The 288,358-nt window shown below is 43.9% G+C and overlaps 3 protein-coding genes across 7 annotated transcripts; 2 read left to right on the forward strand and 1 right to left on the reverse strand.

Annotated features, from left to right (window-relative positions):
* The first annotated feature begins 10,499 nt into the window (after positions 1 to 10,499).
* GRB7 (growth factor receptor bound protein 7) lies at positions 10,500 to 130,253 on the forward strand. 2 transcript variants are annotated; one of them, XM_088474722.1, is made up of 16 exons: positions 10,500 to 10,768; positions 17,370 to 17,448; positions 94,001 to 94,184; positions 103,527 to 103,659; positions 104,941 to 105,097; positions 106,636 to 106,757; positions 107,806 to 107,883; positions 108,164 to 108,301; positions 111,322 to 111,432; positions 111,542 to 111,640; positions 112,286 to 112,360; positions 124,475 to 124,591; positions 124,884 to 124,944; positions 125,703 to 125,790; positions 127,144 to 127,237; positions 129,505 to 130,253. In XM_088474722.1, the coding sequence occupies exons 1-16, from the start codon at positions 10,598 to 10,600 to the stop codon at positions 129,649 to 129,651; spliced, it is 1,854 nt and encodes a 617-aa protein (XP_088330848.1). In that variant the 5' UTR covers positions 10,500 to 10,597; the 3' UTR covers positions 129,652 to 130,253. The 2 variants fall into 2 exon arrangements, with proteins under 2 accessions (XP_088330848.1, XP_088330849.1); XM_088474723.1 differs by lacking the exons at positions 10,500 to 10,768; positions 17,370 to 17,448 and adding an exon at positions 24,275 to 24,354.
* A 5,337-nt stretch (positions 130,254 to 135,590) lies between these two features.
* Positions 135,591 to 174,454, forward strand: LOC148521763 (retinol dehydrogenase 8-like). Of its 2 annotated transcripts, none has more exons than XM_088474724.1 (6): positions 135,591 to 135,727; positions 163,497 to 163,658; positions 163,818 to 163,997; positions 167,413 to 167,506; positions 172,065 to 172,248; positions 173,437 to 174,454. In XM_088474724.1, the coding sequence occupies exons 1-6, from the start codon at positions 135,631 to 135,633 to the stop codon at positions 173,674 to 173,676; spliced, it is 957 nt and encodes a 318-aa protein (XP_088330850.1). In that variant the 5' UTR covers positions 135,591 to 135,630; the 3' UTR covers positions 173,677 to 174,454. The 2 variants fall into 2 exon arrangements, with proteins under 2 accessions (XP_088330850.1, XP_088330851.1); XM_088474725.1 differs by having other exon boundaries at positions 163,830 to 163,997.
* Positions 174,455 to 177,191: 2,737 nt separating this feature from the next.
* On the reverse strand, positions 177,192 to 221,931 carry IKZF3 (IKAROS family zinc finger 3). 3 transcript variants are annotated; one of them, XM_088474727.1, is made up of 7 exons: positions 221,881 to 221,931; positions 216,961 to 217,095; positions 205,905 to 206,141; positions 204,059 to 204,226; positions 202,613 to 202,714; positions 201,196 to 201,312; positions 177,192 to 177,874 (listed from the first exon to the last, which is right to left on the reverse strand). In XM_088474727.1, exons 1-7 carry the CDS (start codon positions 221,918 to 221,920, stop codon positions 177,192 to 177,194), a joined length of 1,482 nt encoding a protein of 493 aa, XP_088330853.1. In that variant the 5' UTR covers positions 221,921 to 221,931. The 3 variants fall into 3 exon arrangements, with proteins under 3 accessions (XP_088330853.1, XP_088330852.1, XP_088330854.1); XM_088474726.1 differs by having other exon boundaries at positions 202,604 to 202,714; XM_088474728.1 differs by lacking the exons at positions 204,059 to 204,226; positions 205,905 to 206,141; positions 216,961 to 217,095; positions 221,881 to 221,931 and having other exon boundaries at positions 202,604 to 202,700.
* Between the last annotated feature and the right edge of the window lie 66,427 nt (positions 221,932 to 288,358).

Raw genomic sequence — 288,358 nt, forward strand, 5'->3', positions numbered from 1 at the left:
GGCACACAGCATCATAGGGGTCAGGTACTATATGGGTGCGCACCTTGTCAGGAGATGGGAGTCAGAGCCAGGCATTACACGGGCCCACAGATTGACAGGCAGTACAGTGGGGTCACATTGGGTAATCAGCACATTCCCCATCTCTGTCCCCAGCTTCCCCCTCACTCACTCCCTGGAAAATTGTTTAAACTATAAAAAAAAATATTAATTCTATAAATATAAAATATTTAAATATAAACAGGCTATCCCTGGGATTGAACCCTGGACCCTTGCATCAAGTTGCCTGCACTGTAACCACTAGCCTACCAGACCATCTGGTGTCTGAAAAATTATTAAGGCTCAGCCATTACCTGTAACTGGTGCCATCAGGAGAGGAGGTAAATGAGGGGGATGGGGCACATAGATAGGCCGGTAGTTGTTTGCCACTTGTGTGAGGGGGGAGGACAAGTGAGATCGCCGGGGGGGGAGGGTGTAGCACCCGTGGGGGGGACATCTCTGATCGCGGGGGGGGGGAACGACATTGAGCACAGCCTGCCGGGGACAACACTACACAATATCGCTCAGGGAGCATATCGTGTAGTGTGTACCCACCATTAGGGTTAGGCTAGGGGAAGGGGGGGGTTAGGCACCACCAGGGGGAGGTTAGGGCTAGGCACCCCCCTGGAGGGTTAGGTTTAGGGTGCGAGGAGGGGGGATAGGTTTAGGCACCCCTGGGGGGAGGTTAGGGTTAGGCACTAGGGGGGGAGGTTATTATTATTATTATTATTATCAGTTATTTATATAGCACACACATATTCTGCAGCGCTTTACAGAGAATATCTTACCATTCACATCAGTCCCTGTCCCAGTGGAGCTTACAATCTATATTTCCTACCACATGCTCACAAACATACACACTATCGTCAATTTTTGTGAGGAGCCAATTACCTACCAATATATTTTTGGAGTGTGGGAGGAAACCGGAGTACCCGGAGGAAACCCACACAAGCACAGGGAGAATAGGGTTAGCCACCCCTAAAGGAGGGATAGGGGGGGTGAGGGGAGGGTTGGGATACTTACCACCGGGCGTCGGGATCTCCTACTGTCGGCCGTCCACTGTCGGGATTTGAACCGACGGCTGTTGAGCCGTCGGTATTTCAATCCCATTCCCCTAGGGGTATATTTACTGAAGTGCAGATTTTTAGAAGTGGAGATGTGCCCATAGCTACCAATCAGATTCTACTTAACATTTATCTAGCACCTTCTAGAGAAGATAATAGCTAGAATCAGTTTGGTTGCTATGGGCAACATCTTCACTTCTAAAAACCTGCACTTTAGTAAATATACCTCTTAGTGTTGGTCACACTATAACAAGGTAACTTACAGTTTATGGTCTATTTGTCATAGTAGGAAGTCCTTAATATATTTTTCAAATTAATTTATATTTTCAGATTTTTCATGTTCTCGCTCACATTATTGATTCATCTATTATAATACCAATAATTACCATATGTTGGGTGCCGCTGTTGATCTCTTATGGATTTCACATCGACATACCTCCGAGTTTCACTGATGCTCTGCATAACAGCAGGTAATTAGATGCAGTACGCATTTGCAGTGAGGGCCTGGATCCCAGGGAGTGCTAGACACACCCCCAGAGTGACAAATTGTGTTGTGGGGCCACACCCTGTCTCACAAGGGCACACCCCTTTTAGAGGACATGCGCAGGAGGTGACAATGTTGGGAGGCATGAATCACACAAAGAACAAATTGTATTTGCATACACTTGCAGTGCACTGGGGATTGGATAACATTTAATAAAATACTCTTTATTACAATGAAAATACAATTTGATTAAATCAGACATACTCTATGAGATCCTCTAAGTTAAGCAAAATAATTAAAGATTTATATTAGGGATGTGCAGGCTCGGATAGGTTCGAGTTTGCACGCCGAGTTCGGATTTTTCCCTCCAAAAAAACGGAACTCAGAAAGAGGCTAAACGTCATCTTGCATGGACAAACATCATCATTCCTGGACTAAAGGGCTGGCTCTAGGGGTGTTCGACCTGTGCTGTCGCACAGGGGCGCCACCCATAGAGGGCGCATCCCTCCCCAACATCCCGATTTCAGTGGGACAGTATTGTTCCACCTGTAGGCCGAAGTGGTCCGCGGGTTGTCATACCAGGAGGTTGGGGACCCCTACCCCCGCAGCTGTGCCCCCGGAGTGTGAATGGATGCTGCGCGCATGCGTGCAGCATCCATTCACTGACGGGAGAGGGCTGGAGAAGCCCAGCCATTGACGTTATTTGGAGGCGTGCCATGTGGGCACGCCTTTAAATTACGTCACTTAGGGGGCGTGGCCTATTGTAATTAGGTCACACACCCAATTGTGCAGCTTACCGGGCCGGCACAGGGTGCATCGCACACCCTGCATCAATTATAGATAAGCGATTGGCTGATGCAAAAGTCATATACATAATAATTTGAACAGCATTTGTATGCAAGGTGTCTTTGTTACCTTATTGGTAAATTGTGACAAAAGCACCCCTGGGCTTGCGGCAGCGAAACCCTACCGCAGGGTCTCGTCGCAAGCCCGATGGTCGCGATGGTCTTGATCATTGCGACCATCATTTTGGCCGCTCGCTATAGCTGTGGGTGGTCACCCACAGCTATGCGAGCGACCAGGAGGAGGAGGGACGGCCCTGATTCAGGGCGAGCGCTCTGTCAGAGTGTCCGGCTCTGAATCAGGGCCTCTGTTATTATAGAGATCTTTGATCATTATGTTAAATACTTCCATACTCACAGCTGTGCAAAGTATACACAGTGGATCCAACTAATTTCACCATAGGTAAAACACTGTTGTATAGTGTGTAAAGCCCTTATTCTCTATAAACTGCACAGTCTTGCTTCTTTTGTTTGATAGTTATTATAACTTCCATATAAATGCCCAGCATTCACAGTATGGAGGCCCCTAACTTCATCCTTGTCCTGGGCCCCATGTAGTCAAAATCTATTACTTTTAGGGTTAAATTTACTAAGCAGTGGGCTGGCTGTGATTTTATACTTTTCATTGAGCCAGTTAATAATAGCCATATAATTTAGGAATATTACTGGTTGTTTGTAGACCCTGGTTATTATTATTTTTCTTTTTGTGGAGCCATTCACATTATGCATTGCTATAGATTATACATATAATCAGTCCCTGCCTCATTACAACCTACATTCTAAATAGCCTACAACGAGCACATACACATCAGTTGGTTTTTAGGCCGTGGAAGAAAAGCAGAGCACTCAGGGGAAGCCCACACATGGGGTTAACAATAGCATACAAAATCCATACATATTGGCTCTGGAAAGAATTGAATCCCAGACCCCACCGCTATGAGGCAGCAATGTTGTTAACCACTGTGTCACCATGTACAAGAGAAGGAAGTCCAAAGATTATGTGCCAGCACCACCTGGCAGAGAGAGTGTACCTGGAGTTAACCAGCTTTGAGCCTTGCACCAAGTCAGTTCTCACTGGCAGAGGCACAGCTAGGGGAGTTTTGGGGGCATGGGTCCTGACGCCCAGGTGACTGAGAAGAGGAGGCGCCAGCAGGGAAGCTGGAGCTGCAATCCAACTGCTGGAGCCATGTAGGATGGATGAGAATTCTGTGCATTTAGGTATCCCCTGTCTGGAGCCATGTGCTGCAGCAATAGGCTGCATGGCCCCTTTCTCCCTTCTGTTAGGTGCTCTACCTCACTCACAGTCTCAGCGGGACCAGCATAGCTGCTACTTCATGAATGTTGATGCAAGAAGAGAAATACATGTTATCACTAGCAGTTAATTATACGGAGGAATGGGTATAGCATAAATCCAGGAGACTGCTGAATCTCAGGTGGCTCTCCCGGACACCTGGAAATGTGGGAATGTCTTCCAGAGGTCCTTTACTGCGGCACCCACTTTCTAAATGAAGTGGGTGGCTTTAACAGCTTGTTGATGTGCTGGATTGTATTTTAAAGGGGGCGACATTTACATGGAGCCCCACTAAGCTTTGCCACATCCCCTACAACGCTGACCTGGCTGCCCTCTCTCAGAGGGGGCAGTCTAAAGTCAGCAGGTATAGTTTACAGTAGGTATAAGTAAGAATATGAGGCAAAGAATTTATGCTTTATTAAGGTTCATTTTTTTTAAATTAGATTGAGGGTGGTCATTAGGGGATTAAAGTACATGAATAGAATTGTTTGATGTTAGGGCTAATTTACAATGGGGATTATGAAAGTAATGGTCATAAAGTTTATTGTATGTCATCACTGTGATGTTCTCTGCATTATATAGTGGCCACCGTGATGTTCTCTCAATTATACAGATGTGTCCATATACATCTTTGCTGCGGTCGTGGTAAAAAGCCCCTATCTGCGCGTCATGTCCCGTGAGTCACTACTAGTGCCGGGCATCTTTTTTTCGACAAAACTGTGTCTAATTCGCAATGCGATTCGACTAGGAGACTGTGCTGATTAATTTGGTATGCGAAACTTGTACAGTATATCTGTGTGCGCCTGAACCTCTGTATACGAAGTTCTACAATGTAGCAGCTGGAGCTTTTTTATTTCCAGGTTCCATTGTGGTTTATATACAGACCCAGGTGCACACAGATATACAAGTGTCACATATCAGCACAGTCTGTTGGTGAGTCCTAGTCGCATCACGTTGCGACTTAGGTACATTTTTGCCAAAAAAACGATGCCCAACGCTAGAAGAGTAGCCCAGAACCTGGTGGCTCACTCACGCCAGGCAAGTCGTGCTGCGTCGCGTATTGAGGCTAGATGTATGAGGACACCTCTGTATGGCGGTCGCTGCGATGTCCTGTGGTAGGGGAGGAAATGTAGTACAAGCGGTGATGCTGCACCAGCAGGAAAATGTGTGCAGCTGCCCAGACACTCCTTTGGCCACTCCATGCAGCATTGCAACAGCGCTACTGACCGTTCCAGACACCCTGCTAGGCAGATGCTGAGACCATGTGGAAGTGACAGTGCTGCCTCCCGAGCCCTGTGCCCTGGGTGAAGGCACCGCTTACACACCCTTCCCTACAGTCCTGTTGATACTTACCTTTGAGTCTTGAGATAGTGGAGCCTGCATGCTCATTTCAAAGTGAAGGCACCCCCAGAACCACAGAATAAATGCAGAAATGCAATTGGTTTTATCTTCACCCTATAAACGGGATGTAGTTACCAGTATTCAGACCAGATGGCATGCCGCTGGTCTGAATACTGACATTGAAAGTCCGACACGGGACTTAAGATAGGCGTCGAAATACCGACGCATATCTTAATCCCAACGCCGGAATCCATAAGGACGCCATCCTTATGCATTTATTCACATCGGTGGCATTTGCAATTGTTTGCACTAGGAGATATACATACACACACACACAGTATATACACACACATACATTACACACACACACACACACAGGCGGATTTCCCGCTAGGCAACCTGAGCAGCCGCCTAGGGCCTGGCAGTATAGTATCAGCAGCACAGGGCAGTGGAATCTAGACACTACCATGAGTAGATTGGGCTCTCACTATTGCGGGCCGGGTGCTGCGATCAGGCAGTGTTCAGTGTTCTGCGGATCTCTGTGACATTAGCCGCTGCAATAAAGTTGTTTTTTTGTATATTGGCACAGCGTGCGTGACGTCATGACGTGCACCATGCAGAGAGTCAGACTGCCGTAGAGCCACTGAAGAAGATGTAGTGTCTGGATTCCCTTCGGAGAGGACAAGAAGAGTATCAGGGAGGGAGAGAGGAGACCCTGAGAATGGTAAGTGTGGCTGCTGCATGGTGTGCTGCTGGGCTCATACGGAGGTGTGTGTGCCTCCTGAAGGAGTCTCTGCCCTCTGACACACACAGGAAGCTCCCCAGATGCCAGGCAATGTCAAAGATATAAAGGGGGCAAGCTGGTCTGAAGGACTTCTTATGTCACAACCATGTGACCCACGACGGCAGGGGAGGGGTAAGGTCAGTGGGCTACTAGTTTTACTATCCACCTGTTAACTCTGTCCTGTCCACTGTGTTCTGTCCTGGCCCTGTCTACCCCGTCCTTTCCATGTCCCCTCTCTTCTGGTTCTGTCAATGCTCTCCTGGACCTGTCACCTGTATACTGCCCACTGTCTTGTCCCTGTCACCTCTGTCCTGGTCCTAATCACCTCTGTCTTGGCCCTGTTACCTCTGTCCTGTACCTGCACCCCTCTCTCCTGTCTCTCTGTTCTGTCCTAGCCCTGTCACCTCTTTCATGTCCCTGTTACCTCTGTCCTGTACCTGTCCCTCTGTTCTATCCTGAGCCTGTGTCCACTGCCCCCACTGTCCTGGTCCTATCACCTCTGTCCCTGTCACCTCTGTTCTGGTCCTATCGCCTCTGTTCTGGCCCTGTCACCTCTTTCATGTCCCTGTTACCTCTGTCCTGTACTTGCACCCCTCTCTCCTGTCCCTCTGTTCTATCCTGAGCCTGTGTCCCCTGCCCCCACTGTCCTGGTCGTGTCACCTCTGTCCCTGTCACCACTGTCCTGTTACCTCTTTACTGCCCTGTCCTCTCTGTTGCATTCTATTGCATCATATTGGCTCCTCCTCCCCATTGACCCGCGAATCGCGGCATTTTGCCGCTAGAAGGCGGGTCTTAATAACATGGTGGTGCTTGCTCGCCCCTCTGTCAGGGGAGGTTTCTGGGTGCTCAGAACCCCCCCCCCTGAGTGCGCTACTGATAGTGGCCCATGCCTGAATACACAAGGGGCAAGGGCAGCGTTTTTCAGCCAATGTGCTGCGGCACACTAGTGTGCTGTGAGTGGTTGTCAAGTGTGCCGCCGCGGCGGTCAGCTCAGCGCACTTGTACTGTAGTGTGTTTTAGTCCTGAGGAGGCCAATGCAGTGAGTTTTATTCCTGTGGAGTCCAATGTAGGGCGTTTTATTCCTGTGGGAGCCAATGTGTATGTTTTTTCATTGATCACACACGCCACATCGCCAGATAGTGTGCCTTGACAATTTGAAAATCTTGTGTAGTGTGCCTCGAGTTGAAAAAGGTTGAAAATCACTGGGCTAGGGAGATTCAGGCCCCTAAGACTAACGGCATATGCAACAATCATCTGCTTTGTGAAAGCTACTGACAGCTAGCTTAGAACAAAATATTCATTTGTCAAGATGTTACTTGATAGGTGCAGAAATAAGAGACTATAAATGCAGAGTTGCCCTGGGATATATGGAAAACGACACATAAATGTACAGTGTACAGTGAACCAGCCACATGTGATCACAGTATAAAACAATGCCTTTCTGTTTGACATCAACACTTATGTTTCTCCATACAGGTATAAATATAATCTACAGACGTGTTGTGTTTATCACCACCAGAAGGATAATTTACATCCTTTGACAGGTTTACAATTGTTCTTATCATTTCCTCAAAGTCCTTTCACTGAAAGAAAGTATCAGATGCCTGTATTCTCCTGTGACACCTGCAGAGTAATGGCTCACACGTACACATGTAAGTGTGCAATATAACAAAACCTCCATTAATTCTAATCCCAATTCACAGGCAGCTGTGCAAACAAAGTGGATCGTTTTACCTGGCGGTTGGACACAATTACATTTCATTTTGCTCTTTTGTTGCTTGCATGCTGTATTGTTACACTGGTAGGAAATGAAAGAGGCTGTAGACCGGTGGTTTACAGAAATTATAGGGCTGAATGTAAAGCTTTGTGGAGAACAAATATTATTTTGATTCTAATTGCCCCTTTCTTTCCAAAACAGTTTAAATGAATTTATTACAATAACGTATATCCACTGTAGACTGATTACAATTTTCCCTTTTATTGAGATGTGCTTTCCTTTATTCAACAAACTTGCAGGACACTATGGGGTAAATTTACTAAGGTGAGAGTTTTTAGAAGTGGAGATGTTGCCCATAGCAACCAATCAGATTCTAGCTATTATCTAGGTACTAGTTAAGTAGAATATGATTGGTTGCTATGGGCAACATTTCCACTTTTAAAAACTCTCACTTTAGTAAATTTACCCGTATGAGACTGATTCTATTACACATATGGTACTGTCGTATAAGCACATAAAATATGTCTCATAACCCATAGAGGTGTGAGAAGAAATGATTGTAGATTTTCTTACACTAAAGGGGCATATGTATCAAAGCTTGACGTGAGATAAAATTGTGAGATATATATCACCAACCAATCAGCTCCAAACTATCATTTCTTAAACACAGCCTGCAAAATGTAAATTAGAAGCTGATTGGTTGGTGATATATATATCTCACAATTTTATCTCACATCAAGCTTTGATATGTATGCCCCTAATGCTGTTATTTGCACAGGGCATATTTCGTGATGCTCCACTAATTCCTTACACTTAATTAAATCAGCCTAGAAAACCACCGGTAACAGGTGGGCCCATGCTTATACAATTGTCTGGCTGTCACTCTGCTGCTATTGTATGAACAAGAGAAGTGGCCTGTTTTATTTACTAGAAAACAGGTTGGAGGTCAGTTTTATATCTTAGCAACTAGATTGTAATTATGCTGTGTATTCACCACCACCGCCACCAGAATGTCTATGCTTCATACAGTTACTAACTAAGTTGAGGTAATGAGCGGTTAAAAGACCATGGGCCAAATGTAATAGGGTGAGAGTTTAGAAAACGTGAGAGTTTAGCAGTAAATTCACACTTTATAAACTCAGACAATGTAATAGTTCCAAGAACATGCAAACTTGCATGTTTTTAGACAAAGAAACTCTCACGATTTGAATGCTCATCCAGATATTTTCCCATTTTGAAGATAAAACTCAACCAATGTGACAGTTTACTGTTAAACTCTCACATTTTCTAAACTCCCACCCGGTATGTAGTCGGGAAGCCAACGGTCGAAATGCCAGCCGGCGGCTTCCCGACTGTGAAATCCCGGCATGGGACTAATGATAGGCATCTAAATACCAGCGCCTATCATTGGCCCCACGCCGAAATCCCGACGCCCGGCATACCGAACTTGGCTAAGCTGGGGGTCAGGACCTGTTAGCCGCGGAGGGAGGGGTTAGGTTTAGGGACTCCCGGGGGGACTTAGGGTCAGGCAATCCCCCAGGAGGGTTAGGATTAAGCTAGGGGAAGGGGGGGGTTAGGGTCAGGCACCCCCGGGTGAAGGTTAGCGTTATGCACACCCCCGGGAGGGTTAGCTTTAGGGAGGAGGGAGGGGGGTTAGATTTAGGCACCCCTGGAGGGAGGTTAGGCACTAGGGAGGGAGGGGAGGGTTAGGATACTTACCAGGTGCCGTCAGGATCTTCATCTGCTGGACTTCTGGCGTCTGTATTTCATCCACCGAGCTTAGGTCCGGCGGTATGTCATACCAATTGCCTGTCACCCTATCACATTTGGCCCCATGTCTGAGGAAGGAACAGGATATTTTAGGTAATAATATCAAGAAGTTTAAGTTCCCATCTGACTGATCTGTGTAAAAATAATTATTGACAGCTGCAAGTCAAGCAACAATTTTTTTGCTGTTGCACAATCTATATAAGATCCAGGTAGCTCCATCGGCCATACACAAATGGTGAGACTCTGCGTCCTTGTGCTGCTTGCAAACCTATATGAGCTTTAGGCTGCTAGACAATCTTTCTGCACCTGGAGTGGGACTTGCACTAATGTTAGTTGCTTGATGTTTCTGTGTCACTTAATTATTTCTATATTATTAAAATTCTCCACAGCAATTTATATATGCTTTACTACTAAGAGGTTAAAATAAACCCCACTTGCTTTCTGTCTCTGTGAGCTAAGGTGCCTACCACAAGTTGGTATCTAGTTAGTTTTTTTCCCCTAGTTCCCAATAAGGGGTCTGGTTAGGCCAGGTTACTATTGAGACACAACAGATGGAAAGACAGGTGACATTGGGCCTTGGGACATTCTTTTTCCTTAGTTATTATCATCATAATAGTTTATTCATGTAAAATAGCCTTTCCGAGTAAGCTTTCTCTTTAATAATATTATTAGATAAGACATATCTGAATTGTCTGAAGATAATGACATAAATTGCTGGCAAAATTATCTCTTGCACAGCACTTTGTACTATAACTGCAGGTTCACAGCTAAATTAGCATAATGCACTGCAAGCCTATCTAGCAGAGAAGGGGTTAATAGTAGGAAAACCTAGGGAGGAGAAAGTCCTGTTTCCAAAAGCTTGCAGTCTAATCTGAATTCTGCACTTGAATTTAGGGCCAAAATTCTGTGAAGGACGACTAAGTCTCCATGTGGAGAGCAGAATATTTTGGACTGCCCTGGACTCTGTCTGCTATCACTATGTGTGTGATTTGTGTCAACAACTGAGACTCCTTGTCACTGCAAAGTCCTACGTGTATGCAGGCAGGACAGTGGGAGTTAGGAAGCTGTCTGAATTCTGGGTACAGCACCTGGGCACCTATGTTTTGGTGATGCTTGGATACAGTGTCTGGAACGTCTAGGACTACTGACACAGCAACTTATTGCTCCTGTAGTCACGAGTTGACAAAGGCATGAAAAGCGAACATACACAAGCTTAATCTTTTTTTAATTTATTTGGCTGGGAGAGTCAGAGTGCTGCAGAGTACCCCATGTTTTTGGGCAAGGAGAGGAGGACTTCTCACCCAGCTGGGTGGCAGAGGAACAGTAGGTTTTGTTGGAGGAATGTCCTGGAACAATTATTGTGTTGTTTTCAGGGAAGAAAAGGCAAACAAAGAACCCCAAACCAGAGGAGAGTGTGTGAGCTGCTCATTGAGAATAAGGTAAGAAATAAAATACATAAACAGCTGGGCTGTGACCATGGGGAAGGTTTGCTTGTTTGTTAAAGTTCATAAAACACCCCACTTCTTCTGCAATGTATTGCGTGCAGCAGCCATATTGTCACAGTGTAAACAAGTTATGTGGCAATGTGCAACTTGGCACTAAGCTAGCAATCTAATCTGAAAATGACAGTTCATCTTAACGCTCTTTAATGTAAAGTCATTTGTTGCACCTCTGATAGTGAAGGCACATCAACTTTTGCAAAAATGGTATAATGGATAGCCAGCCTGTTAATAGCTTCCCTGCACTCTTCATTACCTCTGGCATTCAAGTCAGCTCTTCCGTTCTATATTGCATTTCAACTAATTATCGTCCTGCGTCTAGCCTGTATTTAGGCATAGATTTGTCTGTATGAAAACCATGCCTGGCCACCTATAATGTACAGCTATGAGGTCATATATAAATGAGATTTATTAAAACAAATGAAATTAAATGAATAAATAAATGGAAAAACGGTTATATACCCTATGACTTGCTGAACAAATGCAGTAATATAATTACTAAGATGCAACAATCCATAACTTCTGCAAATCCAAACTTCATTTTGTGTGGCACAGTCCTTTACAGCTGTCACTGACCTAAACCAATTTAGCATATACAGGTTGAGTCTCCCATATCCAAAATGCTTGGGACCAGGGGTATTTTGGATATCGGAATATTCCTTATTTTGGAATATTTGCATAAAATTATGAAATATCTTGGGAATGGGACCCAAATCTAAACACAGAATGCATTTATGTTTTATATACACCTTATACACACAGCCTGCAGGTCATTTTATACAATATGTTTAATAATTTTGTGCATCAAAAAAAGTTTATGTACATACATGAAATTCATTTATGTTTCATATACACCTTATACACACAGCCTGAAGGTTATTTTATACTATATTTTTAATAATTTGTGTTTTAAACAAAGTTTGTGTACATTGAACCATCAGAAAGCAAAGGTTTCACTATGTCAGTCATGCTAAAAATATTCCGTATTTCGGAATTTTGGATATGGGAGACTCAACCTGTACTGCATCCAATCACGTAATAAAAGGCACAAAGCAGTTAGAAATATTATCAGTTTCAGTTCTGATCAATTCAGTACGTTTATTCAAATATGTGAATCTAAACAATAATTGTCTGTAATGGAGAAATACATAGTAGACAGAGCTTCTAAATTTTAAGTCAAAGAACTTGAATGTTTCAGAGGGGAACCACTATTCCCAAAATAATCACATCAAAAGTAGGGGTGAGCGGGTTCGGTTCTACTCGGTTCCGTTCGGTTTTAAAAACCGAATCTTATTGGCTACCCAAAACTTGTGACAGCTGATAGCCAATAAGATTCGGTTTTTAAATCCGAACAGAACAGAGTAGAACCGAACCCGCTCACCCCTAATCAAAAGTAACTAAAGGTCCACGCTTTAAAGAACAAAGATCATATAGAGCACACAATGAAAAGAACAATAAGTAATTTTATGAGCCATTCACAGCTCTGCTGTACCTGCTGGGTGACTTACACATGCCTAGCTTACTCTTCAGAACAAATGATATTTTCAACATTCCAGATGGTTTCAACATTCCAGATGGTTAAAAAGGGACTTAAAAGATTTGTTATTAAAAAAGGGAAAACTTTTTTTTGTGTTTACAGGAACATCAACCACTAAAGCACATACTAAAATACATAGATAATGATATTTACATCTTAAAACCAAAGAAAGAATTCTGGCAGCCAGTACTTAGTACTTAGTTAAGCTATTCTGATCGAGGAATCTGTAAAGGAACGGGGATGTGGATTTAAAAAAAGCAAAGTTGGCAGTATGTTCTCCCCGTGTTTGCGTGTTTTTTTCTGCGGGTGCTCCAGTTTCCTATTACACTCCTAAAACAGGTTAATTGGCTTCTCACAATTTTCCTTTTCCTAGTGTGAATGTGCGTCCATGTGATAGGGAACATAGAATGTAAGCTCCACTGGGGCTGCTGCTGATGTGAATGGCTGAAATATTCTCTGTAAAGTGCTTCGGAATTTCTGTCCGCTATATAAATAACTTAATAAATAAATACTAAATCTATTGCTTTGTCTTTTATTTTGTCTCAAAATGTATGGCAGTGTGGATAAATCCTGTAGTAATATCCTTTAAAGTCGCACTACCACCTATGGAGGAGGCAGAGCTGTAATGCAGCAGCTGGTTTTCCTGGGCTTCATGGTTGGTCTCACAGTCCCGGCTGTGTGATGTTTTGGAAGGCATGTGAGGGAAAGGACCAATGAAAGCTGTAACGATAGACATTGCAGCTTCTCATTTGCCCTCCTGTTTACGAATGTAGTGAGCAAAAAATATTCACCACTCTAGGTGGTACTGCAGCTTTAAAGAATGCAGTTTTTAGTGAGCTTTTAAGAGAGCTGTATCTACAAAGCTCAAGCACCATCAGGACTAGAGTGCCATTGTGCCAACCTGTCACCTATATGTTATAGAGCACTGTGTATTGGTATAACCCTATTTGAGAGCTTTGGCCAAAGTACACTATTTGTTTGAACTAATCTTTTCCTGATTAAACTGAAGTTATATTGGACATTTTACAGTCTAAATCACCTGTTTGTGTTTGTATAACCAAAATATAGCACAAATAGTCCTCTGTTATTCCCTCTTTTGTTTATTACCAACTGCTCTCCAAGAACACACAATGCATTAGGCAGAGCTTCCCAAACTGTCATTACAATCCAGGTTTTAAGGATATCCAGGCTTGAGCACAGGTGAGTTAAATAGTTCCTCACTCAATTTGATTTACACATTTAGGGCAAAATTTACTAAGCGGCGGGTACTAAACCCGGTTTAGTGGCCGTTTGACAGCGATTTTTAATCCCCGGGGTTTGGTGGCGGTTTTGCAGCGGTTTCTAAATGACAGCCCTGTTCTATTCTATACTAAAATGTGTTTTGACGGCGGTTTTGCAAGGTTTTGGCTTTAGTAAACCTGTGGATAGCAAAACTGTCGCCAAACCCCCGGGGTTTAGAACCCACCGCTTAGTAAATTTTGCCCTTAGACTAAAGCATGGATAACCGTAACACCTGGACTGCAATGAGGGAGTTTTAAAAGCTCTGCATCAGGGTATAGAGCGGGAGTGGGCAATTACTGTGGGGGGGGGGAATACCGCTTTTAATAATACCTACCATTACAATTGTATTGATATGTTTTTGAAAAGGGGGGGGGGGGTGCCTACCAAGGAGAACAGTTTGAGAGGTATGGGAGACAAAAGAACAAAAACAAATAGAATTATTACAATATTCTGAGGGTATAGGCGCATTTTGACAAAGCAGAAAATAAAAATACCAGGCTGATAAAATAAAAAGCTGGGAGATGAGGGCTAACAGAGAAAGCCTGGGACGGGGCCACGCATGTACACAGCAAAAGTCTGTAACCATGAACTAAATGGCTTTGCAGCTGCACTATGCAACTAGGGATGGCCATCGGATGGTCAACCATCGATTGTCACCATCATTGGTACCATTGCTAGTTAATCTCCAATAGTATGAAACCACCAACAGGAACATCATCAATGGTTTCACCCAACAATGGTCATCCCTGCTCCATTATTCAGCAAGCCAATTTGAGGTGGGGGCAGGGAGTATCAGGGGTAGAGCTAGGCTCTGTGTCCCAGCGCCAAGTACCAAGAAAAAACATTGGGGAGCTCTGTACCATTGATGGCTGATAACCATTGGATCTCTGCTATTGATGTCAAAACCATCTACCATCAGTGGTTAGCCATTGAAGATCGATGGCCATCCCTGATGGCAGCATGCAGCGCCCGGCCTATTGAAGACATCTGCCCAGGGCTGGAGAGAGCCGACCCAGGGAGTGGGGCGTGACCTAATCGTGGAAGGCATGGCCACTCCTCCTTAGAAAAAAAACATGCTGGGGAGGGGGGAGCTGTGAGCCCCTCAGCCCAGCGCAAATCCAGGGGGAGGTGCACGATCAGTGCGATTGCTCCCCCACTCCACAGTCAGAGGAGACTGCTGCTGCAGGTAAGAGGGATGGGGGTGCGGCGTTGGACACGGGTCCCCACCGTGCCCCTCCAGCAAACCCGGGCCTGGGTAATTAACACCTGGCGCTCCTGCATCTGCCACTCTGCGCTCATCACGGTCTGCCCCTGTAGGAATCATACAGACTGCAGTGGGACAATAGGAAAAAGGCTGGACGCAATTGCCTGGCATACGACCTGTGGGTAATTTGCCTACAGCTGGTATAGAGAGAGAGACACTACTTCTGTGAGGCAGGAGCATATTTATCATTAGATATTTGCAGCTATAATTGGTGTTTTCGGGGGGATACCAGCAAATATTAAGTATCCACCTGATGTATTATGAAGGTATCGCATCAGATATCTCCAATATGTGATGAGATCCCTCCATTTCCGACAGCAGCCACAACTTCTTAGGTTTCTATGGGGTTTGCGAAGCTGTCAGATTTACCAAGCTCCGGAGTTTGGCCACCGCAGCTAAAGCCATCTGAAGATAGCATTAGCCGTTTTAGCCTATAGGCTACACTTTACAAAATGTAACCAGAAGGAGAGCACCTCCTGAACCCTCCATGAAAATGTCCACTGCACATATGTGGTCAGTAGACCCGATAGAGGAGTGGAGAGACTGCTGATGCAGTCAGTTCACTCCAAGCACATTGCAGGAACAGGCTCCTTTCAAAACCCCTATCCCTGCATGTACTATTTGATAAATGTGGGCGGTATTATCACATACTGCAATGCGATTTGGTGTGCTAATATTGCACCCAGATTGCTTTGACGCTCTGACAGAGCGCTCGCTCTGAATCAGGGCCGTCCCTCTTAGTTTTTAGGGTGACCACCCACAGCTATAGTGAACGGCCAAAAAGATGGTCGTGATGGTCAAGACCATCGTGACCATCGGGCTTGCGACGAGACCCTTGTAGGGTCTCGTTGCTGCAAGCCCTGGAGTGCTTTCGGCTCTATCAGAGCCGAGAGCACTCCCACTGACATCACTTGTGATGTCAGTGGGGCCGACCCCAGACGGTAGGCATTCCCATGGGAACGCCTCCATCTGGGCAGCCACGCCCCCGGCACGCCCACCAAAGGGGGCGTGCTGTCACTCACCATTGACAGCACGCCCCCTTTGTAGCGAGACCCATAACGACGGCTTGGCCGTCGCTATCCGGGTCTCGCGCATGCGCACGACGGAGCCGGCTCCCTCGTGCGCATGCGCACTGGGCCAACATCGACCCGCTTGTGAGCGCTCAGCACTCGCGAGCGGGTCTGAATTAGGCCCTGAGTGTCATTATTGATAAATGGTCACCGCAATGTTTTAGAATGCAGTATACAGACGTCTGCCCATATTGAGGCAAACCAAGGCAGCTGACTCGGGCAATAAGCTTATAGGGGGGCTGGGGAGTTATCAGAAATATGTAAGACATTAATTTCCTTACAGCAAAATTATATATAATCTATCAAAGGTAGATCTGATATCAGGTAAAATGCTTTTGTTTTACAGTTTACACAAGACTAATAGATGTGTTTGTTAGTATCTTTAAGAGGTGATAAATGACAGTTTCAGCTGCTGCCTCGGGTTACACCACAATGTTTGGTGCTTTACTATAAAGATTATAATTATTATTATTCTCTTTTATTTTTAGCGTTTACATATTCTGCAGCACTGTACATCATTTAGGACACAATCTAATTCTATAAAATCACATTAAAATGACCCTAACCAAATGAGCTTACAATCTGAGTAAAATGGGGAATAGTTGTAAGTCATTGGTTAGCAGAATAACAATTGTAGCTGCATGGACTGGTAGGACTGAGAAGAAACAGTGGAACATGGAGACATGAAACATTAACAATTCTTTTTAGAAATTGTATGAAAGCAGGGGCATATTAACTCCCGAGGGGCCCCATGTGCAGCGGGCCCCTACTGGGAGCAGTACCCTCACTCTTCTCAGCCGCACATCTTGCCTTGTGTGCCAGATAGCAAACAAGTCCCTCCTCCTAGGCGGCACCATCTTCCCAGTGATGTTCTGGGAGATGCCACATGCGCACAAGAGAGCAAACGCTCTGGCACAGAGTCTTTGCTTTCACTATGCAGCGCCATCTTCCCAAAGATTTCACTGGGAATATGGTGCCGCAGCGGAGGAGGGACCACCTTGTCGTCACAATGTAAGTATAATCTAGGTGCAGGAAGTGCAGTGCGGAGCCCTCCCAGGGGCCTGTGTGCATTGCACACCCTGCACCCATGATAAATATGCCTCTGTATGAAAGTCACCTGCTTGCAACCATAACTGTCCTTCACCATTCATCTTAACTGAGCCTTCGTCCTCTTCTGGTTCTATAAGATGATCAAAATTGTATAGGAAAGTCCTATAAATATCATACATAGCAGCATTTAATACATTATTGAACATCCAAGAGTAACAAACAGTCCTGAGAATATGTGAAAACAATGTGTGACTGGAGGACCCAATATTCATTTATCAATAATATGGGAATTAATTAGCACCTGAAGCATTAATCAGCATGTACTGCTGTCATTTGCAGGAAAATGGCGGAGGACAGGTGAGCTGTGAGCCAATGGACTGTGATGTGAATGACGTGAATGAAGACAGCTTGGGAGATGGTGAGTACCACATGTCACCTTTACAGGATGTATAGGGGTATTCAATATGGGTGCGATAACATTGTTTTTTGCGTTAATATCGCACTTTTTAACTTTTTTGCGTTAATATCACTGGTTTTAGTTTTACACCGTATTCAATTTCAAAGACTTATCGCAGTTTTGAATAGTCTTTGATAAAAAACGGTGATAACTTTTCACCATTGAATAGGTGTCGAAAAAAAGTGCAGAATTGGGGTTTTGGGGTGCAGGCTTAAAAAAAATACCCTGCACCCCTGAGATTGACATTTAAATAAGAACTGTGTCAAAAAAAGTTTTTTAAAAAAATAGGGACACCCCAAAAAATTAATTTAAAAATTGGGGTGCAAAAAAAAAAATTGGAAAAAATTGTTAAACAATAGGGAAATAGGTTCAGGGCTATTCTGCATGTATGCGGCAGATGTTTTCTAGAATAGTTGCACAAATGCAGAATTTTTAAAAACTGACTTTAGGGACTTAAAAATATGCTAGTACCCATTTTCATGTACCCCAAATTTGATGGGACCACTTAAAAAAACGAAAAAAATAACCTAAGTGCTCTTCTGCATCACTTCTTCAATGTCGGGAAAAAAACACCTGCTGCGGCTATTTAAATCCCCGACTTTCAATTAAAGGCTAAAACGGGGGTACCCATAGTGATCCCCCATGTTTTTACAACTTTAGGGGGGGGTCTTATAATTATTTTAAGGAAAAATTCGTAACGTTACGCAAATCCAACTTCGGAGTTTCCCGTTTTCGGTAATTTTATTTTGAATACGGGGATAAGCGGGAACGCGCACCATACCTTTACGCAGAAAAAAACTCCGATATGAAACGTTAACTTCGCCAGGGAAGTTAACCTTTCATATTGAATACCCCTCGTAGACTTCTCAACTGCACTCTTTGTAATGGACAGTAAAGGTCAGTTATGAATGTAAATAACTACGTTCATGGGGTTGAAAAGGGACATTTAAGGGGCATATCCTGCCTTTATTCAGAAATTTTCCTACACTATTTTTTTTTTTTTTGCCATCCAGGCCTATTTTATATTGGCATGCACATTTATTATACTTGCATACTGTACCTTTATTTTTTTATTATTGCCCAGAGGAGAGATATGGCCGATGTTAGGGCGGTGCCGACTTTTCTCATCATATTGGCCACATCTACTCTTCATGTTCCCAAAAATGGCTGCATCCCAGTCCTGTCCATTTCACTAGGAAGTGGGGGGGATTTGGGGGTCACGTACTCTTCTGGGAGTTCAAGGAACTTCCCGAAGATTCAAGAATCTCCTGGACATTTGGGGAGACATTTATATCTGCACAAATACCAATGTAATTAAAATATTGAAATACACAGTGACTAGTAAAACCGACAGTCCTGCTGTATTCTCACTTTTATGATTAATTTAAAACACAAGTGAGACTTTAAGGAGCAATATTTTAGAACAAAAATGAAAAGCCAAGTTTAATGAAGGGGTTTTACTATTTATTCCACACATACATCAAATTATTATGACCACCAGGCTATTTTATACAGAGTAGCTACTCGGCAGGTAATGCTGACGTAGGATGTCTGAATCTGCATGAGAACAGAAAAGTGAAGGTATGCCCAGGCTAATGAAGTGTATCAGTCATGAAAGAATGGGTAAACTACGCATCTGACTGTCTTTGAGCATGATTGATGGCACACGCAGCAGCGGTGTATTAGCAAAACGGCTGCTCTGGTGAATTGTACGGGGGCGGCCGTTGGTAAAGTGTACACAGAGTGGACCAGACTTGTTCTGTCCCACAGATGAGCAACAGTGCAACAAATGATGGATAACTAATTTAGATGGCATCTCAAAGAACAGTACACCGCACATTACGTGACCACCCACAGCTATAGCGAGCGGCCAAAATGATGGTCGCGTTGGTCAAGACCATCGCGACCATCGGGCTTGCGACGAGACCCTTGCGGTAAGGTCTCGCTGCCGCAAGCCCTGGAGTGCTTTTGGCTCTATCAGAGCCAAAAGCACTCCCACTGACATCACTAGTGATGTCAGTGGGGCCGGCCCCAGACGGTAGGCGTTCCCATGGGAACGCCTCCGTCTGGGCAGCCACACCCCCGGCACGCCCACCAAAGGGGGCATGCTGTGAATCACCATCGACAGTACGCCCCCTTTGGTGCGAGACCCATAACGACGGCTTGGCCGTCGTTATTCGGGTCTCGCGCATGCGTACGACGGAGCCGCCTCCGTCATGCGCATGCGCACTTGGGCAACATCGACCTGCTTGGGAGCGCTCAGCGCTCGCGAGCGGGTCTGAATCAGGCCCACAGTTCAAAAATAGCAAAACTGATTCCAGAGGGGTTCCCTTAAATGCGGCAGGTGTTTTCTTCATTGCAGGAGTAGCGGCAGGTGCATTTTTGCAGAATTTTTAAATATAATTTTAGGGACTTAAAAATATGCTTACCCCCTCTAAATGGTTTACCCTGGGAGGAAGTTGTGCACTCTCAGAGCAATGTTTGTAGGTGTAGCCAGGGATGTCCATCTCCAGGTATTTGACAGTAGAATATTACTAAAGAAAAAGACAGTTAGAACATCTCTTAACAGCAAAACGTCCAACAAATTAAAAACCAAGAATTTGTGAGAACCTGTGTAATTCATGAGTGTCCCAGTTTAAAGGGATAGTATGGTAAGCCTATCTATGATCCATGTCTCAGAACTTTGTTACCCCATGGGAACCAAAAAATAGAGTTTCATATTATATAATAATATGTGAATGGGTTGGGTACGGGATGCTGGTGCTTGGGGTCCCGGTGGTCAGAATCTTGATGCTGGCATCCCGACAGGGTTAGGTTACAGACACCTGCCAGTAAGTATCATAATCCTTCCCAGGGGCAGCGAGAGAAAGGGGGGGGGGATGGGTACTAAATACCTGGGCTCGGGCTTGTTTAAGGGGCCTGGTGGGGGCTTGGGTCGGACGCCATACCCTCTTACCTGTTAACACTTGTCAAACGCTGCTGTGAGCTGGGCTGTAGTGGGAGACTGCTCGCTGCTGCTGCAGTCTCCTCTCCTCTGCCTGTGTGTGTGTGTGTGTGGGGGGGGGGGAGCGATCACACTGACTTAAGTTAGATTCTAGCTTTACATTTTCTAGAGCAGTTTAGAAAATGAAAGCAACTATTTGATTGGTTTGCCATTACTATTATTATTATCATCCTTTTATTTATATGGCGCCTCAAGTGTTCCATACACCTTACATAGTACATAAGCAAATAAGTGAACAAGAAACCAGTGACTTACAGTACAATCCAGGACAAGGTTTATATATATATATTGAAGCATTAGTGATCATAACACTCAAATAAGCAACAGGGTGTAAGTGTTGGGTCCCCTAGTGGGGAGTGAGGAGTAGATGAAGGTATAGGTAAGGAGAAGAACAAGAGCGTAGAGGGCCCTGCTCATGAGCGCTTATATTCTAATGGGGAGGAGCAGCCAAACAGGTGTGACAAAGATGATGCCATAAGTTATACAGTTCAAAGAAGCCCCAATTTCACACAAAGCAACTCTGACATCCATTAATACCAGTGCAGTTTTTTGTGTCATTGTGCAAATACAAAGTGGCATTTTTATGAACACTGCTGCACAGAGGAAGGAAATGTCAACATAAATTCTTGATTTCCTACTTTTTGGTTACATTATGTATATTATAGCATACATATATCATAATATAATATAGGGATCAATTATCCTCATGTTACCTCCAGCAAAATTGTATCCACGTTTAGTTTAGAAAATGTCCAACAGGTGGGAAATACACCTGTGCAACTAATTACAAATGTCTCTAATGCTGGGCATACACTATACAATTATCTGTCAGATATCCGTCCAATCTGACTGGTTGGAATGAAAACCTGGTAATGTTTGGGAGCAAACTACAATTGATTATTTGGTTTTAAACACTGGAAAATAGACAAAAATTTTTGTTCAAATTGGTTAAATATGTTTTATTTAGCCAATTTGGCTGAACGTCCATTATTTTTGTCAGTTTTCCAGTGTTTGTGAACAAATGTTCGATTGTCATATGCTCCCATACATTACCAGATTTTCATTCCAACCAGCCAGATTGGACAGATATCTGACAGATAATTGTGTAATGTATGCCCAGCATTAGTTATAAGAGCTTTGTGTTTCCCATTACTATTCTGCAGGATACCTTGGAACATGCAACACCTAGATGTATTTAATATATCCAGTAGTACAGTCTGTCTAAATACATCCAAGTCCAGCGAAAGATGGAATGGGTTAAAGTTCCTTTGTTCTCTGTCATCCATGACCCACACATCTGTCTTGTTTTTACTGTCACCTGTTCTGGGAGGGGAGGATGAACTTGTCATCTTGTATGGTTATTAATCTGTCCATGAATCACTGGTTAAGCCTTCCCTTCCTTTGCTCAGCTCCTCCTCTCCTGTGCACAACAAAATAACATAACTGTACACAAGTCTCTCTATATACTATATAAATTGTGTGGCGTATTGGGGACATCTGGCAGGAGATGTAGATATGTTAATGGGCTATAAAGGCTATAAAGGGTCAAAAGTATAATGATGTATTTTTTTATATTGATGATTGCACCATTTATAACATTTATGTGTTTACATGCTTTGCAATTTTCAACTTGATTTGCCTATTAAAGTGTGAAATGTTGAAAAGCTCTAATATAAAAATGGATTGAGTTTACTTCATGTAAATGGCCATGATTGAATTGCACAGGTGGTGCTCTGAGTCCACTCAGTTGTGCCATACTCCCAGGGCTAAATTTTATTTACTAAGATGAGAGGTTTTAGAAATGGAGATGTTACCCATAGCAACCAATCATATTCTAGCTATTATCTTCTAGAAGGTGCTAGTTAAATGTTAAGTAGAATCTGATTGGTTGCTATGGGCAACAGCTCCATTTCTAAAAACTCTCATCTTAGTAAATATACCCCCTATACTTACTGTATGTAAGCCAATTTGCTGCAAGACTGAGTATTTCTCCATGTTGTATGACAGCACTGTTGGTGTAATGGTTAGCATTACTGCCTCTCAGCACTGAAGTCCTGGGTTTGATTCCCACCAAGGCCCTATTGGTGTGAAGTTTGTATGTTCTTTCCATGTTTGCATGGCTTTCCCCCCGGGTACTTCGGTTTCCTTCCACACTCCAAAAACATACTGGTAGCTTAATTGGATTCTGACAAAAAATGAACCCTAGTGTGCATGTGTGTGTAGGGAATATAATTGCAAGTTCCTTTGGGGCAGGCACTGATGAGGATGACCATCTTTGTGCTGCAGAAGATGTGTGCACTGTATAAATGATTGATAATAATGTTGTAATATGCTATGTTCCATTGTATGGTTTGATTAAAGTCACTCCATCTGTACTAGTTTGATGCTGAATGTCGGCATTATCCTCTAGCTTAGATTGGTATGTTTTAGAGCACTTGACATGTGTAGATTGAATAAAAGAGACCTGACTGGTAACTGTACATGTAGGTGGATGTGCTGGACAACACTGTGTGGTACGTGCAAGTGTCTGTGTTGTTCCTGCCTGTACCCTCCCATCTCCTCACTAAACTTACAGCTCAGCTGCTAATTCCCTCCCAAGCAACAGACAGAGGAGGAGAGGCTTCTGCATTGGCATTGGAGTCAGTCCAAGAGTTCACACAGCTTCTAAGGAGGGAGTGCAAAGTATGTACCCACATCTACATCTGTAATGCCTGCATGTGTGTGCTGCGGATTGTTCAGACAAGAGACTCTACAAGCTTATTGCACGTACAGCAGTAAAGATAGTATAAACGTACATAGCAACATGTGTGCACTTAGACACAAGCCTGAGACAACACATATACTGCCTATACTAAAACAGACAGGCACACAGTTAATATATGTGCACCGGCCCTGGCTGCTTAATAGGATACCTCTGATTCATATTTCAAGAGGGCGGGAGAAATGGTTCCAGGTGATGTCACCTGAGAGGAGTGCCCATGTAAATCAAGACAGGTAGATAAAGAAAGGAGGATAAACAGGAATTGCCAGTTCTCCGCTCAGTGACGAGCCCCCCTGGATCTCTGTACTGGTCACCGGTACAGGTAGGAACTTATCACTGTCATTAATGAATGATACCACTATGGACAGGGGGCACAAGCAGCTGTGTTATTTAATCTGTCATTTGTGTATGTATGTGTATAACTGTGTGCTATCAGCAGGACTGTTTCAGAAGCTGGGATGTATACATACAACGAATTGGAATCAGATAAATACAAATGCATTCTTAAGGGTTCTATAACAAGTATAAAGAGATTATACCACAGATAGCCATTGGGGAACTACAAATTCAAGCATCCCCTGTAAGTCAAAACTCAGCAATAACTGGAGAGCCTCAGGTGGCCCAAGCTTGATTTACCAAGCACAGGTTTATAGTTCTGAGAGGTCTATGACATGCAGTCAGGTATAGTTCATCTTATGAGGTACAGGCATTATATCACTTGTTTTATGTAGGTTAAATATAAGGTAAAAAAAAATAATATATATATATATATATATATATATAGTGTAAAAGAAAGCTTATTTTATTCTGTAAAGTACAGTGAACAGTGTATTGGTGAAGTCTATAGCAGGTGGGTCTAGTTTATAGGACAGAGGTTCCCAAACTCGGTCCTCAAGGCACCCTAACAGTCTGGGTTTTAAATATATCCGTGCTTGACCACAGGTGACTTAATTAGTGCCTCAGTAAATTTGATTTAACCACCTGTGCTCAACCATGGATATCTCTAAAACCTGAACTGTTGGGGTGCCTTGAGGACCACGTTTGGGAACCTCTGTTATAGGGTGAACACTGTTGTTTATAGAAAGCCAGCTGAATTAATGAGGTATGATCACAACAATATGTTTAGTAAATTTCATAGTTGCAGTGTATATAATACTGCACAAACCAAGTTGAGTGGTCATTGCCACGGATGTGCTTTGTGCTGAAGTTTTAATACTGTTTACAGGTGATTTCTTATTTTGCCTCTCTGCTCTCATTCTTTTAATCTTCTGAGGTTAATGCCCATTAGTTTTTCTCCTGTGCTCCCTTCCTCTTAGGCTTTATGGCAGTTGTTTTAGAAGATAAAGCTGATCCCTTGAGTCTTTGTTTCCTGGGATCAATTACAATTTCCCCACTAGAACCTGGGAGTCTATGGAATGTGCTGGCACTTAATGGAAATTTTGCAACACTCACAAACATACTGTATATTAAATCTATACATACCTTTACAAAACTTGACATTCTTGAGATTGCAGGTTCTGTTTGAAGGAAGGCAATTTTACGTTGTACTTCTCAACGAAACAGAACAAACTTCTCTTATTTTCACTTGTTAACACTTAAACAAAACATATAGCACTAGGGGCTCATTGTGTGTTCCCCCCCAAAAAACATTAATTACAGAACTGGAAGCTGCACGCAGCTACATTAGGATACTGTTAGTAGCAATTTTATGCAATGTTGTGCTAAATTTGTTAGTCAATTGAATATACCAATTGAACCCGGCACTCACATGTTGGGTAAGCAGGATAGTTGTTACGGTGCCCTTCCATATGGATAGAGAACAGGACGGCACTCAGTAGTCTTGTTTAATCATTTATTTTGCCAACGTTTCGGGATTCCCCCCATCGTCAGGGGCATCTCTCTCTCTCTCTCTCTGTGTGTGTGTGTGTGTGTATATATAAAATCAAAAATTAAACAAATTGGCACCCACCAGGTGATGACAAGGTTAAAGTGCAGAGTCAGTATGGTGGTCAGTACATTTTTCTACTTTGTCAGCACCTGGTGAGTGCCAATTTTTTTAATTTTTGATATATTACTTGGACTTTGATATGGTTAATTGAGTGGAGTGCAAACTTTTTGTGTGTGTGTATGTATATATATATTTACAAGTAGGAAGCCACATAAACTGAATTAAAACAATAAATATAAACAGTACCATAAAAGATGCATATATAGGTACTTGTCAAAGTGATAAATAGCTATTTATAGCGGCTAACTTCTACAATCTCCGCATTTGCTGTTGGAAGCATCCTTGATGATCTTCATCTCAGTGTGTTAGTTGTTTACTGATAGCAGTTCATTTACATGATAAATAATTGCTTTGTTCTGACAATCTATTTTTAAATGGGGTACATAGACAAATTACAATATCTTTGTAAAATACCATGAATAGAGCAGATTAACTGATTCAAATGTATGTCTGAGGATTTGGGATGAACTTTCACACTTTTCCCTCAGTACCACAGCATGAAGGGAGCTAAATAATTTATTTTGACTAAATAGGATTGCCATAATATTATGGCAAGTGTATACAGTTCAACTCCTCTACAAAAACTGAAAACATTCACCCCATTATGTCTGTACATTATTTCACGGTACAGGTAAAGGGTGTCTACCCTGAGAGGATGAAATCGCCAACACATATTGCGATATTACAAGACAATAAAGGGCAATGGGCCCATTATGTCAGCATGTGGGAACTGAAAAACCCATCATCCCCCTATATTATTAGACATGGTTGTGTATGCTGGATCTCATCAATATGGCTACCGAAGTGTGGCTAAATCAATGATTGGGTCGAACAACAGATTTAGCCAGTGTGTGGCCATCTTTGATACCCAAAGGTAGCCACTACAGTCCACTGTTTTATTCTTTTTATAACACTAATAATGTATGGCATTGTTCAGTGGCTGCAGCCTACTTTATTACACCAGTTTCTGATAAGATTGTGAACACAGGACATTTTTGTGTTACAGTTAGGGTTAGCCTAAAATATGCAAGAAAAAACTTTGTTGACATTCAGATGTTGACATGTATTATGAACATGTCGACAACATTTGTGAATGTCCACATATTGATTGTCAACTTAATATCCATGTCGACATTCTGACGACATCCTGGACATGTCGATCTTCTGAATGTTGACTTTTCATACCGCATCCTTCTTTCCTGTGCTTCCAACCTAGAAACTTGATTCCAGTGAAACCTTCCAGAAAACTAAATACTAGCTCCAGACATATCGTTCATATTAGTGTAATGCTAAAACAATTCATTTGATCTATTTCATGTTTAGTTTCACTTTTATCTCATAGCAACCATTTGTTTCAGAATTTATTTATATATTTTATTTTTAAATTATTTTAATGTTTTGTCTCTTTTGCTGGCAAAAATTGCAGAGACACTCTATGCAAAGGGTTGGGAGACAGATAGATAGGATTAAATGTATTTTAAGGGATGTAGTCAAAAGCTCGACACCACAATGTTGTACTTTTATGATGTTGACATTGTTAAAATGTCAGGCAATGTGTTGGCATTCTCAGAATGTCAACAGGTGAAATGTAAACATTAGGGTTAGGTTGCGGGCAGGAGGTTTCAGGTTAGACTGCAAGGGAGGTTGGGGGTTAGACTACGGGGCTGAGGTTAGGGTTAGGCACTAGAGGGAGGGTTAGTGGTAGGTATTAGGGTTCGGGATAAGGAAGAAATACTCACTGTAACATCGGAGGATCACAGCTCTGACTTGGACGTCACAGTGACCAAGACTCGCTGCAGCGTCGGAAGCAGGTGAGTCACCGCTGGGCTACCAGGGACAATATGTCGACATTCTAAAATGTTGAGATTTTATTGTACTTGACTACCTCCTCACCCCCCCTTCCTCGGAACGGCCTGGAGGTTCCCGAAAATTGGGTGGCGCTCCTGGACCCCTGGAGGTGTCAGCAAGTCTTCCGGAGCAGCCACCCATTGACAAAGAGAAGAGGACGATCCAGACGCTGATGAAAAAGTTGGCAGTGAATTGCATCATCTTGGCCCTGCTTCACAACATGACGCAATTATGCTCCCCTTCCCCCGCAGAGCCGACCAGAGGGGGCAGCTAGTAAGCCAGCAAGTATGCATTTCATCACTCTACATGATGAATGCCGACATGGTCAGCAACATTCTCATGTCAACATGACGACTGTTGACTTTATGACTGTTGACATATCATACAACACCCGTATTTTAAAACCATTTGTGATCATGAACAGTTATAGTGCTAGGGGTAATGTGGGGCAACACAGAAATAAGTGTCCAACATGGGTACAGACGGAAAATCAGGCTGACTTAGACAACTAGATAAAAATGTAAGGGGATGTTGACATGGACACAATGCTGACGTTGACATCATGTAGACAGTGATGAAATGTTAACATGTTAGAATGTCGACATATCGTCCCTGGTGACTCAACACTGACAGTGCATCCTATTCCCAGTGCAGTGTGTTCTGGACCAGTGTAGCGTCTCCTAATTCCCAGTGCAGTGTGCTCTGGCCCGGTTTAGCATCTCCTATTTCCAGTGCAGTTCCCTCCTATTCCCAGTGCAGTGTGTTCTGTCCTCAGTGTAGTGCCTCCTATTCCCAGTGCAGTGTGTTCTGTCCCCAGTGTAGTGCCTCCTATCCCCTGTGCAGTGTGTTCTGTCCCCAGTATAGTGCCTCCTATTTCCAGTGCAATGCCTCCTATTCCCAGTGCAGTGTGTTCTGTCCCCACTGTAGTGCCTCCTATTCCCATAGTACTCTGGGCCTGATTCAGACCTGGACGCAAGTGGCCGTTCGCTCGTCCGCCGTACGAGCGGAAAAATTTTAATTCAAGCGCTCGCTCGCATGTTCGCTCGTAGCTAACCTTCCGCCCCATATTCTCCCAACCCCTCCTCTAGCTAGCGAAACGTTCAAAATAGTGAGCGTCCGTCTCCTCTTTGGTTGCAGGGAACGCTCGCACAAGTCAATTCCGGAAGTGGCCCTGTCAGTTTTCGATTGCCTGCTCTTTCATTCTGCAAACATACTTGAATCGATTACTGGCAATCACTATATTAATTACCTTAATTGTTATTCACATGTTTGCAATCCTGTTTTTTTTTTTTTTCAATGTCAATAAACTTTATTCTTGTTAGTGTGTGTCATTTGTTCCGCAGAATACGAACGGTTTGACCAAGGGGATGGTTTTTCTAAATTAAAAGTTTGTTTGAATGCTAATATTGTTTTGCGTTTTTTTTTTATAGGCAGATTTTAATACTTTAATTTTTATATTTAAATTAGCTTACGCATGTCACTGCATCCAGCCTATCATAACTCACATTATATTTGTGAGGGTGTAGGTCACATGACTCATACAATAACCAATAGAATTGTTCCTGTTAATTTACAAAGTACATTAGCCAATCAAATTTTTTCTAGGACCTTTATTAAAACTGTTTTGTGTAAAAAAAAATCATTGCCATCATGAGAGCCACCATTTTTTTGTAGGCGTGAGCTACTGGTCCTCACTGAAGTGATGGACCAGAGAATAACGGACTATCCGCCCCCCATCACCAACCTCATGAAGCGTAGGGCCTACGCGGAGGTGCGCCGCCGCCTGCGTTCCCTCGGCTATCGCCGTAATATCGGCCAATTGGAATGCAGGTGGTCGGATCTGCGGCGCAGATCACCATGCCTGCTGGCCCTTTTGCGTCTCCGGATTGCCCAAAGTAAGTCTTTTTGCTGACCGTCAGTCCCCTCCCTCTCCTCACATTACCATCCCTCCAACTTCCCCCTCCCCTCAAACCACCCTCTCTTTTCCTCACCCTCCACTTCATCCCACATGACCCCTCCTCCTTCCATGAACCACTGGCCCATGTCCGATGAGGAGGAATTCGTGGCTCCAGGCCCAGTCAGCAGTGTGCCCGGTATATTTACATTTTAAACTATGCTTTATTTTGAAATTTTTATATTTTGGTTGATGTTGTCCTTTTGCCTGTGCAGTTCCAAATAGTAAAGTAGTTAAAATGTTTTTTATATATATCTTTGGGAAACAATGTCAAGGATGTATTCCCCTTACACATATGACACATGTCCAAACACTCACACTTGTGTCTTTCTTGTTTATGGTACCAACAAATGTCGTAGTTTTCTTTTTCTTTTTTTTCGTTTGTATTTCTTCATTTTGGGCCCTTATTTGTTTTAAATCTTTTCGTTTTGCATTCCTTTTGTTTTGGACATGTTTTGGTAACTGATGTTTTTTTTTGGGATAGTCTGAATGTTTTGTTGGTTTTTAAAATCTAAATGAAGGTGTCATTTTAGTAATCCGCACATTTTTTTAACCCATTGAGGACCAGAGGCGTAACGAGGCAATTGCTGGCGTATTGCAGGATCTCAGGGGACATGTTATTGCCATGCTATTGGACCACCTTTTGGCGATCCTGCGCCACTAAGTTTTTTTCTTGCAAAAAACCCCCCCAAAAATAAAGTTTATTTATATTTATTTAAGTCTCATTCCTTGTCTGTAAATCTTAGATTGTTGAACCTTACATAAGTCTACTATTTGTCCCTGAGTTTTTAAGTAATGTAAATTTGTTTGGAGAAAGCTCAAGTAAGTATGTAAGCTTGCACATTAAACACATAACAATACCAATAGGTTTGTAGAATTAACCTCAAAATTCTTTTTTTTTTGGGGGGTGGGTAATGTAAAAATTAAAGCTACCTGCTTAGGCCTAGAATTGAAAACATACTGATTCACCATAATATCTTTGGTGTTTGGTTTTAGCAACAAAGCAGGGTACACAAGGTTCCAAATTTAGAAATTACAGTATTAGGCATTAAGCAAGTTTTCATTTTTTGGAACAGGTTACACTTGGTTGTAATTTACGAAGTAAATGGTTGGTTAACGTAAAAAATAAATTTAATGCACACAAATAATAAACACCAAGTGAATTGACACAATAAATTCACGCACTGAAAACACACACAAAAGTCCAAACAACAAAATCCACCTAAAAAATCTGGCAACAACTTCATTGCGTATGGCCCCCCCACATACTGACCTTCGACCAACCTCGGGGGGACCGTCCTCAGGCAAGGCATCCTCTGGCTGCATTGGGACACCACTCCTTATGGCGATGTTGTGAAATATCCCACACAGGACCACAATTTTCGAAACCATAGCCGGCAAATACATGAGGTCGCCACCAGAGCGGTGGAGGCATCTGGATCGGCCTTTTAAAAGGCCGATACAGTGCTCCACCACCTGCCTGGTGGCTGTAAGTGCGGAATTATACTGACTTTGTGGCCCTGGTGTGGGAACCAAATAAGGAGTGAGCAGCCAGGGCGTGCAAGGGTAACCACTGTCTCCTGTGAAAATATAAAAAACAACATCAGGACCATTGTGTACCAAGCTTTGCATTGGTTTCAACAGAAGGTGTCAACTTACCCAGAAGCCACGCATCACCAGCTTGTAGGTTGTTTAATTTGTGCCAAATCCCTGATTGCCAGATGACAAAGGAATCATGTGCACTGCCTGGGAATTTGGCATTCAGGGACAGGATCTGGAGGGAGGCATCACATACCACCATTACATTCATCGAGTGAAAGTGCTTTCAGTTCCTAAATATAGCCTCCAGCGTTGCTGGAGGCTGAAGTGGTATGTGAGTGCCATCCATAACCCCTATGATGTGTGGGAAGCCAGCAATTTGGTAAAAATTAGCCTTCACCACATTAAGGGAACCCATATCCAATGGCATTTTAATAAAATGATGGAGGTGTTTAAAAAGTGCATCCATCACTGCCCTCAGGATCCTTGAAAAGGAGGATTGGGAGATTCCTGCCACTATTCCAACGGTGGTTTGAAAGGATCCTGAGGCACAAAAATGTAACACCAACATTAATTGCGTAAGTGGTGGTATTGCTGTAGGACTGTCAATTTGCTGTTCAAGATCACTCTCTATTAATGAGAGAGTGTCTGTGATGATTTGTGGTGGAAGACGGTAGCGCCTTAACACCTTATCATCTGGCATTCCAAAAAGGGTGACACGTGTTCTATATATCTGGGGCCTTGCACGCCTACGAGGCCTATGCCTGGGACGAAGTTGAGGTTGGTCGGGTTCTGGAACCATGGCCAATATAATACGACCAACATCAACCTGAAATGTTAAGCCAGGTAGTTATTGTTTTAGACAAATGTGTGAAGAAAAATATACTTATCTTTTCAAAGAAAGCCAAAGATTCTTACAGGCCTGGGTCGCGTCATGTGCAAATCCACCTACATTTCAAAATTAGAAAATATTTATATGATTAATTTAATAAACTAGGAATTGAGCCAAATATAGTTGTCGAAAATTTAGAGAAGGGAGCACACATTAGTTTGCAAAATAGTACGCTACATTTAGAGTTAAGACATGATTTTACACAGAACAAGCACACATTAGTTCGCAAAATAGTACGCTACATTTAGAGTTAAGACATGATTTTACACAGAACAAGCACACATTAGTTCGCAAAATAGTACGCTACATTTAGAGTTAAGACATGATTTTACACAGAACAAGCACACATTACTTAGCAAAACATATTCTAAGACCAACACCTCTAATTCGTAATTAATAAAAACAAAAACACTTACCAAAAACAGACAATTATCCCAAAGTTCGAAAAGGTCACTTGGTCACAGCCAAAATAACTGTTAAAAAAAAAATGTAAAAAAAAAATTGAAAACAATTTAATAATAAATATTTATGGGAATTATTGAAATACTCAAAAATAAAAAAAACAAAATGAAATGCAAAAATGCTAATGTAAACAAAGAAAGTAATAAAAAAACACTCCGTCAAAAAAATACCAACTACTCCTTCACGAACCAACAAACAAGAACCAACCACTACACCGAGAAACCTCCAACAATCCAAAAATGCCACCTCGAATGGAGTCACACCAAGCCATAAATAGTCATTATTTTCCCGCTCAAATTAAGGACGGACAATAGGAGCGTACAAGGAATGATGCGGCCGAATAATGCTGACGCATGTATAAAAACGTCACTGAAGGCCAAAATCGGTCTGCTACATTGAGAAAAGACAATGAGTACAGAGCAGCAAAGTACTAGCCAAGAGGCGCCATGTAATTATTTTTAAAATTGTGAAAATGCTTATGTTTAACATTACATTTTGAAACATTTAACTTTAAAAAATTTTCAACCATTTAAAAAAAAGTTGTGGAGGATGCCATGGAAGAGGCTGCTGGGCCTAGTAGGCAAACTAGGGCCAAAAAAAAAAGGCAGCCACAATTCACAAGGAAGGAGATGGAGGTTTTGGTGCAAATGTGCAACGACAACCTGGCACAGGCACCAAGGAATATGGGTGCAACCCAGAGATGGAAACTGTGGGACAACATAGCCAGCCAGTGCTGTCAATGGGGTGGGTGAGTTTGAACGTTCAACCTGGGAGGTCAAACGCCGGTACGTAAAAACTACATTTGACTAAAAAATGGTTACAGGTCCAAATACTGCAGTAATAATACCAACATTTTAACCAACAGATGGAGTGACTTCAAATATCGGCTTAAACAAAAACTGGCTGATAGGGTTAGGCATGCAGGGGGAACAGGTGGGGGTCCCACCCCTGTGTCACTTGAGCTCACGGATTTGGAGGAGCTGGCCCAGGGGTGTGTGCAGGATGAGGAGGTGTTTGGCGTGTCGAACATGGATACCAACATGCCAGACTTTACGGCTCCTCATGTTGCCCCAGGTAAATGTAATGTTAACAACTCAGAAATGTGTTTTGTAAAATATCTCGATTTGAATTTTAATCTTTTCTCTTTTTTCTCACAGAGACACAGGCGGATGAGTCTGCTCCAGAGGTGAGCTTTGGCCGCAGAATTTCTTCTGGCTCTGCAGGGGAGGAAGCAGTAGATCCGGCTGGGGACCCTGTGGCAGACAGTCCAGGGCATTCCCCCTCGCAGGCAGTGGCCCTCCTCACTGATCTCAATGTTAAAACGGATCAGCACACCGAGATTCTGCTGAGGACGGATGCCAATCTGCTACGGGTGGCGGATGCCCTGGAGGAAAATACTGCGGCCAACGTGAGAATTGCAAATGCCCTGGTGGAAAATACTGGGGCAAACGTGAGAATTGCAAATGCCCTGGAGCAGCTCATTCGCCAGCACATGTTGGAGCCGGCCTCCCTTCCTGCCGGAACATCAGGACCCTCCACCTCTGGCACAACAACACCCATCCCTCCAAATGTGCCTAGCCCTATGCCTAGTCCAGAGGCAACAACATCTGCCTCTGGCCAGGCCAGCCGAAGGAGCTCCCGGGCCCGTTCCGGCTCCCTCCAACCCCCGGCCAAAAGGCCTAAAAGGCAATGACAGCACTGGCTAATTACCCCACAATCCATCTCTGTGTTTGCCCTATATTTCTCCTTTCTTGTGAATTGTTTTTTTATTTTTTTTTAAAGTTCAAATGCCACTTATTTTGTGTGTGTGTGGCCCAAATCATTTTTACAATTTTTGACCTTATTAAAAATATGTTTATGGCAAAAATAAAATAGAACAAAAAAAAAATGGACACAATCATGTAATAAAATTATGATAAAAATCTGCAAAATTCTATTGTTGCTTTATTCCAAAACGGGATAAAAGGTAATCCCTCAAACAAACTTAGAAACAATACAACGGAAATAGAAACATTTAATTTTTAGAAAAAAAAGGGTTAAAAACAATTTATGAGTTTTAATTAACACTTAGCCAAAAACAAAAGGACGATTGGTTTCTTGTCCACCAAAAAAATAAGAAAAAAAAAAATGCGTACAATATTGTTTCCTAAAAAAGAAACACTTACAAATATTTTAAAAGCCACAAAAAAAAAAATTGTTAGCTAATTGATTGTATGACCCAGAAATTAGCAGCTGAGTAGTTCACCTGCGTTCGGTTTTTAGCTACTAAAAAAGGTCTATTTGCTAAACACCTTACAAGCAGTTTTGCAATTAAAAGATGATTGTTTTTGATAAATTGCTACACCATCGATGAGCCCAGGGAAGTACGAAGAGACATCGTCATTGTGGTAGACTATACCAGACCACAAGCTGAGCGAGCAGTCTTAATGGAAATTGGATGAGACAGTGACGTATCACTTGCTCCGTTCACATTTGGCGCTCGCATAAGATAATTTATGTACGCCCAAAAAACGCCTCGACACGCCTGCGTTTTTCCATCTCCACCCCCGTTACCACTCCAAAACGGACAATTGTCAATCACATTTGACATGCCACTTCCTGTTCGCTGTGTCTACGATCAACTGAAAAATGACCACAATCAGACGTACGCACATGCGCACTGTTACACCGACGCATGCGTGGTTGTACAACATAGACTGACTACGAACGAGCGGCCGCTTACGAGCGGCTCTGAATCAGGCCCTCTGTTCTATTTCTGTAGTAGTGTGTCCTACCCTTAGTATAGTGCCTCCTATCCCCTGTGCAGCTCATCATATTCATAGTGCGATATATTCTATCTCCTGCTCAGTGAATCCTATTCTCATAGTAATCTGTCCTATCTCTATTGCCGAACGCACCCCCCCCCAGGGTGTAGTTCATCTATTCCCAATGCAATGAATCTTATTCCTTTGTACTCTGGAGCTCATTCAGACCCGCTCGCTATGCTGCGCTCGCAGCCGTAAGGGCGGCCAGTATGCACATGCCGCGATCGCACACTAAGACATCAGGACGCCCCTTATGTCTTAACGTGCGATCGCCGGGTGAAGTTAGTCACCCACTAGCCTAGACAAAAGACGCCCACTTTCAGACGTCATACCCAGGAAGTGTATGAGAACATTGGTACCATCGGGTGACATCGAACCAGCACTCAGGGCCTCATTCAGAGGCGGTCGGAGGATGCAAGCGGTCGCTCAGAAACTGGGCGGCCGCTTGCATCCTGACCGCCCGCCTCTGTTTCGGTCGTTAGGCTGTGGGTTAACACCCACAGCTCTAACGACCGCTCCGGTGATGGTCGCGATGGTCAGAGACCATCGCGACCATCGGGGCTTACGACGAGACCCTAGGGTAGGGTCTCCCTTGTCGTAAGCCTCAGAGAGCTTCTGGCTCTGTCTGAGCCGGAAGCTCTCCACTGACATCACTAGTGATGTCAGTGGGACCTCCCCCAAACGGTAGGCGTTCCCATGGGAACGCCTCCGTTTGGGCTGCCACGCCCCCGGCCCGCCTTCTAAACGGGGCGAGCTGTCAATCAACATCGACAGCTCGCCCCCTTTGGATCGAGACCCGCTACGACCGGCGCTGTCGGTCGTAGCGGGTCTCACGCATGCGCACGACGGCGCCGTTGTGCGCATGCTCTGTGGGGGGCCATCGACCCGGTCCAAGTGCTTCGGCGCTAACGACCGGGTCTGAATGACCCCCTCAGTGCTTGAGGTAGACCCTAGCCTACCGCAAGCACTGCGAGTGCTGATGCTGCATCTTAATTATGCACGCCCTTATAATGGTGTGAAAACGCACTGACACGCCTGCGTTCGCACATCCACACCCCCGTTTCCTTTGTCCTTCCCCCATCACCACACACAAACGGCCCATTCTGTCACTCAAACTAGCGGGCTGGCTGTAGGCTGAGAGAGCGATCGTCTCCCGATCGCTGTGACTGGTTCGGGCACGTGCACTGCGTCTTTTACGCATGCGCAGTTTGCAACAATCGGCCGGCTACGAGCAAACGCAGCCCAGCGAGCGGGTCTGAATCGCGCCCCTGTTCTATCTGCATTTCAGTTTCTCCTATGCCCAGCACAGAATGTCATGTTCCCAATGTAGTTCTTCTGTTCCCAGAACAGCGCTTCATATTCCCTTACTCCATTCTATCCCTATTACAGTGTATCCTATCCCCAGCACAGAATGTCCTATTCTCAGCGCTGTTCATCTATTCCCAGAGCAGTGCATAATATTCTTATACCACTCTATTCTATCCCTATTGCAGTGACTCCTATCCCTTACACAGTGTTCTACCTGTGAAGTGTGTCATATCCCAGTGCAGTATATCCTACCCCCAGAGTGGTGTGTCCTATTCTCATAGCACTCTGTTCTATCCCCAGTGCAGTGTATGCTATTCCCAGTACAGTGCATCCTATTCTCAGTGCTTATTGTCCCGTGCATAATGCATCTTATTCCCAGCTCAGTATGGACCTATTGCCACCTCATTGTGTCCTATCCCCAGTTCAGTGTTTGCTATCCCCTGCACAGAGTGTTCATATACACAGTGTATTGTGTCCTGTTTCCATTGCAGAATGTTCACATATCCAGTTGCAGTGTGTCCTTTTACTATACTAACACAAAAATAATTTGAAACAGGGCTTAAGTGAGGGAATGTCTCCCCTCTGCCTAAACAGGCCACCTTTGTCCAATGTTTAAAAGTTTCCATCTTCCAAGTATTTATATTGGGATAATAATTGAAAAAATATATGATAATTAAAAAAAAGTAGAGTGATAAAGCAGAGAAAAACTGTTTGTGCGCCTGAAAGCAGAAAGCCACACTGCCTATTGGTTTTTACGCCAGCCACCACAACCTTCATAATCATTAGTATAGGCACTTTCACCAGGCCCATGCTAGGTGCAAGAGATCTGTCAGCAACAGGCTTCCCTTTCCCGTACTCAAAACTCAGAATAGCGCAAAGCTTTAGGTACACGCCCACAGTACTTCCATGACACTCCTACAAGGCAGGGTGGTTCCTGCGATTGCACTGTTGAAATGTAAGACCAATCCGGCCAAGTTCCGTCCATCACAGAAAAGTGTGTGGCATACGCAACAATGCGTCAATTCACATTCGCACTTGCGCTGTATGCAAAACTCGTACTTTGCGTCCATGCTGAGAGATTTGACAGACTCTGAATCAGCCCCAAGAGAGTGCTGTGTGCAATTAATACTGTACATGCTTTCATACTTCTGCTACTATGAAGCAATAATGTGCTGTGCGGATAATATACAAGAGATGTTTGGAGCAATTAAATAATTGGAATTTGTCATGGAGATATCACTAATAAACCCTTGGCCCATAAACCTCCCTGTATGCATGATGACTGATTGGGCCCTTGGGGGAAATTAAAGTTGTGTAACGGATGATCAGGTTCTGGCTGGAACCTGTAGTTCCGCAGACACTGAAGAACCATGGGTTGCGTAATATTTCTTAATCTGTTATTAAAATAACTTCAGGCAGTTTTATTGTCATCCCCATATTATCATATGATAAGGACATGCTGATGCTAATGGTTTCTCAACAGCTGGCTAGACATAGCTGTTGTAAGCCTGACCTAAAGGCTAGCTTCTGGCTGGTATGATGTACGATGACCAGCCACCGGTTTCTGACTGGCTGGGACTTGTAGTTTCACAACATCTTAAAATCCAAGCCTGTCCTATTAAGTAGCCTCTGGCAGGCAGAGCATGGTGGGACCTGCAATTCCACAATAGCCAGACAGCCACCTGCCCTAATGATTACCTGGATGCCAGGTAATGCAGGAACTTGTAGTTCCACAGTAACTGTACAGGCACAGCTTGCGTAAGCACCCTGCGACTAATGTCTAATTTCTGTGTCTAACAAGTCAGGACCTGTAGTTTTATCAGAGCTAGAGAGCCTCATTTTGTCTAAGTGTGACCTGATGACTAACCTATTGTGTCTTAGAGCTATTGCAGCATAGCTAGTAATTGGCTCTAGGTGTTAAAGAGGAAGTAAAAAATCTTTTATGCTATTGAAAAACCCAGACATGATATCAGACTGAATAAAACAATAGTAGTCTCCTGTCTGGGACACTATTGATTTAAAAGCTATGGTAATTGGAATACAGTTTTGGGTGGCAATAAATCATCCCCTATGATCATCCCCCCATAGACAGATGCGTCACACAGCACATCCAGATTGCTAGTATAATAACAAGATTACAGGTGCATCTGCAACAATTGGTTAAATTATATTTACTGTGTTTTATTGGATTTCCAGTTTATAGATAAATTCCCTTTATTGAGTTCTGCAAAATAGCTAGAACATTGTCAAAATTGTCTGCAACGACTCAGTAGTGTACAATTGGGAGTAGAGTTACTTGGTAAAAAGGCTCTTAATAAAAGGAATTGTGAAGAAGACCAATGCATACATCACACATAAGCATCATAAAATAGTATAATGATTTATTAAATATACAGTATAGCATTGTCTACACATAACAATTTGTGTACCATGACTATGCCACAAAAACGGGCTTATAAGACATTGGGGCAGATGTATCAAAGTAATTTGTGTGAAAATATTTAGCAAAAATAGCACTTAACATTTTTTCATGTCAATTTATATGTCACGCTATGCATCAAAACATTTACGCCTTAATTATCGTAAATGTTTTGGATAGAAATTTTTGAACTGGAAAATATCGAAAATAAATCTTTTTTTAATGTATCAATCACAGAAAAGGCTTTTCATATTCAATGATTGATTTAGTTTTTGCCATCTTTTGATGGCTGGTTAGGTAATGTTTCATGAAAAAGCATGGTGGAAAAAGTATCTTCTCTCATCCCTCCCCAGAATGTGTGTGTTGTTCTTACTCTCACAGAGAACATATCTTTGTTACACCAGAAGATTGAATAGCTTTCACTACCCATTTTATCATGATTTCTTGATATGTTTAATTTCTTATTTGCCACTAGCTGGGATACCCGGCGTTGCCCCGGGTTGAAGAATGGACTTTTGAAGCACATCTGCAGCTTCATTTTTTACATTGCAGACCAGCATTGGAGAGCATGGCATATGAAAATGTACTTGGAGGAAATTAGTAACTGTTAATGCAGGTGCAGTGTGACAGTTGATCCTCCAACTCAATGCTCTTCCATTGGAGCTCTGCCTGCCGGACGCCGCAGAATGTCACGTGTGAACCAGAACACAGCGTGATTGGATTCTGCCCTTATTTGTTCATGCTGGCCTTTTGCCGCCATGCCAACTATAGCATTTCCTAAAGGATCGCTCAGCTGCATGGTCACTGCTTCTTGTGGTTCCTGTTTGCAAGCGGACTCTGATTTACCAGCTTCCACGCTGCTTCCTTGGTTTCCACGTCGCAACTCAGGTTTCCTTGTGATCTCTTCAGCTCTCAATCCGCACCACCGGCTCTCAAGCCGCACCACCAGCTCTCAAGCCGCACCACCAGCTCTCAAGTTAGCTCTTCGGCTCTCAAGCTGCACCATTGTCTCTCAAGCCGCATCACCGTCTCTCAAGCCGCATCAACGGCTCTCATCAACGGCTCTTAAGCCACTCCTGGAGTCTTTCGGTCAGTTGCTAGGTGATCCAGATGCCACAGAATGTCACGCGGTTTCCACGTTATCTCTTTGGCCCTTAAGCCCCACCACCGGCTCTCAACCCCACCACCGGCTCTCAAGCCGCACTACTGGCTCTCAAGCAGCACCTTCGGCTTATTGGCTGAATTACCGACAACTATGCCACATCATCGGCATACCAGTTGCATCTATTTCACCTGCTATATTCGCCACACGATATCCCATCAATCTCCTATTCTGTCACGTGAACCTCTGGTCTTAGGTTATCTGTGTAAACCACTACTACTCCGAGTTTGAGTCAAGATGGCCACCTAAGTACCGGTGAACATTATTAGTTCTAAGGGAACAGCGGGTGGCTGTTAGTGGCAGAAGGCCTCGCTAGCTTGAGTTCTAGGGGGCTTACACAGTGAGGCCTAGGAACCATAACATTATAGTCGGCCCCAAAAATTTTATAAAGACATTTGTGATTTCTATGGAACAGTCACAGAACCCAGCTCAGGTGCTTGCTGCACAGATTCAAGTGCTTACTCAAAAGGGCTTACTCTTCGAGTTAAGGATGTCCGAACTACAGCAGCTCCTGGTAGTCTTAAGGAACCAAAGATGTACTTGCCAGATCGATTCTCTGGAGATAACAATATCTCAATTTCCATGATAGTTGTAAACTTTTTTCAGATTACGTCCCGCTTCCTCTGGATCAGAGTCTCAGCAGGTAGGCCTGGTCATATCCTTACTCCAAGAAGACCCTCAGACTTGGGCGTTTGGGTTACACTCAACACATACGACTCTTCAAATCAGTTAACACCTTCTTTACTGCACTGGGGCTTTTGTATGATGACCCTGAGAACTGCTTTGGCTGAGTCGAAGCTGCATTCCCTCATGCAAGGACAAATGGCAGCGGAGGATTATTCTTCTGAATTTCGTAGATGGGCAGTTGACTCCGGTTGGAATGATCCAGCATTGCGAAGCCAATTCCATCTTGGGCTTTCTGAGGCCATTAAAGATATTCTTGTCCAGCATTCTCCTTCTGAATCTTTGGATAATCTCATGCATATGGCTATCCGCATTGATCGTTGTCTCCGTGAACAAAGACAGGAGCAGAATCTTCCAACTAGATAACCTCAGTCTCCCTTCTGGGTTCCCTCTTCAGATCAGGAGGAACCCATGCAAATTGGTGCCTTTCGCTTACCACCAGAAGAGAGACGCAGGAGGCGTTCCCAAGGTCTCTGTATGTATTGCGGAAACAAGGGCCATTCCTTGAGTAACTGTCCACTCAAACCAGTAAAAGGCAAGGCCTAAGTGTTCAGGAGGAGTTACACTTAGGCCTGGATCCAATTTCCTCCAAGAATTCTGTTCTTGTTCCTGCGGCTATCCAACTTTCCACTTCTACTTTTGCCACGTCCGCATTTTTGGATAGCAGTGCAGCTGGTAATTTTATGTATATCTTTTTTTTTTTTTTTAAGTCTCTGGGTGTTCCCGCTGTTCCTTTTGGACCAAGATATTCCCATTTGCGGACTGGATGGAGGTCTGGTCTCCAATGGTTTCATTAAATTCAAGTCACCTCCCATTCGTTGGTTCATCGGCCTATTACATTCGGAGATGTTCTCTTTCTTCCTTCTCCAGTGTCCTCTGGCACCCATCATTCTCGGTCTCCCTTGGGCCAGGGATCATAATCCCGTTATTGACTGGTCCTCTGGGGAAATCATAAAATGGAGCTCTGCGTGCCATTCTCAGTGTCTCACCTTACCTATTCGGACGATTCAAGCTACTGTCCCTGAAACTCCTCCAGCTATACCCGTTCAATATCACTATTTTTCCGATGTCTTCTCTGAACACATGGCTGATGCCCTTCCACCTCATTGCCATCAATTTGGTCCCTGGCGCTAAGGTACCAAAAGGTTGGTTATATTCCTTATCTATTCCTGAAAACAAAGCTATGGAGGAATACATCGAGGATGCATTAGCTAAAGGATTTATCCACCCTTCCAAGACTCCTGTTGGAGCTGGGCGTTTTTTTGTTTGTTTTTTTTGTAGAGAAGGACGGTTCCCTCCATCCTTGCATCAATTTCAGAGTCCTCAATAAGATAACCGTCAAGAATTATCCACTACTGTTCATTTCTGTCCTCTTTGATCAACTACGTCAAGCCACTATCTTCTCTAAGATCGATCTCCGAGGAGTCTACAACCTGATCCGGATTAAGAGTGGCAACGAATGGAAAACGGCCTTCAATACTCAATCAGGACACTATGAGTATTTGGTCATGCCATTTGGGCTAGCCAATGCCCCAGCTATTTTTCGAGACCTTATTAACGATGTTCTTTGTGAATTTCTGGGGATCTTCATGGTAGTATACCTTGACGATATTCTCATTTTACTCACAGTTGTTGAATCAACACCATCAACATGTTTGTCAGGTACTGCAAAACTTGCGAGAAAACTATATTTTCGCTAAATTGGAGAAGTGCGATTTCGACGTTACTCAAATATCTTTTTTAGGATATATCAAATCTTCCCAGGGACTTTCTATGGATCCGGATAAGATCAAAGCGATTCTGGAGTGGGTCCAACCAACTACCCTTAAAGCTATTCAGCGCTTCCTCGGTTTCGCTAATTACTACCGAAGGTTCATCAATTCATTCTCTACTATCGTGGTGCCTATAGTGGAATTGTCCAAAAAGAGAGCTGAAACCTCCAACTGGTCATGTAAGGCTGTTCAAGCCTTTGAAGATCTTAAGGCCGCTTTTATACATGCTCCTGTTCTCCGTCATCCTAATCCGATTCTGACATTTATTCTGGAAGTAGATGCCTCTGAGGCAGGAGCCGTTTTGTCCCAAAGGGATCCTCTAGACAACAAATTGCACCCCTGTGCTTTTTTCTCCCATAAATTCACCGCTGCGGAACATAATTACGATGTGGGTAGTCGGGAGTTACTCGCTATTAAATGGGCTTTTGAGGACTGGAGGCATTGGTCGGAGGGAGCCAAGCACCAAATTACTGTTCTCACGGACCATAAGAATTTGTCATACATTGAGTCTGCTAAAAGATTGAATTCCAGCAGGCACGGGCGTTGTTTTTTTTACCCATCTTAATTACATAATTTCTTTCTGTCCTGGGTCAAAAAACATTAAGGCTGATGCACTTTCCAGAAGCTTTGTATCAGTTCAACAGACTACTATTTCCGGTGAACCTATTGTTCCCAATTCTCGCAGAATCTGGCTGAGCTCATTCAGGCCTGTCAGTCGGACACACCATCGGCCAAACCTCTTGATCTTTTGTTTGTTCCGGAGACATTCAGAAAATCAGTTTTGTTGGATTTCCCCTCTCGACAAGTTTTTGGTCATTCCGGCATTAGCAAGACTCCGGAGTTACACTCCTGCTCAGTTTGGTGGCCTTCCCTGACTAAAGATGTCCGTGAGTTTGTCCTAGCATGTGAGATTTGTGCCCGAAATAAGATGCCTCGAACAGCTCCTTCAGGTCTGTTGCTTCCTCTCTCTATACCTAAGAGACCTTGAACTCACATTGCCATGGACTTTATTGTCTATCTCCCAGTTTCTGCTCGATGTTCCATTATCTGGACAGTAGTGGACCTCTTCAGCACATTTCATTCCTTTGTCTAAATTACCCACTGCCAAGGAACTCTGGGGGTCATTCAGACCCGCTCGCGAGCGCAGGACGCTCGCAAGCGGGTCGATGTTTCCCCAGTGCGCATGCGCATGACGGAGGGAGCTCCGTCGTGCGCATGCGCGAGACCCGGACAGCGACGGGCTCTCCGTCGCTCCGGGTCTCGTACCAAAGGGGGCGTGCTGTCGATGTTTATTGACAGCATGCCCCCTTTGGTGGGCGTGCCGGGGGCGTGGCTGCCAGACGGAGGCGTTCCCATGGGAACGCCTACCGTCTGAAGCGGCCACACTGACATCACTAGTGATGTCAATGGGAGTGATTTTGGCTCTGATAGAGCCAAAATCACTCCAGGGCTTGCGGCAGCGAGACCCTACCGCAGGGTCTCCGTCGCAAGCCCGATCGTCGCGATGGTCTTGACCATCGCGACCATCATCATGGACGCTCGCTATAGCTGTGAGTGGTCACCCACAGCTGTGCGAGCGTCCAGGAGGACGCTCCATTTTCATGGAGGGCCCTGATTCAGAGTGAGCGCTGTGGTCAAAGCGTTCGGCTCTGAATCAGGCCCTCTCTTTGTTGTTTCTCCAGCATATCTTTCGCCTGCATGGATTGCCTGTGGACATAGGCTCTGTTCCAGACCCGCTCGCTGCCGCAGGCAGCTCACAGGGTCTGTGGGCATTTTTTTTTTTTTGTCTCCAGGCCGCTCGCAAAGCTGTGGGTGTCCACCCAGAGCTTGTGTGAGCAGGCTGGAGACTATCGCGACCATCGGGCTTGCGACAAGACCCTGGAGTAGGGAATCGGCTGCCGCAAGCCCGAGTGGACTTCCTGCTCTAATAGAGCAGGAAGTCCACTACTGACATCAGTAGTGATGTCAATAGGTCCTCCCACAAACGCCAGACGTTCCTAAAGGAATGCATACGTTTGTGCAGCCACCCTCCTACAAAACGGGGTGAGCTGTCGCTCACCATCGACAGCCGCCCCGTCTTGTAGCGAGCCCCGCAGTGACTGAAGTTCAGTTGCTTGGCGGGGCCTGCGCATGCCGGATGCGGCGCATGCGCTGTGGCCAAACATCGAGCCGCTTGCGAGCGCCTCTGAATCAGGCCCATAGTCTCAGATCGGGGAACACAATTTATTGCACAGTTCTGGAGAGCCTTCTGTTCCTCTTTAGGCATTTGCCTTTCTTCAGGATATCATCCTCAATCCAATGGGCAAACAGGATGCGCCAACCAGTCTCTGGAACAATATTTACGCTGCTATATCTCCAAATGCCATAATGACTGGGTATCTCATCTGCCTCTTGCGAAATCTGCATTTAACAACTTGTGCATCTTCAGTCTCTCCTTTCTTTTGTGTGACTGGTCAACATCCCAGAGCGAATTTGTTTGATTCCAGTTTCTCCAATTTGCCTGATTTGCCTTATGTCTCTCCTCTCCGTCGCATTTGGAACAAGGTACATCAAAGTCTTCGTAAAGTTTCTCTCCGCTCCAAGAAAGCAGCTGACAAGCATCGGGGGCCATGTGTGTTCAGAAAGGGTCATTTAGTTTTTCTCTCTACTAAAAACATCAAGCTTCGCCAACCTACTCAGAAATTGGGTCCGAGATTTATTGCTCCTTTTCACATCATTGCTCTGGTTAATCCAGTGGCCTTCAAGCTTCAGTTACCAAAGTCTCTCCGTACTAATAAAACCTTTCACTGTTCCCTATTAAAACCACTCTTCAGCTCTGTCAAATTCAAACTCAAATTTCCATCCAGACCTGCTTCGGTTGTCTTCCACGGTCAATGTGAATTTGTTATCGAAAAGATCTTGAATTTTAAGATTTCCAGAGGCTGCTTGCAATTTTTCGTTCATTGGAAGGGGTATGGACCAAAGGAACATTCCTGGGTCCCGAAGAGTGCTTTACATGCTCCAACACTGAAGAGGGCTTTTTTCCGGAATTTTCCTGACAAACCGGGTTCTGGGGGTTCTTCAAACTCACATCAAGGGGGGGTACTGTTACAAGCCACGGTCACAACTTGTTTCCGTCTAGCAATTTACCTTCATCTGCCAGTGTTTCTCCTGAAGATCCAGCCACAGGATGTCAGGTCTGAACCAGAACACAGCATGATTGGAATCTGCCCTTATTTGTTCACGCTGTCATTTTACCTCCTCGCCGGCTATAGCGTTTCCTAAAAGATCTCTCTGCTCAGCTGCATGTTCAGTGCTTCTTGTGGTTCCTGTTTGCAAGCGGACCCTGATTTACCAGCTTCCACGCTGCTTCCTTGGTTTCCACAACGCAGCTCAGGTTTCCACATTATCTCTTCGGCTCTCAAGCCGCCGCACCACCGGGATGTCGAGCCGCACCTTCAGCTTATTGGCCGAATCACCGGCAACTATGCCACATCATCGGCATACCAGTTGCATCTATTTCACCAGCTGTATTAGTCACGCGATATCCCGTCAATCTCCTATGCTGTCACGTGAAACTCTGGTCTTCCTAGCTTATCTGTGTAAACCACTACTACTCCAAGTTTAAGTCCAGACGGCCACCTATGTACCAGTGAATGTAATTAGTTCTAAGGGAACAGCGGGTGGCTGTTAGTGGCAGAAGGCCTCGCTAGCTTGAGTTCTAGGGGGCTTACACAGTGAGGCCTAGGAAACCATAACAAGCAGCCTGTGCCTTCAGATCTGTGCAGCTTTATGCACTGGAAGACATCCTCAGTGAACTTGCTTAAACCAATATATCAAATTAGCGACTCCTTGTGGACCTCCATGGCCCGACGAACTTCAAACATAGCCGAAAATCTAATCCTGGTCAAACTACACCACCATGCCAAATTTGGTGGAGCTAGGTACAAAACTCTGGTCACGCATAAAGGACAATAGACAGACACACACACTTTTTCGCTTATTATTGTATAGATATCCAGGTCTGCAACCAATATTAAAAATTTGTTTTGCATTATTATTATTATTAATAATAATATTTAGTTATTTTATGCATATTATTGTAAGCTGTGTAAGTCAGTGTTTTCACTGCAGTGTTTGTAACAATGTATGCATAGCGCACCATCCTTGTACAGCTTAGTGGGCCTGACCAAAATATATATTCAAATTCCCAGCTGGATTGTGAAGTCCCCACCCCTTCATCCTAATGGGAAGCTCAAAGGGAAGGGGCCTGACAACATTACTAGGCAGTTTATAGGGAAAACAAACCTCTGAGGAGGAGTAAGGATCTCTTGCTTGAACTGTTACAGCTTTTAGGGGCCCATTTATCAAAGTGAATTTGAGGTAAATTTCCCGAAAACACATGTTTTCGGGGGTTTACCTCAAATACTTAGTATCCTCCGGATGTATGAAGGTGGGACCGCAGCAGGTATCTCCGATACCTGCTGCGATTCCTCCATTGCCGCCGGCAGCCGCTTCCCCCATAGGTTTCTATGGGGGATGCGATGCTGCAAAATGTATCAATATCAGGAATGCGAAGCATTCCTGATATTGGCCCCAGCAGCTATCGCTATCTAAAGATAGCGTTAGCCGCTGTAGTCTATGTGGACTCACCGCATATCAACCGAGGGAGGGATCTGCCAGATCCCTCTGCCGGCAATGGGCGACGCTCATGTGCAGTCCGCGGGACTGCGCATGCGCAGAAGCCCCGACTGCCCTCCGGAGACATCGCAGGGACGGGCTCTTTTCGGAGCCCCTCTCCTTGCATGTCCCGGATAATACATCCGGCAGATAGGATCGCATTTTGCAATGCGATCATGGGCGGTACTGCATGCCCTGATCGCATTGCAAAATGCGATCATTAATAAATGGGCCCCTTAGTTGTTTATAAGACTGACAAATTGAAATGACTTTGACTCAGATCACACCTGGTCATCTTGATATGCTCCCTTCATAGTCACATAACCTGTCTCACACGGGGCACTCCCTTCATTTATAGAATCTTAGCGAACATTCCTTTACTTATTATCTAGCACATTCAATATTTACAGAGCACTGTATTCAGAGTTTCTGGCACAGTTTCCATGTCCAATCAAGCAATCTACTGTTATAGTAGTTATTGGTGTCTGGGACACAAGTGACTTGTCTTATGGTAATAAAGGAGATCATTGTCTTTGTTACAGAGTCATCACCTTTTTTCATCGAGCTACATCTGCTGCCACATTTTGCGGAAGACTTTTCTGTAAATGTGCTGCCAGTAGCATTTTCAGCCGAGAACTGATGAATTAGTCAATAAACAATTCGCTAAGGGGCATATTTATAACAATCCACATTTTTAATGCGGATGTGATAAATATATTTTCAACGTGACAATAAACATTTTCACACAAATTTACTACTTGTCTCCTGCCAGGAGATGGGCTCCGATAATAGCCCGTCCTGACGAAGAGTTGGAAGCAGTGTGATAGCGTAACGCTATCACACTGCTTCCTGGCTCTGTTCTTCCGCTTGTCAACGCCCAGCACATGCATCACAGGGTACCGATGGAAACAGTGGCGTAACTTCATCCCAGGTGCCCGGAGGCAAGATAAATGTTGGTGCCCCCCCCAAACTAAAATGTACCACCCCCCAGCACCTATGCCAGCCCCAGCTGCCACCGCCCCCCTTATGCAGTTCCTCTTATATATTATGCCCCCAGTAGTGGTCCCCCTATGCAGTGCCCGCCTATGTAGTGAGCCCCAGTAATGGTCCCCTTATGCAGTACCTCCAGTAGTGAGCCCCCGGTAGTTGCCCCCAGTAGTGAGCCCCCTGTAGTTGCCCCCAGTAGTGAGCCCCCTGTAGTTACCCCCACTAGTGAGCCCCCTGTAGTTGCCCCCAGTAGTGAGCCCCTGTAGTTGCCCCCTGTAGTTGCCCCCAGTAGTGAGGCCCCTGTAGTTGCCCCCAGTAGTGAGGCCCCAGTAGTTGCCCCCAGTAGTAAGGCCCCTGTAGTTGCCCCCAGTAGTGAGGCCCCTGTAGTTGCCCCCAGTAGTGAGCCCCCTGTAGTTGCCCTCAGTAGTGAGCCCCCTGTAGTTGCCCCCAGTAGTGAGCCCCCTGTAGTTGCCCCCAGTAGTGAGCCCCCTGTAGTTACCCCCAGTAGTGAACCCCCTGTAGTTGCCCACAGTAGTGAAGCCCCTGTAGTTGCCCCAGTTGTGAGCACCCTGTAGTTGCCCCCAGTAGTGAGGCCCCTGTAGTTACCCCCAGTAGTGAGGCCCCTGTAGTGAGCACCCTGTAGTTGCCCCCAGTAGTGAGCACCCTGTAGTTGCCCCCAGTAGTGAGCCCCTGTAGTTACCTCCAGTAGTGAGGCCCCTGTAGTTGCCCCCAGTAGTGAGGCCCCTGTAGTTGCCCCCAGTAGTGAGGCCCCTGTAGTTGCCCCCAGTAGTGAGGCCCCTGTAGTTGCCCCCAGTAGTGAGGCCCCTGTAGTTGCCCCCAGTAGTGAGGCCCCTGTAGTTGCCCCCAGTAGTGAGGCCCCTGTAGTTGCCCCAGTAGTGAGGCCCCTGTAGTTGCCCCCAGTAGTGAGCACCCTGTAGTTGGCCCCCAGTAGTGAGCCCCTGTAGTTGGCCCCTGTAGTTACCCCCAATAGTGAGGCCCCTGTAGTTGCCCCCAGTAGTGAGCACCCTGTAGTTGCCCCCAGTAGTGATGGCCCCCACCGCGCGCACACACAAAAAAAAAAAACCACTTACCTTTATCTCCGCTCCAGTGCTGCTGCCGTCCATTTTCGGCGTCCACTCCTCGGCACTATGGGAGTGACGTCATTAAGTCATTCCCATAGTGCACTGCGGAACCCGGAAGACGGAGCTCACTCCTGAGCTCCGTCCCCGGTGTCCGCTCCTCGGCACTATGGGAGTGACGTTATGACGTCACTCCCATAGTACATTGCGGGACCCGGAAGACGGAGGGAGCTCCGTCCTCCGGCTGCCGCCGGGGGTTTGAATAGGAGCCGGGCACCCACTGGTATCACACTCAGTGGGCGCCCGGCAAATGGAGGGTGCAGGGGGTGCGGCAATGGAGGCAGAGCACCGATCAGCGGCGCTCCTTCTCCATGCAGCTCCCGGGGACAATGGAGCCAGGTGCCCCCTTCAGGGCTGACGCCCTTCGGCAAATGACTCCATTGTCTCTGGGAGTTCCGCAACTGGATGGAAAGGGTTCCCTCTCCGTAAGAATTTGGAAAACAGTAGCCCAAAGGCTACTATAGGATAACGCCATATTCACATTCTGGAGCTTGGCAAATCCAGCAGCCCCCATAGAAAAGTATGGGCTTGCATTAGCAGAAAAAATGGAGGGACCACAGCAGATATCAGAGGGGTTCCTTAACATTTGCTGGTTCCCCCAAAAACAGCTGTTTTCAGGGATATCCTTCAAATATTTAATAAGAAGGCCCCTAAATCCTAATTGAGAAATCCTTCAGGTTGAATTTGCATCTACTGTAGGTTCCAATTTATAGCTAGGGACACATTTTACATTCTCTGCTCCTCCATAAGTTCAAAGTCCATCAAATTGAGAGGGGATTTCCTCTGCACAGCCCTCTTTGCGTCCCTCCATAGGTTTTCAGTGGAATTGAAATCTGGGCTCTGAGAGGGCCATTATTCACAGTAGGTATTGTATCCTTGGGCAGTTGATCTGTTTTGCCCTTGTGCCAAGCATATCTTTTAGAATTAAGGCTAAAAAATTCAAACTTGGTCTCCTCCAAACAAAATATATTTTCCCACATAATTTAGGGTGATTGAATGTATTTTTTTGTGCAAAATTTATATAGGCTTGGATGTTCTTCTTTTGTGAAAAATGGCTTCCATATTGCCATACTACTCTATAGCTTGACATGTGCAGAACAAGGAGATTGTTGTCCCATGCACAGTGATCAGTTCCTGTAAGAAGTTCCTGCAGCTCCTTTATCATTGCCATAAGCCATAGTTTTCTCCTTGTCCTGTTTTCAACTTTGGAGGGTTGTCCTGATATTGGCAAGGTTGCTGTTGTGAATGTTTTCTGCACTTTTTGATGATAGTCCTCACATGTTCCATAATAAAAATGATACCTTTAAAATGATTCTCCTCTTCTGATGGAAGGGGAGTGAGCAAAGAGTGCTGAGACTGACAGAAAGTGCCTGTGTTTGCATGACCCCTCTTTCAGTACCTAATGCTAATGTGATTTTCTGTAGTGCTGACGCGAAGTACCATACGGCTTCAAGCGGGCAACTGTCATCATTTGTATTGGCATTTGCTCCAGACCCCGAGAATCATCTGAAACAGGTTTCCCTTCTCTGTAATCACAACTCAGAATAGCTACACCCCCATGACACCCCACCAAAACAGAACAGTTCTGTGCAATTGCATTGTCGCTGCCCTGTTCCCACCCCGAATTGCCCATTTCACACAATGAAAGATCTGTTCAATGGATGGAGATGCACAAAAATGCATAAATTCACTACTAAGCATGCGCTACTGTATATGCTAAAACTTGCTATTTGCATCTGCGCAAAGAGATAGGCCCCATTAAAAATCAGTCCCCCCCAATGTTTATGACTAAACAATGTTTTGTGAGCGAAGTTTCCTTTCAATGTCCCATCCCTAACCCTAATTACCTTTGAACATAATTTTGCATCTGCTTGGTTGACTCTGAATCTAACTACAGCCCATTATGAGGATGTGCACACTTATGCAAACGGGCTACTGTCGATTTCTTATTTTCACTTTGTTTTCCTAAATATTGGCTATATGTTGTAACTTATTTCCATGAGCGTATTTAATAAAAATATTAATTGGCTCATGTTATTAATGAGCTAATCCAGAGGTTCCCAATCACTTTCCTCAAGGCTCCCCAACAGTTCAGGTTTTAGAGATATCCATGGTTGAGCACAGGTCACTTAATTAATACCTCAGTCAATTTGATTTATCCACCTGTGTTCAACCATGGATATCTCTAAAACATGAACTGTTGGGGAGCCTTGAGGACTGCGTTTGGGAACCTCTGAGCTAATCATATACTTTATTTTTGTGTGTGTAAGGATGGGAATAGTAGTAGTGAAGCAGAAGTACATAGGTTATTACATTTCTCCTGTTAAGTGATAAAACCCACTTCCCAAGTCATATATACTGTGTATATATATATATATATATATATATATATATATATATGTCCCGCATATTTTGGAAAGACCCCCATAATTTAGTCAGCAGCCTTTTCTAGTAGCACCCATGTGCCCATGTCATTGTATGATCTCAGCATACTGTTCCAGAGTTGTAAATTAAATTTAGAAAATGAAATGAGTGGATGTGAATGGTTTTCAAATGCTTTTACATGAAATAAATAATGGACAAGTTTGACGTTATATGAGTCCAGATTACATCTAAGCAGAAGGTTTCTTGGCTGGTGCAGGATTAGTGGTCAGTCTTGACAAATGCAAGCTTTGAAGTGATAGGAATTAATGAGAGCTATCTTTCATGCACTTCTCTAAAAAGATATGACAATGTAGTCTAGGTGCTTGTAGTTTTCTGGATTTTACAACAGACTATGGGGTAGATAAAAGCTGGGTACACACTATGCAATGTGTGTACCTAGCAACGGAACAACGCTGCGTAACAATACATCGCGCACGCCCTGCACACTGCACCATCCGGTGCACGACCATGTGTTGTGTTGTTACATGGTGCTTGTAACAGCACTGCGTCATTCATTGCATTGTCCCATCTGCTGAGCAGACCAACAGATGGGACGATGCACTGAATGACCATCATGAATGCACAATTGGGAGTACACACTGCACGATCCGTACATTATATTGTTCCAATCTGCATCTGAACGATATATCGTTCAATATATTGTGTAGTGTGCACTAGGGGTGTACACCGGCCACTTTTCGTGTTTTGGATCTGGATCTGTCTTCGTGTTTTGGATCTGGATTGGTTTTGCCAAAACGACCCTTCCGTGTTTTGGGTTCTGGGTTTTGTGTTTTGGATGTGTATTTTTGGGGAAAAAATCATAAAAACAGCTAAAATCACAGATTTTTTTATTTTTTTTGTTCCTACGCTATTATTAACCTTAATAACATTAATTTACACTCATTTCCAGTCTATTCTGAACACCTCACACCATTGTTTTTAGGCAAAAAGGTTGCACCGAGGTAGCTGGATGACTATGCTAAGCGACACAAGTGGGCGGCACAAACACGTGGCCCATCTAGGAGTGGCATTGCAGTGGCAGACAGGATGGCAGTTTGAAAAACTAGGACTCAAAGAATACATACTTGGCGCTGCTACTTTGTTTATGCAGGTGCGGCTAACGCGCACACAAACGCAGAAAGAGAAACACTTTTAAAATGTTTTCATTTTTTGGGGCACTTTGGGGGTTACACCGCCCTTCAACAGACCAGCCAGCCCTTGACCTATGACACAGGCGCACGCTTGGCGCTGCTACTTTGTTGATGCATGTGCGGCTAACGCGCACACAAACACAGACCAAAAAAATTTTTTTTTTTTGCAGTTGGGGGGAGCACCCCTGATGGACAGAGCACCCCCTGGACAACACTACAGCGCCCCTTTAGGACTACAGTGACACAGGAGCCACTGAAGCCCCCCTCTTCTGTCTGCACACGGCTCCTACGGACAACACATTGTTCCAAATATCCATTTCTTAGCCTTCCTCTTATCATTTTACCTATCCCTTCAACATCTTGCTTTCCATGCTGTGCATCTTTTTTTACTCATTCAACTACCTTTTTACACTTCATTCTCCCATTGTTCTAACAGCACTGCAAATCACACCCAGCCAGCTCCTATGGACAACACAGCCTTTATGGGACAACAGCACTGCACAACACAGCCGATACAGCCCCTATTGACTTTGGACACAGCCCCTATGGACAACAGCAGCACCAGCACAGCAACCCCCACCCTCGCTCTTCACTGTCCACAGCCAGAGTGAAAAATGGCGCAGACGCAGGGACCTTTTATGGAATCCAAAACCCGCGAGAATCCGACAGCGGGATGATGACGTTTTGCCTCGATTTCAGTTCTGAGCCAGGCGGGAAAACCCGAGCCTGACTCTGTTCCCGGCTTGGATCGGGTGGCTCGGGAAGGGGGGTTCGGATTTCTAAAATCCGAACCTGCTCATGCCCAGTGTGCACACAGGTTCACTATTCAACAGTTTGACCAAAGGATTTCAAATGGCAATAGTAATTAAGGCTGAACAAGCCTGGTTTAGCATTAATTAATGTTGCTGTTTGAAATCCATCATTCATAGACGACTTTGAACAACCGACGCATAGTAAATCTTCCCCCATGACTTAAGGACTTATTTGCATGGAAGCAGTGGTACTGTACAGTTGGTCGACAAAAATTATAAAGGAAATTCCATAAATACCGGTAGAAATATCTGAAATGTGGGCATGTCCCAGTAAAGGCTCATTGCTTGGTTGTCAGTACAGCTAGGTTCACTCATGGCATAATACGTAGTGCAGTATCTTTAAGAAAGTATGCTTCCCATAAATTATCATCATAAACACCCCTCCCTGCTGTGCTGTATAGTGTCTCTTCAAATTCCCACGTATTCCTATGCCAGTAAATGGACCTATATATCTTCGCTACTCAGCAATGTTTAGACTTGAAAACAGATAATAGCCAGAATGGTTCTCTAAAGCCTTTTTGCCTTTAGCCAGCTGATAGCAAAGTGGTGAGATGCAGAGAGCTAGCTCTGCAGGATACTAATGGGTTAGGGCAGTGTACGTGCCCTCTAGAATTGGCTCTGTTACAATCTGTAACCCAACTCCGGCGTGATCGTCTACCACTGTTTGGAATGTATGTTGTGAAATCAAAGATGTTGCAGAGTCATGCCAACAGCTAAATATATATCCCAAGGAAGCGGGCATGGGGGCATTGAGTTGTCTGTCTCCTGAAAAGCAGATGTCTCATGCTCTAGTCAGAAATACCAAGACTAGTAGTCCTGTAGATTACATTGCTGTAGAAACAACTCACATATGTTTTATCAGGAATTATACAAAGCGTTATATCATGTATCATATATATATATATATATATATATATATATAAAAAAAAAAAAAAGATATACTGTTTTTTATAAATGAAGAAACCACCGAAAAGACGATTTTCTATTGATGTTCACCGCAGAGATAGAAAATCTTCTTTTTGGCTATTTATAAAAAACAAGTCACCAGGGCAGCCGAGTTATGCTAAGCTCCCCAACAACACTGTCACGCAGCACGCAGGTAAATATTTACAAAGATAGTTAAACAAGAACAATGGGAGAATGAAGTGTAAAAAGGTAGTTGAATGAGTAAAAAAAGATGCACAGCATGGAAAGCAAGATGTTGAAGGGGTAGGTAAAATGATAAGAGGAAGGCTAAGAAATTGATATTTGGAACAATGTGTGTATGTGCCACAGTAGTAGGAGTGCAAAAACGGAGTATGTGTTAAACAAAAATGATATACTGTAATTGGTGCATTCATAATGATAGCAAGATCTGTAGGTATGTGAAGTAGTAGCAGGATTCATGAAAAGGACCCTTCATCATTATGGCCTCAATGGCTACTTTCTTGTGGGTGTCGAATCCCTACAGTATATCACAAACCCACTGCCTCAGTTTTTGCCAACAGCCTCTATTCTCCCTTTTCTATTTGTAATGTATGAAGCAGGGCTGCCCCTTGTCTCTCTTGATACTCTCCTTAATTATAAATGTACGTCTGATTTACCAGGGTTATGAGTTGGCTCCTCTGAATATAAAATGTAAATGTATGTACTGTAGGCGATACTTTAACAATTACTAATCCCTTAATTACTCTCCCAAATCGATTTGAAGGACATTGCTCTCTTTAGTGAGCTCTCCAATTGCATAATCCGCTCGAGTAAAACAGCTTTTATCTTCCAATTATAATTTAAATGGCAAAAGCAGCATACTGTATTAAGTTTTTTTGCATTAAGTGATCTAGAAGTTATGATCAACTTTTACTCTGCACATTCCCCAAAACTGTTTCGGGCCATATTGGCATGGCCAGATGGAACTCACATTGTGGGCCCCATTTACAAACAAAGGGAAATATCAGCGGGAATTTTTGTTTAGGTATCACTGTGATACAAACGAAAATTCCACTGCTATTTTGTAATACTTACCTCTCCGGCGAGGTCCCTCAAAGTCCAGCGGAATCCTCGTCCTCAACGAGGTCCTCTGCTGGGCTGCTGGCAGCGGCGGGGCTCCAGGGTCATGCACATGCGCGACGGTCCGTCTGCGCATGTGCATGACAGGGAGACCCGGCAGTGCCTGGAAGGCTTCGTTGAAGCCGGAAAGGCACCGCCGGGTCTCCATTGCCGGCAATGGGGCCCTCATCGCTCTCACCATCTTTTAGATGGCGAGAGCGATGCTGTACAAACAGCAGTAATCTTAGATTATCGCTGTTTACTAAATACAGCAAGATGGTATAACCCCTTTAGTGAGCGCTAAAGGGGTTATATTTCGTTTGTAAATGGGGCCCTTTATCTCTTGGACAGGGTGAACAAATACGAATAAAATGAACCTTTTTCCTAGATTACTTTACGTCTTCATGTTCCATCCAAAGCATTGAAAGCCCTTCAGTGCAAGATTTACAATTTGTTTTGGGCAGGAAAACACAGGAAAGCATGCGGATTCTCCATAAATTAGCAAAAGAAGTTGGTTTTGATGTTCCTAGTCACCCTCTTCCTTTCTGCTTACCTCACTGAAGTTATGGCATTCTAGCCACCTTTCCCAGGTATGGGTTAAAATTGAGTCAGACTTGGTTCAGTCTGCCTTTTGTTTCTTCCCTGGCTTGTATCTCATCCTCTATTTAAACCATTCCTGACCATTAACTTTTCTCTACAAATGTGGGATAGTGCAACTCATGCCTTCCACTTACTGTCTTCTCCCCAAGCTTGCACTCCTCTATAAGATAATCTGAGTTTCCCCTGGGTTTGAATCATAGGACTTTCCTTCCCTGGATTGCAGGTGGTTCCCTTTTTCCTTTCCTACTTAGCTCCCCTCTGAAGCTTTTCTTCATCTGCAGATCTCAGAGACAGATTTTTCCTTCCCTTAAATAGACAATTTCAATATTATCAAATATGAAATTTCTATAATTCTACTAATAAACCCCAGTCCCTAAGTCAACAAACGACCTTAGAATCCATATGTTGGCTCCATTCCCCTGGTAGTGGTTTGTTGTCTAATCGTGTATCATCTTCTGCAGCACGCATCAGAGAAAATTCCTTAAAAGTGTTGGTACCTTGTACCAGATAATTTGCATAAAATGTTCCCTTTGGCTACGAATTTATGTTGGAGAGGTGGTCAGTTAGGTACTCGCATGTTCTGTACCTGTCCTAAAATAATCCCAATTTGGAAAGAGGTACACTGCTTTATCTCCCAGATCACTGGAGTCTGGCTTCCAGATTCCTTAACGTACTTTCTCCTCCCCTGACCTTTGACGGATGTATCAAAAACTAATTTGACACATTATTAATTGTACTAAATACCAGATCTCCCTCCTCCGGGAAAATGTAAACCTCCATGTCCTCATTTTAAATGATCTTTTTGGTTTGTGTATCAAATTTCAATCATTATTTTACAATAAAGCCGACCAGTTCTCGTCTATTTGGTTAGCTCATTATGGGGCATCTCCCACATGGCCTTTGGTTTGTAGGCGCCTGGATTGCTCTCAGCCTAAAGCTTGTTGGTATCTATCATGATCTTTAAAATGGTTGATCCTTTCCCATTGTTATAATCATTTATTATCAGAAATAACAGAAGTAAATAGAAATAAATATATAGAGAGACTTGTTTGTTGGGAGAAAAGGTCACAGTCTTTATTAAATTTGAATGAGAATTCTGAAAATGGTGAGCTAGAACAAGACGCCAGCCATAGCTGTAAACATTGGGAGCGCCTTTCCACCTCCTGCACATTGTTCATTGGTCCTATGTTGCCTTCAGGCATCTATTTCAACTATGGCCGCACCTGTCGTTCATATTATAAGTTCTACACCAGACTATTGGTGGAACAGCCTGATCCTTTGTGTGAGTGCAGTAAGCCTTCCTATCATATTTTACTGTCACTTTAGTACACTAACAATCTATTTTTATCTTGCATACAAAATATGATATATTCCTTCAGGCACAATAAGCCCTATTAGAGCATATAGGACTGCTTTATATGACTGCAGCATGCACATCTTTGGAATATGTAAAGTTTGGTGAAAAGTAAACTAGAAGCTGACTACTTTTCTTGCTGTTTAAATTATAAATATATGTAGATTTGTTTTCCTATAGTCTTTAAATATACTTTTATTAACCTAGCTATAGGAAAAAAGGTATTTGATACATGAGATTATGTTTTTTATGGATGTGTATTGATCCAGTCATATTACAGTAGGAAAAAACTGCTTATGCCAGGTACAGAGTAGATGATATGTCGTCTGATCTGGCTGGAACAGACGACATTTCGGGCACATCATCTAGTCTAGTGTGTACCCTCAATGTCACTGACTATCAGCGTCATCGCTCGTCGAACCTGCATGCCGAATGCAGCATGACCCCTGCCATTGCGGCATCGCTGCTGGCATCGGCAAATATGTATACACTTGCCAACGCGGCCAACCCGCTGGGTGCCGTCGCTTACGAGGTCGGTACACACTAGACATCGTCTAGTGTGTACCAGCCTTCAGTCGAGCTGTATGATGCACTACTCGTGCTGCAATGTTGGTTTAGGGTTCAGAGGGTTGTCTGAGCATAGAAGGAGTATCAATGCTAGTTTAGTGTAGACGGGTTCTTATCAGGTAGAATAGCCTAGGGTGGTTAAGATGGTGGTTTGGGAATTTGATAAGCTTGTCTGAAGAGAAGGCTAGAGGAAAGTCATGTTAGACAATTGTGGTAATTCCACAGAGTGAGTGGAGCCTGCAACTGGAAATGGGAGCAGGTAATGAGCATCATGGAGAGGTTCATATCTTGAGCAGAATAAGGGCCTTGAGTTATGGCATATTTTGATAATTACGAAGGAGGGCTATATGTTGGCAGTCTGAAATAAGGAAAACCACATGCCTTTGAACTCATTGTAATTTAGGTTAAGAATCTGTTTTAAATTATTTATCTGGCTACAGTAGTTGATATCAGCCTTATTGGTCTTCTTAGTATTTATCTGCTCCAGCAGATACATTTGAGGGAACTAGATAGCTACACCCAAACTCAAATGATCTTCATTTCCCCTGCCTGGAAGGCCTGGAAGTTAGTGAGCAACACGTTTATGGCTTGCCATGCTGAGACTTTCGAGTTTGTTAATGTCACCAGTGCTTTTGTGCCAGCCCAGCCGTGAGATGCTGACTACGGTGCTCTTTGACCTTCCAGACAAAGGGACAAATTTACTAAGCAGCGGCTGTGGTTTTCATGTCCCATCACATCATCGACCGATTGAAACACCAAACCACTGCATTTACTATTCAGCAGTTTTGATGGGTATTTGTCCATTTGTTTTGTGTGGCTTTTTTTCCTGGGTTTTTGACCATACCACGTAAAACAGACATAAAACTACCATAAAACCATTGCATCTATCTGATCAATCAGTAGTAGAGGAATCGCATTACACTTATAATGAGGGCAATTAATATGGCAATCAATATACACTGAATAAGGAGTCAGATAACATTGAACATTTTTTTTTATGGGGAACACTATTTTAGTAATATATTAGGGGGGGATATTTTGTTTCATTTTGTAAAGGTAGCATTATTAGTAATTATATTAAAGGGACAATATTAACTAAATCTTAGTTGATGTTTAAAAATGTTTTTATGACTAGGGCTACATTTATTATTTTATGGCTATATAAATAGTGCACACACCATTAAATAATACATATTGGCCCCTCATGAAAACATTTTTAAACACAAATTAACAATTAATTAGGAATTATATTCAGAACTCTCTAGAATACTATACTCAAGAGAAATGCCTTGCTGAAAATCCATGCAAGTATGTTCACATAGAATTGCATTAAATGCCACTGGAGATTGTTATACCAGCAATTGTTCTCCAGCATTTTGCTTTTGTCAGTAGTTTAGCCCAACAGCAAATATTGAAAATGTAGCTCTACTAAAATCAATAGTATCAGACAATTTAGTGACATACCCATTGGCAAACGCAGGAGGTGGTCCCGGTTGCCTGGAAACTCCCCTCCATAGCCCACACCACGATGACCACAATAGAAATAGCATATAATACTAAAGTTGCATGTTAAGATTCCCTTAGTGTCACAATTAAATAATTAGCACCACCTGTTGATCTCTTAAAATGTGTCAGCCAGCATTTGCGTCACTATGGGGGTGCGGGCTGTGACAGGGTGTCACTCTCGGAGGCGGTGATACGAAAATGCTGGCTCCTCCTCAGTTACAGGAGCTGGGTGCTGCAGTGTCACATTATCCTGCAGCACTCGGCTCCTGTCACAGAGGAGGAGCCGGCAGTGCAAGCACAGCAGAGCCGGATTTAGACCTCACAGGGCCCTAGGCAAGCCATTGTTTAGGGCCCCCCTCCATCAAACAATCCTGTGCATATATTACAGTAGGTGTCACTGGAGCAAGACGCACACATCATATTATAAACACGCATCATTATATATATATATATATATATATATATATATATATATATATATATACATACACACACATGCAGTTTTATTTCTCCACAGGAAACCTGTCCAATCTGTGGAAAGGAATAGACGGCACTCTTGAATCCTGATGAAAAGGTCTTAGGACCTTGAAACGTTGACTATGTATTTAATATATAGGTGATCAAGACACTTTTTATTGGAGACAAAAGAATGCCGCCTATTGTTTTCCACACGGGGAGGGCCAGGTTTTCCTTATCTTGCTCCTGTGACACGGGAGGAAAGGGGGAAGAACAGAGGGAGACGGGAGGAAAGGGAGAGGAACAGAGGGAGACAGGAGAAGGTGAGGGAACAGAAAATAAGCTAAAAACCACCTACACAATAGGTAGTAACTCAGCAAATTTATATATATATACACACACACACACACACACACACTCACTAGAGGCTGGTCCGGCACTCACATAACATAAGGCATATCCTTGCTTGGTGCCATTGCTGAGCCAGAAGCTGCAAACATGTCCAAATAGCACGGCACTCAAGACTGATAGAAATCAAAGTCAGCACAAATAGTCGTTTTCAACGTTTCATTCAGATGAGAATTTCCTGACGAAATTCTAATCTTATTTGTGCTGACTTTGATTTCTATCAGTCTTGAGTGCCGTGCTATTTGGATATATATATATATACATACATATATACAATCCAATGCTCCGGCATATAGTGACATTGTAAAAACTGTGCAGGTGTCGCCAGGTCAAGTCTTGACCTAGTGACACCTACTGGATACATGCAGTTTTTATAATGTCACTATATGAGAAAAAAAATACTAACAATAAAAATATATATATATATAGTAGAGAGTACTGGTTGTTATAGTCACACTGACAGCCTGGCCCCTTCACTGCCCACTTGACAGCACCACATTCCCTCTTACACAGCACCCATCATTCCCACCTCACTCCCCTCACAGACCCCTCTCAGCAGCCATAGACCCTCTCCCCTCACACCACAGGTCCCCCCTCACAGCACAGACCCACCCTCCCGTCACAGACTCCTCTCCCCTCAAAGTCCAGAAACCCCCTTCCCTCACAGACCCCTCAGGCTCACCAGCCATAGACAGGGCCGAAACTAGTGTTTTTGTCACCCGGGGCAAGACAGTAATTTGGCACCCCCCTCCCGCTGGTAATTCCCCAGCAGCAGTGCCCCCATAGTAATGCCCCTTCAGTAGTGCACCTATAGTAATGCCCACTAAGGTAATGCCCCTGTACTAGTGGCCATATGGTAATGTTCCCATAGTAATGCCCCTGTAGTGCCCATATGGTAATGCCCCCATAGTAATGCCCCTGTAGTGCCCAAATAGTTATGCCCCTGTAGTCCTCATATAGTAATGCCCTCTAGTAATGCCCCTGTAGTGCCCATGTAGTAATACCCCTAGTAATGCCCCTGTAGTGCCCATTTAGTAATGCCCCTGTAGTGCCCCCTAGTAATGCCCCTGTAGAGCCTCCTGGTATTGCCCCTGTAGTGCCCATGTAGTAATACCCCTAGTTATGCCCCTGTAGTGCCCATTTAGTAACGCCCCTGTAGTGCCCATGTACAGCACCTGCTAATGCCTCTGTAAAGCCCCCTAGTAATTCCCCTGTAGTGCCCCCTGGTAATGCCCTGTAGAGCCCCCTGATAATGACCATGTAGAGCCCCCTAATAATGCCCCTGTAGTTTCCCCTGTTAATGCCCCCATAGTGCCCCCTGGTAATGCCCCCATAGTGCACCCTGGTAATGCCCCCGTAGTGCACCCTGATAATGCCCCTGTAGTGCTCCCTGGTAATGCTTCTGTAGTCCCCCTGGTAATGCCCCCGCAGTGCCGCTTACACACACACACAAAAAAAGCAATACTTACCTTAAACCCCGCTCCTGTGACTGCCGCCGTTTGGTCCGCCCGGCTGCTCCTCGGAACTATGGGAGAGACGTCATTACATCTCTCCCATTGTGCCTGTGGGGAGAGCCGGAAGCTGGAGTTCAGGAGAGAACTCCAGCCTCTGGCTAGCGGGCGCTGCAGAGAAGAGCCAGGTGCCCGCTGGTAATAAAATCTCAGCGGGCGCCCACCTTAGAGTCTCCCTGTGGCGCCGGTCTGGAGGTCACTGACGCCGGGTGCAGCGGCGCACCCGGTGCACATGCACCTCCAGCCCCCCCCTAGTTGCGGCCCTGCCATAGACCCTCCCCTGACAGCACAGACCCCCCTCCCCTCACAGAGTCCTCTCCCCTCACAGTACAGACACCCCCTCCTCTCCCCTCACAGACCCCTCTCAGCAGCCATAGACCCTCCCCTGACAGCACAGATCCCCCCTCCCCTCAGAGACACTTCTCCCCTTACAGTACATACACCCACTCCCACCATCAACGAGCCCTGTCAGCAGCCATAGACCCTCTCCCCTCACGGCACAGACCTCCCTCCCCTCACAGACACCCTCCCAGCCCAGCAGAGGCACCTGTCCCATCACAGTTCAGCGCCTTTCTCCCCTCCCCACCAGCTCCAGCAAATTTACCTGCCTATGACCGCCATATGCACGGCGTCTGCATGGCTCGCCTCTTCACGTAGCTCCAGCCTTAACAGCGGCACAGCGGGGGAGTGAGACAGTGAATCACTGTCACTGTCTGTCTGCTGCGGGCGCAGCGGCATCCTCCTCACGGTGGGATTCCATTCAGCAGCATCCCCGAGCCCGCCCCTTCCTGCTTAATGATAGGGCCGGCCAGCCCCGTCCGACCACAACTCCGCCTCCTCCGCCCCCAGCTTAGTAGCAGCCGGGCCTCCGACATGCTGCTACTACACTGCGCCGGTATGTGTGTTCCGTCTCCTGGCTGGTGCTAGTAGCAGCATGATATAAACAGTGCTGCAGGTTCTCCCCGGGCCCTAGGCGGCCGCTTAGGTTGCCTAGCGGCAAATCCGGCCATGAAGCACAGTCTCCGGGGGCAGTCCAGCATGTCCGGGGATGCTGGGCACGCCCCCGGTGTAATGCAATCAGGATTTCCTGTTAGGCCACACCCTTATGTCCCTTTTCAGACGTGCTTGTCTCCGACACCGGGGGGGGGGCTATTGAGTGGGCACCGGGTGTCACCAGACCCGGTGACGCCTCTGTCAACCAGTAATGCATATACTTGTGCACCAACTAGGAGATCTGGAAAACATGCACTGTTGGGGGTGCTCTGATATAGACCACCTATAGGGTTAATTAGTAATACTGTATAATAATAAACTAGCCAGTACATAAGGAAACCAATCTGTACATATATGTTCAGGGCAGTGCAAGGTTCTTTTTCCCCATGCCACAGTTTCGGGCGGCAGGGGAAATTTGCTGGATGGGCCGTGCGAGAAATATATTGTGGGGAGAACATGTATTTATCATAATGCCTGCGACTACCTGAATTCCTCTCTGTTCTGATTTTATTGTATTTGTCAGGCACATGATGCAGGTGGAGCTGAGCAGGTGTCTCCAGCATCATCCTGAAAAAGCAGATACTGGGCCTGATTCAGACCCGGTCGCAAGCGCTGAGCGCTCGCAACCGGGTCGATGGTAGCCCAGAGCGCATGCGTACGACGGAGTCAGCTCCGTCGTGCACATGCGCGAGACCCGGGTAACGACTGCCAATCCGTCGCTCCGGATCTCGTACCAAAGGGGGCATGCTGTTGATGTTGAGTGCACGCCCCTTTGGTGGGCGGGCCGGGGGAGTGGCTGCCCAAACTGAGGCGTTCCCATGTGAACGCCTCCATTTGGGGCCGGCCCCACTGACATCACGAGTGATGTCAGTGGGAAAGATTTCGGCTCTGTTAGAGCCGAAATCTCTCTGGGGCTTGCGGCAACGAGACCCTACCACAAGGGTCTCGTCGCAAGCCCGATGGTCGCGATGGTCTTGACCATCGCGACCATCTTCCTGGCCACTCGCTATAGCTGTGGGTGGTCACCCACAGCTATGCGAGTGGCCAGGAGGCCGTTCTAAAAAAAAAAATTGCTCTACAGAGCGTCTGGCTCTGAATCAGGGCCACTGTACCCTAGAGATCATCTGTCTACCTTAATTGTCTACCTTAATTAGGTGCCTGTAAAATACATTATAATAGCTCAAGGAGACATTTACTCTCAGAAATGGATCAGATAAAACAGCTTTGTGAATTGGTTTATTGATTCTTTAATGCCACTGCAGTAGTTGTTTTCTGTGTTTTTGCTGGTACTCGGCTACTATCCCATATCGCTATATCTAAAGGGTATGTAGTTCCCATTTTAACAGTTAAAAGGTTGACTATGAAAATGCAGACATTGGGCCTGATTCATCACTGATCGCAAATGCAACAGCGTACGCAGATCGGCTGATGGTGTGTACTGCGCATGCATATGCACCACAGTGTACGTGCGCAGGTTAGCATTGTGATCGCCCTGCGATCACGCACGCAAATAGAAAGCCATCGTAGAGTGATTGACGGGACTTCAGCGTTTGAGTGTGGTGACGGGGAAGTGGTTGGAGAAACGCAGGCGAGGCTGTCCGTTTGAACGCCGTTGCATGGGCGTGCATAAATTAGCCACTGCGACGGCATACGCAGCTTGTGTACTCACTATGTGCGACGAGAGTTGCAATTTCTGATACTGGCCAGATCTGCTGTAATTCTGCATGAGGGTCTGATGTTACTCGATGTTACCAATGTATACGCAGGATTGCTTGGTATTACAGATGTGAGAAAGCGGTAGTCAGGGCCGGCAACAGAAATCATGGGGCCCGTTACACTGATATCTCTGGGGGCCCCCCTCGAACCCTCCTCCACAACACCCACACATCCCTCCTGCATCTATATCTATCAATGAATGCAGTCTACATGTGTGTGTATATGTATATATAATATATAATATTATATATTATACACATTTATAGTTGGCAAAAGGAATGGCGGCACTCCAAGCGATTTGATGCAAAAGTGCAATTGTTTAATCCATCCAACGTTTCGGGCACATGCCCGTCATCAGGGATACAAATACAGTGAATACAAAATCACACTTATATACACATAATAACAAGGCAATTAGTCCCATTAGGACACTCGCCTGAGACGCCGCTGACTGTCCTCGGAAACACGCGCCTGTAAGCCTAAGCGGCGCACCCCGGTGACGTCATGCTGCCGCGACATCTCAGGGAGTAGACCTACCACGGCCCCAGTAGTTGCCATGGATACCTAACAACAAAAATAAAATGGTTTAAAACATGAAAGAGCATTTTCATTACACCTTATAACATAGTGTTAATAACCAATATAGAACTAAACATACTGCACTTGCGTGTGAGTAATAACTCACTACTATAACTTATATAAACCAGTCTGTCAACTACTACGTAAATATAATGTGCATACATATGTTATGAAATTATCAGATGGTGAAATAAGAAAACAGTTATACTAAGTTGCACACACTATTGTGCAGAAAAGTACACTCTATTTTACTAAACAGCACTCACTATTTTACTAAAAACACTATTTTACAGAGAACTGTTTTACAGAAAACACATATAGATATCTATAGCAATACACATTAAAAGAAAATCCTCCACTTATGCACATATTGGGCTGGAGCTATACTTAAAATTAAGACAAGGTGCACTCACTCTCATATTTCAATATCAATCTTATATAAAGTAAAAACACCCTGTCACCGATGTCACACTTACCCCCCCAGCCGCTGGGACAATGGAGGTACAGAGCTGCAGGCACAGCACAGCTTGAACTAGTGTGCTTGTGTGCCCGGCGGTGGTCGGTTACTCCTCCCTTCCTCCCTGCTGTTCCTCGGTGGCTAGACACAGGGACAGCGGCAGTCCAGGGACAGGGGGACGGCGTAGCCGTTCAGCGACATGCGCAGTGACGCATGCCGCAATATGCGCCGGCGCTAAAGTACACTGAGCACTGACCGGGGACTGGGCTACCGGGTTTACTTTTGTGGGGGCGTCAGCCATACAATACACACGCCAGGCATGGACGCAGGGCGGGGATGGGGACGATCAATTTACTATTGCCACGGACCCGCGGTAGATGCCATTTGTTCCCCTGAGTCCTCTGAACCTCGGGGCCCGGCACAGGTGTACCCCTTGTACCCCCCTGTCGCCGGGCCTGGCGGTAGTAGGCGTCTCTGTGCTGGCTGAGCAGTTGCAAACATTAGCATATTTTCGCAGCAGCACTGCGTGCTAATATGCAGCTGTGATCGCAATAGAGATTCGTAATGAATCAGGCACACGGTAACGTTGTACACGGGATACTGACCTGCTAATAATGTGATTTACGGTATTTTAACAGTGTCAGATTTACAACTTAAAACATGATAGTAAATCACATTATTAGCAGTTTGGCATTCCTTGTATAACCTAAAAATATCTGTATTCTCAGTGTAGTCTTTTACATTTCTAAGTAACATACTGATCCCATCAGTGACGTCTATATGTCGGGCATCACTCTCCAGTGGGAAATCCTGGCACTGGTCCTAAACATAAAGCTGCCTCGTGTCCATCATGTTCTTTCATACATTTTTACATCTGTTTCATCTCCTCCAGATGCTAATTTTGTATACTAGAGTCACATGTTTACAGTTATACAACATTTATCATTATCAAACATTATTGATTTTACCCATAAGGCAAGATCATTTTTGGGCTAATGCAAAGTTGCACAAAAGTAATTTTGTGGGGAGATCTTCGCATTCGCAAGTAGGATAAGCATGCCTCCCAACATTTAGAAATCTCTTTGCGGGAAGGCGCGCTCATGTGAGAGGGGGAGTGGACCCCAGAGGCTGAAGGGGAGAGTCTGAGGGTGACGTGGAAAAGCAGAGGGTGACGGGGAGTCGCATGGGCTTGCAGCTTGCCAGAAGTGACAGAGGCTGATGGGGTGAAGCAGAGAGTGATGGGGAGAGGCAGAGAGTGATGGACAGAGGATGACGGGGAGAGGCAGAGGGTGTAAGGAGGGCAGTAAGTACAGGGCACGGACATACATAGGTGCAGTATAAGAAGGGCAGTAAGTAATATCACAGGGCAGTGACACTCCCCGCACGTACATAGGTGCAGTGTAAGGAGGGCAACAGTGCTGTGGGGGAGAGTCTGGATGGCTGAGTTTGTGCAGATGATGAATGTGCAGGTTCCTGCAGTTGTCAGTGGGTGGGGAGGTGACAGACAAACATGCAGGAGGTGATTCCTGTACAGAGATCTCCCAGGAACTGGCTGTTGCAGCTGTAACGGTGCAGGTACACCTGCAGTCCAAGCGGCGGCGGATAGACTGGTCAGAGAGCACTTGAAAAGGCTCCCACCTGCGGCACTCGCGAGATCATGTCCTTAGCAGGCAGTGCATGAGCAGCAGGCCAGGTCATCCGAGATTGCTGACAATCCAGTCAAAGACAATCCCGGACAGGTGGCAGTCACTGACAACCGTCAGTCTGATGGCTGCCGGTACTGCGGATCATTAATAATGAAGATCCGATCAGTGGCAGGGGTCACAGCAGGCCCCTTACTTCCCTGGGGCCCCAGTGCAATGACTACACCGGCGGAAGTTCTCTGAAGAATTCAGAGCATTACTTCTGAGGGCCTTGGACATCCTTTTGATGCTTCAAAGGATTATTTTTTATAAATGCATATATATTAGTTACATTCCACATAACTGCTTCAATTGTATAAAATTCACAACAAAGGCTAAATTGGTCAAAATCTCAATCAACATGTTGTTACTGACATATGTAACCAGTGCTTAAAGTGGTCCTAGAGAGATGTGGAACTCACCCCCCTATATGCCATAACCCCCCCCCCCTCTGTGGGTGCCACACCCCTAGCCACCCTCCTTCCTGCCGATCTTACAGATGCCACACCCCTAGCCCCTCCCACAGTTGAGGGGGAGGGTCTTTTGAGGGGACGTGGTCTGTGGAGGAGGGTAGGATACTCTTTCGTCTTAGCGCCTGGAGGGGCTATTGCAAACCACTGAGGGGAGCAGGGCTGGCAGCAGAAATCTTGGTGGCCAACACACTCTTTTGGGGGCCCCCACCCCTCTGCATTAGGTACAGGCCAGTCAGTTTGAAAGTCTCTTCTTACCTACTGTATATGGTGGTTTCTTTGCAGCAGGGAACCTCTGAAGAATTTGAGCCTCACTGGGCAGCGTCTTCAGCCGCTATTCACTCTTCATGTAGGAGATCAAATTGTCTGGAAGATGCCTGTTTATGTAGAAATATAACCAATGTCATCATCAAAACTGAGGATTAACCAGAAAATATATAGTAATAGAAATTTTCGTGCAGGGCAAAATGTGAGTTTCCCTGATCAAACATATTCTGTGTCTCTCCAGGCTCACCCACGTCTCTCCATCCCCAGCTCCAGTGTGTCTCTCAGCCCCATTCCCCAGCCCCAGGGTGTTTCTCAGCCCCATTCTCCAGCCCCAATGTGTCTCTCAGCCCCCTTCCCCAGCCCCAAAGTGTCTCTCAGCCCCATTGCCCAGCCTGTATCTCAGCACCATTCCCCCAGCCCCTGTGTGTCCCTCAGCCCCCTACCCAACCCCAGTGTGTTTCTCAGCCCCAATGTGGCTTTCAGCCCTCTTTGCCCAGCCTGTCTCTCAGCACCATTCCCCCAGCCCCAATGTGTCTCTCAGCCCCTGTGTGTCTCAGCCAAAATCCCTCCCTTCTCCAAGACTCACCTGCTGCTCCTTTTCCCTTCCCTTGCAGCTTGCTCGGGGACCTGTCTTTGGCTGCCCGCTGCTTTGGACAGTGTCACCGTGCCGGCTGCTTGTTGTTGCAGCTAGCTTTAGTAAGCTTCTGCACATGCGCAGAAGCTTTACTACTGTAGAGCTGCGATTGTGGCAGCTGACATGGGTGAGGGAAGGGCGGCCGTCGGTCACTGTAGAGACCAGCCCAGCAGTGCATTGTCTTGTCCTTCAGATAGTCACAGCTGCCAGTACTTTTTTTCTGAGGCCAGGCAAGATGGCAGATGGAGGCTGAACCTGTTCCACCTCCTTCCGCCCACTTTGCCTAGCCTCAACTGACGGAACGCAGTTCTGCCCCGTTTCGGCCCACCTTAACCCCTGTATTTAACTATGTTCAGAGATTTTCTTAAATGAGGTAGAAATTTCTTCATAACTGCTTTTCGGTGGCATACGCACCTAACGGTACCAGCTTCAAGCACAGGTGGCAGCCAGATTAACTACCTTATGCCATAGTTGCCAACTCTCCCTGATTGTCAGGGAGACTCCCTGAAATAGCAGCAATCTCCCTGATTCCCTGAAGAGTCTAGCAATCTCCATGATTGCACCTTACCCCATTATGTAGCTGTTATATAAACAAAAAAACCCATATATATATATATACACACACATTAAAATTGGATCATTAGTATAATTTCCCTGCATTGGTTATAAGGCACAATGATCCCTATGGCTAGATGCATTTTCTGAAAAGTATCAGTGTTTTTTCATCAACAAATAGATCTTACTAACTGCTTTGGGGCTCATTTACATTTGGATGTAAATCAATTTTATGACACGCCTCTCAGATGTAGCAGTACACGCCCACTTTACCACCGCACTCATAGGTGCTGCTATCACAATCTCCCTGAAATGCTTTTGCAAAAGTAGGTAAGTATGTCTTATACTAATACAGTACGAGTATCCTCATGCGTAAAGTTGCATTGCCCACTGTTTTTCCATCCACAGCCACAACCTTCATCATTGCTATCATCATTTATACCTGCACCCAATGTTTTTCTGCATCTACCTCTGAATCAGGCCTTCTGTCACATGAAGTTCCAGCCCCTCAGAAATTTTTCTTGCAAGCCCGGGTCGCCACTCCATGGCTTTCTCACCTGCTTAGGCCCCTAGCCAGAGGACCAAGGTAGCCTGTCCATAATAATAGGGGCCCTACTGTCTCCTAGGACACAACTAACCTAGCAGGGCACCACTAACTATACTCATCTTTCTAGTTAGCAAGGTAAGTCAGGTATCTAACCTAACTGCCACAGGAATGTAGCCCACTCCCATACGCATGCCATTTGTATTATATTTTTTGTATGCTAGAACAATAAAAATACATACATACATTCATACATTTATCTGTGGTAGAATGTATATGTCTGACGGAATGCACTTCTTTCTCTCTGATTTTCTGGTACAGTGAATCTGTGGTTGTTTTTTTCTTTACACAGGATGAGTGTAAATTGGGCCATGTATCTCTATGGCGATGTATAGAGGAGATATATTAAATACAACTAGTAGGCAGCAAAACAGTTAAATCAGGGCCTGAGTGCAAGTCGATTGCAATATAACACTTCTGGCTATGCTGCTGTAAATACAGTATAATTCTTCCCTCCGAAGCCTACACTATTACTATTGGATATAAATAGGTGTTATTGACAGTGGCTACATTATAACAAGGAAGCCCCAGAAGACATCAATAGATGCTAATGTGCTACTTAATCATCCACACAGTAATAGAGTAAATGATGCTATGCGTAAAAAAAAACAAAAAACATTTTCTGTACTCCCATTTGTGCTTCATCAATAAACACCTTAGTCACAAAAGTCATCACAAATTGTAAACGGCTGCATTATCTCTATGCATAAATAAATAGATCTAGACAGTTGGAAACAAAAATAACATAGAATTTGCTGTAAGAATGAAAACCTGAGCCAACAGTATTGCAGTGTTAAGATTATGATTAAATCCAGCTTTACTTCTTTGTGTTAAGCCTTAGCCCTCCCTAATGCCCCGAAACTAGACCCTAATGGAGACTGTTATACCAGTTTACCAGGGAAAAGTGTACACAGGATAATAACATGGGGAAAGGAAGCGAATCAGACTTTGCAGGGAGTTGCACCTGCCTTGATGTATCTGAAGCACACGTTAACCTACAGATTTTAAGAATGAGAGACTGAAGCAAAAGGAATTTGCATAACTGCTAGGTGAAGGGTGGGTGGCAGTAACATGCAACTGACTGCGACACAGCACCCTCCCTTCCATATAGATAGACTTTGGATCAGCCGCTTCACTGAGTACAACCCTCCCTGCCTCCCTCTGTTGTCACTTACAATGTAACAAGAGGTCATTTCATGCATGAGAAATATCCAGTCAATTATTAACACCAGCAACATAATATGATAGACAAGAAAAACCAAACCTAAAAGTTAACCCATGCTCTCCCAGAGTGCAACTAGGCCAGCACACAAGAGTTGAATGCCTGGTGGCCTTTATATCTACTTTCTATTCATATCTGGTTAATCGTTGATATGTTTCCTAGTCCAATCCTTTCAGAGGTGTGTATGTGACTATGTGTAATGGGGAGCATTTACAAAGCAGCAGTTATATATGTGGCTTTAAAACGGTCACATATCTGATGCGGTTTGTACACCCAAACTGCAATATTTAACAACCTGCTAAGTTTGCATGATATCACCTTCAATATCTGGTAGGGAATCGGTATGTTACACCGCCGGCCGCATGGCCGGCTGTTCAAATCCCGGCAGCGCCAGCCCGACGTGGAAGGAAATCCCGATCGTGCGAAAGGTAAGCATTTCCTAAACTAATCTACCCCTAACCCTTCTTTAGGGTGCCTAACCCTAACTCCCCCCTCTGTCTAACCCTAATCCCCCCTCTAAGTGCCTAAACCTAACCCCCCCTTTCCTTGCCATCTAAACCTAAGTTCCCCCCGGGGGTGCCTAACCCTCCCTTCCCCTAGCCTAAACTTAACCTCCGGGGGGGTGCCTAACACGAAGTCCCCCCCTGGAACCCTAAACCTAATCCTCACCCCCCCGCGGCTGTCCGCGCTCGGCACCGAGCATCCCTTCGATCGGGATGCCGGGCGCCGGTCTCCCGACGTAGGTTACTTAACCCTCGCCGGGATTCTGTAGTGGAGATGCCGGCGGTCGGCATAGTGACCGCCGGCATCATAAACGCATACCATCTGGTAGTTTGGAAATGCCCAAATCACATGATTTTTTTTTTTTTAGAAAATTATGTATTTCAGTCATTGTAAAAGCAAATATGTGGCTTTATTGTGCAGTTTTCCATTGGGTAAATGTGGATAATAGTTTTATTAGCATGCTTGTCAAACACTATTTGCAAAATGTCCTGTGGCCATTATGTACAAAGCACAGAATCATTTGTACAGGTTGAAATGTGTGAGTGTGTAGTCAAAGGATCCAATTAAACCACGATCTGCTCATAATACTGGAGAGGGTCCCACATTTCACCATAAAACCTCTAGTATTGTGTTGCTGTTTATAAATTGCTTGTAGGCTTAGATTTACTGTACTAAAAAACGGAAACCTGGAGCTGTTATCTATAGCAACCAGACTCTTAACCATTATTTTGTAGAATGCACTAGATAAATGATAGCTACAATCTGATTGGTTGCTATAGGCAACATCTCCACTTCAAAAAACTCTCACTTTAGTAAATTTACCCCCTAGAATGTGTTTGGCTGCCATTTTTTCCATTTTAGTTGTTATAGTAAATCTAACCCTTAATGTATGTTTGATATCATGTATCTATAATTGGGAGAGCATGCATACTTTAAACAGGGCTCTATACATTTTTGAAGAGAGACATAGAAGGATCCTACCAAAATAGTATCCCCCTCCAAAAATTCTGTATGGAAATGTAAAAGCTACATACACATGACTGTAATAAACCAGTTATAATAACCAGTGTTGAGAATAGTAGTTGACAAGAAATAAGATTATTTCCTAATACAAGTTGTCTGATGGAGCTGGTGATAACTACCAACAATGAATCATTCTTGTAGACGTCAGAATGTTTTTGGCACCTTTCAGAGGAAGACACACCCATCGCTGTGGCTTTGAGGGGTGTACAGAATACCTGGGGCACTGGCACGCCCTCCAAAGGCTCCAGCTACAAGTCAGTATTGTTCCTCTCAGACAGCACTATAAGACACATTCTCTTCCTTGTCAAAGTATTGTTCTTAACCCCTTGTCTGCTAGGTCATACTTCAGGTATAATGTTTGGGGTATGTCAGAATACCTGTAGCGCAGAAGTCACCAGCTAATTTATGTTGATGTGATGATACTGTAAGTTACTTGCGTATGGGTGCAATAAACTGAATAAGGGTCAAGTGCATACATTTATCCCATTTTGTAAGACTAGCAACTGGCAGAGAGACTATAGACAATATGTAGATATACTTCTAACGTCATCAACTTTTTTTTTCTTTCTAAAATATTAATTCATGATCCATTTGGTAAATAGTAAATACAGTCCCTCTGTATATATTTAAACATTGGTTACATGCACTCTCTTACAGTGTGTATCTAGCATTTACCTGTTCTGACTGTGGGCCTGATTCAGCTTGGATCGCAGTTGCTAATAGCTACGCAATCGGGCAATTGTCGCGTACCGCGCATGCATATGCATCAAAGTGTGCGGGCAGGTCTTTGCAATCGGGACTGCGATCGCAGTGAGTATGCAGACCCATCGCAGAGTGATTACCAGGAAGTACCGTTTGTGGGTGGTGACGGGGGGGGTTGGTGAAACGCAGACGTGCCAGTGCGATTGAACGCCGTTGCAGAGGTGCTCATAAATCATCCACTGCGATGCCCTACGCAGCCTGAGTACTCATAGCGTGCAAAGAAGTTAGCAATTTCTGAGTGCAAGTGTGTGTGAGGCTGTGATGGTACTCGATTATACCGATGTTTTCACAGGCTTGCTAAACATTATGGGTGTGTGTAAGGTAAAGTGCGTGTACTTATGTAGTGCTGCGGTGGCATAGCGATCACAACGAATTAGCATATTATCGCAGTTGAACTGCGTGCGTAATCGCAGCTGCGATCGCAATAGCGATCCAAGCTGAATCAGGCCCTGTGTTCTCATCTGCAGCCATGTAGTTCTGTACATTTGCCAGGTCCCACACTGCCTCAGATACAGCAAATGTGCGACATCAGAGGTTTCAAATGACTGCGCATTTTTATATAGAAGCCTGCAATAGTGTACTTATGCTTATATAGGGTTATATCAATTATGAGCCACCATTTAAGAATTGTGTTTAACTATTAAAATTTCCAACAGTTTTATTATTAAAAATTATATATTTAACTGTAACCAGCAGTAAAGTGTTTCAAATTAAATACTTTATTCATTCAAAAAATGTATCTCCAATACATAACATATAGGACCCTGGAAGTAAAATGACCCCTGACATCCACTAATGTTAAAATCTCCCATTTGTATGATATTATATTATCAGGATAGGCTTGTTACTGTTTAAATGTAGCTATTTAGTTTATGTGGGGCACATACTGAACGACGCAGTAACTGGCCAACCAACCCGCTGCCCGATGGACTGATTTGGTAAGCATACACACTTGCCAAGCGGCCCCTAGATATGTCTGGCCAGACATCAGAACTGGAAGGACATTTAAATTTGCCCACCCAGTTGTGATTCCAATGTCGCTGTTTCCTGCTACCAGCATAATATTTTGGTCTGTCGTCTGTATACCAGGGATGTGCGGTCAGGGGAGGCAGAGCCTATCCCCTATCATACTCCCGGTCATGCTCCAGAGTTTAGATATAAAACCTGCGTTTTTATACATGAGTGCCTCCACAGCCATTGATCCCACCACACGTCACTGCTGTATACACAGATATGCACAATATATCTTTCAGGAGTGTGGTATAAGTGATAGATAGACAATGTTTAGATCGATCCCAGATGTTAGACAGTTAATAGATGGACAGGTACAAAAGGTGGACACACAAAAATATACTGGTAGGTTAATTGGCTCCCAACAAAAATTAACCCTAGTGTGTGTGTGTGTGCATGTGATAGGGAACATAGAGTGTAAGCTCCACTGGGGCAGGGACTGATGTGAATGGCCAACTATTCTCTGTAAAGCGCTGCGGAATATGTGTGCGCTATATAAATAACTGGTAATAAATAAAATAAAGGTCGACATGGAAGATGGTCGACAGGTACAAAAGGTTGACAGGTACAAAAGGTCGACACAGTAAAGGTCGCCATGGAAGAAGGTCGACAGGTACAAATGGTCGACAGGGTCAAAAGGTCAACACGAAAATGGTTGACACCTTTGTTTTTTTGTGGAAATACCATTCGGCCCCTTGCGGGCTCGCTTCGCTCGCCATGCTGCGGGCACGGTGGCTTGCTTCGCTCGCCACATGGATTTATTCCCCCTCCATGCCTACTTTGATGGTAGGGAATGACGATGGATAGTAGGGAATGATTTGGGCACTGGCTCATCTTAAGTGCCTAACCCTAAACCTAACCCTAAAAAAAAAAAAATCATGTGTCAATCATTTGTGTGTCGACCATTTTATTGTCGACCTTTTGACCCTGTTGACCTTCTTACATGGCGACCTTTTGTACCTGTCGACCTTTTGTACCTGTCGATCTATTGACTGTCTAACATCTGGGGACGATCTAGACATTGTCTAACTAATTACTGTCTATCTACAGTGCGGCACCCATCTTTCAGATATATTGCATCTGCTGTGCTGCACCGGCGACATGATATATCCCAGATGCACTGAATAATATATCATTCGTTAGCTGTATGAACAGTATATTGTGCAGTGTGTACCCAGCATTATAGTAATTTAGGTTGAAAAAAAAACCTTAATCTTGATTCCAGCATGTCTGGTCAACTTGATCGTCTGCCTACTTAGTGAGTAAGACTCTGGAGCCCAGAAACCTGCTTACAATGATAAGGACAAAATAGCTGCAACCTGTTCAATACCCACATATCTAGTTAGATAAAAAGAAAAAAAAATAAGGAGCCATGCAATGTGGAGACTGACCTAACATATTTATATTAGGGGAGCTGCTAAGGAAGATAGGTATAGGTCAAGAGTGAGATTGACTGCCCTCAAGGCATTGAGTGACATCTCTTGTGTGAAACATAAGCTACTGTCAATTATTTATTTGCAACTACTAAGTGTATGCTAGACAAGTTCAATAAGGAGTGAACATTATCAAGGTGTTCTTGCACCCATTATTACAACACTTGCGATGTGAACTGCACCTATGTCATTGACAACTACTGCAAACTGATTTTCAAACTGGTATGTGTAAGATCCCTTTCCACTTTTTAACCGAAGCCTGGGCATGCAAGATAGACTGCGGCAGTCTAGAGGGACCCAGTTTGAGGTAAGCGCTGGTGTGGGTAGCTCCTACACCACACACAGTGGTAGACAAAACGATACTTTGACTTGGTCTTAAACTTTTGGAAGACGGTGTGTATATATCATACAGAATTATGCTATCTATAATATGTACTTTGCAGCTGGCCACATATTTACCCAGCAAAATCAGTGTCCAGATCCAATTTGGAACAGACGCACCGTAGTATCTGGTCAACAGACGGTGTAATGGTTAGCATTACTACCTCACAGCACTGAGGTCCTGGGTTCAATTCCCACCACGGCCCTAACTGTGCGGAGTTTGTATATTCTCCCTGTGCTTACGTGGGTTTCCTCCGGGTGCTCCGGTTTCCTCCCACACTCCAAAAATATACTGGTAGGTTAATTGGCTCCCAACAAAAATTAACCCTAGTGTGTATGTGCATGTGTTAGGGAATATAGAGTGTAAGCTCCACTGGGGCAGGGACTGATGTGAATGGCCAAATATTCTCTGTAAAGCGTTGCGGAATATGTGTGCGCTATATAAATAACTGGTAATTAATAAATAACTGTATGTGCGGCACAAAGCCCTACAAACCTTGGTTGCTGTTAAAATAAGCAATGTTTCAGTGTACTGTTCTTTTACCCACACTTTATCATATAGAATTATTATTATAGCTATACTAATCAGTGATCTTTCCTTTGCATAGCAAAGGATGAGTACAGTATTGGTTTATTTTTATCAACACATTTCCCTATAGAATACAATGACGTGATATCTCTTCCTTATGCAATAGAAACCAGATGTTAACTTAAAGAAACTGTACCGTCAGCAATAAATTGGCAACGTTCCCTAATTTGCAGGAACAGTCCCAGGTGTTAAAGATTTATCCCAGGAAATTATTCTGTTTTCAAAATTGAAAAATGGTACAATTGTTCTTACTCTCTATATAGAGTAGGTGGCAACTTTCACTTTTTTATTCTCTATTTTTTGCAAGTTATTTATTTTTTAAAACTATTTATATCAGGAAACAAGAAAAAGTAAGACAATAACATTAAATGAGAATAGCCCCCAACACCCACCTGACCACGCATATTACTGCCTATGACCTAATTGAGGTCTGTACTGGGCACCACCTCAAATAAGCACAACATCGGAGTGACACAAGCTCTAGACATATATTTCTCCAATAATGCATGCCAATTTTTTCTAATTTTTGTAAAAAATTTCTAATATAACCTTTTCATTCCTTGCATTTTGTAATTTATATAATTGGTTGCATATTTAATGTTTATCTATGTACATGTATGAGTGTGTGGGGATACAGACGATCCACCACTGTAAATACTGTAAAACAGCACTCATTAACCTTGATAACAACACACAATAATCGGGAGCTATATTACTCCTGATCATGACCCATTGTTTCTAAATAAACACAATACAATAAGAACTGGTCTCACACAGTCTCGGTTTACGATTACTGTGTTACCAATGATAGTGCTGATTTATATGTTGAGCGCGGATCTTATATATATATATATATATATATATATATATATATATATATATATATAATGTTGATTATTTAGGGATGGGTACCCTAATTAGACCCTGCAGCTCACCCAAACAATTAAACAACAACACCCATAACTAGCATAGCGCGCATTTCCAAAAAGATTTTCTATCCTAGATTTTGGAACATGGCTGCAGGAAATCTCTTCCATCAGCCTCAAGATCATTACTAAGGTCTGATGTTGAGCAGTTTGGATTCTAATTCATCCCAAAGGTGAGCAAAGGGGTTATGGTGAGGGCACTGTGCAGGTCACTCAAGTTCCATATCAAACTTAACAACCCATTTTTTGCTAGACCTTGTATAGTGCACGGGGTATTGTCATGATGAAATAGGACAGAGCCTTTCCCACACTATTATCACAAAGAAGAAATAAATCCATAAAATGTTTATTTAGAAGTGCCACCAATTAGGCAGCGTTGTCAATCCATAGCCCATTGGACCTTACAGTCTAATCTCGGATAAGGCCATGTTTGGGAATTAAACTCACATCCCTGTTGCTGTGAGGTAACAGTACAAACCACTTTGATATCATGTTGCCTCATAAATGGCTGCATGTTTGTTTGATTTTATGCACCTGGTAGCAAAGGGTGTGACTGATATTGCCACTATAATTAGGAAAGTGACACAGCCCACAGAAGAGATCCCAGAATCAGACCCTGGCACTTACCTTTGCAGGTCCTGTCCCACTGCGCTCTCCGGCTCCCACGCTGTGCTGCAGAGTCTTCTCCCTCTGGTGCGGGTCCCACTGCTGTCTTCTCACCTCCACGCCGACTCCTGCTGACTGCTCCGGCTCCAGTTCTCACATTCTGGAAACACTGTCCTCCGGTCCATGGGCGTGGCCATCTTGGTTTTGCCCATGTGACTCCACTACCACCAATGAGGATGCTTCTTCTCTTTCAGCCAATCATCGTCCTGTGGATCCTATAAAATGATTTTCTGTTGCACTCACTAATGGCCAGTGCAACAAGTCCCTTAGCTTGACTAAGTGAGCCTCACTGTGCTCTGTAGGTATTTGCTACCACCATACGGCTTCCCAGCCGCACCATGTAGCTTCCGTGCTACCACCAATCACCTTACGGGTACCCAGCCACACCAAGTAGCTCCCATGCTACCACTGTCCTCCATATGGCTTCCCAGCCGCACCAAGTAGCTCCCGTGCTACCACCGTTCTCCATACGGCTACCCAGCCACACCAAGTAGCTTCCATGCTACCACCAATCGCCTTACGGCTTCCCAGCTGCACCAAGTAGCTCCCGTGCTACCACCATTCTCCATATGGCTTCCTAGCCACACCAAGCAGCTCCCATGCTATTACCAGCTTTCTACCATCCTTCTGCACATACTCATAAGTTCCTTCAAGTTATATACTCTCTCAGACGAGAAATCTCTCCTCCAGAGAGCATCTGAGTGTAAGAATACAGGTCCAAGACCCAGCCCGGGAACACAGCTTCAAAACCCCATGTCTGTGACAGTTTGCACTGGCCCGATGGACTTGGCAAGTGGTCAGAGATCTGGTGCGGATTCCCCTTAAGATGTTATTTCTCGTCTGGAAAGACAACAGACTTCTCAAGCCCAACTCATCCAGTTTATTCAGGATATGTCCTCTCACTTGGATAGCATTCAGACTCTATTATCAAATCCTGCTCCGACTAATGCTCAAGCTGCAATTCCCTCTGTGGTGTCTCCACCTTCAGTACCGCCTACTCCTTGGCTCCAACTCGCACTTCCCAGCAAGTTTGATTGCGTCCCCAAACTATGCAGGGGTTTCCTAAACCAGTGCGAGATTCATTTTAAACTTCAACTGGCCAACTTCCCGACTGCCAGAACCCGAGTAGCTTATATGATCTCGCTGCTCTCCGGACAAGCGCTCGATTGGGTCTCACCACTCTGGGAAAAATCTGATCCGCTACTCTCTAACTACCCCAAATTAATTTCCATGTTTCATACGATCTTTGATGAGCCCAGTAGAATCACGTCCGCCTCGACAGATATTCTTCTTTGCGGGTCCTGTCCCGCTGCGCTCTCCGGCTCCCGCACTGTGCTGCAGAGTCTTCTCCCTCTGGTACGGGTCCCACTGCTGTCCTCTCACTGCTGTCCTCTCGCCTCCACGCCAACTCCAGCTGACTTCTCCGGCTCCAGTGCTCACATTCTGGAAACACTGTCCTCCGGTCCATGGGCAACCAATCAGTGTCCTGTGGATCCTATAACAGGATTTCCTGTTGCACTCTCTAATGGCCAGTGCAACAAGTCCCTTAGCTTAGCTGCGTTCTGTAGGTATTTGCTACCACCATTCTCCGTACAGCTTCCCAGCCACACCAAGTAGCTTCTATGCTACCACCAGTCACCTTATGGCTACCCAGCCGCACCAAGTAGCTCCGGTGCTACCGCAGTTCTCCATACGGCTTCCCAGCCGCACCAAGTAGCTCCCATGCTACCACCATTCTCCATACGGCTTCCCAGCCGCACCAAGTAGCTCCTGTGCTACCACCAATCACCTTATGGCTACCCAGCCGCACCAAGTAGCTCATGTGCTACCACTGTTCTCCATACGGCTTCCCAGCCGCACCAAGTAGCTCCCATGCTACCACCATTCTCCAATACGGCTTCCTAGCCACACCAAGCAGCTCCCGTGCTGTTACCAGCTTTCTACCATCGTTCTACACGCACTCATAAGTTCCTTCAAGTTATATACTCTCTCATGCGTAGAAACTTCATTAAACCAAGTCTCCTCCAGAGAGCATCTGAGTCTAATAATACAGGTCAAAGACCCAGCCCGGGAACACAGCCTCAAAACCCCATGTCTGTGACAGAAAGGTGTCCACATACTTTTGTCCATGTAGTGTAAATATACATTTCATAAACCTCCAAGTGATGTATTGGCTTGTAAGCTATAAACTGTGTCCTGTCTATGATACAATTTTAGTGATGCATCATGTATTTGTATGCATTCTCGGATATCTGTGCTGAAATGTCCATGAAAGATGATGTTTTTCCTCATTCAGAGATCTGAACTTGGCAGGAAGATCCGCGCCAAAAAACTGAACAGCACATCTCTAGTAAATAAACGCCTCCTGACAGCTTTGCAGATCTGAGCACTGTGTCATATGACATAGCATCAGATCTTCTGCGAGACCATCAGTAATCTGAGTCACGCTGAGTTGACTCGGATTGCCCCTTGCAGCTCCGTAGCTGAGGCCAGGAAGTCTGCCCCCCATTTTCTGGAATGGAGGATGGCCAAACCCCCCCCAGATTGTGGCTTTGGGGGACTGCAAGAGATCTCTACATTAGAAGACCAGCTCATGCGCAGTACAGATCTATTATCGGAGTAGTGTACAAACCATCGGATTTGCGTACTACTCTGAATCGAGTCCTATGAGAATGCCACATGATGCATTGATCCAGACATATATCTAAAAAGTTAAATGAGAGTACACAGAGCCCTCCATTCTTCGAAAGTTGAAAGCATTCTCATTTTATCTTTAGAACCAGCTGAAACATTTATGAAATCTTGTAGAAGCACAAGGAAATTAAATACCATTAAAGAAACATTGTGGTGGGGGGCTGTCTGATGTGCAGGCTGATCTAAGATGTTGGCTTTTCCTGATATTCGTGTTATAAAGATAACACTATGGCATGTCCTGATGAAGTTATGAAACAGACTGTTGGACATTCTCTTAGTTAACCAGTTAGTAAGTGAGAATGTGAGTCTTATAGAGGAACAAGTATAATACTTGGTGACCAAGGTCAGTTACTGGAAGTTCTGAATTTACCTAGACAGTGGAAGATGTTAATATGGCTTTTGGGATGTAGTCCAAAGCCCAGTAATATAAGGGGTCTATTTAGTAAGCCTTGGATGAAGATAAAGTGTCAGCCAATCAGCTCCTAACTGCCATGTCGCAGGCTGTGTTTGAAAAATGACAGGAACTGGTTGGTTGGTACTTTATTTCCGTTCACTTTATCTCCATCCAAGGCTTAGTACACAGACCCCTAAGACCTTGATCATTTAATTGCAATTATAATCATAACCAGAAAGGCTTTAACAAGAAGTAAGGTGCTCTGTGTTTTCCAATTAACTCTGTAGACATGCTCTGATCATTTATTGTGTGAGACTACTGTGTATTCAGTTACTATATCTGCAGTGAGGGACTTTCTACAAAAAATGTTCAGGTGTTTCAGTGGGTGATCAAGCATGTGAGCCTCATTTATCAACAAGTTTTATCATTCACAAAGAGTGATAAAACTCGTTGCGTATGATAAATGGTGCTCCAGACAATCAGCTATCTGTCATCTATTTGAAAAATTACAGTTATTTATGTATTTATTAACAGTTTATTATATAGCGCAGCATATTCCGTTGCACTTTACAATTGGAAGCTGGGAGCTGATTGGCTGGAGCACAATTTATCGTACACAATGAGTTTTATCACTCGTGAATAATAAAACTCGTTGATAAATGAGGCCCTTAGTGGGGTCTCGTGACCTGACCGAGGGTCCTTTTCCCCACTGCTGCAGGTACAGTATAGTAATGTTTATTATCATATTGAGAAATGGAGTATAATTATTTCAGCAGACAGTGTGCCACATATAACACATATACAGGGTGGCCAAAATTAAACTTCCCCTATTCAGAGCTGTCTGTAGCTTGAGCCAACTTTCAGAATTCATGCGGTTTTCACATTGTAAAGGGCCATATTCCCATATTGGCGACCTTTTGCTCTATTTTTTTTTCTCCCCGCAGAATCCTGCTTCCCATGTCCTAATTATTCTCCCTACCAAATTTGGTGACATTCTGGTTGTTAGATCAAGCTACAGATGGCTCTGAATATTGGAAATTTAATTAAGGCCACACTGTAGTTGCATTGTGTCTCTGGACATCTGTTAAAATGTTGGCAACAAGTATATATAGGGGGGGGGTTAATAAGTATACCTTCTCTCTGCTTCCTATGGATCCAAATTATCCTGGCCCTGTTTCCATCCAAACCCCACTTTTGTTTCTGATGCATAGACCTGTATATCTAAACTGACCAGTTAGCTAAAAGAAAAACAAAAACACCTGTTTGTGAACTATGGGCCTGATTCAGAGCCGTTCGCTATTTGTGGTCGTTCGTTCAAAAACAAGGGGTGGCTATTCAAATGATCCGTTCGCAAATTGCAGTCTGTTCCCACCTCTAAGTCTGAACGAGCGAGCAAAACATACGCTCGTTTATTTGATAAAAACGCCCCCCTGGCCGCACGCACCATACGTCATGTCCGCTATTTATTAGATTAATCGAGTACATCGTACAGCGTATGAACTGCTCGCTATTCTTGTGGTTGGTGTTTTCAACCGCTATTTTGCGAGCAGTTCTGAGTTAAAAAAAAACAAGTGACGTGGTCAATGACGCTGCTGTATTAATTATGCACTCCCTTAAAACGCCCGTTTTGACCTTTAAGCACGCCTGCGTTCGGATCTCCACTCCCCGTTTTCAAGCACCTTCCCCTGTTACCACCCACATACGCCTCATTCTGTCACTCAAAATAGCAGGCCCTCGCTATATTGCGTACCAACGATTTTCGGCCGCACTGACTGGTTCGCGCATGCGTACTAAAAACCGTACGCATGCGCAGATGTGCGAACATCGCTCGGAACGAGCGTACTGCCGCTAGCGAGTGGCTCTGAATGAGGGCCTATATTATGTTCAATTTAGGAGCCATAGTGATTTGTTTGGTGGTTGTTGTGGACTTTGTATGTCATGCTACCTTTTCATATGTACACAAAAGTCTGCAAACTATAGTTGCCGACTTTCTGGCTGCCTCTTCCTGGAGGGAGCAGCCAGATTGGCAGGGCAGGGGGGCGTGGCCGTCAAAAGAGGGCGTGGCTAGGCGCATGATGTTTGTGGGTATGATGGGGGCGGGGTCACTCAATTGCGTCATTTTGGCCCCGCCCCCGCTACACAATGCCGATAATACAGGCATTGTGAAGCAGAGGGCGGGGCCAAAATTACGTGACCCCCTGCTGCGGCGGTATAACAGTTAATTGCTGGGGGGGAGTCGGGGGGGGGGCCTTTCCGGGGGCTGGGAGCTGCACCCGATTATTGGGAGGCTCCCGGCCAAATCGGGAAGGTAGGCAACCCTGCTGCAAACCCACTTGAAAGTGTTCAAAGCATGCTGGCTTTGGACAATCTTCCTCTTTGGCAATTGGGAATTGTGACATATTCTGCTCTGTAACCGATACTAAGATTTAGATTATATTCTAAATCATATATCCAACTACCCCATTTATAGTGGGGTTGCCACAAAATTGTATAATCGAAACACAGTAAGGGATGTGGTCATGGTGAAATGGATCATTTGATTGACATATTGTTAACTCTGTTATATGTATGTCATGTATTGCTGTCTGTCTCTCTATCCCCTCCATCTATTGTATTATTTGTTATAAAATGTCGCTCTACCGGTTGGATGGAAAACATTCCGGATTGAAGTTTATGCTGATATGACCCATGCTGCATTCCCAATTGGCTAAATCAAAATTTAACAATAGGGGTTGGGTATGATATCCTGCCTGTCAGGATGCAGCTACTCAGAATACCGACTGCGGCATCCCGACAGCCAGAATTCCGACACCCATAGCAGTGAATGGTAAGTAATTTTCTAACCACTACCCGAACCCCCCATCCCGGTGCCTAAACCTAACCCTCCCCCCTAGTGCCTAAACATAACCACCCCCTCCCCGGTGTCTAAACCTAACCTCCCTGCACCCTAATACTAACCCTCCCTCCCCAGTGCCTAACTCCCGCCTAGTGCCTAACCCTAACCCCGCAAGCTAACGCTACCCTCCCCCTGCACCCCAATATTTACCTTCGGGATACTGGGGCCGGGATCCTGACCTGTCAGGATTTTGGTGCCGATATTAAGACCAACGGCATCCCACACGCCGGGATGCCGACTACATCCCTAACAATAGACTCCACTTTTCACTTTTTTGGAAAACTACAACTGGATTGGAAAATCAATAATTTGCCTTTAATAATGGGGTCTGCTTTTTTGATGTTTTGTTTTGAAATGTTATGTATACATTTGTACCAATTCTGTAACATAGAGGATCTAGTGAATGAAATGTGCTATAATCGCTAATAACCAATTAGATTTGCTTTGTTTTTAGTTAGAATAATTGAAAAATAAATGTTTTAATGATAATTTCAAGTTACCCAACATTTCTGTTTGTACTACAGTATGTTATTAACCACAGTTAATGATGCTCTGCTCAGCAGCAGAGTAAGGTAAATTACATTTGCATACAGGCTAAAGAATTTTATTAGGAAAAATAAAACATCATAGTGGGGAGTGTGTAGTCAAATCATTTTCTGTGCAATCCGATTAAAGGACATAATCAGAGATACAGTACTAGGAAGCTTAATAAGCCTATCACACAAGCAGTTACATGCGCACCATTGCTCTACATATCTGACATCCTTACAGAGCATAGCAGGCAGATGAAATTCTTGTCTGTAGTAAATTAAATATTTGTTTAAATTTATTTCAACAGCTTTAGAAAAGGTCATGTTTAACCCAAGTCATGCATGTCGTGCTTTGCTTGTTTAAATGACCGAATGAGAGGCTGGAGCAGACCTTGCCCAGAATAGTGCAAGGTGTTAAATTAATCAAACTACTAGCACAAAGGGCAGGTAACAGAAACTGACACTTTGAGGTCTATCTGTAGGTGCAGGAAATTGGGACATTCAGAGAATTACAGTAGTTTTCCATTATCTCAAATTGTACAAGTGTATCATGACAGATTTAAGGGGTTAAATAGCTAAGACAATTGTAGACACAATTCCACAACAGGACTGAAAAATGCAAACTGTCTCGTTTCCTTTGTGTGGGAACTGTCAGAGCATTTGGGTCACATACCTGAATTAACCTTTCTTGTGCTTAATCCTCACCCAATGAATTCCACACTCTTTATATATCACCGCTCTGATATAACCAAAAACTGTTCAGTTGTATGTTATATTTGTTTCACTATATGCAAAGCAGTTTTGTTTGTTATTGCTGATGCCATAGCAGATTAAGGTACATGTTATTAACCAGTTGTTACAGAACTACATGTCTCGACATGCAATGCCACAAACATCAGAGAACCACTTCTTGCCCAAGTCTATACCCTTATATCTGAGGTATACCATTATAGCCTCTTATTAGGAAAAGGGTATACAGAGGATCATAACACTATGAGTTCTTGTATACACAGGTGCTTTCCTTACACCTGTGGTTCATTTGGCGTCAACTGCTTTATCTTAGCTTAGCCGACACTGCAAGAAGGACTTACTGAAGCCTATGAAATACGTACTGACACTACGAACAAGAATGGTTCAACCATTTATATTGTTTTGCACCCAAGGCATGTTCAGGGATCATCCTTACCTTCCTACTCTACTACCTCTCCTTTTGATCCTATTCACTCAGAAATCAGTGGAACCTTGTCTCTTGTGCTCAACGTAACTAAAATTGTTACTTCTCTATCTCCATATCTTCCTACTGGTATCTTTTTTCGTTATTTTTCAAGGCGTGCAGTGATTACTGCTATTCTGATAAAAAAAAAACATTCTCTATCAATTACAGTCCCATCTCTTAGCTCCCTTGGCCCTGCGAGGTTGGCCTACACCTGTCTCTTACTTTCATGCCTCGCACAAACACCACTTCTGTCAGGCTTACATCCCCAACACTCCATACAGACTGTCCTGACTAAGGTGGTCAATGATTTGATCATTGGTAAATCTAAAGGTCATTACTTCTTACTCTCCTAGATCTCTCTACTGCGTTTGACACTATTGACCACTCTCTTATCATACAAACAATATAATCCCTAGGTTTTCAGGACACTGTTCTATCAAGATTCTCATCCTACTTTTCAAGTTACTATTTCAGTGGTTGCTTTTCTGGAGCCACCTCCTCTTCACTTATTTTATCCATTGGAGTTCCATTAGACTCAGTCCTAGGTACAATGATTTTCTCTGTAGCACATTTCTTGGAAAACTAATAAGATCTTTTGGATTTCAGTATCTTCTATATGCGGATGATACCCAAAATTACCTTTCCCCTACATATCTCTCACCATCTGTGTTGGCCTGGTTCATGAATGTCTTTCAAAGGTAATAGTATTCCCATTGGCCAAAAGTAATTACTGTCCTGATATCTCTATTTCTATTGAAATCCTGAACTCAAAACTTTCCTTTGCTTCCCACATTCAATCTGTTTTCATCATGATATGTGCATAGCCAGAATATGCACATATCTCACAAAAGACACTAGAAAAACTTTAATTAATGCCCCATTATCTCCTGCATTAATTATTGCAATAGTCTCCTTGCTGGACTTCCCTAAAACAGACTTTCACCCCTACAATCTATTTGAAATGCAGCGGCTAGACTGGGTTTGCTCACAAAATGTTCTTCTGTTTTTCTGCTTTATCAGTACCTACTTTAGTTGCCTGTAATTACTGAAGTCAGTGTAAAATACTTCTGCTTACAAATAAGGTTGTCAACAAGACTACACCAACATACATCTCTTTGCTCATCTCAAAATATCTACTTGACACTTCTGATATCCCATCCTCACTCATTACCTACTCCCATTCATGGTCACGGGACTTTTTTAGGCTGAACCATTGATGGTCGATAGCCACCCGTAGCATGTGTTTTTCCTGTTTATACATAAATAAAGAGTTCCTGTTTGATTACAGTCTCTGCTACTCTGCTATCTGCTAGCAGGTTATGGCCATATGTGTGCAGAAAGAGAATAAAGAAAAGATACAAAGTACCTCAGTGAAAGAAATACAGTGCCCAGTGGAAATGGCTGCTGCTACTAGAGCTTTAACCAAATTCACAATGATGAGTCTAACTAACCAAAACTATCAGACATGGAAATTCCAAGTAAAGAAGCTGTTCATAAGAGAAGGTATGTGGAAATCTATACAAGAAGCTAAGCCTGACCAGACACAGAAGTAGAAGAGAAAATATAGAAAGTGCAAATAAGCATATTACATCATTGAGAGTTCTGGACTGTATTATTAAAAGCCCTAGTCAGAGACCAGAAACGTGAATGTTTTATGTGCAGTAAACCTGGTCACTTAAAAGCAGAATGCAGAGTCTGGAAAGCCAGAATGAATCAGTTAAATAAACAAGATGCAAAGCAAAAAGCAAAGAATACTATAAAGAGCTGGAAAATACTTCTAATGCTGGATGTGCTTAAAATACAAACAGACACAATAAATATCGGGATTGCATAAATCTCTGAATAAGGCCATATGTGCAGATAATGGGACAGAATATACAAGTGGCAAGACAAAGCCATGCTGAAAATATATGGAATTATGGGCCTGATTCAGACCCGCTCACTAGATGTGTTCGCTCGCGCGATGCGTATGCAAATTCGGCTAACAGCAAGGCAGGCGATCGCACGGCAAGGCGCCTGTGTATGCAGATGCCCACTAGCCTGTCTTAAGATGCCCACTTGCACACATCATCTCCAGGAAGTGTATGCAACCATCGGTACCATCGGAAGCGAATGCAGTCCTTGTGGTTGACCATACCCGACCGCAAGTACTGCGAGCACTTCAGTGTAAAATTCAGGCGGGTGATGTGTACTATGACACTGCATCTTAATCATGCATGCCTTTGAGATGCTCAGACACGCCTGTGTTTGCACCTCCACTCCCCCATTTTCAAAGACCAACCCCTGTCACCACCCACAAATGGCTTCTCCTGTCACTCATTCTGCTGGGCTGTCTATGTGCAGCTAGCAAATGCTTGTCGATCGCTTGGATTAGTTTGCGCATGCACATGTGTACATTGAGAACCATAGGCAGCTACGAGCGAACGCATCCTAGCGAGCGTATCTGAATCGGGCTCTATGTTCAAGACAACAGTACCGTATAATCTAGGGCAAAATGTTGTTGAGAGGATGAATCGGACATTCTGCAAAAGGGGGCAGAGCGGGTTCTTTGATGCAGATATGCCAGCAATTTACTGGGGAGAAGGAATCACAACAGACTGATATTTTAAAAATAGTTTATTGGGAAATTCTTTTTGCAAAGACTTCATATGAACTGTGGAATGGAAAAAACCTGACCTGCTACATATAAAAATATTTGTAAGAAAAGCATTTGTACATGCTGGGATGCTTGTGCAAAGGAAGGAGTGCTTGTCTGTTATAGTGAATCGCAGAAAGGTTACAGAATTCTGCTTAAAGAAACCAACCTTGTGAAAATAAACAGAAGTGTTATTGATGAAAACTCAGTGTATTACTCATTTAATTAAACTACACAAGCAGAACAGCTTTAAAGAAACACGTTCAAAAACAACCACCAGAGGAAGAGGAAAGTGCAATTGAAGTTACTATGGATAATCCAGTTATTGTTGAAGAGGGAAGATCATGCTTGCCTTCAGTCAGGTAGAACAAGAGTATAACACCAAAGTGATATCTTACATTGCTTGTACAGCACCACAAACTGAGCCCTGGAAAGAGATGCAGAAACTGCCTGCCCATGAAAAGGAAAATGGATTAAAGCTGCTGATGAAGAGATGGGATCTCTCAAACAGCTCCAGATGTGGGATCTTACAGTGTTACTGTACCTCCACAAAAACATGCAGTTTGGAATGTCAGAAGCAAAAAGTGTGACACCAATGGCAGCATCATATCTGAAATTAGAAGGAGAAGATGATCTCTTACAAGAACAGTACAGACAAGCAGTGGGGGCACTGAAAATATGTTGTCAGATGTTTTGACAAAGCCATTTCAAGACCAAAGTTTGCGGACATAAGATACAAAATGAAACTGGTTTGAGAACAGTTGTTGAGTGGGGATGACGGACGTGTCATTTTGATATTGCAACAACTGCTCTCAATTGTTATTATTCTTTATTTATATTGCACCACAAGTGTTCCGCAGCGCCTTACAAATTACATAAATAGTGAACAAGAAACCGGTGACTTATAGTACAATACATAGCAGGACAAGGTTTATATACATTGCTACATTAGAGATGATAACACTCAAATAAGCAACAGGGCGTAAGCAACCAAGTGGGGAGTGAGGAGTAGATGAAGGTAAAGGTAAGGAGAAGCACAAGAGGGTAGAGGGCCCTGGTCATGAGAGCTTACATTCTAATGGGGAGGGGCAGACAAACAGGCGTTCAATTGTGTTTAGTCTACAGATGTCATCAGTGTTCAGCTGCTGATAAAGTTAGATTAAAAAAAAGTAACTAGGAGGGGAGATGTTTTAGGGGTGTCCATCGATAGACATCATTGGTGGCTAACCTCAATGGTATTAAACCATTGATAGGAATCATGGATGGTTTCACTCATCAATGGTCATCCATGCTCTCTTACTGAACGGGCAGTGGAACAATCAGAGTTGGGTGTGGACTTAGCAGGTTGCATCAGGGCGGAGCTACAGTATGCTCTGTCTCAGTGCCAAGGAGAACAAAAACCATCACGGGGCTCTGTGCCATCAATGACAAGGAACCATTTGATCTCCATCGTCGATGGGAAAACCATCAGCGGTTAGCAGTCAATGGTGTTGGCCATCCCTAGGTGTGTGTTTCATCCAGACTGTAGGCCTGATTCTGAGATTTACTCAGTGCTGATATTTACGGAGATTGGCAGCAGTGGGAGTCCCGATGCTCAGGTAGGCTATGGAAGGCATTTTTGAGTAATAATAATTAAGGAAAGCATATTTTAGTAATTGTGATCCGTGAGAGATCTCAGTTGCGATTGCATTAGCGTAAATCTCGGAAGAAGGTGTTCCCTCTTTCCTCTCCAGCATGTTAAGTAATCAGCATGTGTTTGATCCTGATTGTACAGAAATAAAAAGTTCCTGTTTGATATTACTTTCTGCTGCTTCTATATAGTGTATCTGTAAACACAAAGCGCTCACATGTAACCACCATGACACGTGGGAGTGTCATGGGAGGGTATCAAAGACTCAATGCAATTCCAAATTGGCAAAGGGCAGCCTGTTTCTGGCATGTCTTGCACCTAGCATGGGGATGGTGGAAGTGCCGATATTAATGATGATGTTGTCTCAGTCTGCGGAAAATCAATTGGAGTCACAGGTGTCCCCTTACATACACAAACAGCCGCAATAGTTGAACAGATACTGACATTAGCATAAGGTAGTAAGGGCCTGATCCAAATATGTACACTAATGCCACCGCAGCTATGATCCTGTTGCAGCTGCCGGGATATCTATTGAGATGCCAACCGGCATCTTTGCAATATAAAATCTGCGTACAAAGATGCAGCATGAATTGCAGATCATTCGATATTAGCAGCCCAGGTCAACTCTATGGTCACACAAAAAATCCATGGGAACTGACATGCGGGAGCTATGTGTTACTGCGTAAGGGATAGCATAAGCGGGATGTGACACGCCCCCGAAACGGTTGCGACTGTATTTTTAGCTGACCTTCCCCATTACTACCCTCAAACGTTCCCTGATTGTCATTTACGATTGTCATTTACTTAGTGAATAAATACTCGCTACTTGCGACTACTCTAATGTACCTTCACGCACGCAATGTTCAATTGGAGCAGAGACTGATGGTTAAAATAACATTACCTATAAAGCACTGCGTAATATGTTGGTGGTAAGGTAAGTAAGTTATGCAAAGAATAAAACATCATTTCAAGGTGAAGCCTACTACTGTATAACATTTGGAACAGTCGTTTTATTAATGTAACCTTTTGTTTCTCTTTTAAAATACTGCTTCATTCATTAAATAAATCTATTAGAGTGAATGGAAATCAACTTTTTATAATGTGTTTCTACCATCTATTTATTTAATTAGAAGAAATGGTCCTAGAAATGCACTTTCCTGTTTAAGGTGCATCTGGAAGGTATAACCGGCACAATATAATATCAGCCAGCTTACCTTCGACTTCGAGGACGTTACTTTGCCGGTGTGAGAAGAAGTATCCCCTTTTACCTCACCCACACTTTTGCAAAAGCTTTGAGTGTTGGATTTCAAAGGTAATAGTAATTAACGCTAAATCAGGCTTGTTTAATTACTATTGCCCTTTGAAATCCATTTGTCTGACAATCATTGGCAGCTTTGAAAAACTGAGGCATAGTAAATCTGCCCCTTAGGTCCCCATACATCAGGCGGCCATTTTACCAATTCCCAGATCTAACTGGAACCGCTGATTCGCCGGTCGTGGCGACCATCGACCATCACCAATTGGTCATGGCTGCTATCGATGATCGCCGACCAATCCGTTGGGGAATCAGTGACTTTGTTCATGTTAAAAATTCCCGATTTGCTGATCATGATTATATTTTGATCGTGATCGACAGATCAGGGAAATCCAACATGATGGATTTCAACAATGCCATGACCCCAGCATCTGGGGATTGGCGGATTTGGCCCAATCCATTGCTCATGTATGGGGGCATTGTCAATATTCCACCAATCCTAGACAGCCCAGTTTTTCCTTCAGAACGTGCAAAGTTTTGCACCCCTAAAGCTAAGTTTCTTATATAAAGCTGCATTACATGTACATATAAATAAGTGCATTTGTGCAGAACTGTATTTGTGTTGTGGCAACTGCAACTTTGCAAATTACCTTTACTGACATTGATCAATGGATAGACTGGCCTAATAGCAATCATGTATGCTGCAGGGATCGTGCTTATTGATTTATTTTTTTAACTTCCTTTGACTAATGACAGAGTCAGAGCAAAGCATTCATTATACATCTTTCTTTGCCAACATGTGGCCCTCAGCTGTGGTGTAACTACACATCCTAGCATTCCCTGCCACTGTTTTGTTATTAGGGCATTCTAAAACGGTGGCAGGGCATGCTTGGCTGAGTAGTTCCACAGCAGCTGGATGGATGCATGTTGAATACCCTTGGTGTAAATTATACAGGGAACTGCTCTACCCACTTTCAGAGAGCTCATCATATTTTGGTGAGGTATAGATTGTAAAACTGAATTAAGTTTAGGTCCACTTTAAAAACAAGACTTCATGGTATATCTAATTTACCCCTTGGCTAATTGTCAGCGTTGACCGATTAAAACAGCTTCCAATGCCCTGTGCGTTAAGCCCCAGGAGGGTGCATTTTCCCTCGCAGCCTTAGGAGCTGAGAGGAAAAGTCAGTTTTAAAATGCACTGTCTTGGATAAAATGCACAGGGAAACCCATAGATTCCAGCATTTATTTCAGTGTTTACCATGTAGGGAAAATGCAGAATAATTGTATATCTCCAGACATTAAACCCAGAGCTTTTTCCCACGCGGTAAACCCCTAATTGGATATGCCCCTTTGTGTTTCAGGAAAAAAGTAAAAATGGTATATTTATTTCAGAACAAGTAACAGGTGGAAAATTAGACTTTTATTTTTGTTCTATATAACTATAGAAGGCTGGAAGCAAAATTATAATGAATAAAACAGTATACAGATCTTATTAACATTCTGAATATTTTACTTTATAAACCTGACTGAGCAGCTCATTTCCCAGGATCATTGTGATGCAGAGTGGATGTATAGCAAACCTTTAATGTATAATGCTCCCCAACATGTCTTCATCCATTATACTGATATTCTCACTTTTAATAACTTAACTTACAGTATATGACTTGCAGAACGGCTCTAACAAATAGTTAATTGCAGAATAAAACAGGGAGACAGGGTCATGTATAGACCACAAAAATTAACTCAACGCAATACAAATTTTGGACAGGCTGAAAGCGTCCCTTGGTAGTTTTGCCAGCCTGTGGCACTCCTGCTGATACTGAGCCACAAGTCTCAGTATGGCAGGAAATGCTATGACTTGTAGTTCCACAACAGGTACAGCTGGCCTATCTATGGTATATAGTAAGGAGAACAACACATAACCCTAACAATTCTGAGCAAAGCACTTTATAAAAGTACTTAGAAGATAATTATAGTATGAAAGTTACTCCCAACCACACCTCTGTGCTGAATGTGTTAATAATGCAGGTATCAGAAAAGAACCAACCTCCCTCTGAGTTACAATTTAAACCCAGAAGGAGGAGCACACCAGGTCGGGTGCAGGTCAGAGCGTGGAAAGAAAATTAGCTGAAGAAGCAGAATCCATGCCAACAAGTAAAAGACAAACAGCAACCTAGTGGCTTAAAGGCACAGCCCCATGGAAAATGTCCATCTGTCACAATGGATCAGGCACTACATTACTAGCTTAGGTTTCCTCGTATGAGCCATATGTCTCTGTTAAGACCAACTAGTACCAGTATAAATGAGTGAATTAACTTTGTGAGTCATATCTGAAGGGTTGTAGACCATGACAACTGTTTTATCTATGGTCTTCTGTGAGCTGTAGGAAGGACGCTATACTGTAGGTAATATTTTTTTAGGTAGTTTTCAAAGAGGCAGAATCACACCTGGAAAGTATTGCAATATGCTGAGATTGCCATCTATTATAAAAGCCAATATGAATCTTTCTTGTCCCAGTGACTTCAAAATTGCACATAAATGTTGGGAGATGAATAACCTTCTCTGTTCTCTAGGGGGCAGCATGGACTTGGAGGCTTTGGAGAGCAGTCACAGTCCAGCGCCGGACAATCCATACGAGCGGGAGGGCTGCACCAGCCATGGACTCGCATCCCACAAGGTCCACACAGAAAAAGCTGACCTGCTGTCTGTAGATGTGAAAAGATCACAGCCACTACTAATACAGGGCGGCAGATGGGGGTAAGTTACGGTCCTGCATTTTAAAACTTACTACCTCCAACTTTATTTGTAAAATGTCTTGTCATTACAAGAGGAAGATACAATTAACCACAGCCTTGCTCGCTAACACTATGTGGGAAATTAGGACAGGAATGCCTTGCTCACTTTTGTTGCATCCCAAAGAGGTGTAAACATAAATAAGAACGGTTTTCCAAGGGTAATAAATGGATATACATGCCGATGCACATCGTGGAACGGCTCGACTAATTGACTTGAATAGCATTCTAGAAGTTTCTTTTATCCCTTAAGTCTGTACACATACATGCATCTCTCCTCAAATAGAGCCAAAGAGCCCCGTTTAGCTCGCCATGGATTTTGCGACTTAGCCATGCAAAAATATTGCTCTATGTACCTAGGGCCTTTCAGTAGCATATGGAACGGAGCTGCAAAAATATGCTAATGCTTGCCAAAACACAAGCCGGCATAGGGACGCCCACTGCTGCCTTCTCATATCAGTCCAACCTCGATTTTCTGCGTATACATGTACCATCGACGCACATCGGCCCATCACCTAGCATTTACAGCAGGTCTGGCCAGCTGCAGAAACTGCAAGACTCGTCGCATGCAGTGAGTACTCAAAAAAATAATCCTAGGGTCTGATTCAGTACCAATCGCAAGTGCAACTACGGACGCATATCATGCGATTGTTTGCCATCACGCATGTTTATAAGCCGCACTGCTCATGTGCAGCGGTCGCACAGCGATTACGCACAGAGGAATCCATCACAGAGTGAGTAACGGGCAGAATTTTTAGGTGGTGACGGGGGGTGGATTGCAGAAACGCAGGCGTGTCTGTCTGTTTTTTGGGCGTGCATAAATTAGCTACTGCAATTGCATACGCAGCTTGGGAACCCTCTGCGTGCGAGGAGACTTAGTGTCTGCAGTTTGTCAGACCTGCTGTAAATGCTGCGTGAGTGGCCGATGTGCGTCATTGGTACCGATGTTTACCCAGAAGAGCGAGATTGCAGCAGTGGGCGTCTTTATGCCAGCTGAGCTTTGGCAAGCGATAGCAGCTGTGTTTCATATGGATTTGCAGCTGCAATCACAATTGCGATCGGTACTGAATAAGGCCCCTAGTACACTATATGCAAACTAATGCTGGGTATATACTTATCAATATATAGTTTGTTTGATCGACAAATTATATATCTCATCAGTGGATGTGCACACCCGATATGTCTGTGAATGACGTAGTTCGCAGACAAATCAGCTTGGCCCTGTAGCACAGCCGATGCCAATATATCTGCATGTGTGTACAGGCAACCCGCCGACCGCCTGTACACTGGCTACAGGGCCCACCAGACATAAACACGCACTGCAGAGATCATTGACACTGACACCACAACTGGACGGGCACATTTAAATGCTCACCCAGTGTGATTTCGGCCCAGATATATCAAGCGGGTAAGTGTGTTTAGCTTACCAATCGGCCGCTCTGATGGCAGATCAGTCTGCTGAGATTCAGGATAAAGTCCACAGCATGGGAATCTCGCCGTGTTTCACGCCATATGATGCAAAAGGATAAGTGTATGAGGACAGATCTGCATGATTAGGTCAGATCACTGTTATGTAATCAGTCTTCATTCTTGGCCATATTTCCCTAGCTGTGGAGTGAGTGGAGATAGAACAACCTGTAGATAGTCAGATCATTGGGGGGGGGAGATGTGCTGAGCCTTTGAGAGAGATAAAGTGGAAAGAGATAAAGTACCTGGCAATCAGCTCCTAACTGTCATGTTACAGGCTGTGGGCGGGATGTACTAAGTATTGTATCCGTGATGCGGTACATCCCACCTCTCACCGGGGTGATTACCACGGTATGTACCTAGAAATGTGATGAAAATTTCTCCTAATAAGAGCTGTCCTTTTCCATGCCTTGGCATAGAGGGACTTCCAAGTTTAACACCCAGAAGTCCCTCTGGTGCCCTTCTGCGCCTGCCGTGGGGAGGGGATTGGGAGGGATCCCTCTCAGGGGAGGCGTCCCGAAAAGAAGCCCATAGGCTCCTATTGGGTAACGCCACCTGAAGATGGCGTTACCTAATGGGTAAAAGATGCATTCCGGTGCCTTGTACATATGGAAAGTGCGGTTTTACAGCATTTTTTCCCTTTAGTACATCCCGCCCTGTGTTTTAAAAATAACAGTTAGGAACTGATTGGTTGGTACTAGATCTCTCTCCACTTTATCTCTCCCCAAGGCTTATTACATCTACCCCAGAATGAGCTACATAGTGGAAGGAGTAGGTACCCGAATAGGATAGAGTAGAAATGTAAAGCTGGGTACACACTTTACAATGTGTCATACGCTACATCATTTCAATGCATATTAGAACTATATAAATATCGTACACAACTACACATCGCATAGTGTGTACACCCAGTCCGTGGGTTCCCAGCTGTCGTTCATCACATTGTCCCGTCTGCTGTGCTGCATGTCAGATGGGATGATGCAATGAACGATGCAGTGTAGGTACATGCAACATGTAATGATATATTGCGCCACAATACAGAATATTGTGCAGTACATACGTTGCGCGTGATGTATTGTTACATTGGTCGCAGCTTCACTGGGTCTCACCGTTGGTGCTGTGTACCCAGCTTAAGACTCTTGTGTAACTAATATAGAACAATTATGGTGTAAATAGCACATGTTCAATGGGGATACTGCAAAACAACAAAAAATGACACAGTAAATATATAGTATTGAGTTACATAGTAGGGCAGGCAAACAATGCTAGAGACTTGATTATATGGTGTAGGCAATAAAACACAAGGAAGGAGGGCCTTGCTTGGAAGAACTAAAGTAATCTAGAGGGGGAGAAGGACACAGAGAGGCTGACACTGAGTGGGGGAATGGGACGGGGGTGAGATGAGCTAGGAGAAAAGCTAGTAAGAATGAAAAGTTGAGTCTTCAGAAAACATTTGAAGATGTGAAGAGTAGTGTATAGCTCGATTGGACATGTACAGTTAGGTGCATAAATATAGGGACTGACAGAATTTTCATATTTTGGCCTCTATTCACCACCACAATGCCTTTGAAATGAAACAAACAAGATGTGCTTTAACTGCAGACTTTCAGATTTTATTTGAGGGTAATTACATCCAAATCAGGTGACCGGTGTAGGAATTACAACGGTTTCTATATGTGCATCCCACTTTTTAAGGGGCCAAAAGTAATGGGACTATCAACTCAAAAGCTATTTCATGGACAGGTGTGGGCTATTCCCTCATTATTCATTGTCAATTAAGCAGGTAAAAGGTCTGGAGTTGATTCTAGGTGTGACATTTGCATTTGGAATCAGTTGCTGTCGACTCTCAATATGAGATCCAAAGAGCTGTCAATATCAGTGAAGCAAGCCATCATTAGGCTGAAAAATCAAAACAAACCCATCAGAGAGATAGCAAAAACATTAGGTGTGGCCAAATCAACTGTTTGGAACATTCTTAAAAAGAAAGAACGCACCTGAGAGCTCAGCAACACCAAAAGACCCGGAAGACCACGGAAAACAACTGTGGTGGATGACAGAAGAATTAATTCCCTGGTGAAGAAAAACCCCTTCACAACAGTTGGCCAAATCAAGAACACTCTCCAGGAGGTAGGTGTATATGTGTCAAAGTCAACAATCAAGAGAAGACTTCACAAGAGTGAATATAGAGGGTTCACCACAAGATGTAAACCATTGGTGAGCCTCAAAAACAGGAAGGCCAGATTAGAGTTTGCCAAACAACATCTAAAAAAGCCATTACAGTTCTGGAACAACATCCTATGGACAGATGAGACAAAGATTAACTTGTACAAGAGTGATGGGAAGAGAAGAGTATGGAGAAGGAAAGGAACTGCTCATGATCCAAAACAATGGTGGTGGTAGTGTCATGGCGTGGGCTTGTATGGCTGCCAATGGAACTGGTTCCCTTTTTATATATTGATGATGTGACTGCTGACAAAATCAGCAGAATGAATTCTGAAGTGTTTCGGGCAATATTATATGCTCATATTCAGCCAAATGCTTCAGAACTCATTGGACGGTGCATCACAGTGCAGATGGACAATGACCCGAAGCATACTGCAAAAGCAACCAAAGAGTTTTTTAAGGCTAAAAAGTGGAATGTTATGCAATGGCCAAGTCAGTCCCCTGACCTGAATCCGATTGAGCATGCATTTCACTTGATGAAGACAAAACTGAAGGGAAAATGCCCCAAGAACAAGCAGAAACTGAAGACATTTGCAATAGAAGCCTGGCAGAGCATCACCAGGGATGAAACCCAGCGTCTGGTGATGTCTATGCGTTCCAGACTTCAGGCTGTAATTGCCTGCAAAGGATTTGCAACAAAGTATTAAAAAGTGAAATTTAGATTTAGGATTGTTTAGTTTGTCCCATTACTTTTGGCCCCTTAAAAAGTGGGAGGCACATATAGAAACTGTTGTAATTCCTACACTGTTCACCTGATTTGGATGTAATTACCCTCAAATTAAATCGGAAAGTCTGCAGTTAAAGCACATCTTGTTTGTTTCATTTCAAAGCCATTGTGGTGGTGAATAGAGGCCAAAATATGAAAATTCTGTCAATGTCCCAATATTTATGCACCTGACTGTATATCATTGGCATAGAAGTGGTATTGTATGTAAAACATGCTGGTGAGATCACCAAGGAGGAACTGTACAGGCAGCAGATCGAGGGGGGGAGGGGGGAAGGTGACAATGGACCCTTAGGGAGGCCAACCGAGACAGAGGAGGGGAAACGGCCAGGGGAAGAGACAGAATAGGTACCAATGGAAATATAGTAGGCAAAGCAGGAGAGTCCTTTGAAGTGGATAGTTTGCAGAAGGTCCACACTGCTGAAGGCCACTGAGAAATGCAGAAGCATAAATAAGGTTAAATTATTTTTGGATTTGCCTTTGAGAAAATCATTAGGGACGTTGATAAAGGTGGAGTAAGATAAGAGGAAGGTGAATTATGAACAGAGGTTGGGATAGAAACAGTGGCAGATTAAGGCACACGGGGGTGTAGACCCCACGCATACCGCGTGTACGACCACAGCATAAAGACACCCCGAGACCCCATGGTCTCGTGGGGCACATCTACATACCGGGGAAGTCCACCCCCTTCCAACGAGAAGCGTCCTGCATCACTTGCGTTCCAACCAGCAGAGTACGCCAGGAAGAAAAGTACACAACTTACCCATAAACATCTCGGCCGCACCATCCGCCTCAAAAACCTACCTGTAGGTAAGTACTTTATTAACTTTGAATACCACCATGCGGGACGCCGCCTACAACAGGATTCTCAACGAACAATACACATATTATATATTATATAATATATAACTGCTACGGTACCTATACATTCTCAGAAGGCTCACAAGACTGTTGACCAAAGGTCTAGCAGGGAAGAAGTGCTGGTCAAGAATCCTTGAAAGGGTCCACCTACCTTCCCACCCCAAGCCAGTCCACCTACCCCCCCCACCCACTTCCCCTCCCTTCAGGACCATATTGGAGCAGCATTCTGCTTGCTAAATAAACTATTTGGCCCCGCATTGCTGTCTGTCATCTGTTCATTGTTCACAAGGTACACCAACACAACCACCACACTCACCCCCTACAACAACCATCCCTTTTTAGCAAGAGCGCACCTGACCCCCTAATACCATATCTACTTCAAACAGGACAATTCCACTGACATCACTTTATTTCCTTTATACAACAGTGCTTAGTATCACTGATCAGCACCAGAGAGTTGGGTTGATTGACATTTTTTTAAAGGTTCCAGGTAACTTTATAAGGCAGTTAGCAGACGTAATAGTATTAGCTTTCTTAGACACTGTACTCTGTTTCTGTTTGTTTGTCTGTTGGATTTTCAGTCCTGTTTATTTTTAACCATCCTTGGGCTGCCAGCTGCCCTCAACACTGTTTGTGACTCCATTCTATTCTTGTGTGTTTCCTTAACTGATCTCAACCTTTTGTATTGATAATCCTTGGCTGTCGCCTGCCCTGACCACAGTTTAGACTCCTTTGTAATATACTATTTGCTGCATGTTACTGAGGATTACACCTGATTATTCTGTTTTTTTATGCCCAGTTACTAATCCTTATTTTATAATCACAGTGTGAAATTCAGGGTTCTAGTCTATAGTATATTCTTTGTATACATCAGTTTAATAATCTAAAACTATAAAATTGAGCAAGACTTGGGAGCAACTGAGTACCAAAGAGTATATTTAGCTCACTGAGATCAAGGGACTACTATAGATGGAGAATTAATAAACTATAAAATAAACAGCTTCCATTGGAGGGAGCGAAACCGGCCAGAGGACTGTTCTTATTAGATATGCTACTTGGTGGGACTTTGTGTGGCCGGTCCCTGTATCTTCAGCACTCACCTTAAAGAGGAGAGAAGATGGAGACATAGACTGGCCTAACCTGCAAACCAGGAGAGTGTTTTTTCTGCAGTGTGGTGAAGGGCTGTCACAGGCTGACAAAATTACTGCCCAGGAGAACCGCTTGCACACCTTGGCCCGACGGGGCTCCAAATACACCTGAACCAGAGCTTATTAAATGGAGTAGCGGACACTCAAACAACTTACCTTTACAGTCTAATGTGGTGAGATCTTAAAGTGACATTCTTTGCTCCATTCACATTTTATTGAGGAAAAGAACCGGCTATTGGACACACCCACCTCTACATATAATTGTGCAGATTTTTTTTAGAATGTTATAGTGTATAGTACACCTGAATATGTATGCTGTTTATTTTTTATGAATTAGATTATTTAATATAAATATATTTAAAACTATTCTGGTGTCTTGATCTTATTTGGTTCTGCCATATTTGGTAATAGTATTGAATAGCATTATTATGTAATTTTTATATACATCAAAACCCGTTAATTTTCTAGTGTTTGGCTTTATAGTTTTTTTTGTGACCTTACACAGGTTCAGAGGTGTTTTTGCAGCTTTATAAAATTAATTTGTGCAATAAATATATTGATATACATTATTTTAAATATTAGCGCCCTGCAAATTAATGTGTTAGTATAAAATAAACAGCACTTAGAGGTAAGATAAAGCTAATGGCTCCAAGGGGATATAGTTACCATCCCGGCAGTCGAGATGCCGACGCTCAGAATACGGGCGCCGGAATCTCGACAGCAGTCACAATCCCAGCATCAGAATCATAACCGCCAGCATCCCGACGGTAAGTATTAGGGTATGGGGGAAGGTTAGGGTGTAGGCCAGAGGTGGTAAACCATGGATATCTCTAAAACCTGAACTGTTGGGGAGCCTTGAGGACCGTGTTTGGGAACCTCTGGTTTAGGCACTAGGGAGAGTGGTTAGGGTTAGGCTGCAGGGGGGGGGGGGGTTAAGATGCAGGGGGGAGGGTTAGGCTGCGGGAAAGGTGGGTTAGTACTTACCTGATTGGGCTGGGATTCTGACTGTCAGGATGCCGCTGTCTGTATTCTGAACACCGGGATCCCGTACCCAACCCGCTTCAAGGTTTAGTAGAATTATTTATTACGAATAACCATCAAATAAAAACATAATCAATGTTGCAAAAATGGGCCTCATTCAGCAGCGATCGCAACTGCGATTACGCATACAATCGGCCAGTTGTTGCATTCTGTGCATGCGTATACATCGCAGTGCGCGTGTGCGAACACTCCACTGCGATCGGGACTGTGACTACACAGACCCATTGCAGAGTGATTGACAGGAAGTACCGTTTGGGGGTGGGATGGGGGGTGGTCGGCGAAACGCAGGCGTGCCAGTGCGTTTGAACGCCGTTGCAGGGACCAAGCGCAGATGTCCAGAAAAAAAGTAATAATTGAGTGACCAGGGGCTATAATTAGTAAAAAGTCAGGGGACTAGAGAGGAGAGTCCACCTAATTTGGAATCCTTCCCTCTCTCGATATGTCCTAGTGGTGAATATGCTATAAGCTCCACAGTAAGGGGTAAATTTACTAAAGTGAGAGTTTTTAGAAGTGAGTTTTAAAAGTGATGTTGTCCATAGCAACCAATCAGATTCTAGCTATTATCTTCCAGAAGGTGCTAGTTACATGTTAAGTAGAATCTGATTGGTTGCTATGGGCAACATCACTTTTAAAACTCAGTAAATTTATTCCTAAGTCTGTATTAAATATATATAGTGTCAGACTGTAGCTCCGGTTGATAATAAGTAGCGGTGCTGACACTTATCTCTGTAGCGAGCAGCAGATAAAACTACCTGGATCCTGGTGGCTACTATCTGGATACCTGTTTCCATCAGCTGTTACTTGCTTGCCGTATTTGGAATTCACTACATCCGCTGGTGAGTGGGTGGAAATTGGAATACAGGGGAATAACACATTTTGTAATTTCATCTGCTGTAATCTCACTACAGAGAATGGAGCTACAACCGGAGCTACAGTCTGACACTATACTGTATATATTTAATAGAGACTTAAGCTGGCCACACACTAGACCAACTTGCATCCAACCAGCCAACTAGTTGATTGGTTGGAATGAAAATCTGGTAAGGTATGGGAGTAACTGATGATCAGCAATTTGCTCCTAAATGCCAGAAAACAGATGAAAATGGACGTCAGACAAGTTTGTTAAATGGTTGATCTAAACAATTTGTTCAAACAACAGTTTTTGTCCATTTTCCGGCGTTTGGGAGCAAATTGCTGATTGTCATTTGCTTTCATTCCTTACCAGATTTTCATTCCAACCGATCAACAAGTTGGCTGGTTGGACAGATAATCTGTAGATGTGTGGCCAGCTTTACTGTGGAGCTAAAACAGCAGTTAAAACAATGAAAATAAATCAGCAGTAAAGCAGGAAAAAGACCAGTGTGATGCCATTTTGCTTGTTCCTATATACAGTACCAGACAACTATAATTTGCCATTTATATGATAGAAGTGTGAATCTGCTGATATTACCTAGTGTCTTTCATCGGTATTAGTCAAATCAAACCAATCAAATGATTTTTAAGCATTTAGTATAAAACTACAGCTCCCAACAGTCTCTGGGTCTATTTACTAAGCCTTGGTTGGAGGGGGGGGGGGGGGGGGGGAAATCAGCCAATAAGCTCCTAACTGCCATGTCACAGGCTATGTTTGAAAAATGGCAGTTAGAAGCTGATTGGCTGGCACTTTATCTCTGTTCACTTTATCTCTATCCAAGGCTTAGTAAATAGACCCCTTTGTCAGCTATAATGTTAAATTAACATATAATAACAATTGCTATATTTTTTTGTTTAACAGGTTCAAATTTTGCCAGAAACTGTACAAGTCAGCTAGTAACTCTCTTCCTCCATATTTTCTGCATTGCAGGCGATTACGAGATGAGGAGTTACGATCGTCGTCACTACCTGACATCCCAAATCCATTCCCAGAGCTCTGCAACTCCTCTCCTATTCTTATCAGCACACCTAATAGCAGTTCTCCTCTGGAAGGGGGTCCTCATGTAAGTACATTACCTGTCTACATTATCTTCATTTCTATACATTATATCTGTGCTAGTATATACAGTACACTATGAGCAAGGCACACAGACGGAGATGTGTCAAGCCTTCTTTCCTTTTTTTTTTAATCATTAAATTTTTATTGTATTTTTTGCATAAGATAAATGGGATACAGAAAAGAATAGGGCAACATTGGTTATGGCTTAGGGTCGGGCCGAAGCCCAAGAGCAGAGTACACATCAAAGACACATTAGATGGGAGATAACAAAAAACACATGATAGTAAATAGGTGCTACATGAAGTCTGGAAAAGGACATTAATAGCATGTTAACTCAATGGCTAGAATGAGGGGTCGAGAAGACTAAGTTCAATTATCCTACTATGAGAGGAGGAGTTTCTCTGATTTTCCCGATCACTGCATCCGATCGATCTCATAAGGGAAGATGAGGCAGAGGAGGAATAAGTACAATCTGCAAAATGTTTCTGTATCTTACTCTCTATGATATGCACATTTGGCACCGCAGTGGTCCTCCATAACTGAGTGATGGCAGCTTTCGTAGGTACCACAATATATATCCATCACCCGAAGACATCTCCCCCGGGTATCAATGAAACAGAGCTATCATCGGTTACTGTCCCTATCAGGTTAAAAACTGCCGCCCAGATAGGCAGAAGTAGCAGACATTCCCATTAAATATGGAAAATGCTCCCCACCTGACCCCAATTTCTGCAGCAATATTTTAATACAGAAAGCCAGATTTTATGCTGTCTATCCGGGGTAAAGTATACTCTATGAATTCACTGAGTGATTGATGCAGCGAGAAATCTTGAAACAGGTGCAGAAAATTGTCGTCCAAAACCTCCTGACAATGGCTGAGAAAGGCCACTCTCCCATTTAGTTTGGCAAGCAAGTTTTGTATCCAGCCTTCTAAAGAGTGGAGAAGTTGCCCATGCTACCAATCAGCTTCTACCTAACATTTTATACAATGTACTTAATAAATGCTAACTAAGAGCTGATTAATTGCTATGGGCAGCTTCTCCACCTGTCCTCTTGTCTACTCTTTACAAGGCTTGATACATCTCTCCCTAAAAACCAGCCATCCCTGTGGTACTTTGAGTTCATGAGCATTTGTCATGTAACATAGGTGTCTTGGACCACTATATATAGCCCAAAGGTCAGACATGCATCATAATTTGAAAAACAGAGAGAGAGAGGATATATTCTGAGCTACCACGTAAATGAGTGTCCTAGCTGAAACATGTTCCTTTTCCTATGAGAGCAGATGGTGAAGGTGTTTAGTGAAGATGGTACATGTCGATCACTGGAAGTGACAGCAGGGGCCACAGCTCGACACCTGTGTGACATGCTGGTGGAGAGAGCGCACTGTCTGGGCGATGAGAGCTGGTCTCTAGTCGAGCTACACCCACATCTGGGGCTTGGTGAGAAAGAAAAAGTAGTTTGTTTTCCTAATGCCGTATTTACATTTTTGCTATAATACTTTACTCACGGTTTAATGAAACAGTTATCATCATATGGCTGGAAAAGAGCACAGAATAAGAAAATATGTTATTTTCTTTTTGGCCTACAACAGTTTTTATTTTTATTTTTTTTATTATTTTGGTATATTTGGCAGCTGTCTTAGGAAGCCATGCGCATTACACTGGGGCCGGTAGCAAAAGTATCTCATGGTACTGTTAAATATCCTGACCCTCACAGCCCTGGGGTGTCAGGAGGAGCACTAGCAACTGTTGTATGTTCATTTTGGCACAAAAAAATTAATAGTAATACTTAGCTATATGTATAATCCGAGACATATAAAAACACTATGAACACTAAGAGCCTGATTCAGAGATACCCGCTATTGTAGCTGCATTACTGTGTCTTTATGCTAATGCCGCAGCATGACTGTGTCTTTATGCTAATGCCGCAGCATTACTGTGTCTTTATGCTAATGCCGCAGCATTACTGTATCTTTATGCTAATGCCGCAGCATGACTGTGTCTTTATGCTAATGCTGCAGCATTACTGTGTCTTTATGCTAATGCCGCAGCATTACTATGTCTTTATGCTAATGCCGCAGCATTACTGTGTCTTTATGCTAATGCCGCAGCATTACTGTGTCTTTATGCTAATGCCGCAGCATGACTGTGTCTTTATGCTAATGCTGCAGCATTACTGTGTCTTTATGCTAATGCCGCAGCATTACTATGTCTTTATGCTAATACCGCAGCATTACTATGTCTTTATGCTAATGCCGCAGCATGACTGTGTCTTTATGCTAATGCTGCAGCATTACTGTGTCTTTATGCTAATGCCGCAGCCGATGGGAATTGAACAGAGACGCCCACTGGATGCAGAGCTAATCCACTGCTTTGCACCCGCCCTATGGAGGCACAGAATTTCAGTCTGAATGTGACTGCCGGAATCAGGGCAACTGCGGCAAAAGATTCAGTCGCTGACCGCTACACGTTAACGACACCCTCCTATTACCACCCTGAAACGCCCGCTGAAATTTTCTCTGTATCCAAATCCGTTCTGCGGCTCCTGGCAGTAACCATGAGGACACATGCGCAGTGTGGCTGGGACGCATGCATAGACTAAAGACATTTTCCGCTAGCTCGTGGCAGCGACACTGCGTACACCTATGAACCAGGCCCTAAATGCTAAACTAGCTAATCAATGAGACCTAAATAATGAAAAAAAAAGTTGAGAGCCAATGATAAAACCAGCTTTATCGTAATTCAGTTACAGGTTTTACTCACAGGAAAGGCTAAATACAGAGCGCAAAGCAGAAACTATTTCATAGTACTGATAGAAGATAATAATATAACAATATAATATAGACCTTACTTTTAGCCTTTTCATTTTAAACCCTTAAACCAATTAGTTGGTCTTCTTTGGCAGACTCACTGGAAATTGTAAGGGCGATGTCTTGTCACCACTACTGTTGTAGTATTTATGTTCTCCTGTCTTGCAGAACGGTGCCTTGAAGATCACGAGTCAGTGGTGGAGGTGCAGGCTATGTGGCCTGCAGGAGGAGACAGCAAGTTCATTTTCCGTAAAAATTTTGCCAAGTATGAACTGTTCCGGGGATCTCCGGTGAGCACAAAGAGCCTTATGTTTACACAAAGACAGATACATGATTGCACACGTCCTGTTTAAATAATTACATGTTCCACTATCTTCAGCCACTGAAGTGTGCTATTGTAATACTCCTCTGGATTAATTAGCTCCGTAAAAATATTTTGGCCATTGTACTTTTGTATCATGTGATTATTAGGAGCGGTGGATTGAGCATAAGGAACCTGATTTTAAATTAAAGAGATCTAACGGTGAAAAACCATTGCTAACTTATCTTACTCTAACTGCATTACTTGTAATCTTGTCAGTACTGACTGTAAACTTAAAAACTTAAAAAAATGAATAGTTTCTCTTTGATGGTATAATTACTTACATTCATTATTTTATGTTAACATTGTTACACTCTCATTGAAGTTTGGGTGAATAATGAAGTTAGGTAGAAGTAGCTGTCCCGTCACAACAACTGATTCTCAGTCAGGCACTATATATCTACTTAGAAATGTCTGCCCATCAGTGCCATCCAGATCAGTTTCCTATATGTTGGTACAAGTACATTAATAAGCAGCAGCTTTACTATATTGCTTCATGATGGTGTCATCACAGAAGGGACAGAGAGACAAATTAGCTTTGCATGCTATAACCCCTAGCTTGCCAGTAAAAGCTGTTGGCAGCAGCAATAACACTTAATAGGAATGTTAGCTCAAGTTTGATATGCAGCAGTAGTTGTCGAATCCCAAGAGATACACTGTTTGTTGCATCCTGTGAGCACTGCACTATTGGTTGCAATTGATGGGTGATACATTATTGGATGCATTTGATGGATGCTACAATACTGGTTGGATTTGATGGGTGCTGCATGATTGGTTGGATTTGATGGGTGCTGCATGATTGGTTGAATTTGATGGGTGCTGCATGATTGGTTGCATTTGATGGGTACTGCACTATTTATTGCAACTGCTAAACTACCCAGGAAAGTTAGTGCATCTGTTACATTACTACCTCATGTGTGCTGGGGTCATGTGTAAACTAAAAATTATCTGATCAACATTATAATTTTCTCTCTCAGTATGCATTATTCCCCGAGGATATGATAGCAGGGAATTTAGAAGCACACAAAGGACTCTCTCATTCTGAGCTCATTCAGGTAAGCAAATGACAAGTATAACCAAGGATCTTGACGTGCTATGCAATAGACAGCTCATACTTATAAGTCTGGTCTACTACATTCTTGCTGATAGTCTGACAGTGTCCAGGACATTTTGTACAGTGACTGGACAGTTTGGAGAAGGCTGAAGCAAGCACCGTTCAGTTTAGAATTACAGAGGCCTGACGACTGAAATGAGTTTAGATTGCTCCTACAGAAAGATCACTTTAGTTTAAACACATGTAATCTGTTTTATTCTGACGGTTAATCTCTCTGACAGAACTTCCTCAATTCGGGCAGCTGGCCGGAGATCCAGGGCTACTTACATATGAAGGAGAGCGGACGTAAAGTGTGGAAGCGGTTCTTTTTTTTCCTGCGCCGCTCAGGCCTCTATTACTCTGCCAAAGGAACCTCCAAGGTAAATCCACAGGGCCAGACAAGAACTGTTCCTTAAAATGCATCATGAATATACAGTATAGTATATCAAACAGATTAAAATGCATCATGAATATACAGTATATCAAACAGATAATTTTTCTTATGTTGATGTTACACATGCTGTTTAGTGTGTGTTTGTGTATATGTGTGTGTATATATATATATATATATATATATATATAGATGTTTTCATCTCTTTAGAAATAGGATTTTGAGTCATATAGAAAAGCAAAATGACAGTTCTATGATGTGCGGTGCTTATGGATAAACCAAACAAGCCTTGTATTTCTCATGATACTCTGGGACCTGCAACACTGTAGTGTCGGTGTCTAACAATATTTTACTTTGCAACAGAAAGTGAAGCATTATCCCATCCATATTATTCAGCGCAACGATACATTATATGCAAATGATATGTGATAAATATCAATATAGTGCTACCTAGAAATAATCTATACATTTTCCATTGGGTTGAATCACTAGTAGATTGCAAGCTTAAAGGGTTTGCTCTGTCCACTGCACAACTCCAAACACCTTCATTGTATTGGTGCCAAACACCAGGGGGTAGATTTAGTGATTTATTAAAATTTTTGTTTGGTCGAGAATAAACACAACCTGAACACGCTTGAGTTTGTCCAGACCAAACTTGCAAGTTTACGAAGAAACGTGTTTCACTGAATCATGTTTTCCAATGGTGTATATGATCGTGTGTTCTACCTGTGTTCCCTGTGTCTGACCGCAGCCAAACACACCTGAACATGCAGCCTGCACACATCAGTGAGATATGTACAGGCTGCACATGTGTATTGTGTATTATTGAAAGGTGTAAAAACTATGAAAAAAAAAAAATGTTGTGGGTTCCCCCTCAAGAGCATAACCAGCCCTGGGCTCTATGAGTTGGTCCTGGTTAAAAAAATACGGAGAACAAATTGTGTAGGGGTCCTCTGTATTTAATGAACCGTTGTCAATAAAGGGGTCCCCCCTCTCCAGGGTACCCCAGGCCAGGAATGAAGCCCAAGGCTATCTCCCGCATCTTTGGCCGGTGGATGCGGGGTTGATAGTGTTAATTAATTGTATGAAGCTAATATTGTAGAACTACAAGTACCAGCATGTGGGGCATTAAGGGCCCTCTGGTACCACTAGTCCTCCTGTAAAAAAATATTTTAAAAAATTACATGAAAACCAGGGGTTTTAATATTTTATTACACATACACTCACTGAATCACTCATCCCACTCACACTACATACTGACTTTGTCCCTTGCGCCGGTCTGCCCCATTGTCTCGTAGAATCCACGTTCGTCCCTGTAAAATAAAAAATAAAAAAAATACAAAATACTAACCCACCCTTTGGTTCAGGTCCTCTTCATTCCATATAGGCATCCACGGACTTGAAAAAATAAAGAAACTCCAACGCGGAGCCCGTCTGACAGAGCATGTTTATTAATGTGCATTCCCACCACTAAAGTCTATAAAGGAACCGCTCATTGACTGAGAGACAGAGGCTCAGCCAATGCATTTCTATGAGGATGGTACTCCGCATTAGCGTTTTTAAAACATTTTCCAAGTCCGTGGATGCCTACTTGGAACGAAGAAGACCTGCACCAAGGGGTGAGTGAGTATGGATTTTTTTTACAGGTACCATTCGTGGATTCTACTGGACAAGGGGACAAAACTGCGCTAGGGACAAGGTGGGTATTCCGTGTGAGTGATTCAGTGATTGTATGTGTAATAAAATATTAAAACCTACTGTGTTATGTCTTTTTTTTATATTTCTTTTACAGGAGGAATAGCGGCATCAGTGGGCCCTTAATGCCCTGCAAGCTGGTACTTGTAGCTCCACAAGTACCGGCATACGGGGGATGCTTGCTGGCACCACTACCTCCCCTGTTAAAGACCATTTTACTTTTACAATACTTAGTGACCCCATCAACTCCGCACCCACCGGTCAGGGATGTAGAGGATAACCCTGGGTTTCAGTCTGGGTCTGGGGTACCCTGGGGAGGGCAGCTCCCTTTATTGGGGGGCATGCCCACCTACCTAGGGATCCCCAGCCTGGGCTGACTAGTGTGGGGTGCGAGTGCTTTGGCCGGGGGACCCCGTCAAGTGTGTCCGCCAGCTGCAACATTACATTGCCGCTAGTGGAGCCTGGTGCTGTTTTTTTTTTATTCAATTAACTCTTTTTATTACTTAAAATCTGACAGAAACATGCACAGATCACACTGATCTGTGAATGTTTCTGCAGATCATGCTGCTCAGGATGTAGTCTATTTGAAAAGTGTCTTTTGGTGCGAGTTTGCAAATTTTACGGGCTACTTTGAAAACATAATTGTTTGGTAAATCACAAGTTCTATTGTTTCCTATGGAAAGTACTTAAGAGTTGGTTTGAAGGTGTATTTAGTTGTGTTTCTGTATTCACACGTGTGTGGCTGATCGATTCCTGCTTGTTTGCCAGTGTTTGCTGTTTAGTAAATTTGCGCGTTAGAAAAACAGGCTAAACACACACGAGAATGCAATCTCGCTCAAACATGAATATTAGTAAATTTACCCCCAGGAGAGGCTATTCTTAGCTGCCTGTTATTACAGCATATTGGTGAAAGGATGGATCTGACAGCTGTGCCATGGAGATGATTGTCTGAAAAATTACAGTCCCGCGTAAATCTTAGTAATGTAAAGGTCTGACAACCACCTCCTCTTTTAATTAATGCTATGGTTTGGGTCTTTCGCTGGGAGCATTTAATGTATCATATTTTTGCAAAAAGGATACATATAGAAGGGGCTTTTTGTCAAGGCATTGCGAGGCACTTATAAGTCCCACACTTTAAGTTCAAGGTTTTTTGCAAAATTATTATTATACATGTAATATCCACAATTGTCTTGTTTTATTAGTGTCCATGATTGTTTTACATATTTTTAAATAAAATAAAAAGGATAACATTCACTGATGCTCACATACATTTACTTGATAAAATGTTTGATTATACAATCTAACACTTTTTAGGATCCTCGGCACTTACAGTATTTTGCTGATGTGAATGAATCCAATGCTTATTGCTTGACTCAAGGCAAGAAGCTCTATAGCGCCCCCACAGAATTTGGGTTCTGTTTGAAGGTATGTGCTGTGCAAACATCTATAGAGCCCTTCTTTATGTTTGTGCTGCCTTAGCGCAATATTTATCAGTCTAATTGTTTTAGACATTCATTGTACCACCTCTTTCCAGCCTTACAAGATGCGAAGCGGCACAAAAGGGCTGAAGGTTTTGTGCAGTGAGGATGAACAGTCTCGCACCTGCTGGCTTACTGCAATCCGTCTATTTAAGGTGAGTCTGGAAACCAAGTTTTCTGTTGCTCTGAACAATAACTGACTTTTATTGGACTATGGGCCTGTTTCTGAGTCAGGAATAAAGCAAGATAGAGCAAGTATCTGTGTACCTGGACAAGCCATGTTGCAATGCAAGGGGTGCAAATACATACATTATTTTGCATGTAGCGTAAATACTGGCTGCTATTGTATGTAGCCCACAAATTCTGGGCACCTTTATTATTACACTGCAATTTAGGTTTCAGTTTGGACACCCCCCCGCCCAAATCACAGGGGTCTATTTCCTAAGCATTATTAGGAGACAGAGTGAAAAGTGATAAGAAAGTGACAATCAGCTCCCAACTGTCATTATTCAAACACAGCCTGTGAGATGACAGTTGGGAGCTGATTGGCACTTTCTTATCACTTTTCACTCTGTCTGCTAACACTGCTTAGTAAATAGACCCCTAAGTCTCTCTGTACATTTTCCACCTGCCCCACTTGTAGTGCAGCATGGCATTACCAAGATGCACTGTTACTTGCTATATCTTGCTCTATTCCCAACTGAGAATCAGGCCCTATGTTTTGCTTTTTACCCTACTGTACAGCACAGTATTAGGTATAGATTGTAACTATTAGTTTCACCTTTTGCTCTCTTTTACAGTATGGCGCCCAGCTCTATAAAAATTATCAGCTCTCCAGACGCAGTCCCCAATCCTGGACAGAACTAAAAAAACAGGTAATACAGGCTGATCTGCTTGAGCTAGTAGGTCTGTCGTGGGTGGGGAAACGGCTAATCGTGAACATTATTGTAATAGTGTATTGTAAAAGCTTTGTCTAATAATAATTAATAATTAGCTCTTCACAAAGTTTACTAAAGCTTGGCCCACACAGTTTTATTTCTATGGTTACCTGCAGACCTGTGGTCATACTACCCAGCTTTAAATGTGGAGTAAACCCATTGAATAAGAACTGTGCTGATGAGAGACAGTACCCTGCAGTGTACTTCTAGGCTTTCAGTCTCATCTCTCCAATTATACTGTGCCGCAGTGTGTTCCAAAACAGAACTTACAGCACCAAACATATTGGAGAATGAGTGTAAGCCTCTGGGTCAGAGTCCATAGTATCGATGCACAACACAGAAATTCATGCTTGCAGGCAGTTAGATAATGGTCACACACACTGAGCAATACACTCTCAGCTACAGGCCCAGCTACATTATTTTCCAGGTCACTATTAACCTCTATGCTGCCAGTTGCATTATATTACTGATAATTCATCATTTAGTTATCTTTCTCTTAAAACCAGATATATTATGTTGTGATACAAATATGAGGTCAAATACCTAAAACCATCAAATTGTCAAATACGTTAAACCATCAAATTATACCCATTGTCCATAAATAGTGGAGATGCCCTCTTGAGGACTTGTGTAATATTTATGAGATTGTAACACGTTAGTTTAGCCCACAAATTGTCTGCCTCCACTTTGTGTAAATGACAAGTACAATGTAATAATTTATGTTGTAGCAAATGCTGCCTTCTAAAATGACATTCAGTATTGTGCTATGGTAATACAGAGTGTCCTCATACATCTAGCCTCAATACGCCATGGAGGTCCTGTGCGACTCTACTTGTTCCGCAAGTCTTTTGACTTTTTCTCATGAAAATGCGTCAGAGCTGCAATTTAATGCACCAGGAGACTGCACTGATTCATTTGATAAGCGACCATTGTATATCTGTGTGTGACCGAGTCTGTAAATGAAGCACAACAGAACTTGGAAAAAAACGGCAGTCACGGCATCGTAGTGCTTCAAAATTCATATACAGATAAACAGCTGCACACAGATATACAAGTATCACATATCATTATCGATGCAGTGTCCTAGTGCATCTTAGTGGCATGACATTGCGACTAAGGTGAATTTTCAGGCAAAACAATGCAAAAACTACACTCTGTGCAAGCAGAGTCGTATGGGACCTTGCACGCTGAGAGGGGCTGTTTGACACAATAGCGGCAATAATGTATGAGTACACTTCTGTATATGCAGTGGCTTCCAGTAGTATGTGGTGGTGATAGAGACAATGGCTTTTAGTATTCTACATTACTCTGATGATACATATAGTGACTTTCAATATTGTGCGGTGATTATAAATACAGTGACTCTCAGTACTGTGCAGTGGTGATAGATATAATACTGTAGCTTTCAATATTGTCCAGTGGTGATAGATGCGATGGGTTCTAATATTGTGCAGTGGTGATAGATGCAATTTTAATATTGTGCAGTGGTGATAGATGCGATGGGTTCTAATATTGTGCAGTGGTGATAGATGCAATTTTAATATTGTGCAGTGGTGATAGATGCAATGGATTCTAATATTGTGCAGTGGTGATAGATGCAATGGATTCTAATATTGTGCAGTGGTGATAGATACAGTGGTTTGCAGTATTGTGCAGTTGTGATAGATACAGTGGTTTCCAGTACTGTAAATGGTGATACTGTAGATACAGTGGTTTGCAGTATTGTGCAGTGTTGATAGATACAGTGGTTTGCAGTATTGTGCAATCTGCAGTGGTGATAGATACAGTGGTTTCCAGTAATGTGCAGTTGTGATAGATACAGTGGTTTCCAGTACTGTGAATGGTGATACTGTAGATATGGTGGTTTGCAGTATTGTGCAGTGGTGATAGATACAGTGGTTTCCAGTATTGTGCAGGTCTGCAGTGGTGATTGATACAGTGGTTTCCAGTATTGTGCAGTCTGCAGTGGTGATAGATACAGTGGTTTCCAGTATTGTGCAGTCTGCAGTGGTGATGGATACAGTGGTTTCCAGCATTATGTGGGGGTGATAGATACAGTGGTTTCCAGTATTGTGCAGTCTGCAGTGGTGATTGATACAGTGGTTTCCAGTATTGTGCAGTCTGCAGTGGTGATAGATACAGTGGTTTCGAGTATTATGAATGATGAAAGATACACTGGTTTCCACTATTGTGTTGTAGTGATAGACAAAGTGGCTTCCAGTATTCTGCAGTGGTGACAGACACCGTGGCTTTCAATGTTGTCCAGTGGTGATAGATGCAATGGGTTCCATTATTCTACAGTGGTGATAGATACAGTGGCTTCCAGTATTGTGCAGTGGTGATACATACAGTGGCTTCCAGTATTGTGCAGTGGTGATACATACAGTGGCTTCCAGTATTGTGCAGTGGTGATACATACAGTGACATCCATTATTGTGCGGGGGTGATACATACAGTGGCTTCCATTATTGCGCGGGGGTGATAGATACAGTGGCTTCCAGTATTGTGCAGTGGTGATAGATACAGTGGTTTCCAGTATTGTGCAGTCTGCAGTGGTGATACATACAGTGGCTTCCAGCATTATGTGGGGGTGATAGATACAGTGGCTTCCAGTATTGTGCAGTGGTGATACATACAGTGGTTTCCAGTATTGTGCAGTCTGCAGTGGTGATAGATACAGTTGCTTCCAGTATTGTGCGGGGATGATAGATACAGTGGCTTCCAGTATTGTGCAGTGGTGATAGATACAGTAGTTTCCAGCATTATGAGGGGGTGATAGATACAGTGACTTCCAGTATTGTGTGGGGGTTATAGATACAGTGGCTTTCAGTATTGTGTGGGGGTTACAGATACAGTGGCTTCCATTATTGTGGGGTGGTGATATAGTGGCTTCCAGTATTATGCGGGTGTGATAGATACAGTGGCTTCCAGTATTGTGCAGTGGTGATAGATACAGTGGCTTCCAGCATTATGTGGGGTTGATTGATAAAGTGGCTTCCAGTATTGTGCGGTGGTGATAGATACAGTGGCTTCCAGCATTATATGGGGGTGATAGATACAGTGGCTTCCAGTATTGTGCAGTGGTAATAGATACAGTGGCTTCCAGCATTATGTGGGGGTGATAGATACAGTGATTTCCAGTATTGTGCAGTCTGCAGTGGTGATAGATACAGTGGCTTCCAGTACTGTGCGGGGATGATGGATACAGTGGCTTCCAGTATTGTGCAGTGGTGATACATACAGTGGCTTCCAGCATTATGTGGGGGTGATAGATACAGTGACTTCCAGTATTGTGCAGTGGTGATGCATATAGTGACTTCCAGCATTATGTGGGGGTGATAGATACAGTGGCTTCCAGTATTGTGTGGGGGTTATAGATACAGTGACTCCAGCATTATCTGGGGGTGATAGATACAGTGGCTTCCAGTATTGTGTGGGTGTGATAGATACAGTGGCTTCCAGTATTATGCAGTGGTGATAGATACAGTGGCTTCCAGTATTATGCGGGGATGATGGCTACAGTGGCTTTCAGTATTGTGCAGTGGTGATACATACAGTGGCTTCCATAATTATGTGGGGGTGATAGATACAGTTGCTTCCAGCATTATGTGGGTTTGATAGATACAGTGGCTTCCAGTATTGTGCGGGGGTGATAGATACAGTGGCTTCCAGTATTGTGTCGGGGTGATAGATACAGTGGCTTCCAGTATTGTATGGGGGTTATAGATAAAGTGGCTTCCAGTATTGTGTGGGGGTTATAGATACAGTGGCTTCCAGTATTGTGCAGTGGTCATAGATACAGTGGCTTCCAGCATTATGAGGGGGGGATAGATACAGTGGCTTCCAGTATTGTGCGGTGGTGATAGATACAGTGGCTTCCAGTATTATGCGGGGGTGATAGATACAGTGGCTTCCAGCATTATGTGGGGGTGATAGATACAGTGACTTCCAGTATTGTGCACTGGTAATAGATACAGTGGCTTCCAGCATTATGTGGGGGTGATAGATACAGTGGCTTCCAGTATTGTGCAGTGGTGATACATACAGTGGTTTCCAGTATTGTGCAGTCTGCAGTGGTGATAGATACAGTGGCTTCCATTATTGTGCAGGTATGATAGATACAGTGGCTTCTAGTATTGTGCAGTGGTGATACATACAGTAGCTTCCAGCATTATGTGGGGTTGATAGATACAGTGACTTCCAGTATTGTGCAGTGGTGATACATACAGTAGCTTCCAGCATTATGTGGGGTTGATAGATACAGTGGCTTCTAGTATTGTGCAGTGGTGATACATACAGTAGCTTCCAGCATTATGTGGGGTTGATAGATACAGTGGCTTCTAGTATTGTGCAGTGGTGATACATACAGTAGCTTCCAGCATTATGTGGGGTTGATAGATACAGTAACTTCCAGTATTGTGCAGTGGTGATAGATACAGTGACTTCCAGTATTGTGCAGTGGTGATACATACAGTGACTTCCAGTATTGTGCAGTGGTGATACATACAGTGACTTCCAGCATTATGTGGGGGTGATAGATACAGTGGCTTCCAGTATTGTGTGGGGGTTATAGATACAGTGACTTCCAGCATTATGTGGGGGTGATAGATACAGTGGTTTCCAGCATTATGAGGGGGTGATAGATACAGTGGCTTCCAGTATTGTGTGGGGGTTATAGATACAGTGGCTTCCAGTATTATGCAGTGGTGATAGATACAGTGGCTTCCAGCATTATATGGGGGTGATAGATACAGTGGCTTCCATTTTTGTGCAGTGGTGATACATACAGTGGCTTCCAGCATTATGTGGGGTTGATAGATACAGTGGCTTCCAGTATTGTGCAGTGGTGATAGATACAGTGGCTTCCAGCATTATGTGGGGGTGATAGATACAGTGGCTTCCAGTATTGTGGGGGGGTTATAGATACAGTGGCTTCCAGTATTATGCAGTGGTGATAGATACAGTGGTTTCCAGCATTATGAGGGGGTGATAGATACAGTGGCTTCCAGTGTTGTGTGGGGGTTATAGATACAGTGGCTTCCAGTATTATGCAGTGGTGATAGATACAGTGGTTTCCAGCATTATGAGGGGGTGATAGATACAGTGGCTTCCAGTATTGTGTGGGGGTTATAGATACAGTGGCTTCCAGTATTGTGCAGTGGTAATAGATACAGTGGCTTCCAGCATTATGTGGGGTTGATAGATACAGTGGCTTCCAGTATTGTGCGGGGGTGATAGATACAGTGGCTTCCAGTATTGTGCAGTGGTGATACATACAGTGGCTTCCAGCATTATGTGGGGTTGATAGATACAGTGGCTTCCAGTATTGTGCAGTGGTGATACATACAGTAGCTTCCAGCATTATGTGGGGGTGATAGATACAGTTGCTTCCAGCATTATGTGGGTTTGATAGATACAGTGGCTTCCAGTATTGTGCGGGGGTGATAGATACAGTGGCTTCCAGTATTGTGCAGTGGTGATACATACAGTGGCTTACAGCATTATGTGGGGTTATAGATACAGTGGCTTCCAGTATTGTGCAGTGGTTATAGATACAGTGGTTTCCAGCATTATGAGGGGGTGATAGATACAGTGGCTTCCAGTATTGTGCAGTGGTGATACATACAGTGGCTTCCAGCATTATGTGGGGTTGATAGATACAGTGGCTTCCAGTATTGTGCAGTGGTGATAGATACAGTGGCTTCCAGTATTGTGCAGTGGTGATACATACAGTGGCTTCCAGCATTATGTGGGGTTATTGGCATACTTGCCTACCCTCCCGATTTGGTCGGGAGCCTCCCGAAAATCGGGTGCCGCTCCCGACCTCCCGGGATGGCAGGCAAGTCTTCCGGTTGCCGCCGACCCCTCCTGTCCCACTGCAAGTCTCCCGGCAGCTAAGGGGACGGTGACGCGATTCGCGTCATTTTGGCACCGCCCCTCGTTTCACACTGCCTGTAGTATCGGCAGTGTGTAGCGGGGGCGTGGCAAAATGACACGCTCGAATGGCTCCGCCCCCACCCCGCCCGCAAAAATGTCTCATCTTGCCGGCCCCGCCCCTTCTTTTGACCACGCCCCCCAGTAATGCCGATCTGGCTGCTCCATCCCGGAAGGGGCAGCCAGATAGTCGGCATGTATGGTTATAGGTACAGTGGCTTCCAGTATTGTGCGGTGGTTATAGATACAATGGTTTCCAGCATTATGAGGGGGTGATAGATACAGTGGCTTCCAGTATTGTGCAGTGGTAATAGATATAGTGGCTTCCAGCATTATGTGGGGTTGATAGATACAGTGGCTTCCAGTATTGTGCAGTGGTGATACATACATTAGCTTCCAGCATTATGTGGGGATGATAGATACAGTGGCTTCCAGTATTGTGCAGTGGTGATAGATACAGTGGCTTCCAATATTGTGCAGTGGTGATACATACAGTGGCTTCCAGCATTATGTGGGGTTGATAGATACAGTGGCTTCCAGTATTGTGCAGTGGTGATAGATACAGTGGCTTCCAGTATTGTGCAGTGGTGATACATACAGTAGCTTCCAGCATTATGTGGGGGTGATAGATACAGTGGCTTCCAGTATTGTGCAGTGGTAATACATACAGTGGCTTCCAAATACAGGCACTTTGCGTGCAACTGAGAATTAGCCTATTGGAATTATTCACAGTGCATGGAAACATACTTTGTGCATTTTTGTAGAAATGATCTACATTTGCTAATTTCCGGAACTTGTCCTAACATCCATAATTGTGGCAGATGACAGCAGCTGCAATCATATTGTAATAAAGAATAATTATTGGGTGTTTTTAGGTGTGACAATTCTAATGCTCACTGCCGTTAGCTAATGTCAGTGTGAGTTTACTAAAGCTGGGCATACACGTCCAGATGAACACAGGAAATGCCTGTTTGTCGGCCGCAGCTGGGCACACACTGCCGGATGCGACATTTTAACTCATAAATATCGCATCGGACGGGCATGCTGAACAATCCGGCATGCCCGACCGAGCGATTTTTTTTAACCCTCGGTGACCCGCATACACGCTACAATTATCGGGCCGTTCCGATAACTGTAGCATGTATGGCCAGCATTAGCAAGACAGGGCAAAATCATATTAAAATTCTTATTGTAACTTGAAAGTGAAAAGGGCAAAAGGTAAATTTTCTAGCCTGGATTGTGGGGCAGATAACAGCTTCCTGCAGGAAAAAAACAATGCACCAAACTGCCAGCAGAACAGTCATTTGGGACACATTTGTTATATTTAAATTAGAGATGAGCGGTTCGGATTCTGTGGAATCCGAACCGCTCCGAACATTGGGGATCCGAGTCCACCCGAACCCTGTTTGGGTGTTCACCGCCTGACTCGGATCCCCGTTCGGGGCCGAACGGCGGCCGCCTGATGTCGGATTCTCACTAGAGAATCCGACATCAGGTCTCCTCGCGTGTAGGGCAGAGCGCAGTGATAGCGCTCTGCCCTACAGAGACACAGACACACAGCCGCCAGCGGCAGCTGTGTGTTTGTTACAGCAGCCAATGAGAGTCACACAGACTCTCATTGGCTGCTGCACGGAGGGAGCCGGCTGGAGCTCACACATGAGCTCCGTCTTCCGGCTCCCTCCTCAGCGTGTGACAGAGCGGACGGCGCGGGAGCGGGGATACAAGTAAGTTTTATTTTTTTACTTGTCAAAGGTCCGGGGGCGCTACTGGGGGGGGTCTGCACTACTGGGGGGGGTCTGCTACTGGGGGGGCAATACTACTGGGGGGGGCCTGCTACTGGGGGGGGCAATACTACTGGGGGGGGCCATACTACAGAGGGGCCTGCTACTGGGGGGGGCTATACTACTGGGGGGGGTCTGCTACTGGGGGGGGGCCATACTACTGGGGGGGATCTGCACTATTGGGGGGCCATACTACAGAGGGGCCTGCTACTGGGGGGGGGCTATACTACTGGGGGGGTCTGCACTACTGGGGGGGTCTGCTACTGGGCGGGGCTATACTACTGGGGGGGCCATACTACAGAGGGGCCTGCTACTGGGGGGGGCTATACTACTGGGGGGGTCTGCTACTGGGGGGGCCATACTACTGAGGGGCCTGCTACTGGGGGGGCCATACTACTGGGGGGGCCTACTACAGGGGGGGCCATACTACAGGGGGGGCCCATACTACAGGGGGGGCTACTACTGGAGCAGCCTACTACTGGGGGGGCCTGCTACTGGGGCAGCCTACTACTGGGGGAGCCATACTACTGGGGGGGCATACTACTGGGTGGCATGCTAATGGGGGGCATACTACTGGGGGGGCCTGCTAATGGGGGACATACTACTGGGGGGGGCCTGCTAATGGGGGGCATACTACTGGGGGGCATTCTACTGGGGGCACTGCATAGTGGACCCTACTACTAAGGGGACTGCATAGGGGGCACCACTGCTGGGGGACATTGTGTAAGGGACACCGCTACTGTGGGCATTGTGTAAAAGGGTCACTACTGTGGGCATTGTGTAAAAGGGGCACTACTGTGTGTCGTAACATAAATAAGAGACACTACTTTGTGTCTAATGTGAATCAGGCCCTATGTGCGGTGTAATGCTAATAAGATTGTGCACTGTGACTCCTAGGGCCGTAGCCCACTTTGTAAACAAGTACTGTGACTCTGCTGGCCGTACCCCACTGGGTGGGTGCACTACTTTTCATTTCTGCCACTGCTGTGTGGCAATGTGTCATAGATGTGCTTTATACTGTGGTGTCTGTGTCGTTGTGCCGCTGCTTTGTCGCTTAGTAACCAGTCAGCTCACTGCAACCTTTGGCCAATAATGTTGAAAACAATATTATAAGCTGTGATATGGTCTAAATTGACTGGAAATTAATGTTATTGAGGTTAATAATACTCTAGGAAGAAAAAAAAGACCAATTTATGTGATTTTAGCTTTTTTTGTCAATTTTTGTAAAAAAATCCAAATCCAAATCCAAATCCAAAGCCAGTCACCGCAGTTTGGCAAATCCAAATCCAAATCCAAAGCCGGACGACGAATTAGAACCAAATCCAAATCCAAATCCGGCAAAAATGGTCCGGCGCACATCCCTAATTTAAATACAGTATAACTATTTCTTTAAACAAGTTGTTTTTAATGAAAGAACTCAACACGGCTTCTAGTGGATATGATAGATGGACTTCTCCATCTCCCCTACCCTCCACATCTCCCCTACCCTCCACATCTCCCCCTACCCTCCACGTCCCCCCCCCCGCTCCATTGTTCTTTACTCCTGGCCAGCTCTGCAATAGCATATTTTCCCAAGTATGCTGCGTACGGGATCGCAGCAGCGATGGGCAATTTGTGCATATCTGAATCAGGCCCATATTGAGAATACCCAGCAGTATAAAGGTAAGATATGCTCAAAATATTCATAATTGCAAGAGGACTCTATGGGTTATATTTACTAGTGCGGGTTTTTAGAAGTGGAGATGTTGCCCATAGCAACCAATCAGATTCTAGCTATTATCTTCTAGAAGGTGGTAGATAAATAAGTAGAATCTGATTGGTTGCTATGGGCAACATCTCCACTTCTAAAAACCAGCACTTTAGTAAATATAACCCATAGAGTCCTCTTGCAATTATGAATATTTTGAGCATATCTTACCTTTATACTGCTGGGTATTCTTAATATGGGCCTGATTCAGATATGCACAAATTGCCCATCGCTGCTGCGATCCCGTATGCAACAGATTTGGGAAAATATGCTAATGTAGACCTGGCCAACCTGTGTCTCTCCAGTTGTTGTGAAACTACAAGTCCCAGCATACTTTACCAGATGATCGGTTGGGAGGGTATGCTGGGACTTGTAGTTTCACAACAGCTGGAGAGTCACAGGTTGGCTAGAGCTGTGCCAATGAAGCAGCCGTCGTCTTTTGCACAGACACACCCACCTCTGGCATATCACATCCGCTGCTTACGTACAAGAGACTAAACATCAAATGTCTGAGCAACCCTATGCCATCTCAGAATGTCCGTCTCACCCAAGACGCCGGGGCCACTAGCTGCCTACCACCCGTTACCTCCCCCAATTGCTGACTATTCTCAAAGTCACTCACTTTGTGAATAAATCCTCCACTGTGTTCGCCATCTCAACCCCATCACCGCATGTGCGCAGTGTGGTTTCGGTGCATGCGCAGAAGCCAAAAATCGCTTAACTGCATCCAACATCGACACTGCATTAACCTCTGTGCTCAAGCCCAAAGGTGCACATAGCTCCCTTCTCTTATGTACAATGATCGGTCTACAGATGATGTCATTTATATTTTTCTCATGAGATTTGGAAATAGTCAGTGCTAGTCATGATTTTGTTCTAATGCAATAGAGCTGTGGTGGCCACACAAAAATAAAGGCCAATGTTCTAGTTGCCAATTAGAACCAGGTACAGTTAGTTTACTTTACATCTACCATATATTGAAATAAGCCTATTACATTACTAAGGTGTTATTAAGTGCAATGCCTCAGTAATGCTATTCCCTAGGGAAGGGTTTCCAAAAGTTGGTCCTCAAGACACCCTAAGAGTCCAGGTTTTAAGAATATCCATACTTAAACACAAGTGACTTAATTAGTATCTCAGTCAGTTTAATTATACAGCAAGCATGGATATGCTTAAGACATGGACTTTCAGGGTGCCTTGGGGATGGAGTTTGGGATACCCTTCCCTAGTCTCATGAGTAATGGATCAGTCCACAAAATAGCTGCCCCCTCTGTGTATAGAGGGCATATACACTTTTTAGAGAGTTATCAGGCCTGATTCAGAGTTGTACGCTAGGCCAATGTTTACGCAAATGGAGCATTTTTTTCTGTAACTGCGTCAAGATATATTATCGTAGTCATAGGCTGCAAGTGTTTATTTGCAGTGTGAGTGACCGGCAGGGAACTTTTGGTGGAGGCTACGTGGAGTGGTGCCCTAAAAACGCAGGCGTGTCTCGACTGTTTCAGGGGCGTGTCACAACCTACATCTGCTATCCCATACACAGGAAACAGGGCTTCGGCATCGCAGTTATGGCTGCCATTCTCAGTGACCATAGACTTACTCGAGGAGTCCATGTTTGTCTGATCTGCGACTAATGTTGTGTATGTGTACACAGTTGCGGACAGCTGCGATGGCTCCAGTGGGTGTCTCAGTACAAATCCTGGCCTCTGTTCCATTAGCATATTTTCACACATTCACAGCTACGGAATCGCATGGTCAATTGTTAACTTGTGCAGTATCAGAGGTCCCCAGTGACATGTGTTTTACATCCCTCTTCACAGTGTACAATAGGTCACACTGAGCCTGATTCATAGCTGTAAGTGGAGTGGTCGCAGTATTGCGGGCTTGAAAATTGCCACCGTTACCAGCCCTTATACAGAGTTGGCCACAGCTGTGCGACTGCACCTACCTTATACACCAGCTTGTGAAAGCAGCGGCCATTATTATCAGCACAGAATTGTACCAGCCCTATCCTGGCTGCAAAAGATCTGTCTGAAATTGTCGGATATTTGAATAGGCCACAATTCTGTTAACACGCCCACAACATGCCCATGTCAAGCTTATGGGCTTAGGCCGTGTTGCCTGCCAGTTAACCCATTTTGCTGCAAATGCTGATCTGGCTGACTTCCGATCTACTCGGAGTCGCCCCGGGCAGATCTGCAAAGATGAAAAAGTTCACCTCAGACGGCCTTGGATGCATGGGCGCTGCAGAAAAATTGCCGATGCGGAAGCTATGCTTGTGGCTCTGAATCAGACCCCCAGTAAGGGACAGATATGGAAATTGTAAAAGTAGATGGTGTTGTCCACAGCAACCAACCAGATAATACTTGTCATGTTTCTATAACAGCTAGTTAAATGAAAGGAAACATCTGATTAGCTGTTCAAACTTAAGTTACCTGTTTGATTTTCATGGAAGGTCCCAATGTCCCTTAAAATATCTTTTAAGAAATTGCACATGAGAGAAATCATGAAGGTCTCCTCCCCTCGCAGCACTTACAGAAAGGGAAGCATACAGGTAATAGACTGTAACTGAATGTTTTGCACCCGCAGCACAGCGTATCTGACAGCACTTTGGTTCCAATGGATTTTTCGGGGTGTACAGGTCGAGTAATAGAGAACCCACTTGAAGCTCTCTCTGTCGCAATTGAAGAGGCGCAGTCTTGGAGAGTGAGTATATCGTTACATCATGAATTTCTGTACAATTAATGAACTCCTGATAATTTATTGGAGAAATTACACAAACTTCATTTAAGTGGTTGTAGCATCAGCAGCAGTCAGGTGCAGTCCTTCCCATGGTGAAGATTTCAGTGGAAATGGCACTGCCCAGTTGGTTAGTTCTTGCTCCAATAGTAATTGTATATCAAACCTAGTGGGCGTGTCGCACATTATTACCACCTGCAAAATAACATTACAGCTGTATGTGCGTATACTGTATAAAGTGGCGTTTTCCTTCCAACAGAAAAAAACAACCCATCGTTATAGTCTGCCAACCCCGTGCCAGACTACACACAGCAGTGCAGGTATGTGCAGAAGGCTTAGTGATTGCTTTTCTCACCTCTATTGTAACAGTGCATTTCTGCCAAAAATCTATTTCCTTTGCTCTTCTGATTAAAGGTAGCCTTTGCTGAAGGGCCATATGACTTGTAATAAATTTCTTAATAGGGAAACAGTCAAAGAAGTTATTAATAATTGACATTAACAAGCTAACCCGATTATTCATCTCCAGGTTACAGATATCTAAAGGCACACACAGAGTAAATTACAGACTGTTTAAAATTCATTAAACCTATTTTTAAGGTCAGCAAATACCAATCACAAACTTGTATGCCTAATTATCCATCTTGCACGTTGCAAGGCGTACACCCTCAGCACACCTTTTGTAAATTGACTGAAGACATGCAGTTGGAAACAGTATACACATCACATCAAGGTGCAATCTACTACCACTATATAACCACCCCCTCACTAAGCTCTAATAAAATACAGTATGGTGCATTAACATGAGAGCAGGTGAAAATGGCATTTGTACTGCAGCAGTTTCACTGCCCTTCATAGCCCCTACATATTATTGCAGTGCCTATGTGTTGTAGTATGTCCTTTATGTTATGTGTATTTTATTTGTGTGCATGCTGTCCGTTTCTCTAAGCTGCATGTTCTGTAAGAACACAAAATACAGTATGAACCTTTGCCTGCTTCCTCTTCATGCAATAACTAATGATACACAGATGAGCATGACTGCAAAAGTAATAGTAATGTTTGTTATTGTCCACGCTGTCAGTGATACACAAGACTCAGGCGTGGTACCATGGGCGTCTGTCACGAGATGAAACTCAACGCCTCATAACCCAACAAGGAATGGTAGATGGGTAAGAAGTGACATCCTTGTCATCATGTTGTCAGTTACTCTGAATCAGCACACTTTAATTCTGTATTTCTTTACAAACAACAGCCATGATATAAAGTATTAATCATCAGATCACCTCAGTATCATGTTTACTGTAAACACTGTATTACCAGACTTCTTCATTTGTTTTAGATAAGTTTCCTATAGAATGCTGGGGATTTGTTTTAGGATTCTGTCAACTGTCTCAATGAATCCTGCCCAATCCATAGTTTAGCACAACCTGTCTGTAGCTGCCATCTAGCTACAATTTATGTCATAAATTGCTGTGGTTGTGGGCGTAATTTATGTCATTGGTCCGTGCACTCTTCCCTAATAGCCCTATGGCAGTGATTACGACCTGTCACTACATCAAGCTGGATTGATCACAAGAATTTCTGAGTGATGGTAGAAAAAACTATAAGTTACATGTATGTAATTAAAATTAGGTCTGCTTTACATTTATGTTACCTAAACAAATGCTATCTGTAATCCCAACTTTGTATATTACAATGATTTAAGATTGGCGTGTCATGAAATAAATAAAGGGATTGTCTACTTTCATATAACTTTAACTGAGCCTTTTGCAACTTATACTAAATGTATATCTTTTTCTTTTTAGATTCTTTATGTACTTTGTAGCTATATGAGCAGGCAGTTGTTTATTTCCATTTCCTTTATGGCTTAATGCTATTGTATCAAATGTAGAAAGCTTAGCACAGTTGTATTGTGATAAAATGCAACAGTAAGAAATGACTTTGCCTAATGAGATACATGTATAGTTACACAGCCTCGCAGATACATGTATAGTTAAACAGCCTCGCAGAAGTCAGAAAGTAAGGTTTTTAGTGAAAGTTACAAAAGTACATGTACAAAACAATAAATTAGGGATGGCCAACGACCATCGATGGTTCAACCATTTTTTTTATTGTAATCGGCAGTGGTGTACGATGTTGAGAACACATCGACAACGGCAGTACGATGGCTGAGGTCTGACCGTGTGTAGCACTCAGACATCGATGGCTAAACCATCAGTGATTTGCTAAGGATGGTTTGAACCCATGGACAATCAATAGTACAGCCTTAAATTGTCATCACTACAATAAAAGTCATTTATTTAATGGTGGACGACTATTGGCAGTATCCATGTGATAGCCATGTCACATTTCAAACATTCCTCTACTATGAAATGACTGTTTGAAACTGAAAATTTGCTGTTATTGGTCGAAAAATAACCACAATATTTGTATTGTTATACTCATGGAGAATAGGATGAAATGGTAGCAGGAGCCTCCTCCCCTTCTCTTTAATACAGACACTCCTTTCTTTCCACCCACAGAGTGTTCCTGGTGCGAGAAAGCACAAGAAACCCCAAAGGATTTGTCTTGTCATTGTGTCACTTACAGAAAATCAAGCACTACCTCATCTTACCGGTACGCGCCTATCCTCAATGCAACAAGATTTAGTCTCTGACACTGCAAATAGTTTAATTAGTTTTTTTATTTTTATTTATGTAATATCAGTACTATTAGTTCTCTAACAGTTAGATAAGCAATCTCTAATAACTACGGCATATTCTATTTTTATATAAGTGACTTTTTTTGACCTCTTATTCTTCAAGTCTCATAATTTTTGTCAGGCTCTCCATGTTCTAGACTGCTCTGGCATCTTTTCAATTTACATACATTAATATTTCTGGGACAGTTTATTTAAAGTACCTTCCCATCACCTTCCCAGAGTGGAGGCAAATATTTTGTGGGGGGAACTACTTTCACATCACTAGGAGGCAGTGATGTCGCTGAGGAAAGAGGCATGTTACTGCCTTGTGCATCAGTAATGTTGAATACCCAGAGCCGTAACAAGGACCCTGAGTGCCCTCTGCCGGCCCTGATCCCTTTTGTGCATGGGGATCATGATGTTGTGCATAATGGGATAGGCTGACGAAACTTGGATGTGCAGCAGTGCCCAAAGCATCTTCAAGATGCTCTGGGCAGCTGTAATTATGGCAGGGAGTCTGCCTGTAGCGTCCAAAGGAGTGCGGAGGGGGGTCTGCAGACCGAGGGGGGGGGGACGAGGTTCTACGGGGGCCAATGAAAATATTTCTATGAGGCCCCTCTAGGTCTAGTTACGCGCCTGCTATGGGCTGCAGCCTTCCCGGTAAAATCCACCACTGCTAGAAAGCCCCCAGTCTGCACGAGTGTAGTAGGTATTACCGCCGGCGGTTCAAATCCCGACAGCAGCAGCCCAACATGGGTGAAGATCCCGATCGTCCCTAAGGTAAGTATCGCTAACCTAATTCCCCCCCCTAACCCTCCCTTAGGGGTGCCTAACCCTAACCTCCCCCTCTAAGTGCCTAAGCCTAAGTGCCTAAACCTAACCCCCCCCTTCCCCGCTGCCTAAACCTGAGTTCCCCAGGGGATTGCCTAACCCTAACCTCCCCACGGGAGTACCTAACACTAACCCCCCCTTCCCCGCCGCCTAAACCTAACCCTCCCGGGGGTTGCCTGACCCTAAGTCCCCCTGGGAGCCATAAACCTAACCCCTCCCCCCCCCGCGGCTGTCAGCGCACGGCTTACCTTCGTTCGGTATGCCGGGCGTCGGTCTTCTGGCGTCTGGTTAATGACAGGCATCGGTTTTTGACGCCTGTCATTAGTACCATGCCGGGATTAGAGAGTCTGGAAGTCAGTGGTCGGCATTTAGACCATTGGCTTCCAGACTACATCCCGTCTGCACTGGCTTCACATTGGAAGCCCTTTCTTCTGCTAATCTCAAACTGGACTGTCAGTCCCAGGAGCAGAACCGTAACTAGACTTTTTGGTGCCCTGTGCCAAAGAGATAATTGTCGCCCCCCCTCCAATTTTTAAATATGGATATAAGATAGTGCACCTAAAGGGAAGGGCCAGGGAAGAGATAGGGAAGACCAGGAGAAGCTCCACCTTCTTCCTTTATTCTAGTCAAGGACGTTACCTGGCAAGGTTCTCTCACAGGATGGGCTTTAGCCGCTAAGAATAAACAAGTGTGGCCGCTAACAAGCGCCACCCAACATGGTGTACACAGCAATGCAGCAGTCTGAGGTCCGGGCTAAGTATCCGAAGATTTCATTAAACCTCTGGAGGTCCCGTTTGCGGTAGCGGTAAGCTGCACCTGTATAGCGGTATTTGGCCTCAATTGTATATGACGGTCTCTCCCACTCACATAGAGGGATCGTGCCATACACGGAGGGTTTCAGATATCATTACACCGTGAATTGCATGTTGTCAGTTATGTCTGGCTGCTCCGATTGATTAACGGAGCAATAAATCCTTTGTCAGATACACTCGCCATCAAAAGTGTTTATCTACAGACTGCTACATGTTAATCAGCTTCAGGACTGTTCCATAAACTTGTTGCATATGATAAAACTCATTGATAAATGGACCCCATAATCTGGTCTAGTGCGAAAATGGAGTGCCTAGTTCAACACAGTTCTTTATACTGAATGTTGTGGCCGCAGCTCTAGTAAAATAGTATTATACAATATAGCTATTGTTGTGTTGATTTGATCTACTGCCCTGGAAGGGGGTTTCCAGGCAACTGGAACTCCCCCTGCATTTGCCTATGCTGGACTATTATTCTGTATGTGTGAAGCTGCTTTTGTGATTTTTTTTTTTTATGCATTATTCATAAAAAAATAATTGTTATTTTTTTTTGTTTGTTTCAGTGCGAGGAAGATGGCAAGCCTTACTTCTCTATGGATGATGGCCAAACCAAGTTTGTTGACCTCATTCAGCTGGTTGAGTTCCACCAGATCAACAGGGGTATCCTACCATGCACCCTCAAGCACTATTGCACTTCTGTAGCACTATAATTGGGGCTCAATTGCCCCAAAATGAGGATGGAACAGGCCTCTTGAAGGAAAAAACTAAATTTTATGATGGGTGTTTCAACAACACGATTGATACTCCATTTCATTTTGTCTAGTATAAAAGACAGCACATGTACAGTGCCGGGATATGTAAAATATTACTAGATTTGTTACGGATCTAAAGCCTGGACTGAGTGAACGGAGTTCTATCTGGAAGAACATATTCAATAAGCTAATCGTTTTCTTTTTTATGATGGTACAATCATCTCACAAGACATGTCATGTGACATTTGGTGGCTAAATTCCAGTGGAAGACAATCTCTTATTGCCCGTGGAAAGACGGCAGGAGAAGGACACCATAACAGTATCTGAGGAAGGAATGTTAAATGGTGCATCTGTCGCTGAGGGCACTGTACTGTAAATATCTACAAGGCCAGTTCATTGTCACATATTTTATATAAGAAATCCTAACTATATATTTTTGCCTTCTATTTTCTCTTATTTTTGTACAGAATGCCCTAACCTCAATCTACTTATGAAAACAAAACGTTTATTTATATGTACCCAAATGTGTCACATTACAGTAATAAAAAAAAAAAAGTTCACTACCCAATTATACAGTCATATCTTGCTGTTAGAACAACTGGGATTTATTTTATCAATAGCAAATATAAATAGACTATTGGTTAAAAACAGACTGTGAATTTGGGGCATTAGAACTTTAGCAGACCATAACAATTAAAATGCAGTAAAAACTGGTTTAATTTGCGGGTACAGCGCATTGTGTTACCGGTAACAAAGACATCACAGCTTGAGAGTCTGGACAAGTATTTTTGTTTGTGCTTTCTTGTTTATCTTCAATATTCAATTGAATGAATATACACACTCAGGCACCATTTCTTCTTGTAATGAGTACAGCCACACCATTTGCCCCAGAACTGCCTCAGTTATTCATGCTATGGATTCAGCAAAGGGGCAGGAAACATTCCTGAGAGATTCTGGTCCATGTTGACATGATAGAATCAGACAGATTCTGCAGATTTATTGGCTGCACATTTATGATGCAAATTGACTGTTTCACCCCATTTTAAAGGTTCTCTAAATAGATTGAGAACTGGTGACAGTGGGGCAATTGGAGTACACTGAAATAATTGTTATGTTCATGGAACAGCTCAAGATTATTAACAGAGTAGCAGTAGTGGAACTGGATTCAGCAGCTACCATTGCACTTTACAGTGTCATGGATATATATTTGCTACTGCAATTACAAACTCTTTGGTTGTACACAATGCAACAATCCTTTGCAAATCGGACTCTGTATCCTCTCCTCTCAAGAACACTTATGACAATTAGATTAGTTTCTAGGTTAGGCACAAATAATACATCTTCTACATCTGTGATAATTTCCTTTCACCTTCAAGCATAGAGTAATTGTCCCGGCTTTTGTGGCATTTAGGATCTTGTCTTCAATTTCTCTGACTTTCACTGACCCACATGACCAATTTTCAATGCAGCACACATGCTTTGTGGGTCCTGAGTCCATGTAACCAACAGTCCTCACGGTGGTTGTCTGCTACATTTAAGGCTGGCTTATTCATGCTGTCATGTCTAGGTGATGAGATGCCACTTAATACACTTGATCTGCAATCTGAGGCCTTATATCCCAATTTGTGACATTTACAACATCTATACTTAGGCATTCTGTGCTTTGAACTTTAGAATTGTAGGACATAATTTTCAGCATTTATTTCTGTAGGTACTGTATGTGCTCTTGAAACTGCAATAATTTAACACATACAGTCTTTGTGGTTACCTACGTAGCACTAGACTCTAATGCTACTACCAGGAAGTTGTATTCCTGTGTAAGATGTTGCAGCATTGCCATTGAAACCTCCTTGTCATCTATTGTGATGCCCACGAATTGCTGAGAGATGGATAACATTCTATGTGTTCGTTCATGATTCTACATGCTTTGTTGCATATACTGTGCCCCTCAAATTCATTCTTCACATTAGCCCTTTATCTTCATAATCCATCTGCAGAGTCACATACATATCATGTGTAGTCACTTTGCCGTGGATGATGGAATAAACGTGTGATTCTGGTTAGACCAATAGTACCAATATTTCTGTCTACTTCTTCTGAGCTTGGATTATCACTAGAATTACTAGTTACTTCCCACAACTTTTCACATTTTAACTGCATCTCCATGGCAAACTTCCATGTAGCATAGTTTTCTGCATTAGCCAGCTTCTCAAAATATATGCTGATTCCTGTACTGTACATTTCTTTCATACAGGTAAATAAGAGTCTGTCTGTACTCAAACAGATCCTCTTACTCCATGTCGTTTGCAGCTTGCTGATTTTGGTATCGGCTTACACCAACCAAGGGTATCTGGACTTTTGGCAGCCAGATGTGTGCAGAGAGTGTAAGTGTATCCCACTTACACTCTCTGCTAGGAGTGCGGTGACTGGGCCTATAACTTATTAGCAGAGTAACAATAGCAGAATTGTGCAGTGGGATAACACTGGGTAGAATTGGTGTTGTGCGATCTTTCCCCCTAAATGGTAGACAATACACTTGGCCAGAGTGCATAGGGTTTTAAATGTGTTGAGCAGTTGATTAATGTGGTGCTTAGTCAACATGTGATATAACTTAACCAGGTCTTATTGAACCAGGCAGAACAATGGCATATGACAGGGATATAACATGTGTACAAACAAAATAACTTATGCAGTCTGGAGCTTTAGGGTATTGCTGGGTGTTGTAGTGTGCTGTGACAACAAGTGCTACACTGCTAGAAGTAGCCGTTAAAAGATGGGTAGTCTGTGGTCATAAAGGGATGCAAATGGTCAGCAACAATACTCAGGTAGGCTGGGCAATTTAAATGATGCTCACTTGGCATTTAGAATTCTAATGTGTGATCATTCCCCACACCATTACACTACTTGTAGCCTAAACAGTTGACACTAGGCATGGATTAATGTTGTTTATGCCAAATCAAATCAAGATTCATCAGACCAGGAGAAGTCTTTCCAAATTTCACCTGTCCAGTTTTGGTGATCATGTGCCTAGTGTAGCCTTAGGTTTCTAGTTCTCAGCTAATATCAACGACTAGTCTTCTGCTGCTGTAGAATGTCTACTTGACATAGTGTGCGTTCAGGGATGCTCTACTGCATACCACTATTGTAACGCATGGATAGATGAGTTACGGTCGTTTTCCTTTCAGCTTGAACCAGTCTGGCCATTTTCTACTGACCTAGCTCAAGGTGTTTTCACCCACCGAACTACTGCTCACTGGATGTTTTTTGTTTTTCATACCATTCTCTGTAAACTCTTAACTTAAGGCTGGGTACACACTGGCCGACATATCAGCCGTTCAATTGAACAGTGAATATATAGTGTGTGCGTCATGCAGTGTGTACCAGCGATATGTCTGTGAATGACGTCGTTCACAGACATATCGTGTCGGTGTGCTGCAAAGCCGATGCCCAATATATATGCAGATATATTGGGCATCGTTCTGTGTCTACGGGAGGTCAGCCAACTGCCTATTCACCAATCTGATTAAGTCTGTGCTTAAATGTACATATGTGACTATTAGTGCAACTGCAACTACTGTATATGACATAGACTAATGTTTTGTCGGCACATTTAAATGAGTTAATGGTTTATTTACTGCATTTATACTTACTACACCTAACGGAGAGGCTCCTCACACTCGAGTCCCTGATTTCAGTTATGTATATTGTATACTACCTATTTAGCAGCTTCACTGTATTTTTGTTTTATGAAATATTTCCTGTTTAATCTAACCTATAGAAGTAATGAGATTATATAAATTACAGTTCAACAGTAAGTTTCCAACAGAATACATTATTTAATGGTGATTAGAAGATTATACTTGTTAAATCTTGTTTTAAGGCATTCAAAATATGCTAGTATATGCTAATGAACCAAACTAAAATTTCGGAAACTTTTTCAATATCATTAGAGTTCCCTGCGTTGCCAGATTTTAGGGAGTACGCAATATATGGAAGGTGTTGGTTAAATTATAATGTCAGAATATTGTACAGAGCCAAACCCATGTAGTTTAAGCCAGTTGGGCAGACTCCGTCTTTGCACTGGAGCAACCCCAAATTTAAATATAAATTGGTCTATTGGTATTAGCAATACAGGTTGAGTCTCCCATATCCAAATATTCAGAAATACGGAATATTACGAAATACGGAATTATTTTGGCATGACTGTGATAATGAAACCTTTGATTTTTGATGGTTCAATGCACACAAACTTTGTCTAAGGCACAAATTATTACAAATATTGTATAAAATAACCTTCAGGCTGTGTGTATAAGGTGTATATGAAAAATAAATTAATTTCATTTCTGTACACAAGCTTTGCTTGAGCCACAAAATTATTGAAAATATTGTATAAAATTACCTGCAGACTGTATGTATAAGGTGTATATAAAACATAAATGCATTATGTGTGTATATTTGGGTCCCATTCCCAAGATATTTCATTATGATATGCAAATATTCCAAAATACGGAATATTCCGTTATCCAAAATACCCCTGGTCCCAAGCATTTTGGATATGGGGGACTCAACCTGTATTATAGAAAACCCCAAAACATTAGCTGCTTTTTTCTGTTTTCACTAAAATATAATCAAAGACACTCCTATTTCATTCTCGATACACGTTTTATACATTTTATAGTCTGCAAATAACACCATATAGACAGCAATTCAAAATAATGGCAAGGTAAGTTCTTTTATGTACAGTGGAGTACAGTATTGTGTTAAACACAAATGACATTGTGTGACGTTATATGTCTGTATTTTCTTGCAGTTATCTGGTTTTATGCAAAAGCACATTGTTTTTCGAGGCAAGATGGTGGTAACTGTTTAGCTGCAAAATTTCCATCATATGATGGGAGGGACAGGGTGGTTTGGAATCTATGCCCACTCATGCTAGATATTGCCAGTACATGCAAATACAAACATTTTTCTACATAATCACATTTTTAAATAAAATTTAGGGGTAGAAAGATGCACATTTACCAGCTCTACAAAGCCATTATCTCATACTTGCCAACTCTCCGTACTGGTCAGGGAGACTCCCTGAAATAGTAGCAGATTCCCGTAACAGTCTACCGCTGCGCTCATAGGTGTTTTCACATTCTCCCGGAAATGCTTTTTCAAAAGTAGGCAAGTATGCTCTATCTCCCTGCAAGAGGAATTGATTAAACATCTTTGGAAGTGATGATTATTAGGCCTTGGTTAATTTTAAGGGATGCCCTTTGTTAGAGCTATTTATACAGAATAGTGTACAAAGTACAGTGCGATTTGAATAAAATAATAAAAATTTAAAAATACAGTATATGGTAGTGGCACACATAATAAAGGCATACCCCATGGTTTCACCCTGCTAAGACTGATACTTGCTAGAATGAAGCAGTTTTTTATGGAAAAAAAAAACTACTAAAAAAAGCTGTATAGATGCTACGGTGTATTAATGGTAGATAAGGCTTTGGATTTCCCTGCATGTGCATTCCCATCACAATATAGAGGCTATAAATACTGCATCAGACGTTCTAGAATATTGGTTGGACTAAAAACTCAGATTTACCTCATATATAATGTCCCAAGAGTGTATTGGTGATACAATAACAATTTGTCTTACTGTAGAAAAGAAATGAACTGTGTGCTGTTGCTCTGAGTGACAATTTAAGAAGCATATTCAGTGTGATTCTCTCCCTCATTTGTCATTGTCCTACTTGGCTCTGTGCTCCACAGAGAAGATTATCTTCTAATCTCTTTCATCGGATGCGCAAGATAAGACTATTTATTGGTTTAATTAGGACCCAGCATTATCCTTAAATGTAAACAACTTTTAAGAGTTGCTGTGTGCAATAACGACCAGCACCTCACTTTACTCATCGGACTAGTATTCTGTCTGTGTGCACAAAACATAAGATGCATCCCCGTACTGTCCTTATAACTGGATGTTCCTCAGGGATTGGTCTGGCCTTGGCTGTGAAATTGGCCCAAGATGAGCAGCAGAGATTTAAGGGTGAGTGTGATACCTGTATATATAACATATCCAGTTATTAAATGTGCTGTTCTTATTATTAATTTTACCCATTTAATAAAGGGTTCATACATCTTTTTTTTTTATGCCTAATAGGGTTTGAAAGAAGAAAACAAATCATATATTTGAACTACCCTAACTGCCTTGCTGTGTGACTGTAGCATTTATCAAACACATTATTGGCTAAAATAGTGTAAATGGTACTGATGTGCTGTAACTATTTGTGGTCAATTGGATTTTAACTTGGATGAATAATATGTAAGTGACACTTGCCAGACACTGCAATATGATGCGCAATTTAGCATTTATTGATGCCCGACAATGATCAGATTACAATCTTTTGGACAGTTATTAGGCATGCCAGTAAATGTAGTTGGTAGATGACTGCTAGTGGCTAGGAATGGCAGAAGTGATCTGGCTGCTCATCCTGAGCTATAATCTACCATATTGCACCAGTTTGGTTGCTAAACTGTGACTGAAGCTATGATGGTGATCTGACAGCTCTGATCAGCCCATATTTAGGGGTAAATTTACTAAAGTGATGTTGCCCATAGCAACCAATCAGATTCTACTTAACATTTAACTAGCACCTTCTAGAAGATAATAGCTAGAATCTGATTGGTTGCTATGGGCAACATCATGTTTAAAACTCACTTCTAAAAACTCTCACTTTAGTAATTTTACCCCTTAGACTGATGAAAAATGACTGTCTGGTCAGTAAATGGATGCATAAGTATATATACTGTATATGTATATAGATAGATATGCACTGACACCGAGTTAGTAAACACCATCTCAAACTTAATTTTCCGTGTGATAACATATTACTGAATCTACTGAAACTGGACCAGTTATCAGAAGCAGTTACCACTCAGTAAACCCAAGAAACTCACTTTTACAGTTCAGTCCCTATTGCTGACTATGGCACGTTAATATTTACAAGGCTGTTGATGGGATTTTGCTGACACCTTGTGGAGCATTTGACAACAGTATCTCAACCACTGCAAACAGCACATTTCATGTTTGTGTGCGACTCTGCGAGGCACATTAAAGAGAAACCCATTTCCTGCAGCAAGTATGATTTCAGTGGATAACTCCCAGCCAGTGTATTGCCATCTGGAAGTCAGCAGGAATGAGCAGAGTGATATGGATAACATCTTAACTTTCCTGTGGACCTAGGGCTCTATTTAGAAAACATTAAAACCTAATTTCTCCAGCATTTCAGCTGAAAATACATTTTTCTCTTTACCCAATTTATAGAAGAGAAAACTGCAGTGAAGTTGATGATTTCCCTGAGATTTGTTTTCTCTTCTCTTACTGATACAGCCGCCATAGTTTTCAGTGGGGAGTGATCAGTTGGCTATTTATAAGAGAAACTGACCGTCCGTACGCACAGCATGATGCACCAATATATCTGCAGATATATTGGACATTAGCTGTGCGGCACAGCCGATGCAATATGTCTGAATAATATAATTCACAGACAAATCACTGGTACACACCTGCCAACGTGCACATGATATATCAGCCATTCTGATATGCCTGCCAGTGTGTACTTAGCATTAGTCACCTTTATAGCATGTAATACACAGCTTAACTGTTGGGTGGCCAGTGTTCCACTGATAAAAAATACAGAACTGAATACAGTACAATAGTAGTGGATGGAAATGGCACTACAGTATTGCAGTATAGCAAGCCCTGACAGGCGTACTGCTCTTGGACGTAGCCACTACAGAACAGTATGTAGCCGCTAAAAAGCCACAGATGTAGAGTACGGCAAACCACTATTGCAGCAGTGCACGGGGGTTTCTGCGCAAAGTAGCAAACCTGGCTGCTAACATGACACACAGGCAGTCTTTAATAAAATGTGATATTTTTATGATAAGAACTCTAGTTAAATGCTGACATATCCTCTAACAGCTTACATTACAGTATCTTATTACTTGCAATAATGTTGCAGACAGTGGCCTTATTCAAAGCGCGAGCTTCATGCACTACTTGGCCCTGCTTCCTCCTGTGGTGGCACCATGTACGGACGCAGACGTTCTTTGAAAAAAAAATTCTAACTACGCAGCGTAGGGTCCTCTTGCCCTAATGTAAACCATCCCCAAACTGACCAGCCCAGGGCTGGCAATTCTTGGAAAGACCCACCCAAAAGCATCCCTGGAGGCGGTGGATGCAGGGGTATGGTTTAAATAAATGGTAAATATAGTTTTTCACACTGGGACTACAGGTACCAATGTGCCTGCCCTGCGGAACTTGTAGAACTTCAAGGGCCAGCAGGCCGCTTGCACCACTACTCCCACAAGATACTGACACCGAATGTTTTATTATTTTATGCACACACTCATCCGCACCCACAGTCACACTACATACTTACCTACTTACCAGGTCGTTCCTCTTGTCCAGTGGGTATCCCAGTCTTCAGCAAAAACAAAAACAACTTTTGCATACCTCCCTTTCTGTAGCATTACATGCAGCACTCTGCTCCTGACACAGTGAGGGAGCTGGCACTGCACACAGACTGAGCAGTCCACATCTCCGAGACACCCGAAGTGATTAAAACAGGTGTTCGGACCACAAGGCCATGCCCCCTGCCCAGGACCGGATTATTAATGGGACGGATGGAGCTGTAGCTCCAGGACCACCATCAAAATAGGCACACCGCCCATACAAGCATCTGCTACAATGTATGCAGGCGGTAACACATTATTTTTCTTATAATGCTTTTCTAACCAGTTTCATACAATATATTTCTGGACACTGATGTGTGTATATACTGTATATCAATATATTATATATTTTTATATATATATATATATATGAAAAAGAAGTGTAAGAAGACATGCGCCTAATAGTGTAGTATTTAAAAATGGTGATAATTCGTGCTCATAGAAGTGATTGTGCGTACCAAAAAGAAAAACTTTTGAGCTTATCTGTAGATCCAGAAGTTGGGTGGTCTATATAAGGCAGGTTGAGTGGGATGTCATCTTCTTGATCACCTTCTAAGAAGCTAAAATGGGCTCATAGGAGAAAGAATGTATATAGTGTAGTATTTCCTTTCAATTAGTAGTAGTACAATTACATATAGAGGCTGCGTACCAGAAAATACTAATTAGATAGCCTGTAGTTTGTCATCCACCACGTAGCTTTTAGTGCCCTCTTTCCATCCCTCTATGGAGCGTATATGTTCAACATATGAGAGCTAAATATAAATAATCCCTCGTCAGTATATTTGAACATAGGGTTATTTTATTCAGTTACAAGGTATGGGGAGACATCACATGAAACAAACAAAAAATAAAAAATTTGTTTGTTTCATGTGATGTCTCCCCATACCTTGTAACTGAATAAAATAACCCTATCTTCAAATATACTGACGAGGGATTATTTATATTTAGCTCTCATATATTGAACATATACGTTCCATAGAGGGACGGAAAGAGGGCACTAAAAGTTACGTGGTAGATGACAAACTACAGGCTATCTAATTAGCATTTTCTGGTACGCAGTCTCTATATGTAATTGTACTACTACTAATTGAAAGGAAATACTACACTATATACATTCTTTCTCCTATGAGCCCATTTTAGCTTCTTAGAAGGTGATCAAGCAGATGACATCCCACTCAACCTGCCTTATATAGACCACCCAACTTCTGGATCTACAGATAAGCTCAAAAGTTTTTCTTTTTGGTACGCACAATCACTTCTATGAGCACGAATTATCACCATTTTTAAATACTACACTATTCGGCGCATGTCTTCTTACACTTCTTTTTCAGAACTACTCCATCTGTAAGCCAAACAGACCCCAAGAAGACTGCTGCCGCCTTTTAATTAAGGATCAGTGACTTAAACAGCATATTCACCAATACACCATCACAATATCTAACTTGAAGTTTGAGGAGACAAAACGATTACTGTGCGCTGTCCCTACACATTTTCCATATATATATAATATATATGTGTGTATACTGTATATAATGTATAATATATATATATATATTGTGACACAGTTAGGTTAGGGGGTCCCTCTCCTGGGTAGAGGACTCCTTCCTTACACACACACACAGCAGCAGGGAAGCAGCACACCAGTCTGGATGCAAGTACAAGTTGGTCGGCGCCAGTCTTTATTGTACAATGTCAGAAACATAAAGAAAACATAAATATAAATCCTAGCCCTGTCGGGGCACTAACTTCACAGGTAGTTCCCTCACTACCAGAACCTGGCAGGGCCTAATGCCCTCGTCAGCAACAAAAGCACAGCACAACACTCACGGTTAGGTTTCCAAGTGTCTCTGAGCAAACTCCCTGCCTGGGGGTTTAAAACACAAAAGACAGGAATCTGGGACAAATGTACCTGCCACAAACCACTTTACCAGTGATCCTATCACATATCCCCCCCCCTTTGTTTCGACCTGTGGGGCGGAACAACTGAAGCCCCCAAACAATGAACGCGTGACAACGCGTCAGCATTGGCCAGCTGGCTTCCTGGCCTGTGTTCCACTGAAAATTTAAAAGTTTGTAACGCCAAGAACCATCTTGTAATTCTCGCATACTGTCCTTATTTTCAGACATCCACTTCAGAGGGGCATGGTCAGTGATCAATTTGAACTTTCTTCCGACCAAGTAGTACCTGAGAGCCTCTAACGCCCACTTTATGGCCAATGCCTCCTTCTCCACTGTGGCATAGTTTCTCTCATGTACATTCAACTTTCTGCTAAGATAGAAAATAGGGTGTTCCTCACCCTCCTTGTTCTGGGACAGGACCGCTCATATACCTACTTCTGATGCATTGGTTTGTACCATGAATTCCCTTTCAAAATTAGGAGTCATCAGGACTGGTTGTGAACACAACGCTACTTTCAACTCCTGAAAAGCTTTCTCTGCCTCAGGATTCCATTCTACCATGACTTTTTGTTTGCCTTTGGTCAGGTCAGTCAGTGGGACTGCCATGGTGGCAAAGTTGGGTATAAACCTCCTGTAGTACCCCGTAATTCCCAAGAAGGCTCTCACCTGCTTCTTATTCAGAGGCCGTGGCCCGTTTTGTATGGCATCAACTTTATTGAGCTGAGGCTTTATCAGGCCTCTGCCAATGGTGTATCCCAGATATTTTACTTCCTCCATGCCTAGACAACACTTTTTTGGGTTGGCTGTCAAACCTGCCTTATAGATGGAGTCCAACACTGCTTGTACCCTGGGTAAGTGAGACTGCCAATCAGGACTATGAACGACCACGTCATCCAGATAAGCAGCCGCATACCGTCTATGGGGCCTTAGAATCCTGTCCATCATTCTTTGGAAGGTAGCAGGTGCCCCATGTAGCCCGAAGGGCAACATCTTGTACTGAAACAAGCCCTCTGGCACTGAAAAAGCTGTCTTTTGTTTGGCGCTCTCAGTTAATGGTACTTGCCAATACCCTTTGGTTAGGTCAAGAGTGGTTAAAATTGCCGTCCCTAGTCTCTCAATCAGTTCATCCACTCTTGGCATCGGGTAGGCATCGAATTTTGAAACACTGTTCAACTTTCGGAAGTCATTGCAGAAACGCACACTCCCGTCGGGCTTTGGAATCAACACAATGGGACTTGACCATTCACTATGTGATTCTTCAATAACCCCTAACTCTAGCATATTTTTAATTTCTTTTGACACCGATTCTCTTTGTGCTTCTGGTAACCTATAGGGCTTTAGATTAACTTTAACCCCTGGGTCAGTGATGATGTCATGTTTAATGACCGAGGTTTTCCCAGGTACGTCAGAGAACAGCACCCTATTTCTAATCAGAAACTCCTTGACCTCTTGTTGTTGAATTGCCGACAGGGTTTTTGCCACTGTCACTTCGGGAACTAAGGGCCCTGGACTTACTGGAGGGTCTCGGACGGCCGACGGTACCGTTCTATCTTTCCAGGGCTTTAATAGATTTATACGGTATATCTGTTCTGGCTTTCTTTTCCCCGGCTGGTAAACTTTGTAATTGACCTGCCCCACTCTTTCTAAGATTTCAAAGGGCCCTTGCCATTTAGCCAAAAGTTTATTTTCCACAGTGGGAACCAATACTAACACTCTGTCCCCAGGAGCAAAGCTGCGTAACCGAGCATTGCGGTTGTATACCCTCTGCTGTGCCTGTTGAGCCTGTTCCAGGTGCTCTCTCACTATCGGCACTACGGCAGCAATTCTCTCCTGCATTTGAGAAACATACTCAATCACCGTTTTGTAAGGACTAGACTGCCCCTCCCATGTCTCTTTGGCAATGTCTAGTAACCCCCTTGGGTGTCCCATACAACAAGTCGAAGGGTGAAAACCCGGTGGAGGACTGGGGAACTTCTCTTATGGCCAACAATAAATATGGCAATAAGTAATCCCAATCCCTACCATCCTTGTCGACCACTTTCCTAAGCATGTGTTTTAACGTCTTGTTAAACCTCTCGACCAGCCCATCGGTTTGGGGGTGATAAACCGAAGTTCTTAACTGTTCGATTTTGAACAGGCGGCATAACTCTTTCATGACTTTGGACATAAACGGTGTACCCTGGTCAGTTAGTATCTCCTTAGGTATACCCAGCCTGCTAAAGACATGAACTAGCTCTCTGGCAATGGTCTTGGTTGACGTATTGCGCAACGGGATCGCTTCCGGGTACCTGGTAGCGTAATCCATTATGACCAGAATATACTGGTGTCCCCTGGCAGACTTCATTAAGGGTCCAACCAAATCCATCGCTATTCTTTCAAACGGCACCTCTATGATAGGCAATGGAACTAGTGGACCCTTAAAATGTGGCCTGGGAGCATGATACTGACACTCAGGGCAGGATGCGCAAAAGTCAGATACCTCTTTATGAAGCCCGGGCAAGAAAAACCTCTGCATTATTCGCTCAGTAGTTTTCTCTACCCCTAGATGGCCTGCCGTTATATGACCATGGGCCAGATCCAACACTGTTCTTCTGTAGGCTTTGGGAACTATTAGTTGTTCCACAACATCTTCCCCCTTCTTAGTCACCTGATATAACAAATCCTGACACATTGCCATGTGGGGATAGGACAAAGGACTATCAGGGTCTACGGGTTTACCATCAACTACTTTTACATTCTCCCTGGCTTTTACCAAAGTAGGGTCATTCAACTGCTCAACGGCAAAGACCTCTCTTCTGACCTCTAAATCAGGCAGACGATCACCTGGCCCAACAACACTTCCCACCTCAATGGGAGGCACATCAGTTGGCGGGCCACCGTCACGTTCCGCATTCTCTAGTTCGCCAACCATAGTAGAAAAAGGGAATAACTCTGACTCAGAAGAAACTCCCTCCTCCACTACATCGACAACTGTCTCAAATGGATCGGGGTTGTTCACCTCTGGAACAAAACGGCTTTCCCACAACTTCCAGAAGTGAGCAAAGTCTCTCCCCAATATTGCATCGTACACCAGACCATGCACCAAACCCACAGAAACTATAGCAGAGCCACATGGTGTCTCGATGTTCACCTCGGCCGTAACATAATATCGAGTATCCCCATGTATGCAGGTCACACCAACAGTTTTCCCTGTATGCCTCAAGGGGTTCACCAGCTCAGCTTTTATAAGTGTCACCAAGCTACCAGAGTCTAACAGTGCCTCTACTCGGTTGCCATCTACAGTGAGTACACACATGTGCTTATCAGTCTCGGCCTGCCGGTCAGCCGTACAGGCTATCTGTGCAAAGAAATACCCCCTGCGGTAGACATGAGCAGTATCACATTGCATAGGTTTAGTTGTAAGTGCACAATTAGCGGCAATATGGCCGAAGCCACCACATCGGAAACACTGAGTCATATTAATGTCTAGTCGTTTACGGGGCATGAACCTTCCTGGCCTGGCAGGCCTGTCTCCAGGTTCTACACCCTCAGTCTTAGGTACATTCCACCGCCCAGCACCCTTCTCCCCTGGAACAGTCTTACCAGTGTCTCTGGGAGTTCGCCGGTGCGCCATCGGGGCTCGGTGGGGCATACTCATCAGCTCCTCAGCCGCCACGTACCTCTCCACCAGCTCAACCAACTGGTCCGCGGACTTAGGGTCTGCATGGCTCACCCACTTGCGCTGAGTCACAGGTAATGATCGCAGGTACCGGTCCATCACGACCCTTTCCACGATCTGTGGTCCCGTCAGCGTCTTGGGCTGTAGCCATTTTGAGGACAGATGGACGAGGTCATGCATCTGTGAACGTGGAGGCTTGTCCTTATGGAACTCCCAGCGGTGGACCCGTTGGGCACGAACAAAGGTGGTGACTCCCAAGCGAGTTAGGATCTCCTGTTTTAGTTTTTTATAGTCCTTGGCATCAGCCAGGCATAAGTCGAAATATGCTTTTTGTGGCTCCCCAGACAAAAAAGGTGCCACCAGACTTGCCCACTGCTCCTGCGGCCAACTCTCCCTTTCGGACGTTCTTTCAAATGCGGCGAGATAGGCCTCCACATCATCGCCCGAAGTCATCTTTTGGAGGAAGTGACTGGCTCGTACGGAGTGAGTGGTGGTGGGAGGACCAGTATTAACATCTCTGGGCCGGGCGACCAGGTGCTGTACCACCTCTCTTATGGCCTGGCTGTTTTCCGCTAAGGCCTGGCGGGTTTCCTCAATGGCGACCTGTTGAAGTCTATTAGTCTCCTGCTGAGCTCTGGTAGATTCCTGCTGAAGTTTGTTTGTCTCCTGCTGAGCTGCTGTAGCTTGAAGCAAGGCCTTAATAATGTCCTCCATTTTGTCCTGGGGTGTAGGTTGGAAGCTGAACCTTGCTTCTCTGAGCATTGGCTGACGCCTCCTCTATGGGACTCCAAGGACACAGGGTTATTTCCACACTCACAAATTGGGTGTCTTTCCCTTTAATTTTTAAACGGAAAGTTTTCCTCTCGCTGCAACTTCAGTGTGTGTGGGTGCCCGCATTCTCCACCATATTGTGACACAGTTAGGTTAGGGGGTCCCTCTCCTGGGTAGAGGACTCCTTCCTTACACACACACACAGCAGCAGGGAAGCAGCACACCAGTCTGGATGCAAGTACAAGCTGGTCGGCGCCAGTCTTTATTGTACAATGTCAGAAACATAAAGAAAACATAAATATAAATCCTAGCCCTGTCGGGGCACTAACTTCACAGGTAGTTCCCTCACTACCAGAACCTGGCAGGGCCTAATGCCCTCGCCAGCAACAAAAGCACAGCACAACACTCACGGTTAGGTTTCCAAGTGTCTCTGAGCAAACTCCCTGCCTGCTCTCCCAGGTGAGACAATCAGCCCTAAACAAACTAGGCTTATATTGGCCACTCTCAGGTGGAAAACTAACAATCCTGTTACCAGGCTGCGGGAACCAAAACCTGGAGTGGCCGTGGGTGGAGCCCTCCCTCTCCTCTCACCCACAACCCCCAGGTCCCAAACCGGCTTTTCAAAAAGCCGAAACTCAAGCCTGCTACAATGCAGACTTTCTCCTGGGGGTTTAAAACACAAAAGACAGGAATCTGGGACAAATGTACCTGCCACAAACCACTTTACCAGTGATCCTATCACAATATATATTATGTGTGTGTATATATATGAATATAACTATATATGTATGCAAATATATGTATATATATATATATATATATATATATATATATATACTGAATGTAGTGTGTGTGTATTTATCCCAGCCATTAAAGGACACAAAGTTATGATGCCGTCCAGCCACGTTTTGTTTCTGTCCAGTACGGCGTCTGAGCACATGGGTGAAGAATAGAAAAGTGAGAGTGTTTTACAGTACTGCGCACCTGAATCAGAGTTGTACACTATGCCAATATTTATGCAGTTGAGTGATTATCGTCCATCTGCTCATGCGACTAAGTTGCACAGCGCACGCGTCACAGTACAATACTATAGTCGCTCACAGTAACTTTATACCAGCAGTGTGATTGACAGGCAAGGACCATTTAGGGGAGGTAACAGGGAGTGGCGGCAAAAACGCAGGCGTCCTATGTGTTTTCCATGCAGGTCGCATCCTACGACTGCGATCCTGTACGCAATAACAATGGCATCTTTTTTTCAGGCGGCCAATCTGTGCGGCCATAGGGTTACTTAAAAGCTGATAATCGAAGTATCTGTGAACGCAGACGGTTTGATTTGCAAAGCTGGAGATGGGCTTTTAAATACATATCCTGGCGACTAAAATGTTCTGAAAGTTTGGAGAAACCCTTCTGCATAGATAGGGATTTGGTATCCGTATCTATGATAAGATTGGCTTTGGTGCCGCATACACTAGTTAGTCCATCATTTGCTTATTGGACACTACAGGCTACTTTTGGAGAGTTGATAATGGTCTCTGCTGGCTAGTACACTCTCATAGTCGTACGCTAATTACACCGTAATTGCCGGCCACCGTGCCGTGTTGGTGTTATATGGCATTAACATGCTCCTTGCTGCACTTACAGGTATGATACAGGCCACTGCGCTCAGTCAATCAACATATAGTACGCTGCATTGACATGTACTGCACTGACTGTCATGCGAAGCCATTTCATCCGCTGTATTTACAGATTGATTACCAGACGCTGCGCCAAGCACTTAGATGCTGTCTTTGCTTTATAAACACGAGGGCTATTTGTCTTGCCTCTGATGTCAGTGAAGGACTACATGAACCTGTGGTTTGCCAGCTACTGCTCTAAGCACTGATTGTCTTGTTTATCACTAACTTACACTTATCATGTTATGAGATGCCGACCTCCATGCTGTATTTGCAGTACTTCCCTACAAGGGAGACCGGCGGTCAGCTGCAGCTGGCTCCCCTAGTCCTGTACCCACGGCCTGGCATTGGGATTATCATGCTAAATATTCAGTCCAGAGTCTGACAAAGAGGACTGTATTGTAGTAAGTACCAAGGGATTTCTCCTATGTACTGTTTATCACTTTCTACCTGTCACGATCCAGTGCAAGAATTCCTCTCTGGAGGACGGTGAGCCGAGGGGTTCGGGTGACTAGGGGAGTGACTAGACTAGGTCTCCTAGTTGCAGCCAAACCCAGGTTTGGCTAGACCTGCCCAGAGGCGCGGAGTCTAACTCACTTGGTAGTTTTCTCCAGTGACCCCTCCAATTGGGATTTGGTTTTCAGCTGCACCAAGTGAGCAGGTCGTGGCCCTCTGGACAGGTACCTGGGAATGGCAGAAGACCGGAAACTATAATGAATGCAAAAGCACTGGAGGTGAATGGAATGAATGAACTCTGGAAATGGAACTGAATGCTATAACACAGGCATGGACTGGAAACAGTTAAGTATGCAGAAAAACTCAGACATATATTGGGGATTGCAATGGCAAGAGCAGAGTGGACTCAGGGAATATATGGGAATGCTAGAAATGATTGGAGCTGATTACCAGAGACAAGACACAGAGCAAAGAACACAGACATATACTGGAGATTGCACAGACAAGAGCAGAGTGGACTCAGGGAATATATGGGAATGCTGGAAATGATTGGAGCTGATTACCAGAGACAAGACACTGAGCAAAGAACACAGACATATACTGGAGATTGCACAGACAAGAGCAGAGTGGACTCAGGGAATATATGGGAATGCTGGAAATGATTGGCAGAGACAAGACACAAAGAGAAGTCAGGCATACACTAGGAGAGTGCTAAATGCAAGTGCAGATTTGCACTGACAAGACACAGGGCAGATTGACACAGATATGTGCTGGGAGGTCAAGCTGTGAGCTAATTAATACCAGCAGGTAATCTGACACCTCAGTGACACAAGGAAGCTGCAATACTAGCAGCACATATACAAAGACACACAGACATAGAAAACAAAACAGTCTGGATACTGGGAAAGAACTACTCTCAGACTAAGAATAGCTTGGAAGCTAATACTGGAAACTGGAGAACTGTGAACAGGCTGAAGTAACTCTCTGAAAGATTAGCACAGAGCAATGCTGGTATCACTGGAACAGAGAAGAGGTTGAACAGCAACTTCCTGGACTTCTGGAGGCGGATTTATACCCAGGGGTAGCAGATTACTGGAGCCCAGCATCAGCTGACTGAAATCATGCTACCATAGGTTAGGAGTACTGTCACATGAGAGGAACTGTCATGGCGGCGCCCATGATGGGAACTCCGATCCCCAGCACACACAGCCGACCATGGAAGCTCGCAAAAAGCACCTAAGGCAGAATACTCAGCCCCACATCCATCACTGCACCAGACGTCTGACCGCAAGGAAGTCAGGGGAAGCCGGCAAGGAGGTGAGAGAGGCCGATCCTAGGCTTAACCCTGACACTAACCTACTAAGGATTATTATTCCAGCCCACCTGCGATTTACTTACCAGCTGTGGAAGACCAATTTCTATCATATCTTTTGCTACAAAAAATTACTGGACGCTTCATTTCTATTGGAGACTGATACTTAATATCGGGTTTTGCAATTAGCATTACTGAGGTTCTAACTTAGGCTTTCTGCTACCAGTCATTATCAGTTATTAAGCTCTCACAGTATTGATTTTATTGATTGTTATGTGTTAACATATATTCACTCCCGGGAGCATTTAACTCTGTTCATGTGTATTATATTAAATTTATATATTTTTATTAATCCTTTGGTGTTAATGATGTTTTCAGCACCTTTGCAGTATATCCCTGTTTTAGTTCTTTTTTGTATTGGAGACAGGCAATCTCCAATTCTGGAAGTTGGCAGCTATACCCTCTGAGACATATTCACCACAGGTCCCCACCAGGCTCCAGGGTATTTTGTGATTACTCTCCGATGGTGCCTGGTGTTTCTTTGAATGTTCATTTTATGGGGGTGTTCTTCATGGTTACCATGATGGTTTATTGGGCCTGATTCAGACCCGGTCGGTAGATGCGTACACTCGCTCTCAGCGTATGCAAATTCGGAACACACCCAGCAAGGCAGGCGATCTCATGGCAAGGCATAAGCATGCCCACTATGTCTTGGTGTGCGTTCACTTTGTGTATGCAGACGCCCACCAGCCTGTCTTAAGACGCCCACTTGCGCATGTCAGCTCCAGGAAATGTATGCAACCATTGGTACATCAGGAGCATTCGCAGCGTTTGAGATTGACTATACCCTACTGCGAGCACTTCAGTGTAAAAACTAGTCAGGTGACATGTACTATGACGCTGCTTGTTAATTATGCACGCCTCTGAAACAGCGTTAAGACGCTCAGACACGCCTGCATTCACACCTCCATTCCCCCGTTTCTAGTGGCCTGCCCGTTTCCACCCATAAATGGCCTCTCCTGTCAGTCATTCAGCTGGGCTGTCTATGCTGGGCGAGTGAACACTTCCCGATCTTTCGCATTGGTTCGCCCATGCGCACTGCATACGCATGCGCACAATGCGAACCATCGGCAGCTACGAGCGAACGCTTACTAGCATCCGGGGGGTCTGAATCAGGACCATTGCCTGCAATGTTAACTACTAGCATCCAGTGGGGGCATCCAGCTGTGCTCAGGAGGTGATGCTCCTTACTTAATTAATTGCTGACCATCACCGCCATGCTGGTCTAACTCACTGTGGCAGCACACAATAGGCCCTTTATAAATTTCAGCTCCAGGCCCATGTAAACCTTAATCTGGCACTGCCCCTACCCATGATGCTACACCCTACCCACATTGCCACACCCCTTTTGCCGGCATGCTGCTTTGCTGCACGCACTACAATCCTATCCGATCCGGGTGTCACCACTGAACCCTGGTACTCAGCTTGTATAACTACAGTAAAATCAGACTTACAACCACTGTGGAGAGGAGTTAGGTAGGACATTTCCTATGGTCAGGTCACTTAAAGGTGATTCTTGAGGGTGGCTGGTTGTACACCTCAAGCGTATAAGAAATGCCTTTCACATTCAATCAACATGCTGTAGTCACAGTTGCACGTCCAAGTTCTCCATTCTACATGCTGAGTGGTGAGCCACAATATCTGCTTGGCAATGCATGCGGCTTTTTACACTAAAGATTGAGCAACCACAGTAAAGCAACACATTCCTTGCATATGCCTAAAATAGCAATGTTGTAAAATATTGTGGTAATATCTCTCCAAGGCCCTGACAAATGCTGTCAGAAGTCGCTTTATGCAATTCTCACATAAATGATGTCCATTATTTCAATTTGCTGCACCATTTCACTCCCAGGGGTGCCAAGAGGCAGGGGGCGGAGTGTTTACTAATTACCCAGGCTCTGGCTTGTTGGAGGGGCTGGGGTCAGCTGCTAAGTGCAGTGCTGCAGTGCTGATGAGGGGGACAAGTGTCCCCCTGTGTGCCAAGGGATGGGAATCGATGGTCGATGTTTGCGAGCCATCAATATTTTACTGGTGATGGTTTTACCATTTGATGGTAGTGTTACCATGTTTGCCACCATCAAAATATAATTAATGGTATTTCGATGGTTATAATTTTTTTTATTATATTTTTTATCCTGGGAGCTGTGATGCCCCTGGCTCCTTCCTAGCTGCTGCTCTCTGCAGATCAGGGCATCTTGGGTTCATTGGAGGCTGTCTCTGTTTGCCTCAGATGTGTCCTACTCAGCCACCCTGTCTCTAGGCCGTACTTCGTACTTTGCTCCGCCTCCTCCAATGACGTGATATGGTGGACAGTCTGACTCTGAACACTTACACTATCTATCACCACATAACAACATTCAACAGCGGAAGCACGTCCCACAACTCAATGACTAGCTTCAGATGTCCATCCCTACCAGCAGCTCCCAAGCCCCCCCCCCTTTGTGGCCATGTGTGGTCACTCGGGAAACTGTTTTCTCTTCTCTTTGGGTGGGGCGTATTTATGCCTCCCCCAGGATTTGGCCTGTTCCCCTCAATACCTGGGCCTGTGGCAGCATTCAGCGCCCCTGTTCACTTCCCACAGAGTAACTTACATAACACACAATTATTTCTTTTTATTACTATTATTATTAGCTTTTATTATAGTTATATTATATATAGTCAACATATTATTCAAAGCTATAGAGACAATTTGTAATAATTCACATTATTTCTGGCTCCACTGCAACTTAATTCTCTATTACACATTTATTGTGATTTGTGGAGATGCCAAGAGAGATTGGGCTTCTGCAAAGTTTACAAAACCTATGTAGTAGCTGGACTGTATAATAATGGCCTAGGCCAGTGGTCCCCAAACCATGTTGGGGGTCCAGTACCAAATAAAAATATTTAAAATTTGTGTGATCAGGGCCGTAACTAGGGTAGTGCGACCTGTGCCATGGCACAGGGCACCGCAGGGCAGGGGGCGCTGTTTTGGCCTGTTAATTTTCATGTTTATCATCATTCTCACTTGTAGCTTCCTCTTCTTTTATCCCCAGCATCTTCTGATCTCCCCTATCTCTTCCCTGGCCCTTCCCCATGAGGCCATGGCCTTTTTTCAGGTGGACTATCTTTTGTCCCTATTTAACAAATGGGGAGGGGGTCACCAATGTTTTCTCCGGCACAGGGCACCAAAAAGTCTAGTTACGGCTCTGAGTGTGATAGGCAAAACCAGTGCTAATGACTGCCAATCACAAAATATGTGGACATAAAGAAGCGCAGCCCTGTCAGCCACCTCATAACTGACCCTAAGGGTGACATATAAGCACAATTTACTTAATTAAATTTTTGCTGAATTTCTCAATAAGAAACTTTTTGCCCAGGGGTGCCGTGGAAAAAATGCTGATACTCTAGGACGCCGTGATTCAAAAAAGTTTGGGAACCACTGGACTAGGCAGTCTGCGGAGGTTAATTACTATCAAAGTGTATATGTGCAAAAATCCAGAGCAACCAATAACACATTTGTTTTCATCATACTTGCCGACAATCAGCTCCAGCCTTCCGGGAGGGAGCTGATTGTCGGCTAATAACGGGGGCGGGGCCGGCCATTGGGGGCGGAGCCGGGGCAGGCATTTTGGGTCACACTGGGGGCGGAGCCGCACGATAGCGTAATCGTGACTCCGCCCCCTCTTCACAATGCCGTGATTTTCGGCATTGTGAAGCAGGGGGCGGGGCCACGATGACGCGATTCTGCGCGAATCGCGTCACCGGGTCCCCCGCTGCGGGGATTTCTTTTTTTTTCAGGGGGGAGGTGGGGAGGTTGTGAGACTTCCGGGAGGCTTGCCTGCCTTTCTGGGGGGCCAGGAGCGGCACCCGAAAATCGGGAGGCTCCCGGCCAAATCGGAAGGGTAGGCAAGCCTGGCTTTCATTAGATGAGTGGTTTGCTGTAGGTAATTGTTACAGTACTTGTGACAGTAAAGGAATACGGGAGCTACTTTTACATTTCAAACATTTTCTTCCCCTTTTCTTTAAATAAATTGTGTTCTGGAACAAACTATGGGCTTGATTCAGACCCGCTCACTAGATGCGCTCTCACGTAGCCGTCAGCTGCCAATATATGCAAATCCAGTGATCATACACCAAGGTAATAGCACGCCCACTATGTCTTGGCCTGCGATCGCGGTGTGTTAAAAGGACGCCCACCAGCCTTTTTGCAGATGCCCACTTATACACGTCATCTCCAGGAAGTGTATGCAACCATCAGTAACATTGAGTACCTTCGGATGTGAACGGAGCACTTGTGGTTGACCATACCCTACCGCAAGCACTGCGAGTGCTTCAGAGTAAAATTCAGCCAGGTGACGTGTACTATGATGCTCCTTCTTAATTATGCACTCCTCTGAAACGGCGTTAAGATGCTCAGGCAAGCCTGCGTTTGCACCACCACTCCCCCGTTTTTATCGACCAACCCCTGTCACCACCCACAAACGGCCCGTCCTGTCACTCAGGCTAAGGAGGCATCTATGCTTAAGAGGCGATCGCGATGCGATCGCATGAACTGGTTCACGCACGCGCACTGCGATGCGTATGCATGCACACATTTTAAACATCGGCAGGTTGCGTGCAAACGCTTCCTAGCGAATAGGTCTGAATCGGGCCCTATGAACAAAGGCTTATATCAAGCAGCTGATAGACTAGAATATATTTTATGTGCACACTGGATTTTGATGGTGAGCTATGCATGTCACCAAGTAAGAGAACCCAGGCATGAAATTCTGAAAACAGCAAACATAGCAAAGCAAGCTGTAGCTAATGGGTCATATAGGTGTAATTTCTAGATTCAGCCAATAAATTAATTTAAAGAGCTAACATTACATGTTTTCAGACAGATTTATTTACCACATAATGCGTCTGATTCAGAATCAGATGCACTATGCCGTTATTTAAATGGCTGATGCTTCTCATCTGCGCATGCGTCTAAGCCGCTAAAAAGTCACACAGTGCATGCATTCCACAGAGTCAGTGATGTCGTTATGGGCGTACTAGGCCACATCCCTATGTTAGACCTCAACTTTGGAGCACAGTTCCGCCGTGCGAGGGTGATACAGAGTCCGCACCGTGTGTCACCAGACCAGGTGACGCCTGTGCAAAGAGTTAGCGTACAAAGTCGAAGTACCTATTGAGCTGCTCAGTCTCAGAAATGTTTTGGGCATTTTTTATGCAGTGGGTATTCAGATGCACAGAGATGTGCCGTCTAATTGGCATGTTATAGGAGTGTCGTGGGTTTGTCTCTGAAGTGGTTGGAAATTCAAACACTCACATTGGAGTCCATATTCTGTCAGAGAATCTGTACTTAGCATTGGACTGGTGCGAGTTTCGATGATGCGATCGATGGTTGTGTCTAAAGATGCACCAAGTGGTGTTGAGTTTCTAAGGATGCTCAAAGTGGGCATCTCAGTCCTTGCACATTCAGATGCACGGCTGTACACCAGAGAAGGGCTTGTAGAGGTATTAGCATAAAGTCGCAAACGCGACTGTGGCAAAGGCCACTACGTCTGACTCAGAAGCGGCCCCAGTCTGGGGCTGGCCCATGTGCGCAATGATGATTATGATAAGGATGCCACCTATCTGGGATTACTCCATACAGGCAAGAAGTCAGGACATCTGTCCAGAAATCGTAAATATATTTTGTTCACACTCACCACGAACACTGATACCGAGGTCACAATCAATCTGGTGAACATGGCCCTCTCTGCCCCCGCCCACACCCTGCCTATAGTGGAGTACTGACTAGCAGTGGCTGCATTCAAATTCAGGTGCTCATCTTTGAACTACAGTATGTCAGGATCCTGACTAGTTCTTTTAATTTGTTTTGTCTTGTGACTTACCCCTGCCGTTTGATCTATGGATCTTAATGTTCTTATTTGCCTGTGGGATCTGCTCAGACATGCAGGTGGCAACACTTCCATTGTGTGCATTTAGACTGCACTATTACTTCCAAGTTGTTAACCACCTGAACCTCCTTCTGTCTGTGAACTCTGCAAAGTCCTTATTGGAATAGCAAGTGTAGCCCAGTGGTGCTGGCTTTGAACTACAGAGATTGTAGATACAATTGCTCTCTGTGCATGCTGTTCCCTCTACAAGTCCACAGCAAGCTGCACACTGGAATTTCCTCCTAAACTGTGTATGGATGCAGCCATGTTGGATCCAGCCACCTGACTTTCCTCCACCACTTAGAGCACTGCTACCAGACCACCTGACTGCATCAGCCAGTCCCTGCCTGACCCAGGGTATAAGTATACTGCACTGAAAGCATTCAGTGCCTGAACAATTTGTTGCTACCTGCGTTGTAACAGGTTATGCTGTTGCATTCTCCCAGGTGCTAGTCTTGACTCCTGCCGATGCCAGTCCGGCTCTGCCAGTATTCCTGCCGGTCCCAGTCCAGTGCTGCAAGTTCTCCTACTGGTCCCAGCCCGTTTCTGCAAGTTCTCCTGCCAGTCCCAGTCCGGTTCTGCAAGTTTTCCTACCTGTCCAGTTCAGTCTGACCACTGATGTTACCATCACTTACAGAAGTTACATTACCCAGCTGCTCCTACCGGTTCCAGTTTGGTACTGCAAGTTTCTACAGTTGGATCAGCCGAGTTTCTCCTGGCTGCATCACAGCTATCCATTGCTGTGATTTATTACCAAAGGCAGTTCTCACTGCTGCCCAAATCTTTGAGAGAGCACTATATATCGTCTCCACGATTCCTGCTTTGATCACCTGCTGCTGATCCCGCCCCACGCCTGAAACAGGTAATTCTGTGACACCAGCCGTGGCATAGTAGTTCTGAACTGACCTTCTGTAGTGACAACTAGGTGAGACAAGGACATGAGGAAGCTGGAGCTATCATGGCATAAAAAGACATGAGGGAGCTCTCTTGCATATCAGGGTGCTCTAATGGCAGTGGAATGTAATGGGTCATGGGGGGATTCTCTTATGGCATATAAAGTAGCAAATGGAGTTGTCTGATGTCATATAATGGGGCATATGGAGGGTCTGATGGCACATAAATGGATATGAGTGGGCTTTTTCTAGCACATGAAGGGGCTCTGATCGCAATGGCATGTACAGGGCCTCAGGTTGCTTTGGCATATCTAGGGGCATGAGCGGCAGGGCCGCACAGAGCGGAACAGCCCTGAGGATGGAACTGGCCCCCCACCACAATGTTCCAAGTGCCTCTGTAACATGAAAGCCAGCGCAGACTCAGTATCTAACACTGGCTACGCTGGCTGAGGGAAAGAGGAGAGGGCTGTAGGGAGGATGGTGCCTCACTGACCACGCTCAGCAGCTGCTGCCCCCGCCACAAGTGGAGTTGTCAGTCATCGTGCTGGGTTGGCTGTGAGGAAGAGTTATAGGGGGAGCAGGGCGTGGGTAAGAGGGGTGGGGAGATTTGGGCAGTGTCCTGTAGGGGAACAGGTGAGAGGGGAACACTTTGAGGGGTGCAGTGTGGGGATGTGATTGGGCTGTGTGAAGAGGGCAGTGAGCTATGAGTGGGGGCTGTGTGAGGAAGGCAGTGAGCTATGAGTGGAGGCTGTGTGAGGAGGGCAGTAAGCTGGGAGGGGGGAGCAGTGATAGCTATAAGTAAGACCAGAGTGGGCTGTGATTTGAGGAACTGATAGCTATAAGGGGGCGGCAGTGAGAGTGGGGGCATTGGGACATGTGACGTTGAACAGTGTGGGCTGTGATTGGGACCAGTGATAGCTATAGGTGGGGCCTGAGAGCAGTGACAGTGGGGCAGTGTGGGCTGTGATTGGGGGCAGTGTTGGCTATAAGTGGTGGTGGTGAGAGTGGGGGCAGTGTGAAAGGGGTCAGTGATAGCTATAAATGGCAGTATAAGTGTGGGCTGTGTTTAGCTAGTATAACATGTATAAGGGGCAATACTGTGCAGCCTAATGTGTATAAGGGACTCTATGAGGCATAATGTGCATAAAGGGGTACTACTGTGTGGCATAATGTGTATAAGGGTTACTACTGTGTAGCGTAATGTGTACATGGGGCTCTATGTGGCATAATGTGTATAAAGGGGTACTACTGTGTGGCATAATGTGTATAAGGAGTACTACTGTGTGGCTGTTAGGATGGGATGATTACCCAAGAGCCTAGTCTTGCACAGTCTTGAGGGCAGAGATGTAAGTCTAAGAGTAGTGTGGCAGCCTTTGGGCTGAGTAGCAGCCTTGAGGTCTGGAAACCTTGGCTAGATGCGGCCTTTTGGCCAGAGAGGTAGCCTTTGAGCTGAGAAGCAGCCTTGAGTGCTGGAAACCTTGGCTTGGTGTGGCCAGAGCCAGCCCTAACCAATTAGGTGCCCTAGGCAAGATTTTGGCTGGTGACCCCTAGCATATATTCCACAACTCTACACACTACAGACACTCTCCTCCACCTCTTCAAACATGATAATCAATTTACACTTATCTCCCTTTTCTTCTTTCTTCTCTTTAGGAGTCTGGCAGAGGACATAAAACTGTGATTTATTTGCACACATTTTATCATATCTACTACATCTCTCTCTCTCTCTCTCGATATATATATATATATATATATATATATATAAATAAACTCGGTCCTTAGCAGTGGCACTCACAGGATTATTTCCACAAGAAAAAGAGTGGTGCAAATGCACCTAACTCACGACAGCAACCTTACACAGGTCTGGACCTGTGTAAGGTTGCTGTCGTGAGTTAGATGCATTTGCACCACTCTTTTTCTTGTGGAAATAATCCCGTGAGTGCCACTATTATGGACTGAGGGCCTGATTCAGAGCCGGACGCTCTGACCAGAGTGCTCGCTCTGAATCAGTGCCCTCCTACCTTAAAATGGAGCGGCCCCCTGGCCGCTCGCATAGCTGTGGGTGGCCACCCACAGCATATGCGAGCGGCCAAAAAGATGGTCGCGATGGTCAAGACCATCGCGACCATCGGGCTTGCGACGAGACCTTGCGGTAGGGTCTCGCTGCCGCAAGCCCTGGAGTGATTTTGGCTCTATCAGAGCCAAAATCACTCCCACTGACATCACTAGTGATGTCAGTGGGGCCGGACTCAGACGGTAGGCGTTCCCATGGGAACGCCTCCGTCTGGCAACCACGCCCCCGGCACACCCACTAAAGGGGGCGTGCTGTCACTCACCATCGACAGCACGCCCCCTTTAGTGTGAGACCCATAACGACGGCTTGGCCGTCGTTATTCGGGTCTCGCGCATGCGCACGACGGAGCTCCCTCCGTTGTGCGCATGCGCATTGGGGGAACATCGACCCGCTTGTGAGCGTCCTGCGCTCGCGAGCGGGTCTGAATGACCCCCTGAGTTTATATTATGCAAATATGGGAGGCACCCAGGTGAGATGGACTACATATTTGGGAGCCATGCTGTGATGTTGGTGACATGTTGTTGCAAGTCTCGAACGGCCCTGTGTGGACCGAAGTCGACAGACAAACATTAAGATGCTTATTTGAACAGTCTTTACTGTATCTTGATGGTCGGAATATACACAGTGATGGTGTTTTTTACTGGGTGGTCAACATTAAAAATTGACATTGCAAGTGACAATGGAGTCAAGGAGTAGTGCTTTCATTCTTTGTGTGTGTGTGTGTATATATATATATATATATATATATATATATAATATTCTATGCAGCCACATACAGTACACACACACACACACACACACTCTCACACACTGACTCAGTTCTTTCCCACCCCACAGCACCCACTGACCATCCCCACAGCATGACATATCACCCTTCACTGCTCGCTTCACACCACTGCACCCCTCCCAGCACAGCACCCCTTTTCCAACACATCACCCCTCATCCAGCACCCCTCTCCCAGCACAGCACCCCAGGACTCGTCCAGAACCCCTCTCCCAGCACAGCACCTCTGGCCTTTGGGGATCATTCTAAACACTGACCCTTTAGGGCTGAGCTGGGCCGGGTACGTAGCAAGTAATCACCTTGGCCTGTGGCATCATAGCTGCTTGTGCTGGCTCTGCAGGTAGGTAGGCGCCGTAGCCAGTGCCATCACAGCTGCAGAGCCATGGAATGCCTTTAAGGCATTCCATATGCCCTAGGCATTTGCCTAAAATGTCTATGCCTAGGGTCACCTCTGGGTGTGGCCTTTGGGCCAAGGAGCAGCCTTTGGGCTGTGTAGCAGCCTTGAGGTCTGGTAACCTTGGCTTGATGTGACGTTTGGGCCGATAGACCTGGAAAGGTGACGCTGAGGTGCGCTAAGTGCCGCTGGGTTGGCACTAGAGGCAGTACACAAGATTGTGTACACAGGACGCTGAGGTGCACTAAGTGCTGCTGCTGCCGGGATGACACTAGCGGCAGTACACAAGATTGCGTACACAGGACGCTGAGGTGCGCTAAGTGCTGTCGGGATGACGCTAGCAGTAGTACACACAATCGCATACAATGGTGTGCAACCTGTGCCGCCAGGTTGACACAAGCCGCTGGACCCTGGGTTGCGCACTCTGGACACTGAGTGTGGCCTCTGTGCTGCCTGGATGACACAAATGGCAGAAGGTGGTAATGCAGACCGTGCCACCTAGATGCCAAAAATTGCTGAAACAATAAAGCTGACTGGATACTGTGAACTCGACTGAATACAGGAGACTATGTCAGAACCTGAAACACGTGGAATGCTATCACCGGCATGGAGTGAAGGGCTGGCTGGAATTTAACAGATACAGGGCCCGATCAGAGCAAGCCTAGCAAGCCTCCCTAATGACAGACTAGCATGCACCTGGGCTGTGCACAGACAGGAGACTCAATTAGTGTGCAGCTGATACTGCACACAGACAGGCAGTAATGAGTGCAGTGTCTCAGTAGCAACTAAGACTAGGAACTGCAAACAATATGATCTGCTAACCGCAGATCCTAACAGTGGCATAATGTGTATAAGGGTTACTACTGGGTGGCATAATGTGTATAAGTGGCTCTACTGTGAGGCGTAACATGTATAAAGGGGTTTGGGGTACTACTTTGTGATATAATGTGAATAACAGACACTACTGTGTGGTGTAATGTGAATAATGGACACTAATATGCAGTGTAATGTGAAATGGTACTTTAGTGTGGACACATCCCATCCCGGGTGAGGCCACACACCTTTATTTTTGGTGCATGCCTTCGCTGCGCACTATCCCTGTTTAAAATATAGGGAGATGGGCACCAATGCTCTTTCTGGCACAGGGCACCAAAATGCCTAGCTACAGCTCTGATGGCATATAAAGGCACACAAGGGGGCTCTTACATATATAGTGACATGACTGAGGGGGATTTGAAGGCATATATGGGCTCTCTAAGAGCATTTAAGGTGCATGTGGGGGCTCTTATGGCATGTGGAGTGGCCTCATAAAGGGGCAAGTGGAGCTGATAGCATAAAAAGGAGCATATGGAGAGGTCTTATGGCATATAAAAGGTTGTAGTTCTTCCGTGGTTTTGGCCATAATCTGTCTCGGATTCTGAAAATAATATTGTGGTAACACTAGATTATGATAAGTATCACATTATTGTAAAGATGGTTCATACAAGATGGCGCAAGGTGCATACAACTCTGCATACAGCGAATATACACAATTTTTCTTCTTGAGTGAGCTCCAGCAGTTAGCGCAGCGCAGCAGTCAATGAGAGTCTGTCTGACTCTCATTGGCTGCCAAAACAAACACCTCCGCCAGGTAATACGAGTGTACATACACTGCCGCCGGGTAATACAAGTGTACAGTGGTGTTCCGTGGCAGAACTAGAGAGTGGTGGTTCCAGGTGCAAGAATATGCTTTGGGCCCCCCTCCCCCCGTGTGTGTATCTTGATGAAGGGGATGTAATCCCAAAATGTTTAAATTAAAACATGTTTGTTCACAGATGTAGAAGTCTCTGGAGTGCGGCCTATGTATATATATATGTATATAGCAGGTATTTCCTTTAGGAACTGAATAAGCCCCCTTGTGAAAGAAGAAAGCGGCACTCCATAATGAAAAAAAATACGGTGTGTATTGAAAAAGAGTTACATGATACACCACAAATAAGTCGACGTTTCAAGGTCTCCCGGGACCTTGTCTTCAGGACTAGTGTACTCAAAGTTTTACACTAGTCCTGAAGACAAGGTTCTGGAACACCTTGAAACGTCGACTTATTTGTGGTGTATCATGTAACTCTTTTTCAATACACACTGTATTTTTTTTCATTATGGAGTGCCGCTTTCTTCTTTCACGAGGAGGCTTATTCAGTTCCTAAAGGAAATACCTGCTATATATGTTTTTTAGAAGGCACCGAGCAATCAGTTGTTCATTGTGGCTAGTGCCAAACCACATGCAGCTTATATATATATATATATATACATATATACCGCATATATACGCATAATTACATGTCCACATAAGATACGTTGGAAAAGCCGGATGTAATCTAAATACATTAAAAAAGTATAACTTACATAAAATACATTGAAATAGCCACTTCCACATAAAGTACCACCATTACACTTGTGCAGTTCAGATGGGTAAGACTTCACCTGCGTCTCTCAGCCCCAAACCCACCCACTGCGTCTCTATATCCCAAACCCAACCCCTGTGTCTCTCAGCCCCAAACCCAGCCCATGGGTCTCTCAGCCCCAAACCCAGCCCCTGTGTCTCTCAGCCCCTGTGTCTCACAAGCCTCAGCCCCTGCATATCTCAATCCCAAAACCAGCCCCTGCATCTGTCAGCCACAACCTCAGTCCCTGGGTCTCTCAGCCCCAAACTCATCTACTGCGTCTCTCAGCTCCAAACCTTGCCCTTGTGCCTCACATCCCTCAGCCCCTGTGCCTCACATCCCTCAGCCCCTGTGCCTCACATCCCTCAGCCCGTCTCTCACATCCCTCAGCCCCTGTCTCTCACATCCCTCAGCCCCTGTCTCTCACATCCCCCAGCCGCTGTCTCTTACATCCCCCAGCCGCTGTCTCTCACATGCCTCAGCCCCTGTCTCTCACATCCCTCAGCCCCTGTCTCTCACATCCCTCAGCCCCTGTCTCTCACATCCCCCAGCCGCTGTCTCTCACATCCCCCAGCCGCTGTCTCTCACATCCCTCAGCCCCTGTCTCTCACATCCCTCAGCCCCTGTCTCTCACATCCCTCAGCCCCTGTCTCTCACATCCCTCAGCCCCTGTCTCTCACATCCCTCAGCCCCTGTCTCTCACATCCCTCAGCCCCTGTGTCTCACATCCCTCAGCCCCTGTGTCTCACATCCCTCAGCCCGTGTGCCTCACATCCCTCAGCCCGTGTGCCTCACAAACCCCAGCCTCTATGCCTCACAAACCCCAGCCTCTGTGCCTCACAAACCCCAGCCTCTGTGCCTCCCACCCCTCAGCCCCTGGGCCTCACAGTCCGTATCTCCCAGCCCCTGTTCTTCACAGCGACAGCGTCTTAATCAGGAGTGGGCGCCGGTCCGCGAGCTGTGATTGGCCTGTGGCCGGCATTAATTCTGAAAAGCAGTCTGTCAGGTTGCCAGTCAGTGATCTGCTGCCGGTCCCCCCTCTGTCAGGGCCCGGTACTAGTGTCTGTTGGTGGCACTGCCGGGAGACACTGGCGGCGGGTGCAGGCGGCTATGGGCCCCTGCACCACGGCAGGCCCCGGTGCAAGACAGCTGCTGCACCGCCAGTAGTTCCGCCGCTGGCGGTGTTTGTTACTGTTCAGTACAGACCGCAGTCCGTGCGGTGCACACTACACTGACCGTGAACAGTGTCCTGGACATCGGCCGGCGGCGCCCTCTGATCCACCGGTCCAATGGCGCCCTAGGCACAAGCCCTGCACAACTCCCCCCTAGTTACGCCACTGCTAAAGACTCTCTTTATGTCTCAGTGGAATCAATCTCTAATTAATGCTGTTAAGTTGGAATACTTCTAATTCTGAAAACTAACTCACCTCCTCTCATTTTTATAGCTTCTTAATATAAAACTCATCTAAGATGAGTTTTATATTAAGAGGCAATAAACTTGAGAGGATGTGAGTTAGTTTGCAGAATTAAAAGTATTCCAACTTAACAGCATATAAAGGTTTATTCATGTGGTGATGCAGTTAACTGGTTAAAGCTTCTTAAGTTAGTTCCTGTATTCAGGTATGGTCTCCCTCGCTGCACACAGCAAGCCAACAGCTGCCTGTGTTTCAAATGCCTACAGTACCACACATCACATTTCATCTAGACAGGAAAATAACATTGCGTGAGATGACGTGACATTCTGTATTTCAATCTATACAATATGGCCTCGCAAGTCACTCAGTGTATTCTATGGAACTCCCCTGGCTCTGATAGAATTAGTTTTTTTGATTGAGACTAAAGGCTGGGATTGTCCTCACTGCCATCCCTAACTCACACCTAACATCTCTCTACTCATTCTCTGCCAATATGGGGCAGTGCCAATCAGAGCTGCGCACTATTCCCGAAACTCTCTCCTATTATACTGTTATATAACAGCCCTGAGTTTCCTTCCCAGCCTCAATTGGTCCCAGGTTAGCAGACAGCATTAGATATTTAAATGTATAAGCTCGAAATCCAATCAAATTTCAACATCACCAAGAAACATTTCTGCCAGTACCTTCACCTCTAGCAGTTTTCACCAGCTTTGCCTCTCCAGCTTTGCAATTGTGATCCTTGCTGAATCAGGCCCTCAGTTTCTTACTGATAAACACACATATGGTAAAGATTTGGTGCTTATGTTGAGGGATAATATTAAAACTTTGTCTGACACTCATTGATCCTCTCCTGTTGACTGGTTAGCATATTGCACTTACAAAGTCTTTGAATCAAGATAGACTTTGATTAGATGGTGATGTCTTCTCACCACATTGATTCACTTGACATAGGGCCTGATTCAGAGACAGAGGCAATGGCGATTTTTTAAGCAGATCGAGCGATTGCCTGCTAATGCCTATGCGCCAACACTGCACTGTGCACAAGCAGCGATTGCATTATGATTATGCATGCACATAGTACCCATTCACAATGTGAGGCAGTCAGCATTTGAAGGTGGTAATGGCCGGTTAAACGCTGTCTCATGGGAATGCATAAATTAGGCATTGCGATCTCTTTACCAGCATGAGACCTCTCTGCATGTCAGGAGAGCTGCCGAGTCTGCAGCTGGTCAGACCTGCCACAGATGAAGCATGGCTGCCTGCTGTGCGCCGATGGTACCAATGTTTATGCTGTTGCACGTCGTCGTATGGATGGGGGAAGGCAGCAGTGGGCGTCCTTATACTCAGATGTGCTTTGGAAGGCATTAGCATATTTTAGCAACTGCGGTCTATGAGTGTATGCAGCTGCGTTTGTATTACCGTCCGTCTCTGAATCAGGCCCATAATGGACTGTAAGCTGACCTACTGTTTGGGCTGTGTGAACACTTCATGCTGCTGGTTATATCTCTTAATACGATCTTGTGAGAGCAAAGGTCTCTTGTCACCAATCACTGATTTATACTATACTTTTTCTACAGTCATTGCTACCATGCGTAACCTATCAAAGCGGAAACCTTTGGAGGAAGCAGCAGGAGACACCCTTCATAGAACACTGGAGATAAAAGAACTGGATGTCCAGAGTGAACGTTCCATCCGCGACTGTGTGAACAGCATCCCTCAGAGACATGTAGACATTCTCAGTGAGTGGTCTGTTCCATGTCTGTCAATGAAATCGTTACATATATTTCTTTTTCACTGTCAAATATAATGACTATATTTTACTGTTTATCTTAAGACCAGTTCTCCAATTTAAATATTCACAAAGAGAGTTGTTACTACTAGGCATAATTGTATTTCAGTTAATAATGCAGGAGTGGGGCTTATCGGACCTATAGAGTGCCAGTCTATAGAGAACATGCAAAGCGTCTTCGAAACCAACTTCTTTGGGGTTGTAAGGATGATAAAGGAAGTTCTGCCTGACATGAAAAAGAGGAGAAGTGGCCACATTCTGGTGATGAGCAGTGTGATGGGACTACAAGGTAATTACATGAGCAATAATATCACACATTGGGTGTACCAGCCATAATTCAATATCGTTGTAATGTCTGCTTCTGTAGTGATGATTAATACAACACAGGAAGCTAGGGGGCTGGTTCTGAGTCAGATAGATCTCTGTGCACTTCACAAATGGTGAGTTTTTGCATACGGCGCATGTGCAGATGCATATTTACGCTTTGTGGCATTTGTCCATCCTATTTGGAGTCCTACAGAACTTGGCTGGGTTTGTTTTCCCGAGAAATTGGGTGTTTCGGACTGGAAATTGGATGGCAACAATGCAATCACACAGAACCTCCCTGTGTTGTTGGCGTGGCATGGGAGTGTATCAGAATCTTTGTGCATAAAGAGAAGGGAAGCTCATTTCTGACAGATCTCTTACACCCGCGGTCACCAACCCGTCACTCGCGTGTCACTCGCGGCCGCAAGCATGGTGGCTCGCCTTATGGCGGTAGCATGATGGGTGCTCTCCTTATGGCAGTGGGCTGACGGTGCGCAAGCTGCGCATAGGGCATGTGTAATATGCAGCGCGGCGGCAGTGCATGACGGACATTGCTAGCAGTCTCACCATTGACTGCATAAAGAGACACTGGGTACTTGTTTGGAGGGAGTGTGGGACCTGGCCATTTACTGTCCCGCCTGCAGCATGGCATCGCTCACGATAACCCCAGATTGGGCTGCTTGTACAGCCGACTGGGGTTATCGTAACCGACCAGCGGGAACATGCATCGCATACACACTAGCCGATATTTTGAATGATAACAATATCGTTATCGCTCAAAATATCGGCTAGTGTGTATGCGGCTTTACTAGCCACAGTATTCTTTGCTGAAACAAATCTACTTGCAACATTGTGTCTAAAGTGGCTATTGTGGTAATGGATTCTTTAAATGGACAAACAGAACACTATGGGCCTGATTCAGAGCCGCTCGTAAGCGGCCGCTCATTCGCTCCGAGCGATGTTTGCCCAACTGCGCATGCATATGGATCGTTATACGCATGCGCGAACCACTCAGTGTGGTCGAAATTCATGTGCTCGCAAAATAGCGAATGCCTGATAATTTGAGTGACAGGAGTAGGCGTATGTGGGTGGTAACGGGGGAAGGTGCTTGAAAACGGGTAGTGGAGATCCGAACGCAGGCGTGCTTAAAGGTCAAAACGGGCGTTTTATGGGTGTGCATAATTAAAACAGCAGCATCATTGACCACGTCACTGGGTTATTTTATAGCTAGAACTGCTCGCAAAATTGTGGTAGGAAAAACCAACCCCAAGAATAGCGAGCAGTTCATACCCTGGTCGATGTACTCGATTAATCTAATAAATAGCAGACATGACGTAGGATGCGAGCGGCCAGGGGGCGTATTTTTTAAAAAAACGACCGCAAGTTTTGTTCGCTCGTTCAGACCTAGAGGCGTGGACAGATGTCCAGCTGGTTGAGTGTTGGGGGCCGTAATTATATACTAAAATGTCAATATACAAGATGTCAAAAGCTTAGTGTAGCAATATCAAATAAATCCAACCAGCAGATGTAATTCCAAATACAGCGTGTGCGTTTGGCATGAAATCCCGGCGGCTGCATAGCCGATGAGTGAAATGCCGATGCCAGAAGATCGAACAGTCAGAATCCCGACGGAGAAGGTAACACATCCCCCCCTTAACGCTAACCCTCCCTTAGGGGTGCCTAACCCTAACACTCCCGGGGTGGTGCCTAACCCTAAGTCCCCCCGGGGGTGCCTAAACCTAACCTCCCCCTGCCCGCACCCTAAACCTATCCCTCCCAGGGGGTGCTCAACCCTAACCTCCCCCTCGGAGGTGCCTAACCCTAACCCCCCCTCCCACAGGCCTAACTCTAACCCTCCCCAGGGGGTGCCTAACCCTAAGTCTCCCTAGGGGTGCCTAAACCTAATCATCCCCCCCTTCCCTCGCGGCTAGCGCTAACCCTGTCCCCGCTTACCTTCGTCCGGAAAGCTGTCTATCGGGATTCCGTCATCGAGCTAAAGATAGGTGTCAGGATTTCATCGCCTATCTTTAGTCCTATGTCAGGACTTTGACGCTGGGATTCCGTCAGACGGCTTCCCGGGCGTCAGCATTATAACTACATCCAAAGGTCACCTCTGAGGACTTTTTCAAGCTGAAAATGTGTTTATTAGCGCATTCTTAATTTTTTTAACTTCTTGTTTATGTAGGATTTGCAAGTTAACCCTTTATCAGAATTGCTGCAGGCGAACAAATTAATTAATCCATAGAATTGGTTCACTAGCGCTGGGTGTCTTTTCCCTTATTTTTCTGGGCCCCTCCAACAAGCCCACTCTCCTTCCCTCTCTGTGCCCCTGCTAATGATGATGATTGCAGTGGTTGGTGTAAAATCAATGGGTTTTCGCTTGCAGATGCACTAACACCCCCATTTTTCCTACTGATTGTTACATTAGCATAAGGTAGTAAACATGGCTACCACGGCTGCCGCTACTACAGCCACTTTGCTTGCGACTCAGAATCAGCTCACAAGTGCTCACAGTTTGCTCTACCTGTCTTTGTCTGGTTTACCTCCGTGTTCTCAGCTTTCTCCTATGGTGGGTAATTGGCTTCTGACTAAGGGGTCTATGTATTAATAATCGCTGTACTGCCGTGATTATTAACGTTCCAACTCGCCGGGATATTTTAAATTTTAATAAAACTATCCCGGCTATGGACTACCAGGAACTTGCAGGGACAGTGGTTGCGGTAACCGCTGTCCCCGTGGGTTATATCCCCGGCATTTTCGGAGAAGTCTTTCACTGAAGTGAAAGATTTCTCCGGGGGAATCTGACACTGTGCATGCACGTAGTGTCAGCTTCCTGGACTGGCCCGGGGCTGCAGGGGGAATAGATCGAAAGAACTCTCTCCTGCACTGAGAGCCCCCATAGGCAAATCATAGTTTACACCATATGAAGATGGTATATACTACTGGGGCTAAACTCCGAAAAGCTTCACTTTTTGGAGTTGAGTACATAGGGATCAGATCGTAGTCCCCATTGATAATAATGGGGTCTGCGACTGCCATCTGAAATACTACTTAGCAGCTTGCCGGAGATTTCTGTGAAATCTCTTTCATTGTGCTATTAGTACATAGCAACAATACATAACATTATGCAAAAACTGCAGTTTCTGCATAATTTTATGTTAAAAACGGCTTGATACATAGGCCACTACATATGTGGTAAAAAATTAGGTTGTAAACTTCGCTGAGTGTGGGACTGAATAAAGTTCAGTATACAGCGTTATGTAATATGTAATATGGTAGCATTATGTAATGTGGTAGTGTTATGTAATATGGTGGTACTTTGTAAGTAATGGATAATAATAAAAGCAAGGTGTTTATCTATACCTCTCTCTGAATAACAATCCATTTTATCTCATCAGGAATTGTATTCAATGATATCTATGCAGCCTCAAAGTTTGCTATTGAAGGATTCTGTGAGAGTCTGGTATTCCAAGCCCTGAAATTTAATATATTGTAAGTGAGACATTCAGTTCTGTCACATATGAAAGAAGAAAATGTTTTAAGTGGTGAGAATGTGTCGAGTTCGCTTACAGCAAGGGGAATGAGAACTCAGTGTCTACATTATTCTCGCTGGACCAGTTTCTGTCAGTATCTATCAATAACAACCTTGTTGAGATCATACACCTACATATTACATTTCAGAATGAAAATTACTAATGTTATTCACAAGTATTTCAGTTTACAAAAAGTGTATATTAGTTCAGTATATCAGATATGGGGTTTTATTCAAAATATTCTGCTATTTATGAGCAAAGTTGGAGGGTTGTTGATGTGCAGTGATTTGGGAGTGATAATTACCAGTCTATTCAGCAAACAATTGCTACTGTTGGATAGTCACAGCCTGTGAGCTCCAGTGAAATTCAGCAACAATTTTTATTGCATCACCAATGTACTGATTTTACGTGTCCACTGATGAGAAGCAATAGAAATGTTTGCTTAGAGTAAAGGAAAATGTACATTAATATAGTAACTAACATTGAGCAAGTGGGTGGTTCTTTTACTGCAAACATAGAGGAAGATCAGGCAAGTATAATATATGCAAACCTTTCAATATATGTCACAGAATCTTAATATTACATCACATGTAAATAAACAAAGAGCAGGAAATTTCCTCTGGCACCACAAGATAAAGCAGCACTCTGTTACACCAAAAAAAGAGTCACCAAACTCTAATAGACAAAATCAAGCAAAATGGTATAATAATGGTTGTGCTAAAAATTGTCCCAGGATATGGTCCAATACCAACAAAAACCTTCTTAGATGTTCCTATTCCCTCAAAGTCACTGCTGCACATGGATCCTGAGATACTGTATATGTAAAAAGAAGGGGAAATAATTGTGTAATCCTGACAATAATACTCAGTGCTCATATGGATGGAAAATAATTGTATACTGTCTATTCCCAAACTGAATAGCAGTGCTCCCCAAATAGTCCAGAGCAGACCAGCAGGTGGAAGCTTTGGGGATTGAATACTTCCAAATATGGATCATAGTACCTATGTAGCCACAACCCTGCCAACAATTGGGTGAGTAGGACGGGAACATTTAATTCTCTCAGGAGTATAATACCGGCGTTAATAGATTTTGTATGCAGACTCTTCTATTTTGGTTGCGATAGAGCTATTGGCTATCCTCAGGTCTCATCATCTGGAGGAGGTCCAAGCTATTTCATGGGGCCTCAAAGATGGGAGGGTGATGTCTAGACGGAGGGCATAAAGCTGGGAAATCAAGCCCTTGGACAAGGGGCTGTGTTTACACAGACTCTCAAAAGGGGGCAGGGAATTTAAACCCTACCTGAGATCAATTAAGGAACTTTGTGGTAAAGAATCCAGGAGGAAACGGGGGATTAGGCCCAGTGCTTAAAGTGGTCCACCTCGACGGTTTTTAAACAAAAGGGACAGGGCGCCAAAAAGGGCTGTGGTCTCAAAAGAAAGGGTCGTTGTCACACAATAGTATTCCCAATTCAAATTCCGCCACACAGTAGCACAATCTTGATTCCCCCCGGATTCACATTACACCAGATAGTAGAGTCCCTTATTCATGTATGACACATAGCAGTGCCCCTTTTACACAATGCCCACATTTGTCCCCCTTATACACAATGCCCACAGTATAAGTGCCCCTAATACACATAATGCCCACAGTAATAGTGCCCCTAATACAATGCCCACAGCAGTAGTGCCCCTTACATATAATGCCCACAGCAGTAGTGCCCCTTATGCAGTGCCTATTGTAGTGGTGCCCCTTATGCAGTGCCTCCAGTAGTGGTGCCCCTTATGCAGTGCCCCCAGTAATGGTGCCTCTTATGCAGTGCCCCCAGTAGTGGTACTGCCCCTTATGCAGTGCCCTCAGTAGTGGTGTCCCTTATGCAGTTCCCCCAGTAGTGGTAGTGCCCCTTATGCAGTGCCCACAGTGGTAGTGCCCCTTATGCAGTGCCCCTAGTAGTGGTAGTGCCCCTTATGCAGTGCCCACAGTGGTAGTGTTCCTTATTTAGTGACCCCAGTAGTGGTGCCCCTTATTCAGTGCCCCCAGTAGTGGTGCCCCTTATGTAGTGCCCCTTATGCAGTGCCCACAGTGGTAGTGTCCCCCGTAGTGGTGCCCCTTATTCAGTGCCCCCAGTAGTGGTGCCCCTTATTCAGTGCCCCTTATTCAGTGCCCCCAGTGGTGGTGCCCCTTATGCAGTGCACCAAGGAGTGGTGCCCTCAGGAGTGGTGCCCCTTGTAGAAGTAATGCCTCCAGTAGTAATGACCCCTGTAGTAATGCCCCTGTAATAGTGCCCCCAATCATAATACCCCCTGAGTAATGCCCCCAGTAGTAGTGACCCCAGAAGTTATGCCCCCTATAGCGAAGCTTCCGGTCCGCCTGGATGCTCCTCTGAACTATGGGAGAGACGTTATGATTTCTCTCCTATAGTGCCCGTGGGGGGAGCAGGAAACGCCGGAGCTCAAGAGTGAGCTCCAGCCTCCAGCTGCTGCTGGCACTGCGGTGAGGGAGCCGGGCGCCCGCTGGTAACAAAATATCAGTGGGTGCCCGGCAAATGGAGCCTCCCTGTGGCGCCGGGCTGAGGTGGGTCGGTGGAGGCGGAACTAGTTCCATCTCCAAATAGAAGTGACAGAACACAGGTCCGCCCCGTTCCGGCCCACTTTAACCCCTGCTTATGCAAAAGGGATCAAAATAGATGTAGGGGAGGTAAAAGTCATCTTAAGAGAGTGGAAATCACACAGTGTGGTATCAAATTTGATAACGGGGAGCAGTTTGGATGCAGGGGTTCAGTGTGCGGAAGATAGATCCCATGGGGGGGGGTCAATTCTGGGAGCTTAATATAGGCCGATTCGATGTCAATCCAGGAAGTAGAACCCGGTGGAGAGTAGGAAGCAATAATATGGGAGAAATGGGAGGCCAGATAGTAGAGGTGAAAGTCAGGAACCTCTACCACCACCTGCAATCGACCTCCCCAGGGTTTTGGCAATTCGTGGGCGTCTGTGGTTCCAAATAAAGCAGATAAGGAATTTTTTTATATTACTTAGAAAGAAAGCAGGAACAGCTACTGGGTGGGCCTGAAAAAGATAGGACCATTTTGGTATAATATTCATCTTGGCGGCTATGATCCTACCCAGCCACGAGGTAAGTTGATTCCAGGATAGGAAGATTTGTTTTCTTTAGAGTGTATATGTGTTAGTGTGACAGAAGACTGGTAATTACACTGCTTGCAACATGCAGGCAATTCAGTGGATGAATGCTGGGTTGTTTGCCTCTGGTATACACAGTGTGCCACTATGTCTTGCCCCTAACTGATCCCCTTATTTTAACTACTGCTGCAATGATTGCCACTGGGGGTAGCGGTAAGGCTAGTAATTATTTTATATGGTCACATATTGTGCTAAAAGATGCTCGAACACTACAAAAACATCTCAATGCTTTTAGATTAGGGGTTCCCAACCACGGTCCTCAAAGCACACTAACAGTCCAGGTTTTAAGGATAACTACACTTGAGCACAGGTGACTTAATTAGTACCTCAGTTATATTGATTTAACCATCTGTGCTGAAGCATGGATATCACTAAAATCAGAACTGTTAGGGACATATTCAATTGTGGGTGAGAAAAGCAAAAATCCTGCACCTGCAAGGTTTTCCTGCAGGTGCAGGATTTTTGCTATTCAATTAGGTGCAGATTTTTTGATTTTTTTTTGTGCTCCAGGAGTTTTTTCTTCTCGCACCTCCAGAGCAAGAGTGATTTTTCCTAAAACTGTTAATTTTAGGCAAAATCAGCAGGACTTGCTCTGGGACCCTGGCAGCACCCCCCTGAGGACTAATTAAGCCATTGGAAGTTTCCAGTTAGTCTAATTAGTCCATAATTACTTACCTTCTGCAGCGCTGTCTTCTGCATCTTCTTTTGCATCCAGCGTCGGAGCCGGGTCTTCTGCAGCAGGGAGAACTACATCTCCCAGCAGCCCTTGCCCCTCCCACCAGCCCTATGAGACTCCCAGCAGTCCCCTGTCCAGTGAGAAGTCAGAAGGGAGGCCACCGGGAGCCGCAGAGACCCCCAGGCAGGTAAGTACAGAATTTTTTAAAAAAAAATTTACGTAACCACTTTTTTTAAATTGGATACCGCGGGTATTGGGAGCACGCATACCCGTGGTAATCCAAAATTGGGCGCGAGGTTTTTTCCTTGCTAAACCTTGCGCCCAATTGAATATGCCCCTTAGTGTGCCTTGAGGACCAAGGATGGGAATCACTGTTCTAGATTATGCTTCTGCAACTCTATAAGGCATTGAGTAAACCCAGTTAGTATGTTTGGTATACCTGTACATGCAAGATTTAGGGGATTAGAAAAAATGTAGGAATCATTTTGTTTGATTGTTCTGATATGTAAACTAACCATTGAAAACAAAATTTATAGAAAAGCAAATTTTTCATGACTTTTCTTTACTATTGGGAATACAATGTAAAACCGCATTTATTGTTGTAAATCCTTTTACTGCTCAGAGAACAAATACTTTCCTTATTTTAGCCTTACACTGATAGAGCCAGGTCCTGTGATGACAGAGTTTGAGTTGAAAGTTTATGAAGATGCTATACATGGGGATTACTCCAAGGCAGACCATGAGACATCAGATATGTTTACAAACTATTACTTGAAGAACTCCAAAGCCATATTTTCTAGTCTTGGGCAGACGCCCGAGGACATTGCTGAGGTAAGAGATCAGCATGAACACCGTGGTTGAATATTCTGAAAATTGGTGTACAGGAAAAATACTTTATAGTAACCAGCTATTTTATTTTCTGAACTGCACTAGGATAAATATAATTAGAATCAAATTGATTGCTATGGGGTTGTAGCAGTTGTTTCTTGTGTATCAGGTTTTGTGAATGCTTCCCATTGGGTTTTAGTCTTATAAAGGAGGTTACAGTTCCATAATAGACATCAGGATATTCTTGGAAAACTGTAAACAGCCACCATACCAAATCCCCATGTGCATGCCAGCAGGGGAAGAAGATGAAAACTGATTAGTACAGATATGTTCTTACACATCTTTGCTGCAGTCGTGCCAAAAATCCCCACTTTGCGCGCCAGTTCCTATGACATATTTTTTTACTGAAAATGCATTTAAGTTGCAATGCTGATTAATTTGATATGCAACACTTGTATATCTATGTTTGACCGAGTCCCTGAATCTGTATACGAAATGTTACAATGTAGCTGCCGCACCCTTTTTCATTACAAGTTCCTTTGTGCTTCATGTACACGCCCAGGTGCACACAGATATACAACTGTTGCATATCAAATTAATCAGCACACAGTCTACGACACCCGATGATAGCAGTAGCATGGGACCTGGTGGCTCACTCGCGCTCTGTGGTGTATTGAGGCTAGATATATGAGGACACATCTGTATGCTGCAGTTTGTGGATAGGCAACATCAAGAAAGTAAACAGAGTAAAGTTCAGAAATAAGTCCAGTCCTTTGGTGTGTAGCAAAAACAAAATCATAAAAAGAAACCCTGGCCTGTTTGGATATAACTTAACAGAAGTCTCCCTCTCTAAGGGTAGGAAGACCTAGTCCAACTCACATAAAATGGCATTTAAATAGAACACATATAAAATCTTAGCAGTGTATTTCAACAAGTCTGTCAGCCTGTTCCCCAGGTAGTGAGAAACTGGCACACCTTCTATCAGCCTCTCATAGAGGCGAGTGACTTTTTGTCACACAAATGAAAACAGGTTTGTGTGACTTGCTTCATGCAGTGCGCTGGCACTACAAAAATAACTAATGACTCTTAGGTGGCTGCTGCAAGTGGAGGGAACATGTATAGTAATACACAGGTAGCAAGACATCAGGAGATAAATACTGAATTACTAACTTGCGGTTGTTATTCTTGCAGCATACACTACGTGTCATCACTATGGAGTCACCCCCTTTTCGCTACCAGACTAACCAGGTCTACACACCTCTTACAGCACTGAAATACGCAGATCCTAGGGGGGAGCTGGTGACCGACTTACTCTACAAGATCGTTTTCCAACATGACACACTAATGCAGGCCAGCCTTCGTGCTATCAAGCTCATCCGCTGGAAAGCACAAAAAGTACAACAAGGAGCAAGGATTTTGGGATTTATATAGAATATCCATTTTACAGAACAACTATATAAACCTATGAATATTGCATTTGTGACCCAGCTCATCCAAGAAGCTGACTCTGCCAGCTACTTGGTTGTAATCCATGTTAAAAATGCAAGCAAGCAAATGTGCTACATTCTTTAATCCCAAAATTATCTTATTTTTTTAAAAACATCACAAAAACAAACTTTGTTATTTTGTTTCAAAGTGTTAACACAAGATACGTGGTAGTGTAGATGTTTAGTTGCATGTCGGTTTAGGAAAATTCTGAAAGTAGACCACCTGTGAGGCAAGCCTTATAATGGCTGAGAGCCATGTCCCTTGGAGAACGTAGAGGAGAACTTATGATGCACAGTCTGTAACGGCCACCGAGCCGTGAGTTTCACTTCCCACTTCCAAGCACTAAAATATCTGCCCATGAGTCCCAAGAGAGCCCACTCTAACCTCTCATCCACCACTCTGATGCTGGAGACAATTCATTTATAGAACTAAAGATAAGAACTATATCTATAATAAATCTTTTTCATGTTTACCAACTATCACCTTACATTTCATCAATGCTTTTTCAATAGCTCGTACTTTACTTAAGCATGAATCAGTCGCTGAAACACAGTGATGCCAAAGATATACAGCCATCCATAAATAGCACTGGTGTACTTCAGTGTGACATGCAAGGTCACTAGTCTGCAGTATTAACTGCTGCTTGCACCAGGCTCGAAATCAGCTAGTGTCGTCTCACCAGCCAACAGACTCAGATTGTTAAATGGAGAAATCCCTACAGTAACGGATGCTCAACCCATTTTATAGCATGTGGTGGCCTGAAAAACATACAGTACACTTATACCCCTTTAATACCCTTTTACACTGACATGAAAATCCCGGGTTTGTGCATGTGAATGCGCCATAAATCTGGGAAATTTTGTCAGTGGAAACGCCCAACCCGGGTCCAGTGACCCCGGGGATCCAACGCAGGTAGCTTGCAGGGATGGATACGGGTCGTGCTGCATGCCACCTGATCGCCCAGCTTCAGTGTTGCTTGGAGACTATGGGATATATTCAATTAGCGGCAAAAACGTCCGTTTTCGCCGCTATTTGAATATGTCCTTATGTCGCCATCAATCATCCACTGCAACGCCGGAAGACCCAGGTAACGGCAGACTCTGGTCCGTTGTGAACTGCACCGACCGGGCAATAACCCAGGTCGGTGCTGCAGTATGAAAGGGGTCATGTCCGGGTCTGATCCGGGCTGGTATCATGTCCCGGGTCCTGCTCTAATCTCATTGGCTCAGAATTGTGGTGAGTGGAAACTAGAGGAGAGATTGTTGTTCCCTACATCTACCACAGATTTACTCAAAAAAGATAGATGACACTCTAGACAAATGTTGTAGTCTGTTACTATTCAGCTGTTACAGGACTGCAAGTTCCAGCATGCCCTAGCAGCTAAAAGATGGAAAAGAATGGTGCCTTTTGAAGCTCCCCATCAGCTGAATAGTTATTTGTTGCTAAGATTGCACAGTGACTGCATCTCTCATTCTACTGGTAGACAGCCTTTCCAACCACTGGGATTTATGTACTTACAAAGTGTACTTGTGTAATAACCAATAGCAACCAATCCCCAGTTACCTTTCACCAATTTAGCGCGTTAGAGAATGAAGACAAATGTCAGGCTGATTGATATAAGTTACTGCACATTTCCAGCTTTCACTAACTGCCATGATTGATTATTTACAGCACAAACAAGTATACTTGTGGACACCCTGGGAAAATGCATTTTTTTTCTTTTATACGTTAGGTTCCTATTTTTGAGGAACTGGGTTTATTTGGACATGTTTTTAAGTATCAAACTGGGTGGAACAAGATTCCTTCATTTCTAATGTGACTTGCAGGGCAGATCAGAGGACTCATTGTTTACAGACAGACTGCAATCTAGCAAATTGTCTGCATGGAGGTACCTTAAAAAAAAGCAGTATGGTGAGGTCTCTTAAGTTTGTACATGGCATCTAAATAGGCGCCTCTGCACTAACAGTGTTCATGCTTTCTTATTGTCTCTTTTAATCTATTTCACAAGCTGCAAATCTTTCAATTTGTATGCAAGATATCTACATACGGTCTATAAATCTTTATGGCTTTTCTATTTCACGTATTGAGTGAGTTTTGCTTTGATGGTAGTAACATTTAAATTAGAACATATATATAGTTTACCAGTGATTTTTAAAAGGATAATTCTCATATATCAGTGTACCTATGTTATACTCAGCAAGGAAGAGTCGTGCAAACGTGTCTTTTTGAAAAATATTTTACAGGGTATTATCCCATTATGACTTATACAGTACATATATTGTAGCATATATTTTTTATAACAAAAATTGGCAAGATGATAGATATAAAATACATAGAAAATATACTTATATCCTTACCCTAAAATAGATTGATGAGAGAAGTAGGTCCTAGAGAATGGCATATTCCAGTGCTACATTTGGCAGCTGTGTACAGGAGAGACATTGGGTTCTAGTCAATAGATCTACAGTAAAAAGGCTGACGATGTCTAGATAGACTCTGAATCGTAAACAGTCAATAGGTAGACAGAAACAAAAGGTTGACAGGTACAAAATGTTAACACACAAAAGGTCGACATGGATGAAGATAGGTACAAAAGGTTGACAGGGCCAAAAGGTCAACATTAAAATGGTCGAGACATGTTTTTTTTCTTTCTAGATATGGGGTTAGGGTTAGGCACTTACTGGAGGGTTAGGGTTAGGCTCTAGGAGGGACGGTTAGGGTTAGGCACTACAAGAAAGGTTAGAGTTAGGCACTTACCACGATGATTAGAGTTAGGTGCTAGAAGGGACGGTTAAGGTTAGGCACTTACCAGAGGGTTAGGCACTAGGAGGGATGGTTAGGGATTTACCCTACGGTTTAGGTTAGGCACCAAGAGGGAGGGATAGGGTTAGGCGCCAAGGAGAGGGTTAGGGTGAATATTAGGGCTAGAAAACAAATAAAAAACATTTGCAGACCATTTTTGTGTCCGCTATATCATTGTCAACCTTTTGACCCTGTCGAGATTTTGCTCCTGTCTATCTTCATCTACATCGACCTTTTGTGTGTCAACTTTTTGTCCCTGTCTGCCTATTAACTGTCTACCATTTGGGGTCTATATAGACATTGTCTATCATTTTACTGTAGATCTTTTATACCACACCAATCAGTCTCTGATATGTCTTGTGCTATTTGCTTAGGCTAATGCTAATCCAGACATCAAGGTTAATAGTAACATACTAGTGACATTTCTATGAAAGTTTAAAATTAACACTTTATTTAAATACTTATGTCCAAAATATCCCTGCAAACAATCCTTGTAAACCTTACAGGAATGAACAAAATCACAAATCTTAAAAATTACAGTCTATCATCGTGGAATAGTTGTGCTCTATTCCATTTGTGGAATAAAAAGGGTAATGTACTTCACAGAGCAAGTCAGTTGCTGGGGAAGTCAGGCAGGAATCTGTCTTGTGGATCTGCTAATTCAGGCCAAGCCGGTGTTCTCCACGTGCAATGTGAGATGAGAACTCATAGCGGTCCTGGCTGCGATGCCCACACATGTTGCATTCAAAGGGGTCTCGAAATCCATGGCATCCCATGTGGATGGTAAACATGACGTAATCCAGAAAAAGAACATAACAGTGGTCACATCGGTAGACCCCTAATGGGCATCCATCCTTGTTCAACAGATGCAGAAGGTCACGCTGTGATAGCCCAGGATATCTAAGGACATCATACACCCTAGGGTGCTCCCTGGGGGGCTGAAGTACACTATTTGTCCGCATTGGGGCAGCATTTAAGTTGGGTGTAAAAGACGGTCTCTCTTCATGGCTACTGTCTGTATCAGTGGAGTCTTGAGCATTGGCACCTGGGGACAGGCCCCTTTCTGGAACTGGTTTCTTCTCCCTATCTGGCTGGGTAGGTAGGAGGCCATTAGAGACCTCAACACGTGTGAGTGGCACTGGGTAAAGGCTGCTTATAACAGACACCATTTCAGCAGTGGCAGTGGGAGGAGTATGAATTATAGGACGTAATACACCTGGACTGAGATAGGCCAGAGGGCTGCCTATATTCTGTTCTATCATCCTTGTGTTCATCGCATCATGGTCTTTGTCATACAAGAAATTATTGTATGGGACTTCAAAGCACTGTCGCTTCTCTCCTGAGGAAGGGAACACACATATAACCAGACATTGTTAGCATATGCTAAATATCAATGCACAGGAGCAAATGAAAACATTAATACCCTGGTGTTTACCAACACTCCATCATTCAGCATCTACAAAATGTCTGTTTTCAATGCAACTACCATTAGTTCCAAACATATTACTATATACCTGTGCTGAAACTGATGAAAAGTATACACACAAACCATTTAGTAGCCAATGTTACTGAGATTTTCTCTCTCCTTCTTTTTGTCTGAACATTTTTGTTCCCATACATGAAGTGAGGTGTTGCATACATTATACATATAAATACTGTACCTATAACATGAAATACTACTTTCTTTTTTCTCTTTGCCTCTAAATTAATTCTACCAGCTTTGTAATATATAAATAACAGGCCCATGTGTCCTAAAATACTAAAAACATTGCCTGCAGCTGTCTTCAATAGTTATCATTTTTATTTTCCCATAGCTAAATGTGTCAAAGGAACGTATGGAGCCTATTCAGGAGGATGCCATATAACATCTGACAATTGCTTATATCTGGGCTCTCCAACTATAGCACTAGAAGTATCTGAGGCACTTCCGTGGCCCCCACCTTACCTGACAACATGAATATACTACAATAATAGAAAATGTGGAAAGAGCACTGGCGCACACAGCTATAGCAGCCCAAGTGTGTAACTGCTGGTGCCCACCACTACCAGATATATAATACAATCAAAAACCAATTTGTTATACACTCAAGGTGCTTGCTGAGAAAATGTCTATGCACAAAATGATACTTTCTCCTTTATGGATTTGAAGTAATACATGACATACTGATACATCAAGGAGAAAGTATCATTTTGTGCATATACACTCAGCAAGCGCCTTGAGTGTATAACAAATTGTTTTTTTATTGTAACATGAATACTGTACCTAGTAGATTTACCTGTGAATACATAGTTATAAAAATGTACATACTTGAGCATCATTGGAATCAAGTATGAATTTACCTTCCAGTTAGTTTGCCAACCTCATCTCTTTCACCTTTCAAGTATAAGAAATTAAACTTTCTGCATATATTCTATACAAAGAAAGTGCTATTTATTCTTAATAAATTGATACCTACATACCGTAAGAGATTAGCTGTGCCTACTAGCAACCAATCAGATTTTACCTAGAATGTTGTGCAAATTGAAAACTAATATTTGTTTGGCCACTAGGAGTTTGTAATGTAATTGTGCAAAGTGGTCCTAACATAAATATCTGTACACTGGAATCCTAAGCCTAAAGTAACATACAGGTACTGTACAAGCCTAAAGTAACATACACATACTGTACAAGCCTAAAGTAATAACATATAGATACTGTACAAGCCTAAAGTAACATACACATACTGTACAAGCCTAAAGTAAAATACACATACTGTACAAGCCTAAAGTAACATACACATACTGTACAAGCCTAAAGTAAAATACACATACTGTACAAGCCTAAAGTACAGTAAAAAATACACATACTGTACAAGCCTAAAGTAACAAACATTCTGTACAAGCCTACAGTAAAATACACATCATGTACAAGCCTAAAGTTTATGCAGGGAACATACATATATTTCACAAATACTTGAGAACCAAGCATGAATTTACCAGCCAGAAACAACCTGTCTAATTTAATGTAAGATGACCTGGGATACACCGCAGGGCAAAACCCAGCTTCTCAGGTTTATTTATTGAATACTTAATTATATCTCTATCTTTCCACGTAACAAGTTTTGGCATTACACAATTACTTGTATTGCCTGTCCTTTGTTGAAACCTTAGCATCCCTATGCAGACAAGTTCATATGAATCACTGATTGAACAAAAGACATCTTTCAATGTAAGAAAGTAATGAGAACGCAGTAGCTGTCGGCTTTCTCAGAATTTACATTTTGTAAAAGTGTCAATTCAACAATCACCTGCACAAAAGGCAGGACTACAAGAAAAACAACGGGCCAAATGTAATAGGGTGAGAGTTTAGAAAATGTGAGAGTTTAGCAGTAAATTGTCACATTGGTCGAGTTTTATCTTTAAAATGGGAAAACATCTGGATGAGGATTTAAATCGTGAGAGTTTTTTGAGTCTGAAAAACATGAGAGTTTGCTCTGTTGCTTTGTTCCCGGACTCTATTACATTGACCGAGTTTAAAAAGTGTGAGAAAACTATCACATTATCTAATCTCTCACTCTATTACATTTGACCCCACATGTCACCACACCAGATCCACAGCTGTCAGAGAACCTATGAAGACTCGTTTGGATGCTGTACTGTATAGACAGTATAGTGTCTGGAAACTGTGTTTTTTTATTTTTTAAAGACTAGATTTCTGCATGGACAAGGGGACTGAGGGCTGATTCCGCACGGATCACACAGCTGCGTGACTCGCAGCGAGCACGCAGAGTCTTCACAGAGTGATTGACATGAATTGACCGTTTGGGGGTGGAGAGGGGGGTGGCTGGCGGAACGCAGGTGTGCCTGTGCGTTTGAATGTCGTTACAGGTGTGTGCATAATTAAGCCCCTGCGATTGTATACGCTGTCAGAGGTCTAGATGGCGACAGGAAGTTTAGCAGTTTGTGAGGTAGGGTCCGGTCAACCACAACTGTGCGAATGGTTCCGATGTTACTTGATGTGCTGAATCAGGCCCTGAGTACTGCCAAGGCATAGGTGAGCATGAAGTGTGTGAGTGTGTGTAATAAAGAACAATTGGTGTGAGTCCTGTGGTTTTTGTAATATTTTCTTTCCAGTGGAACCATAGGTACCTGCAGGCCCTTAACCACTTGCCTGGCATAGTCGCATCAGATGCAACCACACCAGACTGGACTTTCCCTGCCATGGTCATATCTGATGCAACCAGTCAGAAACGCCCACTAGGCGGCTGTTGGAAGCTAATCTTCCAGCAGCTGCCTTTATCAGAGGGACAAACTGGCCTCCCTGCACCTCTGGCTCTCCCTCCAACATCACCCAATCACTGCTGGCCACAGTGATCAGGAACCCAGCAGCACACAATTCCTGGCACGGAAGCAGCAGCAACCATGGATCTTGGCAGCTGTGGCTGCTGCTGTATCCCCGGGCAGCCAGCCTCATTCTGGCCCGGTTCTACATCCTTGCCTGTAGCGCAACAAATCACACCATGCGTGGCGCAAGGTGGACTCCCGTGATCTGAGATGTGCATTTGTGTCTCCATAGGAATGAATGGGAGACGCACTCCCATGATCGGAGATGCGTATTCGTGTCTCCATAGAACTGAATGAAGACTTGACACAGCTTTTTGTTATTTCCTTCATTCAGACCTTGCCATTATATTGGGATTTGGTTTACTGTGGAGGGCACCTGGGCAAGTATACATAAATTATTTGTAGATCTATAAATGTTTACATGTATGTATATAAATTATGCATATATATATATATATATATATATATATTTGTATGGTCCGGGGGAATGGCACTCCACTATACATAAAGCGGCTCTGGCCTGGGATAGATAGGTCGATTTTCAACATAGTTTATTATCAGATTATGAGGTGTATTCAATTAGTCTGCGAAAAGTCGGAATCGGCTATAATTTATCACCGATGACGTCATTTTCGCCTATTTCAATTATCCCCATATTCAATTTCAAAGACTTTTCGCAGGTTCGAAATGTCTTTGCAAAAAAACGGGGATAACTTTTCACTGTGTTTTACATGGCGAAAAAAAGTGCAGAATTGGGGTTCAGCGGTGCAGGCTTAAAAAAAATAGCCTGCACCCCTGGGAATGTCATTTAAAAAAACTGTCAAAAAAAGTAAAAAAAAAAATAGGGACACCCCAACAAAACTGAATGTAAAATTTGAGGTAAAAAAAAAATAGGGGTACAGTGTTTAAAAATAGTGAAATAGGTTCAGGAGTATTCTGTAAGTATGCGGCAGGTGTTTTCTAGAATAGGCTTATAGCGGCAGGTGCATTTTTGCAGAATTTTAAAAAAATGACTTAAGGGACTTAAAAATATGCTAGTACCCATTTTCAGGTACCCCAAATTTGATGGGACCACTTAAAAAAAACGAAAAAAAAAACCTAAGTGCTCTTCTGCATCAATGTCGGGGAAAAATACACCTGCCGCGGCTATTTAAAAACCCGACTTTCTTTTGCAGGCAAAAACGGAAAAGCTCTGATGTGGAGCGAAAAGTCCAGCACGGACTTTTCGCTCCCTAATTCAATACGGGCCTATGTATATGTTAGTCCGGTGTAGCGGCACTCACAGGACTGTTGATAAATTAATATACAAACACTCACTGAAGATACTTTATAATTAATTATATATGAAAAGTTGAATCTTCAGTGAGTTTCTGTATATTAATTTATCAACAGTCCTGTGAGTGTTAGACTATGGGCCTGATTCACTACGGATCGAGATTGCGATCGCAGCTGCGATTACATATGCAGTTCTGCTGCGAAAATATGCTAATGTCTGCAATTGCAAGCCAGCATAGAGACGCCCACTACTGCTATATCACATCGTGATTGCAATCGCAGAGGATATGAAGACTCAAGACAGAGTGATTGACAGGAAGTGCCGTTTGTAGGTGGTGCTGAGGGGGGGGGTTTCACCTGAACGCAGGGGTCACCTGAACGCAGGCATGCCAGTGCATTTTAACGCCATTACATGGGCATGCATACATTAGCCACCGCAATACCAGACGCCACCTGAGGTCACATAGCGTGCGCAGAAGCAATTCCTGGGCAGGGTCTGGGTGTCATGACCAGGGTTTCGCGGCGTGGAGGTTGTGGTCCTTGCCGGTGGGGGCGCTGTGGCGCGGTCCTTCCAGTGAGGGAGCTGGCACGTGGACACTGGCATTGTGTGTGTGCGGGGCTCTGCCAGCGTTGGGCCATCCTGGCAAGGTTAAGTCTAGCAGTGTCTCAGCATCACAGGTACATGGGAGCGGCAATCTTGCCTCAGGACATGTGACATAGTGGGCCTATCCTGATGCGTCAGGTGATCTCTCCAGCCACTCACGCTCTGCTGCTGGGTACTTAAGGGGGTCGGGAGCTCCCTGTAGTTGCCAGTGCAACCGTGGGTTTCAGCATCAGCTATGAGAGAGTTCCTGTGCTCCTGACCTTAGTCTTGTGCTCCGGTGCTTGCCCTAACTCCTAGTTGGTCCCTGGCTCCCTGCAAACCTGCACCATGCTACCATGCCTTGCTTCCTGCTGTGGATCAAGTCCTGCTCCTTCTACCTATCCACTCCTCCCTGAACATGAAGTTTCCCAAACCTACCCATTCCTTCCTGAACCTGTTGTTCCCAATTACCTACTCCAGCCTGCACCTGAGTTTCCAGCAACTATTACAACATTTCCGGATTACCTTGCGCAGTCAACGCTCAGCATTTTTGGATTTCCCTTCAGCCATTATCACAGGATTTCTGGATTACCCTGTTTAGCCATCATCTCAGCATTACCTGATTTCCCTTCTGCTACTATTACAGCATTTCTGGATTACCCTGTTTAGCTATTGTCTCAGCATTACCTGATTTCCCTTCTGCTACTATTACAGCATTTCTGGATTACCCTGTTTAGCCATTGTCTCAGCATTACCTGATTTCCCTGCTATTACCACTGACTTTCTGGACTTTTCCTTCAGCTCCACAGTTACCTCAGTAATCAAGACTTCATTTTAGTTCTGTCACTGATTTGGACATTCATTCGTTGCATCACTATTGTTCCTTCAGTCACAGATGTTAATCAGTATTATTCTTGTGCTTGTCTACTAGTATTTACATTAAACAACCCACCTTTCACTTTAAATCTGTTCCGGTGTCTGCTCCTGTTTACACCCTGGGTCCACAACAAACACTGGGCCTGATTTAGACCCACTCGCAAGTGGGTCGATGGTGGCCCAGTGTGCACGCGCAAGCCCCGGAGCGAGTGCTTTGTGCGCTCGCGCGTGCGTACTGGGCCACCATCGACCCGCTTGCGAGTGCTATGCGCTCGCGAGCGGGTCTGAATCAGGCCAAAATCAGACCCGCGGCTGTCGATATTGATCGACAGCTCGTCCCGTTCACACCAGGGCAAATATAATAGCTTGCTAGTTGCAGGCAGCCCACAGCTATGCGAGCGGCCAAGAGGCCGCAACTAAAAAAAACAGCGCCCGCCATGATTCAGAGCGAGAGCGAGCGCCTCTGAGTCAGGGCCACAGATCCTAACACTGGGCTTCTTTAACTGTGCGTAAGGGTCCGATGTTACAGATTGTTTCGCTATGTTGCCCTAGTATACGGATGTGAGTAAGGGGAAGTGAGCGTCCTTATGTCAGGCTGCGATCGCAATGCGAATGCAAACATTTACATATCACCGCTGAAATTGGCAACTGCGTTACATTCGTATAAGCAGAATAGCGATCTGTAGTGAATCAGGCTCAGTGTTCCATACCCTGTTTCTGTACTAACTACATTCCCCGAGTCCCTGGCTCATGCAGCTGGTTCTTAGACGTCCCTTTGAAGAGACAATATAATGTGTTCTGCGACGGGTTGGCAGTTTTTCAGTGGGCCCCTAACATTGTGTTCCCCTGGGGGGCCCTTTATGTCCCAGTCCGACACTCGATCCGGTGCATGGCGAGCTGAGCAGTGGCGCTGACCCAAAGAACAGACACCCAAGCAGAAACGCTGTGGCAGGCAGACATAGAATAAGGTAAGTGTGGGGCATGGAGGGACACTGTGAGGGCATGGAGGGACAATGTGAGGGCTCAGAGAATCCCCAGAGAAACCACATATAGGTAAGGCAGACTTTCCGGAAACTGGCCTGTACCTGCCGGGGATGGGGACCCCTAAAAAAAGGGGTGCCCCATGATTTCTGTTGCCGGCCCTGGAGCAAGGTACAAAACTCTGGCCGTGCATAAAGGACAGACAGACAGACACACTTTCTCGCTTATTATATAGATAATACTAAATTTATACTAGTACAGATATACCGGAAGAAAATGTGCTAAATTCACTAATTTGGGAGGAAGAAAAAAACAACTTGAAACAATATAATTCTTTTATTTCTAATGGTATCAAATAAAAAAATAAATCTGCAGAAGAAGCCCTTGCCTTCAGGCTTGCTACCCTGGATTGTGTTCGCAGCATAATAATTGTACTGCAACTATTCTCATATTGAAAAAAACAAAAACAAAGACCACTGAAATGACAAAGAACAATGGGCCTGATTCAGAGCCGGACGCAATTAGCGCTCGCTCGTCCAGAAAATAGGGGTGGCTATTCAAATGAACCGTTCGCTGTTTGCTGTCTGTTCACGCCTCTAGGTCTGAACGAGCGTATAAAACTTGCGGTCGTTTTTTGGGAAACTACGCCCCCTGGCCGCTCGCATCCTACGTCATGTCCGCTATTTATTAGATTAATCGAGTACATCGAACAGGGTATGAACTGCTCTCTATTCTTGTGGTTGGTTTTTGCTACCACAATTTTGCGAGCAGTTCTGGCTATAAAATAACCCAGTGACGTGGTCAATGACGCTGCTGTTTTAAATATGCACACCCATAAAACGCCCGTTTTGACCTTTAAGCACGCCTGCGATCGGATCTCCACTCCCCGTTTTCAAGCACCTTCCCCTGTTACCACCCACATACGCCTCTTTCTGTCACTCAAATTAGCAGGCATTCGCTATTTTGCGAGCACATGAATTTCGGCCGCACTGACTGGTTCGCGCATGCGTATAACGATCCGTACGCATGCGCAGTTGGGCAAACATCGCTCAGAGCGAACGAGCTGCCGCTTACGAGTGGCTCTGAATCAGGCCCAATATCAGAATGATACATTGGGCCTGATTCAGCAAGGATCACAATTGCGATTACGCACGCAGACGTCCGATTGTTGCATTCTGCGCATGTGTATGCAGTGACTACAGAGACCCATCACAGAGTGATTGACAGGAAGTACCGTTTGGTGGTGCTGGTCGGAGAAACGCAGGTGTGCCAGGACGTTTGAACGCCGGTACAGGGGCGTGCATAAATTAGCCACTGCAATGCCATACGCAGCCTGAGCTCTCACTGCATACCGGAAGGTTAGCAATTTCTGAGTAAGGTCTGACCTTGTGCAAGTGTGCATGAGGCTTCGATGGTACTAGATGTTACAGATGGTTTTGCAGTTTTGTTAAGTATTACGGATGTGTGTAAGGTAAGGTGGGCATCCTCCTCATGTTGTGCTCCAACACACGGCCGGCAGCAGATCCTGCACTGCAGGGTGGTGCCAGGCTGGAGAGGCGCTCTCCCTGCAGAGCTGCTGAGTCCTTTGTTGCAGCTGCCGCTGCGCCTGTCACACTGTATGACAGGCAGCGGCAGCCTACTGCAGAGAATGGCAGCTGAATCTGAGCGGCTCTTCAAGTAGCTCACACACACTTGCCTGTACGGAACGTTCCCTTCCTCCAGGCAGGGCATCTCCTTTCTCCCCTCCGCTCCTTGCTCCTACCTGCTGTGCTGACTCGAGCCTTACCTGCTGTCACTCATGAGCATCTGAGCTCCTTACCACCACAGCTCGTTTCCCCTAGCCGGGTCTCCCCCTTTCTCCCCTCTGCAGTTGTGAGACCTGCTGTTTAATGACAGCCAGGCAGCGGGTTGAGCCTGCCTGGCACCGCCGCTCTTCTTTTACTATGGCCGCCTCCCCCCTTGCTCTCCTCTGCGCTGCTGAACCTGCTGTGCTGTGTGCTGTCAAACTGAATGACAGCCAAGCAGCAGGCTGAGTCTCTTCATCAGCAGCACTTCCCCCGGGCCCCGGCCACATCCCTCTGATGAACCATTTTTTTTTTCTTGTACTGGAGCTGCCTGCCGTGGCCTGCAGTTAAGCCCCGCCCTCCCAACATTTGGGCCACCCCCTTTTCAAAGATCCACGAATAGCCCAGTGACCTGGTCCTCCTCCTTTCTCCTCCCCTCCCCACCTGCCCCGGCTCTCCTCCCCTCCCCACCTGATCTGAATAAAGGCAGTCTCCAGTGCCGATGTCGTCCAGCCGAAGAGGAGAAATTGAAAAAGGAGTGGAGAAAACAGAAGAAGCAAATAGTTGCAGAAAAAAAGGTGTTTTATTGTAAATGTTTATGATATATCTATTTAATAAGGTAACATGTAAATGTGTATTAATTTAATAAATAATATATTTAATATTTTAAATGAAATATACACAGTGTATAGTTATAAAAAATATAAAATATAGTATTTATTATTTATTATTGATGCGGTCATATTCCTGACTGTGGTGATTCCGGAGGTCAGAATGCCGTCGCTGGAATCCCGACACTTATCAGAATACCGGAGGTAAGTACTGGGGTTAGAGGGAAAGTTAGGGGTAGGCACTAAGGGGAATGTTAGGTTTAGGCTGCGAGGGGGGATGATAGATTAGGTATAGGCACTAGGGGGGTTAGGTGTAGGCTGCGAGGAGGGAGGGTTAGGGGCATGGCCGGCGTAACGTAATCAGCTGGCCCTGTGCTGCAGGGAAGCGGCGGCCTGGAGAGGCGCCGCCGCTGCCTACTCCATTTGCCGGGTGCCTGCTGAAATTTTGTTACCAACGGGCGCCCAGCAGCTCTTTCTCTGAAGCGGCAGCCAGAGGCTGGAGTTCACTCCTAAGCTCCGCCTTCCGGCTCCCGCAGTGGGTGAAGGGAGAGACGTCATGTCATCTCTCCTATATTGTCCAGCGTGAGGACAGAGGACGGAGTAGTTAGACAGTGGCGGACGAAGGAGCGAGGCTTCAGGTAAGTATAGTTTTTTGTTTGTCTGTGACTTTATATGTAAGGGGCACTACTACTGGGGGCACTACTACTGGGGGTACTGCGTAAGAGGCACTAATACTGGAGGTACTGCGTAAGAGGCACTAATACTGGGGGTACTACATAAGGGGCACTGAGTAAGGGGCACTGATACTGGAGGTACTGCATAAGGGGTACAACTACAGGGGGCATTGCATTAGGGGGCACTATTACTATAAGGAGCATTGCAAAAGGGGCACCACTACTACTGTGGGCATTGCAAAAGGGGCACTACTAATGTGGGCATTTCATAAGGGGCACTACTATGGACATTGTGTATAAGGGGCACTACTGTGCGTCGTAACGGGAATAAGGGACACTATTATGTGGTGTAATGTGAATCAGGGGCACTATGTGCGGTGTAATGTGAATAAGATTGTGCTACTGTGTGGTTTCATTTGAATTGGGGATACTATTGTGTGACACGCCCCTTTTTGTGAGACCACACCCCTTTGTGCGAGATCACGCCCCTTTGTACGAATTTAATAGTTTGCAGGAGGGCGCCAAACACCATAGCACCGGCCCTGATCCGAAGGCATAGTGATCGCAGTGGATTAGCATACTATCACAGTGAGACTGCATACGTAATTATAGCCGCGATCGCATTTGTGATCCGTACTGAATCAGGCCCTTTGTCCGGGATGAAGACTGCAGTGTTTACTCTAATGACTGTCACTTCACAACCTTTAGAAGATAAATAACAGAATAACCTTTAAAGTTTAAACACTCTGCTGAGTGATGATAAAATGGCTGATTAACACATTTTACACATCCCCTGTTCTCATAGCCTTTTACACCTCCACATACTTGGTGTTAATCCTCTAACCACATACAGTTTCAGGTATTAAAGTCGACCTCCTAAATGAAAGAAGTGCCATAAAACTGACGGGTCAACACTTTTTACCAATTTGCACATATCTCTAAAATAGCAATAGTATTAAGAGAGCTAAGTAGCACTGAGCATGTTCTATTTATATATTTATTTATGACCAGTTATTTATATAGCGCACACATATTCCGCAGTGCTTACAGGGAATATTTGGCCATTCACATCAGTCCCTGCCCCAGTGGAGCTTGCACTCTATGGGCCTGATTCAGAGCCGGACGCTCTGACCAGAGCGCTCGCTCTGAATCAGGGCCCTCCTACGTCAACTTGGAGCGGCCTCTTGGACGCTCGCATAGCTGTGCGTTACCACCCACAGCTTATGCGAGCGTCCATGATGATGGTCGCGATGGTCAAGACCATCGCGACCATCGGGCTTGCAACGAGACCCTGCGGTAGGGTCTCGCTGCTGCAAGCCCTGGAGTGATTTTGGCTCTATCAGAGCCAAAATCACTCCCACTGACATCACTAGTGATGTCAGTGGGGCCGGACCCAGACGGTAGGCGTTCCCATGGGAACGCCTCCGTCTGGAAGCCACGCCCCTGGCACGCCCACCAAAGGGGGCTGTCAGTCACCATCGACAGCACGCCCCCTTTGGTGCGAGACCCCGAGCGACGGTTACCCCGTCGCTCGCCGGGTCTTGCGCATGCGCACGACGGAGCTCCCTCCGTCGTGCGCATGCGCATTAGGGCACCATCGACCCGCTTGCGAGCGTCCTGCGCTCACGAGCAGGTCTGAATTAGGCCCTATATTCCCTACCACATACTAACACATTAGGGTAATTTTTTGTTGGGAGCCAATTAACCTACCTGTATATTTTTGGAGTGTGGGAAGAAACTAAAGCACCCGGAGAAAACCCACGCAAGCACAGGGAGAATATACAAACCACACAGTTAGGGCGGTAGTGGGGATCAAACCCACAACCTCAGTGCTGTGAGGCAGTAATGCTAACCATTACACCATCTGTGCTATGTTCTATGGCAAGGACTGACACTCAACTGGCTGGCAGAAAGATGGTTATCAAAATAAACTGAGCAATGAAGTAGTAAACATACCGTAGCAGAAATGCAGTCATCTTAATGGAAATACTTGGGCAGCGCTGCTCTAGGGCAATGGAGAGCTGAGTGACTGGGCTCTTCAGGCTAATAGGTACAGTAGAACCATACACAGAGGAATTGGTCCTAATTCAGAGATAGAAGCAATGTCGATGTTTACGAAGTTGAGTGTTTATCGTGGGATGTGCATGCGTTTGAGTGGCACTGTGCATGCGTATGAGTGGCAGTGTGCATGCGTATGAGTGGCAGTGTGCATGTGTATGAGCCGCACTGCGCATGCGCCAAGTTTCATTACCGATGCCGCTCGCAGTAAAGATTTATTCACAAAGTGATGGACAGAAAAGGACCATCTGTTGGTTGCAGCTTATTGCAACTCATAAGCAGGCATGCTGTTGTGTGTCTCAGCCTACAACTGCGATCTTGTACACAGTAAAAATGGCTCCGGCGTCTCAATGTGACCAATGGGTTACTCGGAAGTCCAATAATGGACTGATCTGCGAATGATGATGTGTCTTTGCACACAGTCGCTTGGATTTTCGAAAACTCAGATGGGCATCTCAATACAAATCCAGGAGACTGCACACATTTGCATATTTTTGCACAGTCGCTGCGCACAAATTGGCAGCTGTAGTGGCATTAGCGCACATCTCTGAATCAGGTCCATTGTTAATGAAGTGAAAGCAAACATAACTCATTTTACTCTTTAGTAGTTGCAGAAATGTGGCAATGCAGAGCACGCATTTTGTAAGGTTACAGTATGTGCCTATGTTTGCACCGTGGTTTCCCTTAGGGGTAAAGTCCTCCCCTGTGAGGCAGTCTTGGGGTATTCTGTACGAGGTGAAACGGATGATGGATATTGATAAGGGAAGGATGGATGCTGTTAGTTGGTCCTGGTTATGGCGCCATCTGAAGCCCCCTTGAGTGGGTGGCGGAAGTCTCTTCCCTTATTGATCTTATGGCTTTCTTCTATCACATTCTCGGGTGCTTAGCATGCCACTACTTAGGGTTTAGAGTTCAGGGTTTATGGTGTTAGTCAAGAGTGTGTAGGGTAGGTGGGGATAGTAGGGGAGTTAAGCTGGGGATACGGGTAAAATAGGGCAGGTTGGGGTGGACAAGGTGACTTGTGTTATTAAATTTGTAAGAATTTTATGTGATTTTATATATTTATGATGTATTTATGATCTTCGCGGAACCGGAAGGGACGCGGGAACCACTTCCGGTGGAAAAATTAAGTCACACTATAAAAGGAGAAGTCATGCTGACCTGCACACAGCCTTGTTAAAGAGCTTCCAGCTCGAAACGCGTCGGCGCTAGTCTGCAGGATCACATCCTTTAAGCCTGTGAGTGTCTGGACCAGGGTGCTATCCGGATCCCTTGTTTCCCCACCTAAATAGACACTCACCTACGTCACACGGTATGCATTGTATCACATATGGGACTTAAGTTTATGGACTACTTCGTTCCTAACATTCATTGCATAATCTGCTGCTTTATCTACATGTACTGTACATTCACTGTATACTCTGCTGCTATTTGTTTTTTATTAATTTTCCCTTAAGCAATGTGGGAAATTTTGTCTTATTCTATATTCATTAAATATATTTTTTAACCTTAAGCGCTAGTGTCACTTTAAAGAATTTCATATTGTGTTTTCTATTCCTGGGGAAAGGGATTACCCCATTTTAAAGTGTCTAAGCTGCTGAGGTTTTTTGCGCTAAGAGATCCACCTTTTCATCTATTATATTTACAATGTATTGTTGCAAGTTTTTTTTAAATAAAACAAATATTTTTGCACTTCTAAGTACACAAGAGAAAAAATATTAATTTGTCAGAGATTCCTCACAGGCTGCTTTTTTAATTCATGGCACTGGTAGATATGTACAATTATCAATTTATGCTGCTAATCCATAAAAATCAGTTGCTAATCTGGCATTAAACCAGTATTTGAAAAAAGAAAGAAAATTGACTGTGCCCAAATTGATCAGAGTATTAAATCAGTGTAAAATATAAATAAAATACAGTATATAAAAAATTATTAAATTGTGATTCCTCAAATTTAGATAATCGGCCTGATTGAGAAACCACAATAGACTTCTCATATTAAATAATATTAAATGTATTCATATATACACATAAAAACATGTATTTCCACAGTTCTATAGCTGGAATAATAGCAGTAGGGCACAAATCCAACAGTATAGCTGGATTTATAGCATTGAATAAATTAATACAATCACCCAGTTCACACCTCTGTATATACAGTAGGAAATGTTTAGGGGATTTATGGCACAGGGGGGGCATTTTAGGGAGATGCTGGGGGCATATGAGTCACATTAGGGCCCGTGAGGAACAAGCTGAAGTGGATGGGGCATGTCACATATTTCTGGGGCATTTGGGGCATGGCATGTTTTACAGTGTTGTGCACCTTATAGAGGGGCCAGTAATGTAGTGTAGGGTATAGAAAGCACAGGTTCTCATACTTGGTCCTCAGGACCCCAAACAGTGCATATTTTCCAGGTCTCCTCACAGAATCTCAAGTGAAATAATTAGCTCCACCTGTGCATCTTTTAATATGTGTCAGTGAATAATGAATACACCTGTGCACCTGCTAGGTGACCTGGAAACCGTGAACTGTTTGGGGTCCTGAGGACGGAGTTTGAGAACCACTGGTGTAGGGTGTAGAGGGGTCAGTGATATAGTGTAGGGTGTAGAAGGGTCAGTAATCCCAATTACTTAGGGCCTGATTCAGACCCACTCGCGAGCGGCTGTCCGCTCGCAAGTGGGTCGATGGTCTGCACTGCGCATGCGCACGACGGAGGGAGCTCCGTCGTGCGCATGCGCGAGACACGACGAGCGAAGGACTTTCCTTCGCTCGTTGTGTCTGATCAAAGGGGGCGTGCTGTCGATGTTGATTGACAGCACGCCCCCTTTGGTGGGCGTGCTGGGGGCATGCCTCCCAGACGGGGGCGTTCCCAAGGGAACGCCTACCGTCAGAAGCCGGCCCCACTGACATCACTAGTGATGTCAGTGGGAGTGATTTTGGCTCTGATAGAGCCAACATCACTCCGGGCCTTGCGGTTGAGAAACATAAACCGCAGGCTTCGGCTCGCAGTGGCGATGGTCGCGATGGTCAAGACCATCGCGACCATCATCCTGCACGCTCGTATATGCTGTGGGTGGTGACCCACAGCTATACGAGCGTCCAAGAGCACGCTCCATAATTATGGAGGTGGGCCCTGATTCAGAGCGAGCGCTCTGGTCAGAGCGTCCGGCTCTGAATCAGGGCCTTAGTTCACTATTATTGAATTAAGATGCAAAATGCAGGAAAGCGTATGCAATTTGGGTAAAACGCAACAGTCAGAAGTGTGATACCAGAAACCCACAAATAAGTTGGATCACATATTGTTATGCTTAAACAAAATATCAGCCTTGTGTTCAGCTTGGTTTAGAACTGGCCCTGAGCAGGCGCAGAAGGTAATCAAAACGTGGAATGGGTCTCTGCTGGCACCGCCGTAGAGGTGACATTTTGTTCACCCTCTCCAGCAGAACAGTTCTTAGTAAACATTGTGTTAGCCACCTCCTGCCTCGCAACAATAACAGGTGAAGCAGGAGTGGCTTTTCCTCCACCAAAAGTGGAATGTTAGTACATGGAGCCCTAAGTACCAAACAATCAACTTCTATCATTTTACAGCTGTATTTGAAAAATTACAGAAGCTTATTATGTCTTTACCCTTTATAAGGTGTGTAGAATGTGTATTTTAGGTGCATTTCCCTATTGGTGGGTGGCTGCACATCCTCTCCTCCCATTTAATAACATATCCTTGGATGCAGCAAAGATCAGGCATTGGCATATACTTTCAAATAACATACAGTACATTTACACATTTTATAGTGCACATTCCAGTGACAAATGTGACACGTTATAAAGACAGCTCTGATGTTCACTTACTCTCATGACTTAATAAAGAAATAAATACATTTTTAATATGCACTATTTTAGGAGAAAAAAGCTGTAAATGATTAAATTGAGGCTAGGGTGGCACTGTGAAGACCTTTGCCAGCACGCTTCAGCAATGAAACAAACACATTTACCTCCCAGCTGTCCCAATTTCAGTGAGACAGTCCCGCTTTTCAGGCACTATCCTGCTGTCCCACCTGCGGTTCACAGTGTCCCGTGGTGGTGGGGGTCACTCTGTCACCATTGAATGGATGAGGTAACTGGGGGCAGCCCAGCAGGGTAGAGAATATTGTAAAATAAACAAAAGAAATAATGAAAGTATGAAGGGAGGGACTTTATGTCCCTCTATCTCTCCAAGCATGGCGCTTAAAAAACCGGGAGTACCATCTTATTAAAGACTGGAGTCCACAAATGTGTCCCATTTGAATTGAATGCATAATGATTGTCATGGTCTCAGACATTAACCCTATATATTACAGAAAAATCATTTAGTCCAAGGATGGTGGAAGATCTCCCCCCAACCTGACATCCAATAATTAAGGGGTACACACATTAAAAAGAGGGGGCCTCATCTTTCAAATATTGAGGCCCATTAGAACTTATTATACTGTGCTACAGGAAAAACCAATTTTCTGAATATGGGCACGAAGGCTCTATGTACCCTAATACACCCCTAATTGTACACATGGGAGCACCCAAATATGAAAGAGGGATCCCTTCTGTCCTTGACAGCAATTGTTTGGAGATCACAAAATCACCCAGCTCTTTGGAAAAAAATTGTTTTCCATAGATGGGGGGAATGCACATTGTACCCTTCCTCCCCATACTGGCCTCCACACAAGTGGGACACCCATATTTGAAAGAGGGGAACTTTAACTTTCAAACTGTGTGCCCCCTAGCAGTTATTGTCTGGTGACAATGGCTCTGACTCAGAGTTGTATGCAGTGTATACATCAGCTGCATCTTTGGACACAGCTGTTGTGTGTAAATATGCTAATGTTGCAGGATGAGTCTTGTGTAAATAGAAGCCCCCTGCAAGCTTCTGTGATTTGCTGCTGCGTCCAAGGATGCAGCATCAGACCATCTGAGAAGCCACTGGCCATCTGAGTAACACTTAGGTTACACAGAATGGCCGGTGTTTTCACTCTGGGGCTAGGAAATCTATGTGTAAGAAACAAATTGTACTATTATTTTCAGGCGCAGATTTTTTTTAGATTTTCACAAAGAATATAATTTTTGAACAGCCAAATAATGCCAAAGAAGAAAAATCACGTTTGCTTTCTTGAAACTTCAATAAAAAAAAACAACATATTGCTGGCGATTCAAATGTTTTTTTTCGGCGTGATAATTAATGAGCGCCCAGTTTGCTATTCAATTGTTCTGGACGCTGATTAATTATCGCCCTCTTCGCTGACTATCTGACGAGGTTTAGCCATGTAAAACGGCTAGACCCGTCTTAATTTCTGGTTAGGGTTTGCTATCTGCGGTTAGCGCGCCCTAACCAGGGTGTTTCAAACACATTTCCGCTCGCACCCACCTGAGTGCGTGCAGAAATGCCGGCGCCGGCAGCTATCTCAACCTGACAGAGCAACAATTGAATTGGTCTGCCGGGCACCTTAAAAAAAAAGCCGCCGGCAGAACATTTGAATCGCCCCCATTGTTTGCCCATTTTGGTTAATTTAATTTGACATGAGCAAAAGGACTAACAGTATCTAGTAAAAATATAAATTGTTGTGAAAAAGGGTACAATTTTGTGGATACTGAATAAAAAAAATAATTTTGGCTTACTGTAGGCCTATATTGATGTTGGAATGTGACACACACAAACATAAAAAAGTAGCCTCAGCACAGGGGTGAGAAACCCTTCAGAGGTGAAGGTGTTAAAAAACTCTTAATGAACCATACTGTTGCTTGCATGGAGTTGTGATTGATATATAAAGTACCTGGAGTGTCTGGATGTATTTAAGTTGATATTTTGAGGAAGGCATCACGTTGATTGATGTGGAGCATGCTAGGCTATGTGGGTGAATGGGTACGGATAATGTTGGTGTGTTATGTGGCCGCACACGAGCACCTTCAGGTCCTGTGTCTGTGTCCTGGCTAAGGCATACTATAGGTGGATCGGTGGGAAGATGTCTGCAACTTTCACCGTCTGCAAGTGAGGCAAGCCAGGGAGGGGAGGGAGGGGGCAGAGCCTCCCTCATGCTCTCTAATTGACTTTCAGTAGACACATGCCTTACCATAATATATATATATATATATATATATATTTATCTATCTATCTATATATACACACAACGGGTAAAATAAGTATTGAACACATCAACATTTACATCAACATTTATCTCAGTAAATATGTTTGTAATGTGGCTATTGTAATGAAATTTTCACCAAATGTCAGCAACAACCCATGCAATCCACACATGCAAAGAAATCAAACCATAGATGTCCATAAATTTAGTTATGTGTAATAATGTGAAATGACACAAAAAGTATTAAACACATGAAGAAAGGGAGGTGCAAAAGGCATGGAAAGTCAAGACACCAGCTGAAATCTATCAGTAATTAGAAAGCAATCCTGCCACTTGTCAGTGCACATTAATATAAGCTGGTTCAGTCCCAACTGATAGCCTATAAAAAGGTGTCTCATTACTGTCACACAGGAAACATCTCATGATGGGTAAAAGCAAAGAGCTCTCTCAAGACCTTCGCAACCTTATTGTCGCAAAACATACTGATGGCATTGGTTACAGAAGGATTTCTAAATTTCTGAATGTTCCAGTGATCACTGTTGGGGCTGTAATTCGGAAGTGTAAAGAACATCATTTCACCATAAGAGGAGTGAAAAGAATTATCAGAAGAGTTGTACAAGAGCCAAGGACCAGGTACAATTATTTCAAAGAAACAATAAGTAATGCACTCAACCGCCATGGGCTGTATGCACGCTCACCATGCAAGACTCCATTGCTGAAGAAAAAGCATCTTGAAGTTCGTTTAAAGTTTGCTGCACAACATTTGTACAAGCCTTTACCGAGAAAAATGTTGATGTGATCAATACTTATTTAGTGCCATCTACTATGTTTCTATGGATGATAAAGGCAGAGCCTGCTTTTGGAGTGGACAACGGGGCTAACCATTATCGAGTGCCGGATCTCACCGACGAAAGTGAGAGAGAGAGAGAGAGAGAGGTTCCCACAGGCAGCATGAAATGTCTCCCTTGAAAATAATTTTCAAAAGTAGGCAAAATATAAATTATCCTTCAAGGAAAAACATGTTCTTACAGGTCAGAAAAAGCTCAATAGGCAGAACTCCTATATACAGTAGGCATAGTTTCAGAATTCATGACATGACTGATGTAACGCAAACTGCATTAACAGTCTCTTTGCATAATACCCTCACTATAAAAACATTACACTTGCATTTTCCCCTGCTGTAGATTTTCCTGCTCTGTAAATGTGAAAGTTAAACAGAAAGATTCATTTCACAAACCTCACACCTAGGAGCCTGTCAGATCAAAAGCAGATTATGCAGTGGACCCCTAAAATAAAATGTGGTTAATCATTTTATTACAGAGGTGACATTAAATGTAAGTCTGAATTTTCTTCTTTCCCATGAATAGTTTATTGGGTATTTGTGACACTTTCCAATATGGTTTACTTTCATTTTAGAAGAAAAAAAAAAAACATAAACTGCAATAAAAGAAGGAGCCCATTTAATTCTACCTGTTTGTTACATTGTGTTAATGTCATTTTAAGACACAAGGCAAAACTGGCATAATTGTGACCGCAGCAATATAAAGAAGATGCAATATAATGTGAAGAATACAATGTATTGTTCCTTTGTGCAGTACCTGATGGTAAATGAGGCTGTGGTTATAAAATTAGTGTACTGTATCAAAAGTCAAAAGCATCATCTTGCATCATACTGATAATAGCAGCAACTGTTCTAGATAAACTCTGCAACTGAGCCTGTCATCAAACAGGTCACACGCAAGATGTCTCCCAATTTACAAAATGATAGAGCACAGAATTGCATTTACAAGGCGGATACAAATAGTTTTTTCCGTTAACAGTCAATACTGAAAAATAAGGGCAAATCGCTAAAACCTGGCTCTGTCTTTAAATTATTGACAGTTGACAACAATGAAGTCCCAGATCAGATGTATTGCCTTAATTTCCTATACATTTACCAAGAGATGAACTGGATAAGTGCTTCTCTAAGAATAATACTGTACAGCTTACTATCATAACCTGTGGTATCACACCATGGGCCTGATTCAGCTTAGGACAGAATTGCAAAGCTGCACGCAAGCAGCTTTGCAATTCCGTCCTTGCAATTATGGTAATGCAGCAGGAGGCATCACGCCTGCTGCATGCATTACTTGTCCAATCACAGCTCGCCACTTCTTCGCCCCGTCCCCTCTGGTTGGCTTATATAAGCCAGCATGAGGCAACGGCTGGCAGTCCGCCTGCAGCGAAGGAGTGTGCAAGAGCTCCCGAAGATAGAAGACGCCAGAAGCCATGGGGAGGCAGCAGCAATGCAAAAGAGCTTAAAGGCCGCCACCCCCAGTGACGGGCTAGGCCAGGGTGCCATGTGGCCCCCGGGCCGCAGCACCATGCGGGCCGCGGGCAGTCTGTGTCTCTGTGACACAGGCTGCTCCGCGTGTGTAGCACTGACCGGACGGAGTTCGGTCAGCGCTACACTGACTAACACACAGTCGCCGGCTCCGGCAGCTGTGTGTTTGTTTTGATCAGCAGCCAATGAGAGTCTGTCAGACTCTCATTAGCTGCTGCTGCGTCCACTGCAGGAGCCGCTCCATCTTCCGGCTCCCACAGTGGGTAATGGGAGAGGCGTCATGACGTCAAATGACGTCTTTCCCATAATGCAGAGCGACCCGGCCCGGGAGGACAGACGGAGGAGCGGGTGGCGGCAGCGGGGGAGCGGGGATTCAGGTAAGTGTTTTTTTTTATCTTTTTTAATACGTGTGTCTACTGGGGGGGGGGCTTGCACTACAAGGTGGAGACCACTACTGGGGGCACTACAAGGGGGGGACTACTACTACTGGGGGCACTACAAGGGGGGTGGGACTACTACTACTGTCGACTAGTACTGCTGGGGGCACTAAAAGGGGGGACTACTACTACTGGGGGTACTACAAGGGGGGGACTACTACTGGGGGTACTACAAGGGGGGACTACTACTACTGGGGGCACTACAAGGGGGGGACTACTACTACTGGGGGCACTACAAGGGGGGGACTACTACTAGGGGCACTACAAGGGGGGAACTACTACTAATGGGGACTACTACTACAGGGCTCACTTCCAAGGGGTGGGTACTACTACTGGGGGCCCTACAAGGGGGGACTACTACTAGTGGCACTACAAGGGGAGGGGACTACTACTAGGGGCACTGCATAGGGGGGAGGGGACTACCACTGGGGGCACTGCATCGAGGGACCACTGCTGGGGGCTCTATATAAAGGGCAATACTGTGGGTACTGCATAGGGGGGAGACTACAACTAGGGCCACTATTTAAGGGGCACTGCATAAGGGTTACCACTATTGGGGGCACTGCATGGGGGGAGGACTGCTACTGGGGGAACTATATAAGGGGCACTGCATAGGGGGTACCACTATTGTGGGCACTATATAAGGGGCTTAATACGGGGGCAAAAGGGGCACTGCACAGGGGGGACCACTACTGGGGCCACTATATAAGGGGCTTACTACTCGGGGCACAAGGGGCACTGCACTACTCGGGGCACAAGGGGCACTGCACAGAGGGGAACACTACTGGGGGCACTGCATAGGGGGATCACTACTGGGGGCACTACTGGAGGCCTGCATAAGGGGGTCCTCTCCTGGGGCACAGGGGGGCACTGCATATGGGCACTATGACAGGGGGCCGCCTCCTCCCTGGAACACTTGAGGGGGGAAGCGCTGTAGCAGGAACGTTCTTCGGGCACCCTGGCTACACGCTACTCCTCTGCTAGGGCTGCCTGCATGCATTTGCCCCCCAGGCTAAAAGGTGCCAGCCAGCCCCTGGCCACCCCCCAGATGAAGACGCCTACAATAGACTTTTATTAGAAAATCAACAGTCCTTTATTTAAATATTTTCTTTACAGGAGGACTACAGGTGCCAGTGGGCCCTTAATGTCCGGGCATGTAGGCACTTGTGGTTCTCCAAGTGCCGGCATGCTGGGGTAGGCTTGCTGGGACCTGTAGGCCACCTGTAAAGAACAATATTATCATACCATGAACCCCGCACCCACTGCCACCAAGGGAGTGGGGCATAGCACAGGGCTATTTTTTTGGGGATCCTCACTTTCCGAGGAATTCCAGCACCGGGCTGACTAGTTTAGGGATGGTTAATGTGATAGCAGGGGGACTCCACACTGTGTATACCTCCTGCTATGGCATTATCCCCCTGGCTGGTTCTGTCTGGTGCTGATTACTGTTAAATATGAGCCTACAGTGTTTTTTCTTTTTCTTTTTTAAAGGGGGTGGGGGGCTGGGGGGTGTTAATCAGCCAGTGCCTCCCCAGCCATTGACCTCACTGCACGCCACTGGTATAAGGGCCTCTCTGGGAATTGGCCTCTGCACTGGGTATTTACCTGCAGCTAGCCAGTGTAATTGTGCATTCCTTGAGACAGGCCACTCCCATCCACCTATCAGATTTTAAACATAAAGCAATATGGTTGGACTTGTCCTCTAGGTTTTAGAATATTATTTTAAAAAAACCAGCAACACATACAGCAGACATTCTGTCCACTAAATGGCCCTACACCCTAATAAGTAATGAAATCAATGGCATTACATACTGATATGCAATGACAATGACAAACATGGTGGGTGCTATCATGTAAAATCAGAGCTAAAGTAAGCAATGTCTTTGGATTTAAAATGAAAACATTTACCACATATTGAGATACACATCAACATCCTCTATCTGCAGTGGCCAATATAAATAATGTACACCACTCCTTTTCCTGCTAGCACTAGCTATCTATCTTGTCTATTTCTAGATCAGTAATATACTGGCAGAAGGCCATGTAATGTCCAACCTCGCAGTATTGATTAAAACATCAGTAGGATGCAGTTGGAAGATCTCTGTATAAAACTGCTATAATTTAAAAAGAAACACAGACACACTCTTCCTCTTGGCAGGATCAATGAGTGATTAACAAATTAAAAGTTTACATCACTTGGTTGGTACCATTTCACTAATCTTGTGATTCTTCTGGTGTATTTATTTGCAGACGTTTGCATACCAGTGCTCTGACTTGACCTGGACTTTCTGCAAGCACCTGACAGCAACAGGTGCCGTTGTCCTGGTCTGGTAAATCCTTCCCCTTTCACAGTTCATGCTTCAACAATTATACAGTCTTCCCCTTCAAACCCAAGCTAAACAGGCCCTGTCTGCATTGCATTGTTATTTTACAGAGCTGGAAACAGGTTGTGAAACCCAGGAACCCTTAACAATGAGGGAGAAGAGGGTGTGTGGGGGAAACCAGGGTAATGACAGCAAAGGCAAGGCAACATAGGTATACAGCCACATATAAAAAGGTCAGTGACGATCCACAGCAACAAGGCGCCACAAGTCGGTTACTGCTTGCTCCCAAATGCAATCTCTTACCAATAAACTTTTGTGGCATGGAGCTTTTCCTTTTTGCCACATTGCTGGCTAAACGATCCAGGACCAGAGCCCGGTCACTTCTCATTTCTGGCTTCATCTGCTTGGGCTCGTCGACAGCTGCAGCGGGGAGGTGGAAAGAGAGTAATAATAAGTGAAGGAGAAAGGCACCTTTTAGCATGCAGTATATTAATCTCCCCACAATAAATTTCATGTGGTCTATTTTTGCCAGCATTCTATAGGTTTTCTTGTGGTCAAAGTAACACAGCTCAGGCAGATGCAAATGTCAGATTTATTGACACAGAAACAAAAAATAGCATTATAGCCCATATAATCAGCATCACTGTATCTACATGTCCAAGAGCCAATGACAATTAGGCTGTAAGGAAGGAGGTACAACACTTTTGAATTTGCATCTGTCTTTTCCCCTCTTGTCAGACCGTATTATATACAAATTTTACTTTACACTTTTTAAAATTAAGATGTCTATTTATGCAATGTTCTTAAATGTTTTCAGTTGACCACATAAAAAGCAAAACAGTGATACATTGATAAACTGCGAACATTAGATGTGCATTTGAAGTTGTTGGCAAACCAGTAAAACAGTTATACAAAAACAATATAGGGCAAAAGATGATTAGATATTAAATAGATTTGCAAGCTAACAAAAGACAAGACCATGCAGATGTTCATACAGACCAATCAAAAGATGGAACATAATGTGACAAATGATGGATAAAATAAAAATGTTAGGTGGTTATAGACTACTAAACATATACTGAGCAAACATCGGCCTATAACCTCTAATAGTGCATAGGCCACCTGAAACTGCCTTGTGTCTGACCATTTTCTGTCTCTTGTCAGTGTTTCCACTGTGCTGGTTTGAGGTTTTGTCTTCTCTCTCAATTCAAGGCGAGCACACGGGTATCCTCGCTGTCTAATAGCAGGCATTGCTTCCTGTCCCTTCACATTTGTGGTCAATGGAGGAAGGAGAGTGGAGCAAAGGGGGTGGAAGGTGGTTGTATGCAAAAATTCTGTCTTGTGCACAAGATGATTATGAAAGACTGAGACAAGTCTTCTAGAAATATTACATAAAATGTTTAACATTTTACTGTTTTCAAGACAGTATATCTGCCGTATAATCTCTGAATAACATTGGCTGTAAACTGATTTTTTTTTCTTTTACAGTGAAATGCATTATTATTTATACTGCATGCCATCATACATTCTGTCCTATCCCTAGTTAGTCTGCCCACACACAGAAACAAAAAGCTTTGAGGATGACACTACAGAAACTAAGACAAACCAGACGAGAAATAGTGCAGAAAAATATACAGTAAAAGAGTTATTATAATGTGTGTCTACCTAGGGACCATAGTATCTGTGTTAATGACACAAAAAATAAACCCACCAGACTCACTAATGTTTTGCAAATAAACACGACACCTCTCCTTGTGTTCCTCCAAAGAGCTTCGCTGCTTGTAGCTACGTCCACAGAACTCACACTTGAACGGTTTCTCCACTGAGGGCAACAAAAGAATAACTTGAGTCTGTAGCTCTGCACTGCAACAGCTTATAACTGTCTGTATTACTGAAATAATGTGTAAAAAAGAAGAGGGAAAAGGACTCCTGTAGCGGGGCACACTCCAGTAGAATATAGGGGTCACATAAAATATACCTTTTATTTAAATTATTAAAATATTACTGCCAGGCAAGAAAAAAACACACATACATAATGAAATAGTGCAAAGAAAAAACAGTAAAATACAAAAATAAGATATGTAGTTCACAACTGGACGTCACCTATACCTCAGGTAATATAAGTAATCTCTGGGTATGATATACAGTATATAATTGTGATAATAGTCAACACAAATAATGTTTGAGATAAATCCCTCCTAGTAATATAGGGTTAAATCGATGTAAAATCAATATAATAGAGGAGACATACCTTGTATGCAAACAAAACATATCAATTGGGTACAAGAGTGCATATGTGAAGTAAATCTTCACGTGTTAGAGTGAGGCGAGATAAGTGAAACATAAAGAAAATATAAAACGTGATTAAAAGGCTGATCACCACGTTATGATATACAATATAATGCACAATTGCTCAGTAATTGGAGGCGTCCCTCCCTTCTGCCTGGGAGAAAGGGGGTAGAGAAGTTCTGACTGGATAGTATTGAACAATAAGAGATGGTTGCACTTATAAGTCAGATGCTGCTTTTCCTCGTCATACAAGTATCAGACGAGGAATGAGTGTCACTGACATATGGCAACTACGAAATAGTACAGATTGCCTCTGCTGTTAGTGTCCTCCTAACCCAGAGTCCCTGTTGCCCAATGGCAGCGCAAGGAGTCTGGTTAGTGACAACTAATGAGAGAGCAAAGAGGGTAGAGAAAGGCAAAGATACCTGTCTCTTATTCTCCCAAGGCAGGAACGTGGTGTGGGGATACTCCAGTGCGCATTGGGTCCCCTACAGCTGTGAGGCCGACGCGCGTTTCACCTCCCTTTGTTTTTTTCTTGCCTGGCAGTAATATTTTAATAATTTAAATAAAAGGTATATTTTATGTGACCCCTATATTCTACTGGAGTGTGCCCCGCTACAGGAGTCCTTTTCCCTCTTCTTTTTTACATGTTATTCATACTCTGAGGGTGCACCTCTTCTCTAGTAACTGCAACATCTAATTATTTCAGTGGATTCTCCTGTGCTATTGTTTCTTTCCCATTACCCAGCTTTCCCCTCCTTCCCCTGTATAACGTTTACTGAAATAATGACAAGCTCAGTCACGTATGATAACGTTTTCTTTCCATGTTCTTTAAAATGTTATAGAGAGATGTAAAGGATAGTGAAGGTTTGCTCACCAGAGTGCGTGCGGAGGTGCCCAGACAAGGCATCTCTCCTTTGGCAGGCATAGCTGCACATGTGACATTTGAATGGTTTCTCTCCAGTATGCAGCTTGCCATGTCGGAGCAAGTTCCCCTTCTGGGTAAATGAAGCGCCACATTGATTGCACTGGAAAGGACGTTCCCCTGAAATAAGATAATGATGGCCTTTGAAGTCTAGAGCCAGTCTCTCATGGAAAGCAGGGTATTACAATAACCGCACCGGATCATGTGGTATCATGATCAGGTCATATGCAACATACCACCCAAAGGTCCACATTGCAAATACAATAAGTGGCCACTTAATCATATAATAATGAGTTACTTTCCCAATTGCCTTTAGGGGCTTGAATTTGTTTGGGCACAGCCTCAGCAAGGTGTAGAAAATATGGATCAGGAATGCTGGCCTAGGGTGACTCTAATCCTTCCCATAGTCTTTACACATTGTCTGGAGGTACTGTCAATCATTACTTCAAGTAGCTTGTTCCATCTAAACCTAAATATTCCCAATAACTAGTAATTGGGCAGGCCAATGATTTAGGTGAATTTACTATAATGTACTATGAGTTTCCTGGCCTTATAGTGCAGAGCATTGTCTTGTTGAAAAAGCTCTGGTCACATAATTGCCATAAGAGATTCCCCTTATTCTCAACCATGTTGAAATTTACGGTGGCATTCAAATAGTTTTTTAATTTAAGAAAAATTAACAATACAATTCATATTATAAAAACACACTTGCACTATTAGACATCAACTGCCATCTTTTTTTGCTAAAAACTGGGATTCATCACAGTGCTCCAGTGTTTGTATCCCCAAGCCCCTTGTGACTCCATCCTCCTATTTTTCACAGACAGATGTGAGCTCGGGGGGGGCGGCTTCCAGACCCCATCCATACAAAGGTAAAATGAGTTGTACATTCTCATATGTCACTTTCGGCCCCACTGTCACACTCAACCATTAGATTACAGACTGGCTTGTCTGCTGCTCTGCACATTCTCGCCTTTAAGACTTCTCCTGTGCTGCTAACCACCTCTGGATCTCAAACTATCCACCAATGTTCACCGCTTCACCCAAACTCACATTTTTCTAAAAACCTACCTTCCCTCCTCCTAACACATTTTCTCCCGTCACACATCCACTCTCTCATCCAGTATCACCCTCTCTTTTGGACACTCATTCATGAGCAGGGCCCTCTTCCTGTGTGTACTACTCCTACTTCCTTAGTTAGCCATGTCACCAGCAGATCTTTATCCTGCACTTCCTCTCTGGGTCCTGGTCACCATATGTCCCTTGTCTCCTAATCCCCGTTTAGTAGCTCTGTTCCACTTTACTTCTACCATGTCCCTGTGTACAGGCTCAATTCACTCTGATTTGCTCACTTTTCTGTCCACATACTTCTAATTCTTGTCTCTTCAAGTGAGATTCTCTGTCCCAATTTGTACCTTGCTGATATCTGTTCTGCTATTCATAGCTGTATGTTATTGTGTAATGTTCTGTATTGTAATTTAATGTACTGTTTTGCTGTATGCTCCTTATAGGGCACTGCTGATCCATTGTGGTGCCTTTTAAATAAGTGATAATACTAATTGAGGCATACATGATAAAGCATATAGCAAGGTAGCTGTTATCACACTGAACCTATTATCCCTTGCAATTATAGAGGCACTGTAACATGGTTGAAGTCATAGCTTTAAAGATGTGATAACACATACTTAGAATGAAAGATCTAATGGGGCCTATGAATGTAGAAAGAAATGGAAAGACCATCACAAGACATTGTACAGGATGTTGTAGTTCAGCAAAGTTCTGTAAAAATGACACCTACCTGTATGGCTTCTCTTGTGTACTAGTAAAACATTGAGGCTGTTGCAGGAGAGTCCACAGATGTCACAATACAGTTTTCCCAAACTGGGTCTGGTCGGATCATATGATGAATGGCTTTCTTGATGGACGCTGTTGTAGGCTGCACAATCTACACCATATTCATATGACAAGTCAATCCCTTCTGGGTGCTTAGTGGCTGCCAACTCTGCAGATTCATTTTTTATATTCACAATATCCTCTGTAAATGAGAAGTACAAAGATTCATCAGTAATTGAAATTATTGAGCATATCTGTAATTTATTATTAAAAGTTTTATATGAGTATACACAATGCAAACAGAGTTTATGAAAGAAAATAGATTTCCATTAATAATTTGTCAATTGTAAAGTGTCCCATTAAAAGGTAGAACCTTTGTAATCTGGGGCCCGTTTGGTCAACAACATTTGGCGCCAATTTAATCTTGTGTGTCTATAGATTGTATTAAAGTACGGCATATTTTACAATTTTCCATTACATGACGTAGTACATGTTGTGAATACTGCATTTGTTAATATTTACATCTCTGTAACATATATATATATATATAAATATATATATTTATATATCTGCAATGAAAAGAGAGGGCGCTTCATAGTGCAAAAAGTTTATTTAAAAGTTGGGTGCACATACAGCAATAGTGCCCGTACCTATTATAAAACTGTGTGGGCTTAATACCACATGGTTTGATATATACACATCCACCAGCAATCAGCTCCTACCGCAACCTCCAGCGAGTGCCGGGTGCCGTCGACGCCTGCTGGATGCAGGTCCCACCGGATCACTTCACCGCGTCTCAGAAGCAGGGAGCCGTGCTAGGAAGGTACACATATCGTCACAGACTTTGTCAGAGGGATGGGCTCTGTGAGGTACAACAACCCTTTTAAGTCTTAAAACAGCCTCATCAGGAAAATTAATTCCTCTCATGTGAGCGTTCTGTTCCTCTCATGCTCACACACCGTAATCTCATTAGTCTCTACCACGAGTGCAGCACATTCATTTTAACCATTTACTAAATGGATGATATTCACATAAAACATAAAATCTTACAATCTTATACCTATAAAATCCCAATATATAGAGACCAATTTACATACTAATTGTAATAAATAGAATATACTGAAATATCCGCAGGACATATCCTCGGGTTCACATTTACATATCTACAGATACATATCATATCTTTTTCTCTGAAATTCGTTTAAGCCTCAGTTTTAGAAATAACGGCACATCAATATCAGAGCATACAACAATACATAAAACAATGAAGATTACCCAAACAAGTATCAGCGACTAGACTAAATTGAAAAGACTATGAAAACATATTGGGGAAGTGATGATATAAAGAATTAAAGAATTAAAAGGAGAAATACATCGAGTGGTGACATAGGATTAAACAATTCGGTTACTGTGTATCAACACTCATTGAAATTTAAACACTCCTTATAATTTAGTGTCATTCATAGTTCTAAATCTAGTACTAAGGACATGTGTATCACCACACTAGTGCAACACTGTATCCTAATCACGCTCATTGCCCACATTGTTTCAACTTAGAAACTGAGTAATTTCCACTCCTTCATTCAGTCCTTTGGGCACTAGAGTTCCCAGGGTGACGATCCAATATGACTCCCGTTTCAGAAGGGGAGACATATTGGATCGTCACCAGGCTTAAACGAATTTCAGAGAAAAAGATATGATATGTATCTGTAGATATGTAAATGTGAACCCGAGGATATGTCCTGCGGATATTTCAGTTTATTCTATTTATTACAATTAGTATGTAATTTGGTCTCTATATATTGGGATCTTATAGGTATAAGATTTTATGATTTTATGTTTTATGTGAATAACATCCATTTAGTAAATGGTTAAAATGAATGTGCTGCACCCGTGGTAGAGACTAATGAGATTACGGTGTGTGAGCATGAGAGGAATAGAACGCTCACATGAGAGGAATTAATTTTCCTGATGAGGCTATTTTACGGCTTAAAAGGGTTGTTGTACCTCACAGAGCCCATCCCTCTGACAAAGTCTGTGACGAAACGCGTTAGAGAGGAGCTCTGTGATGATCTGTGTACCTTCTAAGCACGGCTCCCTGCTTCCGAGACGCGGTGAAGTGATCCGGTGGGACCTGCATCCAGCAGGCGTCGACGGCACCCGGCACTCGCTGGAGGTTGCGGTAGGAGCTGATTGCTGGTGGATGTGTATATATCAAACCATGTGGTATTAAGCCCACACAGTTTTATTATAGATGCGTGCATTATTGTTGTATGTGCACCCAACTTTTAAATAAACTTTTTGCACTATGAAGTGCCCTCTCTTTTCATTGCAGATAAAAAGTTTTTTCCTTGAGGGATATTAAGGATTGAAGAGAGGAGTAGCGGTTTCAGAGATCTGAGACCTAGTGCATTAATACGTTTGGACATTGATTTGTGGACATTGATGTGTGGATGTTCTATTACTGTATAATAGATATAAGGAGCACCTGATTGTCATTTTTGTATATATTTATATATATCTATATCATAATTTGCTGACTCTCCTGCAAGAAAGGGCAAGTCTCCTCGTGGACTGGCCGCCACTCCTCCCACCACTTCCCCCTGCAATTACCTGGCAAAAGTGGGTGGCCCGGAAGGGTCTGATAATAAGATTTGTGCTGAATCACGCCATCGCAGCCCCGCCCCTGCTAGAAATCAGCATTCTATAGCGGGCCACAATGATGTGATTACATTGCCATGCCCCCGCACCGCCCACCATTGCCGCCACCACGCCCCTTGCAGTGCCGACCTGGCTACCCCCTTCCGGAAGGGGCAGCCAGAAAGTTGGCTTGTATGATATAAACTGTATCTTATATATAAAATTCATTGGTCTGTTTGTCTGTCGGGTGCATTCGGACACCCCTGCACCGATTGGGATGAAACCAACGCAAGGTGGTTCAGTTGGATCCTGGCCAGGTTTTAGGGGGCTAGGGTCTGGGTCGGACCTCCCTTTGGTCGACGCTGGGTAGAACTTTGACAAGGGGAGCCTGTTCTGAGCCTTCCACTGGATGGATTTGAATGAAAACGTCACAGAGTGGTAACATTGGATCCCAGAAGACATTGTAGGGGGTTGAGGTCCCGGTCAGACCTCCCACCTTCCACTAGATGGATTTGGATGACTTCACATAATAAAACCTAATAACTCGAAGATTTAAACCCGGGCAATGGGTAATTCAGCTAGTGTATATATTACATAACTCAGAAACTGAACAAATTTTTGAATGATAACGACGTCGTTAACGACAAATCGTTAAAAAATCGTTACGTGTTTATGCACCTTTAGTTTTCCTTTATGGTGTATGTAAAAATAATATAACTGTCCCAAAAATATACACTGGTTTACCAACTCGGTTCACACGGGGGACAAAATACAAAACTTGTCAGTAAAACCCCTAAAACATTTGCAAACCAGAATTCTATTTAAATCCAACCAGGGTACTTCAACTAGCAAAACCCACAAGCATCGAGCACCTTAACTGGCTGACGCTCCTTGGACACAATTCATATATGAGCAGTCTGCTGAGAACTCACAGCTGCCACACTAAGGTAATTACCACATCCTGAGCCTGGGCTGCAGCCTGTGAGTCAGCCCTGCTCATAACCCTTCCATATTGGTTTGGTGCAGCAGGAGCTTTGGTTTACTGTGGAAAAAATACCTACAGTTACTTTAGCGCTAGCCGAATTTCTGGTAACATGTTTACCGTAAAAAAGTGGCTAAAACCATCAAGTAATGGAGATGTTTCAATTTGTAAAGGTCAGGTCATAATGTTCACTTTATAACATAACAAGATAAAGCTGTCTACTGCATTATAATAAAATGGTCGCTGCACAGTTTTAGTATTAGATCAATAGTGCATTGTAACAAGTCCCAGCATGCTCTGACAGCTTTAAGCTAGAAGAGAATACTGGGGCTTGTAGTTTGCAGCACCTGAACATCCCATGTTGTCTAGGCCTGCTTTATAGTACTGCCAACTATCAATCGCTGAAAATCGCAAGATTATGACTATTCAGTTTTCCCTCTAACACAGAGGTTGTCAACCACAATCCTCAAGTACATTGGTGCCAAGAGGGGGAGGGGAGTGGATACTAACTAGCCGAGACAGGGCTTGATGAAGGGGGCCATAGGCCTGATTCAGAGCCGGACGCTATTTGCGTTCGCTCGTTCAGAAAAAGGGGCTGGCTATTTAAATTGACCGTTCGCTCTTTGCGGTCTGTTGACGCCTCTATGTCTGAACGAGCGTACAAAAAATGCGGTCGTTATTTAGAAAAAAACGCCCCCTGGCCGCTCGCCTCATACATCATCTCCGCTATTTGTTAGATTAATCGAGTACATCGAAAGGCGTATGAACTGCTCGCTATTCTTGTGGTTGCATTATCCTACCGCAATCATGCGAGCAGTTCTGGCTAAAAGACACCCAACTGACGTGGTCGATGACGCTGCTTTGTTAATTATGCACACCCTTAAAACGCCCGTTTTGACCGTTTGGGAAGCCTGCGTTCTGATCTCCACTCCCCGTCTTCAAGCACCTTCCCCTGTTACCACCCACAAACGCCTCACTCTGTCACTGAAATTAGCAGGCATTCGCTATTTTGCGAGCACACGATTTTCGACCGCACTGACTGGTTCGCGCATGTGTACTAAAACCCGTACGCATGCGCAGATGTGCGAACATCGCTCGGAGCGAACGAGCGGCCGCTTACGAGCGGCTCTGAATCAGGCCCCGGGTCCGCGTATTCCTCTCCCCCTTACCTGTCAGCGGCAATGTCTCCCCAGCCCAGCACACGCTTCTGTGCGCTGGGGTGCAGAAAGGCTGCTGGCGCTAATCAGCAGCAGCAATCTATCCTCTGGCTGTGCAGGTGAGAGGGGGAGTGATCCCACTAATCGTGTCCCCCCCCTGTACCCTAAAAAACTGCAAATAAATATTGGGGATGTACCTAAAAACAGGGATTTTCCCAGACTTTGCACCTGGTCGGGAGTTGTGAGAACAATTTGTGCATCTAACTGATTAGCAAAAACCTTGCGCCTGGCCACATTAACTCACAAATCAGGTTAAAGTGACTAATTGGCGATGCCTCATAGTGGCTTTGACAGCCTGCTTTAATTACATTATTTTAAGTGTGGATATACAGTAAATTAATTTAATTGTATAAAATGTGGCTAGATGGATCAACATGTGTCCCATCAAGTATATATGTATAGCTTTGAATGCAAGCAGAAAAAAGTAGTCAAGATTCAATTATGCAACATGGGTATGACATGGTTATGTTTTTGCACAAGTGCCCATGACATTATTCAAACTGAAATCTTCTATGTGTGGTTTGTGGCAAAACAATATACTTAAGGTTTTAGTAGTTAGAACTTAGGCATTACAGGCACTGTAGACCAAACGTCTAATCTAGGACACCCAATATAGGGGCTGCTTTTGTGGCAACCTACAGGGAGTGGGTGGTAATGTATGAAAAATGAGCGGCACACCGACAGTAGATAAGAATGAGGTGCTGCGAGTGGCTTGTGGCAGGAAGAGCTGATGCTGCAAGAACAGGACAGGCTAATCATTTACGCTAATAGGGTTTGGGGAAAGTAGACTCTCCTGGTCAGGTAGTAATTTAAAATAATTATTTTAACACACTCTACTCTTCATATTTTTCAGTGCATTCATTGTTATAGTTATAGTCTCTAATTCCCCCCTGAACCATCTTTGTATAAATCAACCAGACTGCAGCACTGTTACCTTGACTACAACTTTCTAAATACTGTATGCCGCCCTCATAAGTGACAATTATGTTTAATATAATATCACCTATGTATAAATGAAACGCTACATATAATTTATATATATATATATATATATATATATATATATATAATATATAATTCCAGATAGGTCCACACTCACGTCTTCACAAACATTTTGCTGGGGTAGCTTACCCAAAAGAGGGTCACAGAACCACCCTTAGAAGACAAACATTTGAAAAAATGGGGTGCACTCACCAGTCTTCTGAATAAAACTCCTTTATTAAATTATGACATAGCAGGTTTCACATTAAATCGACGTTTCGGTCCCAAGTTTGAACCTTTGTCTTTGGACGAGACCCTACCACAAGGGTCTCGTAGCAAGCCCGATGGTCGCGATAATCGCGACCATCGCCAGGCTGCCCGCTAAAGCTGTGGGTGGTCACCCACAGCTTAGCGAGTGGCCTGGAGGCCGGGGTAAAAAAAAAAAACGTTGCGCCCTGATTCAGAGCTAGCGCTCGCAAATAGTGAGCGCCTCTGAATCAGGGCCTAAGACAATTTACCTAATACAGGGCCTGATTCAGAGATGTACGCTTACCCGATGGTTAGCGTACATTTCCAATGGTGGGAGGATTGCGCATGCGCAGGAGGTGTACTGCACGTGTGCAGCCCTACATCTGCGAGTTCGCTCGCAGAGCCTCTCGGCTGCAGCCTGATTGACAGGCTGCAGCGTTTTGGTAGGCAGAGTGGGGGAGTTCCTGGGCAGCGTTCCCAGAAATGGGGGCATGTCATCCTTGTTTTCTGGGAGGGACGAGGTTACTAGATGTCTTTTGTTTGCATAGGAGCAATTTCTGTTATATGTTTAGTGGCCTTGTAGCTAATACCGCAATGTTATCCTTAATGACTTATTATAATTCAAACAATAGTAATAAAGCTCTAAGAAGCTAACATTCACAACTGGGGTAAATTTTAAAGCATTTTCTATAGGTTCATACAATGAAGAGCTGCAGAATATGTCATTTTTATATCACCTTCAGTCATTTTTATATCTTTTACTCTCAGTGTACTGCTTGGTTGGCCATTATTTATCTAAATTATATAACTCACAAAGGTAAGAGGACATTAAGTGTAGTAGTTTATATATTTTAAATATAAATACTGAATAATGTACATTAATATATATTATGCACAAAATGCCGTAATGCATCAGTCATTATACATCATTAAACAATCACAAAATGCTTTATTGGGAAGTTTGCATTAAACCACTGGTGTGTATTTCCTGTATTTCTCATCAATAGTTGTACTACGTAGCTATCTTATGACATTGCTGCCTAGTTGGAAGTGAAACCATCAATAGTCATGCAAATGGAGTATGTTACTCTACATTTTTCATAATAGAATTTCAGCATATAACATTGGATACTTATGTAGACACTGGTGAGTACCAGATCAAAATCACACAAAATATTTTAATCTGTACTTAATTAAGAAAACAATTGTGGAGGTCTATTTATCAGTGTGCAATGTTAAGGCTCATTTTCTAGTCCTTTTAATCAATAAAATATTGATTCGCAATCTGAATATCGGTAATACTGGCCCAAAGTGGTATGGGGTAATATAATTGCGTAGCTGGGCCATTCTCAGGAAAAATCCAGGTGTGATCCATCTGGCTCATGCATGCACAATAGAAATGAGAACCCAGACTTTATTTTGTGGTCTGCTAAAAATAGTTATTTTTTTTTTTAAATGTTATATTCTAAACATAGAAAAGCATAAATATTTTTTCTATGTCATTGTTAGTTTTGTTAAATAGGTAAGTTCTTGTTGAAATCTACAGGCCTTTGGCCTAATATGATTACACTTATCACTCCAGCTAGTTCCTGCACACACCTGCACCGCAACACCAATCAGCAAGTCCCTGCACACACCTGCACCGCATTGCCTTTCAAACACACCATTGGCCCCATAAGTCACCTGACCACACCCCCACCCCCGGAAGTGCACTACATAAGAACCTCAGAAGCACTGATCCTCTCACACCTCCTTGAAGAAGGCACCTGTGCCGAAATGCGTTGGAGACCCTCACATCAAACCTGACACCGATTCAGGCTGACCTCCACTAAAGATCCCCATCCCCACCAGGGACCGCCAGTGCAGAAAGCTCTCAGCCCACCCGCCCGCTGGTCCGCACCGCTCACACCTCCAGTGACCGGCTCCACCCCGGAGCAGCCTCTCTCTCTCCCCCCCCCCCTCCCAGGCGTGCTCAGCAACTGACTCCTGGCCAGGGTTGTCTCCACCGTCGATCCCCATTTCCACGAGGGACCGTCAGTGATAACAGCACCCCGCACAACCGTCCGTAAGTCCGCACAGCCAACATCACCAGTGACCAGCTCCATCCCGGTCACACCTTCTACATCCCCCCCTCCTCCCTGGCTTTTTTCGAATTAGTATCCCGGGCAGGCCACCCCCCAGGGGTGGTCCCAACACACACGCTGCAACCCAGCCTCCCAGCGGCTCACCCATACACACCTCTGGCTCCGCACCACCAGCGGCACGACCAAGAGCCAACTTCAGCTGCACGCTCTGGTCGCTGACCTCCACAGACCAATCAGAACAGCCGTGCACCTGCAGCACACCAGCAACACGCTGATCCAGCTCACCAACAAACCTGCAGCTTCCAACCTACATGCAACGGCTGCAATGTCGACCTACATCACCATAACAAAAAACCTAACGGTAGGTAAGTACTGCCAAAACTCACACCAACACGCGGGACGCCGCACAGGTGTTCCAACCCACTTTGCACATCCCCCCACCCCCCGAGACTTCCTAGACTGTCGACCATAGGTCCAGCAGGGGTGACGTGCAAGGTCACTGAACCGCACGGGAAGGAGCCCCCTGGAAGGGTCCACCTACCTCTCCAGTCTCATCACCACTCATCACTGAACCCCACCCACCTGCCCGGGATCTCAACAGAGCAGCATTGTGACTACTCAATAAAAGATTTTGCCCCAAATTACTGTGTCTCACTGGCCTCATTTTGATCCTATTTTATTCCCCTTTTTCACATTACTCCAAACTACACTCCATACCCAATCACACCCTCCTTCTCACTCCCAAAACACCACCACCAGAAGAAACATTCCAATTAACACCACTCACAAACACACACTAGTCATCACCATCACCACTATTAGCAGGAAGAGTGCACCTTACCCCCCCTACCCCCAACTCTGATACCATGATGTAAGAAAATGAAAAACCCCAAAGCTGGCATCAACTTTATAAAGTCACTGTGATAATTCGTATCTTGCTTCTGGAATAATAGTGAAATAATTATTTTAATACAAATTAATGAAATGGTGATATGCATCTATCACCATGTGTTGTTTGTGTCACTTATGGGGCCTATTCATCAACACTAAAAATGGAGGTAATTAGGTTTAGAACTCGCATGGAGTTCTACCTAATAACCGGAGGAATTCATCATTCCTCCTCTCCATAAGTATCTATTCCGAAAAGCTGTCATTTTTGCCATGACAGCTTTTCAGAAAAAATATACTGCTCTAACTTACCGCAGCTGTAATCAGTGCTGCGCATGCACCTTTACATTCGCAAAAGCGGCACATGCGCAGCACTGATTACACCTGCGGTAAATCTGTTTGTCCCCCCATTTACTCCACTCCCCCTCCTACTTGGCCGCCTGTCACAGGCTGCAGCCACGTTTAGAGCAGGAAGTTCACTGGGGCTTGCAGGAACAAGATCCTACCGCAAGGGTCCCGTCACAAGCCCGATGGTCACGACCATCACGGCCATCACCTGGCTGCTCGCAAAAGCTGTGGGTGGTCACCCACAGCTTAGCGAGCGGCCAGGAGGCCGGGTCCCAAAAAAAAAGCGGCCGCCCTGATTCAGAGCGAGCGCTCGCTTTTTGCGAGCGCCTCTGAATCAAGCCCATAGTGTATTTAGCTCTGTCTTGGGCCTGATATATGAAACTTTACATGTTGTAACTAACATATTTCACATCTCAAAATACAGTAACATGCACATTAGGCCCCTGATTCACATCTCCAAGCACAAAGGCTTCCAGAACTGTAAATATGGACACAAGTTGTATACGTGTGCGATGTGACACATCTTTTTTTTATTTTTAAAGACACTTTTTATTAGAGCATCAAACAAATCATATAGATGAAGAATAATGGCCCTCATTCAGAGACGGTTGTAAGAAGCGATCGCTCTCTCTGAATGAGGGCAGCCGCTTCAATTTGGAAGTGCGGCCTCCTGGTCGTTACTTACCACCCACAGCTTAACGACCGACCAGGTTGATGGTTGCGATGGTGATCACCATCGCGACCATCGGGGCTTACGACCAGACCCTAAGGTTGGGTCTGGGCACTCGTAAGCCCCAGGGAGCTTTCTGCTCTGATGGAGCAGGAAGCTCCCCACTGACATCACTGATGAAGTCAGTGCTTCCGCCCACAAAACGGTAGGCGTTGGTTAAGGAACGCCTCCGTTTTGGAAACTACCCCCCCGGCCCGCCTACCAAACGGGGCGAGCTGTCGATCAACATCGACAGCCGCCCCTTTGGTAACGAGCTCCGGAGTGTCAGAGTTTCTCTGTTGCTCCGGGGCTCGCGCACGCGCAGTGTGGCTGCTGCACGTGTACAGGACTAACCATCGAGTCGGTTACGAGCGCATCAGCGCTTGCGACCAACTCTGAATAAGGTCCAATGTGTCAAGTAAACAGAAGAAAAATAGAAAAACATTTACATGTTCATAATTGTGTATAGTAATATTGCATAAATGTAGTCATTTACATAGCTAATGCGCCCAGTACCACTGTTACTATAGCAAGTACATATCAAATACAGTAACATTTCCAAAGACACATCTTTATGTTGCACAACTTGCACTTACATGCAATTCTAAATTAAGCCCTTACAGAAACTACAAGAGTGAACCTTTCCTTTATAATAAATGAGTTATATCAGCGTGTCTAACACAGCAGCTAAAGTGATGATGTCATATAATTTGTCACAACAACTTAATCTACAATAACAATGGATACAATAAGAACACAACAGATATGACCTAAGACAAAGATAATTTGGGTGCAGTTTTACTTAAAGCGTCTACTATGCTGCAGAAACTCATAAATCTATATCACAAGGATTTATGCCAGTTAAACAAATCAGTACAAGAGTTTAATCTGTTACACACTGAGACACAAATGTGTTCACCTACCACTGCCATCCTCTTCTTGTAGATCCACCTGCTGCATGCCCTCTGACTGAGACCCATTCTCTGCCCCACAGTGCTGGTATACGCCAACATGCACGTCTGTCTCTGACACTCTCTTTGAAGAGCAGACACTGAGATCTGAAAAAAGAAAGTCGCTCACTGCCTGTACAGTATGATAGGAAACTGCAGTACAGTCTGAAATCATTTTACTAAATAAAATAAGGTGAGATCCAGCAGGGAAACACAAGTTGCGTAAACATCCAGATGGTCAGCTTTAATGAAATAAGAAATGAAAGCAAACCAATAGAAATAATCCAATGTGTCTTTCCCACACTGATAATTTTTCTGATGTACAACCATTGGGAGCAGTGGCAACTCCAGAGGTGGGGCTGTAGCACAGTCCAAAATTAAAATAAGGGAGCCACACCAACTGCCAGTGAGTCCCAGCCATCTGTGTTGGACAGCGTTTGATATGGCAGTTGGTGTGGCTCCCCTATTTGAGTTTTGGACAACGCTGCAGCCCCACCTCTGGAGCTGCCACTGATTGGGAGTGGGGCTACGTGGATACTTTCTCTTACTGTGACACAGCCTCCAGATGTTGGTTTCATGGTGTTTTCAATGTAACAAGTGACTTTCTCCTAACAGATTTCTACTATTGGACCAAGGTCGTACTTTGCATGACAATACTGCCACAACAAACTTTTTATAATGACGTCAATGGAGGTCTCAAGCTTCCACAGTTGCATGACATTTATCCGGTTTCTGACTGGAAGTTAATGTTGTACAAATGACCCTTGTTGGATGGATTGCAATAGGAAAATATAGGCAGGCTCCCTGTTTGCCAAGATACTGCCCCACCACCAGATTTTTTCCGGAAAGGGGGCATCGTCTGTTCCTGTCACACTGGGAAGGTGGCGTTAAGCAGTAGCATCATAGCACTGCACCATACTCACAGCCCATCACTGCAATGCAGGAGCAGCAGCTAGCAGCTTCAATGGTAAACAGCCAACAGTAATGCCAGATGTTGAGCCCCCTCCACCCTTGCCAGCAGCTGGCACTCGGTGTGGGTCGCCCATTGGAAAATAAAGAGACTGAATAATGACGTATGACACTCTTTCAGTGTTTTGGGCACCCCTAAACCTTGAGGCCTTGCCTACATTCATGTAGTAGTAGCACCTTCCCTATTTACATAAAACTATGTAAGTCCTGTGTTTGATACATAGCTATAGATTTTGAAAAGATGTTCAATATAGATAAATGTGCTCATGTAGAGGTAGATGCCCTTGCTCTCCAAATGTATGTAGGAAAAGCCAAACATGCAAACATAATGTAATTACATGTATATGTTGGATACATTTCAAGATGCGTTCAGCAAACCGGCATAAGGTATACATCAGGCGTAGACAAAGTAACTTGAGGTATTAGCAGGGCCCCCGGGTACTGCAGAGGGCACAGGTCATGCAGCATTCCACTATGGTTTCAAGGGGACATGATAACGGCACCATGGGGGCAGAGGTGTAGCATGTGGCCAGGGAGCCCGGAGCACGAGCGTGCTACCGCGGCCTCCCCCGCCCCCCCAAAAAAGTGTGTGCTATATAATATAACCACTACATATATACACATACATGCATTTCAGGGTCACACATACATACAGGGTCACACATACATACAAACATATACACATACAGGAATGGTCACACATACATACAGACAGGGTCACATACATACATACATTCATGCACACATACACACACACAGACATACATACACATACAGGCAGGGTCACACATTCATACATACATAGACACACACGCACACATACAGGCAGGGTCACATACATACATACATACATACACATGCAGGCAGGCTCACATACATTCATACACACACACAGACATACATACACATGCAGGCAGGGTCACATACATACATACATACATACAGACATACCTACGCATGCAGGCAGGGTCACACATTCATACATACAGTACATAGACACACACAAACAGGCAGGGTCACATAGATAGATACATACAGACAGACATACATACATACACATGAAGGCAGGGTCACACATTCATACATACAGTACACAGACACACATATACAGGCAGGGTCACCCACATACATACATACACATACAGGCAGGAAGGATCACACATACAGTACATACACACATACATACATACATACAGGCAGGAATGGACACACATACAGTACATACAGGCAGGAAGGGTCACACGTACACACATACAGTACATACAGGCAGGGAGGGTGATAGACATAACTACTGGGCTATTACCTGACCTCTCTTACCTTAATGTGGACCCCGCAGCTTCTTCCTCGACATGCTGCTGTAGCCCCTCCCCCTGCTGGGGTCATATGAACATGTGCAGAGCTCCACCAATCAGGACTCAGCACAAGCTCCTCTAGTGACCAGGAGCCTCTCACTAGAGCAGGAAGGCAGGACAGGACGCTGCTGTTGCTGCTGAGGACCCGGCACAGGCTGTCAGTTACTTGACAGCTACTCTGGAGTCCGACTGCAGGGTGCCCTCTGGTAAGTAAGGCACCTGGAGCTCAAGCTCCAGTGGAACCGCCCTCCCTACCAGAGCCGTAACTAGACTTTTTGGTGCCCTGTGCTAGAAAGAGCATTGGCGCCCCCCTAATTTTTCAAAGGGACATAATGCACCCTAAAAAAGGCTATGGCTTCATGGGGAAGGGCCAGGGAAGATATAGGAGAGGCCAGGAGATGCTGGGGATGAAATAAGAGGAAGCTACATGCAAGAATGATAATAAACAGAAATTTGACATGCCCAAACAGCGCCCCCTGACCTGTGGTGCCCTGTGCAATGGCACCGGCCGCACTACCCTAGCTACGGTACTGCTCCCTACGCCCCTGCATGGGGGGAATGGTAACGTCTCTCCTGCACTCACAGGCTAGTACTTTAAACCTGCCCCACCCCCCTCTTGGTGTCACTCGGCGTACTTATAACTAAGGATAGCATAGAGATGTGGCTTGACAGTGTTAGTAGTAAATTATAAAATTGCATTACCATTTTTGTACACAATGTAATAATGGAATGAAGTGTAATGCACAAAAAAATAGTGTCCTTATAGTATTTAATAAATGCAAAACTTAAAAATTCAATATAAAATGTAAACACCTTTCTGTTGTTTGCCCCATTAAAAATCAAATGAGAATCTTCTTTCCTGCAGTAGTCCAAATGGAGATGTCAAATAAGTATGGTGAATAGCCTGCCAAAGTACTGCTATACAATTGGTCCTTGACCCAACAAAATGGTACAAAAGTACTGCTATACAATTGGCCCTTGACCCAACAAAATGGTATAAAAGTACTGCTATACAATTGGTCCTTGACCCAACAAAATGGCATAAAAGTACTGCTATACAATTGGTCCTTGACCCAACAAAATGGTACAAAAGTACTGCTATACAATTGGTCCTTGACCCAACAAAATGGTATAAAAGTACTGGTATACAACTGGTCCTTGACCCAATAAAATGGTATAAAAGTACTGCTATACAATTGGTCCTTGACCCAACAAAATGGTACAAAAGTACTGCTATACAATTGCTCCTTGACCCAACAAAATGGTATAAAAGTACTGCTATACAATTGGTCCTTGACCCAACAAAATGGTATAAAAGTACTGCTATACAATTGGTCCTTGACCCAACAAAATGGTATAGATTTAAATAAAATTACTGCTATACAATTGGTCTTTGACCCAACAAAATGGTATAAAAGTACTGCTATACAATTGGTCCTTGACCCAACAAAATGGTACAAAAGTACTGCTATACAATTGGTCCTTGACCCAACAAAATGGTATAAAAGTACTGCTATACAATTGGTCCTTGACCCAACAAAATGGTATATATTTAAATAAAAGTACTGCTATACAATTGGTCTTTGACCCAACAAAATGGTATAAAAGTACTGCTATACAATTGGTCCTTGACCCAACAAAATGGTACAAAATTACTGCTATACAATTGGTCCTTGACCCAACAAAATGGTATAAAAGTACTGCTATACAATTGGTGCTTGACCCAACAAAATGGTATAAAAATACTGCTATACAATTGGTCCTTGACCCAACAAAATGGTATAAAAGTACTGCTATACAATTGATCCTTGACCCAACAAAATGGTATAGATTTAAATAAAAGTACTGCTATACAATTGATCCTTGACCCAACAAAATGGTATAGATTTAAATAAAAGTACTGCTATACAATTGGTCTTTGACCCAACAAAATGGTATAGATTTAAATACACTTGGAACCTTGAAGTGTTATTTTTCTGGGACATAAGCCAGAGGAACGCCCAGTGGTCTGTTGAGCTGTTTTATGTGTATTGTTTATATGTATATTATTCACTTCCACAATACAGCAACATATGTGGAGGTGTTGGAGGCCTGCTATATCTTGTGGCTGCTCTATAACTATATGCTCAGATATTAACCTGATATTTTAGAAAACAATTTTATATACTGTCATTTATGTAAATTGTCTTGTAATTTTGTGTGCTTATATATATGTACATTTGTATGTGACATTAAATTGTATTTATTATTATTAAGCTACAGGGTCTCCAATCAGCAGCGCTTTTTATTATTCTCTTTTTTGGCTCTCACAACTTGAAATAAGCTAATGATTATAGTACTATCAGTTGGAGGGTTCAATGCTCAATCAGTCAATCAGAATCAACATCTGCAGCATAAGACATATTATAATTATACTGTATATAATTTCAGCATTGGTCCAAAACTAACCACTTCTAACAGTGGAGCTGGTATTTCTAAAAACTAAATGCCCTGCAAATCTATAATTACCAAAATAAAAATAGAGACCTTCATTTTACATTTAGGATCATGAAAAACATGGGGATTGTGTTACCTGCTGGTTGTGGTTGCTCCTGGTAGTTCACAGAGTCCATACTTCTGTCAACATCTGAAAAAAAAAAACAACCCAAAATTCTATAATTATTAAACTAAAAGACAAAACCCAATATAAACCTTTTACAGTTCTGCAAGTCAAGGAATAAATACTTAGTAATTGCACAGTTATTTTCACACTGTAGAAGATGTAGCAATGCATCGGGCACAGTCACATGCACTAGTCACAAGCAGTGTGCATGTTTATCTCATGTTTGAATAAAAGCAAAATCTACCAGGAATGCTGTTCAGTATAAGAATTGGACATTATGGGCCTGATTTAGAGGTACATGCAGTGTTGATGCAGCACGCAATCAGCTGGCGTTTTCAGTCTTTGCATGAGTCCGATCTGTACTGTGCATGTCTCCCGATGGTTACCGCCAGCAGCCAGTGACGTGTGGTGAGGTCAATGGCTGAGGAGGCACACATGTAGATGGGTCTGAATGCTGGGAGTCTGTCTCACCCCGTACTCACTGTAACTCTCCTCTCACTACACTTGCGGGCCTATTCATCATGACATAGTTATCACTAGTGATAATTATGCTTTAAACTCGCTGCAAGTATAAAAAATGTTTTGGAGGCATTCATCTTGCCTCACTAAAAGTAACACTTCTGAAAAGCTGCTCTTTTTGCATTTGCAGTAGCTGGGGGTCCACAAGGATTTCCTCACTGCTGCATGTCTCTCCCCTCTCTATTCCCCACTGTCTTTCACCCCCTTTCATCCCTCCGCGTCCTCTGGTGTCCATTCCAGCCACCGCGGGTGTCCGATCCGGCCCCCCTCCCCCCCAACGGGTGTCGGATCTGGCCCCCTCCCCCCATAGGTGTCCGATCCAGCCTCCCCGTCCATCCACCCCCGAGGGTGTCCGATCTGGCCCCCCTCCCCCCGCATGTGTCCAATCCGACCCCCCCCCCACAAGTGTCCGATACTAAAATAAGGGGATTCTTGAAATTATAGAGGCACAATTATAAGCAGGAGATATCTGTGATATCTCCTGCGTTACGAGAATGATGAATGGGCTGATACTTAAATTTTACAAAATTAGGTGAAAGTGTTATTTTTCACCTGCTTTTGTATAAATTAAGTGAATAGACCCCTAAACTTCAGTGTCCATTGATTCTCCTACACACTGTGTCTTCTCTTGCGTCTGCTGACTGAGCTCCAAACTCTAAACACTTCCTGACACATCCAAGGTGTTCATCAGTGCTCAAGACACACCCCCAATACTCTGAGGCATGCCTCTATCAGCTCTTTCTGTGCATCTTACTGCCCGTGGTGTGGCACCGCCCCCAGCTCTGCAAACAGTGTCTGACTATACAGAAGTGAGGCTGAGCTGTTGCTGCCTTATCCTTCGTTTCCCTGCAGTCCCAGGGAGCTCCACAAATCTGGCGGAAGAAGATGTTTATGTTATAAATACCTTCTTTGTATTATTATAATCATTTTTATATGAAACCTCAGGAGTATAATAGGGAAGGCTCTGCCTCATCTGCCTACCCTGACTGCACGTCCCTGCCAGTAGCCGTAGCATGAATTTGGTCGCAGAGAGAGGCAATTTCAGTGGGCGTTTCTGGGTGTAACAGTAGGGTTGCTAGTCAAGCTGCGTCTTTTGCCGCAGCTGCACTGACACCTGCGGGGATGTTCAGACAGATAATGTGAGCCTACTTAGGGCTGGTGAATGTTCCATATTGCGGCTGATGGTGACCCTTAATGCGCACAGTCGCGGATTAGCTCTGCAGCCAGTGGGCGTCTCTGTACGAAGTCCATCAGCCACGGCATTAGCATAAAGACGCAGTCGCACTGCGGCAAAAGATGCAGTTGGGGCTGCAAGTGTGCTCCTCTGAATCAGGACCTGTGTGTCAAGAATCAACAGTTGTAGACTGAAGAGTATGAGTGTCTTATTGTGATGGTCCTATTGACGATCAAACTAGATGTATTATAGTAAGATCATTATGATTCTGATTTGCTGGTAACATGTCCTTGCCTTTAATGCAGCATGGATTTCACATTCTATTGACTCCAGCTTTGCAGACATACCTGTTATAGAAGTGCAGACAAATTGCTCTTTGTGCTACATTTAGAGAGCAATACTGTTTGGGTCTTTATCTTTAGAATGTCCGATTTTGCTGTACAGAGCAATGTGGGCCAAGTGTACTGATCTGCGAATTGAGGTAAATGCAGAGATTTTGGCAATTTAGCCACAAGATTTAAAGCAGCAATTTCCTTAAATATGAAACTAACCTGGCCGTGCCTTTTAAAAAAACAAAAAAAAATGCTGCTTTAAATCTCGTGGTTAAATTCTTGAAAAATGTTACATTTGGTCCTCTCGTTGTATCTCCATTTGATAGTGGATATGTTACCATATTTTTCCCAGCCTCCAGAGGAAAAATAGACAGAGAAACTGGAATGATGTTTCAATGTGTTTATACACTAAGGTGGCAGCTCATGCCTGTGCAAAATGAATCACAGTATGCAGAAGAGATCTTTAAAATGTATAGTAGGTGTATTATCAAGGGCAAACTTTAAGTATTAGTTGATGATATGTTTATACATAAGTGGAAAACAGAATAATAAATTCAATAGAAAATAAAATGGCTTAGGAGAAACCTACCACTTGCAAACATACACTATAGTCGAACAATACACTGTAAAAAATTAGCATTTGCCCCAACTTCAAAAAGTCGCTTTTTAGAAACTCTCCTGTTTTCTGTGATCAGTCTTCACTGTTGCATTCATTTATAGCACATGAAAGCTAATGTAACTAAATGCAAGCTATATAACCAGTGTCCTGGGGCTTATGCTTTAAATCATATTCTGCAACTGAATCTTTTGCTTTCTAATGAAATGTAAAACTTTCCAATATAAGGAAAAACTTGTGGTTGATGAAATTAATGGAAGCAAGTCACAAATGCCTATCTACTGCTTAGCTCAAAAAGAAAGTTAAAGTCCACTTGCAGGACTTTGCCACACATCGCTCCTCACTAATAGAAAGACGTGTCCCTACACTGGCATTTCTGTCATAGAGCCCACCGAAGTATATATAGTCCAGCTTAAATTGCTTTAGCTTTCTAACCTGGTGCTGGCATTCTCAACAGCCCAGAACCATTTAAACAAGTTTCCAGGTTTCTTCTTCTATTGCTTTGCTTTAACTATGTTTCTAATGGGTTCAGCTTTTTATACTATATGGTGATAATTATATTTCAGATGGTGGCAGTGGTTTTACATGTATGCAAGTTCCCATAGTCAAGTATCTTCTGGGATTTAAACTCTGGTTTCCACTGTTTAAATCTTTGGTTCTCTGTCTGTCACTGCAACCAGATACAAATTAAATGAATTAAAACACTGCCACTTGCATGAACAGTTGTTCCATAGACTTAATTTCAGTGGAATTTGCACATTATTGAAATTCACCATTTTGCTCCATTAAGACTCTGGAATCTCTTCGATTGAGGCTTCTTATTGTTATTCTTAAGTGTTCCAGATACAAATATAGAACAATAAAAGTGGCATTCATTTTTTTTACCATAAAAAAAGTTATATGAAAAAAATAAAGATGCCTTGTTTGTGTAAGAGAAATAAATGTCTACACACTTATGTTACCACATGTTAGTTTGAGTCACAAGCACTTTAAATCTTGCTTATGTTTCTGGAGCAAATATGTGACAAACATCACCATGGGGTTGAAAACTGTTAAATTGCTAAATTTGTGTCTTGTAGGTAAAATATTTAAAAATCTATGGAACACAAAATAAGATGCTTCTAAAAGAGGTGCATATCTCTTGTACCCCAGGGCCGCCAACAGAAATCTTGGGGCCCGGCACATTGAACCACTGGCTTATCCCCCATGTCTCTCCAGCCTTATTCTTAGCTATGTCTCTCCAGCCTTATCCTTTGTCTCTCAATCTTCACCTGTGTCTCTTAGCCTCATTCCTCTCTGTGTCTCTCAGCCTCTTGCCCCACTTTTGTCTCCTATGCTGGGTACACACTGGAGAGATTTCGTTCTGATTTGCCCGATTTGGTGAATTCGGAATGAAAAATGGTACATATCGTACAATGTGTATGCACAATATGCAAGAACCTGCAGTCGCATTCGACGTCGTCAGGTTCTATGAGCTGCACATCAAACCTGATGATATCGCATGTGGCGCCATGCATGTTAATGAAGGACGGAACAAGTGATCGTTCTGTCCTTAATTAATCTCTGCAGTGTGTACCGGCACTCATGCGATGTCCAGGGACACGCCATGTTTGCCGGTCGCACAGTGTACCCACATTTAGCCTCATTCCCCCCATGTTTTTCAGCCTTATCCCCCCATGTCTCAGCCTCATCCCCCTGTGTGTCTCAACCGCACACCCCATGTATCTCAGCCTCATCTCCCCAAGTCTCAAACTCATCCCCCCGTGTCTCTCAACTTTATGTTTCCTTTACATTATCTCAGCCTCATCATCCTGTCTCTCAGCCTCATCATCCTGTGTCTCTCCAGCACACCCCCTGTGTCCCCCGACCCCCCTACCCTTGGTCAAACATATTTGAGATATTCATTTCTAATTACATTTTACCATTTCTTTATTTTCTGGTGAATGACCGTTAGTTCTAACTGAATACTAATTCACATTATAATAACAGCTTCTACCTCTCTCTCCAAAGTCTTTATATGTGTTAACATGTCGACTATACTGTATGTGAAATGTTTTCTCCACCTGAGCATACTGTATCCTCTACTATCAGTATTATGGAAATTAAAATATGTGACTGTCATTTACTTGGATTCAGGTGCTTTTTATTTGGATATTACTGTAAGTAGCATTTAGCACAAATTACCTAATCTCTGTACAGAGTAAAGCTACAAAACAGGGTAAACAAAGTATCAGAGTAACACATAGAATAATTACAAGTGTAGCCATAAATATAGCATATACCAACTGAATAACCTTAGGGGAGGGGTGAAACAAGAGTAAAAACCGTGAGAGCTTACATCCTTTAATGACAGGTCAAGGAGTTGGGGTATTGGGGAGATACAAGGGGTTAAGACTATAGGAGGAAAGACTGGGTCAGGCAGAGATCTGGTAAGCTATGGTAAATACATGAGTTTTAAGGGAGCATTTGAAGCATTGGATGTTGGAGAGGGTCTGACAAAATGAGTATTAGAATTCCATAGGTTAGGGTCAGAACAGGAGAAGTCTTGGAGGTGGGAGTGAGCAGTGGTAATTATTGGGGAGGAGAGGTGGTGATTACCAGCTGACTGGAGAGAGCAGGAGGGTCTGTGTGGTAGTAAATGAGGTTGGAGATGTATGAGGGAGAGGAGAGTGAAAGAGCTTGGTAGATGAGGCTGAGTTGAAATTGGATTCTGTAAGTGATAGGGGGCCAGTGGAGGGTTTGGCAGAGAAGGGAGGCAAAGACAGAATGGAGTGTAAGAAAATTAGTTTAGCAGTGTTAAGTAGAGATTGAAGAGCAGAAGTGGTTGGGTAGAGAAGATACTCGAGAAGGGAGATGATGAGGTAGTGTACAAGTTTTTTGGTAGTGTCGAGGGAGAGGTGGAACCAGCAGGAGTGGATAAGTGACTGAATACGGGGAGCGAATAAGAGACTGGATTCAAGAGTGACACCCAGGGAGCTGACCTGATGGACTGAGGAGCAGTGGCATAACTAAGGGAGGTCGAGCAGGGCGTGTGCCCTGGGCACCGTAGGACCGGTGGTGCGGAGGGGCGTCGCCCGCCACGTTACCGTCCTGCCCTAGTTAGGCAGTGTAGCGCCGACTGCAGTATATGCGGTCAGCGCTACACAATTACACAGTACCGGCGCTAGGCTTCCCTGCTCCTAGCGCCGGTCCTGTGCCGCACAGCCATGCCCCTTCCCTCCCCCTGAGTGCTTACCCAATAGCGCCAGGAGGAGGGTGGGAGGCGGGCTCAGGCTGTGCATTTACACACACATCGCTGCCGTGCTGGTAGCGATGTGTATTAACCAGCAGCTAATGAGAGTCAGACAGACTCTCATTGGCTGCTGCTGCTGCTGCACACACATCACCGCCAAGCGGCAGCGATGTGTGTGTTAACCAGCAGCCAATGAGAGTCAGACAGACTCTCATTGACTGCTGCAGCGCCCACTGCAAGAGCCGGGAGGATTGACGTGCGGTGGCAGGAGCAGTGGCCGGAGCCGGAGTGGGAATTCAGGTAAGTGGATTTTTTAACATTTTTATCTTACTTGTGTGTCTGCACATGGGGGGGGCGGAAGCTACTACTGGGGGCACCATTACTGGGGGGGACCTCTACTTGGGGTGGGACACTACTGGGGACTACAACTGGGGGCACTGCATCGGGATAGGGAACCTTTACTGGGGACTACTACTGGGGGGGGAGCTACTACTGGGGGCACTATATAAGAGGCCTACTACTAGGGGACCACTACTGGGGGCACTAAATAGGGAGGACCACTACAGAGGGCACTGTATAAGGGCACTGGATAGAGGGGATCACTACTGAGGGCCTGCATAAGGGGGACCACTACTGGGGGCACCGCATGGGGGGACTACTGCTGGGGGCACTATATAAGGGGCTTACTACTAGGGGTACTGCACTAGGGGGGACCACTACTGGGGCATTAAATAGGGAGGACCACTACAGGGGGCATTGTATAAGGGGCACTGGATAGGGGGATCACTGCTGGGGGCTTGCATAATGGGGACCACTACTGGGGGCACTGCATGCAGGGAGGACTCATGCTGGGGGCACTATATAAAGGGCACTGCATAGGGGGTACCATGACTCGGGGCACTGCATAGGGGGTACTACTGGGGGCACTAAATAAAGGGCACTGCATAAGGGAGTACCACTACTGTGGCTACTGCATTGGGAGGACTGCTACTGGGGGCACTATATAAGGGGGTACCACTACTGGGGGCACTGCATTGGGGGGACTGCTACTGTGGGCACTAAATAAGGGGCACTGCATAAGGGGGACCACTACTGGGGGCACTTCATAGGGGGGGCCACTACATGGGGCACTGCATAAGGGAGACCACTACTGGGGCTACTGAATAAGGGGAACTAATGAGGGGCTGCATAAGGGGGACCACAACTGGGGACATTGCATACTGGGGGTACTGTATAAGGGGCACTACTGGGGTTAAGGTGCATATGGAAAGGAATGTTCAGAGTGACGATAAAGGGGTGTGTGTCATGTCAACACGCCCCATTTTTAAGTGGCCACGCCCATTTTTCGTAATTTTGAAAGTTTTTACAAACTGAGACTGTATGATACATTGTATCCACCTCCACGTATTGACTTACTAGATTCCTATCATGGTTATTACACTCCACTTTCATTTCTCATGTAAATTGCATTTATAGGATCTGTTCCCTGGCTCTAGTGGCTGTTTTATTATTATTCAGTATCTGACCTCACATGCTTTTATTTAGATTCATTTACTATTGTAATATTATTACCATTTGGTTTGTCTTTTTCTGAACCTGACTCTTTTTGATTATGTTTTAAATTTATTAATACATTTTATATATTTATCAATACCATTAATTCATCCTGTCAGTAGCACTGTGCTTGTATAATTTTCTCTCTTTCACCAAGTTAGCTAATGAGGCTCAGCACCTCTTTTAAGAAGCAGCGGTCCTGCAGGATTTTTTACTATATATTTAATAGTTATTGACAGCAAGATCATTTTGGCGCCCTCCATTTTTTCCTTTTTTCCTTCATCTTCTTTGTATTATTCGAACCATTTTTATATCAAATCTCGGAAGTATGAAAAGGGAGGCTCTGCCTCCCCTGCCTACCCTGACTGGACGTCCCTGGTTACTACCCCATATACATATACATCCATATATACTTCATTTTGTGAAAATTAAACATAAAACCTCTGCCTAACCAGTACCTATATAAAGTGTTACCACCACTTCCTATAAATCCAGATGACATGTCTGCCAAGGTCTTCTGATAGCAATATTACACAAAATAAAAAGGAACAGTTAAATGTTATGCCAGCTTCTGTAAAAGACTGAAAATTGTTAAATAAGGCAATATTTTCTAAGCACAAATATCAGCAAACCGTAATAAGCAAGGATGCGAATAATCTAAACTGGTTTAAAGCACTGTATTAAACAAGAAAAAGTAGAAAAGACAACTTGTTAAGCATATGAAAAGGCCACAGCTATTAGTCAATCAGTAACTGCTGTAAAAGATGTACAGCTCTATTTATTAACATTATTTTTACTAAAATAAAGTGAAAAAGGGTGTTTTCACACCCTTTTAACATTATTTTAGTTTCACCTGTAGTTACTATAGGGCAATTGGAGTAGAATTAGTAAAATTCTACTCCAACCCCTAGTATCACTTATTTTTAGTAATTGTAATAATAATTGTAATGGGAAATGTGATCCGACCATAGTTACTAAAAATAAATTGTAAAAAAATACCGGGGGAAGCCCTGTAATAATAACGCCACCTGGAGGTGGCGTTATCCAGGGTCTCCCCCGGTTACCGGGCTCCCACTCTGCTCTAACGGGGAGAGCAGAGCCGGGAGCCGGTACCAGTAATCAGCTATGTGGTCTAAATAGACCGCAAGCTGATTGCTGTAAAAAAAAGAAAAAAAAAGATGAAACATTTTTTTTTTACTTACCTGAATCCAGGGACCGGTGATCGGGCCCCCGGTGATGGCTCCTCTCCGGTCAGCTGGTCTCCCACAGTACACTGCTGCCCGGTCATCAGGTGATCGGGCCCCAGTGCAGTATGGGAGATCACCTGATCGGGAAGCCTGGAGAAAATCACCGGAGGCCAGGAGGATGCAGGTAAGTGTAATGAAGGGAGGGAGGGTCGCGGGGGTCCGCGGTCGTGGGGGGCGGGGCTTAGTGCCAGGGGGCGGGGCTTAGCGCCGGTGGGGGGTAGCAGCGACGGTGGGTCGGCGCATGCTTGGGCTCTTAGTCACGGTATTTTTTCCGAAAATACCGCGACTAGAGTGCGGATGGGATCCGCAGGGACAGAGCTTTATCGCAAGCTCTGTCCCTGCAAGGGATTTATAGTAAATCCCTGTGATATTGCCTGAATTCGCAATGCGAATTCACTCAGTAATATCACACTACAATCCGCATTCAATATGCGGATTGTAGTAAATAGAGCCCGTAGTCACCCCATCACACTAACCACTGACTTGTTCCCACACATTTCAGACAAAAAGAAAACTCAAAAAGCGTTTGCTCAATTGCGGCAACCAGGCCATTATAAATAAAAAATGATGATATTGTAACCGTATAAGTTGCAAAAACGTTAAAACCATGAGCGGGATGGGATGTATCTTGTATCGCAATTAGACTGTGATACATCCCATCCCTATTCACATGCATACTGGTGTTTTTCTAACACCTGTATGCAGCTCTTCTAATGTAGTGTTGTACCAGGAAAGCACTAACTTCTGGATTTATGACCTGGGAGCCGTACTGCGCATGCGCAATTTATAACTCGCAAAAGGTGCAAATAAGGAATTTTCTCACTACAAGTGCCACAAAAAAAAGCTGAAACAAGATCCGCCAGCCCTCAGCTGCCAGAAGACCGAATTTTAAAATTTCTAAAACAATAAAAGCAGAAGTTTTAGTTGCAAACATGTATTTGCAAATGTATGCAACGAACACTTCTTGTTTCTATGTTTTAATGTATGTTTTTGTATTATATGCTGAACTTTTCCATCTCTATTGCATGTCAATACTTTTACCTGCTGTTGTTTCCTGCACTAGGATATTTTTACACACAGCAGAACTGAATCATACATGACTGTGTGTGTTTGAACTCTTGCAAAAATTCTAAACTCTTCAATGTTTTTTTGTACAGATCTCACCCCTCACACTTCCTAACTGTAGGATTTGTGTGTAACCGATTTTGTTATACAGTACGTGTCACTTAGGGCCTGATTCAGACCCGGACGCTAAGAAGCATTCGCTTGTAGCTGCCGATGGTTTGCATTGTGCACATGCGTATGAATCGCAGCTTGCGTGCTCGAGCCAGTCACTGCGATCAGGAGTCGTGCGCTCGTAGCACAAAGACTGAGCGCTACCTTGAGTGACAGATAGTGCCATTTGTGGGTGGTAACAGGGAAATGTGCTTGTGAACGGTGGTGCAAACGCAGGCTTGTCTGGGCGTCAAAACGGCGTTTAAAAGGCGTGCATAATTAGCATGGAGGCATCATTGTACACATCACCCGGTTGTATTTCAGTCAGCACTGATCGCAGTGCTTGCGGTGGGGTAGGGGCTACTTCAAGCGCTGCGTGCAGCTCCGATAGCTCTCGATGTTACCGATTAATCATACACTTCCTGGAGATGACGTTTGTTAAGAAAAGAATGTCTTTATACACCTGGGTCCGCTCACTGCCGTCGCTCTCTAAGACATAGAGGGCGTCCTTATGCCACACAGTGCGATCGCGGAATTTGCATACCCGGCCCCTTTTGGAAGCAAGCGATCGCGCCTTAGCGTCCGGGTCTGAATCAGGCCCTTTATGTGCTCAAAAATGCAATATTTGAAATGTTAAATAGCAAAATGACAACAGCTTAACAAACTGTTAGTAATTACAATGAATTCAAGTGGCAGTTGGAAAACAAGAGGTTGAACAAAGAGCTCAATTCAGACCAGCTCGCTAGACGAGTTTGATCATCTCCCAGCGTATGCAAATTCTGCATAGGCAGGTGATCGCATGGCAAGGCATTAGCACGCCCACTATGTCTTGGCATTCGATTGCGATGTGTATGCAGACGCCCACAAGCATGTCTAAAGCAGCCCATATATGTTGCGATTTTTTTGCACGATGTGTGCGATTGCGATCGATCGTAACAATCAATTGTGCACATGTTTATGTCCACTTACAATGCCTATGCGCGTCCACGCTGTCTTAGAGCTGGGCAAAACCGTAAGATTGCGATCTATCATGTACAATGTGATACATATGCATATGGGGATCGTATGATCGAAACGATCAATCGTACACGATTTCGACCACATCGTATGTAGAATTTCAAGGGAAGAATTTCAAGGGCAATCGTACAACACATCTTAACAACAGAAAATTGCACCTTGTATGGCCGGCATTAAGACGCCCACTAAAGCACATCATCTCTAGGAGTGTATGCAGCCATCGGTATCATAGAGTACCATCGGATGCGATCGCAGCGCATGTGGTTGACCATACCCTACCACAAGCACTGCGAGGGCTTCAGTGTGAAAATCTACCAAGTGACGTGTACTATGATGCTCTGTAATAATTATGCACGCCTCTGAAACAGCATTGAGAGGCTCAGACACGCCTGCGTTCGCACCACCACTCCCCCGTTTCCATTGACCATCCCGTTTCCACCCACAAATGGCTTGTCCTGTCACTCAGTCTAGCGAGCTGTCTATGCGCTGCCAGTGAACTCTTCCCAATCGCCTGACTAGTTCGCGCACGCGCACTACGATGCGTACACATGCGCATATTGCGAACCATCAGCAGATACGAGCGAACGCAGCTTAGCGTTCGGGTCTGAATCTGGCCCAAAGTACAAGACTGCATTAGTATACACTTTTTAGGTCCCAATCTAAAATACTTAGATCTAACATGGCAAAAATAAAAGGAAATGCACAAAAAAGTTGGTGCCACCAGGTGATGTTTTATAATACCAAATTCGTATTGTTCAAATAATACGTTAGTGTGAATCCCTCATATTGGACACCCACAGTTTCTTCTATTGAGCAGTAGTTAGTTACATGCATTTGGCTGAGAGATATTAATATCCCAATGATAAATTTTATTGACTATCATTAGTGAAAAAACCCATCAAATGTTGTGTAGGAGGATAGTCATGGCAAAAAGACTTCCAAACAGCAATGCAGAGTCTGCGCGCTCATTGCTGGTGATAAACATAATATTAGAAAAGGTAAGATTGGAGGGTACGTGCGCTCCTTGGTTGTGTGTGTTTATTGGTGGGGAGAGGGAGGAGGGAAAAAAACTGGGGGAGGTTGGGGGGAGCAGATGGCTGTGTGTTGTGGTGGATGTGTTGTTGTAGAACAGAAATACTGGAGGCTGGATGGGTGGTGGAAGAAACAAATACGTTTATTTGTATCTGTGTGTGCACATAGGGGGTGGTAGTTGCTCAGTAGGAGGCACAGTGCTCCTGGAGGATAAATGTCTCTTAGATGGTTCGTGGCAGCACACACTGCCCAGTTGTTGGTGATTTGGGGTGACAGGGCGTATCCACAGTGTGGAGAGTAGGGTCAACCCTTTCAGGGGGCTCCTTGACATGCGGTCCTGACTACTGCATGCTTCCCTGCTGGACCTATGGTCGACAGACTTCTGAACTGGGATGCCCTGTTGGAGTGATCAGGGGTGCTCCCACTTTGCGGCATCCCGCACTGGTGAGCAGAATGGGTGCTGACCTACCGGTAGGTGCCCAGGTCCGTTGGTGTAGGATCAGTTCTTCTCAAAGTCCAGTATGATGCCGCGGTGGGGGACGTGCACTGTTTCAGTGGCTCACGTCCATGGATGCAGTGCAGGTGAAACCTGTGCTACGTGTGGTGGTGTGATGAGCGCGTGCAGCGCTGTCGTTTGGCAGAGGCTGGGGCTGGTGTGAGTGGGGACCAGCGTCCGGTTAAGCGCCGCTACTTCCGTTCAAGTGCCCGGATTGGGGCGGATGTAGATGCAGGTGGGTTCAAGATGGGTAGGTGTCTGGGGCTCTCCAACGCGTTTCGGCACAGGTGCCTTCTTCAAGGAGCACTTTTCTCCTCCGATACCCTGGGGAATTCATTCTCATGGATAGTGGTTAGTGCTACCGCTGTCCCTAACAGATACATTTAGTACATAGTGGGATAATCATGTAAAAATTTGTTATCCCTGCTACGATGAATGAGAATGGATCAATAAATAAGGCAACAAGACCTCTCATTGTGTAAATCTATTCAACTAGAACATATATGTAGTATGGCCTTGGTACAGATTATTTCCCCCATATTTGTCTAAGCATTTGTTCTAACGGTACACCAAGGCATCTATCCAGCATAGAAGAAATCAGTGTTTAGCGCCTGAAGCCAGGACTTGACGGCTTGCTGAACATCATCATTGGTTCTGAGGGCCTCATTCAGAGGCGGTCGGAGGATGCAAGCGGTCGCTCAGAAACTGGATGGCTGCTTGCATCCTGACCGCCCGCCTCTGTTTCGGTCGATAGGCTGTGGGTTAACACCCACAGCTCATACGACCGCTAGGGTAATAGTCGCGATGGTCATTGACCATCGCGACCATCGGAGCTTACGACGAGACCCTAGGGTAGGGTCTCACTTGTCGTAAGCCCCGGAGAGCTTCTGGCTCTGTCAGAGCCGGAAGCTCTCCACTGACATCACTAGTGATGTCAGTGGGGCCTCCCCCAAACGGCAGGCGTTCCCATGGGAACGCCTCCGTTTGGGCTGCCACTCCCCTGGCCCGCCTTCCAAACGGGGCGAGCTGTCAATCAACATCGACAGCTCGCCCCCTTTGGAAAGAGACCTGCTACGACCGGCGCTGTTGGTCGTAGCGGGTCTCACGCATGCGCACGAAGGAGCCGGCTCCCTCGTGCGCATGCGCACTAGACAAACATTGAGGTGGCCGTGCGGTCATAGACCATACGGCCGCCTCTGAATAAAGCCCTGAATCCTCTTCCATCCAGGTGCTTCTTCAATAGTCCAAAGAAATGGAAATCACTTGGTGCCAGGCATAGGCGGATTCAGGGAGGACGGGGGGACACCCAGGCACGAGCCACCCGTCGTTAGGAATTTTTTTTTTTTTGCTGTCAGCCCTCCCTGGGCCATGCAGCTGCTATAATTGATATGCGCAATAAAGTTGCGGGGGGGGGGGGGCTGGATGGAGAGACAGAAAGGGGCTGCTCGGGCTGGAGACAGAGAAGGGGGCCTGGCTGAAGACACAGAACGGGGCTGGCTGGGGAGACAGATGAGGGGCTGGCTGGGGAGACAGGAGAGGGGCTGGCTGGAACATGGGGGGGGTGCCCTGCATTTGTTACACTTATAACACAATCGGATAAGCTGAGCAGCTCCGCCTCACTTTGTTCCACTCTTCCTCACCAGTGTCACCTTAGGGCAGGTTGCTGTGGGCGCTACTGCAGGGGCAGTAGCTTGAAGGTAAGCAGTTTGCTGTTGCTGCCTGTGGGGACGAATACTGTGAGGTGTGTAATGGAGGAGTACTGCGATGTGGTGAATATGGATGGAGGGGAGCGATGTGAGGTTAATATTGAAGGAAGGGATGGGGTGCTGTGATGTGGTGAATATTGAAGGAATGTTGGGGGGATGCTGTGATATGATAAAGAGGGGAGAGGGCAGTAAAGTGGGGGAGTGCTGTGAGAGGAGAACATTGAAGAGAGGAGGGGTGCTATGTCCAGACCTGCTTACAGACTCTCTCGCCCTGTCACCCACAACATCTGCCCCACTGAAACTCACTCTATCACCTACCAGACCTGCCCCTGCACTCTCACTGTGTCACCTACAAGACCTGTCCCCGCCATACTCACCCTGACATCCGCCAGACCTGTACCCAAAGACTTTGTCACCATGTCAAACACCAGACCTGTGCCGCCCATGGCTTTTGCTATTGACAAGTCAGGTCAGACCTCTGTTATGGGGCTAGTGCATATTATTTTTTTTCCTGTGTGGGCCAATGTGTGTGTGTTTTATTCCTGTGGGTGTATTTTTTTTTCCTTATGGGGGCAAATGTGTTTTATTTTTTCCTGTGAGAGGCAATGTGTTTTTCCCCCTGTGGTAGCCAATGTGTGTGTGTGTTTTAATATTAAAAATAGAAAAAGTATTAATTATGGATATAGTTGGAAGGGGTGCTCAAAAATGTCTCACACAGGGTGCTAGTGAGTGGGGAGTGCTATGAGTGGGGATGTACCGAGGGGGTGGTTGTTATAGGGGCTAGGGGGTGCTGTGTGGTGGACAGGGGAAGGGAGTGCTATGAGGTGGCAGTGAAGGGGGGAGTGCTGTCTGGTGGAGAATAAAAGGGACAGTGTGTGCTGTAAGGGAGTCAGTGAGTACTCAGAGGTGGACAGTGGGTACTGTTAGGGGGCAGTGAGGGAGTCAATGAGTGAGCTGTAAAGGGGTCAGTGTATGCTGCGAGGAGTTCAGTGTTATATGGAAAGAACTGGCAGTGAGAGACAGATATGGAGCCGTCAATCAGGGATATATGCAGGGAGGGCTTGGAGGCAACAATGGAGGGGCAGAGCAATTTGGAGAAAGGGGCAGTGAGACAGCTATGGAGGGGGCAGTAATATAGATATGGGCAGGGAGAGGGCAATGAGAGAGATCCATGCATTCTGATTATTATGTTGGCTGGCAGTTGCAGATTCAGGGGGAAGGATCTAAATTATTTTGACACTTTTAAATGTAGGTATTTATTACCTCTCTCTTATCCACGCAAGTCTGAAACTTTCAAAGATTTAGACAACTACCAACAGAGCTTAGAACACCAGCTGGCAGGTAGGACATAAATCGTTATTGCATGTACTACAGCGTGATGAAAACAAGGACGTGGCTCGTGGGTATGGCATCCCCTGTGAGGCAACGCCCCTTGCTACAAGGCCACTTTTTCAAACACCCACCGCCCCACACCTTCCCCTATCATGATGCCCCCCGTCATTTTGTTCTGGATCCGCCCCTGATGCCAGGTCAGGGCTGTAGGGAGGATGGTCCAGTACCTTCCACTGATAGCGCCGTAACATGCGTGCAGCTGGCTAAGTGTGGCCTGGCATTATCATGCAGCAATACGAAGCCTGTTTGCAGAAATCCAGAACGCTTTCGTCAAATTGCCCTCCACAACCGGCTCAAGGTGTCACAATAGTGGACAGCATTCACAGTATTTGTGGTCCCAAAACACGGTCGCCATGAGCTTCTTTCTGATGGAATTGTTTTGACTTTCTTTGAAGGTGGGGGAAATGCGTGTTTCCTTGTCATGGATGCTTGCTTCATTTTTGGTGTCACATGATGCACCCATGTTTCATCGCATTTAACAATACACTGTAGGAACTGCACTCCCACCTCATTGTACCACGTCAAGTGCACGAGAGACAATCCCATCCTATTGGTTTTGTAAACTTCTGTGAGTTTCTTCGATACCCAGCGTGAACACTTTTTCCTGTACCAAAGTTGCTAATGAACGATGTTGTGCACAGTACCCAGAGATTTTCAGTTTGTCAGCAATATCACTAACTCGAATGTGTCTGTCCTCCTGAATCAGACCTTCAATGCGGCCCAAACTGTCATCTCTGATGGAAATGTTTGGCCGTCTGGATCGCTGCTCATCTTGAACGTCTGTTCTACCGTTATCAAAGGCTGTGCACCAAACCCAAACCTGCTTCTGTGATGTTAACACCTTCAAAAGTTGGAATGATTTTTAACTGTTGATGTGCCCTTTAGACACAGAAATCTGATCACACTATGACTATCAATGTTTGACCAGCCCCACCATCTTACAACTAATGTTAGGACAGTATGACTGATATGAGGCGCAGTCTAATGGCCTTGTGGGGGAGCATTGGTCTACCTGCTCTGGCCTGGTTAGAAATTAGAATGAATTACAGAACATTACACATGTGAGAGGTTTTGTTATAGCTTGAAAAAGTCTACAGTGGTAGACGAAATGCGTTGCTGTCACTGTCTACCATCCACTCCTAGTACCGTATTTACTACGTAAATTACTGATCCAGGGGAGCAATATCCATACATTCATGCTGCTGGCCCCTACGAACACCTGTTAATCAACTTTGTTCTGCTCTTGAGTGAACTGCAAACAGAGATTTTTACCTTTGGAGACCCAGCTGTGCACAGTGGGCCTGATTCAGAGTTGGGAATAGAGAGAGAGATAGCAGTTAACTGTGTACCTGGGCAAACCATATTGCAATGCAAGGGGTGTAAATACATAATTTTTTTTTTACATGTGGGGTAAATACTGGCTGCTTTTGCATGTAGCCCACATATACTGCACAGCTTTATTATTACTCTACAATTTAGATGTTAGTTTGGACACCTCCCTCCCAAATCTAAATCTCTCTGCATATTTTAAATCTGCTCCACCTGCAGTGCAGCATGGTTTCACCAAGATGATCAGGTGAGAGAGAGATATCTCACTCTGGCCCTGATTCAGAGCCGGACGCTCTTTCAGAGCGCTCGCTCTGAATCAGGGCCGTCCCTCCTATCTTTTGGAGCGGCCTCCTGGCCACTCGCATAGCTGTGGGTGACCACCCACAGCTACAACGAGCGGCCAAAATGATGATCGCGATGGTCAAGACCATTGCGACCATCGGGCTTGCGATGAGACCCTGCGGTAGGGTCTCGCTGCCACAAGCCCAGAAGTGCTTTTTGGCTCTATCAGAGCCAAAAGCACTCCCACTGACATCACAAGTGATGTCAGTGGGGCCGGACCCAGACGGTAGGCGTTCCCATGGGAATGCCTCCGTCTGGGCAGCCACGCCCCCGGCACGCCCACCAAAGGGGGCATGCTGTCACTCACCATCGACAGCACGCCCCCTTTGGTGCGAGACCCTTAACGACGGCTCGGCCGTCGTTATTCGGGTCTCGCGCATGCGCACGACGGAGCCGCCTCCGTCATGCGCATGCGCACTTGGGCACCATCGACCCGCTTGCGAGCGCTCGCGAGCGGGTCTGAATCAGGCCCACTATTCCCAACTCTGAATCAGGCCCAGACCACATTGCATGTTTGCCAAGGAGTATCTCCTATTACTGGGCTAAATACTTCTGTGCCTGCCTCTGCTTCTAGCTGCCACAAGAAATTTCTTACAGTTATCCTTTCTATTACCTTGGTGGGTCAAATGCCGCAGTTGCTGAATGTGTCATCGTAACATCCAACAACGCATTGTTACATTGACTTCTAAGTGGAAAGTACTGGTGAGCTCACTAATTAAATGGAACTACTAAGACAATCACTTGGATTTGTTTGCTGAGTACTAAGGATTACAAACCATATAATATAATAATACACCCAATACATCACTAGGGCAAAAACAGTATGGATCAGTGGCAGATTATACCCCCCACCCACCCCAGTAAAATCCACCACCCACAGGATCTGCCTAGCAGTGGCAGTGACTTCCCATTGGAAGCACTCCCTGCTAATAACAGCCAGTTCCAGGGGGAGGTGTTTTCTCCCCCTGGGACTGCCAGTCCAGACTGCAATAGCAGACAGAGTGCTCCCATGGGAAGCCACTCCCCTGCTATTACGGCAGCGCTATCTGGCTTCTAGGGGCTGCAGTTGATGCAGTCCCTAGAAGCCAGCCTGTTTTCAATCACCACTGGACTTAAGCCCAGCTCTGAATTTAAGCCCTACCCCAATCAGCCAGATTTAAGCCACGCCCCGGGAGACATCAGCCATCAATCACGAGGAGGGCAGGGATCAGGGACTAGGAGATTTTGATGCAGACCCCCTGGCCAGACAGGTAAGGAGTTGTCACTGGTTTGGGTTATTGTGACTTTCAATTTATGGATACTGCTGGTTTATAGCTTTTAATAAGTGTATGAGCTCCTTTGATACTTACCTTTTTGAATATTTATGATACGGGATAAGTATTTATGATACGGGATAAGTAATGGGAATGGTTTTATTCTTTGGAAATCCATGTGTTATTAAATGTGACCTATTATAATTGACACATACTGGATACAAATAGTTTTCATGGATACTATTAATTGATATAATGTATATTTATATATTTTTATTTCATACCTGTTAATCATTTGTATGTTTTATGTAAAACTTAGGCTATATATTATATATCAATACATTGTCTTATTACAATTTTTCTGTGGCAATTAATGTCACCAGCACAGAATTATTTTGTTTAGCGGTGCTTTGCGCATATAAAATTATATGTGCCAATACATTTCTATTACAAATTGATTCCAGGTCTTGTTACCTTACTTAATAAACCACCCTCGTACACTGAAAAAATTAAGACACTTCCGCAAGTTTTAGTACATATGCTCCACAGCCCTCAACTGAGGACTGTGGTTCTCATGAATGCTCTTTAGGATACTATGAATTGATACAATGTATAATTATTCATACCTTTTAATAATTTGTATGTTTTATGTAAAACTAAAGCTACTGTTATGGTTTCCTAGGCCATACTGTGTAAACCCCCTAGAACTTATGGCAATGAGGTCTTCTGTAAATAACAGCCACCCGTTTTTCCCTTAGAACTGATAACGTTCACCGGTACTTAGGTGGCCGTCTGGACTTAAACTCGGAGTAGTTGTGGTTTACACAGATTACCAAGGAAGACCAGAGTTTCATGTGACAGAGTAGGTGCTTGATGGGAAAAAGTGTGACTAATACAGCCGGAGATTTTTATGCAACTGGTATGTTGATGTGTGGTAAAAAGAGCCATCTTGAGAGCTGGTGATGCGCCTTGAAGAGCAGGTGGTGCGGCTATGAGGGCCAGTAGTGCTGCTTGAGAGCCGGTGGTGTGGCATGGTGAGCAGGCGGTGCAGCTTTGAGTGCCGAAAGTGCGGCTAGAGAGCCAGTGATGTGGCCTTGTGAGCAGGTAATGCGGCTTTGAGAGTCAGTGCAGCTTGCGAGCCGGTGGTGCAGCTTTGAGAGCCGCTGCGGCTTGTGAGCCGGTGATGTAGCTTGAAGCCACTGGTGTGGCTTGAGAGCCGGTGGTGTGGCATGGTGAGCAAGCGGTGTGGCTTTGAGTGCCAAAAGTGCTGCTAGAGAGCCAGTGATGTGGCCTTGTGAGCAGGTAATGCGGCTTTGAGAGTCAGTGCGGCTTTGAGAGCCGGTGGTGCAGCTTTGAGAGCCGCTGCGGCTTGTGAGCCGGTGATGTGGCTTGAGAGCCGGTGATGCGGCTTTGTGAGCAGGTGGTGAGGCTTTTAGAGCCGTTGGTGTGGCCTGAGAGCCGGTGGTGTGGCTTGCGAGCCGGTGATGCTGCATTGTGAGCAGGTGGTGAGGCTTTGAGAGCTGATTCGGCTTGAGAGCCGGTGGTGCGGCTTGAGAGGGAAAAAGTGTGACTAATACAGCTGGAGATTTTGATGCAACTGGTATGTTGACGTGTGGTAAAAAGAGCCAGTGGTGTGGCTTGAGAGCTGGTGGTGTGGCTTGAGAGCAGGTGATGCAGCTTTGAGAGCTGGTGCGGCTTGCAAGCCGGTGATGTGGCTTGAGAGCCGGTGGTGCGCTTGAGAGCCGGTGCTGCGGCTTGAGAGTCGGTGGTCACTTGAGAGCTCGTAGAGCGGCTTGAGATAGCGTGGAAGCCTGAGTTGCGGCTTAGAAACTGAAGGAGCAGCATGGAAGCTGGTAAGTGAGAGTAAGCTAGGAATAAGGAAGAAGAACAAACACTGACCATGCAGAAGAGCTGAGGGATCCAAAAGGAAACGCTATAGTCGGCGAGGCGGAAAAAGGCCAGCGTGAACAAATAAGAAAAGGATCCAATCACGCTGTTTTGTGGTTCACATGTGACATCCTGCAGCGTCCGGATCGCCTAGCAACCGACGGAAAGACTCCAGTCGAAATACTGGCAGATGAAGGTATATTGCTGGAGGGAAACATGTCGTGACCGTGACTTGCAACAGCTACATACCATATACAGTATCAATAATTTGTCACTAGCGCAGTAGTTTTTGTTTAGTGGTGTTTGGCGCATATAACAAAATATGTGCTGATACATTTCTATAACAAATTGGTCCCAGGGGGGTATATTTACTAATGTTCAATTTTGAGTTTTGTGAGATTTCACATTCGATTTGGATTCAGTTTTCATTCGATTTTGCCTTGGGATATTTACTAAAAGCAAAACCAAATGTCAAATCGAATGTAAAACCGAATCCCACTCACAATCGAACATGGGAAAAACATCAGTAGTTTTACTTAGACAAACATACAAATCCCCCCTAAAAGCACAACCAGCACCAGACTTTTCTGGTTGTGAAAATACGGGGTACAAAAGATGTAGAGGTTCCCCATATTTTCCCAAACCAGCACCAGCCTCTTTCTAGCGGGGGTGTTATGCCACAGCCGGGGTACTCTTTCACTGGGTTCCCTGGCCAAAGCATTATACCTGACCACTAATTAGCTCAAGCCGCGGATCACTGGGGAGGTGGAGACCCCTGATGGGTGCCGGGTTGTGTGTAAAAATAGATTAAATAAAATTGTCTTTTACAGGAGAACTAGAGGTCCCAGCAAGCCTCCCACACATGCTGGTACTTGGAGAACCACAAGTACCAGCATGCAGGGTATTAAGGGCCCGCTGGTACCTCTAGTTCACTTGCAAAATAAATATTAAAATAAACACACCCACTCTGAAAATAGAACTTTATTACACTCCCACACACACATACTCACCTACAATCCCTGTACATGTCCTCTTCTCTATGTACGTAGGCATCCACGTCTTCCTAAAATAAAAAAAAGCGAAGTCCTCTAGGGACGGCACTTCCCGAAAGTCAGCTCAGCCGTGACATTTCACTTAGAATGGGTGCAGGGTGTGCGGCACACATGGGCCCCTAGGTCCACGGGGTGCCCCCACCACACACCCTCCATCCATATATAGTTATAATTACCTCTCCACAGTGTGCAGAGTGCTGCTCTACAGAGCAGCAAAAGTCACAGGGAAAATGGCTGAGGCCATTTTCCCAGTGACTTGCGCATGCGCAGTAGAGATGTCCCCTGGAATAATTTGCGGGCGCCAGTAGATTCTAGTACCAAGCCAGAATCTACTTTGCTGCCAGAGGGGGGCTGCACTGGGTCTGCACATGGACCCTCTCCTCTCTTAATATGGCCCTGCATGTAGCATGTATGATTGCTGTTAAAGCACACTGCAATTTGATGTAAGAGCATCAGATACTAGTCTTTCTTGACAGTTGGAAGATGGCTGGTAATTACGTATAGAATATATATTTAATCTCTCTGGAGTTCACATCACCCACCAGTGGTCTATAGGGCTGAACTCAAAATCCCCATTATCAGGAATCTACGCGTGTGCAGGACCCATTCTGTGAATGTGCAGAGCAGGTCCTGCGTGATCGCACGCAGTCCCTGCTATGCCTCTACCTGATTGACAGGCAGAGGAATTTAAGGGGCAGTGCAGGGGGTTTGGATGGCTGGCATTCCTGGAAATGTGGGCTCCTTTTTACATGGTGGGGCAAGGACAGAGGCTTACTCAGCTGGCCGCTGCCCGGATCCGTCCATTGCTACAATCAGGTCACAGTGCTGGGATCGCAAATGCAGCAGGGGATTGTCAGACACCTCTTGCTGCATTTGCATATTTTCAAAGACGGAATTGCAAAGCTGCTTGCGTGCAGCTTTGCATTCCGTTCCTGTACCTACTCACCCCCTATGTACGATTCCCTGGATGAACTACATTTATATTACCACCAACCATGTTTTGATCAAAAATAATTTTGTTTGATATGCATTACCTATAATGGCTTACTATACCCCTGATGAGTGCTATGGATGAAACACGTTGGTTGATTTTATATGGAACCGCCATATTGGTCTATCAACAGTCAAGAACCTTTATCCCAATAACAGATAAAAGAATATTGTTGCCAATACAACATTGGTGGTGTTCTATTATTAATTGAAGTATTTTATGTATACTGTATGTTTTTGACTGTTAAATTTAAAGCAAAATACATTTGCAATACTTCACACTAAAACCTGTTGTACAGAGCTACTCTATGGGTACTTCTTGAGCAAGGGTCTCATTATAGGACCTGACTGTATAAAGACCTACCATCTGTAATCATCTCCTCGTTGAAGATACCATCTACTCTATTACACTACCCCAACCGGAAAACACCAAAGTGTGGAAAGCAAATACATACAAAATAAGTACCATTTTTGGACTCGTTAAGGATTAAATATTCTGTATTATACATTTGTGGTGCCATCTGGATATTTTTGTATTTATTGAATTTTTGGATCCATTCTTGGCCGGGAATGTGTCTGGAAGTGCCTGGAATGTGTCTGGAAGTGCGGCCAAGTTGGTAACACTGTATTATTGTCATAATTGTAATTCCTTATTTTAGCACAGAGTAAGTACACATTTTACTGTTTTTGAACCATATCATATATATGGTTCAAAAACAGTAAAATTAATTGGTCTGTTTGTTTGTCTGGCTATGCATTTGGACACCCCTACACCGTATGGAATGAAACCAATGCGAGGTGGTCCAGTTGGATCCTGGCCAGGTTTTATAGGGGTTAGGGTCCTGGTCGGTCCTCCTGTGTGCGTATTTTGGGCAGAACTTTGACCCGGGAGCCTATTCTGAGTCTTTCACTGGATGGATTTGGACGAAAACTTCACAGAGTGGTAACACTGGATCCCAGAAGACATACTAGGGGCTTGAGGTCCTGGTCAGACTCCCGCTGGTGTACACTGGGCAGAACTTTGACCCGAGGAGTTGTTCTAGGCCTCCACTGGATGGATTTTGATGAAAACTTAATAAAGGGTTGGCAATTGGTCTGGGATGCCTACTGTAGTGGTTCGGATCCTGGTCGGACCTCACGGTGCAGTTCACCAGGCAGAACTTTCCTCATTGGTGTGTTGGAAGAGCTACTAAGCTGCTAATTATTTATAAAATGTTGACAGTTACATCCGACTCATTGATAACTTAATAACTTGAAGATTTAAACCCGGGCAAATAAAATGTTCTGACTGACTGACTCATTGTTGTATATTTACTAAAGAGAGAGTTTTTACAAGTGGAGATGTTGCCCATAGCAACCAATCAGATTCTACTTAACATTTGACTAGAACCTTCCAGAAGAAAATAGCTAGAATCTGAATGGTTGCTATTGGCAATATCTCCACTTCTTTAAACTCTCATTTTAGTACATTAATCTCATTGATTGACTCATCAATGCCCAACCTGAACTCATGAACCTAGAAACATGAAAATCTGGGAGAATACTCCTTCCATGACGTAGGTACTCAGGATTTTTCAAAATTTGACTCCTAAGGGGCTGAAAAGGACTAAAAGTTTTCCTCCCCTGTGCAATGTCCTGTCTAACTCATCGTGGCTGTAGCACAGTTCAATATTCAAACACCAACTTTACCCCAAGTGCGGCCAAACATCACTAGCAGTTGGTGTGGCTCCCCTATTTGAATAGTGAGGGAAAGGAATGTGTTACTACAGAGGTGAGAGGAAAATGGGTTACAACAGTGATAGGGAAATGAGTTGCTATAGAGGTGAGGGAGGTGGATGTGTTGCTACACACATGAGGGAGGGAAATGAGTCACTATAGAGATGAGGGAAGGGAATGTGTTACTACAGAGGTATGGAAGGGGAACGTGTTACAACACAGGTGAAGGAGGGGAATTTGTTACTACACAGGTGAGAGGGGAATGTGTTACTGCACAAGTGAGGGAGGGGAATGATACATGGGTTACTATGGGGTGAGGGAAGAAAATGTGTTACAACATGGTTGAGGGAGGGGAATGTGCTGAGGGAGGGGAATAAGTTACTACAGGTGTGAGTGAGGGTAATGTGTTACTACAGGTGTAAGGGAGAGATTGTATTTCTATACAGGTGAGGGGAATGTCAAATGTGTTACAACAAGGGTGACGGAGGGAAATGTGTTACTGCAGAGGTAAGGAAGTGAAATGTGTTAGTACACAGGTGAGGGAGGGTAATGTCTTACTATAGCAGTGAGGGAGGGTATGCATTATTATAGAGTTGAAGGATTAATGTGTTACTGGAGTGGTGAGATGGAAATGGAAACAGTAAATCGCATCTTTACCGTTTGTGCTGCAAATCGTGCCATGCATAGTGTGAGAAGTGTGCCCTCGAATGAGTACGTGCGCTGCATTCGCACCTGCAACCCCTTAGGATTGCATGGTGCAAACACAGCACATGGAATGGCGTACCGTGGCGCACGCAGCCGCAGCTAATTGCATGGCGCGATGCGTGCGCATATTTGCAGAGCCAGCGGCAAGGATGCAAGAGGACACATATTATTATATATTAATGCATTTAATGCGCAAGGAAGTAAGATATATGTGGACACATCCATACATATATATATATACAGTGCATATATATTGTGATATGATCGGGGTAGGGGTCCCTCTCCTGGGGTAGGTGGACACCTCCTTACACACAGCAGCCAGGAAACAGTTGTGGGTTTTCGTGCAAGCTGGTCGGCACCAGTTTTTATTGTGCAACACCAATAGACAAACAAACCAAACATAAAATAACCCCTAGCCCTGCTGGGCACTGACTAGACAGGTAATTTCCTCTCTACAAGTGGCAAGGCCTACTGCCTCACCACAAACACAGCACTTTCAAAAGGTCACAGTGTCTCTGAACAAACCTCTGTGTCTGTTCTCCCCAGGGTGTGTGAGACACTGCGTATAAACTCTTACCCAGCTATATTGAGCCACTTCCAGGTGTAATCCCTAATTAGCCTGCTCTCAGGCTGAAAGGCCTAACACCTGAAACGGCCCTGTGGATGGAGCCCTCCCTTCTCTCTCTCATCCCCAGGACCCATTCTCCGGCTTTGACCAAAAGCCGACACTCAGATTTGTTTGTAAAACAGACTTTTCCTGGGGGTTAAAATACATATTACAGGAATCTGGGACACACATACATGCCATACCTAACTTCTCCAGTGCTCCTATCACAATATATATATATATATATATATATATATATATATACAGAACACTTCAAAGGATGTCAAGGGGAGATATATATATCCCAGGTTTTTACCTTCTATCTGGTAGACAGAAGTTAATTATCAGACTTGATTGCCAGACCACCTGTAAGAGGCTAAAAGTGTATCAGCCTCTCACTGCTTGGGGATCAGGTCAGAAGCCTGTTGAGAGACACTGTAATTACTGAATGTAAGTACTGTGCTAAAGACTTCTGTTTTTGGAGAGGGACATTAAGTCAACTCTGAGGGAATAATTTTGTTTAGTTAGATTTACTTTTATGTTTTCAGCAGGATTAACTTTTATGTTTTCTTTATTACCCTGCTCTCGCCACAATATATTGTTTATTGACATATGCATCTTCATTCATTTATGACTGCTAGAAGAAAACAAAGTGGTTCTTGAAAGCAGTGGTGCATTCATACTGTGCTATGAGAATATTTGCTTATTATTTCTTCCGTTTAATATGCATACTATAGCAATAACAATGGCATTCGGAAAGAAATAAAATAAATGGTGGAAAAAAAAATAATTATGAAATATATGAGGGCTAATTGAAAAGTAACGAGACTGCCTTTGTTTTTCAGTCCCACAGGTAGACATGGCAACACTATGCTGGTTATTGTGAAGCTCATATATTGATGTGTCTGAACCTGCGGTTGGACCGCCGTTGTCTTCTTTGTTTGGTCACAGCGAGAGGAAGATCTTCGTATGTTTCGTAATGGCGAATGAGGAAGACGTGTCTGTGAGATTACGTCAGAGATGTGTGATTTAATTTACTTTTCAATCAGCCCTCATATATAATAAATATCTAATTTATTTTTCATAAAATATGATATGAAAAATAAAAGAATAAACAAGATCTGTATAAAGAAAGTCTTTTTATTGTGATACAACATAAAAATGTGACGTGCATATTGTATGCCACATAAAGTCAATCACGATTCTTCCAACTGTCTGTAAATAAATATCATTTGTCTTTTATGTAATAAGTGTAACATGATGTGGTTTATGAACACCTGCTGATAATGTGCTTTCATAGAAATGACTCACAGGTAACTTTTACTCATCTTGACTGGTAACATTTTCTATTGTTCTGATCAGTGTAAACCACAGTAATAACACCAATATGTATCACAGTCTGTGAATGAAGTTTGGAAAATGTATTTCTATGAGGAGTGGATTCAGCATGTGCCAGAGACGTTTACTGAGCGCGATACTACCATGCCTCATTCCCATCCACATAGTGAGGGGGCTAAGAGAGGGCGGTCTGGGAAAGTATCATGCAAAAATGTATTACAGGAATTAGAGGAGTAAAATTAATCTGTTTACTGGTGGTTTGAGTCAGAATTAAGTGCAAGATTTCAAGATCACAAGAGTTTCTCTTTTGAGCACAATATACAATAATATCTGAACTAAAGCATAGGTATCAGTGGGAAGCAGTCAAAAGCTTGACAATGTTGACATGCATGTTGACAGTTCTGATGTCAAAGTTGCTAAAATGTTGACAGGCAACATGTTGACAATGTCAACATTAGGGGTGGGCTGCGAGTGGGAGATTTAGGCTTTGGGAGGAGGTTAGGGTTAGGCTGCAGGAGAGGTTAGAGTTAGGCTGCGGGGGGACGGTTAATGTTAGGCTGCGGGGGGAGGTTAGGGTTAGGCTGCAACGGGGAGGTTAGGGTTAGGCTATGGGGGGAGGTTAGGGTTAGGCTGGAGGGGGGAGGTTAGCATTAGGCCCAGATGATCGAAGGTCTGACCTCGAAGTCACAGTCACATGACCGCCAGGACATGACAACATTTCATCACTGTCTAGAAGATGAAGGGACCTGACCAACATCGACATTATGACCATGTTAACTTTCACATGGTGAGATTATGACTATCCACATATCATACCCAAACCATGCAAGCAATGATCTTTATGGGAACTATGTCGCTTTCAATGTACAATAGGAGAATGTAAAAGTATATTTAAGTCTAATGGTGCATACACACGGCACGATCTCTACCACCAACGACTTGAAGGATATCTTTGTAAAGCTGCATACACACGTAAAGATTTCCATTCCAACCAATCAACTAGTTGGATGGTTGGACAGAAAATCTTTACGTGTGTATGCAGCTACAGATCTATCTTTGAAAGATCTTCGAAAGATATCTTTCAGTTAAGTAATCCAGCCACATCTCTCAACAGGCAAAATTGACGATATTGTCCAAGTTGGACTGCATGCATGGACGATGAAAGATATTTTATCGTCCGTGCGGGAACACGCATCGTTGGTCATTGTCAGGTTGGTGACACCGTGTTTACGCACCATAACACAGCAGGCATATAATAGTACAATAATAGTATAACTTTATAAAAAAAGTAATTTGTATTTCCATTTCGATTTGACACACACACACACACACACACACACACACACACACACACACACACACACACACACACACACACACACACACACACATCAGCCATAACATTAAAGCAACTGACAAAAGAAGTAAATAACATTGATAATCTTATTACAATGGATGGCACATGTCATGTGGTGGGATATATTAGGCAGCAAGTGAACAGCCAGTTCTTGAAGTTGATGTGTTTGAAGCAAGAAAAATGGGCAACAGTAAGGATCCAAGCGACTTTGACAAGGGATAAATTGTGGAGGACTGGCTTTATCAAAGGTATCCCAAGTCAGACTGACTCAGAATATTTGTGCTAAAGCAGGTCCTCCACTGCGAAACACGCGTCAGACAGTTTATTACCACAAATGGGAACTTTGTAATGGACATACAAGGTCCCTTACTATTGCCCAGAGAAGGAGCGAGCACAACTATTCAGTATCACTTTACTATTCTCTTTTTCAATGCTCTCTCTCATCGGTATACAGCAAATTTACAACTGTAATCCATTGGAGGCCATTACTGAAAGCAGAAGCATACTGCGCTCTGGTTTATATGTCTCTGGCTCTCTCATTGACCATTTCAATGTCTTAGGGATAAAATGGCCAAAAGTAGAAGCTGGACATATAATAATGGAGCTCTTTTTCTATACTTTCTGAATCTATCTAGTGAATATACACACGCATAATAGAATACAAGCCTATACAACTGTGATAGTATAAGTATACCGGGATGCTTTCGAGAAAAAATTTATTTGCACTAATGATTATAAATATTTAGTAAATAATTTGCCTACTTCAAACTAAAGTTTTTTCTGCAGACCAACCAGAAGTGTTCTCCCAACTTGAGATACACTAAAGTTAAAAGCAGATGCAGCTTTACTTTGTTATGTGTACCAATAGTGTGCTGTCATTAGCCATTTAATATCTATGAAAAATGGACAATAGTAAAAGCCCGGTACATACAGTGGGGGCAATTTAATTCAGTGCAGGAAGGAGTTCCCGGAGCTATTCAATTGACCACACTGCTGAGTCCGACTACAGGATTTCTGCTCGCTCCATCCTGAGGTTCAAGCAGAAATCCGAATTAAGTTCCGACCACGATGCTGTTTATCTGTCTTAGAGCGGCGCTAACAGCCTCGTGGCTGGCACTTTAGTTGGAGAATGGTGGTTACTGCGACTAAATACCTTGCTTTAGGCACGGTAACCAGCATTCTCCAACTTAAGTAGTTCTAGTCGGATTTAACAGCATGGTCAATTGTATAGCTCTGGGAATGCCTTCTCGGGGCTATTTCACATTGTGCTGAACTGAACCACCCCCAGTATGTGTTATTTCCATCTTTCTATCTCTCTACTCTAAAGCAGATGACACCACGTGTCAAAAATTTACCTGTATTGCTTATGTATATGTGAACATTTATATTATAATGCAACTAACGGGAAAGTACTGATTATCTTAAATCTGATGATATCATGTGTCAAAGAATTAACTCTAATTATACAGGAGTTAAGAATATATTCATCAGCTGTATATTCGTTGCTATAATTTTATGCATCTGCTTTTCCTAATTTTGTCAGAGGCTTTCAGTTTCTGCAGCATTTGATTTGTTTAATAATATAATGAAAATAGTAACAATTCCTAAATTAAATGTGTTTTTTTTTAAGTTATGTTCTATCAGAAAAGTCCCTTACGTAAAATAAAAGTTATAGAAATCTCCCTCTCCTACATTGTTTCATTGCTCTTGGGAGCACCACCATTTGTTTCAATTCCCCTCCTTATCTAGGCATTACATGCCATAATTCAGAACGTACTTGGTTACCCCAATATACCGATATTTTAGGTACCACTGTTCAGTGGAAACCAGTGCGTCTGCCTACCCATAGTCTCTGATACACTAAGTTATGTAAGGTATTTAAAATGAAAGTGAGGGTCAAAGAATTTAAATTAATAAGATGGGCCAAATGTTTTAGTAGTGCTGTGATGTTTTCACGTGTGCAATATATTTTCTTGATTTTCATCTTCCAATCCACAAGAATTACACACATGGGATGTGCATTTCCAAATCCTGCATACACACGGTCAGATTTTGTTAAAGATCTGAATGATAACGATTGTAAAAATCGTTCAATCGTTCTTATCTTTGACATGTGGGGCATGCATCGACCAACGATGCACGTTCCTGCATGTCAGATAACGATATCTGACATCGACTGTGTTTGCAGTAAGGTTTGGACGATTTCATTCATTTTAATTAATGTCAGAAATCATTCATCGATGATAAAATCATTCAAATCTTTGTTGAAATCATTCAATCGTTCAACGAAATCGATGATCTGACAAATCTGACCCTGTGTATGCACCATAACAGTGCAGAACGCATGATCACAGAAAACAGACAAATGTGATTTTTGACATATGTAATACCTTGATGACCAAATAACATCTCCTACTTACACATATCACATAACAAGGTAAAAACAGAAAATAACAGCTAGGACCTAAAGAATATAGTTTGTGATAATGCAATTAAAGTATAGTAGAATCAACAATATTGAATTGTAAGTGCAAACCCAAAGTGAAACTGGTTTTCTGATTGTGGTTTGTAGTAAGGACAGTTTTAAACCACATTCATGATGGTTCTGACTACATGTGGGGCTGTCTACTTCGTTCATGTTTATCCATTGTGGGTTTTTTATTTGAACATAAGTAAAATTAAATAGCCTTAAAAGGAATAAAAAATGCTAGGCTGTGTTACCTACATGAAAGCTATTTCATGCAATCCACCTTTACTAACTCCATTCTGAAATGTAAAGACGTGCAGCTTGTTAGTAACGTACAAGCTTATCCCACCATAATCATAACTACGATTCCCTATATCGTCTTCTTAAATTTTGCATCCAATGGGGGGAATTCAATACAGCGCGATGTTGAATAGCGACGGGAGGGAGTTCCCGAAGCTATTCAATACACTGCCCTGTTTGGGCGAGCTAAGGATTTCTTATCGCACCCCCCATGGGATGCGAGGAGAAATCTGACCAAAGTGCTGGGTGCGCAGCTGTTTTTCTGCATAGCGCGGCGCTAACAGCACGGCACTTTGGTTAGAGAATGCCGGTTACCGCGTCTTAACACCCTTGTTTAGGCACGATAACCGGCTTTCTCCGACCACAGAGCGCACTGAATTGAATAGCTCCGGGAGCTCACGCTGAATTGAATTCACCCCTATGTTCTCACAATTTTTGCAATTTGATTACAATCAGTAAGTTATTGTCTCACTACTAACTTGCAGCACTCTGCACACTTTTTGATGCAGAATTTCACCAATTGTAAAATTAGGTCATATTTCTGCTTTAAAACAGTGCGGAGGCGATAACGGATACGGGCGCGAAGAGGACAGGACAAAGCTGCACAACAGGCCAAATACTCTGCCATAGCTCCTCCTCTGGTTATGACCCAAACATACAGCTGCCCAAAGTGTTTGTTGAGATAAATACGCAGGAAAGAGTAGAAATGTGCTGCTCTTTACTCCATATTTGCTTAGATACATTGGGGCCTACTGTATGTATCAAAGCTTGATGAGAGATAAAATTGTGAGCGATAAATCACCAACAAATCAGCTTCTAACTTACATTTTATAGGCTGTGTTTGAAAAATGACAGTTAGGAGCTGATTGGTTAATACTTTTTCTCTCACAATTTTATCTCTCATCAAGCTTTGATACATAGGCCCCTTAGACTGCAAAGTTATCATATAATAAGTAATTTATTTAGCTATTATTATTTTGTATTGTACCCAACAGCATTAGCTCACAAAATATCTTTGGTACAAACATTTTGCAGCACAATTCTGGACATCTGGGTCTATGAAATTCAAAGCCACATGACTCCACACACTGATTCTACCCAGTAATCCACTGCAAATAGCAGCTAAGTCTAACGTTCTTCCAGTCTAACTAGGCGAAGGATATCGTGTATAGCATACACACCACCTACACTCGTTTAGGTGCACTCTTTACACTGTATAGAGTAAAATCAGAGTTGCATGCAGTTCATTTTGCGATGGATCTTGCGTTTTTTAGCAGGCGCATATTGCATGCATAGCCGGGTATACAGTACACATCTGCAGAGCTGCACACTTATCAGTTGTATCTCCACTTGTGGCTAAATTGTCGTATTCTGTATTATAATGGGGCATTCATACATAGGCTAAGTTGAATGAGGATTCATTGAGAGCGTGTAAACGGAAGCTGGCTGTGGTGAGTTGTGCATAAGCTTTGATCTCTCTGATTTGAGGTAGATCTCTTGCACCAAGGATAGGGCTGGTACAAAGCATCTCGCCATACAGGGCAGTAACTGCATTTAGGTACAAGCATGCAGTGTAAGTGTAATTGCAGCAAACTTGGCCCTATGTTTTTTAGGTTTGGTCTTTTCCTTATAAAGTCTTGATGAAGAAAGCCACCTCCTAGTCACCACCCAAGAACGTCCATGGTTTTCCCTCGCCATTTCTAATATCAGCATATCCGTACACAACAGCGCATTTGCATGTACACTCAGCATGCGTGGCAGCAAACATGAACATCGTCGTGCATGTTTGATTCAGGCCCTTAGTCCTTCCAAACTATAAGCTCAACACAGAAAATAGTTTCAGGTAATTGGTGATAGACATAAGGTCAAAAATAAGCTTTTGGTTATATGGTGCATGTGTATTCAAGAAAAGACCAATTCAGATCCTAGACTGAATGTTAAAAATCATTAGTTCTACCTTACAAATATGCATAAATTGCCTGATATGTCTATACGGGTTGGTTATGCCTAACCCTAACCCTCCCCCTAGTGCAGAGGCCTCTATTCACCACCACAATGGCTTTGAAATGAAACAAACAAGATGTGCTTTAAATGCAGACTTTCTGATTTAATTTGAGGGTAATTACATCCAAATTAGGTGAACGGTGTAGGAATTACAACGGTTTCTATATGTGCCTCCCACTTTTTAAGGGGCCAAAAGTAATGGGACTATCAACTCAAAAGCTATTTCATGGAAAGGTGTGGGCTATTCCCTCATTATTTCATTATCAATTAAGCAGGTAAAAGGTCTGGAGTTGATTCTAGGTGTGACATTTGCATTTGGAATCAGTTGCTGTCAACTCTCAATATGAGATCCAAAGAGCTGTCACTATGAGTGAAGCAAGACATCATTAAGCTGAAAAATCAAAACAAACCCATCAGAGAGATAGCAAAAACATTAGGAGTGGCCAAATCAACTGTTTTGAACATTCTTAAAAAGAAAGAATGCACCGGAGAGCTCAGCAACACCAAAAGACCCGGAAGACCACGGAAAACAACTGTGGTGGATGACAGAAGAATTATTTCCCTGGTGAAGAAAAACCCCTTCACAACAGTTGGCCAAATCAAGAACACTCTCCAGGAGGTAGGTGTATATGTGTCAAAGTCAACAATCAAGAGAAGTTTTCACAAGAGTGAATATAGAGGGTTCACCACAAGATGTAAACCATTGGTGAGCCACAAAAGCAGGAAGACCAGATTAGAGTTTGCCAAACAACATCTAAAAAAGCCATTACAGTTCTGGAACAACATCCTATGGACAGATGAGACAAAGATCAACTTGTACCAGAGTGATGGAAAGAGAAGAGTATGGAGAAGGAAAGGAACTGCTCATGATCCAAAACATACCACCTCATCAGTGAAGCTTGGTGGTGGTAGTGTCATGACGTGGGCATGTATGGCTGCCAATAGAACTGGTTCCCTTGTATTTATTGATGATGCGACTGCTGACAAAAGCAGCAGAATGAATTCTGAAGTGTTTCGGGCAATATTATATGCTCATATTCAGTCAAATGCTTCAGAACTCATTGGACGGCGCTTCACAGTGTAGATGGACAATGACCTGAAGCATACTGCAAAAGCAACCAAAGAGTTTTTTAAGGCTAAAAAGTGGAATGTTATGCAATGGCCAAGTCAATCCCCTGACCTGAATCCGATTGAGCATGCATTTCACTTGATGAAGACAAAACTGAAGGGAAAATACCCCAAGAACAAGCAGGAACTGAAGACATTTGCAGCGTCCCAGCGTCTGGTGATGTCTATGTGTTCCAGACTTCAGGCTGTAATTGCCTGCAAAGGATTTGCAACAAAGTATTAAAAAGTGAAAGTTAGATTTAGGATTGTTTAGTTTGTCCCATTACTTTTGGCCCCTTAAAAAGTGGGAGGCACATATAGAAACCGTTGTAATTCCTACACCGTTCACCTGATTTGGACTTGGACTTGGGCTAGCCCTGAATACAGTAATACATAAACAGTGATAAACTGGAAAACTATTTGAACACTTCATTATTAAATAAACAAATGTTTTGCTATCCTTACTGTCTTCTCTCTCAAGCCTTCTGCCTGGGAGTCCTCCTCCACTTCACCCTCTGCCTAACTCTCTATATTGAGTCCCTCTCCCATTCCTGCTGATTTCACCTCTGCAACATCTCCAGGATCCGGCTCTTTCTTTAATTGGAAGCAGACAAAATTCTTATTCACTCCCTCATTATATCTTGCCCCAATTACAGTCACCTCCTTCTTTCTGGTCTTCTCATATACCACATTGTCTCTCTTTAAACTATCTTACACGCCACTGCCAACCTTGTTTTCCTCTCTCACCGCTCTACCTTGGCTGCCCCTCTCTGCCAAACAATACACAGGCTCCTGGTCTCACATAGAGTCAAGTTCAAACTCCTCACCCTGACCCGCAAAGCCCTCATCTCCAACCTCATTTCAGTCTACACTCCCTTGCACCACCTGCATTCTACCAATGACCACCGCCTCACTGTCACACTAATTCCCTCTTCACACTCCCTTTGCACTATGCCCATACTGCTCCAGATCTGTAGAACAAACTGACATGTCCTATTAGACACTAGTCTCCAAGGCTTCAAATATGCTCTCAAAATGCACCTCTTTATTCAAGCTTATCAGTCTTCCTAACTCCTCTGCCTTTGCTACTAGCTCTACTTCCAACTTAGGGCCTGATTCAGAGATGGACACAAACTCGATATTTTCGCAGCTGGCCAATGTTTTAATTCCCGTGCATACCTCAGAGTCAGACGGCGCATGCGTTCCAACATATTACCGTTGTCGATTACAGTGAGGATAAATTCGCAAAATGATTTGCAGGAAGGGACCATATGTGGGGGGCAACAGGGAAGGGGGAGGTGGTGACTCAAATGTAGGCATGTCACAACCATTATGCCCACAATCCCGTATGCAGATGCAAAGGCGTCTCAGTTGCATTGGCCATTCTGAGTAACTATAGGGTTACTCAGAAGTTAGATAATCGACTGATCTGCCTCCGATGCTGCATCTTTGTATACAGTCCGTTGGATATGCGAAGATGTCGGTGGACGACTGAATGAAAATCTAGTTGGCTGCGACATTTGGATATTTTTGCACGTTGATGCATACAAAAATGCAGTAGTAATGGGATTTGCATCCATCTCTGAATCAGGCCCTTAGTGCCATCCTTGTGTGAGGTAGGCTTGTGCTGCTGAGCACTGGTACTACTTATCACTGATTCTCACTGTTTTGTCATTTATGTGTTGTTGATGCTCTGTCAGTTTGTTGTTGATTGGTCATTGTATAATTTTGTAGTGTAATTATATATTAATCATAGTTTTATTCATTGTTTTTTTATTACTAACTGGATCTTTCCAGACAAATGTTATGTCCAATGTCTATTGAATTACCCACAATTAGGAGACAGAATGAAACAGTAGAGTCACAATAAGGTCAATACTATAGATTGTAAGCTTGCGAGCAGGGCCTTAGTTTTGTTCTATTTATGTTTCCAATTGTAAAGCGCAATGGAATATGCTGCGCTATATAAGAAACTGTTAATAAATAAATAAATAAAATACTGAGAACAGTTACAGGAAAGACTATCGTGAAACTCTTAAGTTTCCTAGCAGATCTAATGCTTAACCTGGCAAATTAGATGCCCTAGCTTGAGCTTCCTCAAAGTTCCAAAGTAGGAAGAATTATATAGAGTAGTAAAGAGAAAGTAAAGTACAGACAGCAGTGTGGGAACAAGCTTCAGATTGTGCAAAATCAATTACAAACTGTGAAATAATATCTATGGGGAGAGTTCAGTCCTCAGCTTTGTGTCACGATGTTCAGCTGTGCACTTCCCAGAGAATTAAGGTAACCCAACATCACTAATTTCCCTACGCTCTCTATTGGGTGTGAGGGAAAACTATTGATGTTAGTGGCCGATAGGTAATGGCATTCCGACACTTTTCGGACATCGCAAAGAATTGAATCCCCCTATATGGTAACACTACTTCTGCATTGAAAAACAAAACAATAAGCAGAACTGAGTCTCTCTGCTGCAAAACATGCAAGAGTAATCATCTTTAAGAATGGAGCAACTTTATAATCACACTTTACAACTTTAGGCCTCAAAGAAAAGCCTTTTTCTAGGTACATTGGATGCTGCTCCAAGGCTTAATTATTGTTTAGGACACAGAGCAATAGAATATGGGTCATTTATGGCACATATCTACATATCTACCTTTGCACCTGTACACCCTTACATAGACAACTGCAACATTCCAAAATATCCACAGTGTGCACATCCAGTCTGACATGATATTGGGGTCTATTCAGCAATTATTTTTTTTACATAAAAAATGCGAAAGTTATAATTTCTGCATTTTTTTAAGTAAATCCACTATTCAGCGATGGGTTAACGGAGAGGATAACACAATTAATTCCCATCTCATAGAGAACAACACTATCGGGATCAGCCATTGATCTCTACAGTGCTTTAATGCTTTTTCCTATTCAGCAAAGCAAAAAGCATTAAATTACTCAAAAAATATTTACTTTATATAACACCATCTCAGAATGGTGTTATTTGAAGAAAATACATTTCCCAAAAAGTGTAGGAACAGAGGGAAATTTTCCCATAAGTTCCTGCAGGATCTTGAAACTCGTCCCAGTCTCCGTCCCTGCTTTGCAGTGACCGCTGAGTGTAAGTACATCTCCAACTTGTCAAAATTGCCTAAATTGATTGACAGTCTGCTGCCGTTTGTGGGTGGGGAGGGGGCGGCGATGCCCTCCGATTTCCCAAAACGGAGGTGTGTCCCGCCTGTGCGGGGGAGGGAAGAAACCAGGATCTCCATCGGCTGATGGAGATTTCCTGACCTCTTCCTTTAAACTGCAGCGGCAGGGTGCGGGATCCCATGGGTCAACGCAGCCGGCCGCTGTTACGCAGATTATCCGAAGCTGCATTGGACAACTCAGCTAGGATAAGTAATGCACAGGAGGTGTGATGTCTCCTGCTGCATTACCATATCTGCAAGGGTCGCAATTGCAAAGCTGCCTGCCTGCATACATCATATATCTATAGCCTGCGTGCAGCTTTGCAATTACAATCCTTGCAGAATCAGGCCATGTGTACACAGGCTTTATATTAGTCTCTATTCATTTATATTTGTGTGCTTTTAGATTTAAAATGTATATATACATTTTAAATATAAATAGCACATAAATATAAATGTATACAGACTAATACAAAGCATGTGTACACATTTCAATCAATTTGGACAGTTTTGACAGGCTCTAGAGTGACTTACCTTTGGCGGTCACCGCAAAGCAGGGACGGACACTATTTGCAAGCGCTTGACTGAGCATGTGCAGAAGAAGAAACAGAAGGCGTTGTTTTTGGAATTCCGAAAACAATGCGTTCTGTAACAGTGCAGGGATAGTGTGTTAACGCAACCGCTGTTCCTGCATAAAATAGTGCTGAATAGCTGACATAAAATGTAATCATTGATAACAAATCATGACGATGTTGCCCGATAATATTAATAAATGTGCAAGATGAACAAATGTGTAACATGCTCGAGGAGTAAACTGAAATCATAAAATAGCTCCAACTTAAAATGGTAAAACTCAAATCTTTCCCCATTCGCTTCTCTTTTTGTTCATCCAAACAATAATTCCATTCAAAACTAAAAATAAATATTTTTTGGGGGGAAAACCATGAGAAAAAAACAAAACAGAAAGTTTGTTTTTACTTGCACTCTATGTTATGTGAGACTTTGCTATTGCACCAGTTGTACTATAAACCAGAACTCTTCTTCTATGGTATACGTTAAATACATAATTTTCCTTTTGTAGCAGACTTCCTCTCAAGGTCTTGTGATACAGTGTGATCATTATATGAATCTGTCTTATGTTGGTTAACCACTGCTGAAGCCCACCCAAAAAATACAGATGTATTCTTAGATACTACAAAAATGTCACACTGCAATTCAGATGACTCCATCCCGTCAGAGTGAAACACCTCAAACCGGCTAGTAGAAAGGTGATTCTGCTCCTGGGAAAATGCAGGCCCGACTAAGCACACCATTTATAGTTAATACACACTGCTGTTTTGCAAATACTAAAGTTAAAAAAGCAACGTTTTAGATGGCCTAATCAAATGAATGCCCAACTCATTCCATGAAGACATATTTGCGCGGTTGAACAATTTCTGATTGTCAGGGCAACCTGAAAAGGCGATTGAATCTTGTCCTCTGTTTGCCTTCCACCAGCCATTTTGGAGGCATGTTGTGATAACGGCACTCATGAAATGCATCTGTTAGTAACCATTAAAATAGGTTCCCAGCAGTTGACCTTCCTCACGCACTCTTTATAACGTGCCAAGCAGATCCAGAAGTCATAGCATCTCTCCTTTATTTGCTAGAAACAATTAATGCAAAGACAGGAGTTTCAAAATGGAATAAAAAGGGTGCCTAACCGTAATCCTCCCCCCTTAGTGCCTAACCCTAACCTTCCCCCTAGTACCTAACCCTAACCCCTAAACCCCCGCTACTTACCTTCGGCATGCTGGCAGTCAGTATTCTGGAGCCAGGATCCCGACTGCTGTCGGGATTCCGGCACCGGGATATAGTCCGTCAGCATGCCGTGTGGAGGCATGCTGACTACACTCCGTTTCATCATCAGGACCAGTTAAGGACTCAGAAGGTGTGTTAGAATACCAACTTTGGGACAGAGGAGATTTATGACATGTGTTGTGGCCATAAGAGAGGCAGGTAAAGTGTACAGCTGAGGTTTGTACATCTGATGTAGAGCTGATATAATTTGATTTGTGTAGAGTTTTTATGTTCTGTGTTTGCATGGTTTTCCACTGGGTACTCCAATTATCTCACACAACCCAAAGACATACAGGTAGGCTAATTGGCATCTGACAAAATTAACCATAGTGTAGGCAGGAAATATAGATAGTAAAATATACTGGGGAAATATATGCTGCATAATATGGGTTGTAGTCAAATTACCGACGGTTGGGATGCTGGCATTCGGAATGCCGACAGTGGAAGCCCAACCCGGTACTAAAGATAGGCGTTGAAAATCCCAACACCTATATTTAACCCCACGCTAAAATCCCGACAGTCGGCATCCCGAACAAAGGTAAGTGGGGACAGGTTAGGTGATAGCCGCGGGGAGGGAGTTAGGTTTAGGCACCCCTGGGGGGATTTAGGGTTAGGCACCCCCCTGGGATGGTTAGGGTTAAGCTACGGGGAGGGGGGGTTAGGGTTAGGTACCACCAGGGGGGGTTAGGGTTAGGCACTCCCACTGGAGGGTTAGGTTTAGGGTGCGGGAAGGGGGGGTTAGGCATCACCGGTGGGAGGTTAGGGTTAGGCACCACTTAGAATGGTAGGGATTGTATACTTACCACCCCTGTCGGGATGCCGCTATTGAGCCACCGGTATTTCATACCGATTCCCATAATATGTAGACATTAAATAAAAAACTGTTAATAAAACTGTTAATAATGATGAAATGCAAAAGAGAGACTGGTAAAGTGTGATCAGTACAGAAGAGTGGTTGGTGCAATGTAAAGTGAAGCACAGGAGGACCTGGAACAATGTGGTGTGGGGCACATGAGGGGCTGGTACAGTGTTAAGCTGGATACACACAAGGTCAACGAGTCGGCAGTTCGGCCGACCCACCATCCTATCTGGGAATTGGTAAGTGTATACACACTTACCAATTTGTCTGCCCGATGTGCCGGGTTTGACAGCTCAAATGGGCGGGCATTTAAATCGCCTGCCCATTTGAGCTGTCAATCACCGCCGGGTACTGCAACATGTATACGGGCGATCGGCTGGTCGCCCGTACACACCAGCAAAAGTGCTTTAAAAACATCTGTAATATAATTGGAATGCAGTGCCCGCAAGCATTGTTAAAGTGCTAACAATCCTCTCATCTGAACAATCCCAAAGGCCATATCCAATTATATGAGAAAAGCCCCGTTTTTGCAAAAAGTTTTTGCTGATACGAAGTTTTCGCACAAAATACATAAATGTGTGCAATCCTAATGCCGCCCTTTTCACACGTGCGAAGTCTAATAGACTAATTGGCGAAAAGTAGTGCAAAACCCCTATTTTGGACTAAAAATGTGGGTTTAGAACCTTTTGGACACCCCTCCCTTCCCCCCACTAATGGCAAATTAGGCAAAAATATTTTTTTAAATAGCTTAATTTGGCCAATAATGACATGTCAATTTTGAGGTGAAACATTTAAAAGTGTTGGAAAATGGTTTTTTATTTTTAGTAGTAGTTGGTCTGGTATTTTGGGAGGCTCTATGGATTAAACATTGCAGGTTGCTGCACCAGGTGTATTTGTAAACATTTTTAAAAGTGTACTTTTATGACACAAATACATACTATATTGTACCCCTAATTTAACTGCAGCATTTATTTAAAAAAAATAATAATTTTGATTTCTATCATTTTTCCACTATCACACAAAAATGCATATAACAGCCATTTGACACAATTTAAGAACCCAAAATACTTTTATTAGGTCTACTAATACACTTCTAAAGTAATGTCAGTTAGCCTTTTTATGGGGCACAGACAGATTTCCCTAGCCTTTTTATGGGGCACAGACAGATTTACCTAAAATGTGCTGTACTTTTTGCAGGTTACTCCACTAATAGTTTTCGTACTAATGCTTTTTCACGTCTTTTGTAATAGGATAGTGCGAAAAACGGGTGCGCACATAGACAAAAGAGGCGAACATTTTCACAAAAAGCCTCACAGTGTGCAAAAAGTTCACCAACGTTAACTTTTCACTTTATCGCGTCTAATTGGATATGGCTCCAAATGTGGAAATAAAAGCAACAATAAAATCATTCTAATGAATAATATTCATTCAATTCATACTCTAGACCAGTGGTTCCCAAACTGGGTGCAATAGTGCCACAGGTTGATGATCCAGGACCAAATAAAATTATTTATGGTCAATGTGATAGGCAAAACCGTGCTGGGGGCTGCCAGGCATAAAATTATGTGGACAAACACTAACACAACACTGTCTACGACCACATAACTGAACCTAAGGATGACAGTTAAGCACAATTTACTTAATTTAATATTTTTTTCAGAATTTCTCAATAAGAAACTTTTGACCTAGGGGTGCAGGGAAAAGAATGCTGATACTCTAAAGGTGCGTGCACACTGGGCGATAAAGTGGACGACTGAACGATAACGATATCGTTATCGTACAGTCGTTCACTATATCGTCCATTTTTTTTACACCAAAACGATGAACAATAACGAGGATTTGGTCATTCGTCATTGTCGTTCATCGGGCAAACATGCAGGCCAACCTGACGATATCGTCAGGTTGCTGCATGTTGGGGAATGGGGGAGAGAGCCAGACGCTGCAATTGTATCATTCAGCGGGTGTGCTCAATGTCATGACACTGAGCACACCCTGCCAGGGACACACTAGACGATATCGCTCAGGGAGCATATCGTCTAGTGTGTATGCTCCTTAAGGCGCCAGAATTTATTAACGTTTGGGAACCACTGTAGTAGACAATTCTGTAAATAATAAATGTGTGTTATACTGAATAACTTTAGCTATAAAATCTTAGTAGTTGTAGACAGGGAAAGTGGATGAATCTGTACTACACATTCTGAGAACAAAGAAATTGTATAATAATGGAAATGCTTTGCTCTTACTGTCTATTTTTAAATGTCCCATACTGTAAGTAAATTAGTAAACAAGGTAGTTGAGTCTCCCATATCCAAAATGCTTGGGACCAGGGATATTTTGGATATTGGATCTTCTGTATTTTGGAATATTTGCATACCATAATGTAGTGTTCCCTCTAGCTCTGGTGGCAGGCAGGGCGCCGGAGCTAGAGAGGGCAATCTTGTGCGCGCGCCGAAGGCGTGCGCGCGCCCGAAAAGGGGGGGTGGTTATGAAAAGGGGGCGTGTCTATAAGACGCGTCCCCTTTTCGTCATACTTGGGGGCGTGCCCGGCGCTTACGGACATGCCGGGCAGCCCCCAAGCGCTGCAGAAAGGGAGAATAGATGCCGGGCGCATGCGCCCGGCGTCTATTCTCCGGCAGTGACCGGATCACCGCATGTTTGTCCACCCAAGGGACACTGTGTCCCGCGGGTGAGAACGGCTCCCGCAGGCTGTTAGGCCAGGGGGCTTTTTGCCCTCCTCCTGGAGGGCAGTGTGCTTTTTGCCCTCCAGAAGGAGGGCAGGGCGCCGCGCCCCGCTAAAACAGCCTAGCGGGAACGCTAATAATGAGATATCTTGGGAATAGGACCCAAATCTAAACACAGGATGCATTTATGTGTTATATACACCTTATACACACAGCCTGCAGGTAATTCTATACAATATTTTCAATACTTTTGAGGCAAAAACAAAGTTTGTGTACATACATGAAATTAATTTATGTTTCATATACAACTTATACTCACAGCCTAAAGGTACATTTTTAATAAATTTGTGACTTAAACAATAAACAAAGTTTGTTTACATTGAACCATCAAACAGTAAAGCTTTCACTATCTCAGTCATGTTAAAAAATTCAGTATTTCGGAATATTTGGATATGGGAGACTCAACCTGTAAAACAGTTTTCTGTGCCATACACTGCAGCTTATATTGTAGTTTATTTACATCAAAGTAACTTAGGAACATTCCATTTATGCAGGTTTGGACTGGCCCACAGGGGTACAGGGGAAAACCCCGGTGGGCCCCACTGCCCGAGGGCCCCACCCCTTCCTCTACGGATAAGGTTCTAGACTGTGCACTGTGTAACATACATATGTTACATTATACTACACAGGTCTATGGTGTATTTTCTACAATGCATTGCTGTTATTAATCTGGTACATTATCTTGCATGCACTAGCAGTATTTACTATATATATTTTTAAAGGGGTCCAGACCATGCACTCTCTAATGGTTAGCCAAGCCTCTGAGGAGGCTGGCCACAACCCCTCTGGAGGCTGGTCACACCCTTAAGTATGGGCCCCTATCACTGCATTACCTTGGTGGGCCCTTCATGGCCCAGTCCGACACTGCATTTACGTGCAAAATTTGTACTAAAGCAAACCAATATGACACTTGCTTTCATTGTCTAACTTGCAATAAAGGTGAAAGTAAGTTAGATAGTTAGTGAGCCCTACTGATTATGGTTGTGGGACAGATTGCTCTGAATTATAAATTCAACCTCCTCTACAAAAGTATTTGCTTTCCATTTTATTTATTTATTTATTTTGTGAAAAGTTATTGAGTATTTTTTTAGTTATACACAACAAAGATAGGGGAAATTAACTGGATTGAGATGGCAAAGAAACAGAAGATGGGTCATGTAGGGAATCATAATTGTCAAACCAAAGACTCCATAATACAATATGGGAAGAAGCGCGTGTGGAGTACTTTAAGCCCTAAGTTTCCATGTTGTAGCTACAGTACAGTATGTAGAATGGAGGAGACAATTTTAGGGCAGGAAGCAGGGTCCAATCTCTTTAAGTATTGGGCAATTGCTGTCCTAATGGCTATTAGTATGTGGCCAATAACATACTGTATTTGGTTTTAGATGGGACAGAGGGGAGGGAAATGATGTAGAAGAGCTATCTTGGGAAGGAGGGGCAGAGATACTGCAGTAACCTGAGAAATTAAATAAAAAATCTCTAGCCACAGTGGTTGGATTATTGGGCACGACCAATAAATATGCAGCAGAGTGCCTACTATTCCACAATTTCTCCAGCTGAGCTTAGAGGAGGTCGGACAGATTTTATCTAGTCATTCAGGAGTAAGATAGGTTCTATGGATGACCTTAAATAACATGTTGGAGTGATTAATGCATTTAGACATTTTGAAAACATTTCTGAACAACACATCCCAATCTTCGCTAGATAGTGATACATGAAGGTCCCCCTCCCATTTAATTTGAATGGCTAATTTGTGCTCCACTATGATGAACAAAAGTGTATTATGTTGCTTTCCATTTTAACGTAAAAACAGAGTAACAGAGAGAAACTGAAAAATCTGGCAAATAATCTAAGTTTAGAATTATTTTAAACTTTGCCATAAACTGATCTAAAATAAATACGGTAATAACATGAATAGTTCTGCAACTATCAGAACAATAATTCATTTGTAGATTATGAGAGGCAATCACTTCACTCTTATTTTTAATTTCTTGAAACTGTATGGTAATAATAGAGATTGATTTTATTATGAACTTTAAGGTAATCTTACAATAATACTTTGAATCAGAGACAGAGCTGTAGCAAGGCAAACATGCATCCTGGGCTAGCACTCCTGTCGTCTCACAAAACCGCACCCAAGCTGCAAAAGTGTACAGTCAGGGCGACCCTTTGGCCTTGTGAGCAATGGCACTTGTTGTTATGGCCCTGATCATAGTAAAAGTCCAAACGCTCAGAGCCTCGTGTGTCTATAATCAGTCTTCTCAATATTCTAACCATACTTGCCGACCTTTAATGTGCCCTCCCGGTCGGGCAGTTATGGGGACGGGGACGGACCATTTGCGTCATTAGGCCCCGCCCCCTCACGGTGAAACCCATCGAATCATGCATATCTTTAAAGGGGGATGGGATAAATAACACAATATTGCGTCATTAAGTCCCGCCCCTAATGACGGACCGCGGATTTCAGGTAAGTCTCTCCCCATTCTGCCCACTTCACTAGGAAGTGGGCGGGATGCGGGAGAAGTGCCTACACTTCTGGGAGTGCGGGAGGGCTACACGAAAAATAGGGTGTGTAGGCAAGTATGATTCTAACACTGACTGACTTAAGAATATTAGATATAGAACACAGAGCTGTTTAATCAGGGGTGCCAGTCTGCACTGATATAAACACTGTCTTTGCCTACGATTTTGTCAAAGTGGCATGTTTCTGTTGTGTTTCTCTGTCAACTCGTAGATCACTGGATGTAACAGAGTGTGATTCCTGATTGTAAAAAAATAAGTCTCCCCCCTCAAAATTTAAATGAGCAATGGCTCTGTCAGCCTACTGTAAACTGGTAGTGGAAAAATCAGGGGGATAAATAGCATGGGGTCCCCCCTAAATTTTCACAACAAGCACCAGCTTTACCAGGAAGGGCTCGTGGTACTTTCGTAGGAAGACACAGCATGGGGACACCTCGCTATAGTACCAATCAGCATCAGGTTGTTAAGCATGGTGCTGTAGATACTAGCCCCATGCTGATAGTACTGATCCCCACACACCTGGGTTGTGGGTGTTGAGTTAATAATTATGTGAATTAATAGATTAATTATAGTTATTTTTTTTACTAGTGAACTACAGGTCCCACCAACTAATGACATACCCAGTTATAATGGCTGCCAGGGAATGGTGGGACACTTGGCATCCAGAGCGGGCACCTGTACTTCTTCATAAAATAGTAAAAAAAAAAAAAAAGGCAACCACACCGTACAATTAAAAATATTATTTAAATGAAAGCACCCCTACACAATACTATTTCCCCACTTTAATACTTTCATATATTTCACAGGTCCACAAACAGTCAACAATCCTCAAACTTGCCAAGAAAAGAGTCAGTGTGGTAACGCATAATTAGCTCTGTGAGGAGCTCCTGTCGCAAATGACCGGATTATGCCCGGTCATTTTATATAATACCCTGGCTTCACTCTGATTGGCTAGAATACACTGCTTGTATTGTAGCCAATCATTTAATATTATTATTTATTAACATAAAAACACCAAATACCAGAATGATGCCAGCAATATATGGTTTTCAACAACTTGTATTCTTATCCTCCAAATCAGTGGCTATTATAGCTGGCAATTTGGAGGCCAAAATGGCAGAAATTTTTACGTAATTTGCGGTTGCTTATAAAGTGACACAAATGCGCAGGCTATTACATTCCGCCCCTTCTTCTTTGTTATTTATCACTCCTCTTCCCCCCAGATCAGAATTCGGAAATCACTTCCCTTTCTGAACGCCATAGACACTGAAAGCTGCATTACAGGGATATTATCTTCCTGAGCCCACCTGCCACCTACCTGCACTACAAGGGTCTTACCAGGGACTAGATACAAGAACAAGCTAAAATAATGAATATTTGATTGCATGGCCAAATATGCTCTGAAAAGCGCTAAAGAATATGTGTGCGCTATATAAATAACTGGTAATAGATAAGTAATTTGATTGTAACTTCTCAGTGACCAGAGTGAGGAGCATTCACATGATGATGTTTATGATGGTGATATCACTTTATTTTCTTAGCAAAGTTTTAACAGAGCGTATTATTAGAATGGGGGACATTTATAAACAAGGGATGAGGTGTTTTAGACTGGCTCCTAAAAAATTAGATGGTTCCTACATTTTTCAGAGTCTTGTCCATAACATTTAAATAATGTTTTTTTTAGTACATGTATATACTTATGTTTTTCTTTTTTTGTTCGAATTTAGATTTGTTTTACATTTCATTTGCAATATATTATTTACACTGTTTTACAGTTTCATAGATTTTGATTGTTCTTTAATAAGCATATTCAAGAGACTCTTACAAGTTTATCATTAAACAGTTTTGAATTCCTTGCGTATGACAAGTTAAGCCGCACACTCTGATGAAGTGATTTGATTTTGAACGCGACAGGGCAGGACTTCTGTTTATGTTTGTGATGTGGAAAATCAAATACTTCCCCATCTCTAATAATTGCTCAATCTATATGATAATATCCTTTAGAGTGTATCAAGATATGTTTTTTAAATATTTTAGACAAGTGTAGTTCAACTCCAGTTCTTACAGACTACTAAGTAAAATTTTTAGTACATGTGTATTTCTAAGGACTTGTTCTGCAAAGTGTTTTTTCAGAATATGCTCCCACCACGCTCCATACATAATGTGAAATAGGAAAGCTGTCCTGAAATCTGTGCAGGCATCAGGATTGCAGTCCTGTCAGTGTAAATAGCAAGCCAGACCTAAGTGCATGAATCAAGAATAAGCATATTTACAGAGTTCCCGTTGAATCTGCAGTTTATATTGGTGAGTAGTGAAGGAATTGTGATCAATGGTCTCGATGTCCTTACGATTTTCAGAGTGCTCATGTTAATCTGAACGTGGTTTGTGCAAATTCTCCAAAAAAAGCCTGTTAGTCCTTTGACTGAAGTCCTTTGGTTACCTATGAATGTGCAAATCTGTATCTGTGCTATACTTAGATGACGAAACATATGTACTTGGTGTAAACTAAATATAAAGCAGTTACCACTAGCATAAACAAAGCATTAAAATTGCTTTGGTCATTGAGGTTCAAACAGTACATGACCATGAAGGGATTAGGATACCTTAAATATATAGCTGCCTTTGTACTTAAAAAGTGGATATGTTATGTCCAATAACTTAATGGATTGTCTCCATTAACATAAAATAAACTAATATGTTAATACAGGTTACCCTAACTTACCTTCCTAACAATTTTCTCCTTGTCACTTGTGCTGTACAGATGACACAAATGCAGGGTGCAGGCATGTTAATTATCCGAATCTGTGCTGAGCACTGAAAAAACTACCCACTTGATAGTGGTTATCAAATAATGAAACAGTGCAGAGAAACTAGAAGTCAAAGTATAGAGAACATAGACTATACCAATTATATATTAATGCTCCATTATTATAACAAAGCGACATATTCTATCATCTCTATGGAGCATATAATGCATATATAATATCCAGGCCATCAGCAGACTCATAAACACATCAAACAATTCAAAATCCATTCTATAGTTAGAACAAATAATTATATGGGATTAATACACCAAATACATTATTAATTCTAGACTATTTTCAGAGACATACAATTAACAGCTGGAACTCATCAAAACAGTAACAGCGTGAATTAGAGTTGGATGTAGATCTAACTGCAACACACAAAAGTAAACTTTTCTGCATTGTAAAATGCAGCTGCATTTTGAGTTACGGGTAATTTGTCCTACCTATGCCTGGAGTAGGGTTGTGCAGATGTCAATATAGCACTCTTCCCTAGAGATACAGCCCAGTTCCTAGTATTATAGCTTCCAAAGGACTGGTGGAAATATACATTTTGATGGTGATGACACTATTATCAGCATATATTTTAAAAATAAATTGGTTTGCTGTCTCCCACTAAATAAGTTTCCAACATTCTGCACAATGACCGCTCCTGATGACTCACCTAAGGCTGCACAGAAGGTTCTATGCCTTGCCGCAACCTGGCTGTCAGTCAGCTAGAAGAGCCCGCTATAGTGACAGTGTTTTAACTTCTTCCTTTAGTGAATGTTTTGTCATGAGTAAGTGGCTAATAAGCGATAGTTTGAAGAGGAAACAAGAAGATAATACGCCCGGTCTTAGGAAAAAAACTGGTGAGGTTGCAGATAGCAGTAAAATTCTTGCAACTTCTTTAGCTAAGATACCACAATTTATAGCCCAAATTTAGAAGGAGTGGGACATGGACAAGTAGGGGTTTCTATGGAAGTTCTGTAGCTTTCTTAGGGTTCTTAGGGTTCTGGTCAATAGAAATAGGAGCGACTTTGCGAATTTCATGAAACTCGCTTATATAGCAAAATTGGGCAGCACCCGAGAAATTGGGGATCCCATTAGAAATGGCAATTTTGGGTAGTCACAGCGAGGGTGTGCGACTTTTCTATAAAATGTGACCTTGGCAAAGGGCATGAAAAGTGGGGAAACCGTTCTGGATCCCCAAAAAGTGGCAAATGAGATACCAGGACCATATAGAAGGCTGTTAGCGGCCATAAGGAAAACACTGGAGGTTTTTAAACTGTGTCAAATGGAGTATTTTTGCACTTGTTATTATTGGGTGTAAAATGATAGCAAGCAAGAATTTTTCAACAAATTAAACTGTTTCATGTTGGGGTACAGGAAAATGTCTGTATAGTAATTCTGCAGTGTTTTTTTATATGTTTGTAAAAAGTTGGAATAAACACTTTTAGCTCTCGTCTGCAAGTTCAAAAACCCATCTCCCTTCAGTACAACTCCTACACATACTTGTCCCACATCATTTAATCACGCTATCATTTAACCCATTGTTGAGCTATTTAGAAAAACGAACATGTCTTTGTTAGTCAAATTATGGTTAAACCCTCCAAGAGATTGATTATTCATTGTGAGGTGTGAACCAGAGGTTCTGCACTGTGTCCTGACATTGTTACCTTAAAATAAAGATTTTCCCACCTTTTCACCTGCTTAGGGGGTGCGCACAACAAAACACTGGGAAAATGTAATGCAATTGCAGTGCAAATTTGCTGGGAAAACGGCTCGCAGGACCCCCAACTTGCACATAATTAAACTGACCTCTATGTGTTAAAATAGAATGGGAACCACTTTCCTAGAGAACTTGCTCTGCAAATATGTGCCCCTTCTTCCAAAGGCAGAAAAGGCTTAGCTGCTTAATATAGCAGTAGTCATGATGAAGTTAATGATATATATTTTCGCTGCATCACTGAGAGCATATAATGACACAGCCACATAGTTACACTGTATGTTGAAATACAACAATGCGCTGGGAAAATGAATAAAAATGAATGAAAGCTAATACAGGCTCTAGAGACAGTTTTAAAACGTTTTATGCTTTTTCCAGGGGCTTTTCATGTGTTGCTCGTTGTACATATGAGATAGGGAGGTAAATGTAATAGGCTGCGGATGCGAGACTGTCCGATTTTTTAAAGTTGCAGTCTTTTAGGAGGCAAATTCTGGTTGATTTTGCCTATTAAAAGATCTGAGGAGTATATTTATTAATGCGTAGGTTTTTAGAAGTGGAGATTGCCCATAGCAACCAATCAGATCCTAGCTATTATCTTCTAGAAGATGCTAGATAAATGATAATTAGATCTGATTGTTTGTTATGGGCAACATCTCCACTTCTAAAAACCCGCACTTTAGTAAATATACAGCTGATACTTTAAAACATCGGGCAGTCTCGCACGGAACTCACCATTGTCTCAAAGCCGTAGCCTATTACATTTACCCCATGGAGTGCAATGCTAACATTTTAGAATGAAATTGTGGGGAGGAGATGATAGGAAACAACTCATCATATTTTAATGCACTTTTCAGGTATTAGTGAAAGAAAACACATTATCAGCAGATAGGTGTGTACGAGCCCCAAATATTCATATAAATGACAATCTGTCAATATCATTAAAAGGAACATAGGCCCTCATTCAGAGCCACTCGCTAGCGGCAGTACGCTCGTTCCGAGCGATGTTCGCACTTCTGCGCATGCGTACGGATCGTTATACGCATGCGCGAACCAGTCAGTGCGGCCGAAATTCATGTGCTCGCAATATAGCGAATGCCTGCTATTTTGAGTGACAGAATGAGGCATATGTGGGTGGTAATGGGGGAAGGTGCTTGAAAATGGGGAGTGGAGATCCGAACGCAGGCGTGCTTAAAGGTCAAAACGGGCGTTTTATGGGTGTGCATAATTAATACAGCAGCGTCATTGACCACGTCACTGGGTTATTTTATAGCCAGAACTGCTCGCAAGATTGTGGTAGCAAAAACCAACCACAAGAATAGCGAGCAGTTCATACGCTGGTCGATGTACTCGATTAATCTAATAAATAGCGGACATGACGTATGGTGCGAGCGGCCAGGGGGCGTTTTTAACAAATAAACGAGCGTATGTTTTGCACGCTCGTTCAGACTTAGAGGTGTGAACAGACTGCAATTTGCAAACGGATCATTTGAATAGCCACCCCTTGTTTTTGAACGAACGACCGCAAATAGCGAACGGCTCTGAATCAGGCCCATACATCATATTTTTACAGTAAATAAAGTAATAAAAACAGTGATGTAAGAAAGAAAATTAAAACATAATTTATACCAATATTCATAAATGTCATTGCAAAGCATCCTAAAATTCTACTTAAGTATTATTCATTTCATTATTATTATTATTAAAATGGTATAAGTGAGGGAGGGAAAAGCACATGAGGGAAGATGGACCTGCTGGTGAGAGCTTACAATCTACAGTGAGAGCTTAAGGCGCACATCCACATGCCGAAATTACTGAGCGATTGCACGATTACGACATCGTAATCGTGCAATCGCTCAGTAATCGTGCACAAATCGTGCACTTTTATGTCAGAAACTACCAGCGATGCGCGCTCCCGCTGGTTGTTTCCGACATCATTCATCGGGTGAACATGCTGGTCAATCTGTCGATGACGACAGATCGGGCATGTTCACAGATGAAACGTTCAGTGTAGGCACAGCACAGACTGTGAAACGACTGCACGATTACAATGTGCAGTCGTTTTTAGGTCTGCTAGTGGATGTGGTGCTTTACAATCTAAAGAGGGTTTTTTTTTAATAGTGGCCTACTATTTAAATTGGCGTCCATGCAGTATACAACAAAAACCAGTAGTCCCTGCTCAATACTCACAAATGAATGGTTCAATCAGTTAAAGGAATTAACTAAAAGACATAATCAATAACCAATCATACGTAAATATCTAAACACAACATTGCATAAATCCTTGGAGTTGGTGGTGCTCCTCCAAAGTCAGAAAATGCTAACCTGAAAGGAGTGTTTCTGGCCAAGGGGGAGAAAAAGAGAACAAAGTTCTTTGTTGGGAAATACTTATAAATTATAGATAATTAAAATATAATTTTTAATGGGTGCATAATAAAATAAAAAGCAGTAAATTTATTAAAGAGTTTGTTAAGTTTCAGACATGTATAGTAGCGAATTGAGGTACACACCTATACAATATTCTTGCAGATCATACCATTCATGACCTGTTCATGAGATACGAGTGTGTACGCACCCATGATCATGTTTTATCTCTACAATACAGGTCTTGTCTGCTGATTTGGATTTATGTTCATCCTAATATTTCTGCGACAAGATGGTACATTGTCGGGCAAACCTGGAAGTGTGTACGCAATAACAACCATTCTGTCCAATACTTCTGCCTATGCTCTTCCAACATCAAAGTGCCGTATTCAATTTGGAGCGAAAAGCCGTTTTCGCCGACGTCATTTTTTGCCGATTTCACTTACCCCCGTATTCAATTTTAGCATATTTTCGCCGGTGTGAAATGCAATGCAATCTAATAGGCGATAAAGTTTCACCTATGAATACCCAGTGGAAAAAAGTGCAGATTTGGAGTTCTGAGGTACAGAGGTGCGAAAACCACTCTGCACCCTTTGTACACCCCCCTTGATGCTAACTGCATCAAAAAAATGCTAAAAAAAATACAAAGGACACCCCAAAAAAGCACTTTGAAAAAGTGGGCGAAAAATTTCAAAGTGGGGGTACAACTTCAAAAACTAGCGAAATAGCCTTTGGGGGGGTCTGCAAGTATTGGGGATGGTTTTTTTTATTGTGCTGCTGAAGGTGCATTTTTGGTTAACTTTAAAGCTTGATTTTAGTGATTTTGAATTATGCTTGCACCCATTTTCATGTACCCCAAATTTGATGAGAATACTTATTTTGCCCCCAAAAAGTTGCTAAATGCTATTCCTCACCACTCTCCCAAAGTCGCTAAATTGCTCCTATGAGACCATTTAAAGAACCCAAATACCTTTAGCAGGGCTAATCGGGGGTACCCATAGTGAACCCCCATGTCAGAGCATCTTTAGGGGGGTGTCAGGCTGATTTCCCCATTTTTGAGAGGACTTTCCGCCTGTTCAAGTTTCGCCGGGTGCCGTTTTCGCGTCCTTTGGAATTGAATAGGGCAAAAAGCGGCCGCGTGCACGGAAAGTGTTTTCGCCAAAAACACGTGATGTAGGCGGACAGTCCGGCAGGCGAAAAGTCCGGGACTTTTTCGCCTGCAATTGAATACGGGCCATAGTCAGATGTCTGTAGAATGTACGGAGTCACAATAAGTTCAGCAGATGGTTTTCAAAGCTGAGGATCACGGATCGTAAGGTAGACAACATTGTTCATGGGGACTTTCAATCGTCCTTGAAATTGTTAGAACAACTAAATATCAAATTTGACTGTAAAAGTGTTTACCCAGCTTTACATATCAATATGCTAAATTAGTCAATATGTGTGTATTAAGCATATAAGACAGATACTGGTTACTGCAAATATTTAGACACATCTTTCCAAAAAACATGTAACTTATACCATAACAATTACATACTGTAGCATAAACTTTATTAAAATAGCGAGATGTGTAACTTTAGATGATAGATAGATAGATAGATAGATAGATAGATAGATAGATAGATAGATAGATAGGTAGATAGACCGAAGGGTGGCCTATAATAAATTCTGTATAGTGTAGTGACAAAATGTCTGTACACGAACATTGTAATAAATGCAAATACTGTGTATTAAGCTAATAATATTTTTCATTTTAAATTATTTTCTCATTTGATTATATTCTAGATAACTGTTAGTTTCTAATTTACATTGTTAATTTTATTTGAACCCTAAATAATGTTGAAACAATGTAATTAAATGTTTTGGGGTTTTTTTGTGAAATCCCCTACACAAGCAATGGACAAACAAAAAACAACAGGTAAACACTTCAAGGGGACAATAATTAAGATAATTTAAAATAAAACTTTCAGTGAAATTATTGGTTTTTAATAATTGGATGTACACAGTAGAATGTGCCGCACTGATGTAATCCATCCCATGAGATGAGTGACAGGGCTGGCGGGAGGCGCAATGCTGCCATACACAGACACCAAAAACTATTAGTAACCATCTGACAGTGTACCCTTCCCTTCCTGGGGCTGTCTGGCACCGTATGTTGGCACATGCAACACTGAGGTAAAAAAAAGAAATCACTAAACAAGCACAGAAATAAATGCTGTCTTTTAAACTAGCATACACAGCTGCTCACATGCAATTTACTACGTTATTTGTAAGGAAACATTACAAGAAGAACTAGCTAAAAAGATGATACTGCAGAAGGTTCTACTTTAAATGCTCCTTGTACTTGTCAGAGGAGCATGTCATCCCCCTAGTGCTATGTGCCAGCAGCGGTACTGTGTGTGTGTGACAGCGGCAGGGTCTCGCATCCTCACCTGTCATCCTGCTCCCTTCTCCGCCCTCCCTCCTGCGCTCCACGTGCTTCTCCCTCTGCCGTCGCGCAGCCTCCGAGTACCGGGCAGGCGGGAGGCTCCAGATACGTACAGAGAGATAGAGAGAAGCCCTTTCCGGGGAGCCTGCGTGACGTCACACAGCGGGGAGGGGAGGGGGGGAATGCGGTCGCTGCTACTTACTGCTCCAGTGTGGAGGGTGACGGTCGGTGGTGTCACATCCTACAGTCCCCAGGTTACCGGGCAGCTGTCGCAGTTCCCAGAGCTGATGATTTTTATTTACACTTCACAGTATTCCAGTGACTATCGCAGACATACAGGAAATACACAGAACTGTTTGAAACACATAATTTTGCAGAAAAAGAAGACTGAACGAGGGGATGAGGTGCCCAAACAGTAGACGATTATCTGCACGATTTTTACGCATTGTAACAATAAATTGTTCAAATTTGTGCAAATCATGCAATCTCCATGAACGTTAATGATCCCCATGTGCGGTTCCCGTGGGTTGTTAATCGTATCATCAGATCTTACCTGTTGCAGGTAAGATCTGGCAATCTCTTTAACCATAGGCAAATGCTGGGGGGTTCCGTCTGCCGGGAAACCCCCCTCCTCAGCACACAGACCACAATAGAAATAGTAATATAATAGAATGTTACTAGTACTGCATGTTCTTCTCGGTATCACAAATGAAATGATTACAACCAACTGTGGATCTTTTAAAATGTAATAAATAAACCTGTGCACCAACTAGGAGATGTGGAAAACATGCACTGTTAGGGGCCATCAATAGGGTTAATAATTAATATTGTATAATAATACACTATCCAGTACATAGAGAGACCGATATGTACATATATGTCCAGGGCAGTGCTAGGTTCTGCTGCTGCTCCCCCAGACTTCTGGACTTGCTCCATAGCTCAGGAACGGTGCTCACATCTGAAAAAAACATTCTGCTCAGACAGGATGGAGCTACTGCCGCATCTAATGGTTTACTGTGATCGCAGGTCCTGTATATGCTGGAATTATGCAACACATACTTTGTATGTAACATATTAAAGCTGGATAAGTGCTAATTATGCCCTCTTCATGGACTGGTCACTCTCACTCTTAAATCAAGCATTTGGAAACCCCCCTCTAGAAATCCTGCGTTTGCCACTGTCTTTAACGATGCCCTGGATATCGTTAAGGACGCATGAAAGGTCAATAGTAGATCGTTTGTCAAAATAACAACTTTATGCACAATATAGTTTGTCCAGGACTGCCAGGGACCTGCCGGGGAGTTCATGGGAAATCATATAACTACATTGCATCGTTTGCGATACGTTTAGTGTGTGGGCACCTTAAGGGGGATGTGTCAAGACTTGGGGGCCCATTTTGTCATTCTATATTTGCAGCTACAGTCAGGTGCATAAATATTGGGACATTGACAGAATTTTCATATTTTGGTCTCTATTCACCACCACAATGGCTTTGAAATGAAACAAACAAGATGTGCTTTAACTGCAGACTTTCAGATTTAATTTGAGGGTAATTACATCCAAATCAGGTGAACCGTGTAGGAATTGCAACGGTTTCTATATGTGCCTCCCAATTTTTAAGGGGCCAAAAGTAATGGGATTATCAACTCAAAAGCTATGTCATGGATAGGTGTGGGCTATTCCCTCATTATTTCATTATCAATTAAGCAGGTAAAAGGTCTGGAGTTGATTCTAGGTGTGACATTTGCATTTGGAATCAGTTGCTGTCGACTCTCAATATGAGATCCAAAGAGCTGTCACTATCAGTGAAGCAAGCCATCATTAGGCTGAAAAATCAAAACAAACCCATCAGAGAGATAGCAAAAACATTAGGTGTGGCCAAATCAACTGTTTGGAACATTCTTAAAAAGAAAGAATGCGCCGGAGAGCTCAGCAACACCAAAAGACCCGGAAGACCACGGAAAACAACTGTGGTGGATGACAGAAGAATTATTTCCCTGGTGAAGAAAAACCCCTTCACAACAGTTGGCCAAATCAAGAACACTCTCCAGGAGGTAGGTGTATATGTGTCAAAGTCAACAATCAAGAGAAGACTTCACAAGAGTGAATATAGAGGGTTCACCACAAGATGTAAACCATTGGTGAGCCACAAAAACAGGAAGATCAGATTAGAGTTTGCCAAGCAACATTTAAAAAAGCCATTACAGTTCTGGAACAACATCCTATGGACAGATGAGACAAAGATCAACTTGTACCAGAGTGATGGGAAGAGAAGAGTATGGAGAAGGAAAGGAACTGCTCATGATCCAAAACATACCACATCATCAGTGAAGCATGGTGGTGGTAGTGTCATGGCGTGGGCATGTATGGCTGCCAATGGAACTGGTTTCCTTGTATTTATTGATGATGTGACTGCTGACAAAAGCAGCAGAATTAATTCTGAAGTGTTTCGGGCAATATTATATGCTCATATTCAGTCAAATGCTTCAGAACTCATTGGACGGCGCTTCACAGTGCAGATGGACAATGACCCGAAGCATACTGCAAAAGCAACCAAAGAGTTTTTTAAGGCTAAAAAGTGGAATGTTATGCAATGGCCAAGTCAATCTCCTGACCTGAATCCGATTGAGCATGCATTTCACTTGATGAAGACAAAACTGAAGGGAAAATGCCCCAAGAACAAGCAGGAACTGAAGACATTTGCAGTAGAGGCCTGGTAGAGCATCACCATGGATGAAACCCAGCGTCTGGTGATGTCTACGCGTTCCAGACTTCAGGCTGTAATTGCCTGCAAAGGATTTGCAACAAAGTATTAAAAAGTGAAAGTTAGATTTAGGATTGTTTAGTTTGTCCCATTACTTTTGGCCCCTTAAAAAGTGGGAGGCACATATAGAAACCGTTGTAATTCCTAAACTGTTCACCTAATTTGGATGTAATTACCCTCAAATTAAATCTGAAAGTCTGCAGTTAAAGCTCATCTTGTTTGTTTCATTTCAAAGCCATTGTGGTGGTGAATAGAGGCCAAAATATGAAATTTCTGTCAATGTCCCAATATTTATGCACCTGACTGTATATCCCCGAAAACACGTTTTTAAGGGGTTAACCACAAATATTGTTGTTTTCCCCGGATGTATGAAGGAGGGACCACAGCAGGTATTTCCGATTCCCTCCATTCCCGGTGGCAGCTGCATCCCCCATAGGTTTTTATGGGGGATGCGATGCTGCCAAATTTACCAACATCCGGAATGCGATGCATTTTACAGATATCTGCCCCCCGCAGCTAACATCATCTGAAGATGGCGTAAGCCGCTGTAGGCATCATTTCACCTAGTTGTAATGTTTCCTTACAAATAACGGAACCCTTCCCAGCAATGGCGGCCGTGCAGAATTGCGGTTTTGGGGTGCAAGTGTCGGGAAACCCCCCTGCACCCTTGGGACAGCCCCAAAAGCATAACTGCGTCAAAAAATCCTAAAACACTGATCCCCAATGTTAGTGCATCTTTTTGGGGGCGTCACACTGATTTCCCCAAATCTGACAGCACTTTTCACCTGTTTGCGTTTCACCGGGTCCTATTTTAGCGTCCTTTGGAATTGAATAGGGCGAAAAGCGGGACCACGCACAAAAAGTTTTCGCCTCCAAAACACGTGAAGTTGGTGAAAAGCAGACTCCGCTGATGGCGGCGAAATTATCGCGGCTAATTGAATACAGCCCTTAGTTAATAACATGGCTCAGATGTAAGTCAGCAGTCCAGACTCCAGTGTGGCTGTGATGCCACGATGCCGCGTTGCTGCTAGTCATGGCCTGGACTGTATCTGAGCCATCCGGGTGAGCCCAGCGCTGCCTGTTCCCGAAGTTAGAACTGGCGGTGCGCTTGGGTCTGTGGTTACCGGCAGCGCCTCCAGTCTTAATCAGTCCACAGTCCCAGTTTCGGCTGAACTGGCCCTCGATCCGGCCATGCTCCTCATGGCTCCTTGACAGCTGATGCCCAGAGGCCAATGCTTCTATTGCCTCTGGGAGTTTCGTCACTGTTCCTTGCTGCCCTGAAGTAGCTCATAGGCTACTATGGGGTAACGCACCTTCAGATGGCCTAGCTGCTAGGTCAAGCTTCGCATTCCGTAGTTTGGTAAAACCATCCATTTAGCAGCCCTCCTTGTTACATCCTGGGGATGCTTAGATTCTGTGGGGTTCACCCCAAAATTTCTGTTTTCATCGGATTTCTCATAATCATTTGGTGGTTGTATTGTTTTGTGGTTAGATCGTAACCAAATTGCCTGGTCGTTTGGTAGTGAGTACAAACTGCACAATCTGCGGCGAATCGGTAAAAAGATTGACAGATCTTCCTGCATGAACAAAAAATCTGAAGTTGTGATGAACGATGCCGCGGGAGTGCGCACAGTGTGTACACACTCGACGATTTGAGCGATTTGACGTTCCGATGCGTTGGAATTGGCCAAATCCTTAAAAATATCGTCTAGTGTGTAGGAAATCGGTATGAAATACCGCCGGCCGCATGGTTCGATTCCCAGCAGCGCCTGGACGAAAAAAGCAGAGTTCCCGGCAGCGGAAGTCCGACAGCGCTGGAAATCCCGATCGTCGCTAAGGTAAGTATAAACTAACCTAACCCTCCTTAGGGGTGCCTAACCCTAACCTCCCCCCCAAATGCCTAACCCTAATCCCCCTCTAAGTGCCTAACCCTAACCCCCCCTTCCCCGCTGCCTAAACCTAAGTCCCCCGGGGGGGTGCCTAACCCTAATTCCCCCCCGGGGGTGCCTAACCCTCCCTCCCTCTAGCCCAACCCTCCCGGGGGGGTGCCTAACCCTAAGTCCCCCCTGGGTGCCCTAAACCTAACCCTCCCCTCCCACGGCTGTCTGCTCGCGGCGCCCGGCATCCCTTCGATCGGGATGCCGGGCGCCGGTCTCCCGGTGTCGCGGAATTGTCAGGCATCTAGATATTAACGATACTGGATCAGAACCTCTATACACTCCTTCCTATACCTTCTATTATCCTGCCTATACCTTCTAGAGATGACGCTAATTTGCGTACGCAGTCATACAGTAAATAAAGACTTAAGACCTGGAATCTGTGGTTCCAAAGCACAAGTATTATTCAAGCAAAAGTACTGTCAGTTACACACTATTGATCCAGACACAATTCGGCGCAAAGGAATTATACAGACCCAAGTACAGTATACATACGCAGCGCTTCCGGACCAGATGTTAGGCATCAGCAAGAAACCCCTCGTCTACCAGCTTTCGGCACGAGACTAAAAAACCCAGTGTTGGAGCACACATATTTATACCCCCCAGGAATAGACAAAACAATAGAGACGTTTGTTGCTGATGCTATTGGTTCCCAAGGGGGATCCATCTGTTACAGCGCATTTAACAGGCTGATTCAAATAGACTGAACCCAGCCTCTAACTACTGGGGGTCTCTGCCCTCCCGCCCCCTGCAACATCCTAACAGTTATTCATATCATATACATTTTGTTGCTTGAAGTCTCTGCGGTCCATAACTCGAGAATGCATGATGCGATCTCCCCATCGATATCACCGGAATACTGTGGAAAGAGTACGCATCAGTACAAAACCAAACACGGCTTACTTAGCATGTATAAAACCTTAGTTACCAAACAATCTTTATTTCATAGTAGTTATACTAAATAAACAACTTAAATCTTATACCTTAAAGCTTATGAAACCTTATATGTGAATATGTAATGTGTGAGTATGCGGGGTTTGATATAAGGACGCTTGTTAACTTGGTGCGGATGCGTGCGCATTTAGCTACTAAAAAGCGTTTTCATTCGGGGTCTTATGCATTCGCTAATATGCGACTAGTTAACAGCGCAATTGTGCGCATTACTGTGTGTATGAGAAATGAGGAAAGATGCAATCGCATGGTGCTTAATAGTAATATCGCCATATGTACTTAAATGTGAGTTTATCTAAAATGGCGCTTGGGCGGCCATTCGCAAAATGGCGTCTTGCGATCTCATTTCCAAGATGGCGTCTTGTGGCCAGTCGCAAGATGGCGTCGCCGCGATTCAATTTTATACTGATATTGTCTCAGCCCATTTTCCAGCTTCAACAGGCCACCCTTTGATAGCAAACAACATGCCATCACAATCTCCTCTTTGAGTTTAAGTTAGGCTTACATTTACATATTATTTAGTGTTATTATGGGATGGCACAAGGTGGTTGTTAATCCATCAATAATGTGTCTCTGGGTAGGACATAAAACTACTATTATACGCACACCGCGGATCTTGGAAGATCATGTAAAAGGTGTGGGAATGCACCAGTCTTATAAAAGCAGTCTTGAAGGGCAATTGAGACTTTACATTTTCTGAGGTGTTCTAAAAATAACATTTCAATAATACATTCTATGCAAGTCTAAATATAATACATTAAATGATAGTATTTCCTAGTTCAGGGTTGTAATGCAGTTCTATATTTACCTCAGTATTCATATTGTCATTACTGACCACCATCATAGTTTCGTTCTTGCGTTTTACGCATATGCCAATTATTATGATGACAATTAGTATAAGGATCAAGAATTTGCCTATGCTAGCGATCACTTCCTGGACCCATTCCCCTAAACCTGAGAACCATTTTACTGGGATCAGCCATGAAACCCATCCTTCTATCTTTTCCCCTACTTCAGCCACTGAAGCATTATGGTTCTTACGAAACTCCCATTTTAGCTGCAGAATTTCATCCATCTTTCGGTCTATCACCTCCTTGGGGTCGCTGGTATCATTGGTGACATAGGTGCAACATTTTACTCCGAACTGGGTGGCCAATGTTACGCAATACCCTCCAGTAACAGCAGTTAAATAATTCAACACTAGCCTGTGTTGCACCAGTTCTTTCTTGTACGCTTGCAATTCTCTTCCTGTATACCTGAATGTGTCATCGTACATCTCGGTGACATTATCTATCAATTTAGCAAGTTCCTGAATATACCTAAAATTTAATGTACCCCGAACAATCCTGGTGGGATCCAATGCAACTAAAACTTGAAAGCCAGTTGTCTCACTGATTAACTGAGTGGCTTTATGCACGTCACCAGGTATCATATTTCTTTGCCTCTGTGTTCATATTGTGTGTGAAGATATGGTGATGGTGTGTTTTTATGTATACCCAGCATTTCAACATGTGTGAGGGTCATAACTTCTGGGACTACTCTTCCCAGGTAACACAAACCTTCGGAACTCGGGGAGAGCCATTTATACGCTTTTCTTCCACATATGAAATATACATTATCAGAGAGAATGGTATGGTATGCATCATTATCATTAAGCACATTTCCCTTGCAAACAATCCTATTTCTGGGTCTTCCATCTGGTACATGCAAGTTTCTGGTTGTATTATTTTAGCACAATAACCATTTGGCACCTTACCAATAATTTCTTTGGTGGAACTCAATGTATACCTATACCTAAAATATTTCCCACCAGATTTAATTGAGCGTAACAGATCATGGTTTATGGACTCATTATCAGCTCTTTGTGAGAAGGTCATCGTCTGATTATTCCCCGTCACTTCCCAACTTCCGGGTTTATTGGGGTTGGTTATGTTTAAACACAAAAGTGATCTATCTACTTGGAATTGATAGAGTTTGAAATGAGGTGGTTTGGATGAGAGGAATTTTCCATCCAATGTTTTCCCTTTCTGTAATTCTAAAATTTCCGTGATATTCAGTGGAAATGGCACCAACCCTACATTATGCTATCCCTGTGGAACATGTGAACACACCCAGCAATCAGTTTGATTTAACACTTTGCCTACCATGCTATGATAATCCTCTAAAGGATACCCACCCCAGTATGGGTTATATTTAGGTTGTCACGGTTGGATACAGTTCTCATCAACTAGGGACCAACATAGCTCACAAATACAGGAATCTTCAGACGATAAACCTCCACACAGTCCCCGAGTATCCGGAATGACAACTCTTTTAACAATAACAGTACTAAGATTGGTCAGACACTCCCCTGATTGGCATTGCACTCCTCCTGACTCCACTCCATCAGCACTGCCATCAGCTCCCATTTCCTCGATCGGTCTCCCATCACAGAAACTGGATATTCCCGAACCGACCAAGATGGTGAACACTCTAAAAGAGAATATGAAAATGAACAAAGCAGGCCCGTCCATTGTCACAACAAAACCTGCAAGTTTCTTTTAGTTCAGGTATCTCACTACAACCTTTTCAATCCTCCCGGAACAAGCTCACGAGTGACAGGTCCACACTATCAGCCTTGTCTCCGACTTGTTTCTCCACCGATTGATTGACCTTTTTGCAGTGAGTGGAATGGACCCAGGTATCTCTCTCGGCCACCTTCAAAGATGTAGTACTTGTCAGCAGCACCTGGTACGGACCTTCCCACCGATCAGTCAAACAACCTGAACGCAAGAAATTTCTGATCATTACATATTCTACTGGTTCAACATCATGACAGTTAGTTTCGGGCATATCATTAGACAACAATTTCAGTTTCTGCTGCTGTTGCTTTAACTGCTTACTCATCGATATAAGATGCTTTACAGTTACCTCATTGTTACCCTTCAGATCTTCATGTGGACTTATAATCAAATGAGGTTGTCTCCCGAACAATATTTCAAATGAGGACAGATTCAGAGGAGGTCTAGGAGTGGTCCTTATGCTATGTAGGACCAAAGGTAACGCTTCTGGCCATCCTAGTCCAGTCTCTGCCATAATTTTACTTAACTTATTTTTAATAGTCCCGTTCATCCTCTCTACCTTGGCACTGGCTTGCGGTCGGTAGGGGGTATGAAGTCGGCTATTAATACCCATCAGCTTACACATATTTTGAAAAACATCACCTGTGAAATGAGTACCCCTGTCACTCTCAATGATTTTAGGGATACCGTACCTGCATACAAATTCCTGAACTATTTTCTTGGCAGTAAACGCAGCAGTATTAGTGGCCGCTGGGTAGGCCTCAACCCAGTAAGAAAATCCGTCTGTGCACACTAATACATACTTAAGGTTCCTGCAGGGTGGTAGTTGGATGAAATCAATTTGTATCACCTGGAAAGGTCCATCAGTCGGCGGAATGTGGGACGGTTCGGTAGGGATCGCTCTCCTTATGTTCTTTCTCAAGCAGGTCAGACAGGACATTGCTATCTTTTCTGCTTGTGAAGAAAAACCTGGTGCGCACCAGTATGCCCTCACCAACTTGCACATACCTTGTTTACCCAGGTGAGTCAGACCGTGTGCTGCCTCAGCCAGGCTGGGGTAATATGCCTTGGGAGCTACTGGCTTACCTTGTCCGTCCCTCCAGAGCCCGGAGGACTCTTGCCCACATCCCTTGGACTTTCAAATGGATTTTTCCTGAATTGAACACAAATTTTGCATCTCAATTAATTTCAGCATATCAATTGTTTGGAAAGACATACTTTTTTCAGTTGGGGAAAACATTTTTAACCCTGCTGCCCATTTTGCAGCTTCATCGGCTCTGTTGTTGCTTAGTGACACCGGATCATCCTCACATGTATGGGCTTTACATTTAATTACTGCCACCGCTTTGGGCAGTTGGATTGCTTCTAAAAGATGTTTTATGTGTCAGGAATGTGCAACTGGTGTGCCTGCTGCTGTCATAAAATTTCTCAGACGTCATAGAGCCCCAAAATCGTGCACCACCCCGAACGCGTACCTCGAGTCAGTGTAAATGTTAGCAGATTTGCCTGCTGCCAGTTCACACGCTCTAGTTAGTGCTACTAACTGCCACCTGGGCTGAGTGAGGAGCACCAAGAGGCTTAGCTTCTATGATGTCTGTGTCATTTACAACAGCATAACCTGTACATAATTCACCTGTGTCTTAGTCTATGACAACTCCCATCCATATAAAAAGTCACATCCACATTCTCTAAAGGTGTGTCATGTATGTCAGGTCTAGCAGTAAAGGTCTGATTCAGATATGTCATACAATCATGCGTATCATTATGTCAGCTGAACTCACCTCCCACCAGCAACTCGCCTCCTTCCACCCTTTGTACATCATGTTGTACATATGGTAAATACGTTGCTGGATTCAGCGTGCTGCAACGTGTAACAGTAATGTTTGCGGGTGCGATTAGAGCTAGTTCCCATTTGGTAAACCTAGCTGAAGAGACGTGTCTGGTTTGAGCTGAGTTCAACAGAGCAGATACAGCATGGGGAGTGTAGACAATCATATCATGGTCCAATACTACGTCCTCACTTTTACTCACCAATAATGCGGTAGCTGCTACACTTCTCAAACAGGTGGGGAGTGATCTTGCCACAGTGTCCAATTGGGCACTGTAGTATGCTACGGGCCTACTGGCATCACCATGTTTTTGTGTAAGGACACCTGCAGCACAACCATCGGCTTCCGTACAATACAAATCGAAAGGTTTTTCGTAATCAGGTATTCCCAATGCAGGAGCTTTTGTCAGACTATCCTTAAGATTAAGGAAAGCCTGCTCTGATTCCTCTGTGTGTACGACACGATCGGGCTTTGAGGAAGAGACTAATTCCTGTAAAGGTAAGGCCAAAATAGGAAAACTTGGGATCCACATTCTACAATATCCACACATTCCCAAGAAGGTACGAATTTGCTGTTGATTTTGCAGCAGTGTCATGTTTGTATGGCCTGGATTCTATCTGTTGTGAGATGTCATAAACCCTGGGTTAGGCAGTGTCCCAAATATTTTACTCTGGATTGGCACGGCTGTAGTTTGTCCTTAGCCACCTTGTGTCCTGTTTGTGAGAGATGAAGTAACAAAAGTTTAGTATCATTCAAACATGACATAAACGAGTCAGAACATAGCAATAAATCGTCCACATATTGAATTAGAACAGATCCATTGGCAGGTTGAAAAGATTGTAAACAGTCGTGCAATGCCTGGGAGAAGATACTGGGGCTGTCTATGAAACCTTGGGGTAATCGTGTCCATGTGTATTGTAAACCTCTGTATGTAAATGTGAATAGATACTGACAGTCAGGGTGGAGAGGCACAGAGAAGAAAGTAGAACAGAGGTCAATGACAGTGAAATGGGTTGCATTTGGTGGGATCTGCATCAGGATGACTGCTGGATTTGGCACTACAGGGAATTGGCTCTCTACCACCTTATTAACACCTCTAAGGTCTTGTACCGGCCTATAACCCCTCCCACCACTCTTTTTCACTGGAAAAATTGGACTGTTGGCTATACTAGCTGTACGTACTAAAATTCCCTGTTGCAATAATCGCTCAATTATTGGAAAAACCCCTAATTCTACCTCCTGTTTTAATGGGTACTGGGGAATTTTTGGAGCTTGCCTACTGCCTTTTAAATTTACCATTACAGGAGTTTACGTTTGCTATTAATCCAGTGTCCTGTTCATCCTTAGTCCAAAGGGAATCTGGAATTTGGGACAACATTTCATCTACCTGGGATGGATTTTCATTTAAGCTTGTAGAGTGATACAATATCCTTTGGTGAGTGTTCATTATATCCCGCACCTCGTCTGCAACTCTCTCTGGGATATCTAAATATACACCATCAGGGGTGCAGTATATAACACATCCCATCTTACATAACAAGTCTCTGCCCAGCAGGTTAGTAGGAGCCGCAGCAGCCAGGAGGAAAGAATGCCTGGTATGCAATGGCCCAATAGTAACCTCTGTGGACTTTGTGAAAGGATAATGTTCCACTTTACCTGTTAAACCCTTTGTTGGTACTGTCTCGTTGGTCACCTGTAAATTAACGGGAGATTTTATCACTGACCTGGTCGCCCCTGTGTCTACAAGAAAAGGATATTCAGTACCAGCTACATCAACCATCATGACTGGTTCTTCCCTAGTACTTCCCATTAACCTGACTATCTGTAGACTACAGGTATGACCTGTTGGCTACCATTTTCCAATAAAGCATTTACGGCCACAATTGGAGCTGGTGCCTGCTGGACATTGCTGGTCTCTGTGCATATCCCTTATGAGGATATCCAGGTCTTCCCTGATTTGGGGTTCCTACTCTTT

Source organism: Taudactylus pleione, unplaced genomic scaffold (genome assembly GCF_031769625.1).
Source record: "Taudactylus pleione unplaced genomic scaffold, aTauple2 ptg000155l, whole genome shotgun sequence".
NCBI classification, from domain to species: domain Eukaryota; kingdom Metazoa; phylum Chordata; class Amphibia; order Anura; family Myobatrachidae; genus Taudactylus; species Taudactylus pleione.

Coding starts and splice junctions, on each gene's coding strand:
- IKZF3 (XM_088474726.1), bottom strand. CDS start 221,920: ATGGACTCTGTGAACTACCAGGAGCAACCACAACCAGCAG. Junction 206,142..216,960: donor ACAAGAAGAGGATGGCAGTG/GTAGGTGAACAC, acceptor TCTCATTTACAG/AGGATATTGTGAATATAAAA. Junction 204,227..205,904: donor ACACAAGAGAAGCCATACAG/GTAGGTGTCATT, acceptor ATCTTATTTCAG/GGGAACGTCCTTTCCAGTGC.
- LOC148521763 (XM_088474724.1), top strand. CDS start 135,631: ATGCATCCCCGTACTGTCCTTATAACTGGATGTTCCTCAGGGATTGGT. Junction 135,728..163,496: donor TGAGCAGCAGAGATTTAAGG/GTGAGTGTGATA, acceptor CTTTTTCTACAG/TCATTGCTACCATGCGTAAC. Junction 163,998..167,412: donor CAGTGTGATGGGACTACAAG/GTAATTACATGA, acceptor TTATCTCATCAG/GAATTGTATTCAATGATATC.
- GRB7 (XM_088474722.1), top strand. CDS start 10,598: ATGTTTTTGGGCAAGGAGAGGAGGACTTCTCACCCAGCTGGGTGGCAG. Junction 108,302..111,321: donor CTGCCAAAGGAACCTCCAAG/GTAAATCCACAG, acceptor AACACTTTTTAG/GATCCTCGGCACTTACAGTA. Junction 124,592..124,883: donor AAGAGGCGCAGTCTTGGAGA/GTGAGTATATCG, acceptor TCCTTCCAACAG/AAAAAAACAACCCATCGTTA.